This window comes from Myodes glareolus, chromosome 20, assembly GCF_982192425.1.
Source record: "Myodes glareolus chromosome 20, mMyoGla1.1, whole genome shotgun sequence".
Taxonomy (NCBI): Eukaryota; Metazoa; Chordata; class Mammalia; order Rodentia; family Cricetidae; genus Myodes; species Myodes glareolus.
In genome coordinates, this window is record NC_142045.1 from 6,638,152 (window position 1) to 6,910,862 (window position 272,711).

Below are 272,711 nucleotides of genomic sequence, written 5' to 3' on the forward strand. Positions count from 1 at the left end.
GGGCAGACACTCTTACAAGAGCTGGAATTTAAAGACGGAAGGAGGGACCCAGAGCAGAAGGACGTAATGACAGACAGCATGGGATCACCTGCCCAGATGGACAGTCCCTCCTACCCAAATACCCAGAGCAGGACGGGGTTGGAGCAGCATTCTTTGGGTCCACAAGGCATCTTTGGGCCGGTCAGGTCCATCTCCCGGAAGATCTTTGTCAACTTGGTAAGCAGAGCCCAGGTCACTTCAGGGCCCCTGCGCTTGTGACCAGGGGGCCCTGCACATGACTTTTCTACTCTCTCTGTGTGGTGGCCCGATGTTGCGGATGCTAGGGCTGCTCTACTTATGTCCCCCCCCGCCCCCCCTCCCAATGCTGTCTGTCACTCAGCGAGGAGCAGGCTGGAGAAGGTCGGAATTTTCGAATTCTCAAGAAAAGCCAGGGACCTGAATAGCAACTGGATCTCAACTGGTTCAAATGTGGAAAGCATAGCATGGACCCTCGGACCCTCGGAGGCGAAAGGTGAAGGGTCAGGCCCCGCCCATCCTCAGGCTTGAGAGAAAAATGCTGAAACTGAAGTGGGTGGGGCTGCAGATTGAGTGATCCCTCCTCTGTGTCCCTGCCTACCTTCCCTAGGTCCCCTGCGAGCAGGCAGGCTAGGAGGGGTGGGACAGGGAAGAGTGGAGTGAGCCCAGGGGGGACACAGTACTCACTCAGCTTCTCCAACAGTCAGGACTTCTGGTCTGGAAGTTCGTCACCTGGACTGACGCTGGCAGTGGGTACACGATGCCAGGCTTCCCGCCTGGCATCCTAGCTCTTGTAATCATAGCAGCCACTCCATGAGCTCAGTCTTGCTGTATGATCCTCATTTTACAGAGGAGTGAACTGAGCACAGAGAGATTGAATCACTTGCCCAAGGTCACACAGCCAAGGGCAGAGCAGGGCTCCAGATGCTATCTGTGCTCTTTAGCCCTAACCCTGAGAAAAAAAACAGGACTCCTGGAGAAAGAGGAACCAGAAGATTCGAGAGAGATGGAACATGTCCTGATGTTTTTAAATAAAGAGTTTGTACTAAGATGTTAGTACAAGAGGGTCGGTGGGGGGTGCACACTTTTAATCCTAGCACTTGGGAGGCAGAGGCAGGGAGATCTCTGAGTTCAAGGCCAGCCTGGTCTACAGAACGAGTTCCAGGATAGTGAACGAGTTCCAGGATAGCCAGGGCTGCACAGAGAAACCCTGTCTCGAAAAAACAAATATGTGTGTGTGTGTGTGTGTGTGTGTGTGTGTGTGTGTGTGTACATAATAGAACCATGATACAGTGATACTCCATGTTTTCACCTGGCTTATCAAGCAGGGACCCCCTGCCCCCACCATGCCCTGCTTTGCTCTTCATTCCCTCCTCACCCATGTGGATATAGTTTTTGTTGTTGCTGCTGTCATACCTACCCACGGCTCCCATAAGCACCATGTCGTATGAACGGGTGAGTTCTAAACTTTATGTAAATGACACTAGGCTCAGTGTGATCCTCAGGAGCATCTGTCGCTCTCCTTCGAACCTTGTGTCTCTGAGCCTGAGAGACCGATCTACGCTGACACACACGGCTCGTGTTCATCGTTTTTATTTTGCTTTTGTTGTTGTGGAAGTCTGGGTTTGGGTTTTTGGAGATGAGATTGTTGGAACAGAATGCACTCGGATTCCAGAGCACACGCCATCCGTTCCAGCCTCTGTTTCCCGCGAGCTGGCCGCTTCACTGCTGTCCTCAAGGTTGACCCTCCATCCGTCTTTTTATTTGTTTAGCACAAGGGATGGAGCTCAGGGCGTTGTGCAAGCTTGCTTGGCAAGAGCTCTACCACTAAGCTTCATGTCCAGCCCTGCCCATCTTCCTGAAGCATGATATCTAATCAAGAAGGCCCACAGACTGCAAGTTCAGCTCAAGGACTTCATGGAGAGCTTGCCTGAGGTCAGTTCCCCTGACATTGCACAAACTGGGAGTCATGGTGCATGCCTGTAATCCCAGAACTCAGGAGGCAGAGGCAGGAGGCTAGGAAGTTCAGTGTTACCCTGAGGTACTAGAAGGTAGGTTTCCTGATAGGCAGACAGATAGGGAAAGGAGCCTTGACTAGGAAGTAAAGGTAATAAACTCACAAGATGGCCGACTTCTTCCTCACCCTCCAAACCTGAGACAAAAACCTGACAGCTTAAGACAAAGGACTGGTGAGCTCTCCTCCCCAGCCTCCTGCTGTGCACAAGATTGTGTTTACAAAAGTTGTGCACACACCAGCCTCCCCTTCTTTGTTCAAACTGACAAACCCTAACCTAGGGGAGGAAGACCATCAAAGACCTTTAAAACCCAGCAGAGCAGCAGTTCTGACTTCCTGAGTCCCCACCCTGCTCCACAGAGGGTCTTTCTTCAAGCATGCCTTGCTGTGTGTGTTTCTCCACTTCTAATTCAAGTTTTCTCCAAAACTAGTGGTTCACCAGAGCCTAGCTCTGCCTGCCCCTTTTCTCAATCTAGTATTCACGTCTGTTGTTTTCCTATTGGGTTGTCTCCGTGTTTACTGGTTTTAAGTCCATCTCTATATATTCTAGGTGCATTTCCTATATCAGTTTTTTTGCTTCAATTCCCAAAAGAGGAAGGAAGGTTCGTGTTCTGAACTGGAGGCTCCTGAGTGTGGTGTAAACTTCTAGCGAGATTGTAGACCAGGCCAGTAAGTGGCTGATTTGTGGTAATTGCATATGAATCGTGATCCTTGGGAGGAGAGGAGATTACCAAGAACAAGCCGTTCCAGACTTTCTAGCTTGTCTTGGAGAGGTTTCAGTTGCCAGCCACCACCATTTGGGTGACAGGCATGACTTATGAGCCGGACGGTGCTGCACATGCGCCGTCATTGTCGTCATTATTGCATGCAGCCTGGGAGACTGACATGCTCACCACCCTCCCTGTGCAGAGCAAAGGAGTGTCACTGGCTGGCTCAGCAGTGACTCTGGAGGGTCCCTGGGCGGCAGAGCAGGGAGAGCTGAGGGTTTTGTGGCGGGATTTCTGTGAGTCCATAACCTTGGCCTTGCCATAGGGGAAATGTTGAATTACAGACATTAGATAAATCCATTACTGCTACTGTGTGCTACGAACCCCACAGGAATTTTCTGGAGACTTACACTGACTGGACACTGACCCATTCAACAGGCTCATTGGTTTCTCTATAAGGCACAGAGGTAGTCTGGGCAGGAACTGGGGAGCTGAGGGAAGAAGAGCCCCTGGAAAAGGAACTGGGCCGGCCGCTGCACATGGAACACGCCCCATGTCTACCAGGGCGGGCTTGTCCAGCAGCTCCCTTATGTGGTACAGAGTAGAGAGTCCGCATGCTTAGGCTGGGCTGATGACCACGTCTATAATTTTATCACAATCCCTTCCACTCCATGTCAGAAAGACAGTCAAGGATGGTGTCGCAGAAACAGAGTCACACAGGAGGCGGGGTGTCAAGTGGCTGGCGAGGCTAAGGGAAGGATTTTACCCCTCACTCTGAGCTGAAGAAAGCCATGGGATCTTCCTAAGTATTCCTCACACAGGGAGGGGGGAAAAGAAGCTGTGAAGGGTATGCTGGAGCTGATTTTCCTTCTTGCTCCTTCAAGTCACAGAAGTGGGATTCATTGTCATTTCGGGGAAATACAGTGAAGAAGGAAGCAAATGAAGATGTTTCCACGTGTGTACACTCAATGCAATTGGTGCTTTGCAATCGGCTGTGCACCAAATGATCCTGTGATCCCTAAACTCACACGGAAACCCGACAGCAGGGTGGCACTATCGAAGTACCCTTTGGGAGCTGCGTGGTCAAGAGGACAGCACCCTCACAAGGGACAGGTGCCCTCATAAAAGATGTTGTTTCTCTCCTGCCACAGCAGGACCCAGGAGGGGGTGACTACGCAAACCAGGAAGTAGCTCTCACTGGGTACCGGATATGCGGACCTTGGATTTCTTCAGTTCCAAAACTGAGAAATAAATTTCAGTTGTTCCAAAGCCTCTCAGTCCGTGGCGTCTTTTTATAGTAGTTTGAGGGAGACAAACCCTGTCTCTTGTGGAGATTCCCCCACATTCTTCAGCCTTATAAGGCGTCACGACTGGGCAGCCTTCCACCGTGTGGCTGTTTTATAATTTATATAGCAGACTCGTGTTGTTCAACACACGTGAATATAAATCCTGAGATTCAATCTGGACGTTACTCTAGACAAACAAGCGGCAGCAGTTCAGCTCAGCCCCGAGGTGCTCTGTCAGGAGCCGTGAAGCCAGCTGCGTGCTGGAGCAGTCCCCAGGCACGGGAGCAGGTGTGCCAGGTGACAGGTCTCCAGCGGCTTGCTCAGCTATGGGGGAGTGGCCCCCTCAGGCCATTGACACTGCCGCTGTACACAGTGGTTAAGCAGCTCAACCACTCAGTTCCACCCGAATTTCTAGGCAGTTGTCCTCATGCTTAGACCGTACCCTGGGGAACCATTGCCCCGGTCCTCAGAAGAATGCCATGTCTTTGGTGTCTTCTCTGCATGTCCCCTTCATGTCTGTGTTAACAGAAACTGACTCACCCCAGAACAGTGCTTGCTTGGGCGCACCCTCTCCGACTGCCGTTTCCAAATTCTACTTTTCCTTGCTTTATTATTTAGTTTTCTTATTTTGGGTGACCGGGGTGGAACTCAGGCCCTTCTCGTGCTAAACACGTGCTTTACCACTTGGTTAGCTCAGCCTTTTTCCTTCTTAACACTCACGACTTATTGAAGCCGTGTGGTCTAGCTCTGACCTACCGGTCCTAGCCTTCCTGTTACTAACAGCTTGTTGGTGCCTCTGTTACGAACAAACAAGCCTAGATCTGACTGGTCTGGCGGATACATTTCTCTTCAGTGTTTCACGTCCATGTGAAGAGGTCAGTCTACACCAGAGCTCCTCTGCTCCCTTGTTGGTTTCTTAGGGGCTGCTAGAAGGAATTCCTTCAAATTGGGTGCCTTAAAAACCTCTTAGCGGAAGGCCAAAATCAAGACATGTGCAGTCTTGCTGGAGACTTGAGGAGAAGACTGCTTTATCTCATTGCACAGCCTGGGCTGAGGCTGAGGAATGGCGGCTATCTCTTCAGGGGCCTTCTCTTATGGGCCTTACCTTTTTAAGCCTAAGGACTTCAGTATACAACATGATGCTGTAATATTAGCACATCGGAAGCTGAAGTAGAAGGCCAACCAAGGATCTGCACTGCTACTGTGTCTCCAAAAGCTGGGCATGTGTTGAGCAGGGTAGGGGTGGATTTAGAGCTGTTTTAATCTAGAAGCTGTTGGTTAGCTTTCTGTCACTCTGATACCTGAGACAATCACCCGACAGGGGGCGGGGCTTCAGTCTGCCTCTCTTGGCCTACTGCTTTGGGCCTGTGCTGAGGCAGCACATGCTGGATGGAGTGTGTGGAGGAGGCCTGTTCTTGTCGTGGCCGCTGGGATGTAAAAAAGAGAGGGAGAAAGGCACTGGGGTACCAACATCCCCTTCAAGGTGCAACTCAAACAACCTAACGCCCTACCATTGCTTCCTAAGTTCTGACCACCTTCTGATACTGTCACAGGCTGAAGAACACACCTGTTAGCACACAGGCCTCTGAGGAACACTCGAGATCCAAACCGGAGCAAAGGCCCACCTAGACAGAAGCAGGTCAGAGTGCAGGTCTTACATCTGGGTATTTGAAATGACTTTCATGCAGGGGAGGAGAGCTGTATCTTGCTTCGTTCTGCGCATGTGTAAGAGAGCGAGGTGGTTCACTTTGCTGGCTCCAGAGGTTTCAGTCCGGGTTCACTTGGCCCTGTTGCCGTTGGTCCTGTGTTGGGCAGCGCATCCTGATGGAAGATTGTGACTGGGGCAGCCACTCACCTCTGGCCACTGGGAACCAGTGAAAAAGAGGAAGGGACCGTGTCCCCATATCCCCTCAACCTCACGCTCTAGTGACTACACTCTCTCCCACTAGGCTCTACCTCCTCCCAGACTGACAGAGGCTGAGGACCAAGCCACCATCACATGCATTTGGGGAACGTTCTAGATTCACACTAGCAAACCCTGGAATGGTGCCTGCGCCCTGTTTCCAGGAGCTAGAAGGGGGAATGTGGGCCATCTCATCGCCCGCACCCAAGACTCTGGGAACTCAGACTGAAAGGGTTCCTAGGATCCATTGCCTTTGAGAGAGAGAGAAATGGATTATGCCAGTTTCAGCTTCATTACGGGGTCATTTTCCTACAGCTGTGCACAGTGACTTAGTCAGGTCCCTCACCCCTGAGACAAATCACTTTAGGGTTTAGTTTAGGGAAGGAAGAGGTTATTCTGGCTTAGGATTTGGAGGAACACAGTGCATCATGACACGGAGGCTGTGGCTACCAGAACAAGAAGCCAGATGGTCACGCAATGCATCCACAGTCAGGAAGCAGAGGGGCTAGGCTACGGCCTCAGGACCCCACCCTCTGTGGTCCCACCCTCCTGAAGGCATCTCAGCCTCCCCACACACTGCCACCAGCACAGGACCAAGGGTTCGAATACATGAGCCTATGGAGGGCATTTCATAGACAAATCACCACAGACAGGGCATGTGAACAGACGTGGAACACAGCTTATACCCGGACAAGCAACGTGTAGACTAAGGTTGATTGGTTCAGAGCCTGGCTGTGAGACTGTACAGCCAATATTTTGTCTGTCCTGCTCACAAGCTCTTCATTCTGTGTGTCAACGACATCTTAACATCTGCGTTAGGGCTTTCTCTTAACGTACTGGTAACGAACTCAACATTTTGACCCTTTTTAATCAGAGGCTGAGAGTACACAGCAAACGCCAGTAAGTGATATGACATCACTGACGCCATTGTGAAAAACAACCAGGAAGTCCCCTGGCTGGATTCTGCCCTGTTTTCTCCCTCTGCCCACCCTGGCTGGGGGAAGGGCCTGGCTCCTTTTCTTCACCAAGCATTGCATTACCTCGGCCACCCCTGGCCTCCACAGTGGAAACTCCTGTGGCCATTTCTACCTGCATAGGTAGTCTGCTTTCAATTTGGCAATCAGTCCGGCATTTCTTTCCACAGGCAGGTGGTGAACCTTGCCCTAGTTTCTGCGGGCTCGTGTTCACCAGCTGGACCTCCTTTTCCCTGCCCTTCACGGAAGTCAAAACCACGGCAGGTGTTTAACAAAGGTGGGGAGATGATGCAGCCACTGTTCTGGTGTCCCCTGCAGCTGCTTTTATGGGCCGCTTCACGGGAACATGTTAAGACAGCTTTCTACCCCAGCTCCTCTTCCTCTCGAACCTCCACCCACTGAATCAGCATCTCTGGCAGCAGATCCAAGGAAAGAACATTTTCATGAAGTTCCCAGCTGACACTGAGCTGAGGGGCAAGCCCACAGTAGCCAGGGAAGAGGGGCAGAAAGGAGATTGGTCCACACTCAGCAGTGGCTAGTGGTGGAGGTGGAGGCAGAGGGCAGGAACATGAACCGAGGGGGGTGGAGGTCACACCCATTCTACAAGTGAATGAGGACCTGTTGTATGCAAAATCCTTGCCAGGAAACAGTTATGAAACTCTCAACCAACGCTCTTAGCTAAACCAATGTTAAACGGAGGGAGGGAAAAGGAAGGAGTTAGGGATGGGGGAGGGAGGGAGAGGGGGGAAAAGGCAAGGAAGGGGAAAGGAGGGCGGTATGGAAGGGTGTGCTGGACCCAAAATTTTTCTGTCTTCTGAAACAAGGGAGCTAAACAGATGATAAGTTGAAGGATTTTTTTTTTCAGTTCCATCTATTTTGTAATTATGGGATGGTTTGATTCCCCTTTTACTATTTCTTAAACATTCCTCAGAACCTGAAGGGATTTCTGTTATCATTTATTATACTATAAAACTCGGGGACAAATATAAGAACCTGAGACAGTCACCACCACCCAACCTTTGCCTCCTGGCTCCAAAAGGGGGCACGACCTTCCAGCCCCGCCCCTTCTCTACCCTCCCCTCCCCTTCCCCACCAGCCCACTTTCTCTGGTCCTGAGTCCACTAAGGACTCTCTCATCCATTCTGGCCAGTTGAATGTGAAATGCTTCTCTTGAACGAGATGCTCTATTCAATTGGTCAAAGGACCACGACATAAACAAAATTCACACAACAACCCCCCCCCACACACACATACTCCATCACATGCTTTGTAGTCTCCTTTTCATAGTATTTCCAAATGTATCTATGTGAACATATGCACATCCACAATTTGTTTTATCTGCTGTATGACATTCCAACATGTAAAATTACCATAATTGCCTCACCTTCCTATAACTGATTGACACTTTCCATTTCAGCTATTGTTATTTAGAATATAATGAAGAGACTTTTATTTTTATTTAACTTTTTAAAAAAATTATGTGGATATGTGTGTGCCTATGTATGGGTATGTGTGTGTGAGTGTAGTTCCCACAAAGACCAGAAGAGGGCATCAGAGCTCCCAGAGCTGCAGTTGTAAATGATTGTGAGCCACTTGATGTGGACACTGGGAAATGAACTCAGATCCACTGTAGCAACAACTCTTGCCACTCTGACTGCATCTGCTCACTCAACAACCTTAACTGTGTTTGCTCCGGCTTTCCTGACCAAAATTTAAATCTCTCAGCTCTGTTTTACTTGTTCACTTCCAATCCTCACTGTAAACGTGCTTAAAAGTAACCAGCAGTAACCACGCTACAACCTAAAGGCTAAGTTGCCTTCAAAGTTTCCCCACCACAGTGGTTGCTTTTTGTACTGTAAGCCTCCATCATAGTTTCTGGACTTGTGCAGAAGATATGCAAACCCTTTGCCAGAACATAATGTGGCCTCTACTGCCAGTTTTAATAGACTCTTGGTGTCCATCTGAGATCTCACTAGCACAGTCCTTACTGTCTGCGTGTCTCCTGGCATTATGGGATCCTGAATGCTCAACAGAATGACCCATTGAGACGTTAATGATACTCTAGGGCTTCTCTAACATGCCTCTGTAAACTCTTCCACATTCTCCCGCCAACCAGTTCCGAAGCCCAAGAACCAGACTGTCAGGTGTTGTCACAACTCCGCTTCTCTTATGGTGTGCTAGTTACCTTAATGTTGTAACGAGCACAATCCCGACAGATACAGTGTCGGGGAGAAAGGTCTATCTGCGTTGTCTTAGTTAGGGTTCTGCTGCTGTAAGAAACACCATGACCATGATAATAACTCTTACAGAGGAAAGCATTTAGCTGGGGCGGCTTACAATTCAAAGGTTCAGCCCATTGTCATCATGGCAGGAAGCATGGCAGCATGCAGGCAGACACGGTGCTGGAGAGGAGCTGAGAGTTCTACATCTGAATTCACAGACAGAAGGAAGAGAGTGACATTGGGCCTGGCTTGAGCATCTGAAACCTCAAAGCCCACCCCCAGTGACGCGCTTTCTTCAGCAAGGTCACACCTACTCCAAGGCCGCTCCTCCTAATTGTGCCACCCCCCACGAGTATTTGAAGGCCATTTTCACTCAAACCACTCCATGGACTTCTGATTTCAGAAGGCATGACAGAGAGGCTCAGCCCACAGCAGTGGACGTGTCCACCAGGGGCTCTGCACTGCATAGCAGTGAAGGAGACAGAGCATAGCACCTGAGCTGGCTAGTTTACATAAACTAACACAAGAGTCATTTTGGAAGCAAGAACCTCAATTGGGTAAATGTCCCCTCCAGATTGGCCTGTGGGCAAGCCTGTGGTACATCTTCTTGATTGTTGATTGGCGTGGGAAAGCCAAGCTCACTGAGGATGGTACCACCCCTGGGCTGGTGGGGCTGGGTGCTACAAGAGAGAAGGCGGAGCAAGCCAGGAGGACCAAGACAGTAAGCAACGTTCTCCCGTGGCCTCCGCATCAGTTCCTGCTTCCAGGTTCCTGCTCTGACTTCCCTGAATGAGAGACTACAAACTGCAAGGGGAAATAACTCCTTTCCTCCCGAAGTCACTTTGGTCATGGTGTTTTATGACCGCCATAGAAGGCTAAGACAGGCAGAACTAGGGGCAAGTCCTGCCCTTAGTGACCACTTCTGCCGGGTAGGCCCAGTTCCGCAGCTGCCCAAAGTAGCATCGCTAGTTGGGGAACGAACATTCAAATCATGAATGGTTGGGGGAACACTTCAGAGTCGTTCCATAACATAGGGTATTCCATTAAAGCTGTGTGCCACCTAGTTTCTTTTCTTTGGCATGCCTGCTGAACTTACCACTTAACCTGTGTTCTCCAAAGCCACACACAGGAATGAATACAGACCCCTGCAGGTAGGGAATTCTTATGAAGACCCTTGTGGGATGTGTCCTCATGCCACCAAATGGAAATAAAAAGCAAAACCAAATAAACAAAAACAATGCCAAGAGTCTCTGACTTCCAATACCCTTTGGTAACATCAGAAAAGAGAGGCCCCAGAAATGTGATGATAGATAAACTCATAAACATAGAAAATAATTGGTGAGTTTTTACCTTGGCAATATATTGGGTTTTTTCTTTTTCAATCGCTCTGGAGACATTTCTAGTCTGTGATCTAAATTCTACAGTAGGTTAATTTTACAATTACAGGGGAAAACATTTTTCATTTCCCCGGATTTCTGAGTTTACCTATGAATTATTGATCAGTGAAAGTGGGAAGGGAGAGGGGTTTTCACTGTGTTTAGTTTTCCTAATTTGATGCCCGATATGGGCCACTCTTACAGGTCCTATTCTCCTAGAAAAGAAATAGCCTAGGGCATCGCAATGCCAAAAGCTTCGACTCTTCCGGTTTAAAGGTGAGGTCACGGGAAGGCTTGGTGGTTTTGACCCAGAAGTCTCCTTTGTAACAAAACAGCAACTGGAAGCTGGCATCTCTCCATGGAGATATGAGTGAAACCTGGAGCCCGTGGGCTGTGAATTCCTTGAATGCTTGGAACACACCCCAGCACATAGTCAGCACCCAATAAATGCTTCTAGAATGAAGGAATGAGAATCGACAAGCCCAGGGCACCAGCCAGGAGCCTTCCACCCAAGATCCTGCTTGTGAACCCCCATTCTTGAGGAAGTGACTCAGAGCTGCTATCTGATGGTGGGTGAGAAAAAATGTGTTTCTATCAGCAGGGCGAACAGCCGGGTGGAACACTCAGCTCAGCACTGGGAAACGGTGAGTGTTTCAGCGAGGACAGAGTTGACTATACAGACACGCCAGTCATCTGCCATCTTGGATACGGGGCTATCTTGGCATCTTGGTGCCAAGGCTTTCCATTTTTTCTTTGGCTTGAATTTTTCTTTCAATGGTGTGGAGACTTAGAGGACATTCCAAACCATGAACTCCATCACTGAACACAGTCAATTTTGAGGTGCCTACTGTGTGCAGTGGGTGCAGCGAAAATGAGGTGCTGGGTGGCAAGGATGGAAGACAGATGTAGAGGGGGAACACTCAGTGGCAACTGAGAACCCTGGTTCTGGGGCAGGCAGTGTGTGCCGGCAGCTACAAGGAACTCAGAGCAGGAGGTCAGAGCGAACTTTCTAGAAGAGGAGATAAGTGAATCGGAAATTAAGGGGTTCAGATTTACTAAGTTTTAAAATTGAACCCTCCCCCCTCCACCCCTTCACATGGCTTCCCAATCTTTGATGGGCGTTGGAGTCACAGGGTGTGGCGGTAAGTTTTATGTGTCACCCTGGCTAAGATGTGGTACACACGGTGCCTGGTTGCTTGGTCAAATGCCAGACTAGCTATTGCCCCGAAGGCAGTCTTTAGATACGATTCACTTTCGTCCTTTCTCTCCGTGCTGGGGACGGAGTCCAGGGCTTCCTGCACACCAAGCATGGGCTCCTCCATCACGGGGCTGCAGTCCCACCCCTAATTAACATTAAACCGGGAGGCTCAGTAGAGAAGATCACTCCACAAGCCTTGGGCCTGATCAGAAGGCTGAACAGACAGAGGTACACCCGTGGCTGGGGGTGGGGATTCCCTCGGGTGACAGTGGGGTGTCTTGTCTGAGTGTCCTGCCATCATGACATTTCAGGCTTGCTAGCCCTACCCTATAGTGTCATGAGCCACCCCATCCCCCACTCACACACACTCCACGCACCCTGTTGGCTATTATTCTGCAGGGTCCTAATACAGGCAGCTTTTTATTTAACCAGTAGGGTTAGTGGGCCTGGGTCCTAGCTGTGTGCCTTCAAAAAGGGACATGCACCAGGGCGTGGTGGCACATGTCTTTAATCCCAGCATTCTGGAGCCAGAGGCCTGGTTTACATAGCAAGTTCCAGGCCAGCCAGAGCTACACAAGGAGACCGCGCCTCCAAATAAAATAAGAATTCTAAAGGATCCAGAACACAGAAATACTGTGGGGGAAATCAACCCTGTCTCTCTTCCTTGTTGCTGTGCTGAGGTAGGACTCGTGTATGCCGGATTAGCACGTTGTTGCTGAGTTCCACACTGTGCTGAGGTAGGAGTTGTGCATGCCGGATTAGCATGCTGTTGCTGAGTTCCACACTGTGCTGAGGTAGGAACTGTGCATGCCGGATTAGCACGCTGTTGCTGAGTTCCTTACTGTGCTGAGGTAGGAGTTGTGCATGCCGGATTAGCATGCTGTTGCTGAGTTTCCACGCTGCCCCGCCAGGTCTCACCCCAAGTTTTCTTCTTCTGTAGCTTTATTCTATTGGTTCATAAACTCTGGGGCATCATCAGGGCCCAGCATGGCCCAGCAGGTTTTGGAATGTTTGCTCCTCAGGTAACCTCCTTATTCCCCAATGCCCAATATCCTCACCCCAACTCCCCTGAACCTCCAATTCAAACTATCCCATGGTAATTCCTGTCAGTTCCACCTCTTGGGTGGCCAGAGTCAGTAGCTCCTGCTTGAACACGCTAGTGTTCCTGCAACGCCCTCGGTGGCTCCATGGTCACTTGCTAGACAGACCCAGAACACATGTTATATTTTTCACAAAATGATTTCTCTTATGTGCACCGGTGTTTGGCTTGCCTGTATGTCCATGTGAGGATGTTGGGTCCCCTGGAACTGGAATTACAGACAGGTGTGAGCTATCGTGTGGGTACTGGGAATTGAACCTGGGTCCCTTGGAAGGGAAGGCAGTACTCTGAATCACTGAGCCATCTCTCTCCAACCCCTACACATACAGTATCTTAGTAGCAAGGACTTGCATTTTGAGTCTCCAAAAACTTGGGACTAAGCGTTAATACACCACTAGTTACTAAGTCTTGCGCTCATCACCAGCATGTTGTCTTCCTCCTCTTCCTCCTCCTCTTCCTCCTCCTCCTCTTCCTCCTCCTCCTCTTCCTCCTCCTGCTCTCTCTCTCCTCCTCCTTGTCCTCCTCGTTTTCTCCTCCTCTTCCCCTTCCTCCTCTGCCTCTTCCCCTTCTTTTTCCTTAACGTGTGTGAGTGTTTTGCCCACATATGTGTCTGGACATCATGTGTATGCCTGAGGAGATCAGAAGATGGCACCAGGTCCCCTGGAGCAGAGCTACAGACGGTTGGGAACCACCATGTGAGTACCAGAAACTGAACCCGGGTCCTCTTCAAGAGCTGCACGCGCTCTGAACGGCTGAGCCCTCTCTCCACCTCCAGCAAACGTCTTGTCTGTAAATGCCTGATATCACAATATGTAATTCCCATTCCTGCTCCTGACTGGAGGTTTCTAATCTTTGTCTCCTTGGTTCCTGGTGTGTAGATCTGAATACCGTAGAGGGTTCTAAGTGTGTGCCAGGGTGCCAGTCGCAGATCAGGGTGAGGGCAATGAGGACGGATACTTGATACATCCTAGGCCTCACTCCAGGCTGTGCGTGCTTTAGATGACTTACACACACACACGCGCACACACACACACGCATGCACGCGCACACACACACACACACACACACACACACACACACACTGTACTCATCACAGTCTTAAGTGGCATGCCCACCAGTGCTCCCACTTTGCAAGGATCAGATTAAAATAAGGGTCATTTTTATAATCATACACAGTGAGAACAAAGCACCTGCATGCTCCTGTGCTCACGAGCCTCACGGAGCTGCCCAACAAACCCATGGAGGGTGAAAGGACCTGGCCGAGGGTGGAGGTCAGGTGGCTTCTGTTTTTTACCCAACCTGGTACGCAGATACAAGTAGCCTTTCCCCAATGCCCTGGCCTCTTAAGGGGAGATTCGCTTCATTCAATACTTTAGGTCTCTTGGGCCAAGAGATACCCACGTAGATAAAACTCCAGGAACTTGAAAGCTCTTAAGGTAATTACATCTAAAAATATCCTCTGGAAAGGCTGCTGAGTTCAGTGTAACACTACAAAAGAAACCCTTAAAACACCCTGCAGCAAAGCTTTGGCAAACAAGGAGATATGGTTATTTGCATCTGGTTCTGGGTCTTTATCATGCACCGTAATGCATCCTTGCAGCTCTCCAAAGCTCCTGTCTTCTGCTTTGGTACATGGGGCCCACTTAGTCCCACCTAAGCTGCCTCTGGGGAACCCAAAGGGCTGCTGTTTGCTGCAGGAAGGAAACACAGAGCTAAGAAACTGTCAGTAGCAGAATCTTCAAGCCCGGTAAGTAAACAAGAGGCCTGAGTGTGCTCCTGTTGGGAAATCTTGCTGTCATTGTATTACTGGATGTTCGCTAGTTCTTAAAAAATGGACCGTGAAAGCTGCCTTGATTAAGTTTAGGTGGGGCTACTCAAGTGGATCGGGTGTGTGTCTTCATTGGTAAACAAGATTAAACTAAACAAGAGGAAGCTGGGCACTGTGCTGGGAGAAGCTGGGATGTTATCTCCGCCAAATAGAATTTGTGTCAAAATTGAATGTCTTTCTATGTGACATTCTAAGAAAAAAACTCCCTCAAATATGAATGCTGGGTCCACAGAAGACATCAGGGCGGAATACACACTAGGCAAAACGGATCTTTAAAACAAACAACCGTATGCTTTTAAGTTTTTATTTTGTTTCACATTTAACTTAGTTGCAAATGGGCATGCGCATGGGCCCACTGGGGGTCGAATGCTCTTTACAATGTTGTGTTTAGCAGGTCTGGATCAAACTAGGACCGAATCACGAAAGTTGGGGAGGCAGCACTGAAAGCTGGGTTTCTTTTGCCGTTTGAGCACCCTGGAGAAAGAGTGACCTCTTGTGGATAATGCACTAATTGCAGACCCAGGAAGTGGTCAGATTTCCTAAAAGACCTTATATTTGAATATTCTCGGTAGAGAACACAAAAGAAAATGTGATGGTCTTTGAATTCAAAGGACATACTTTATTTTAAAAGATAAGGTGAAGGGTAGCTGCAGCCATCCTCCAGATGGGGCGATTGTTCAAGTCAATACCATGAGCCACAATTCCCAAGCCTTCTTGAGCACCATTGCCAGACTTCCCCCAAGCTATGAGATAATCCAAGAGCAGGATGGGGTGACTGAGCTGGGGGAACCCCACAACTCAGCTGTGGTGAGAACCACCGTGATCAACATGCCCAGAGAGGTCTCTGTGCCTGACCATGTGGCCTGGTCCCTGTTCAAGGCTCTCTTCTTAAACGTCTGTTGCCTGGGTTTCAGGGTTTCATTGCCTATGCCTACTCTGTGAGGTCTGGGGACAGGAAGATGGGGAGGGGGATGCGAGTGGAGCTTAGGCCTGCACCTCCACTGCCAAATGCCTGAGTCTCAGCTCCCTGATCTTCAGCATCCTAACGGTCATTGTCTGCATCATTACTGTCTCCACCACCTCTGTGGCAGCCTTTCAAGCCTTTTCACAAAGAGTCCCACAGTCTGGATTCCAGTCCTGCCCTGGACTCCACAGTCCACAGCTGCCCACGCTGTGACCCTTTCTTTATCCTGCACATATGCGTCTGTCCACAGTGGATTCAATAGCGTGCACATTGTGGATAAATAGAAAGATAAAGTGGCTTGCTTTAGATTTTCACAGTGATTCTATGCGGCCAGGGAGCTTGTTACTTAATAGTGTTTCCTAAGAAGTTATGGCTCTTCTTTATAACCCAAATTTTATTTTGAATAGCTAATGATTGATGGGGGGGGGGGTGGCTTTGTAGCAGAACTCTTTGCTGACATGCAAGATGCCCTGGGATTGATTGCCAGCACCAAGACCCCCGCCATACACACACCACACACACGTACAACATTTAATGCCTTTCCTTCTGGTCTACAGAGAGTTCCAGGACAGCCAGGGCTACACAGAGAAACCCTGTCTCAGAAAAGCTACAGAAGGAGGAGGATGAGGAGGAGGAGGAGAAAGAGAAGGAGGAGGAGGAGCAGGAGGAAGAAGAGGAGGAAGAGAAGGAGGAGGAAGAGGAGCAGGAGGAGGAAGAGGAGGAAGAGAAGGAGGAGGAAGAGGAGGAAGAGGAGCAGGAGGAGGAGGAGGAAGAGGAGCAGGAGGAAGAGGAGCAGGAGAAGGAGGAGGAAGAGGAGGAGGAGGAAGAGAAGCAGGAAGAGGAGGAGGAAAAGGAGGAGGAGGAAGAGGAGGAAGAGGAGGAGGAGGAGGAGGAAGAGGAGCAGGAGGAAGAGGAGCAGGAGAAGGAGGAGGAAGAGGAGGAGGAGGAAGAGGAGGAAGAGGAGGAAGAGGAGGAAGAGGAGCAGGAGGAAGAGGAGCAGGAGAAGGAGGAGGAAGAGGAGGAGGAGGAAGAGGAGCAGGAGGAGGAAGAGGAGGAAGAGAAGGAGGAGGAAGAGGAGGAAGAGGAGCAGGAGGAGGAGGAGCAGGAGGAAGAGGAGCAGGAGAAGGAGGAGGAAGAGGAGGAGGAGGAAGAGAAGCAGGAAGAGGAGGAGGAAGAGGAGGAGGAGGAAGAGGAGGAAGAGGAGGAGGAGGAGGAAGAGGAGCAGGAGGAAGAGGAGCAGGAGAAGGAGGAGGAAGAGGAGGAGGAGGAAGAGGAGGAAGAGGAGGAAGAGGAGGAAGAGGAGCAGGAGGAGGAGGAGCAGGAGGAGGAGGAGGACGAGGAGGAAGAGGAGCAGGAGGAGGAGGAGCAGGAGGAGGAGGAGGACGAGGAGGAAGAGGAGGATAGTGACAGACCTGTGGGTCATTTACATCCATAAGGATAGCTGGGTCTTTCAAACCCCTATAGGCTAAGTTAATGCTTACAAGTGCCAACTCATATTACTGTTCGCTGCATCTGTCATGTGTTGCAAAGTCCTGGCAGCAAAGTCCTTTACAGGCCTAGCGGGCTGCTGATCAAGGGTGAGGTATCCCTCACAATCTCTCCAGAGTGAATGCTGCAGGGCTGGTGCTGAGCGTTAACTGTTTGACACTCGGGGAGCCAGCAGGAGGCTCACGCTTTCCTCAGGCTTTTTGGTGAGCTGTCTCGGCTTGTGGGCCGTCAGCAAATATCAGCCCCCCCACCCCACTCACCAACCTAAGCCCTTTGTCAAATCCTAGAAGGGGGTAAAAGTGGTGGGAAACAAGCAAGACCACCCAAGCCCGGTGTTGGGTCCTGCATCTTATGTTAAGTGTTCAGTATCGCGCACCACCAACCCATTCAATTCACTTCACTTTGTGTGCCTTGTCTTTTTTCATTTTCTCTGTAAGAGGCATCCTCGAAATCCCCCAGTGTAGAGTGTGGTGAGGAATACAGTGAACACTGGTGTCACAGAAGGAGTGACCATTGTTAGTAAAGTTTTAATGGCAGGCTGTGTTTCGTGGTTACAAAGAAAGGAGCGATCACTTTACTACTTGTCTTGAAAGGTAATCTTATAAGGAGTCTTAAAGAATTCACAAACCTAAAGTTATACATGAAAAACAACCAGTCAGCTCTACTTTGAATCTTCAAGGTGTGTACCCTCTCATCAACAGATTTTTCTATCAGGAGACTGAGGACATGAGTGAGCACAAGGAATTAATCATCACCTTTGGCCATCGATCCATCCTAGAAAGAAAGACATGCCAGCTAATAATAATTGGGCTGCTTTGTTCTTGTTTCCTCACCTTAATGAGTTCTTCATTCAATTCTGTGTCTTTCTAAAACTTTAGGTTGTCTTCTTGGATATTTTACCTGAAAGTTAGCAGACAAAACATTTTACTCTAATCTTAAATCATTTCTAAGGCTTTGTTTCAGCTATAAAACCTGTGAAAGCATTTCCCGACATTAAGATTAGAAGAATAAGCTAGTTGGGCTACTGGGACTCAACTGTTTTCCTTAATCATTAACCAAAACCCAGTCTATAGTGTTCTCCCTGTGTGACACTTTCCTGTTTATATTTTTTATCAAAACTCTATTTATTTCAACCTTCCCAAGTGCTAAGATCACAGGGATGTGTCGCTATTTATCTCTGACAAGCTTAAAGAACATCTCAGTGTCTGTGGGTCACTGACCAGTTTCTTAGTACTTAGTAACTGTTTGATCCTATGCCAGACACTAGATGGCGCCATGTTCCTTCACTTCCAGCATATCACACAGGTTTTCTCTGAGGTCATCAGCTGTTGTTACTAAAGGGCTAGATTAATTCATCCCTGAGATCTTCAAAACAGTGATATCTGAATTTCACCTTTTGGAGACTGGGGATATAGCTTGGTGGTAGATCACTAATCCCCAGCATTACAAAAATAATGACAAAAATACTGACCTTACCATTTTAACAAATTCATTAGGTTAAGGTTTTCAGGGATATGTAAAAACATAAAAATTACACATATTTCCAGGCTTCTGTGAACTTTCTCCATCTATTTTCTCATTATCAATAAAGTAACTTTATGACGTGTGGCCCCTCATGTAGGATCTTACCTCACAGTAGAAAAAGCCTGGTTTTCTTGCTAACACTACATAGTTTTCAAGAAAATGGATACATTCCTCATTGTGGAATATTATTTTAACCGTGTTAGGGTGTGTAACATTTGTGTTAAGATGTGTAACATTTGTGTAAAGGTGGGTAACATTTGTTTCTGCTGCGTTTCTTAACGATGCAAAGATGTGTTACATTTGCTTGGTTAAATAAAATTAACCTGGGGCCAGGAGGCTGAATCAGGAACTAGCTGCCAGGAAGGAGGAGGGAGGAACTGAGTGTAGCTAGGGTTCCTAAGTGGGGGCTGAGCAGAAGGATGCTCTCCTTATTTTACAGGAGAGGTGAGCAAGGAGAGACGGCTAGCTATTTGCTATTCAGCCTCTCGGAGCTAGGAGAATTTCACCTCAACCTTTGAATCCTGAGTTCTATAGAAGAATAGAAATCTAGATAAAGTTTCCTTCAGCAGTCCTGATAGCACTGGTACCCGAAGGAACAAAATTCCCGCCTGGTTGTGACCTGTGCTGCTGAGCCGCTGCTGGTAGCTGTAGGGTTACTGTTGCCAGTAGGGACAGCGGTTGCTGAAGGTGCAGACGCTGTATTGGAAGGGAAATAATTCCTGCGGTTGTTGGGAAGCACAGAAATTCCCTGTCACGTCGGCCTGCCCGGAGAGTTGTGACACTCACCGATTCTGCCCGCACGTGGCTGCCCCAAACAGAATAGCACATAAAGATGACTGTAGAAAGGAGTTGCGAGCAGGCCTGCTTTTCATCCTGCCCGGCTCCTGCACAGCTAACTTAGCCCCAGAAATAATAACACATAAGTTGTATTCATTTAAATACTGCCTGGCCCATTATCTCTAGAGAATTAGTTACTGGCTAACTCTCACATCTTGATTAACCCATTTCTAATAATATGTATCACACCACGAGGTGTGGCTTACCGGGAAAGATTCAGCATGTCTGACCTGGTGGCTGGCTCCATGGCATCTGCCTCATAGCCCTCTTCCCAGCATTTTGTTCTGTTTACTCCGCCTACCTAATTTTCTGTCCTATCAAGGGGCCAAGGCAGTCTCTTTATTGACCAATGAAAATAACACAATAGACAGATAACCCTCCTCCATCAGATGACGGCAGGTAAAGCTCGCGCCTGTGACCTGAGACGACAGGCTCGCCTCGTGTCCCTAGAAGTGAGCCTCTGTGAGAATCCTGCAGCCTGGACGATGCCACTCTAGAAAGCCCACACACAGCAAGATGGCCACCAGTCCCAGGGTGTCTGGGCTTGAGTCCGTCCCCCATTTGGTCTTCCTAGGTCACAGGTACTGTGGCCATTCCCAGCAGGCCCGGCGTGAAGTCCTGACGTATGTATGGAATTCACAAACATTTTCACTGGACACAAAGTCTTGGTGACAGTCAGACACCTCCATGTCGCTCTCAGAAGATGACCCATGAGACTCTGGTACTCTGTGGAAGTCATGCCTTTCTGAATATCCTGTGGTTGCTGTGACTGGCCATCACTCTGCATTTTGATGCTCTGATGGTTTCTTATTTGGTTAACAGAGCCTGAGATCGGGCTCTGGGTCCTTCTGATGCAATGTTGGTAGTCTTTCATAGCACACACACATTTGGCGTGACAGGATAGTGCAGGCTCATCATACGCTGGTATTTAGCCATAGTTCCAAGGATCCCTGGTATCTGTTGCGGGAAATGTTGGCTGCCACTGCCTCAGAGACTGCTTCTAGCCACCTCAGTGGACAGACCAGGCACGCGAACACCTTGTAGATTCACACTGAGAATTCCAGTTGAACTCAGAACCCAGGTTTGACTCAACCCCCTTGTCTATCTGTCTGCAGCCCCATCAACAGTGAACTGAACATGTCTCTGGGGCACTTTACAGTCTACCGTATTGCTTGTTCTTCTGTATGCATTCTCTCTTTTCCCTTAAGAACTTTTCATGGACTTTGACCTCATTACCCAATGATTCTTTGTCGAGCAAAATTAGTTTCTTGCATCTTTTAGTAGAAGGAGTCACGTTCTGTCTTCACATGCTCTCTGGATCTCTCTCATCCCCCATCTCCTGGTGCTTTGCTTGGCGCCGACCATGTCCCCCATTGTGAGCTGTGGCTGTTACTGGTCTGTCTTGTGGCAGCTGGTCCTGTAACTGGATCGCTCCGGCTCCTTCTTATGGTTCTCTGAGTGAAGTGCTCTGGTTGTTTCTGAGTGCAGGTGAACCTCTAGCCTGCACCCATCCCTGGACAGTTCAGCCCCTCTAGACTGCGCTCTCAGCTCATCAGGGAGTCGCTGATGGTCGCTTTGAGATCTGTTCACACAGTGCCGAGGGAGTTGCTCTCGCTTGCTTTTTTGTGGAAATGGCTTAACTCCCAGGCGTATTGTAGAAGTACTCATAGGTGTTGGGGTCTGCTTAGTTTTACTTATTTGTCTATTTATTATTTTTAATGCTGGGGATGGAATCAAGGCCTCACACAAAACACATAGACGCTCTACCACAGGGTTTCATCTCAGCCCCATTTCTTTTGTTTTCATGAGGAAACCGAATGATTAAAGACTAAGCTGCCAGCAAGGCCATCTACACAGGCTCCTCAGACCACTGACGGTGAACTCCGTTGGCTTCGTTTGCTCTTTGTCTTGACCGTTAGTTGAGCGGTGCAGACTCGGCTTCCGCTGCTTCACCGGTCGCGCTCTCTCTCTGCCAACTCGATCTGACCGCCAAGGAGCCCTGGGTTTGCTCCTTCACACTAGGCGTCAGCGGTCCTGGAGACTGATGACTCCGCAGGTCCACTCAAGGCTCTGACCACAAGCGGAGCCACGTCATGTCACTCACGGCGCCTTTTTCCCAGAGCCTTTACCCATCCAGACGCATGCGTTCGGGATACGTGATCTGAGAATTTACTTCAGGCGCGCTTTTCACAGATTCCGAGTGTAAGGATGAAAAAGGAAAGGCAAGAGGATTATCCAGGAATATAGAAAGCATAGTGAGACCCTGTCTCTTAATAACAGTATAAATAAGTAAACAGATAAGTAAGTAAATAAAGGAAAGACTGGACACGGTTGAAGTTCTTCTCCTGGTTCCTGGCTCCTGCCCCTTCTCTGAATCCCAAATGCTGAGAAATTACAGTTGACTGAAAATTTAGAGAAGATGGCTAGACAAAGTGTTGTCTTAACTAGTCCTAGCTGCCAAATTACAGATTAAAACAAACAAAACTGAGGAGGGCCTGGTAACTGGAGTCCTTCTAAATTGAATTCTACTCAGTACACCCTAGAGGAGCTGTACAGCACTATAAACAACTTCAATGGAGGAATGAGAAGGAGAAATCTCCAAGGATGCTTTCCTCCTTGGTGTTACTGAGTTTTGAAAGGAGACTTCTTTTCTCCAGGATGGATTCAACAGTATGGGAGAGATTAATGTCAAAAATTTCTAGTCCAAGCCAAATGTGGCACCAGAAATAGGGAAGATGGGCAGGGAAAATTGTGAGCTCCAGGATAGCCCAGGATACAGAGTAAGTCTGAGGTCAGTCTGAGGTACATGGTGAGAACCTGTCTCAAGAACAGTCATAGCAGTACCCAAAATTCAGAGAGGCAGGGAGTGAGAGAGTAAGGACAGGGGCAGGGGCGGGGAAGAGACATTCTTTAGTCTGAACCACTGGGAGGAGATGGACAGATGATGGCTGGGAGGTGAAAATGACAAGAAGACCTCAAATTAGCATTTCTACCGGGCTGTTCCTGAGGGAAGGCTGGAAGGTTCCTGAGGGAAGAGGCTGCTCGAATTAGCTGGACCAGGCACTGGATCACTGTGTTGGGGGAAGGACCACTTGTTGGTTCCCAGCTTGATGGAGGAGGGTTATCTGTCTATTGTGTTATTTTCATTGGTCAATAAAGAGACTGCCTTGGTTCCTTGATAGGACAGAAAATTAGGTAGGCGGAGTAAACAGAACAAAATGCTGGGAAGAGGGCTATGAGCCAGACGCCATGGAGCCAGCCACCAGGTCAGACATGCTGAATCTCTCCCGGTAAGCCACGACCTCGTGATGCTACACAGATGATTAGAAATGGGTTAATCAAGATGTGAGAGTTAGCCAGTAACTAACTCTCTAGAGATAATGGGCTAGGCAGTGCTTAAATGAATACAATTTGTGTGTTGTTATTTCTGGGACTAAGCTAGCCGTGCGGGAGCCGGGTGAGGCGAAAAGCAGGCCTGCCCGCAGCCCCTCACTACACCAGCTGCCCAGCTAGCTTAGACCCGAAATAATCACACAGAAACTGTATTAGTTAAATCACTGCTTGACCTACTAGCTCTAGTTTCTTATTGGCTAACTCTTATATTAATTTAACCCATTTCTATTAATCTGTATAGGGCTCATGGCTGTGGCTTACTGGGTAAAATCCCCAGCGTGGCTTCTCTCTGACTCCACCTTCCTCGTTCCATGCTATAGGCCAAGCCAGTTTCTTTATTCATTAGCCAATAAAAGCACCACATAGACAGAAGGACCTCCCATAGCGTCACTGCACTATGGGACGGGTCGCCATCGATTCTACCCATAAGCCTCTGCAGATCCAGGGGACTGAAAGGGAGAAGAGCCCTCAGGCTGGCAGGTCTGTGCCCAAGCACAGCTCTGGCTTCACTGTCCGCACACAGGCAGTCTTCACCTGCGCAGATGCCCCTGGTCCTGCTTGGTGGCGGAACTTATCTAAAACAGCAGCTGCTTGATGCCTCAAGGACAATAAAGAAAAACCTCTGGTATGGAAGCTCCCCCTTCCCTCTTATTTTCCTCAGGGTAAGTTAAATCCCTATCTCTTCCACACATATGTGCCATCCTGACACGTAGTTTGAGCAATGAAGCGTGAAATTTGCCACGGAGGGTCTTTGGCGAACTCTAAAAAGGTCTCTTCCACTCTAAATCTGAAAGTACAAACCAACCTTCAGCAGGGAAGAGTGGGCAGGTGAAAGCACTTTGGAGGGAACACGTGGGTTTTAACCAAGGGGAGAAGGCCGTGAATGTGCAAAGCAACTTTTCCATCTCTGCGTTTTCCAGTTCCCTCCTCTGCCAGCTCTGGAGATGTGGAGTGGGCTCTCAGGGCAGCAGTTCAGTTACCAAGGGAGCTTTTCGTGACCTCTGGTTGGATGGGGAAACAGATTCCCAGGTGATTTCAACAGAAGCGTAAGGAGAACATGGAAAGCTCATTCAGATCATCAGATCCAGGACCTTAAGGCAGGGCTAAGGGGTTAAGCCCTGGTCAGCATTTCCCCTCCATATTCTGCCTTATATGAAATTGGCTTTATCCTTGGGTTACACCAAGCAGCCCTGATTCTTGCTTACAGCCCAGGAGTGAGGATCTCCATGCATGACAAATGGCTGTGTAAATCTAGAATTTTTCTAGGGAAAAGCTTTGGTCTCTGCTAACACTGACTGCTGAGAGATAAATAGCCTTATTTTCCCCAAAGTCCCAGAATACATCTCCTGGCTGCTGTCTCTAATTCGATTAGTGCCAGTGTTTAAAGGACACAGAGGGAGTGACAGTTGGTTTAAAACCGTTAAGTCCTCCTCTTGGGACTTGGGATAAATTCAATCCTACCCAAGTCAAATTGCCTCTGGAAACTTCAGGTCTCATTGCTAGGAGGGGTATAGATATAGGGCTTACACATAGCCGTGGACAGTATGTCACATGTTAAAGCGGTCACCAGATGGGCTGGGAGTACATCTCAGAGGCTGAGCCTTGGAATTAAGCCTCAGTCTTGCAAGCATAATTTTTTTTCTTAAAGGAGCAACTATGTGGTTTGTAGCTACAGATTGGTGTGCTAGATACGATGGACAGAGAAATAAATGTCTGCCTCTCCTGTGATTTCTTTTTCTTTTTTCCTGCTAAGAGGTCATGATAAGTAGGAAGGAAGGATCTGGGCACCTGTTCTTGACCTGGAAAGGAAGTGGGTGTGGTGTTCGTAGATAGAAGACTGAAGACCACATCCAAATAAATGGTGAGTCTAATTAGTTCCTTGGGAGAGAACTACCCACCACCTTTGCCCTCTTGCCCCTCTGAGTCCACAGCCTTCCCCTCTAAATTCTTCAGCTTCTGTTAGCATCCAGCGTGGTCCTGAAAGGCTTTGCCCCGATACACTATTTTATTTGTTTGTTTGGTTGGTTGGTTGGTTGGTTTGATTTTTTTCCAAACAAGTTTCTCTGAAGCTTTGGAGCCTGTCCAGGAACTCACTCTGTAGAACAGACAGATCTTGAACTCACAGAGGTTCACCTGCCTCTGCCTCCCAAATGCTGGGATTAAAGTCATTAGCCATCACTGCCCAGCCATTCACACTCTTAAAATGGTTAATCGAATTAATGTATGCTTTAAAAGGAATACCTGGGATTTCAAGGATTCAAGGATTCCCTGGAATGGAGAAGACTGGAAACAGAAGGAAATGGGCCAGGCTGTCAGCAGCCTGCAGACACAGCTCCCAATTTTTCTGTCTCCTCTCACTTGGAGGCCCCCTGAGTCTTCCCTGGGCATCCAGTCAGACAACAGCAGTTAGAATAAGCAGTTCCTGTATTGTAGTGGAGCAAAACATAGTTCCTAATGGTCCAACTTTCAATTCTATGCAACAACCATCTAAATTATTCTATTATTAATAAAAGTGTGGGAGTCAGATATGGGGTTAAAACCTGGTTGATGAGAGAGGCCGCAGAGAAATGACCAGTGGTCACCTCTTTCCCCTTTCCACGATCCAAATGCCTGCCAATATTTCTAACCCCTCCCTACTACTTCTTGTGTCTCTCTATATGTCCTGGATCCTTGAAAACCTCCTTGGGTGATTCTGGTCACCGGTAGCTAGTTCCGCCCTATGATTCAAGGAAAACTTTATTGGCAGTCTCGGAAGTATCAGAGCATGATCAAAATATCCCACAACATTTCCCCCATTTTGCCTAAATAAAAAAGGGAGGTTTTAACTCTAACACAGTAAAACTATATCCAGTAAGAACAATTATCTGGTAAAAATTACATTCACGATGTCCATTTGCATTTGGCAAATTCAGAGAAAATATGCCATTATTTACCCTACCTTAATGAGTCAAAAGTTTTGTACCTAATTCACTTTCTATCCTAACTTGTATAACCCAACCCAAAACTATCCTTTTAGACCTCAAAACATTTTCTTAGATAAACACCTTTAGTTTTTATATCTTTCAGTCTTATACACTTTACACCTCTTTTGTGAATTTCTTTTTTTTTTAAATTTAGTAACAAAGAAAACTGTAACTATCTAGTCTTCATCCCCATCAGAAACCTAGAAGGATATAATTTTACCTGAGTAACAGGAAGTGCAGTGCAAATAACCATACTGTAGAAACTATAGAAATGACAGAGGTATCTGGCTGCCTGGGCTGTCACCAAAGCTTCCTCAGCAACATTGGGGCATCCATCTTCAGCCTACAGGTTTAGAATATCTAATAGACTATTTTGTAAACCCAGAATTTTAAAGGACTGTCCTACCTTGTCTTGGCAAAGTTGTTAATCACCTTATTTTGAGTTCTGCTCGTCCAATTTGGATAGCATGCTATCATCAGTCAAGGCAAGGACAGTTCCTTGCCCAGTGGCTAACTTTGCCCATTATCTTTTTTGAGTAAATTGGTACTGCCATGAGCAGATGTATCTCACTGTCATGAAAAGTCTTAGGTTATTAAAACATTTTAAATGCCGTATTTTGTAGGTCTCTGAAGTGGTTGAAAACCATCTACTTATTTAAAATATATCTATGTTCGACCTTGAAAACATGCCTAATATGACTGTAAGTTTGATTGTTATAGATTACTATTATCTTGCCTTTCTTTACTACCCTTAATAGTTTTCAAGGACTAGAATTTTATACTATTTTTAAGTTGAGCTGCATAGATACAATACCTCAAACAAGGAATGGAAGCATATACTACAGTATATCAAAAATAATGTTAAATTTTTATTAATATACAAAAATACCTTAAACAAGAGTAGAAACATATATACAGTATAACAAACCTTAAATTTGTATCAAATATGCAAAAATCCATACTAATGTAAAATATTTGAGGTTAGCAGTTCCTTTCTTAGTTTGAAAGTTGACTCAACAATCTATATTTCTATATCCTCCCTTTTTCTTTTCAGAACAAGATCCCTAAATCTAATTTTCTTTGCTTAATTTCTTCCCTGACCATGACCAATAGCAACTTATATCCAACCCCCCTAAACAATTACAAATATCCACAGAATGACCCAAAACCATTCACCCCACCTCTTGAAAATGTGGGCATCCTGTTCTTAAAGTTACTTTCTGCTGTCTGGGGGTAATGGCACCTTTAAGTGACCCTGAAAAAAATGAGATAAAGTCCCGAGAGAGCTAGCTGCTGCCCAGTCTTAGTAGGATGGGAAAGTGCAAGGCTTACTTGAAGTTCTGGCTGCAGTAGTCTATGATGCTGAACCATCTGAGTTAACCATCTGGAAATTGTTCTGACCAGCTTGTAGTCCAAAGCATCTTTCGGAGGTATTTGTCAGCTTAGTGGCATTACCACAATCCAGGTGATTTCATCATTGTGGGATTCCATCATCCTTTTGGAGATTTCACAGGTCACTGTTAGAAATAGTCACAGTTCACTGAAGAAAACTTAAACATTTTCAATATCATATGCAGCAGATCTCAAGGAGGTTACAGAACTACAATCTGTTAAAGACACCCGAGGTATATAGCTTAATTCCTAGTTATCTGCTCACACTCAAGCCTGAAATCATATACAGGAAGCTAGATAAATCCTATTTCTAGAGTTAGTTAGTACTCTATATGACCATTAATATCATGACAAAAAGTTTAAATATATATGGTAATCTTATAAATTTTGAGATAATATTTATACCTTAAGAAAACCTTTAAAGAGCCACAAATAAAACCAAAGGATTACGGCATTAGTGGCAATAGAATAGTCCCCAAATCTTGTTTTGTCTTCTGTCCCATATCAGGTGACTCTTCTGACATGAGACAGAGATTTTGGGTTTTCTTTATTCAAGCATGCATGGGATTAGAGAAGGAGAGAGCTTTGCTTCAACTCCAAAGCTTAATTGTAGGCATAGCTTTTCTTCTCCCATGGAAACAAAATTAGAACCTCTTCCCCAATGTAGCAGCTATCCTGGTTTCCATTCTGAGATCAACACATCTTTTAAGTATACAGGCTTATTTAATTCAGCAAGTTTTTTCTACTCTATAACATTTCTCTGCAGCTATTGTTCTGTTTTCATTAGCATTTTAAACATTTAAAGTAAGTAAGGCATTATGCAGTCTAGCTTCAAGGGTCCTTATTACCCTTTCTGCTTATTAAATATATATTTTGAAGTGCAATTATATCTTTTTATAATTACTCATTTGATAGGATTGTATAGTATATCTATAATATGCTTTATATTGTAATGTGCAAAAAAATGATTTAATTTTACCAGAGACACATGCTGGAACATTGTCAATCTTAACATTTACAGGTATCTCCATGATGGTCATAGTTTCTGGCAAATGTGTGATTACAGAATCAGCTTTTTCAGAACTGAGAACAGTTGCCAGCTGAAATCCCAAGTAAGCCAGGCAGTAGTGACACATGCTTTTAATCCCAGCACTTGGGAGGCAGAGGCAGGCAGATCTCTGTGAGTTTGAGGTCAGCCTGGTCTACAGAGCTAGTTTCTGAATAGCTAGAACTGTTACACAGACAAACCCTGTCTCAAACCCCACTCCCCAAAAGAAAGAAATCCTAAATACGTATCTATGGTACGGTGTCTTGACTCACAAACAGGCGACTGAGAGAGCTAACCGGAAATGGCATGGGTATTTAGAACCTCAAAGCCCACCCTCAGTTGGACATGCCTCTTCCAACAAGGCCACACCCCCAATCCTTCCCAAATAGTTCCACTAACTGGGGACCAAGTATTCAGTGACCATTATCATTCAAACCAGCACATTCACCAAAACAGTTGTGAAATTCAGGAGATGGCAAGAGACAGGACCTTTAAGGGGTGATGACATTATGCCGGCAGACCCTTAATTCATGGGTTACTTGGCTAGTAGGGAAATGATTATCTCAACAGTGGGCTGGTTACAAAGCCAACTGGTTGTGTCTCTCAACGTGTCCCTCTCACAGTAGACAACCCTCTGTCACCCTCCACGTCACCAAGCAACACCTCATCAGATGCATCCCTTCAACTTTGCTCTTCTCAGCCTTTGGAACCATAAACCACATAAACCTGAACTTCTCTTTTATAGACCACCTTCTCTTTGGTATTTGTTCATAGCAACAGAAAATGGTCCAAGACTAGTATGCTATATACAACGAAACTGATTGAGTTTTGACTGTACAATTCAGTGAGCATCTGCAATGTCCAGAATCATGTAACTGACACCACAATCAGTACATACGGCAACCTTCCCTCACTGCACAGAGATCTCGCTCCACCTCCTCCAGCCTCCCCCTCCCCCCACGAAACCTCTGTTCTGATGCCAGGATGTGTCCTGTTGATTCATCACTGATGGGCATTTGAGCTCCTACTGGCTTTCAGTTGGCGAAAGTAACCGCCTACAAATCTTTGAGTTGACATGTGTATCGTTGTATTTACTCAGGATAATATCCAGAAGCAAAATGGCTGGGTCATGTGGTATGATACACAGAATTCTGATAATGACTCTTAAAACCCCATCTTTTGACTTAATGCCTTCCCTTCATGGTGAGAGCAAGCAGGCTGAGACACCCTCACAGTCGTAATATCTCACAAGGCAAACGGAAAATGGTCGGAGGGGCCTAAGCTTGTGCTGCCTTAAACACAAAAGGCAGCCATGTACATATGAAGCATGGGTGGACTGACATGTCTTCTGTGGCTGTATCAATCTATTTGAGGCTGAGAGCCTTATAGAGCAGGGAAGTGCACTTGGCTCCATCCATGTGGAATGAAGCTCTAGCCTCCCCGGTGTATAGACAGCCATTGTTGAACTGCCTAACCCATGTTACATGAGAAAATTCAAAAAAAAGAAAAAAAACCCTTTGTAATATAAACGTGCATTCTCTCGGTTCTGTTCTTTAGAGAACCCTGACTAATATTATGGCTATTTTCTGTCATTACTTTGAAAATATTCTCTTGGCTTCTGCTTCACTATGGTATGGATTAGACACCAAAAGAAGAAAAAAGCCAGCTGTCATCCAGTTTTTTCCTTTCTCTAGATGTCCAATCTGTGACTTTGAATGTTTTATTCCACATTATCCTTAATTGTATGGTCTCACTTTAAACGGAACAGTGCAAACACTCCCTTGCTCTTCCGTAGGGCTCACTCCAGCCTCCGAAGTCTGTAGCCTCAGCCCCGGAAGTTGCCTTCCGGTTGACCCTTCCTGGTGCTGTCTTACTTCCTTAACAGAAGAGCCCACGTGACACTGGATGGGTGTAAGCTTCTTAGCCATGTGCGCAACAGAGCCAGAGGTCTTGAATGTCTACACCAAGCCATCATCCACGGTCAACTATTACCCCAGGAGGGATTCCTTCTATTTCCAACATTCCTACCAAGGGCCAGGTTGTGCTGGGAAACCCTTTTAAGCATCTGAAACGGAATAAAAGAAATACACTCAAAGAAATATGGAATGTGTTTTTCAGTCAAGTGTAAACTTGCTTGGTAAAAAGGGGTGAAGAGACAGTGTCGCTAATCAGTGGTACCCACCGACTCCACCCAGGCTCCTGAGGTTCAGTCTGCATCCCCTAATATCGCTGTTTTCTTATCCCTGCTCTACCAACCAGTCCCTAGCACAGCCCTGAATCTGTATTTAAAAAGCAGCACCCCTGACATTATTCCTGGCACAGCCAGAGCTGGGTCACTGTTGTCAGGGCAACAGAGTGTCTGCAGGGAGCACCAGCTCTCCAGGGTTTCCAAGGCAACCACTCCGCAGAGTGGAAGCAGGTGCAGCGCCCTGAGTAGAGCCCTGGGGCGGAGCCAGCTGGGGTGAGGACCCTTGGGGGATCAAGAGGTGTGGCCGCTAGGCTGTGATGTGCTCTAAAACATCACTTTGGGTGGAATATTCGGCTTTGATGGTGCGCTTGCAAAACCGAACCGCTGATTCCTCCTGCCTTGGCGTATCCAGCTTGTCTCCAGGAGCCGCTTGCGCTTTGGAAATGGTCCAAGTGGATGAACTGCAGCGGAGCGTCCCCACACAGTAAGGTCCTGTTGAACAGAGTCCTAGGAACAGACCAGGGAGTTGATGTGCGCCATTAAAACGTGAGGCGCAGTTGCATGGGCTTGTTGCGCATCGCGTGGTGCCCAAGACATCCTACCAAGGCCCAGGAGTCAAGTAGCAACCTGGCTGGAAGAAGCCGCATAAGGGCCTTTCCTTTTGAGATGCAGGTTAGCTCACAGTACTTGCCCCTGGTTTGGTTTATTCGCCTTGTTTCCTGAAAGAAATGCTGCCAAGTAAATAGGAAAGAAGCGAGGTTTCTGGAGGATTCTTTGGCATTGAACCTTGGCGTGGTAGGTCCCTGTGCAATCTTTTCTGTGGCTGACGCTGGGAGACTGCGGGTGTAAGGCGCCAACTTGGTCTCCTCTCCCCCCCCCCCCCCCCGCCGCCTGTCATCTATGGCTCCTCCGAGGGGGGGAGGGGCGGGCTGTCTGACACAGTTATTAAACCTGGCAGCTGCGTTGGCGGCACCGAGGAGCATTTTGGGGGAGCTCGGAAAATAAGGGACTACCAGCTGGCCGTCTGCTTGTCCTTCCTTTCTTGTTGCCTGAAAGGCGGCCGGCAGAGCTTCCTCTTGGTCCCGATTGGCCTTCGGGCACTTTGGCAAACACTTAAAAGGTGAGTATCTGACGTCTCGGTGGTGGCAGGCGACAGGATCGGAAAGCTTCCGGCTTTGCGAAGGGAAGGCTGAGACGGCGACAGGAGAGGGGACCGGCTGCTGGGAGGGGGTGGGGATACAGGGGGTGGGGCGGGGGAGGGTACTCGCCACGTTCGTCGCCACGCCTCGTCTGGAGGTGGCCGCAACCCTGGCGATCCCGGGAGGGACTTGAACTCGGAGTAGTTGGGAGCACTTCGCGTCCGGATCGTTCCTATGTGTCGACTCAAAGCAAAAGAAACTTGGGCCTAGGTAGCCGAGGTGCACAATCCTGGCCGGCCAGGATTGGGAAGGGCGAGACGTTACACTTTCACGGTTGGCTCACAGCGATCAGACATAGCTTATGCTTTCCAGCCGGTGGGGACCTTTGCGCACTGCGCAGGGACTGCCGCGGTCCTCCCTGAAGTCACCTAGCTGGGTGACTTGCTCACTGCGCCTGGGTCTGGGTCCCGGTAGGATTTCAGAGTTCTGAGACTCTGTCAGACTCCAAGCTGACTTCTTCCCTTCCCTGCGCATAATGTTCTTACAGGGTGGGCATTTTTCGGCCCCAATGAAAAGACGCCAGTCCCCTCCTTTCTCCTCAAACTATGGATGTTGTAAAAGGGTGTGATGGGTTTTGTTTGATGTTACCATTGGTTGTTAGAGGAAATCTCGGCGTTCGATTTGGTTTCCATATTTAATTTGGGGCAAGATTTTCAACTTTACAGACCTGGCAACATGCAAGGCCTCTCTGTAGTCTGTGTATGTCTTGAGGAATCTGGCTTTCCCCTGAAAAGTGGTCAACACAGTCCAGTGGCTCCCAGATGTCATGTCCAGAGACTGGGCTGCCATTTGATGTCCGTCTAGTTCTTGTCTGGCCCAGTTTCCGGCTGTCTCCTGTGGTCTCTGTGCAAGGCTGGCTTCCCTGTGATTTCTTGAGTCCAGCTTACAGCATCCTGGAGTGTGGACCATGGAGGACAAGGCCTTCCCTAGAAGGAGCCACAGATCCAAGACAGGTTGGGGATGCTAGCTATGACCCAGTGCTGGAACTTTCCAGGTCCACATCTCCTCAGGTATAACCCGGACACAGTAATCAATCTCTAGCTCACTTTAAGACACAGGTGTAACACAGGCTAAGGTTTGGGCTGATCGTCCAATTCTATTTCACCTGGAGCAGCTCTTGTCAGCCTGACCTTTAAGGATGGGTTTCATAAGAGCAAGCAGGAGAAAGCAAACAAAACAGGGGTGGAGTGGGGGGAGGGAGTTAACGTTCAGAAAAACAGAAACCAAATATAGCTTAGAAACACAACTGATTAGAAATTAGTCTAGATTTATAAGGAACTAAAAGGAGGATGGATAGACTTTAATTTTACATATGGGATTATGGTCCTGACCCCCAAAATCAGAGTTGGTATTTGGGGCTTGAATTTGCACATCTTGATTTTCAATCCCATGGTGTGGTTTCAGTTCCTTGTTAATAAAAATCAGATTATGACTAAGTTAAAATGTTGTGGGAAACAACGGATGCAGGTCTGAGACGTGACGTGTGACATGGAACCAGAGATAAGCCTAGCTACTGGCCTCTGCAGTAGAATAAACGGTGTTATTCCCAGCGTTCCTGCTCTTTAAAGGAAATGTGGGGAAATTAATGGGTATTGAGACTGGGGCAGCCAAAACAGTGGGGGCAGAGAGCCAAAAACAAACAAAAACCCAAGGCTGTTATTGGGAGAAAAAGAGAAGTAACCACGGCCGAATGGGGTCAGGGAGAAGGGAGCGAGGAAAACCAGATTTTTGGCTGCATCTGACAAAGAGATTCTAAAATGGGGCTGTTCACCACCTAGGAGCAGCTAGAAGAAAATGAGGTTTCAACCACTAGTGACATAGCCTAGCCACTCTTAACCCTTTCAGGACCAGTTACTCTTAACCCTGGCTTCAGACCTTGGACTTCTAAAGTCCAGGTCATTTCCCAGCTCAGGGATGGACCTGTTCTCAGAGCTCTCTGGGTAAAAATGAAATAAAATGGATTGCGAGATGCCTGTCTGTGCCTCCAATGGCCAGGTCTGTGGCTGCAGGGGCAGGAAAAGTGCTGAGAGAAGCCCTGGCCTGATGGGGTTAACCGTGGAGGACAAATTCAGGCTAGCCTGCTCTGCCAAAAGGAGCCAGGAGTCTAGCTTTCGATTTGTGAATATGAAACCGCCAGATCTTTAAAGGTTGACAACTGATTAAAACATCTAAAAGTGCATTGTGCTTGCCAAACAAGATGCCCCTGCTAGAGCTGTCTATAATCTAGACCGGGCAACCTCACCAGACCTTGCCTTTCCAGAAAGGGATCCAGGGGTATTGGGGTAGAGTGGGGTGGGCTATTTGTTGTCCTAGAATCTCTAGCTTCAGTCCTTGAAGTTTATCCTTCCTTCCTTCCCTCCCTCCCTCTCTACCTTCCTTCCTTCCCTTCCCTCCCCCTCTCCTTCCTTCCTTTCCTTCCTTCCTTCCTTCCTTCCTTCCTTCCTTCCTTCCTTTCTTTGAGATAAGGAATACCCTTTTTTTGCCCACATGTTCTTCCTAGTGCTGCAGACAGAACACAGGGCTTGGCACATGCTGGCCTCATTCTCTGTTAAGGTCTGTAGTCTCCTGGCCTGTGATCTCTGGATTCTTGAAGTGAAGAACCCCCATCTCTAGTTTCTCAGAGACTTCTCTGGCTGTGACTCGAAGGAGGTTGGTCTGCACCAGCTGACTACACCTGTCTTTTCCTGGACTTCAGCCCCACGGGGTTCCCTGGAAGCCTCCTGCAGAGGCGGACGTGGTCAGTGGGGATCTGGGAAATGAAAGGACAGTCTCAGTGCTGCTATCTGTGATGTCACCTGGGCTGGAAAGCGGGCATATGGGAAGCGGGGTATGAAAACAGAGGTTGCCTTAAGTATGTAAGTAGTACTGGCAGCAACACACAATGTAGCCTCTGTTCACGTGTATCTCAAATGTCCCTTCTCTAAGCCACAGAAGCAATGAAAAGCGTGTCTTCATCAGCACAGAGGAAGTGCCCAGTGTCACTGTTCACAGGAGAAATGTCTCTGTTGGGTGCAGAAAGAGTTCAGGAGGCTTACAACACCGTCTTGCCTGCGTTCTCCCTTTCTCATCCCTGGGCCAAGGCTTGTGTATTTTTGACTTGGTTCAGTATTGTTTTTGACATATATTAACTATACATATTTACGGGATACAATTTAGTGTTGTAGATGTATTTATCTTGCATAATGATCTAGACAGGGTAATTAGCATATTATGGTTTCAAGCACTAGTAATTTCTCTGTGACAAGATCACTTGAAATCCTCTCTTTCTGATTATTTTAAAATGCAATACATCTTGTTAACTGGAGTCACACTGCTTTGGAAACACCAGGATTTATTCCTCTCATCTACATGAATTTTATGCCGGCGACAAAGCTCACTGTGTTCTCATCCTCTGTCAGCCTCCGGGAACCAAGGGCTACGCTCTACCTCTGTGACGTCAGGTCTTAGGCTCCACATATGAGTGAAGTCATCCAGGGCTGTTCTTTCTGTGCTCAGCTTGGTTCCTCAATGCAATACATTCCAGGTCCGACGTACTGCAAATGGCAGATTTCACCCTTTGATGCTCAGATAGCAACCCATTTATTTATTGTTGAGCACTTGGGTTGATTCCCTATCCTGGCGACTCTGCAAAGTTTTGTAACGAGCATGGGGCACAGGTGTCTCCTGGCCACATTGATTTTATTTCCTTTCACACGTTATAACGGTAGAGCTTCTGGGTCACCCACAGTTTTGATTTCAGTGTTTTGAGGACCCCTACACTCAATAATATTCACATCAACCATGCCCACAGGTTCTGGTTTCTCATGGCCTCACCAGCATTATCGTGACTTTTTGATCACAGACATGTGACCCGGGTGAAGTGATATCTTCTTGTCGTGCTGGTTTAGATTCTCTAATGACCAATGTTGTGGAACATTTTTTCCTCGTTACTCCTTGGCTATTTGTATGACTCAGTGGTCCAGCTTTAACTGACCAGCCGTCTTGGCTATAATTACCACTCTGCTTGCCTGGTGGCCCTGTCACCTGTTCTAAACCCTGTAAGAAAAACAAAGCCATTAAAACAGTCAACTATGTGTCTTATGAAATGCCTAGACTAGCTTTTTTATTTAACCAAGGTTAGTTATGTTGATAGTTTTTGGAGAAAGCCAGCTCTATTCAGCTGCTCTGACTCCCCACCAGCCCACCCAGCCTCCCACCTCAGGATCCCAGGGCCCTCTTCTCTCGCTGATGCCAAGGCTCACCTTTGTAAGTCTCTAGTTAACTTTACCTTGTACAACTCTGGAAGCCCCTCCCCTCTTCTTTCCCATTTCTTGGCTTTGTCTTTGCAGCTGGTTCTTACGTCTGAAATGTGTGTCTTCTTCTGAGAAATAATTTATCACCAAGACAGTATGGGTATGCCAGGCCAGGGCATCCTGGCCATACCTGAGACTTTGGCAGCTCGGGGTCAGAGCTGCTGTGGAATTTATTTTTCCAGTACAGGCTTCTGAGTTTCCTGAAAAAAAGAATCCATTTTTTTTGTTCATTTTACAATCAATTTTTTTTGTTGTTGTTTCTTGTTAAGATGTTGGAGCTTGTTGTCTGGGTTTCTGTTCTGCCTGGTTTCTGTCCTCCCACCAGGTCCCACAGCCATTTAGCTCCAAAGAACTCACACAGAGGTCTACATTAATGATAAACTGATTGATCCATTAGTTCAGGCTTCTTATTAACTCTTATAATTTATATTAACCAATTATTCTTATCTATGTGAGTCACATGGCTCAGTACTTTTTTCAGTGGGGCAATCACATCTTCCTTCTTCTGTGACTGGACAGGACTGGGAAGGAATGGGCTTCCTCCTTCCCAGAATTCTCCTGTTCCCATTGACCCACCTCTACTTCCTATCTGGCCCTGAACACATGTCCCAGTGCTGACACACACAGGCAGCCTTGTGCACCAGCGAGTAAAGGCTTTCATCCTTCTACTTCACAGCCCATGGGCTCTGCTACGAGCAAAGCCACCGTGGTGTTGACACAGGAGCCATGCTTCCTCCCACCAGCGAAGCAAACTCCTGAAATGTTATATTCCCTTCATCCCTCTGAGCTCATCAAGGTCAAAGAACCAAGGCTGACCATCCAGTGATTTCAGTATTGCTGAGACAAGAGGGAGTTCTGACACTAGAAGCTAGAAACCTCCCACAGGGAAGGGAAAGAAGAAGGATCCAAGGATTCTTGTTGAGGAAACTCGGAAGCCTGTCTTGGAAGGACAGATTCCACAGCAGTCCTGGCACTAAACTGCCTAAGTCTCAGGCATGACCAGGATGCCCTGGCCTGGGTGCCCATCCTCTCTTGGTGGCTTTATCAAAAACTGCTCAGCTCTTTCCTGGAATTGGAGATTACCACATTCCACCCTGCCAGCCTCTGCAAGCTTGGACCAGTTCCCAAGGATGAGAGGGTGTTTGCTGGAACGCTGACACTTGTTTGAGGTCTGCCAGTGCCCACTTCTAGCCACCAAGCACCTCAGGCTCTACCCAGAGTTCCTCTCTCTACGTGCTTCTATCAGAGTGTGCGTGGGACCGGCCCTTCCCGGCACCCGCCTGACTTCCTATAACGGCCCAGGCTGCCTGTCAAGCGCCACTAACTTCCCTGCCCATGTCCCCGGACATAGACTTCTGTCCTTTTCTGGCTTGACAACTTTCCTGTTGAGAACCTATTTATATAATCACCATGTAATTTTCCTAAGCGTAGTCCATCTGGTTGCCTTTCTATTCTAGACCATTCCTGTGGACTCTTATTGTTTTAACGTATTTGATAATGTACAAAAGGTTTATGTTAGGATGTGGGGGAGAGGAGGAGCAGGAAGAGGAGAGGCTAAGCTATTATTCTGAACTTACTCATGGTAGCAGGAGAAAAATCATTAAAGGGAAATTTGACACTGTTGTATGATATGCAACTGTGCGTCCCTGACTAATATGGGTGAGAACGACATTAGGAGATATAATTGTTTTTTTTTTTAAAAAATAGGAATCCCATCATAATGTTATTTTGTTAATTACTATCATTAGTAATTACATTATTTATTTATTTGCTGCTCTGGAGATAAAATCCAGGGCCTAGTACATGCTAGGTCAGTGAGCTTCCACTGAGCTACATTCCAGTACCAATTTTTCCTTTTGGAAGCAGGGTTTCACTGTGTAGCCTTGGTTGGCCTGAAGTTTACTGTGTGGAACAGGCTGGTCTTGAACTCATAGAGATCTGTGACCTCAGCCTCCTAAGTGCCGGACTTAAAGATCTACACTCCTATACCCAGCCCCATTTTATTGTAAAGTGAATTATTCTCATTATTATATAGTGACAAGCTAGAAATGAAACTACCTGTTAAATATACAGTTATATATAATAGTCAACAAGAATACAGAAAAAATAAACCTATTAAGTATTCACTCTGTTTTTCCCACAAGGATTTTTTTTTAAAGAAAGCATTTTGCAATTTTTAATTAATGCTTACCATTGTGTTTGAAAGAAAGATTCATGCACAAAAGCCAGACACAGGATAAAACAAAGGACTATGTTATGAGTACCGCTACCTACTAGAGCGCTAGTCAGGTGCCAAGCTGGGAAGTAAGGCACAGTCCCTGCCCACGCGGTCAGGTTCCTGAGTGCTGGTTCTTGGGCTCCGGGGACTTGTGTATAACAGAGAGAGAAGCAGAAACAATGCACAGTTGTGGAGAGTCAGGAGGCCAAAGGATCTGGAGTTCTGATGTTCAGAAAATAGGGAAGAACATAGGTGGGGTGTCTGCGGCAGGTGATGGGGGTTGTAGCAGACGGATGGAGGGCAATTTTCTCAAGACGCTGAGCCTCAATGTCATCCTGAAAATGAAGTGGTCACTGCAGGCTGTTTTAATGACGAGGACAATCGCCGTCAAGGATTGGCTCAGAACTTGGCTCACAGAGCACAGATGATGAAGCCGCAATGAGGGTTGTCATCAGAACAAAGACAAGATGAGACTCTGCCCGATTTCCCTACAGAAATGAGGACTTGGAACTTTTTTTTAAAAAAAATAAATTTATGTATTTATTATGTATACAACATTCCTTCCATGTATGCTTGCACGCCAGAAGAGGGGACCAGATCTCATAATAGATGTCTGTGAGCCACCGTGTGGTTGCTGGGAATTGAACTTAGGACCTCTGGAAGAGCAACCAGTGCTCTTAACCTCTGAGCCATCTCTCCAGCCCCGACTTGGAACTTTTTATCATCATGGTGGTGCACCCTCAGATATTCCTTTTCCACCTTCTCCAGTATTACAGGCATGTGCCAACATGTCCATCTTAATAGTCATAATTTATTGAGATTATGCTATAGACTTTGAAATAACTCAGTGTGAATTCTTCCATTTTTCATAGCCATCTGAATGCACTGGTGCAAAAATACTCTTTCTTAGAATTTATATATAAATAATATAATATTATATATAATATAATTATATGATATATTATATAATATATAATAATATATAATATATATTAACTGATTTGACTGCATTGTTAAGATGTTTTTAAGGACTGGAGGGATAGGTAGATGGCTCAGCAGTTAGAAGCCCTTGGTGTGCAATCGTGAGAACTGCCAACATCCACATACCAAGCTGGTGCTCCAGGCATACCTGGAACCCAGCTCTGAAGGCAGGAAAAACGGAAGACTTTCTGGGGCTTGCTGGCTTTCAGCCTAGCTGGAGAAAGAGGTTCAGGAAGAGACCCTGCTTCAAAGGAACGAGGAATGAGTGACATAGGACACTTGATGCCACTTCTGGCCTCTGCATGCATACACAGGCACACACACTCGTACACAAACATGCATAGCATGTACACACACTCATGTACACACAATTCCTTTAAAGCATTGCTTTTTTTTTCCAGCTCTAATCTAGAACTAATTAAAAATACTGGAAGAGCGTTTCACTGGTGCAAATCCTGCAGCCATGGAGGCACCTCATTCTCTTTATAATGTATTGAATAGAGGTTTTTATTCGGGCACAGCTCAGGCTGATGTAACCAGGTGGCTTCGTGAGAGAAATCGATCCTGGTGCCTCAGGAGTTGCACCCTTGCACACTGCATTTTAATGGATACCTAGCATATATCCTGTCTGTGTTTCTATCTAATGGGGTCTGGGAGACCACAGGATGTGTTACAGGTTTTCCAGTGAGAGCTTTGCACTGGGCTCTGCTTAGCATGGCTGGCCTGGCGAGTGAATTTCGATTTACTTCCATTTGTCTGTTTGGGTAGAATTTTGCTGATGATCATTTGAGGCTGCTCTTGTTTCCTGCCGCCACTGCCTAGTGGTAGCAATTTTTCAACCTGTTATTTTCCTCGTGTGATTTAAGTTTTATAAGGCATATGGTTATATTTCTGTGTACATAATGTATATGTGATTATATGTGGATTTGTATGATGTTTTGTGTGATTTCCTGACCACAACATTTATGAAGATTTTAAAAAGTTATGCAGGTCCACTTGTGTGTGTGTGTGCATGTGTGTATGTATGCACACATATGTATGCACATGCGAGTATAGGTGCCCAGGATGGCCAGAGAGGGCATCAGATCCTGGCAGCTGAAATTACAGGTAGTTATCAGCCACCTGATGTGAGCTCTGGGAGCCGCACTCAGGTCCTCTGGAAGAACATGAAGCTCTCTTAATCACTGGATCGTGTTACTAGCTCATATGGGTACAGAGTTAATGCTGAGGAAATCCCTGCGGTCCTTCGTTGTCGCTCTGCCCAGAATGCCCACTCCGGGAAGTGTTTCTCCAGCTCCCAGTTAGCTTACAAGTGCTCCTTGTTTGCATTTTCAGTGACGTTCAAATGTCTATACATGACATCCCTCCATGCCCAGATACAAGTACATGTGAGCTGCACACATAACATCCATCCATGCCTACATACAAGTACATGTGAGCTGTACACATGACATCCATCCATGCCTACATACAGTATTGTGAGCTGTGCACATGACATCCATCCATACCTACATACAGTACATGTGAGCTATGCACATGACATCCATCCATGCCTGGATACAGTATATGTGAGCTGTACATGTGACATCCATCCCTTCCTACACACAGTACATGTGAGCTGTGCACATTTCCCACTATTATACGGTCCCTGCTGTGTACTAACCCCGTGTCCCTCTGTGATGGCCACCCCCACAAGCAAGGCCACCATGACTTCATCTGCATCTGCAGATCACAAGTGTGCTGTGGGGCCATCCATGGAGGGACCAGCAGTGACTGCAGCTGGAAATAGATGGCAGGCTCTCGGTCCCCAGTAACAAAGTGAATGGCTTAATTGTCGGGAATAACAATGTTACATTTTTAACTGAAGAAGCAAAACGAGAAAGGGGAGGAGGAAGGGGGGAGGAGAAGGAGAAAGGTTGAGGAAGAGGAGGGAAAGGAAAACAAAACAGCCCCAGGCTTAACCCAGTGAGAAAGTAACTCATTCCTAGTGGCATAAACCATTTAAAGCGTCCCAATATTTGCCACTGTCTCGATGGAGAAGTGACCATACACACAGAACAATCAGTAGGGCGACCTGGTGTTCTTTGAGCACTTTGCTGGATGGTTTTATGTCAACTTGACACAGGTTAAAGTCATCTGAGAGGAGGGAACCTCAACTGAGAAAATGCCTCCTGGAGCCAGGCAGAGCAGCACACGCCTTTAATACCAGCACTCAGGAGGACTCAGGAGGCAGAGGTCAGCAGATATCAGAGTTCGAGGCACGGTCTACAGAATGAGTTCCAGGACAGCCAGGGCTACACAGAGAAATCCTGTTCCAATCTCTCCCCCCCCCAAAAAAAAGCTTCCAAAATGTAAGGTTGTAAACAAGCCCGTAAGGCATTTTCTTATTAGTGATTGATGGGGGAAGGCCCAGCCCATTGTTGGTGTTCCTGGGTTCTGTAAGAAATGGCTGATGTGAGCTGGAGAGATGGCTCAGTGGTTAAGAGCACTGATTGCTCTTCCAGAGGTCCTGAGTTCAATTCCCAGCAACCACATGGTGGCTCACAGCCATCTATAATGAGATCTGGTGCCCTCTTTCTGGCTTGCAAGCATACATGGAAGGAATGTTGTATACATAATAAATAAATCTTAAAAAAAAAAAAGAAAGAAAGAAAGTAACAGCTGAGCAAGCCCTCAGGAGCAAGTCAGTGTGCAGCACCCTCCACGGCCTTTGCATCAGCTCCCACCTCCAGGTCCCTGCCCTGTCTGAGTTCTGTCCTGACTCCATTGGATGATGAACTGTGATGGGGAGGCATAAGTCAAACAAAACTTTTCTCCCCAACTTGCTTTTGGCCAGGGTGTTTCATCACAGCCATAGAAACCCTCACAAAGACAAGCACTGAGACAACTAAACAGGTCCCTCCTGGTGAGCCCCAGGCTGATGGAGGGGCCACGGGGATCACAGACTGTGTGAGGAGGCACAACTTCCAAGCACCCGACACGTCGGTGGGGGTTTTCATGCCACTAAGCCCAGGCTGGCAGGCAGCAGGCCACTGCCTTTTGACTACTGAGCACATCCACCTACAGAGAAAACTGCCAGCAAGTGTTGGAGGTTTTATTCCTTCCAGGACAGTTGGCTGGGCTCAGGGAGGGCCTATGAACCCTATTAGGGTCCGCACATGGCGGCACAGATCAACCTCCACAGCAGAACCTAGCCCAAGCCGCAGGGACAACTGTCGTTTGTTTCTGTTCAGGGTGATGAAACACGGACATGTCTCTTGCTTTTTTAATCCGTGTGTGTGTTGTGTGTAGATCAGAGGTCAACCATGGGTGTCTTTCTCAATTGCTCCCTACATTATTTTGTGATACAGGGTCTCTCACTGAACCTGGAGATCATTGCTTCAGCTAGGCTAGCTGACCAGAAAACCCCAGCGACCCTCCCATCTCCTCCTTCCTGTCACCTCTGTCTGAGCACTGGGATCTGAACTCAGGTTCTCATGCTTGCATGGAAAGTGTTTTACCAACTTCTCCATCTCCCCAGCACCTTTTTCTCTTGAGGTCCTGGGGGCCAAACATCCAGCCGTGCACACGCTGAGAGCATGTTTACCGGTGCCTGTGCATGCATGTGAGGCGGTGCACACATAGCGCCCGTCGGGGACATCTTCCTGCAATGACACAAAGGGCAGCTGGTGAGCTGACCACATAGTAGTGATGTCACTGTACTTAGTGACTATCCGTAGCTGGGCAGGACTACGCTAGGCCTATTGTGTCTTTTGTCTTGTACGTAACATTCATAATTAGCCTTTCAGAGTGACTACTGATGCTGTGGTTTGAATAAGCCTCTCCCTAAGGCTCCTGCATTAGAAACTTGGTCTTCAGCCCATGGCACTGCTGGGGCACCCAGGCCCCCATGAGGAAAGTAGCTGTGTTTCCTGCCACGGGTGCTGCCTTACCCTAGGTCACACCTTCCATGGCTAAGTAACCATGGGCTGGACCGTCCGATCCCCTCCTCTTTCTCAGAAGGGTCATTTCCTTGTGTTATTGGGGGTTGAATCCAGAGCTTTGCACACGCTCGGCACAGATGTGTGTGGAGTGTGTTGTTACAGCCTGTCTGGGAGACACAGGTGAATCTCAGAGTCCAGACTGCAAGGGGGTGAGGAGTGGCCTTAGGATAGCGAGAGAGACTCGGTGGATGGTGCTCTTTAGATGGGGCAGTGAGGGGAGAGTTACAGGTACCATTCCAGACCTGGGGAATGACGAGCAGGAGAGAAGAGCGTCTGGAAGAGGGATGGTGCGTCCACAGTGCAGCGACAGGGCATGCTGGTGACTCAGAGCCTGAGGGCCAAGCCACTGGACCCAGGCGGGAGGTCCGAGGGTTTGTGGGTTTGACATCCACAGGAGTGGGAGGAGTAGGGAGGGTGGATTCTAACCTGAGCACGGTGCACAGTGATTACTGCCATGCTGTGACCCGGTTGTAACCAGTGCTTTAAAGCCCCACACCAGTTTGGCCCCTCACCACCCTCCCTGCACCATACTGGCAGGTGAGCGAACCTGCGAGGAGGGAAAGAAATGCAGAGGGCTGGCACCCCACCCACCACTCCTGTTCTCTAGCTTCTGGCCTGAGCAAGCTGGGCTGGAAGCTGGCTCTCGTTCTGAGGGTCCCAGCAGGGACTAAGCTACCCCAGTTCTGCCTGCTCCAAACCTCCCAACCTCCTGTTGCTCCCCATCTACTCCCTGACTCCAGGACTCAGGGAAAACCGGGAGCTGCTTGTGTTCCTTTCTCCCCTCACCCTTTCCTGTGATGGGTCGTAGCATTTAGCACGTAGCATTTAGCATTTAGGAAGAACGGCCCGTGCTCTTCACTGACGGGAAACCTCCACCTCCCGCCCTTTCCCTTGTTCTTTCCAGCTGATGTTGATGCCCAGGGGTGGGTCACTTTAGCTGCAAACTCACAATGCCTCCCAATTTCATTAATTTAAAAAGCCCGTGTCTTTGTAGTGCAGGGCGTAAGGAATTGCCTCTGCCTGCAGAGTGAGCTCACTGAGGCTGCATAGCCACCAGGGCGTAAGGGCAGCAAGACCACAGGCGCCATCATCCTGCGTAACCACAGGTGAGATGAGTTCCCAAGGACAAATAGGGAAAATCTTGTGTCCTAAGTCACCTTTATCAAGATTTGGATCGCCGTTGTATCAGAACAAATCACAAACGACTGTTTAATAGTTGTTTGTATTTAAGAAGCTTGTGTGGTGTGAGCTTTCAGTCAATGGCTAGTGGACCTAGCCCGCATCCCACATGATAGAGAGGAATTCACTGTAATGATGCCAAATGTAGAAGAGTCCTCCAGCATCGTAACAGTGGCCTCCCTCCCAGAAAACAGGCATTGCATGGCAGACAGAGGGAGCTCAGCTGAAGAGGCTGCCTTGGCCAGGGGTCTGAGATTGACTTGACAGCAGGGGAAAGATGGGCTTGGAAGAGAAGAAAGGAATACTCCAACTAGAGAAAGAAGGTTAAGGAGATACACCTGCCAATCACCCCGTGCTGATCACACCCAGTGTAGACATGAATCAAAATGTCTCAGCACACCTCATAAGTAGGAAGAAGTACATGCCACTCAAAGCACCTTTTAATTAAGAGTCATGGAGGTAGGCGTGACAAAGGCTACATGTACCAATGAAGTATGTCCTTCAAAGTTTAGTTTCTTTCTTTGTCATTGAAGTCAAGAGTATAACTCAATGATAGAACGCTTGCGTGGCATGTGTGAGACCCTGGGTTCCAACCAAACATAGCTCTTCCTTTCAAAACAATGACATCTGAGACATGACAAACACATACATGACCTTGAGAGATCCTGGATTGGCAAAGACTGTGAACTGTAGATAAGGTGACAGATTGTGCCATGAAATTCCAGGACTCGATAACCAGTGTGTGGGAATTCTTGTCCTTGGTCTTAGAAAATGCACGCTAAAGTAGTATAGGCAATTCCTTTTAAATGGAGGAGAGAGAGAGAGAGAGAGAGAGAGAGAGAGAGAGAGAGAGAGAGGCTGACAGACAGAGAGGCAGAGAGACAGAGGGGGGGAAAGAGACAGACAGACAGACAGACAGACAGACAGACTGTTGACAGGATGTTAAAGCTGCTACACGTGACGACAGACAACATAGTATTCTCTGGTTTGCTTGCTGTTGTAATTTTGCTGTAATTTTAAACCTTTTTATGCTCTTAATTGTATTAGTCAAGACTCCAAGAAGCTGGGACAGAAAGTTTCCAATGGTTGCTTAGTTAGGAGTGAGTGGAATTCCTTTCCTTCTCAGATCAAAGGAATCCAAAGGAGGATGGGGAGTCTCCTCCATCCCTTCAGCCACTGGCTTCCACCTCAGTCTAACCTGTTGTTCAGGACAGACCATCAGGAAAGGGGGGCCTGCAGAAAGACAGGGGTGGGGGGGACGGTGGAGCAAAATTGTTGCTCTATAGTTTTTCTTATATTTCTTGATCCAAAATAACTCAGAGCTGAAGGTAGCTGCAAGGAAATCAGGAAACAATGTCTTTATTCTGCACAGCCCTGACCCACATGCTTAAACCTCAGCAGTTCCAGGGCCAAGTGTGGAAAAAGACCCTGGCTCCCAGCCCCAGTACCATTAAAAATAAAGGGAAGGGGTTCTAGAAGGAGGGCACTGGTGGGCAATTTGCAGTCTGTACCCAGCAGAGACCCGTAGGACGACAGCTTTTACCTGGCAGCTTCAATGAGGTTTGTGACCCTAGAGCTCTGCTGGGCATCAGACTGCCCCGACGCGCTCACTTAGCCCAGTTCCCGCTGTGGGTGATGGGCACCCATGGCCACGGCGCTGCTGCTTCAGGCAGAGCACACTCCCACCCCTCTGACCAGGCCAAACTCCACGGACCAGCCACTTTATCTGTTAAAGATTAATCTATCACCTGACTTTTATCCAAGAGGACAAGCTATTTTTAAAACCCGAGGTGAATATCTTGAGTAAGAAAAACACAAAACAAAACAGGGCTCCAGGCCTTCTGGCGGCTTCCAGGCTACGGAAGAGGAGAAGCAGTTGTTGTGCAGCTGATACCGGGCACAGAGGCCTATTCTGTGGAAAGATAGATATGCTAATCGCAGTCTTTCTAGTCCCTTGAGATGCTAACTTCCAGGCAGGCAGTAATCTTTTTTATTGAAAGGGTATCATTTCTGGAGTAGTGAAAAGAAAAGAGAAAAGATTCTTGGTCAAGGAAACTTGAGAATCTTGCACCATATACACCCCTTTTCTTGGCAGGTCCTGATACAAAGACGTGTTAAAGGCCCCGAGAAGTCCTGCTGTAGACAGTTCTTGTTAGTTTCCCAGACTTATCCTACGACCCGTTCTCCTATTTCATCTGTTTGCTTCTGACCAAGGAGGTGACCATGGGAATTTCTGTGTGTCGGTGTCCGTGTGGTAGTGCCTTCACTTGCACCCTCACGCAGTGATTCTGGCCTCCTCCTTTTGAGCTTTCTGGGAAATGGAACTTAAGTCTCTTGTAGCACAGTGAAAAGGTTTTGCTCATGTGCCCAACGCAGAGATTTCAGTCTCATTGAGGAAGGGTTCGACACCCGGGAAGTGGTTTTTTGGTTTTGTTTTTAAGATTTATTTTCTATGCTTGAGTGCTTTGCCTCCATGTATGTAAGTACCCCCCGCACACACACACACACACACACACACACACACACACGCACGCACAAACACACACACTTATCTGATGCCCTCAGAGGTCAGAAGAGGGCAGCAGATCCCCTGGAACTGGAATTACAGGTATTTGAAAGCAGGCACCTGTATGCTAGGAACTTCTCTGCAAGAGCAGCCAGTGCTCATAACCGCTGAGCTATCTCCCCGGTCCCCGCCCGAGCGTCTTAAGAGGGATGTTTATTTGTGACAGGCTTTGGCAGCGGTATCTTGACTGTGACTCGTAGGCCACTGAAGCTCTCTGCAGCACCCAGAATAGGAACCTCAGTGAAGCATCCAATCATGCTGGGTCAAGGATGCTTCTTTAGGTCAATCTGCTTGTGAGGTTTTTGTTGCTGGTTCCATATGGCGAGGGCTGCAGCCTGAAGCTCCTCTAACCCACAAGCAATTGATTCTAAGAACATCCCACGGTTGCACGTAAGTCGGTGAGGAGACGGCAGCTGCCTTCAACGTCTACCTGAGCCCATCTACGAATAAGATGGATTTGCTCTATCTTCAGAGAGTTACAAGACGACAAGGCAGCCTGGCCTCTGTGGAGCTGGTTAGACAACTGCCATGATTTGTCCCCGAGAAATTAAGTCTCATTAACTCCACCCACTTGAGGCACATTTTTAATAATTTTGCTTTAGGGTAACGTGGGAATCGTTTTGTGCAGTGCACAGCACAGTTCACATACTGCCTCATTAACTTTTACCCTTCCCTAAGATGAGGGCTGCTGTTCCCATCAGGACCCTGGGGCTCTAGGCAGCCTGGGGCTAGCAACTAATTGGCACGTAGCCAGGAGCATAGCCCCTGCTCTCTGGTACTCTATCTTAGCTGTTGGGGTTCAGAGCCTTCAAAAGGCAAACTTTCAAAATTGTGATCTGATCCAGAGATATTGTAGAAGTGCCTCTTGGGAATCCCCAACCCCACCTCCCTGCCAGCAAAGGCTTAACCACTGAACTAGGGGACTTTCTCCCTAGTCCCTGAATTATACACTTATGAAAGCACTGCCGTGTAGTTCATTTTGGCTGAAGTGTTGCTATGTGAGTGTGCCTGTTGTCTACTTGTCCAGACATTGTCCTGAACGCTAGGGAAGCCTTTGTGGGTTCTAGTTACAGTTTTCAAGATGAGAGGTTGGTTCCTGAGAATAAGCAATAAGTGGTCACATGATTGCCTGTGTCAGGATCACGTGACAGTTGCTCTTCGACTGTGAGAGACCCTACACCACCACCTCCCAGTTTCAGGGTGGCTCTGACTTCCGGCTGTGCGTTGGCTACTTTTGAATCACCGGGATCCAAACACGGGACAGAAACGAGGAAGAAAGGGCTTACTTTGGGTAACAGTTTCAGGGGATTTCGGTCTAATGTGGTGGGTAAGTTATGATGAGCTGGGGGGGAGGTCAGCTCCTGCTCACAGGAGCGGTCGGTGGAATCGTGGTGACAGGCATGCATGGTGGGGACTCCCCACATGACTGTGAACCAGGAAGCACAAAGTGGGCTTGAAGCAGGAGCCAGCTGTAACTGCAGAGTCCTGCCCTTAATCACCTCCTCCCACCAGACCACAAGCTGCGTCTCCTAAAGGTTTCACAGCCACTCTAAGCAGGGACACTAGCTGGGGAACAACATTCAAAACATTAGCCTGTGGGGGGTGTTTTAGATGTGACCCCAAGAAACCTTCCCCCAGGCTCAGAAGCACAGAACACACTGCAGCCCCAACACAGCACACAGAGCGGAGAGGCGTGTGGACTCATCATCCAGGTCAGACAAGGCAGCCGCTCCCGTGGGTGTCCCCTTGGAATCCTCAAGTTCCTTCTCTGTGCTTCTCCTACTCAGATGTCCCCAGGAGACTCTGGGAAAAGTCTTGTGCACAGTACATGGGACCTCTCCTTGGGAGCCTGGTGACTTCATGCTGTGCTTGTTAGAAATGTTGCCTGCTCCAGGAAGTGAGTGGCGTGACCAACACCTAATTAGCACCATTGCCTCCTCATCTTGCATGTCCTCTGCATCTCTGAAGGTGAAACAAGAGAAGGACTGAGGGTGGCCACGTGTCCTAGGTCCTCAGGGGGCTCTCAGCAGTCCATTTGACAGGTAAGGGAACCGGAATCTATGCGTGGATGCTAAGTGGCAGGAGAAGGTGAGAGAGAAGCTAAATGGGAAGGGGTGGCGGTGCTGAGCTGGGATGGGCCCTGCCAAAAGACACAGCCTGTTATTACGGGCCCTGTAGTTGCTAGAGAAGTTTTGAGATTGTAGAATTTGGAAATGGTGGTTGAGGATATGGGTGCCTTCCAGGCTTCCTAGGTTTCACTGTCCACAAGGGGTCAGGAGAGGTGTGTTATGTCACAGAGGTAGGGGACTCTGGAGGCCCCTGCACGGGCTTAAGGGCACCTGCCTCCTGTAGCATGACGGTAGCTTCCCCATTTGTAAGTGGTATATACCCCATAGGATTGTTATTGGGATTTGTGAGTTGATTCTCATGAATGAAAGAACAACAGCCAAACTGGGAGTGTCGCTCTGTGACCAGGAACTTGCCAGGCACTGCAGAGAAAGAGACCAGGCAAAGCTTTATGGAAGAGCTGATTAACCAGCAGCAGGAGCCAAGCGTCAACCCTAGAAGGGTACATAGCTGTAGGGACCATCCTGGGACGAGTTATGTTAGTCATGGGGATGCACCTCCAGACTCAAGAGATGCATAAGGACTTGGAGAAACACATACATGTATCCACGAGTATGTGCATGCACACACACACACTCACATGCACATGCACAGCACATAGGAAACTTCCCAAAGAGAACTGCAGAACCAGAAGGTGATCTCATGACTCCCAGGAGCCAGTTAATTACAGCCAGGCTGGATTCCTCTCAGGATGAGTCCGATGACAAACACCAGGTCTAGTTAGGCGCTGACTGAGAGCTGTGAACGTGCACAGATAGCTGTTGTTAAACTTGACTTTCTGTGGACAGAGGTACAGGAAACTACCAAACTAGTGGTTCTGAGCTAACAGTGGTTTTGCCATACGAGGACATCTGACAACATCTGTAGATATTTGGGACTATCAAGAATGACGGACCAAGTGGGAAGTGCTACAGGGATTGAGAGAGTAGAAGCCAGGGGCACTGCTCAACATCCTGCAATGCCCAGGCGGCCTCAAACAAAGGCCTATTCATCTCAGAATATCAACAGTGAGGAGGGTGAGAAGCCCGGTTGCAGTCTGAGGGGTCATTGGAGTATGGTGGAATGTGGGAACGGGGTCTTTTCATGTCCTTGGGTTTCAGTGTATCTACCTGTGACGTAATGAAGTCTTAGGTTACACTTGGCCTTGACGTTATGTGATTGAGGAACTAGAGAGAGCAAGGCAAGGGTGTGAAAGCTTTTAAATAAAAGCAGCTGATCTCCAAGGGCTTTCTGGACATGGTTCTTAAAGGGCAGGCAAATCTATGGAGCTGCACCACTTCACCCTCTGCCCAGAGCTGGAAGGCCCGCGTCTCTGGGTGCTGTCACTCAGGGACAAGTCTTACCGGAGCTCAGGGACAAACTCTCCTAAAGTTACCCAGGACCTCAGACTCCAATCGGCACTCCTGGGAGCCTCTTGCCAAGTATTGTCTGGGCTGCCAAGTCCTCAAATATGACATCCTCCCCAACCCTGAGTTGAGCTGTTATTTCATGTCTTCAAACCACACCTTCTCCGCTGTCTTAATAGCCACAAGACTGCTCTTCCCGACCGTACGAGAGGAGGGTACGAAGCAAGCTTTGACTGCGCAGGGAAGATGGGCTGAGGAAAGCAGAAACCATCAGTGCTGTACAGGCAGAAGGATGGCAGCATACATAGTGATATTCTTTAGTAAATAGCTTCCAGTATAATCCCCTCGTTATAAAACAGTAGATGCTGATATAAGAAAACAAAGTGTTAAAATGCAACTCGCGTCCTTAGCACATACATCGAGGAAGAGAAAGCTCTGTAAGAAGAGAACACTGGAGATCTATCACTGGGTCGTATGATAAAGACACGCAATGACTTTGCACATCCGTGTGTTGAACAATATTTTCATGACGTGTCAGAAATGTATTCAGCTGTACTTACCGTTACAAAGCACATGCTCCTTGATTGCCGTAGCCTGGGTCTTAAATGTCCCTGTGTGGGCCCAGGTGTTAAAGCTCCATCTCCACAGTGACAGTGGAAGATGGGGCCCACTGAGTGATCTTGGGTTACTGAGGGTGCTCCTCTAAATGAAATTATTCACCCCAAAATAGTACCAGAGGGTGAGAAACCAAACGCAGTCTGAGGGAGTGTCTGGGACCCCATACCCTTCCTTTTGTTCGTATTCTCCTCCCGTCTATGAGCTAAGAATCTCTGCTGTCTCTCTCCCCCCACCATTAACACACTGCCTCACTGCAAGCCCAAAAGCAATGGGACCAACTGACCATGAACCAAAACCTCCAGAACCGTTAGCGAAAGCCACCTCTTTGTAAGCTGATTAACTCTGGTGTTTGGATGTCATCATGGAAAGTGAGTGTAGACACTTGGGAGGCGAAGGTAGGAGAATTGTCAGTTTGAGGCCAGTGAGCACCATATAGTGAGATCCTGTCTCAAACAGTAAGGGTTGGAAAGAGGTCTTAGTGAAGTGTTTGCCTTACAAACATGAAGGCCTGAGCCCAATGCCCCAGAACCCACACCAAAACCAGATGTGGTGGGGAGGGCCTATAATCCTGCACTGGAGAGGCGGTGACAGGGAGCATCCGTGGGACTCACTGGCCAGCCAGTCTAGCCAAATCAATGAACTCCATGCTCAGTGAGACACTCTGTCTCAACAAATAAGTGAAAAACAATTGAGGAAGACAATTCTCATTGGTCTCTTACCTTCATGCACACGCACACACACGCACACGCACACAGACACACATACGCACATGCATGCATATGAACCTGTGCAAACACGTGCACACGCAAAGTATGTACACAGAGACTAGCATAATTCAAAACAATTTTCTCTGTAAACCAGAGGTTCCAATGTGGAGAAAAATTGGGTGCCAACTCCCCTCATCCTACAAAGCAAAGTTGAATCCACATGAAGGACTTAGTTGAGGAGTGGCCAGTAGCTGTTATGACTCTATACCTGCTACTTACCTCAAGGGCTTTCTTGGATCTTTGAAAAGGGTGTCTGTATGTCTGTCTTAACTCAGATGGAGGGGTGCTTTCTCCTACCCAGTGATAGGGAGACACCAAGAAGACCACCGAGAGAACTTGGTTTTCATCCTGGAGATTGACAGAGCACATGACAGCCAAGAGAGGACAGAAAGGAGGGAGAGCAGGAGGCTGGTTCAGCAGCCATCTTGTCACCCAGCTGTGGAGCAAGAAGAGGGAGTTTACCAGAGGCCAAGCAAACCTCCCCTGAGGCTCCAAAAGGAGCTATCTCAAGGGTTGTGCTCCAGGGGCCTGTAAAGAGGATGACTGGATCTGAAAAAGACACATCCTGTCTGAGGCAGACTCCTGGAGGCCCGACCAGACACCAAGCGTCAAGTTCAGCCAGAAAAATGGAGACTACACCACAGGTATTTCAATAGAAGTCAAAGCAGGGCCATCACAGAGGCCCCAGAGATTTTCAGGAAACTATATGCCAACCTCAGACACATCTGCAAAGTTCTGGGCAAACAAATATCCAATTATATCAGTACCCAAGGGCACACAACTATCTCTGTCCTTTGAGCCATCTCAGGAAGGAAGGAAACCGTGAGCAATGGGAAGAGGCATAGAATATAAAAGAAAGAGAAGAGGCCAGCCTTTCCCTCTCCTCCCCCTTCAGGCTGCGAGCATGCAAGAGCGAGGGTCAGAGAGAGGGTGAGGCTTGCTCTCCATGGCTTGCTCAACCTTCTTACAGAACCTAGGTCCACCAACCCCTGATGGATGGCACCACCCACAATGGGCTGGGCCCTCCCACACCAATCACTAATCGAGGAAATGCCCTGCAGGTTTGCCTGCATCTGATAGTATGAGGGCCTTTTCTTAATTGAGGTTCCTTCCTTTAAGGAGACTTTAACTTGGGTCAATTTGACATAAAACTCGTCAGCACAGCTCCGAGACCCACCCAGTGTGGTAGATGGACCAGTTCCTGCCAACTCCTCCCTGCTGAAGACACCGAGACCCTCAGAAGCAGTGAGAGATAGGGATTTCTCCCTTAACTTGTTTGCCCGGATATTCTGTCATAGTTACTCAAAAGTAACTAACACAGAAGCCAATACTATACCCTCAGACTTTGGGATAAAATAAATAAGTAAAAAGCTATACTGGAGGCCTGGCAGCAAGGAAGCCGAAGGTGTACTAGGTTCATTTCTTCAATCAGCAAAGGAGTGTGTGCGGCCCAGAATTACGTTGACTGGTTGTAACTGGCATCATGGGGCAAGAAGATATTATGAATAACTCTGGGTGGCAGAGCACTTGCCCAGCTTTGGAGAGACCATGGATCCAATCCCATGCACCACAAATTTTTAAAATGAAATTATTTTAAATCTATCAATAAAGTATCAAGTGTAGACATAGGACATACAAATCTATAATAAATAAAAGGTCCAGACTCAGGGCTGGAAAGGTGATGTGGGAAGTCCTTTTGTATATGTAAAAGAAGGCTGAGCTAATAGACCAAACAGTGTTCTAATTGATAGAGTTTCTGTGTCATTTTTCGGTCTGGGCAGCCGGGAAACAAACGAGCAGTCTCTGCTTACAAATGGCGACTCAGCAGTTAAGAACATTTACTGCTCTTTCAGAGGACCTGGCTCCAGTTCCCAGCGTCCGTGACAAGCGGCTCACAATCACTGGTAATTCCAGCTCCAGTGGGATCCATGGCCTGTGGCCTTCACCGTAGCTACACTCACATATGCAAACCTACCCCCCACGTCTGGCTAAAGCCAGAGAAAAATTATCATCTGAGCTTGGGCAGACCATGAGCAGGTTCACATAGCAGAAACATGGTTCCAGGGTGGAAGGGTCATCCCAGACAAGAAGAAAATGCTAAATTCAACAGCCACCGCCCACTGGCTGCATAGAAACACAGCACAGGTGCATGAGGTCCTAGGACTAATCTCAGCACCAGGGAAGAACAAGACAAACGCGAAACTCTACCACACTGAGAGGCATGGGAAGTTTTAGACAGAAAACACTTCGGTGAGAAATACATGGTTTCACGGCTGCACAAGTGAGGCTCTTGGATTGGTGGAAATCAATGCTCTCTGTTCTTAGACGATGTCTTCAGACGGCTGCTGTGTGCTCCAGCTGTAGGGAGAACTCAGACTCACTTCCTCACCCTTCTCGTCCTTCCCATCCCCCCCCCCCCCCCCCGTCCTTTCCAGCCCCTTCCTCCTTCTCTTTCTTACAACTTTTTGGTAATGCTTTTCTCCCCCATCAGTTGGTTTGCATCTTGACAGCGCAGTCTGGCAGACAGATGGAGGATTATTCTATCATATGCTTCTCTGTTTCCATCATTTCTGAGACCTGGTTCATACAGTCTGTCATGTAGAATGCGGCAAGCCTTTCCAGTTGGAAGATTTCTCTCGCAAACACACCGGAAGTCATCACGCTGCGAATCGGGCCTAATTTCTTTCAGTTTGTCCTACAAGCCAAGAAAATCAGAAGAGCATAGAACACCCTCCCGTTTTATTGAGGACACCTATTACTTTATATTTTAAATACACACCTTGAATGTTTAAATATTTTTGGTTTTCTTCCTATTCATCCCCTTGCCCTACTGATTTCTGCCGCTCCCTTCTGCTGGTCCCCTACTCCCCAAATAGTCCCCAAGTCTGCTTCAGTGTCACACGGGTTTCTTTTCTTTCCCTTTCTTTCTCCTTCTCCACTTCCTTAAACTCTCTTCCTCCCCATTCATGGGTCTCCCTCTACCTCTCTCTCTCTCTCTCTCTCTCTCTCTCTCTCTCTCTCTCTCACACACACACACACACACACACACACACACACCAGAGGGAGAGGGAAAGAGAACCAGACAGAGAAGCAGAAATTCACGTCTAGGGTCCACAGATAAGAGAAAATATATGGTATTCACCTTTCTTACTTTGGTTTCTTCTGCCTAGTATAACAATCTCTAGCTTCCACTGGGCATGTGCACCATATTTTCTTTATCCATCCTTGTGTAGGTGGGTATTTGACTAGTTCTGTCTTTCTTGTGCGTAGTGCAGCCATAAACATAGATGCACTATGTCTCTGTGGTGCGCTAACTTGGGACATTCTCAGGGGAGGACACTACAGTAGTTCCATGTTTAGCTTTCTGAGGAACCTCCACACTGAGGACCACAGAGGCTGCGTCACTGCATCTCCATCCGTACACCACAAGTTTCCTCTTTCCCACATCTTCACCAGTATTTGTCGCTTTCCTGGCAATGGTGAGATGGAATTTGCATGGTGGGATGTCATATGCTTTTCTTAATAATCATTGGTCTTCTTTAGGAAAGTACTCTGGCTACTTATAGACTGGATGATTTTGAAAGCTTTTGTGTTTAGTTTCTATAGCTTTCTGTATTCTAGATACTAATCCCATCTCCTACATAGTTAACAGTTATTGTTTTCTGACCTTGTACATAGTTTTGGCAAATGAGATTCTCTTAATACTCATGATAGTCGTATGAGGTAGAACCATTATTGTCCTGAAACTATGACCAAACAGGCCCAGCATCAGATCAACAGCTGACAAGGGACAGCTATCCTCCATCTTCATTCTCAAACGTCACCAGGTGGCCTACTGTTGATTTCATTGCTGAAATGTATTTATCACAAACCCAAAACTGGGAAGATTGCATTCCAGTTAACCACAGAGAACTTTCTGGATGTTGGGGAGGAGGTGTGAGATCCGTTCAATTGTAGGAGAGAGGGATTGGGACATTTGAAAGCGGTCAGAGAAACAAGGAGAGGAATGTGTGCAAGGCAGCAGGGACACGGGGCCCAGATACACAGAGAGAGGCTGACTGCGCAGGCCGGCCGAGCTAAATTAAATTTTACCCAGTGGCTCAGGAAGACTTTTTATGTCATTCAGGAGTCAGCTTTGGACCAATGGCCTAAGCCAAAGAAGGAATTGTGGGTTGGGCCAACACAAATGAGAGAAAGCTGGAGGAGAGACAGGGCAAAAGCAAAGAGAGAAAACTAGAGAGAAACCGAGATTTCTAGGAAATTAGCATATTAGCATAATCAAATTAACATAATCAAATGACTTACCAATTAAAACTCCTTTGAGAAGTAAATAGACAAATTGTGATTTAGTCATATACTGAACACCACTCCAGACAAGGCTATTTATGTACCAAACAACATGGATCAATCTCAGAATAATAATGTGGGATACAAAAAGTCAAACATAAATCCTTGTTCCTTTTAATTGATCAAGGAGAGCCCTGATTATGGATAATTAAAACTTCAGACTGCCCAGCTTAGACAAGATACATTCCATTCACACACAATGATAGGATCAGGGTTCCTATGAAAGACAACCAAGGAGCAGGAGAATGGCTCAGTGAAAGCTCTTGCAAGCTCAGTTCCCAGCATCCATGTCAGATAGCACAGAATTGTCTGTAACTCCAGCTCCAGGGGATCCGACGCCATATTCTGGCCTCTCGTGGGCACTGCATTCATGTGCACAGGACTCCCCTCCCCCTACACACGACACACATATACATATATAACATTCATGTGCACAGGACCCTCCTTCCCCTACACACAACACACATATACATACATAACTTTGAAAATACCCAAGGTCCCCTTTGCTCTTCTGCCAGGTGAAGCCACAACAGGAAGAAAGCTATCAGTCAAAGCAGCCTCCAATAGTCATGGAACCTGCCAGAACCTTGATTTCCCAGCTTCCTAAGGCATAAGAATTTCATGTTGAGCTTGGACATAATGGCCCATGCCTTTAATATGAGCACTTGGCAGGCAGAGGTGGGAAGATAGACTCTGAGTTTGGGCCAATCTGTCTACATAGTGAGTTCCAGGATAGCCAGGGATACATAGAGAAGTCGTGTCTTCAAAAACAACAACAGTAGTAACAAAAAAGAAAGAAATGCATGTGATTACCTCTTAAGTTGATGGCATTGCATTACTATAGTCCAAATAGACTAAGACGGTGTCATTTAAGTATCTTCTTTAAAATTAAGAATTGTTCGTGTGACAAGGCAAATATGCACTGACTCTCGATTCAATCCTCAGCTTAGAAAAGGAAAATAAAGATGGGAAGCACCTCAGTGGTAGAGCGCTGGCTTAGCAAGCGCCAGGCCTTGGGTTCAGTCCCCAGCCTGGTCCCCAGTAGGAGGTGAGGCTGGGCTTCAGCAGTGAACTGAGCTTCAGCTGTGAGCGCTGGGAAGTTCTGGTTACAGGCAGTTGACACTCAGGTCACCAAGAGTTGGGGACTAAGATGCAGGTTTTTGGAACTAAGGTAAGATTTTAATTGGCTGGTGTGTGTTCTTAAAGGGCGATTTTCTGATTTACATAATCTAATGGCTTTGAGATTTAGAAAATAGAGGTACCACCCCCCTACTTTTGATGGGAGCACAGACAGCCTTGCTCTCTAATGATTCTGTGTGTTACTTTTAATAACAGCAGCAGGCCAGAGCCAAAGGGTGTGACGGCCAGGGAAGGAACAGGCTCTTTCAGAATCTTCGTGTTCAGAGTTCTCTTTCCTTTTTTTGGGGGGGGGGGGGATTATTTGGTGGTACTAGGAGTGGAATGTGGGACCTCACACAGGGACCTTACCACTTAGTAACACCCCAAGCCTCCAAAGTTGTGGGTTTTTGCTGAACTCCCCTGAGAAGTCTTCTCCAGGTGTTCTATGTCACCTCTTCCTCCACAGTCTCAGTCATTTCCTGTCACTAGCTCACTTGGTGCTGTTGTAAAGAAAATAATCCCCCAAACCACCATCCTTCCTAATCTACTCGTTTAATACTCGGGATTTTATCTCAAGTGTTATTCATAGCTAAAGAAAACCCCTGCCGAACCTCTTTCCAACACCGACTGATTCTCCTAGCTCTGTTACAGCTGCACTTTCATGGCTTTTTAAGGTACAGATGGCCTTCTGCAAAGCTTGCCTTTAATGGATGGAAGTCATAGTATTAGAGAAAGGAAGGAAAGGGAGGGAGAGAGGAGGGAAGGAAGAAGAGGAGAGGGAGGAAGAAGGGAGGAAGAAGGGAGGAAGAAGAAAAGGAGGAAAAAAGGAAGGAAGAAAGAAGAAAGCCCTAGAAATAGAACCCAGCTTGGCAGCTCCCAAGACTGGGTGGGAAGGGACTGAAGAGAAGCTGGGTGATAGTTAGCATGTAATGGATTCAGGGCTTTGTGTTACAGTGATGGTGATGGTCCAGCATCAGAAGTGATGATTACACAACACATGTGTTCTGTCTACACTGCTCTAAACAGCCCCTGTGAGGTCTGAGCATCCTACCGACTGCAGCCAGGTCTGATTTACTGGAAAGAGCATCCAGTTGTCATCCCCGACACACACACACACACACACACACACACACACACACACACAGAGAGAGAGAGAGAGAGACAGAGACAGAGACCAGAGACAGAGACAGAGAGCGATGGAAGAGCAGAGCCTGCTTGGATGGATCAGACCTTAGCCATTTCAGCTCAAGAGTTCCTGCCCGCAAGCTCTTCTTGCCTCCCCTGGGCGACATAAGGAGACATCTAAGATCATGGTACGCCTGGCCTTTCGCCTCCATCCCTCTGAGGACTGATGGTGGTACCTCACTGTTCTACTCTGGGGTGATAAACACCATGAGCAGAATCAACTTTCGGGAGGAAAGGTTTATTTTATCGTACGCTCCCAGGTCAGGGCACAATCCATTGAGGGAAACCAGAGCAGGAACTCAGGGCAGGAACTGGAGCAGCAATCACGGAGGGATGTCGCCTACTGACTCCAGCCCATGGAGCCACGCTCAGTCAGGCTTCTTACACAGCCCAGGACCCAGGAGTGGCACACCCTACAGTGGGTTAAACCTTCCCACATCACTTAGCAATCCAGACAATTCCTCACAGATGTGGTTGCTGGCTGGTCTGTCCTAGACAGTTAAACCCCACATGGGTTCTGTCTTCTTGTGGGAGACTTGTATTTGAGGCTGAGAGCCCCAGATATCCCTGAGAGACGTCTTAACAACCTACCGGTACAGGATCTGATGGGAAGTGGTCTTCACTGTGGCCACCTGTAAGGCAGCTGAAGATGGGGCCAGTCTAAGTCCTGAACTCCTCTGAGCTCTGCCAGCCCTGACCTTGAGGACTATAGCGGCTCCCAGCACAATGAGCTGCCAGTGGCCCTGAGCCCCGGCTTCCATTACAGGGACTTCAGCCCTATGCGAAGCATAGCTCTAAGGTGGACACAAGAACCTTCTGCAGCACACAGCAAGGCTTTGCAGGCTTCCTGCTGTCCAGAGCTTGATCCTGCCCCTCTGGAGAGAGAGTTCAGCCTCCTACTGAGCTGACAGAGAGGTGCTGAGAGATAAGGGAGATCTTGTTCAGCTCCATCCCCCACCTTGACCTGGGCAGCCTCGCCTTCCCTGATCTGGAGCCCAATCAGTGTGGATGTGGACTAATTACCTAGGAAGTGCTTATAGCTAAAGCTTCCTTCTGGGTGCTTGTAAATTGAAACCTGGCACACAAGTGTATCATGAAATGGACAAGGGCATTTTGGTCATCGAGAATAGGGAAAGTGGGAGGCATTGTAGCAGGTGTGTGGGCTGAATGGAGAAGCATTGACTTGGAGGGAGAAGCATTGACTTGGAGGGAGAAGCATTGCCTTGGAGGGAGAAGTGTGGACTGGAGGAGAAGCATGGACTTGGGGGAGAATCATTGACTTGGGGGAAAAGCATTGCCTTGGAGGGAGACGCATGGATTTGGAGAAGCATTGACTTGGGGGAAAAACATGGACTTGGAGGGAGAATCATGGACTGGGGGAGAAGCATGGACTTGGAGGAGCAGCATTGACTTGGGGGAGAAACATTGCCTTGGAGGGAGAAGCATGGACTTGGGGGGAAAGCATTGACTTGGGGGAGAAGCATTGACTTGGGGGAGAAGCATTGCCTTGGAAGGAGAAGCATTGACTTGGAGGGAGAAGCATGAACTGGGGGAAAAGCATGGACTTGGGGGAGAAGCATTGACTTGGGGGAGAAGCATTGCCTTGGAGGGAGAAGCATGGACTTGGGGGGAAAGCATTGACTTGGGGGAGAAGCATTGACTTGGGGGAGAAGCATTGCCTTGGAGGGAGAAGCATTGACTTGGAGGGAGAAGCATGAACTGGGGGAAAAGCATGGACTTGGGGGAGAAGCATTGACTTGGGGGAGAAGCATTGCCTTGGAGGGAGAAGCATGAACTGGGGGAAAAGCATTGACTTGGGGGAGAAGCATTGACTTGGGGGAGAAGCATTGCCTTGGAGGGAGAAGCATGGACTTGGGGGGAAAGCATTGACTTGGGAGAGAAACATTGACTTGGGATTCCTCCTCTGCAACCTGCATTCTGAGGTCACAAATAAAGTTTTGAGTTTCCAGAGTAGGATTTAGACTTGTGCCACACTTGAGGGGATTACCCCTGTGAAGATAGTTGTTAAAGGAAAGGTCAGAAACAAAGAGAACCTCAATTAAAAAAAAAAAAAAAGTAACTATCCTTTCTATTCAGTGTTCCTTACTCCTTGTCTCCCCTGCTTCAGGGTGAAACACAATATCTTAAGCAAACAGAGCTCAGAGAGGCTGATCATTGGCTCCCATTGTCCCTGATACCACAGCCCCTCCCTCCCCTTGGCCTGTGCTGACAGGGCTGTTTATAGTTTTCTTCTGAGGGCCACCCTTTAACTCACAGTCTGATGACTATAATGGGCTCATTTGTCTGAGGACGAAAGGGAGCCGGAGTCCCTAGCGCTGAGCAGGCTGGGCCAGGCTTTAATCTCAGGAGCAGCTGTTATGGAACCCAGGTAAGAACTTCCCTGTGTGTGATGAGTCTTCCTCTGGCTGACTGGTTAATCTCGGGCAGGGAGGGAGATGAGCTGTCTGTGATTGAGTTGCTAGCTTTGCCACTGGTTTTCAGTTCTTGTCTGCAGAGACAGAGGAAAAGGTGAGTCCTCTGAGACCTGTCTAGAAAGCTGATAGAGCCTGGTCCACCCAGGTGAGAAAGGAGAGAAAGCACAGAACTGGGGGATAGGGGGGCAGATTTGGCCCCCAAGTAGCATCACTGGCCTGAGCTGGAGACATTTTCCCCGTTACAGGCTGCCGGGTGCTCAGCCTTCCACTTTTCCAAGGCAGCTCTTCACAGCTTGCGGCTGCCACAGTTGGGTTTCTGTACCCTGTGTACCCCGGTTGACCCCCTTTGAAAGAGCTAATATCTTTTAGCATTTTCAAAGGGGAGGCATAGTGGACTTGTCATAAACAGATCCATTCAGAAATGTGGGAAAGGCTGTGCGCCAGCAGGCTGCTGTAAAGTTTAACTGCCCCATAAAAAGTGCTCAAAGGGCACTGGGAATAAGGAAGAGCCCCAGGCGAATAGAGAGTTTGTCCTTGATTACTGGAGTGGAGCGGCTGGGGTAGGGGTGGGCCCCCTGCTGCCCCACCCCCACCCGCTGTGGCGGTTCAAGGGAATCTGATGGGGCTTGGGCAGCCACACTACTATGCTTTCTGGTTCCTGGTTCTGGTTTCCCTGGCTGTCAAGTCTGGTTTCTTTCTCTTAGTCCATGTGGTGCTAGACACCTGCCCCATCACAGAGCTATGGCCGCATGATAGTGATGGGCCCCGCTTCCCCTCGAAAACGGGCTAGAAAACCCCGCCTCCTGCTGAGCGAAGGAACCGTCCAAGGCAGCTTTGATCAGACTTTGTGTCCTTGCCTTCCCCTTCCCGAGGAGCCTGGTGGTGTGAAGTCAGTGAGCTTCCGGTGCCGTGGGTTTGGTGGGTTTGGTGGGGACAGGAATCTGATAAGCTGTAGAAAGGAGGCTGGTGAGTCACCTGGCATCCTTGCTGGGCTGCTCCCAACCCCAGGTTTTGTACGCTAACGAGATAAAAAGCACCTGTAAAACTGCCATGCTTCTGCGGCGCCTGATGGAATTAGATCAGAACGCAAAAGTCCGTGTTCAAGTAAATAGGACCCAAAGCAGCACAAGGTTTAGCTCATTTGTTGAAAACATAAAACAATGTAAAAATTAAAAAAAAACTTTAAAATAAATACAAACAAATGTCCGAGAGCTTCTGGGTGAGTGGTCGAGAGCCCAGGAGAGACGGAGGGCCAAGCTGCTCCTTGGAGTAGGCTAGTAACCTAAAGAATTGATATTGAAAGTGAACTTCAGACTGCCGGGGGTGGGGTGAGGCCAGGGCAAAACCGTCCGGCCCCACCCTGCACACTCGGTTTGTTGGGGGCACTGTATTCCCATACTCCTACCTGATGGGATATTTCTGAAAGCACAATTGCCCCGCCCTGGGGACTAACCGCAAGACCCGGGTTGTCTCCTGTGCTAACCATCCATCAGCTGTAAATCAGAGGTCCCAGCAACCTGGGAGGCTTGGTGACTAGCATGCAACTGTGTCTAAATTCATGCTATAACTGGGAAGCTTTTTCTGGCGCTTCAAGTTCAGGTGTTAAAGAAGGTTTGCAGAACCCAGGGGAATGTTCTGTCTGCTGGCATATCATAAATTATATGATGGATAACATAGATGACCAGTCAAATAAAGAGCTGCATGGGGTAGGGAGGGGTAGGGAGGATAGGGAGGGGTAGGGAAGGTAGAGAGGGGCAGAGAGAGTAGAGGTGGGGTAGGGAGGGTAGAGGTGGGGTAGGGAGGGAGTCCTCCCAGCACCTCCACCTGTTCAGCAGAGATGTAGTGGCTTTTGTTGTTACTGGTGACTTTGTTTTGTTTTATGGTGACTTCATTAGGCAGTCTCCATTAGATGACAGTCACTGGAAACTGAGTCAGTCTCCAGAACCTTTGCACCTCCCGAAGGTGAGTGTTGGTGCTACAGCCAGAGAGTCTCTCATTCCCCTGACAATCAGACCCCTTCCCAGGGCTTCTGGGAAGCCCTCAACCTTCCTACACCCATGAGCACACAGAGATACCTTTTCATTTTCTACATCTTAATGGCTTCAAGAACTGTTTGCCAAGAAACGGAGACAAGAGCGCGCGCGCACACACACACACATGCACACACATACACACACACACACACTCTTATTCTAACCCTCAGTATCACACCTTTCCCAGGAGTCACACTGCAGGCCATCTCTCACACATATTTGTACAAGGTGCACACTATTTCTGGGTCCCAGTTCCTAAATCTGCAGCATGTGGCTAGTCCTAAGAAGGGCCAGCTAAAGGGAGATCCCTGGGACCTCAGCATTGCCACACTGGCGGGGGTGACCCCAGAAGGCCGAGGCTGAGAGCAAAAGCTTTGATTTGGATGCATCCGGGTCAACTCTTGAGTGGCAAGTCACCCACTTTTCTAAAGTTTCTGGCGGGATCCTTGTGAGATGACCGTAACTGTGTCCAGGGGTAAAGAGTTTCCTGCACAGTGCTCAGCACACAGTCACTCTCTGGTAAATCCATTCGTTTCCCAGCTACCAGCACTCAGAGATAGGCCTAACCATAGACTAAGTTTGCTGACAAGGTTGTGCCCTAGTTTCTACACCACGCTGGCCGGCAGGTGACTCTGGATGACAGTGTGTCCCTTGGGTCGTTGTTATCTGATCTACCCATGAGGCAATGTCTTCAAAGTCCTCTATAACTCTGGCTCCATAATGGGTCTAGCACATACCTCAAACATAGCTGAACTTAATCCCAGGTCTCCGGTTTCTACGGATGTCGAGGTGTCCTGGGAAAGTCCAGTTCCCTCGCTCTTCCTTATCTGATAGTGGCCATCCCAGTGTCTCCCTCCCAGGATGACTTGGGGTTGGGAAGATAAGAAACACAGGTGCCTCTGGCATGCTTGACTTGGGGTCCTTCCTGCACCTTGCTCCACGAAGCACACCCCCATTATGATGGAACTTTCTAGATGTTGTTCCAGAGGTTTCCCACCAAGAATGGGCTGAAATCATCTCTGAGTACTGAAGCCAGATCCTGCAAGGCCAGGTTTGGAGCTAGGAGCCAATCTAGGTCAGAGGATGAAAAGTGGAGGCCACACCCACATCGTAGAAAAGCAGCTCTTCGGAGAACCCAGCCTTAACTCCCTCCTGAGATTGACAAAGGCAGCCATTTCTTCCCTGAGCCCTGTCCGTGGGGATCCCTAGGAAAAGGGAACCCCAAAGCCAAGGGTCAAAGACAGTGGAATCAAGAGAACTGGCAGACAGTCCCCGCAGCCACGTAAGAACAGGCAGCTTGACCTCCTCTGTCTTACTGGAGCGGTGGAAGCCACAGTTTGGTTTGTATTCACAGTTCTCGTGCTTCACAGTTGACTGTCTACTTTAAATTTCAAACGAGTATGCGTGCACCTTCACCCATCCCCAGTCAACACCCTACTTTGTCATCCAGCGACATCAAAGGAACCCACCAAAAAGACAGAAAGCAAATCAAATGCCTCCTTCCCCACACCCCAGCCCCAGGAGTCTGAGCTTCATTTCACCTCCAGCCACTCTCTGGGAACACTCTCTCGTCCCACCTCCACCCTGCGTCCCACCTCCACCCTGTGCAGTCATTCTAGGGCTCTAACTGCCAGGAGGGGTTTCCCACTCCACTGCAAATTCCCAGCACTGTGCTCCAATGGCTGAGATAGAGATCAGCAGACCCCACAACCTGCAGCCAGCTCCTCAGGCTGCTGACTCAAGAGGCCTTAGCAGACTTCACACGCCTGGCCATCTCTACCAATGATATTCATTCTTCGCAGGTGTGTGGAAGACCTTGGCAGTCTGCGGTACCACAAAGCCTGTCTGTAATCCTGTGGCTCCCATGGGGCAGTAGTCAGGGTTGACCTTTGGTATAATAGATATCCTGCCAAGGAATCTCCAAGGACAGACACTTACTGGAAGTTTTCCCTCTCAACTCCCCCCTCTTCCCAGAAGAGTTTTTCTCTTTTGTTTTGTTGTATTGTTTGAGCATCACATGGCCTGTCCTGCATGCTAGGCCACCCTGTTCCACTAAGCCGCATTCGCTCTCCCCAAACCTAGAACTAAACTGAACTTTAAAGCTGTGAGCTCAGAATCGGTGTCATAAAAACCACTCTTCTGCTTCCAAGAATTTGCAATTTTGCTAGCCACTCCTGGTTGTAATGTTCATCCATCACTGATTTAACTTTAAATACGGAAGGAAGTCTTGCTTGAGAATGTCTCAAGACTACTCTGCTCCCCCGCTCCCCCCCCACATTGATCCTATAGGTGCAGGACAGCACTGGGGCTGCAGGTGGAGGTAGCATGCACTGACTTTTGCTGCATCCATATCTACCATAACTTTTCTTTTTTTAAAAAAAAGATTTATTTATTATGTATACAACATTCTGCTTCCATGTATGCCCACACATCAGAGGAGGGCACCAGATCCCATTACAGATGATTGTGAGTCACCATGTGGTTGCTGGGAATTGAACTCAGGACCTCTGGAAGAGCAGCCAGTGCTCTTAACCTCTGAGCCATCTCTCCAGCTCCTTTACCATAACTTTTCATTCATAATGAGGCATGGCAAGCAATGACAACAGTGAATGACAAGAAATACATAACAAGCAATAATGAAAGATATTGCACTATATATATTATATATAGGCTGTTAAGTTCTAGTCTTTCCCTTTTTATGTCCTTAGACCACGGTCAACCATAGGTCGCTGAAACCAAGGGAGGTTTGAAAACTGTGGCTATGGTGATGGATAAGGGGCTTCAAGTCAAGTATGGATGGGTGGCCTCTGCCTGCTCCTAAAATCCTATGGCATCTGCAATATTCTCCTCCACTGTTGTCTTCGGGTGCTTTCCAGACAGCTGGGCACTAATTGAATTTCCAGAGTGCCCAGTATAGCCAGTCCTTTTGATGTATCACTGACCCCAGGTTCTTCCCCTGAAACCGAGGGAGCAGGATGAGAGCTGTGAGCTTTCCGGCTCTCCCTGAGGCCGAGAGCGCAGGCTCTTCCCGGGCTGCAGTCCTTTCCTTGTGTTTGTTTTTTGAACAAGAAATAGCAGCCATTGGTATTTTCTTAGGGATGAGAGTCCTTTCAATCCGCCCTCAGCTTGGATAGCCGTCGTTTCTCTGGATCTTTTCTGTGTTCTGGGCACACTGGGGACATAACATAAATATTAATTACTGCTGGTACATTACCGACAGAAAATAGGAAGACCCCTATACGGCAGCAGTGACCCTAGAAGTCCCAGAAGCTGTGTTGGATATGTGACAAGGACAGAGAGTGACAAGACATTAAAAAGCAGCTGTCTTCCCACACTTAGCGCTTGCAATAAACCAAGGGTGCCATTGTGTGAGCTGTCACCGATGCTGGGAGAAAGCCGGGGAAGGGGGCAAGGGCAGGATGCCTTCCATACGGGTATTCTGAGAATACTGCTCTTGGTGGGAGCCTCTTTTTCTACAGATAGGCTCTGTCAACTATGGTCTCTGTGGTGTATACAGATCTGGTGCCGTCCCACGCTTCTGGGTGTGGATTCTGAGTGCAGGGTCCATGGGGGAGGACAAGCTACCGATAGTGACAGGACCTGAAGTCAGTAGCACAGGGCAAGCAGAAGGGTTTGGTGACCAGCAACCACTAACCTCTAGGATGTGCCGGAAAGGTATCTCCGTCGCGTCTCCAAGGCTACCTGTAAACCTGTCTCTGTAGCAACCATGTCCAGCTGTGTCCTCAGCCCCACCTAGCGTGTTAGGGGCAAGGGGTAATTTGTCATTGTTTAACCCACCCCCAATACAGATGTAAATTAATCTTTCCTATTTTTTTCCTTTCGATGTATAAAAAAATCCAGTGAGTATGGGGATAAGGGAGCTGACAAGGAGACGAGTGTGTGTGTGGCCACTGGAGACTAAAATCATTGTAGCTACTTCTATTTGTTACTTTCTTTCAAACAGGGCTGTTTGCTCTGATGCCGCCCCTGGAACACCTCTCTGGTTTCCTCGCATAGCGACTCTAGGATCCAGGCCCAGGCTGGTATCTAGTGTGTCTTCTGTTAACTGAAAGGGAACTTGAGTTTTGTTCTTCTTGCTTTCTCGATTCAACAAGGGATGCACTTTCTCAGCCACCGACCAGGAGGCCTGGTGCGTGCGATCTAGCACCAGGCTGTCTGGCTGCGGATGGAGATGCTAACACTGCTTCAGCTGCAATGCTCAACGGTGTTAGTCAGCTCTCCCTCACTGTAAGAAATACCCACATTAAGCAGACTTTTGAGTCAGAAAGGCTTATTTTGGCTCGTGGTTTCAGAGGTTTTAGTCCCTGGTTGCCGGGCACTGTTGCTTTGCGTCTAGGGAAGGCATGACCAAGAAAGACATATGTGAAGCTGACCTATGGTTTCCATTCCCACAAGAACATACATGTGCATACACACAGAAGACATGCACAGACCTCAGGAGGAGCACATAAAATAGCAAAGGAGAGGGGTTGTAGGTGCAAATAACTAGAGTGAAGGAGTATTGTCAGGACACGCTCTTGTGTGTGTGTGTGTCTGTGTGTGTGCCTTTCCAAGACATTGTCATCCAAGGCCAATTAAACTTTATAATCAGGGAGGGGTAGAATTTAGGCTCGAGAAAGAGAAGAAAGGCCACAGCAGACTCAGGAGGAACCAACATCACAAAAGATGTGGGAGCTAAAACCAAAGGAGGTTTTAGAAGATGTAGTTTAACTATGTGGTATGGGAGGAAATCAGGATAAAAAAAAAAAAGCCAGTGGTCCTTCACAACCTGAGCAATATATGATGTCACTAATCACCTGGGTTTTCCTATAATTTTCCAACAGATCCACCACAGGTCGCCAGAACTCTTCCCCCTCTCTCCATGAAGGCTTTCCCATTTACCAGAAAATGGACAGGCTGGAGTACATTCAGTAGTAGAGCCTTGCTCCAAATGTTCAAGGCCCTGGGTTCAATTTCCAACACACACACATACACACACACACACACACACACACACACACACACTCCTTTATGGAGAGCCTTTTGGAAACGTAACTGTGGTTTTGACCCTCGCCCACATCAGTCACCTGAGACCTTGTTAGAGGAAACGGTTTTGCCTCCTCCTGTGCCAAGGGGTTGTCCAGAGCCTGTGTGCTCAGCAAACACTGGCTCCCGCTGTGGTGGAGGAACAGGCTCCTTCTAGCTACTTCACGCACAAGTCTTTCAGTTTATCTGACGCCTTAGGTCCTGGGCAGGTATAGACTTAAGAGAAGTTACGGAGATCTACGAAGAAGCAGGTCCCAGTCACGGAGCAGTGGTGGCAGGAAGCTGGCCCACCGAGGAACTGGCTTCACTCTGAACTTGCCATGCCTCTGTAACGCTAGTCAGTTCATCCCAGGGCCTCAGAACTCCCCCCTCACCACCTCACAAACTTCATCACTGATTTCCAAAAGAATTCCACCCTTCTGGTCATGAACTGAATACCAGAGGGTCCCCCAAAGGCCTACTGAAGTTATTAACCTTTCAAGAGTGGCCGTTGGGAGAGGGATTGAGATGAAGGACGACTTAAGTAGTGTTTTGGAGTAAGAAGGAAGACTGAAGAGCTGGACACCGGAGCACATGTCTGAGTCCCAGCTACTCAGAAGGTAGAGGACAGAGGATTGCTTGAGTCAGGTGGGTGGAGACTAGACAGGGCAATACAGTGAGTCCTGGTCCCTTTTCCATCTCAGATGAAAAACTTTGAGAGAAGAACTGGGGCTGTAGCTCACGGTGGAGCACCTGCCTAATGTGTGCAAGACCCTGACTTCAGTCTTCAGCACAGGAAATAAAATGTCAAGTCTTAAGGAGCAAAGGCCAGCACTAAATTCCATCTCCTATGTGTTTGCTGTGCTCTTTCTAGACTTTGTGGATAGCACTGAAGATGATCCAAGGTTTACACACGACAGTAGTCTCACGGCAAGGGCCCAGGGGCTGTGGCACTGTGATAGAAGGGGAGCACGGGGAAGGAGGAGTCTAGAAGGAAAAGGGCAGGTGTTGACCATTAGGACCTGGCATCAGGAACCAGAAGGTTGTCATACCCGTACTGTGGGTGTGTTCATGGCAGCCGTTGGCACTTTGAGCCTGTGCCCTGGAAATACCTGCTGTGTTGTAACATGAGGGGCCGGCTTGTTGGGGTATCTATTCCTGCCTGGTACCCCACAGCTGGCAAGTCCCAAGGAAAAATCACACATAGGACTCCATAAGGTTACAAACTAATTGGCCCATTAGGTCAGGCTTCTTGTTAACTCTTATAACTTATATTACCCCATTATCCTTATCTATGTTAGCCACATGGGCTCAGTACCTTTCTCAGTGTGACAGCTTACATGTTGTCTCTTTGGTGGTTTGCGCAGGAGTGGCTGAGGAACTTTTTTGCTTCCCAGAATTTTCCTGTTTTCATTGCATCACCTCTACTTCCTGTCTGGTTTTTCTGCCTATATTGCCTGTCTGGTCAATCAGCGTTTTATTAAAATATGATTGACAGAATACAGACAATTCTCCTACATCATTTTTCTCTTTTTTTTTTAAACAAAGGAAAATATCCATAGTCCATTTGTTGGGAATGTGGGCGTAGTATTTTAGGCTATTTTTTGTTGGTTGGGGGCGCTGATAATCAAATAGGGACCTAAAGAAAATTTAGAGTTATAATCAAGTCTTGACTGGAGTATTTTGTGAGTCTTGATCATCTTAGGCAGTAGTCTTGAATTTGTTTTGGATGTGGAACTATGTCATCTGGGCCCTCTATTTTTGTTGGAGATTTTTTAGGTGGCCTCCCTTGGTCAAAGGTGATTTTTTTTAACTTTGAATAAATCCAGAGCCTCTCATTTTTTGTGGAAACAAAAGTAAAATCTTTTTTTTAAAGTAATATATCTTTTGACTTTAAATTTGAAGCCAAGGTATTTTTAAAATGTCTATCTTGGGTTAGTTTAGCAGCATTTATAAACAAAAGTCTTATAGCAATTGTTGCTTTTTTTAGCATTTAAATAATTTAAAGAGAGCATAATAACATATAGTATTAAGATTTTTTGTGTATTTTTTATCTTTATGTGGTTTTATTTTAACCTCTATTTTTTATTTTTATTTTTAACTTTTGGCTTTTTGAGACTATATATCTTTGTCCTGGAATAACTTTGTAGACCAGGCTGTCCTTGAACTCACAGAGATCCCTCCGCCTCTGCCTCCCAGGCATTGGGATTAAAGGCGTGTACCACCACACCTTGAGGTCATAGAGGTCAATATGCCTCTGCCTCCCAGGCATTGGGATTAAAGGTGTGTACCACCATACCCTATTTCTCCCTTTTTTTCTTTTTTCTTTTTAATGACTTTAACCTTTAGCCGGCATATATTTTTAACACACTGTAAACCATTTAGAGGTTTTCTTCCTCTTTGAATCTCTCTTTACTGTATATCTCGCTTTTTTGACTACATGAGCCTTTAATTTATTAAGCAATATGGAGAGCCGTGGCTTTGACGGCTAGATCCATCTCATTTTTTAACTTTTTAGCCTCATGGCTGAGATATCAGCCAGAGCTGTGTTCATTGCCATACTCTATGGCGTTTCAAGGTCCTTGCTAGCAAGCAAGCTGCAGCATTTTGCTCATAGACCATATTCAGTCGGACTGCCTGCCTGAAAGAGTCAGAGTTTGCCCTGGCAGGACAGTCCAGAAAGCCGGCATTTTAAAACAGTGCAGCTTTTTTTCCTGCTACGACTGAAAACCGAAAAGCATGCATTCAGATTTTCCTAAACACAGTTTAAGTGTTTAGTGGCAGGACCTCTTAAAAGAGCTGCAAAGTTTTGCAGCTAAAGCTGAGACAGGAAGCCTCTCTTAGATGAGAGTGTTTGTTTGCCTCTAGCAAGCAGAGCAGACCCGAGAAATTGCTGCTACCAAGAAACCATGCTTTACTCTATTCTTTCCCGAGCTTTCTCAAGCTTTTTGTGGATTTAGTTATCCACATTGGGCGCCATCTGTAACATGAGGGGCCGGCTTGTTGGGGTATCTATTCCTGCCCGGTACCCCACAGCTGGCAAGTCCCAAGGAAAAATCACACACAGGACTCCATAAGGTTATAAACTGATTGGCCCATTAGGTCAGGCTTCTTGTTAACTCTTATAACTTATATTACCCCATTATCCTTATCTATGTTAGCCACATGGGCTCAGTACCTTTCTCAGTGTGACAGCTTACATGTTGTCTCTTTGGTGGTTTGCGCAGGAGTGGCTGAAGAACTTTTTTGCTTCCCAGAATTTTCCTGTTCTCATTGTATCACCTCTACTTCCTGTCTGGTTTTCCTGCCTATATTTCCTGTCTGGCCAATCAGCGTTTTATTAAAATATGATTGACAGAATACAGACAATTCTCCCACATCAATGTATGATGGATTCATATAGGTTAGAAACACTTAAGGAAAAAGAATAATAAAAAATAAGGTGGCGTTCAATGAAGATACGATCAGACAAGCGGTGTGTGTGTGTGTGTGTGTGTGTGTGTGTGTGTGTGACTGGAATGTAATGAAATCCTCTTTGTTCTCTGACCCTCTTCCTTACCATTCCTGCCCACACCTCCCCTGCTCCCCTGCTGTGGATTTTCTCCCCCCCCCATCCTCTCACCCTGCTCACAATGGGTGAATCTGTGAGTTAAACTCTTTCCCCCAGATTCCTGTGTGGAAGTCTTAACCCTCCACCCCCATACCGCAGCACAGTATGTGATATTTTATGGAAAGAAGGTGATTTCCAAATACAAGATAGAACCAAAATGCTGTTGTTAGATCTTAGATGTCTCAAAAGGTCTATGTGTTTGTCCTCCAACCCCAGCCCTACCCAATCCCATGGTGCTGTTTCCAAGTACATGGGAACCTTCCAGAGTTGGGCCTAGTAAAAAGGAGAAGTCACCTGGGAGAGCCCTTGAAGAGGGCTTCGGAGGCCCTGTCTGTGTGTGTGTCTCCTAGTTTCCGGGCCATCATGGGTAAATGTACATGCTTTGTCATGTGCTCGGTCAACACGTCTCACCCAGGAACTTCCATGAGCTGACCCTTGTGAAACAGCTAAAGTAACCTATCCTTAGTATAAACTGATCGTTTTAGGCATTTTGACGTCACGACAGAAAGTGGAGGGCATGCGAGGACAAATGTAATTAGTTAAGTGCAGTAACTCTGGAGTAAGGTGAGCCCCTAACCTGCTTTGACCAATGTCCTACAATAAAGGGGTACATCTGGTCACAGACACCCATGGGAGGGGAGCCAGAGGAAGATCAGTACTATTATGGTGCAAGCCATAAGAAGCCTGCAAGAGGCTCCCGCAGCCCCTTCCTGGCGTTTTTCAGGAATGAGCCCCTCCCCTTGTGTTGACCATGGGCCAGCAGGCTCCAGATCTGTCAGACAACACATTTCTTTTGTTTAACCTCCTCGCTTCCTGGAACTTGGTTTTGGCAGCTGAAACAAACCAATATGGTGCATTTTCCTTTTGTCTGTATTTCCCTTCAACTTCTAACCACACACCTGCCTAACCTGTCTTGTTTAGTCAGAAGGTCCCCAAATACCTTGGAAATCTGTGTGGTTGGTTTGCATTAGTAACCACGCTCAACTTCTGTGCCTTCGTTCTGTGAACCCACCCATGGCTTCTCTGGGTCCCTTTATTTTTTTTCATTTCCTTCCATCTACGCTGCTGCCCAAGTGACAGACCTAGGTGATAGTCTATAACTCTGTTCTGGTACCTACTCCTGTAAAGCACCATGCCTGTTCTACGCTCTACACGCGAGCTGGGAACCAGGCTGGAGATTTAAAAACATACAGAGACACAGACAGACAGAGACACGAGCATGGGTCATTCTTGATACAAGAGTGCCAACTTTATTGTGCGCAGGGGTGGCTTATATAGGGCTCTGGCCACGCCCCAGCTCTCGGAATCTTTCATTCGCAGGCCTCACCAGAAACCACGCCCCTGCCTTCAGGGTCTCCTGCCCAGAGCAGCTGTACCCGCTCAGAGCAGGGGGAAACAAGTTGTTTACAAGAAATTCAGGGTCTCGGGGTCCACAGCCCCCAACATACTCCCTTCCTATACTGAGCATCAACTCCCAGTTTTTCTCGCTCTCTTTGGAGTCTTTGCCCGGTTTCAAACTCACCTCCACTTCCTTCCTAGGTAGACTCGTTCCTCTTGTGAAATTATCTTTCTGCAGTGGAAATCTTAGTGCATCACCTGCCAGCTTGAAATCTGCCAGAGGGGTCCCTTAGCTTCCATCCAAAATCAAACAAGAACAGGGACCTAACTGCCTCGTCAGCCACCGTAGGGCATCTGTCCCCACTGCTCCTGCTCTCCCCATACAACCACCTTCAGTATCAATTCCCAGCTTCTTTGTTCCAGAAGTCTGCCGAAGCTCCAAAAAGCAAACGCTTGGTGGGGAGGACATGGCTGGGTCTTAGGATTCCTTAGCGATTGAAAATTCCTCCAAGCCCTCCCTGCATTTCTTTGACAGTAATTTTGCAGGATTGGAAAATGGCAAGTCTCCTTGGCCTACCTCTCATTGGACGGTACAGCCCTTGAGAGTAGCAACTCCGTGCTTCCTAACTGAGGAAGGGAAGCAAGGAGAAGGCAGCTATTTTGCCCAAGCTGTTGCAGAAAGTGAAAAGCCCGCCCTCAGAGACAGCACTTCCTCGTGGTTTTCAGCGCTGACAGTATCATATTTGATTCATGTAATGGAATTAAAGCCAACGCCGAGCTTTGCCCCCCTTCATCACGATCAGCAGGGTTTGCTTTCAATGCCGAAGGCCGGGTGGTGGAAGCAGGCTGCGATGAATTCACTCAGCCGGGTGCAGCTGAAGTCACTTCCCCTGCGGGGACAGAGCGTGCTTTAGTGGGGTGGGCGGGGGGGTGGGGGGATGAGTTTTCCGCAGTAGACCTGAAAACCCAGCCGGCCGCGGATTGGTGCATCCCGGCTGCGGCCGCCTTAGTCATCCGAGTGGTTCTGGAACTGGGCACCAACTTGCGTGTTTGTCCCCGGCTCTTTGTGTGCGGATCAGCTGTGGCGTGGGCTCTGGCATCTAATCCAGGATTTGCCTCTGCGCGAGGCTTATGGAAAACAGATGTCTCGCCGCTCTGGGACTGAGCACAGAATGGAAGTGACCCAGAGGGGAGCTGCCTGGCACCGACGACACGGAGGGAAGGCCCCGGCGCGGCTGGGGAGGCCAGCTCTGCTCCTCGCCTCCGTTCTCTGTGCTGAGCCCGCGGCGTAGACGGCGTCCCCGCCACCGAGCGGTGTGACCTTGAGACGGCGTGGAGCGGGCGCGCGGACGCCAGGGACTGCGGCCGTCTGAGGTCCGGGTGCGAGCAGCAGCCGCGAGAGTCGCGGTAAGTGTCCTTGGCTGCGTGCGGGGCGCGGGCACCCCGGCTAGGGCTGCGGTTTTGCAGGGCTGGCAGTCCGTCAGCACTGTTCCCCATATCCCGCGGACCCCTGACGACCCTAACTTGCGAGGAACGCTTGCAAAGTCATTTGGCTCTGGAGAAGAAGCTGTTTTGTCTGCAACCTTAAAAAGCTTGGAAGGGACAGGCTTCCTCCATTTTTAATTTTTTATTTTTTTTCTCCGCTTCTACTTATTTTCCTTTAAGAAAAAAATGTTCTTTCTTTTTGAAGGACTACTCTGGTAGGTTCCCTTCGGATTAGTTTCCACACTTTACCCTCTGGTCAATCTCATGCTACACCCTGGTTTATTAAAGGAGGGAGATGTTGCCTTTTGAGGCTTTTTGATAGATGCATGTTGAAAATTGTATGCTACTGTCAGGAGAAGGGAGGGGGGCGGGGAGGAATCTTGTCCTAAGAAATGCCTGTCAGAGCTTTAAAGCATTCCGTGAACCCCAAGATCCTTTCCTACCTGTAATCCAGTCAATTCCAGGGAGCAACCGACTCGTTTTCTGCACCCCTTTACTCTATTTAGGGCACAGACAGCTTTAGGTTCAAACGCTTTTTGGTTTTGGGGGGATGTATTTGTTTCTTTTCCGGGGCCCCAGCTGAACTAATGAGCTACTGCTCCAGCTCTCAAATGCGTCTTAAACAGTGCATTTCAGGGCATTTGGAGTTCCGGGAGTCTAAAGACGAGGGTGGACCCTGGAAGATTCATGAGAGGTTGTTCTCGTGACAGCATGCTCCTCTATGCTCCTCCCCCCCAAAACTTGGAGCCTTTTTTATCCCTTCTGAGATAGAGCTTATCCTTCACATCTGTATTCTTAGAATATAGTTATAAACTCGTTCAGCATAACTGGTATTTCCAGATTCCTTTATCGGGGAGGGAGTTATCGTGCTGGATTTCCACTTCATTTCCTTTTGGCAGAGGCAGCACCTGCCCTTCAACTCCAAAGAAGAGAAGAGCAGGAAGGAGTCTTCAGTGCTTGGCCCATCACATCCTTGACCAAAGACATGAGATATTTTATAGACTCTTTATGACACACATTACGTTTCCATCCTATTCACACTCGGGCTCATATAATGATTAAAGATCAGGTATAGGAAGAAAGACTCTGCCTCCCTCCTGCCTTGGTAGATATGGACTTTGGTGAGCTGGGCAGGGCTTTCTGCACCCAGGATCGAGTACAAAAGCTGCACCCCATAGCTCACCGGCTTCATACTAGCGTTTCCTTTGCCTGGCAGCCTCCGTTTTCTCCCCTCCCTCACCTTAGAATTTCATTTCGCTCGGTTGCCATGACCTCATTTTGGATTGTGGCATGTGTGCAGTGCTGTCACCAACATTTGGTTAGGTGAAGATGTTCCTTCTCTGAGAACATCTCTCTAAACCTAGATTTGATTTTCCTAGAAGACTTTATATAATAAATAGTACTGTATGTCAAAAATGTGGTATCCCTTTCTTTAATTATTTCTGTCTCATCGTGTTGCGGTGGGCTTGTATGAATTGCTGTTTGGTGAGATTGTAGTTTCTATTTCATACTGAAGTACAAGCGGAAGGAATTTCTCAAGGACACTAAATATAAACGGGTTAGAAAGTATAGTCGTCACCGTCTCATGCTCTGGCCATTTCTTTGGTCTGCCTTTGGGTTGGATCCCATCCACTGACCCTTCAGTCAGGCTGATAGTTGCCGTGCAGGTCTGTGTGCGTGTTCCTCAAGCTACAGGAATTTACTCCCGTCCAAATTCTTCACCATGAAAGCGTGGCCCGTTCAGTGGAGATGACCCAACTGGGTAATAGTAGCAACTTCCAAGGGAGCTTTGGAAATGAAATCCTAGAACCCTGGACTCCTCAGAAAATGTTATAATATCCTCTTTCCTTCATCACTGCTGAAAATAAGGTGGCTTTGTTTATCCCATATCTATCTTGGATAACAAACATGTAAAAAACAGTGTTAGCTTGAACATTTTACACACAGAAAGTTTATTCTGGCAGGTTCTTCAGATACACCGTTCTATGTAGCTGTTAATAATGAAGGTTGGGACAGCGATGATGTCCTTGAGAAAAATCTGTCCAGAGTGTCTGTTGGACTGGTCTGTCTGAGAGAGTTATCATTAAGCCCTGAGGCAAAGACTGAGGCCTTATCGGACTGTCAGCAAAGTCAAAGCTGGCTCCCTGCTGACTCCCTGCAGTCAAGGCTCCCAAAGCTAAGATTCAACTGCAGATGTTACCTTGCCTTTGACATTTATTATTCAGTGAGGTCTGTTGGAGTAGCAAGTCCTTACTGAACAAGAAGCCCCCTTTTTGTCTGACCATTACTCCCTATACAATACAGCAGAACAGTGATTCTCAACTACAGAGGTATTACAAGCGATTTGAGAACACTTCAAATAGACAGGGGATAGGCATAGGTTATGTGCGGTTTATAGAAGGGACTTATTTGCAGAGGTAGTGTCCACAGAGGTGAGGATGCCCTTGAGCCAACCCCTTCAGGTGCCAAGGGATTGCTCTATCTCTATCCTTACATATTAGACTTTACTTGAATGACGAGTTAACAAGTCTTTTAAGGAAAAAAAAAAAACACAAGTTATGTGTAAGTTCAATGCATTATTTTCTTTGGAAAGAGAGATATTAAGTCTCATCACATAGAGAGTATTTGATCTTAGGGTTTAAAAAAAGCCTGACAACTGCCACTTTTGAGATAAATAGAAAATTAAGGGGGTAAATACGATGACACAAAGCCGATGTTTACTTCCTGCTTGGCTTTTATGTCATTTGTGGGGTTTGGTAGAAGTTAAACCACAGACTTAGTGTTTATGTTGGCACATATTAGATTTTCTTTACAATGGCTACTTCCTACATCAAATCATGACTTTTCTCGTACATCCCGTCCTTGACTGTCAACTTAATGACAGGACAGAGATATCCTCCTCCTAGAGTTTCTACTCTTTCTATTTTGCCTAACTGTATGCCTACATGAAATTTATTTATGCGGAATGGCTGTCCCTGGGAGATTGGAACGTTCTCAGGTCTGCAGATGGAGAGGGTATAGGTTGCCTCCTGGCATGCACAAAGCCCTGAGTTTTATTCCTAGAACCACGAGGGAAAAAAAATGTCTTTCGTGTGTCCTTGGATCAAACAAAATCAGTGTACCCATCAGCATTGCTATCAGCTTGTAGTGGATTAGGCCTGTGTAAATGAAGCTGCCGCCGCCAGCTTCCTTCTGCTTAACTGCAGCTTGTGAATCCACCTGAGACACCAGCTTCCAGAAGCAGTTTGCAAGGGCTGCTAGAGACAGCTGGAGCTGGAGTGTTGGGAAGCAGTAACTGGCTTTTTTAAATCAGTCTTCAGTGTGTGAACGCCTTCCAGGTTTCAGAATGTCTGCTCTTCTAGGATACCCTTTTCCTCCCTTAAATGCATCCATCAATTTAAAATATCAAGAGAAGCATCAAATTGTTGTTAAACGTTTATCTCCCTTTCAGGCCTGGATCAATTGCTGTGGAATTCTGTCTTGTTTTTCAGGGCTTTGAGATTCAAAAATATGGCAAGTTTCAGATCTGGGCTTCTGTTGAGCGATCCAGTGTGAGACCATAAAGGGGTGGCAAAAATTAGAACTAAGTTCTGTTCTGTCTATGCCTCAGGGCCTCATGCATGAGAACAATGAACTCTTCTTCAAGCCCCTCCAAGTGTTCTTTTAGATTGTTTGGCCCTGTCTGATAGAAGGAAGGAAAGGTGCCTTTGAAAACCCTATTCTAGTCTGCCAGCCAAAGAGATTTATGGAGAAAATATCTCACTTCATGGCCCTGCTGTATGACCTGGAAGTACAGCCATGGTTACACAGGTGTCGCTGTTTATAAAGGAGAGCCTTAGCCTCGAAGGCGTTTTCAAGCATGGTTGGTGCCTTTTGAGAAGCCACTAGGGAGCTTCCTTCTTCATGAATCTCTTCTAAAGCCTTCCTCGCAGTTGAGAATGGCGGTACACCTCTGGGCTGTGTGATACTGTTCCTGTGCAGACAGGAGCAATCACCCCAGATAGGGAATCAGCTATTGTGCTGTGTGATACTGTTCCTGTGCAGACATGAGCAATCACCCCGGATAGGGAATCAGCTACAGATCAAAGTCAAGGATACCACCAAAGTCCAACTTGGTAATCTAATGAGCTTTATGGGGGCTACCTACAGGAGCAGAGATGACTCACCCACAGCTGCACCCGCAGCCCCCAGCTCCACCCCCAGCATGGAGACAACTCACCAAAGCGGGAAACCAGGACTGTACCACACAGCTTACAGGTAGCTCAAGAGGTCCAAGAGGGTCTCTTTGAGGCACAGGTGGTCTGGGCTTCGTCTAAATAGCTGGGCTGATTTCTGCTTCTTCCAGGTGGCTTGGCTAGTTCTTTCTTCCTTTAGGTAGCTTGGTTGGTCTCTGTTTCTCCCAGGTGGTGCCCATCTGAACTTCTTGTAAAGAGTTCGGGGAGTCCAAGAGATTCCTAGGTAGGTCAGCTGGTCACGGTCTCTTTCCGGTGACTCCGCTGGTCTGAGAGTATCTCTCAGCTGTCCTTACTGCTTATGTATGCCTAGAGAGGGAAGGGCTAGCATATTTGGTCAATTTCAGTGGCTTCCTGAAGCCTGAGTTGTTACTCCTTGAGTCGAAGGGGTTTCCTTGCAGGATGATGTATTTGGCCTTTCTTTAGAGTGTCCCGTATCTTTACAAACATCCCTCTAAACCAGAGGTTTGTGGGAGGAAATTCTACCATATCACCCCGCAATCCCACCTAGTCCGTCACCCTGCACTTAGCGGTTGAAGCAGAAGCACTAGAATTTTGAGGCCAGCTGAGAGCTACATGGTGAGACCCTGTCTCAGCAAAGTAGTGAATAAAGTCTTCCTGGAACTTGGAGACCTTTTTGGAGGCTCGGATGTAAACACTACCTGGGAGATCTAGAGGCCCCTGGCACTGAGATATGCTTCCTTTGGTGTGGCACAAGGCATTTTCTTGGATCTTTAAACATAACCGAGGCATTCTGGCATTTGTTGCTTACTTTCAAGACTTTTATGAGGTGCAGCCTTGCTCCCTGGGGTTACTTCCTCAGATCCTAGCCAGTTTTGCAGTAGTTATGTGTGGGGTGGGTGGCTGCAAAATGACCCATAATGGGAATGTTGCTGGTGGGTAAATGGTAGGCACTCCTGAGCTTTGCAATAATTGAGAAGATGATATCAGGCCCCTGTAATCACGAAAATAGCCTCTCAGACTAAACAAAGATGAAACCGTCTCGTTCTCTTTGGCTACATGCAATTTATTTAAATTAGTGTCGCACATTCTACAGTGGTCTGAAGCCATATCATGAAGCCAACAAACCGAATAAGTTTTCTGGGCCTTTGCTCAGGAATGAAAAAGGTTTTAGCCACATTGAACAGGATTTGCATCTTGTTAGCCTCCCTGTGTGCCGTTGGCCAATGAACATAATAGAGAATGCGGCTCTATCTTTTCAGCCAGACAGTCTGCCTCAGTTATGGTTTTGCTGGAATTAAAGTGGCGAACTAGGAGCCTGGGCGAAGTGAGGGGGCGGCAGGACCTTACAGGACACTAAACAGAAGAGCCTGCAGTCGGGCCTGGTTCCTCTCCTTTCTTATGGTAGAGACTGGCAGGACAGCTTGCCGTGGCTACAGTAGAGCCTTACACGTGGTGATCTCTCTTCTTGGGGCTACCATGTGAATTATTTCCCTCTAGATCTGAGGCACAGACCCGTTTCGGCGTGCAGCGTATGTGCAGGGTGCTTGCTTTCACCCGGTGCGTTGAATTCTATTTCAGGAAAGCAAAATAATAACCACGCGAGTCGAAGAAAGAAGCCATAGACTCAAACTGTGTGTGCGGTGTCATTGCCTACTTTGGGTACTCCTTGAACCAATGTTTTACGTGGCTGAGGAACAGTCTCCCAAAGAGTGTGGACCAAAGATCACTCACGGGGGAGGAAAGCTGCAGGGTTAGCTGCTTGCTACCCATAAACACCCATGAGAATCGTAGATGTTCCCTCTGATGCCCTCCTCTCCTACTCCTTGCAAGTTTGAGTCATCCCTTTACCTGCGTGTGCTCACTTACATCTTTGCCTTAGAGTTAGTACCCTGACTCTCTAGACCTGAGGTCCCCAGCCACTGCGCACTCTGGAGACCTGTAACAGCTAAGAGAAGCTATGCTGAATAGCTTTAGGACAGTTTCGGGTACAGGACGGAGTGAGCAGTGAGAAAGACTAAGCCCGGCAGGCTAGACGTTCACTCGGGAACCCGCACTGCCGAGGGGGACGGATATCGGCGTTGTGGTTGCTGCAGAGAACAAACGGCAAACACCGTGCATCTCTTCCATCTGTCTCTTTGCCAGCAATGAACTCAGTAGTGATCAAATCCAACTTTAATGAAATCAGGTTTGCGGAGTATGGTCTCCAGATCCCTGCCATTAAAATTCTTCCTTGCCAAGCTGTTTCCCTTTCGTGAGAACAATGCGTTCGCCATCTGCGTGGCACACACGCTGCAGCACAAATGAGCTGGGCTGATAAAGGGTCCCTTTCACTCCGCTCCTGCGGTTGGCACCCACTCCGGGTACAGTGAGGAGCCAGGAAGCCGTTTGCCCAAGGCAGGCATGAGTGGAGACCGACGCGATCTTCTTATGTTTTTCCTTATTCTCTGCTATAAAGTAACAATTACCCTTGGAGTTTCCTTCATCTCCTGCCCTCTGCCCCCCTCCAGTTCTCAGTCCAGAAGCCTGGAGTACAAAGTAATCCGTGCCTGAAGGCTAAAACCCACTCGGAGCTGCCCAACCAGTCACCAAAACAACCTAGAAATTGGGAGGTGTGGCTCAGGGTTCATTCCTACACAAAAGAAAACAGTCTACCAACCTCGTGCCCAGCCCTGTCTCACTTGTGAATACTTTCATTACATGCTAAAATATCAGGTTTCTCAGTTATTCCCATTATAAATATTTCTTTTGTAACTCACATAAAGTGTTTTACTTAAACAAAGATTCTCAATTTTTAATGAACATTGATTACAGGTCAGATTCATACAAATTCCTATCGCCTGCCTGTCTTCTTCCTTCCTTTGTGAGACAGGGTCTCACCATGTAGCCCTGGCTGGCCTGAGCCTCTCTATGCAGCCCAGGTTGGTTTTGAACTCTTAGAGATCTACCTTCCTCCTCTCCTGTGTGCTGGGATTAAAAGCATGAGCCACGCACCTGACTCTTCTTTCCTTGCTTTGGCTCCTCCTTTCTTCCTCCTTGCATTGAACCCAGAACCTTGCTGTGCTAGGGTGAGCTCCACCCGAGCCCTTCACATCTTGTTACTTCCTAAAGAACCTTTTAACAACCAGAATAGGAAATTTTTAAGAATTTGCTTTCAGTAGAGCAGTTTCTGTTATGGGAGAAAGACAGATTTATGGGGTTGTAAAACTGAGGATTCCATCTGCATAGGAGCTGGTTTGCATTTACAATGCGGAACAAAATATTCTTGGCGTGCTTGAGGTTTATCTCAAACAGGATGTTCCATGCTAAACCTCACTGGATAAAGAACTGAGGAACGCGCTTTTCCTAGATGTCCCTTGAGCCGCTCGCTCTTTCTCGAGTCTCTTGAACAAATACATTCATCCCAGTGACGTCGAGTCCTCTCTGAAGAGTCCATCGGGTTTCTACCTTCCTTTTGCATACATTTTGCTAGTGCCCATTGATGGCTGCTCAGGAGGGCCAGGGAGGAACAAAAGACCCCAGACCTTCTGCCTCTATCCTTGAGACCACCCAGGGCTCTGCCTGTGATGTCACACACAATGCCTGCTGACGTAGTGAGAGTTCAAAGCCACAAGTTCAGAACTGTCCATTCTTGGTTCGTTCACAGTCTTTGGCCAGGGTGTGTAAAATTTTCAGAACGAATACTGAAGGAGATTATGGAGCAGTGGGGGCTTCCTCCCGGACCCTAGAGTGGGTACAAACCACACCCAAACACCTGTTTTCACAGAGAGCTCCTTCATTAAGTGGGGAAGAAAAGTTAAAGGGGCTGATTACTGACCTGGGCAGAAAAACAGCAACAAATGACCTTGCAGGTGTAATTTTTAAGAGGAGCAAAAGGGGGGTGTGTGTTAGAATGGACCAGGGTACAGTGGTAAAGGAGATAGGAAAAGGGAAAGGGGGAAAGGGGTGTTTTTGTCCCCGTCTCAGAGGGACAAAGGACTGCCTGTGGATAGGAGGGAGACAGATGTGGTACATAGGCAAATGGTGGTTTTATAAAGCTAAAGGGAAAACCCGTATTTGGATGAGGTATTTAATTTTAATTGTGCATGTTAATTAGGTGAACCAAAGGGAGCTTTTGATTGCTGGACTTTGGTAGTCAGCCTCAGGAGGAGGAAGTGGCCAAAGAAGGAAACAGATCTTGGCGGCTAGCTTTAAGAATGTAATCTCATGATTTTTAACAAGCCAGAGGAAACGGGCGAGAAGGGCAAGGCCTGCCCGAGCCAGGGTCCTCATGCTCAAGCTGCCCAGAGTCCTTTTAAATACCCACGTGATACAGGAGAAAAAAGCTCAGCAGAGAGATGGAGGTGGAAGGAATTGAAGGTCAGGGCCATAGTGAGTTTGGGGCTATCCTGAGCTACGTGAGCACTGCCTCAAAATATCCCCTCTCCACCAAAATGTTCAATTATTCACCTTAAAACAGACACAGTTAACTTAAAATTAAAGTCATATGGAGGTTTCCGTAAAGAAAGTTTGGTGCCTGAGGCTGTAAACCCCAAACATGTGGACTCTGTTTCCTGCTGCAGTTTGCCTTATTGGAAACAGTCAGTGAGACCAACGGCTCTTCCTTGGTCTGCAGTGCTCATGGGGCAAACTAAGACTCTTAGTCGGATTTCCATTCTCTTCTCCCAGCATGGTTAGCGCTCTGTGGTTAGCTTTCAGTTTTAAAACCAGTAGAATTCAATTAAGAAATAAACAAAACCCACAAACAAGCAGACATTGAACTCTTGGCTTAGGATGATACATGACCTAGTGATTACATGTATGGAATGGACATACCAGAGTTGTTGATAGAGACTGAGGGATTTCTCCCTGGAGTGTCCCTTCAGTGTCTGGGACACTGAAGCTGCCAGGGAGAGGGAATTGACAGCCTGCTGTCTCTTTCTTATTCACGAAGGTTGGACTGTTGACCCAGCAGGATGTGCTGGGACATTTTCTGCCCTCTTCTGACCCCTCTTTATTAGTCACGACATTTATTTGCCCTGGTGGCATGGATCTAGAAGAAGCTGCTTCCTCAGTACAAGCTCAGGATTCCTTCAGTGTGGCGGTGAACTCGCTGGGCTCCTTGGCACTGAGAAGGTGACAATGATTTACTCTCAGAATGGAGAAAGACTCAGCTTTAACACGTTCCCTTCAGGGCTGGGGGCGGGGCTCAGTGGAAGAATGCTTGCTTACCTGTGTGCACCAGACCCTGGCTTCCATCCCTAGCACCGCAAGTGATGAACAACACACACACATACACACATGCACGCACGCATGCATGCACGCATGCATGCACGCACACATACACATACATAGAGGCACACACATGCACACACACATGCACACGCTCACATACATACGGGCACACGCATGCACATGCACCATTGTCTCTATGACACCCTGGTGATGTAACACGAGAGAAGGAAAGCTCACGAGAGGAGCATGAGTGCCCCTACCTAAGACCCGATGCTCAGTGATTCCTGACTGAATGCTCTGTGACAAAGCAATACAGGAGCCAGGATGGCAGCTTTTAATGGTAGAGCACTTGCTTAGTACGTGTGAGGTCCTGGCTTTCAGCTGTAGTGATGATAATAACAGAATCGTGTGTTCTGGGAATCCCTTCAGTCAATAGCTTTTTAGATACAGGCCCCTTTTGGGTGTGGTCTGAGGTACTAAAAGTGCAGATGAAAAGTAAGTGTGACCCCTTTTTTCTGCTGGATTCGGTTCCCAGTTCCCAATCACACAGGGGGCTGTGGATTGCTACCCTTTCTGTAAGTTTATCCCCAAATAAACCTTTGTTATACTCCTTTCTGGGTTATTGTGGAGCCTACAATTGTGGAAGACTTAAATAAAAGTATCTCAGTTAGGGTTTCCATTGCTGCAAGGAAACGTTGTGACCAGAAAGCAAGTTTGGGAGAAAAGAATCTATTTGGCTTACACTTCCATATCACTATTATTGAAGGAAGGTAAGACAGGAACTCAGATAGGGCTGGAACCTGGAGGCAGGAGCTGATACAGAGGCCATGAATGGGTGCTTTGTTATAGAATATTATTTTAAGATGTGTGACAGTTTTTTTTATACTGTGGAACATTTGTTTTAAAGATGCAAAGTTGTGTTTCATTCTTTTATGTTGCATCTGTTTAACTCCATGAAGCTGTGTTAACTTTGCCTGTCTAAAACACCTGATTGGTCTAATATAGAGTTGAATGGCCAATAGCAAGGCAGGAGAAAGGATAGGTGGGGCTAGCAGGCAGAGAGAATAAATAGAAGGAGAAATCTGGGAAGAAGAGATCAAGGAGCAAGAAAAGAAGAAAAGAAGGGGCCAACCACCAAGCTACCCAGCCAGACATAAAATAAGAAGGAAAGAAAAGATGTACAGAAATAGAGAAAGGTAAACACCCAGAAGCAAAAGGTAGATAGGATAATTTAAGTTAAGAGAAGCTGACTAGCAACAAGTCAAGCTAAGGCCAGGCATATATAAGAAAGAATAAGCCTCCATGTATTTATTTGGGAGCTGGGTGGCTGGCCCCCAAAGAGTAAAAAGAGAAAAAGAGTTTTAAAAAAAACACCAACTATAGTGCTGCTTATTGGCTTGCTTCTCCTGGCTTGCTCAGCCTGCTTCTTATAGAACCCAGGAATACCAGCCCAGGGATGGCATCACACACAATGGCTTGGGCCATCTCACCCATCAATCACTAATTGAGAAAATGCCTGACAACTGGATCTTAGGGAGGCCTTTTCTTAATTGGGTTTCCCTCCTTTCAGATGACCCTAGCTTATATCAGAAAGTCTGTGTTCGAAGGTTGAAGCTTGTGGAGTTTAAGGTCCACGGTGCAAAGATGGACCAAAACTGCATGTGCATCCCCTCAAGAAGAACTGATAACGCGAAACATGTGTGCCTCCTCCCCCTGCTTTTTTCCATGTGGGCCCCAGCCGAGTGAATGCTTCAGCCTGCGTGGGTCTTCTCCCCTCAATTTGCTCGCTCGCGGACACAACCAGCAGTGAACTTTATCAATTTCCTGGGAGCCTGTCCACCCAGCCAAGCCGACAGCCAGCATTAACCACCAGAGACCGTGGGGGTGACAGGGTGGCAGGTGGGCCACTCAGAATGAGTCCTTTGGTGGCAAGGAGCATGCTGCCTCTTTCCATGAAGCGGAAGGAAAAGGGGGGAACATTTACATCCAGGGTCCATGATGTGTATTGGGATTGATTCCCAAAGCCCCGTCAGCAGAACCATTTCCTGCTGAACAAGATGTTACTGTCGTAGTCCATAGCTTCTGCTTCAGAGGGAATAATTCTACTGTCGTTGCTGTCTGCAGGAATTAGGTTCAAGAGAGCGTGAGCTGCTCTGGGCTGTGTGCCCAAGTCCTACTGCCTGCCACGCAGCACTATGGCAATTTTAGCACAAATAACTTCACAGTTCTCTCAAGTTATGTGCATCTGCCTCCCTTCCTGTACAACAGAGGGGGAAAAGTTGGCAGTAGCAATTAGCTGTAATCCCCACAAAGACCCATGACAGCAACAAATGACTTGGTGTTTAAGAACTAGCTTTCACAGACAAGTCCTCCGGGCATAATTCGGCAGAAGAGATTGGTGCTCACCAGGTTATCCTGGAGACTGAAAACCAGCAGAAGCCCAGTTTTTCTCTCTGGCATCTATGATGCCAGTCACACCGCCCCTTGCCTTTGCAAACCTGCCGTGAGCACCCAGACGCAGTGGTGGGAGGCAGAAGGGCGTTAGACAGTCCTTCTCAAGCTGTGGCTTTCATGAGTGGGTTGTAAATCAAGTTCGTGAGTCGCAGCCAGTCTATTTTAGACATGAAATACGTGCCAGGCGTGGTGGCAGATGCTCATAATTCCAGCACTCTGGAGGCTGAGGCAGGAGGATCATATGAGCCAAGCCAGCCTATGATGCATGACAAGACCTTGCCATGGTTACATAAATAAAAAGTAAAGATTAAAAGTGAGATAGCATAAAGTGTAGGGCTGCATATGATTTCGGTGAAATATATGACTATATGGTACCCAACTGTAATACTGGATTACAGTCACTAAAGGGTGGGGAACCCCGTCATAGTTCAGGGAGACTTCACGATCCTAGATGGGTTACTGAATGGCATGCATAGTCTGTCTTATAAAACTCAGGGTGGTTATCAACTTCATTTGGCTATTGGAAGGCTTACACATGGACGGTACTGTGTCCTTTGATGGCTAAGAGTGCTTATTATAATGGTGTCTTCTGCCTAGATTTCTTTTCTGTCTCTAATCCTCATTTAATACTCAGGCCTTTCTCCTGAGTGTAACATGAGGGCCGGCTTGTTGGGATTTCTGTCCCACCCAGTACCCCACAGCTGGCAAGTCCTAAGGAAAATCACACAGAGTCTACATTAGGTTATAAACTGATTGGCCCACTAGCTCTGGCTTCTTGTTAACTAATTCTTACATCTTACAGTAACCCATAATTCTTGTCTATGTTAGCCATATGGCTTGGTACCTTTTTCAGCTGTCAGCTCACATGTTGCTTCTTCAATGGTCTGGGCAGGAATGGAGGAATGAGTTTCCTCCTTCTTAGTCTTCTCCTGATCTCATTGCCCCGCCTCTACTTCCTGTCTGGTTGACCCACCTATACTTCCTGCCTGGCCGGCCAATCAGCGTTTATTTAAAACATGATTGACAGAATACAGACAATTCTCCCATACCACCTGAGGTTAGAACTGTGAACCCAACAACATTTCCATGTGGTCAATAAACATTTGAAGTGCAGCATGTCTGTCTTCATCAGTTTTCTGTTGCTACAACCAAATACCAGGAAATGCATAATTTATAAAGACTCAATGTTCACTCCGTCGGTGGTTCTGGAAGCTGGAAAGTTTGGGGTCAAGAGGCTGCTTCCGGAGAGGATCTTTTGGCAGAGGAGGATACTCTGAGGTATCCTCAAGTGGCAGAGGGCATCACTTGGAGGAACATAAAAGAAACAAAATCAAACTAGCTTCGACAGTAGACCCCCCTCAAGGCAATGCATTAATCTGTGGGCCGATGATTCTGCCCTGGTGGCCCAGTAAGGGTCACTGTGTAAGGCTCCCATCTGGTAAGACCTTACAACAGAGATTGAATTTTAACACAAGTGTCCATGAGGATATTCTAGACTAGATCATCTAGTAATGGCCAAACTTGGACTTAAGTCATCATCACTTTCCCTTGCTGTCACCTATATGTCTAACCCTAACGCCTACAGATTCCTCCATCACCCGTCACCCAGGTAACCTGAACAGCCTCCCCTTGATTCTCTAGGAGCCCGGTCACCATCCACACTCATTGGGCTTCTGAGCCTTATTGTCTGGTTGCTCTCCCTAGGGTGTCTGCCTGTCCCTTTCTCCCTCCGCCATTTCTGAATCTTCAGGGTGCTCATGGCTTTCAGGTTAAGGTACACAGCCTTCTCCCGCCACGGCCTTGGGCTCCATGATCTAGTACTCCTGTCAGCCTTCACCCAGCAGCACATCCCCGCAGGTGGCCTGGGCTTGGCAGGCTTCCTTCTTGTGTTAGTTGGGTCATGCCTGTCCCTCAGGGATCAGTAGAAATTGATTTTTGAGTCAGAAATACTTGGGTTTGAAGTCCCTAAACAGCGTTCAGCTGCTTTGTGACTCAGAAGGGGAAAGTTTATAAAGAGAGAACAGCAATGCCTTTTGGGATAATTAAATCAGTTACTGTGTCTAACAAACACTATCTGGACTGGGGATGGGTCCCAGTTATGAGATAACTTGTCTAGCATGCACAGAGCCCTGGGTTCCATCCTCATAAACCACATTAACCAGGGGTGGGGACATAGGCTTGTTATTCCAGGTCTTGGGAGGTAGAAGTAGAAAAGACCAGATGCTCTGGCTCATCCCTGACCGCTTGGCAAGCTGAAGCCCAGTCAGAGATACATAAGACTCTGCCTCAAATGAATGAACCAACAAATTCATTCACAGAACGTTGTTTGGGCTGGAGGGTACAAATCAGGGCACAACTCACGTCTAGCATGCATAAGACATCGAGTTCATTTTCCAGTAGAGCAAACAAACAAAGATGTAAGCAAAAATCAGTCAGTGCCTGGCACACGCCCCACACTTGCTAAACAGCTGTGATCAGTAGTTGGCGTGCGTTTATCCATTATTTTTAATCTTTAGAACGGCTCAGTTTCCCTCATCCTGCATCAGAGCTGCTGTGTGTGAGGTCGCTAAAGAACCATGCCTCGGTTGTTCCTTTTGACGAGTGTCCATTTCCCGGTCTTTCTTTGACCAATCCCTGTTCGCCCCTCAAGACTCAATCCAAATGACTCTTGTCTTGCACCCTCCCGGGGTACCCTGAGTTCACCTCCATCAGAGCTCTTGCCCACAAGGATTATGATGCTTTTTTCTTTCCTCCTGGACTCTGTGTCTCCGGAGAGCTCCACAGCAGCTTGTCACTGTAACAAAGGCTCCCTCAAGTGTGCAGGGACCTGACACATGGAATGCACAAAAAATGCTTACTTGAAGAGGAGTGTGTGTCTTGGTCTGTTTTCTGTTGATGTAAGAAAATGCCACAAACTGGAGGATCTAAAGTAAAGCAATGTGCTTTGTATAATTAGGAAAGCGAGGAGTTCAGGGTTGAGGGACCCAGACCGCTGAGTACATTCTTGCTGGTGAGGACTCTGCTGAGTCCCAAGACAGTGCAAGATATCACAAGGTAGGACAGAGAAGAAGCTGAGAAGCTCACATCGTAACAAGGCCACTCCTGAAATAACCCATCGGTCCCTTAATCCATTGACCCAGGAAGGATTAATCACCTCTTACAGAGCTCGCCAGGACTTTACCTCACAATGGGAATTAAACTTCAACGTGAGTGTTGGTGGGGATATTCGAGCCATAGTGATGAATGCATGAAAGAGCTGACTGGTGTAATAACTTCCTGACTGGTGTCCGTTCCTGCCTCCTTCAGGAAGTTCATCCCGCTGATTGCTGGACATTTACCGTCCCAGCCTTTTGTAGCTCTTGCCCCATTGTGCACCTAAATATCATAGAAGAGCAGGCTGTTCCCTCTGACAGTGCCCCTTACTTCACTCCCTGGAGCCTGTCCATGCTGGGTCTTCCTGTTCGGAAACACCCGGCACCTTTAACTGTTGACTTTTCCCTGAATGGTTTCTGTTTGTCTCACAACCCATCAAAGGCCTCTCAGAGGTCACCACAGGACAATGCCAGACCCTTCTCTCACCCGTATTATAACCTACAGAGCAGTTAGTTACCTTGAGTAACTAACTCAACCTGCAACCTTCGCCTGACTTCTCTCTTTCAGAAGAGTTACTGTCATCCAGCAACGTCTTCACCTGTTTGTTTTCAGTGGCAAGTTCTTAGAGTCCAAGGGTTGTGTCTTAAGCATCACTGCAAACCCAAAACTCCTGGTACATCAGTTGTTCTTCATTAGTGCTGGAGGAGCAAACCGGGAATCAGCCTAACCTGGGCCTCTCGTTTCTGTTTCCTGGTTTAACTTGGGAGACTAGGGTATGAGAGTTTCACTGGTCCTTTGACCCTTAAAGACCTCACCTGACTTCATGGTGCTGTGTTATAACCGCGCGGTGCCAAGGCCTTTGGAAAACAGTTTTGATTAATTGATTGGTCTCTTTTCTAACAAATAAGTGTGTTTCAACTCTGATGCTTGACTAGTTCGGGGGGTGTGCACAAATGAAGCAAAATTGCAAGTCGGGGTTTATGAAATGTCAAGATGTGGCTATGCAGATGCATGGATGGGCTGCTGCACACATATGCTGTCAAGCCATGCAGCCTGGCGTCCTGTCTTTCCGTGGTGCCACAGACGCTGGAGCCTGACACTGTCTCTTCTGCAAAGAGCTAGTTCCCCAGTGGATCAAAAGCATCTCACAACATACCTGCTGGATGACCTGTCAAAGTGAAGCCACAGCTGACCATGGCCAGAGCTGGGCTCAGGTGTAATAAGGATCAATCTCTAATTCACGTGGAATGGAACCGCTTTCCTCCAACAAACAGGGACCCCAGAAGTTGGGCCTTCTTATTTATTTGTTCCGCCCCCCCTCCATTGAATCCTCAAGGAAAGATGAGTCTAGAGCAGTGGTTCTCAACCTTCCTAAAGCTGCTACCCTTTAAAACAGTTCCTCATGTTGTACTGACCCCCAACTATAAAATTATTTTTGTTACTACTTCACAACTGTAATTTTTGCTACTGTTATGAATCGCAATGCAACTATCTGTGTTTTCCGATGGTCTTAGGCGACCCCTATGAAAGGGTCATTTGCCCCCCCCCCAGAGGTCAGGCCCATAGGTCAAGAGCCGCTGGCCGGGAAGAGCCGGTAGACATAGCTTTTGTGTTGGTGTACATGCCAAGCAACACCCGAAACAAGTTGGCAAGCCACTCGGTTATCACAGCTTGGCAGAAGGCCTGCCAGTTCCCAGTCACTCCACTGGGAGTGCCCCTCACACACTAGAGAGGCATAGCACATGGCCTTCGGGGCATATTTCCCAACATGGGCTCAAGCAGAGTCCAACGAGGACAAAGGTGATGAATCCTGAAAGATCACGCGTGCCCTTACTGCAGCCAGCAAGGACACGCAGAAAACACCAGTGGTGACCAGAAGGTCACTCGCTAGTGTGATTGTGGGTGATTACAAGTCAGAACAAAAAGGCAGTGTGTATGTGGTCGATGGAGTCATCTCTAAAGAAAAAAGTGTCACACAATTTAAAAAAATATGCCTGCATCACGGATGGAGAACATTTGCAGGAAGGAGTCAGGTGAGGAGTGATACTCCAACCCACCATCTGCAAAGGACCCATGGGTAGAGCCCCACGTCACAAGTCACTGACTACAGACAGGGTGGACCAATGGGTAGAGCCCCGCGTCACAAGTCAGTGACTACAGACAGGGTGGACCAAGGGGTAGAGCCCCACATCACCAGCCACTACAAACAGACAGAGTGGACTTGCTGGTAGAGCCCACGTCACAGGCCACGTTATTTTTTAAGCATGATCTCACATTCAACCTGGAGCTCACCGCATCAGCATCAGCCAGACTGTGGATCCTCCCTCCCGTCTGCCGTCCCAGAACTAGGGTGGCAGTGGGTGCTGCAGCTCAGACTTAGATCTTCACGCTGGCACAGCGAGCATTTTACTGATGGAGCCATCTATCTCCCCAGCCTCCATTCCCCCTACTTATGAAAAAGGAAAAGATTATTAGAAAACAATGTGCCACACATGCGAGCAGGGGCCCCAGGACCTGTGCATTCCGTGTCCTTCACTGCATCACTTCCCCTCACGCCTGATGTGGTCTCGTATAGTTTCATTTACTGTGGCCCTGAGGACAATAAGCAATGCCATATATGTCTGTGTGTCCAGTGTAGCCAAGGTGTGGTCACCTATACCAGGGGGGTATCTGCAGGTATGCTCTGTAATGTCACAAACGTGAAATCAACTGTGGCTCGTGTCTCAGAACTGTCTCCATTGTGAAGGGATGCACAATGGAGCAAGCCTTTAATTCCAGCACTTGGAGGCAGAGGCAAATGGGTCTCGGTGAGTCCAAGGCCAGCCTGGTCTATTTATGGAATTCCAGGCTAGCTGGGGCTATACATAATGATAGTCTGTCGGGTGGGGGAGAGACAGAGAGAGAGAGAGAGAGAGAGAGAGAGAGAGAGAGAGAGATTGTGATTATGCCATCTTATAAACTTTTATTTTATCTTATATTTTATTTAGTTATATTTTATTACCAACCCCTAGAAGCCTATTTGTTTTCTAATGAGAGACAGAAAGGGGATGGATCTGCATGATAGGAAAAGTAGGAAGGAACTGGGAGGAGTAGAGGGATGGGAAACAGTAACCAGGATATATTATGTGAAGGAAAAATTCCAGTTTTGATAAATGGAAAAAGTAAAAATAGTATTTTTTTTTAAAAAAAAAAACAGCAAAATTTTAGAGCAATGTGACATGACCATGTCTGGGAGTACCTGTACTGTCTGCTGGTGTACATAGTCCCGAAGTAAAAGCTGAAGTTCTTGCCTGTGGTGTCTCGTTTGGGTCAGAGACCGAAGGTCACTGCTGCTGAGCTGTGTGTAAAGACGGTTGGGCTATTTTTGAAAATATTTTCCTTTGGTAATTCTGGAACTATTTAAGGGCTGGCAATAACAAAGTAAGATACAACTTATTTGGTAATATTTTGCTTTCCATACTGATTCTGAGCTCAAATCTGGTACTGTTCTGTGGTGATTTGAACTCTTCTTTGAAGGGGTTTCGCAAGAGAGTAAAAACTACATCTTTGCATAAGCGGTAATCGTCTCTTCAAAAATAAATCTCAAATAATGTGTGGTGGATCTACCGCTTCTGTTCGGATGTTTTTACGGTGCTGGTGCTGGGGATGGAACTTACAGCCTTTACCAGGTCAGCATTTTACCACTGAGCTACACCGTAGCCCCGACAGGCTTCTAGGAAGGAATGGTGTCCTTATTACATCTCCTCTATCTTCGTCAGTTATTGCCTACTCTTCTAGGACTTGACAGTTTATAAGAGCTCACTGCTAGTTCAGAACACGTAACAAGCAGGAGAGAAGTGCAGGACTCAGAATATGGCTGAGGTAGGGCCCTGCCTTACCATGAATCCCTGGGTTCTCGCTTCAACAATTTTAAAAATAGCGAATTACAAAACATTCAAATGATGCTTATTGCGCATTACGTCCAGTATTTGTTTGTATCCAGGGATCAGGTAGACATGTATATGGATTCTAAAGCACACTTTATGGTCTGCGTGTATTAGTTATTTTTCTTGTTGCTATGAGAAAAAATATCTGACCAAAGCAACTAAGGAACCAAGGGTTTACTTTGGCTCCTGGTTTAAGAGTTCACCATGGCCGGAGAACCAGCAGCAGGAGCTGGAGGGGACTGGTCACACCGCAATCAGGAAGGGGAGAGCCACAAATACCAGTGCTCCACTCTCTTTGTCTGTTTTACTCAGAGCAGGACCCAACCCAGGGGATTACACCACCCACATTCACAGTAGGTCTTCACTCCAGTTTAAATCCTTCTGGAAGCAGTCTCTGAGGCCCTTCCAAAGGTGTGTTTCCATGGTGATCCTAAACCCAGGCAAGCTGACCGTGACTGTCAAGTGTCACTCAGATGAGCATGTTTTCTGTGAGCAGTGTGGAGACGGTTCCCACCCAGTCTGTGTCCGTCTCAAAGAAGTCGGGCTGTCCTCGTAGCTGGCTAATGACTCTTTCCTGACAGAACCCATCTACAAAGACAGCTCAAAGGGTCTTTAGCAGGTTGGCACCAGGTCATCTTGGGTCACCTGACTGTTTCTGAATGGCCTCCTGTAAGAACCTGGTCAGTGGGACTGTGTCCTTCCAGGCAGTGACGGGTGACATTACCCCGGGTGATGTCCAGACAGGCAGGACACTCGGTCATTCTTCATGATGCAGTTTTGGGACCACTGCAGTGCTGAGTTGCTGTGTTGCCCATGGAGGGTGATCCTGCCCCCGCGGAGTTAGAGGCTGGGGTTAGTTTGCTCTAAGCAAGCAAACTGATCATTGCAAACGGTGACATCTGTCATGAGGGACTCAAAGGGTTACGGCGTGATAGACACTCGTGACACCGAGGGCAGGATGGCCAGTATGGCCTCGGAAAGGAGGCCTCAGGTAAGGATGAGAACCTTACCCCAGGAGCTACCCCATTATTCACAGAGACGCCTTAATTTTGCTATGAACCAAAGAATGGAAGCTTCCTGTTTTAGACTTAGGATATCAGAGGTTGGTCTCAAGGTCATGGGTCAGTTTGCTCCTAAAACGTCAGACACAGTTGAGAGCGTGTGCAAGGGAGGCTGCCAGGAGGCTGGCTTATGACTGGTGCTGGCGGAGCCCTGGCCACGCAGTAGAAAACAGAACCGGACTCTCCTCCTATAATGGGAAGTTGAAATGAAAGCCGGGCTCTCCTGTTTCTGTGTGCAAATAAACACATATGGATAGCGTTCTGAAGAACTTAGGGAATAACTTAGTCAAGCACCTGCCAAAACAGCACACAGACCTAAGTTCCGATCCCTGGCACCCATGTAAAAAGCCAGGCGTGATGCTGTGGACCTGTGTCCTGGTGCTGTGAAAGTGGAGATGGGAGGATCCCTGGAGGCCACTAGTCAACTGTTCTAGACAGCAACATGAACTGTTGGTTCAGGGGACCGTGTCTCACAAACTACGGTGGAAGCCGAGTATGGAGACACACGCTTCAGTCCCAGCACTTGAGGCAGAGACAATGGATCCTTGTAACTTAGGAGGCAGCCTAGTCAACATAGGAAGTTCCAAGTCAACCAGAACCAACAGTGAAACCCTGTTTCAAAGAGGGATTGGGGGAAGGGACTTGACAGATGGTTTAGCAGTTGAGACCACTTGGGGCTCTTGTAGGGGACCCTGGTTTGCTTCCCAGCACCCACGTGGTGGCTCACAGCTATCTATAACTATTCCAGGGGAACCAATGCCCTCTTCTAACCTCCGCAGGCACCAGACACACATGGATACACATACATTTATCCAGGCAAGACACTCGTACACATAAAATGAAACAAATCCCAAAGCAAATGGTAGAGAGTAACAGATGCAAACATACGACGTTAGCTTTTGGTCACCACATGCACACACTACATACACGTAAATTCAAAAGGAAAGAGGAAGTTTAGAAATAAACAAGTTTTACCGATTGGTGGTGGCACATGCTTTTAATCCCAGAACTCTGGAGGCAGAGGCAGGCAGATCTCTGTGAGTTCACAAGGCTAGCCTGGTCTACAAAGTGAGTTCCAGGACAGCCAGGGTTGTTATACAGAGAAACCCTGTCTTTATAAACCAAAACACCAAAACAAAACAAAACAAACAAAAAACCAACAACAAACACTAATAGGCTGGAGGACTGGGTTGTACAAGTGATAAAGCTCCTACCCAGGTTTTGAATTTAATCGCCAGCAGTTCGCTGCAATCCTGCCCAAAAGGGAATACTGAAGCCCAATCAGAATGAGAGGGGGAGAACCAGATACCCAATAAAATGAGGCCGACCAGCACGGCTGTGTTTTTGTTTTTTATCTTTTTATCACTTCAACCTGTTCACTTTGCATTAAAAGGCTTCTGCAGTCAGAACACCTGCTGACTAAGCCCATACACAGCACACACACACACACACACACACACACACACACACACACACACACACACACTCCCCTGCTTCTGTCTGTGCTGGGTTTTTACAGACAAGGCTTTTTTAAGGACTTGGCTTCTTAACTATATTGTCTTACGTCTTTTTTGCCTCTTTGCTATTCCCGGGAGTCTGCCTCTGTGAATCCCCTCCTAACAGGATGTTATGGTTTATTTTTTCTCTGCCCTTTGCCCGGTGACCTTTGCGTACTACAGCCCTTTGTGCAGGGTTCCGGCTTCTCTGCTATCTTGGGAACTCCTGCTGTTTGGCTGCAGCATCCCTGTCCATGCTCCCAAACCGTGGTGAGCCATTAATTCCTCTAATTGCCAGCTGCTGGGTGAGAGCCTTTTTCTATTCTTCCACATAGTTTTCGCATCTCACTTAGCAAGACTTCTCGTCTCTTGCATTGCTAATCTCTCTATTGTGGAACATTCTCTACAGAGCTCTGCTTCTCACAGAAGCTGAGCAGCCCGCAAAGACTTCCAGGACCCAATCTCACCAGTAGATGATGGTGGGGCCAGGGGAGAGAGACATGGATTACAGGCTGGCATGAGTTCTCCGAAGGGCTTTCCTACCTATGGCATGAGAGAGCCACAAGGTCCCCACAGATCTGTTTCTTCATCTGTGTAATGGTACTCAAACTGGCTTTATACTCAGACATCCGCTGTTCTGAAGTGGTGTGGGGGGAGGGGGGAGGGGAGAAGGAGAGGGTAAGAGGTATGGGGGAGAACGTTTTTGTCCCTGCTCCTATCTCTGTGCAGGGATGGAATAGAAGTTCACAATCTGTAATTGAATTATGGCCCCATTGTGTGGAGAAGGTATTTTGTGACGTTAAAATGGCCGGATGAAACCATCTCTAAGGTCCTTTTCCACTCTGATTCTATGAAAGTTGAGTCTTGTGTTTCCTTTTGTTCCGATTATTGAAAGAAAGGCCTCTCCAGCCAAGGAGGGAAGGGTACTGGGGGCCAGGCCTGGAACAGGGGTGGAGCCCCAGAGCTCCCTATGGGCAGCACCACAGCGAGTCTGGAGCTGATGGTGCGTCTGGGCTCAGAGCACTGTGTCACCAGGGAGCGTGCACAGAGCTACTCACCTTGTTCTAGGGCATGAAAAAGAGGAAGAGGAGAGGCTTGGGGTCCCACGGTTCCCTTGGAGAGCTCAACCCCTGTGACGGTGACTAGACCACGCCCCTTAAAGGCTCCCCACTCCCAGAAGTGCTGCAGACTGTGGCCAAGGCTTTAATCACGTGGGCCTTGGAAGAGGAATAGGTCAGCACTGAAGCAGATGGAGTTTATGCCCTTGATCCAGGCTGTGTGGTCCAAGACTTAAGAACCGTGTGTCATGGAAGTAGACATCCTCCCTACGGAAGGTGCGAAGGCCACTCTTTGTAGGAAGGGAAAGAGGAAAGAAAATGTCGGTTTCTGTGACCTGAGGCTTGTGCTGTTTTATTATTGCGATTGTTGTTACTGTATTATTATTATTATTATTATTATTATTATTATTATTTAATTACTGCCCTGGAGAGAGGATTCAGCCATTAAGAGTAGTCGCTGCTCTTCCAGAGGATGGAGAGAAGGTTGGGTTCCCATATCCTCATGGTGGTTAACATTGTCTGAAATTCCAGTTCCAGAGGATCCAACGCCCTCTTCTGGCCTCTGTGGGCACTGCACACGTGTGGTGCACAGAAGTACGTGTAGGCAGAGCACTAATACACATAAAACAAAAATAAACAAAATCTTAAAATCATCTAAAGTTTAAAAATTAGTGTATGCAACATTTTCTGTTGATTTTTTTTCCCTCCTGGCACCACACTGCCTTGTACCCTTCCATGCACACGTGTTTCTCAATGCAATAGAGAAGGCGTATTCAACATTGTTGGGTATGCCCTGACCTGGTTCCATTCCGTTCTCCATTCTAAAGGAACCCAGCCTTGCTTTCTCTTTCCCTCAGATAGCGGGTAAAACACAGAGGCAAGTTGGCAGGGAGCAAGCTGACTCGAAGTGTCCAGGATGGAAATGCCTGTTGTAGTGGTGTGAATGAGAATGACCCCCATAGGCTCAGAGATTTGAATGCTTAGTCATCCAGGAGTGGAAACTCTTTGAAAGGATTGGGAGGATCAGGAGGTGTTGCTAGAGGAGGTGGGTCAGCGAGCACGGGCTCTGAGGTTTCAGAAGTTCACACCAGGCCCAGTGTTCCTTTTTTTTTCTCTGCCTGTGGACCAGGATGCACTGTGAACTCCTGCTTTAATGTCGTGTGTGCCACTGTGCTCTGGCCAACTCCTCACCACGATGATCATGGACTCACCCTCTGAAACAGCAAGCAAGCCCTGAATTAAGTGCCTTCTTTCATAAGAGTTGCCTTGGTCATGGTGTCTCTTCACAGCTATAGAACAGTGACTAAGACACCTATGTTTTCCCAGAGGGGAGGCTCCATGAGATCAGCAGGTATTGGCATGACATTCAGTTCTGAGGGCTGTGGCATGTCCCCAGGACTCCCAGGCCCAGGAAGACAGCTACTGACAGGTTCAGGAAGACACCATGTTATATTCAAGCCTGGTCCCCCTGATTTGACCCAGCTGTTCCGTTTTCAGCCCCCATGCCCTCCCCTCCCATGGTACTGTGACTTCCTGGCACTAGACCCAGACATACTTCTAACCTTTGAGGGTGCTGGGTAGGTCAGCCTTTGCCGCAATGCATCCATTCAGAAGAGGATACAGAAACAAATCACGAGAGCTCCAAGTCCAAAACCTACGGCTGACATCAAAGGGCATAGCTTTGGCTCTGGAAAGAGACCGGAGGAGCCCCGCCTCCTCCAGGCTTTCTGCTGGCCGGAAGGGAGAGACGCCGGGGCCAGGCTCTCTCTAAATAGTGACGCAGTGGTAGTGAGCACCCTCCCTCCCTTCTTAAGGCTGGCCTGGCACTGGGATCTGTCTGAGGAGCCTCCAAGATCACCTGTGTCCAAGTCTTGCAGCGATAGTTGTGTTAAGTGTGTGGGGAGAAGCAGTGGAGGCTGAGGCCAGCCTGGTCCCATGAAGTATGCAGAGAGATCTCTCCTGCATGAGCGTGTCTACTCTCATGTGTTGGCTTTAATGAAATTAAAATGAAAACAGGGGGCAGGGGGGTCACACATTATTCTTTGGATAGTTGGTACTGTTTATCCTATTGTATTAACAAGCTCTCCCTAAATATCCTAGGCTGGTCTAGAACTCACTATGATCACTGGACTCTTGATCCCCCTGCCTCAGCCTTCTGAGTGCTGGGATTATAGGTGTATGTTACACACTCAGCTTTAATCAGGTCTTACATTTAATAATTGAAAGTTTATTGAGTCTTACATAAGTCCAGAAGTAGTGCGGGTTTCTAAATATACTCATAAATCTCTTAGGGGCATAAAATAATAATAATAATAATAATAATAATAATAATAATAATAATAATAATAGCTCATATGCTGACTGTTTAGTATTGGCTTTCTGATTTTCCCCCTCTTCCTTGCTCAGCTCTCCTTCTTATACAGCCTAGACCCACCTGCCTAGGGTTGGCACCGCCCACAGTGGACTGGGCTCTCCTACATCAATTAGCAATCAAGAACCCTTCCTGCCGCAGACAGGCTCACAGGTCAATCTGATGGAGACAATTTCTCAATTGCCGTTCCCTCTTCACGGGCGTTTCAAGTTGTCAACCAAGATCAGTCATCACGCCCCTATTATATTCATAAAGAAATGGAGACACACAGGAGTGGGACTGTATGCCATCCTGATGGGCATGGTGACCTCTCTTCCTGTCTGCTCCGACCTACTCAGAACAGGCAGGAACCCTACGTTTAGCATATTCGTGTTGTATAGGCTACCCACCTGTTAGCTGGCAGCCTCTTGGCTCGTGATCCATCTGTGCTTGTCCTTAAGTACATTTTATTTAACTTACAAAGACCCTAAGGGCAGATGTTGTCTTGTTCTTATTTCAGCTATGCCACGGTGAACCTGTAAAGTGCTTCCTTAAGTAAGAAGGCAAAAACTTAGTAAGAGACAACACAGCCACGTAACTTGATCACAGTCTACTGTTTCTGTTCTCTGTTTCTTAATTAGTTGTCAACCTCTTACTGCTCCTACTTTCTAAGTAAAATTAATCACCAAAGTAAAAGTCATCACAGGTATGCAGGTACTTATGGGGTAACACATGTAGGGTTCAGTGCAATCCAGTTTCAGGCATCCATGGGGATCTTGGAGCACACACCCCAAAATAAGGGATCCACTCTAGAGCAAATCTGAGCCACGCCTTAATCAGAGTCATGTGCTGACATTCACATTAAGATTCAGACAGGCTGCTGCTGCTGCTGCTGGTGCTGGTGCTGCTGCTGCTGCTGGTGGCAGCAGTGCATGCCCTTAATCTCAGCACTCTGGAGGCAGAGGCAGGGGGATCTCTGTGAGTTTGAGGTCAGCCTGGTGTACAGAGTGAGTTCCAGGACAGCCAGGGCTGTTACACAGAAAAACCCTGTCTTGGAAAAAAAAAAATGAAGAAAGAAAGAAACAGAAAGGGAAGGAGGAAGAGAAGGGAGGGAGGGAGAGGGGGAGGGAGGGAGGGAGGGAGAAAGGAAGGAAGGAAGGAAGGAAGGAAGGAAGGAAGGAAGGAAGGAAGGAAGGAAGGAAGGAAAAGGAAGAAAGAAACATTCAGATAATGAAGACCCATAGATTGCTTGGAAAGATATTGTCCTTTGATGACAGACTTAAAGAGACAGGTAGTGAGGACGAGAGGCAGGTCCTCCACTTATTCCCCTCAGACAAGGGTCTTGTTTTTCCCCCACCCCATTCGGCTTAAAGCACTGAGTTACTGGATGCCCAGTAAACTCAGGCCTGTTCCCCGCCAAAAGGCACTGTGAGTCTACAAGATCGGGAGCATCCACTGGAACCCAGAGGGGCGGGGGGGACACCCGAGCCGCAGTCCCAGAAGGGAAAGGGCGTCAACTGAGACCGTGGGCGGTGCGGGATGTCAATCCAAGGGCGATTCCAGTGTAGTTCAGAATGCTGTCCTCGCAGCCCAGCTTCCGCCGGCCACGCCCATCCCCGCCACTTGCGTCGGTTCTACAAAAAGGTTTTAATTTAAAAAAAAAAAGATTAGCCAACGATATTGATCAAGGAAGGAAGAGGAAAAAAATTTACAAGCAAAGCCATCACTATCTTGGAGAAGGACAACAGCTTGCTTTAACTGAAGTAGGGTTTGCTTCCTGGGGCGGGACCTGTTGCCATAGAAAAGGGAGGCGTGGCCATGCAGAACCACGAAGTTCCTGGAGCTGTCAGCTGAGGCTGTCTCTGTGATTTTTTTTTTCCAACAGTAGAGCCCAGGAGGTGGGATTGGTTGCGTAGTACAGAGGAATGTGTGTCAGATTCTCTCTGATCCTCACACTGTTGTAAAGGCTCTGTATTGTGTGGACTGCAAGAGAAGAATGTCCTTAGGAGAAAGGCAGACGCCCAGCGAGGCTGTCAACTGCCTCTCACCCAGTCACCCACTAGTGTCTCCTGCGGGCAGTCTGGGCTCCAGGGTGCCTCTGGGTGTGGCTAGCCGCGCCCACACGGTTACTAGGTAGGTCCAGGAGGCAAGGCCAGATCCTAGCTTTGGCAGGAGCTCTGGTTCAGCTGTAGAGTCCTTACTGGCGAGACACAAAGGCCCCAGGCGCCATTCCTGTACTAACAGCCAGGAACTTGGGCTACCTTGAATTCAACCATTAAAATGAAAAGCATGACCGCCCGTTTGTCTAGAGAAACAGTACCTCTGTGTGCATGTTCATGTCACAATGGATAAACTGTGCCCATGTTTCCAAATGCATGTCCCCACGTTTGTGGAATCAGAAGACAACCTCGGCTGTCCTTCAGATGCTACTACCTTGTTTTATTGAGACAGAATTTCCTGTTGACCCCAGGCTCAGCCAAGTAGGCTAGGCTGACAGGCAATGAGACTCAGGGATCCTCTTGGCTTTTCCTGCACAGTGGGGTAACAAACACAGGCTTCTGTGGCTGGATTTTTCTTTAAAAACAAAACAAAAACATGGGTTCTGGGGACCAAAGTCAGGTCCTTGTACCCAGCCCAGCACGGATATCATCATCAGGAACCCGGTTTGTACTGGAGATTCCATTCCAGCTGCGGGAAAAAGACATTCAGCTATGAATTATACACAGCAAACAATGGCAAGAAACAAAGAGCCACTTTGTTTGTTTGCTTTTGCCTTTGGTATTCTCAGAGCAATACATAGAATCGGGCAGGTGAGACACGCCGTGAGGACAGTCATAAGTTTGCTTACTCCGCTGTATACAGAGAGGAGAGCCAAGGCAGATAAATCACCTTGATGCGCAGAGCTCACAGCCCCTTTCTCACCATCTGTCTTCTTAGCTGTTGGAGACTCACATGTTAGCCACTGCTCAGCACAAGTAAGCCAAACCGAGTGCTTCCCATTGAACTTAAACTCTAGAATTGTAAGGAAAGAATGTGGGGGAAATCTAGAGGACTCTCAGGCAATCCTGCATCAGCCTGGGGGTTTCATGTTACGCAATGTAGATATTACAGGTTGAACTGTGTCCCCTTTGCCCAAATTCATCGAGGTCCTAATCCTTGAGAGCTCTGTTTCTCTCATTTATTTTTCTGTGCCTGATACACCAGCTGACACATAATCATCTGTGAACTGGACACATCTTTAGCGGCAGTACCAACACCAGGCCAGTTCTGATGTGAGTTCTTGGGTTGGAACAATTGTTCCTTACGATCGTCCTTCCTAAGAGTTGGGCAATGATTCTCACAAGAGTTCTTTGAAAGCAAAATGGAGTAAAGATGACACAGGGCAGCTTCTAAGTGCTCTGGTCTTAGGTTGCCCACTTTTCATTGGTTACAGCCATGATGTCACTGACACAAATACCTCTTGAGCCAGCTGGCTTTGTTTGACTCCGGAATTGCCTGGTTACTCTCATTGCTCTTTCTTCTCCACTAGAGGCACCATGGCACAGATCAGGCACTTAACCTTTTGTAAACTTTAATCTATACTAGAATAATTGTAATACTTGCTCCCACCTTTGGAGAAGTCTGGTTTGAAGTTCAAGGAGAAACTCTACGACGAAAGCTCTTTCTAAATCATAAATCACTCATAAGATTAGCCTCTCCCTAATGGCCTCTGGCCCAATTATTTTTCAATTGTGAGATGAATATATTTACCTTGCATCGTGTTCTGCCATGTATTACTTTATAGGAAAACTTCATCATCCTGCATCTTTTATGGAGTATGTATTATGGGACAAGCCTTGCACTGGGACCTGGGAGGTTTGGAGTCAAAGACAGAACCCCTCACAGCTTTTAACCAGGAATGCTACAGAGCTTGCAAGAGTGGCTCCCCAACCCAACCTGAGGGGGAGAGGGCCTAGTAGCTGGAGGAGGAGCCAGAGGAGCCTCCCTAATAGGAGTGGTCACTTTGAAGGGGTGAGCTGGGAAGGAGGTGGGGAAGATGTGCATTCTTGCCAGGACCAGTGGTGTGCAAGCCTGGGGAAGAGGATTTCCCAGAGGAGATGCTGTGGACAACTTGTGTGGACTCTCCCATGTATTGAAGGGTGTTCGGTACCCCTGTGCCTAGCACTAAACGTCAGCAGTGCATCCACTTCTAACCTACTTTCTGTCTGTGTAGACTTCTTCTTGTAGGGAACTTGATATACAAATACATTTTTCTGCTTTAATTCATGACAATGAAATAATGTAAAATACGTTACTATATGTCCAGCCTTTTCCATTTAGCACATTTTCAAAGTTCATCCACAACAGCATATATCAGCATTATATTCCCTTTGTTAATAGTTCCCCATTATACGAGGGTAGAAATTTGCTATTTATTTATTTATTTATTTAGACAGGGTTTCTCTGTGTTGCCCTGACTGTCCTGAAACTTGGTATGTAGACCAGGCTGGCCTTGAACTCAGTTATCTACCTACCTCTGCCTCCTGAGTGCTGGGATTAAAGGTGCCCACTGCCCACCTGTAATTATACATTCTAACCAGTTGGTGGACACCAGGGACATCTCTGACTTGGGACTGTTCTAAATAATGCTGCTTGTAACATTGGTGTGCAGGGTTTTATGTGGACATATAGCCTGACTCAGAAGTTTATAATGCAGTTAGGACCAATACTTAAAACTACAAAGCTGGTTCCCCCTTGACCAGTTTACAAAGTTCTCTCCCTAAAGCTATCACTAAGGTGTCTAACTTGATAGGTTAGGAAATGATGGTTTAAGAAATCAGGCAGCAGGTAGGGATTGGTCCTCGGTCTTATTGCTGGTTATTGTATTTAAAGGAGGTGCACTTATTCGATTCTAAAATGTCATGCCCACAGTGTCATGGGCATGTCCCTGCATTTCCAAGACCTGTTGATGTCACTGGACTCTCAACTCCCCATCCCACTACATAACCTTCACTGACCTCTGGTGTCAAGGCCCCTTTAAGGGCTCAATGCAGTGCTTACCTGTATGGAAAGAATGGATGCCATCAAATATGTAATCCTATTGTTTAAATAAAGAATTATTAGTGTTGCTCTTAAAGTCCAGCACGGAAAAGTATTGTCTGCCTCTATTGCTGTAAAGAAGATGGTTTTGAATTCTAATACATAAGGTTTTTGTTCTGCAGTATTTCTTATACTATAGAGACCCAAGTACTGTGAAATAGGCACTTGTTGGCTGTTTTGTGCGCTTAATATTTTAAGTACATTTAATGACTTGATAGGAAATCAAGTTATGGACATAACAGTTTGTCAGGTTTCTCAATCCCTAACTGAAAAGTTCCTCACCAGAAACAGAATAGAGCCTGTTTTCCACGAATCAGAGTATGTGCCAACTACTATTTATATTTCTCCCTTAATGATTAGAACTATAAGAGGCAGAGAAATGGCCTCTGTATTGTCTGACTTGGTGGAACTGTATTGCACAGACCTTTTCCTGGGAGATGCGTTGAGTGGGGTGGGTAGAAGGATCTGTAGAACCGAGGTGATTCTGCTTTTTAAATATCTGCCTTCTTTCAAGCTACCTGCAGCATCTAAAGAAACAGATTTCAGTTTAGCTGATGAAAATGCATGCTGTCACACCTACAAAAACACTCCTCCAAATCTGGACTTTTCATCGATTCTCGAATCTGTTCTTCCTGCCTCAGCCCTGGCTTATATGACCAGCATAGTTTCTTTCTGATTCGTAATGCTCTTGGGTGGGTAGCAGGCTTGTCTGCACGCTGGGAGACTGGTGCTCCCCACGCCTCCTGGGGTTAATCCTGCAGTGTGGTTTGGAGATGGAGCCTGGCAGCCTCGCACTGGAGCACGCTAGCAGCTGACTGCTGACTCAGAGGGGAAAGCCAGCCACCCGCGAATCTCTTTGCTGCTCGCTGCTGCATCCCTATCCCACAATCCCTTGCTGCAGTGTGGCTTGCTGCAGTCTTTTCAACAGACGCTGAGAAAAAAGATGTCCTGTAAGATAAAGATTGATTGGTCTGAATTCGGAAGGGGGTCTCCTACTTGTTAATGACCCAGAAACATTCCTGCCGACTTTCCTGAGCCTTCTCTCGTTTCCTCCATTTTTTTCTCTTCCTCTGTCCTGTTCATGAGCTGGCACGTCTCTACTTAGAGCAGAAGATAATGCTGGGCTTCTGATGATGGCTGCATTGCATGGTAGGGAATTTTAACCGGTCTGTTTGCATGGTGCTTCCTAACTTGAGACTGTAGCAGGACTGTGCATTGTTCTTTTGGGTGGCCGCGGGGCTGCAGCAGGGACAGCCTAGAGGGGATGTCTTTCTTTACCTCGCTGACTTTTCTGTTTATCGGGAGAAATGGGTAGGTCCTCGGTGTTTCGGTTGCTTGCCGTTATTTCTGGGGATAACTGCTCGTACTTTTCTCGCTTCCTTTTCGTGGTGATGCTGCATGCTTCTTAATTACAAAATAGGGGAAGAGCCCACTCTGCCTAAACAAAAGCATCAAATCAGCAACTGTGGGGAGAAAGCTATTGCGAACGGATTAGATTTTTATCCTCATTAGTCGCTATTTTATTGCTGTCTTGGTTTATTTCAAGTAGAATTACATTTACTGCTTCTTGATGTCGGGATGAAGTATAGAATTTGCAGGATTCCTTCCTGGGTACTCCTAGGTGGAGGATGTGCGTTTCCACCCTTCCCCCACCCGGCTCTCTGCCCTGGGTTGAGCTCCTTGCCTCCGAGTTACCATTGGAAACCCATTCATTCATAATGCATGACTCGACCCCCTGGATTCTAGATGCCATTGAGAGCGACAAACACACATCATCAAATACTTCTTTCTGACAAATTTTCCTGCTATGGAAGTACAATCAATTCTGGGTGGAGCTCAATGGAAGAACTACACAGAAGGAGAGAAATCCCTGGGTTGGCCCTTAGTTCTGCTTCCTCGAATCATGGGTAATTTTTGTATCAGGTTTTTTTTTTTTTTCTCCAAGAATGCCCCACCCTGACATTAATCCTCGTTGTACAGCAATAGGAAAGCCAGGAGGAAGGCTATTTGTTTCCAACTAAAAATGGAATGTTGAGTGAATGAATTCCGGAACCAAAAGAAAATATTTATGTCAGAAGAAAAAATGGGTTAAGTGTCACAGCTTCCAAGATATAGACTCAGAATGAGGCATTTAAAAAGCTGTCAGTTTTTCTGCTTTATTCTCCACGAGTAAATCGCTAGAGGTTTTAAACGCTGTAATATAGAGAGAGCCGTTTGTTTGCTCAGATCCCTAAGCTAGATTCTGCATCACGCAGTGTGAAAGTGATTTCCGAAGGACTCCCCTTGTTTTTAGGCAGGTGCTTTGCTAGTGCTGTTCTGACCCACTGTTGTGTTAAATAATTCAGGCCACTGGGGGGCCAGCCGGCAAGCACACAGTGAAAAGTTTCACGTGTGCTGTGGCATGAAGAAGCTCCTCTGGAGACTGACCCTCCAGCCATCCCTAACATCCCGGCCCTCTAAAGAGTTCTTCTAAAAACACAAGCGATTTGCATTGCAATGATTGCGAGACAATGTAAAAAATCTCCCTGACAGAACGATTGGTGGATATTTAACTCACACATTTTTAAAAACAGACTGGCGGGCCTATGCACCTTTTCACCTCTGTAAATGTTATAATTCTAAAGTAGCTTAATTTTTAAAATGTGGGACAACAAAAGATTAATGAGTGCTATGGATTATGGAACAAAGTAAAAAAAACACGTATTCCTTGTCTCAAAGATGAAAATACCTTTCATTTGGGTAGTTTTTAACATTGATTTCTCTAAATTCAACACTCTTATCAGCTTGTGTTGCATAGAAACTCTACATGTGAAGCCATTTTTTAAATTACCAAAGCTAAAATTTTAAGAATCTCTTTGCCTTTTTTCATTATTTCTCTGATAAGACTAATGCGTGCTAACCAAATGTTTTTATATGTTAAAACATATAGAAGAGAAAGAAATATTTTAGGTTTTTTAAAAAATGCTGCAAATTATCTTTGTCTGCATGCCAGAGAGGGGGTGGGGGGGATATGATTGTGTGTGAACCCCTTCCTTGTTGAGGATCCAACCCAGGGCCATGTGCTTGCCAGACAGGCACTCCTAGAACAACGCCCGCAACCTGGTCCTGGTTTATTTCTTCAAAAGTCCGAGTCAACTGCTTCTCAGCTGTAGCAGAATGATTGACTTGAGCACATCTGTAGTGGCTTTAAAAAGATGCTTGGCTACCATCTGTCTCAGAACCACGGGAGGTCAGCGCACAGTTTGCTCCACAGTCAGCCGCCAGTAGGGCTTTCTGAGTCTTCTATTGTGTGAGTGTCTGAATTCAGTGGATCAGGTTTCTGCCTGAAACTCGGAGCCTTTCCTTAGAACAGACAGTGAGGGGTGTGGGGAGCCAAGTTTTCAAATAGCATCACTTGAAGGAGCCACGTGTTGTGACTTTTCCTATGCCAATCTTCCCGGCCACTTCTTGGCCTTGCTCTGCCTCCAGTTTGGAGATCTTCCCTTTCTTCATTGATCTCTTTTTATCCTTTTCCTTGAGACTTATTACCGAAGACAGCACTTATTCTGATTAATAGCAGAAACAACGTGCTTCCCATGCACCAGAGGTAAGGGAGGGTTGTTGCCACGCAGGCTTACGTTTCTGGGGAGTTCTAAGGTGAAATTCTTTTCTCCCTTTCTGTCAGTCCTTCCCAGCTCCCAGAAGGGGTCCCCAGTTTCTTAGCAACACGGCTGCTCCCTGCCTTTCTTGTGGATGTAGAGCACTCAGCTGCTTTGTGTAATCCCCAGGGGGGAGTCTAAGGGAGCCCTGGCACAGTGATGGATGTGGGGAGAAGAGACCCCACTCATCTCGATTGTCCCAGGGCATCACAAGGTAAACACCAATTAGCTCAGCCCCTTTGCTCTCCTCACACTGACAGGCTCAGTCCTTTGGAGCCTTGAGTGTCCAAAGCCAAGCTTCAGAGAGTGAGGGCTTGAGGAGTTCTGCTCAGAAGTCAACTTCCATATGGGGAAGCCAGTGCATCGAGGGAAGCTGCCATCCATCCATCCCTGGCAGTGGGAGCAGAGCTTTGGGGAGCTTGGGCACACCTTTGCCTGGAGACAACTGAAGTTGGGGGGAGGCCTTCAAACGTGCAACGTGCATGCTCTCTCTCTCTCTCTTTCTCTCTCTCCCTCTCTCTCTCCTTCTCTCTCTTTCTCTCCCCCTCTCTCTCTCCTTCTCTCTCTTTCTTTCTCTCCCTCTCTCTCCTCTTCCTCTCTCTCTTTCTCTCCCCCTCTCTTTCTTTCTCTCTCTCTCCTCTCTCTTCCTCTCCTCTCTCTCTTTCTTTCTCTCTTTCTCTCTCTGTCCTCTTCCTCTCTCTTTCTTTCTCTCTCTCCCCCCTCTTTCGCTCTTTCCTCTCTCTTTTTTCTCTCCTCTCTCTCTCTCTTTCTCTCTCTCTCTCTTTCTTTCTCTCTCCTTCTCTCTCTCTCTCTCTCTTACACACACACACACACACACACACACACACACACACGAAAGGATTTTGCCTTCTAATTTACAAAGCGGCTCCCCTGGGATCAGGCAGGCTTGATTGAACTGAAATTGGGTCACCCTGTTTTCACTTTGCAGGAAGACTGCCCTCTTTCTTCCCGCTGAGTCATCAGTAACTGTTCAAACTCAAATGTAGATGAATGGCACTAGGCTCCTAACTCAGTCCAAAGATCCTACTTAGTGGTAGTGGGGGTGGGGGTATACAGCGTGTATGAGTATGTGTGCATGTGTACCTGTGTGTGCAGAGATCAGAGGTCAGTGACACAGAGTCACCAGCTTGGCTAGCCTGGCCAGTCAATGGGTCAGGGCTCTGCTTGTCTCTGCCCACTAGATCTGGGATTACAGCTGTTGCTGCCACATCCGGCTTCTGGCTTTTTCTAGAGATTGAACTCGGGTCTGCTTGTGTACATGGCAAACTCTTTCCTGACTGAACAACTTCCCCAGCCCCTGAAACACCTGTCCTTTAAAGGGCGCTGCACCTGTGCCTTGAGCTCCAGGTGTCACCTGTCCCCGTGGAGCATATTTTGAATTATAATTATGAGTTCATTATTTCCTTTCTATAAACATAAGATTTTTGATCTACCGGAGAAACTGATTTTTTTTGTCCTGTCCTCTCTAACATCATTAGCTGAAGAACTTTTTTAAAATGTAAGCACATTATTAAATAAACTCAGCAGAGAGTTTAATACTGAAAATTAATACTGAGCCAGGACTGCGACAAACTGAGCCTCTCGAGACGGAGGTAGAGTCAGGCACAAGAATGGACACCTGTAGCATTGGCAGTCAGGAGGCTGAGTCAGGAAGGTAATGAGTTTGAGACCAACCTGTGCTACACAGTGAGACCCCATTTGAGAAACAGAACTGTAATTCTGTACCATCGGATGGTGATGAATAAATTATGCCACAACTTAGAGATCACAGGCTCCCATCTTATTTTTCAGCCAACTTCCCTGAGCAGCATGCCTCCCTCCTAGGCTTTCCCCTCCCATTCTCCCCTCTACTCTCCCTCACGCTCGTGTCAGCAGCAACCCTGGACACTTTTCTAGTCTGAATGGTGTAATTTGGGGTGGGAAGTGTGGTCTGAATCTCAGAATTGCAGCTGCAGCGTTCTGTCTCGTTTCAGCTACTGTCAATCACCCCCCCTGCCCAATTTGGTGGTTACTCCCACCAAGTCAGAGAAACCATGAGAGCTGTCATGAAGGAAGAAATGCAGGGGCAGGATTTTTCCTGCGCAAGGACTGTTTCCTGTTTGCCGCGTTGCTTTCCCCACAACATACCATGTTTAGCTGGCAAAACCGCCCTTAATGAGGGGCGTCTGTGCCAACGCTTAGGCTGTTGACTGTCATGCGTGTGGGTCCTCAGTAGTTTTCCAGTTCTTCCTCTGAATGTGAGCATGTATAAATATGTTGCTGATGCTCATCCTCTGGATGATAACGACGGTTGGAGAGCTTTAGACTATCACACTGGGAGGCAGGCAATGCTGATGCCAACGGCAGCATTCACAACAAACATGCTCTGTCACAGAACCTGGCTTCTTTTTCCTACTGTCATGCCCTTGTCCACCAGGAGCCTACTCTGTTTATTCAGAAACTAGTAACAGTGGAGTACCAGGCACACACAGTCCTAGCTTCTGGGATGAGGGGAATGTGCAGACTCACGTCCGTGCCATTACACGTCTTACACGTCAGGGTGAAGTGGCAGGGCGGGGGTGGGGAGATAAGATGTAATGTAAATAAATTGCAATACAATAAATATTGTATCAGAAGGGGTTTCAGCCAGGTCTTTCCCATGACAGACTAGGGGGCTTTCAACAGTTGTTCCTTCCAGTTCTGGAGGTTGGAAGCCCAAGCTCAGGGAACCAAGACAGCAGGTTTCTGGAGTGAGCTGCCCTCCAGCTTTGCAGACAGATGGCCTTCCCTCTATGTTCTCCACGTGGAGAGAGATGGGTGGAGAAGGAGCCGTAGGCTTCACCCATGCCAGGAAGCACAGTGGGAAAAATGCCATCAGCCTGCATGAGTAGAGGAATATGTCCAGAACGGACAGCCTTTAGCCGGAGTGCTGCATATGACCAGTTCCTGGTCTCCTTGATTAGAAAAGCAGTACGGACTTTGATTCTGGCCTGGCCTTTTTTCTCATCTGGGTCTCTGAAGTGTCAAGACCATTTCTACTCACATAAACTGCCAAAATCTGCGAGATAATGGGGATGGGAAACTACACTGCTCTCCAGCTCAGATCCCGTCCTTAGGGCTCCATCCTCACGGCCTAATGCTCTGCCACAAATGATCACAGTCTTCAAATACATTACAGGCTAGGGCTTCAACATATGGAGGGGAGGGTTGCTGCTCCACAAACGTGGGGTCCATAAGAGAAAATAGATGTGGGGTTTTAAACCTCGTGATCAGATTAAGTAGGAGACACCCCAACAAAACAAAAGAGGGTGGGGTCAGGGGAAGGGGGAGCAGGGGTGGGGTGAGAGGGCCTCATAGAAAAGCTCTTCTAGGTGATGAATATCAGCCTCTATCTAGTGCAGACTGTGTCATATAGAAATGACTTTTGACCAGGTGCCGTGTCCTCTAACCCCAGCACTTGGAACATAGAGGGAGGAGGATGCTGAGAACCTACGTTGCATAGCAAGACCCAGTTTCAAGAAGAAAGGCTCTTCTGCCTTCACCTCCATTGGCCTTCGGCCAATGGGTGTGCCATCAGCTCTGCCCTGGCTCCGCGGATGGTTTCTTCCACTTAATCCTTCTGTCTCCGGCAGAAGAGTCGGTCTGTCTCTGGTCTTTGCTCCCCTGAACTGATTTCGGCCACATCTATGGGTAGAAAGGGTTGCCCACCATTTGGAAGCCCAGATAGGGAGGGACATCCCAGGAGAATGTAGTTAGGTATTCATTGTTGGCAGTGCCCAAGCCCTCCTCCCGGGCCCAGAAGTCTCCCACCACGCTCTGTGGCTCACGCTGTGCTTGAGTTCATCCAAGCACATTGTCCCTTTAGGAGCAGTGAAACGCTTTCCGGGTACTGCACATCCAGAAGTATTCCCGGAAGCGTCCTTATCCTGGCAAAGCTCGGGGGTCTTTGGGGCTCGGGAAGCTTTTGTGCTGATCTTGGGCGTTCTAAAGAGCAAGACGCCTTCAGCAGGTCACGTGTAACAGATCTGCGGCCCTGCCATGATCTTCAATCAGTGTTAATGAGTAGGCATAATTAATGCACCCTGCACGTGAACATACTAACACAGACATTATCACTCACCAAAATAATTACCATAGAATTAGAACCAAATGCTTTCTCTGAAGTTTTAGAGCATAAGAATGTTGGCTTAGCAAATTTTATTCAGTTAATATATATCATTTGGTTAAAGCAAGGATTTTTTTTAAAGTCACTTAAATATCTGCGTTCTCTCCCTGTCATCCCTTCGCTTTGCTGTTGTGAGCCAGCATGGTCCCATGGAAAACATCAGACGTGTTCAAGGGCCAGCGAGAATGCTCAGTGGGTACATGCACTGCTGCCAAGCCTTAGTGGGTCCCCGAGATCCACTTAGTGGCAGGAGAGAAGCTGCTCACAGAAGTTTTCCTCTGCCCTCTCCTTCTGCTTCCTGTGGCACTGTAGCCTCCCTGCACCCCCAACACAAATGGATACATAGATGCGACTTTAAACTTTTAAAGCTATTCAAAATAAATGTTAACTGGCTTTTCAAAAAAATTTATCTATTTTGCTTTTATGTGCATGAGTGTTCTGCCTGCATGTATATCTCTGTACCACGTGTGTGCCCTGGAAACCAGAGGTGGTGTCAGATACCCTGGAAGTGAAATCACTGTTGTAAGCCACCAGGTGCATTCTGGGATCTGAATCCAGGTCTCTGCAAGACCAGCAAGAGTTTGTAACTGCCAAGCTATCCCTCTAGCCCCTATTTAATGACAGAATGTGTGGGAGTAAGGAAACCAAACCTTAGATCAAATGCTGAGTTTGTGTTCTCTCACTGAGCCACATCTCCAGCCAGCACTGTCATTAAAATAATAATAATAATAATAATCGAACCCTTAGTGAATTTTTGTTCAAGAATTGGGCTGATTTCTCATAGTCAGGCAAGTTTTACTGACACGGAAGAGAGCATGCTACCATTGTTGCGGCACATACGAACATTACCCTTGTCTAAGATTAGCTACCAGACGCCCATCAGAGGAGGCAGAAAACCTGAAACCCGAGCTTCCCGCCCCACTGATTTTCCTTGATGACCTTGCGCAGGTCATTTAAACCTCAGCTTTGGTTTCCTTGTCCCTGAGACAGACAGCGCTTTCCTTCACTAGTCTGATGTCATAGGGATGTGGTCCAGCTCCCGAGAGATGAACACCGCCCTTCATCCCATCAGTGAAGATCTTTCTCTAGCTCTTCAGGGAGCACTCTATGGAAAGTCTGGCCGCCGGCGCCGGCCTATCAGGTGTTCCCACCTACACTGCCTCACCACGCAGGGAGCTCTGACTGGAGGTGGTGCCCCTGCCTGACGGATGCTTCACAAAGCACCACTTGCTAATCATATCCGGTTATAAGCCTGTCATGTGTGTGACTCTGTTAGAACAGATCTTGACGGGGTTGTATTTTTTAATTTTATTTTTAAATAAAATGTAATTATGCCATTTCCCCCACTCCCTCTCCTCTTCCCCCTTTCTATGACCTTCCTTTCAAATGCATAGCCTCTTTTTCTCTAATTATTATTGTCATAACTACATAAAAATATACTAGATATGTACAAGTTTATTGACCTTGTAGATTCTGGTTAATTTTAGTGTGTGGCATTTATTTTGTTTGCACATCTTTAGTAAGTATAAAATTAAAATAAATATAAAATCATTGTCATATACTTATAAAATGAATAATATATAGTTACAACATGCTGAGCTCATTAGTATTGCCTGTATGTATATGTTTTTAGGGTTGACCACTTAATTGGGAAGAGCCAGAGCTTTCTTAATAAAAGGTGAACTACTACTTGGGACTGGATTTTGTAAGAACTCTGACTTTCTTCCAGAAGAGTGGGATTTGGTTCTCAGCATCCACATGATTGCTCACAACCATCTATAACTCCCATTGCAGGGGATGTGACACCCTCTTCTGGCTTCTTCCGACAGCAGGCATGCTTGGAGTGTACATACGTGCATGCAGGCGGAACATTCATATACACGGAATAAAAATAAATAGTTCTCTAAAGGCAAAGCTGAAGTACATCTGACAGCATTGGTTGTTTGGTGCGGCATAAGAGCTAGTGTTTGTGTTTGGAAAAGAGCGGCTCCCACAGAAAGCTGAGGGCTGTTGATGTTGTAAATACGCGTGGGTCCCTACTTCAGACACAAGTCACAGACCAAGGTCTCGTGTCAGATGTAAGCTAAGTTTCAAAGGCAAAGCCTTATCAAAGCACAAGGTCAGAGCGGTAGGCAGCTTAGGAGGAGGAAAGACGTTAAGTTTCAGAGCTGCATTTGCTATTCACCCTGTAGGATGTGTGTGTGTGTGTGTGTGTGTGTGTGTGTGTGTGTGTGTGTCTGTCTAATACATAGAATGAGAATAAGTTTTTCATTTCTATTATGTTGAAGATTAATTAGCCTTTGTCTGTCCTCCCTCCCTTCCTTCCTTCTATCTTTGGTAGAGTATTTCCCTTGAGAACAAGAGGCCTGTGAGCATTCTTATCAAGTGCTTAGAAAACTGAAAAGTGGATTTCAGTTCAACCCATGCTAACTTTTTGAGATAGGAGCCAGAAACTTTGAGGTGCTGGCCCAAGCCGGGACTGTTATAACCTCCTGCCTAGGGGACTCTACTTTCCTCTCTGTGCTCTTTGTCACACGCACGGTCCCTCAAGTGCACACTGGAAGCTTCCTCTGCGTTCATTTCTCTTTCCCTTCAAATGTGAGAGGCAAGGGCTATTTCTTTAAGATTACAGGGCCTACCTCTGCTTTAGTCTGCTCTGTTACTAGATAGCACAGTTTAATAACTCCTGGTCATGTGAAGGGCTGAGAAAGGGAAAAGGGCTAGGCTCTGGGAATGAGAGGGAAGCCTGGGTCTGTGAGCTTGGTCAGGCATGATTTGCTAGGGAGCCCCATCTCCATGCAGCCACAGTACCCGAAAGCCCTCCCCACACTTCAGTTCCGAGGGAGAAATGTCCTTTATGAAAGGAAAGTTCATGTCCCTTGTAGACAAAAAGTGTTTGCTGTTGTTAAACTGCCCAGGTCCGGTCACCTCCTGGAGTTTGCACGTCTTTCCTCTGATAACTTCTGAATATGTAGAGTGAAGAATGCTAGTCAATGAACAAACAAACAAACAAAGCCATATAGGACTGGAGAGACGACTCAGTGGGCAAAGGAGATTCCTGCCAATGCTGTAGACCTGGGTTCAACCACTGGATTCACACGGTGGAAAGAGAACCAGTTCACACAAATTTGTCCCCTGACCTTCACGTGTGCAGTGACATGCCCACATACAGACGCACAAACAAAACAAGTGTTAAAAGCAATTCGTATTGATACAATCTGCATACCTTTCCCCTGCGAAAGCTTTTGATCAGATCATTTACAGGCTCTAGGTACGCAACATAAGAGAAGATTAGTTTTCCCCAGTGACTGCATATCGTTCTCAACAGCTTTCAGTTCAAACAACTTACACCAGGGTGATGTGTTGGGGCTTGGCCTCTTCTAGTCCCCTCAAAGCATAGCGATTAAAAAGAACCATACTGAATGTCACATGACTAAAAAAGGCAAATTGTATATTCAGTCATGGGTAAAGGCATGTGCTTAGCTGTGTAACTATTTGCCCCTTGGCCACCACTCACTTTTAAACTCAGCCAGCATCTTGGTGGGACACACCCTCTCCTGATCTGCTCTCTGTATAGGGAAGGAAGATGTCATTATTTTACTGTTATTTATAGTGCAAACCAGCTTGCTATTACTTCTGTAGTAATGAGAGCTGGCTCTGGTTATTTTCTTTGCGGTCACTGACATCGTCTTCTGTGTTTAGAGTAGAAGAGCCCAGCATTGGTGTGCACAGAGGGTGATCATGTGTTTTTCTTTTGACTTTCCTTGCCTGCTGCAGCAGCGTGCAGGGTCGACGACAGCCGGCCTCCCATGTCAGTGGTCTAGGATGGCCAGTGAGGGCGCCAGCATCCCAAGTCCCGTGGTGCGTCAGATCGACAAGCAGTTTCTGATCTGCAGTATATGCCTGGAACGGTACAAGAACCCCAAGGTCCTGCCGTGTCTGCACACTTTCTGCGAGAGGTAAGCTTCTCTCATGCTCCCGCGATCACCCGCCGCCCGCAAGGGCTCTTTCTCGGGAATCTGCTGCTACCTGTGAGAGACAATGCCTGACTTGTGCTCCTAACAGACACCGAGAAACTCAGTCAGGAATCACCAGTGACTTCATTTCAAACAATTACAAGTCTGAGAAAGCATCCATGAACGAACCGGTTCACTTCCAAAAGAGGCAAAGCTAAAGAAAGCACAGTTTTTATTTTTCTTTCTTGTAAGAGTGTTTTCAATTGCTATTTCATTTGAAAGATATTTACTTATTTATTTATTTATATTTTTGAGGCAGGCTTTCACTATGTAGACCAGGTTGACCTTGAGGTCACAGAGACCTGCCTGCTTCTGCTTCCCAAGTGCTGGGATTAAAGGCTAGGATTTTATTTTTATTTGTGTGTGTGTGTATCTGTGGGCAGAGGCCAGAAAAGGGCGTCTGCTATCCTGGAGCTGGCGTTAGAGGCGGTTGTGAGTTGCTGGCTGGATGTGAGTGCTGGGAACCGCACTCTGACCCTACGGAAGAGCAGTTAGCTCTCTCAGACCCAGAAACACTTCTCCGGTCCTTTAAATGTGTTTTTATTCTCCATGGCTTTATTTACGACGTAAAAACAAAAGCAAGCACAAAAAACAGGCATAAGAAGTTTGTTATGTGACCTGCTTGGTAGCACAAGCCTGTAATTATAGTACTTAGGAGGCTGAAGTAGTAGAATTTTGAGTTTGAAGATAGTCTGGGCTATACACAGAGATCTTGTCTTAAAAACGAACAAGGGAGCTGGAGAGATGGCTCAGCGGTTAAGAGCATTGCCTGCTCTTCCAAAGGTCTGAGTTCAATTCCCAGCAACCACATGGTAGCTCACAACTATCTGAAATGAGATCGGGTGCCCTCTTCTGGCCTGCAGGCAGACACACACACAGAATATTGTATACATAATAAATTAAAAAAAAACAATAACAAAAACAGGATTGAAATGGTGGCACATTCCTTTAATCCCAGCACTCGGGAGGCAGACGTAGGTAGATCTCTGAGTTCAAGGTCTACATAGTAAATTCCAGGACAGCCACAGCTACATAGAAAGACCCTCTCTCAAAAACAAACAAACAAAAAACCAAAACAGGAACAACAAAAACAAAAGCAGAAAGAGTTGTCAGCGTGTCATTTACTTGTGGTTCAATTTAAGTGTATCCTTAGCAAGGCTTTATAAATATTTTCTTTAAAAATGGATAGATACTCTAGTTATGTTTGAACACATGTTGTTAAGTACATTTCTAGTACTTAATAGATGAAATTAAAATTGCATGCTTCCTGCTTCTAGATCATGATATCAGTGCTTCCAATTATTTTAAATGTATGCTGATCTTATTTCCCATCCAATTAAAATGCATTTATTATTTAATTGGGGATTTAAAAATGAGTTAATTTACTTTGGAGGGTCCTGCTGCAGCAGGATGACCACATCCTTGATAGCGGAGGTGAGTAAAGGGAAGGTGTATTTGCTTCTGCTTAGAAGCTGTGGGGTTTCTCCTTTCGTTTGGAATTATGTAGGTGGTTGTTTTGTTTTAGTGATGGTTTGTATCGTGTACCTGTGCTTCTCATTTTATTCATATATAGGCATTGTTATAAAACGGCACAAGTGGGGACCCTTGTGGGAAGCCCTCACGATGGGTGAGGGACAAACATGGTCAGGCAGATAGAACTTAAATGTGAAGTTTTACTAGGGGGAAGGGAAGGGAGAGAGGGGAAAAGAAGAAAAAGAGAAAGAGAAGAAGAAAGACACAGGAAAAGTATGGTTTGCTCCTGCAGAGGAACAGCAGGAAAAAGAGCGGGAATGGGCAGAGCTTGTCCCTTAAAGGGACCAAATTTTGTACCTGCATACAGACTATGTATGTATAGGACCCTGGACTGGCCAGGGTACTGCCTGAGTGCTTCATGCCAGATGACAGGTTAGCTAACATAATGCCTGAATCTTAACATTCCCATCTTTTTCTTATTATAAAAAGGTGGGGAAATTAAAGGGGGCTAGCAGGTGGGACAGGAATAGGGGGGCCGGATTCTCAAGACTGCTTCCTGCTGCTCTGAGGCATCAACCATTTTTCAGGGACTTGAGAAAACTGGGATGTTGGCCACGTCCTAGGGTACCTGGTTGTTTCACTGATGTCCAGGCTATGTAGAACCATCTGGTACCTCTTGGACCTGGCAAGATGTTGGCAGAGCAGAGGAGAAGGTTAATTTTCCTTAGGTCCTAGTGATTGAAGGGGAGGGTGTCAGGACCAGGGAAAGGTGGGGAGGCTTTGGCTGTTGATTGACAGTTCTTATCTGGAGTGCATCTGATCTGTTCAAAGTGAATTCAAATTGACTCCCTGGAACTTGCAAGGATTCTTTGAGTTTGTGAAAACATAAGTTTTAGACACATTAACATTTCCACTGTTTATCGTCTGACCTGGAATTTATTGTAGAAATGGCAGTATACTCACACCAAAAAACGATTTTGGTTGAAAGCATTAACACTCTTCTATCCAGAAAAACTGTGACAAATGTTTTTAGCACAATGAAAAGGACCTTTGAAGTCTCTCACTAGGAAGCAACCAAAGGGAATTTAAAATCTTAACCTTGTGGCTATGATGACAGTGGTGTGGTATGGTGCTCAGTTCTCCATCAGAGCTGGATTATTAGCTATCAGAACTCTGCTGATTAATGTTAAGACAGTGAACAGTAACGTAATGAGAGAGAAAGCTGACAACTTGCATGTGTGCACCTTACAACAGTTTTTTATCCCCTGGAGCATCCTTAGATCCTCACAAGTTAAGCTCTGTAACTGAAAACACCTTTATTTAAACAAAGGAAAGCTATGCTGAAACCTGTTTTGTGAGTTGGTCCCTTTTAAACTGGCAAACCTGCCATGCATCAAACTGCAACAGAGGTCTTGAGAAGGATAGATCAAGCAATGACAGAGATTGGCTACCTTGACAGCCAACCCGGCACCCTCCATGGTCACTGAGGGCAGGACTTAGGGCAACATCCATCTTCTGGCTGGTAGAGGTAGGCCTGCAAGGCCCCAGAAGATCCTGTGGAGTAAGGGTTTGTAGAAAGATCAGCCTACTTTGCCCTAAGCAACTTGAGGTAGTCATTCCTCAGCACCCTGTTTTTCACGGTCTGAAGAGGCCTTTGCAACAATTAAGGTGAAAGGCAGATTTGGTCAGTGGCTAGCAGTACCACTTATGGGGCAAGTTGTGGATGGAATTTCTCCTTGGCCCATCCATCCATCCATCCATTCATCCATCCATCGTCTTCGGAGGAAATGAGGGTGGTGCCAGGAGCTAGCCTGCCTCTCTTCAGAAAAGCCTTTTAATAATTAAACATTTTAAATACTATATCCTCTCGATCTCTGAGCACTTGAAGACTTCTGTATATTGGGTATATCTGAGTTATGACTGCAGTATAGGATCTGCCTGGAGAGCCGGATCCAAGCTGAGAGGTTTCTAAGTTAGCTTTTGTTAATATGAAATGGATCTTTATAACTTTAACTTTTTATCAGTATATGGAATATATTTTAAAGCAGAGTTGAATCACATATACAGTGTGTTGTAATAGAGCTAACCATATACTTTCATCATCATTTAAAAGTACATACCAATTTTAAGTATTTGAGACTTGTTTTCTTAGTCTAGGAGGTATAATTGGGGGGGGGAGGAAGAAGAAGAGGGGGAGGAGAAAGAGAAAGAGAGAGGAAAAGCCCCTTCAGAGGAACAACAGAAGAGAGAGTGGGAATAGGTGGAGCTTGTCTCTCAAAAGGACCTTTTGCACTGGCCTATGGACTACATAGTCAGTGACACAGCAGCCACAGGACCCTGGGCTGGCCAGGGTACTGCCTGAGTGCATTCTGCCAGATGACAGGCCAGCAAAATGCCTGAATTCTAACAGGCATTATTTATCCAAATGCTTTGTAATCCATTTTGTGCAATAATTAAATAATGATTATCCCCCTCCCCCACCCCAACACTGACTGCACCCGGTTAAACACAAACCCCAGAGAATGACCACTCTGTCCCTGGGTGCAGATGGTGACACCATGACTTTGTTTGCGGCAGTGACCATAGCCTGGCACCCAGTCTGTGCTCAACGTAACTGCCTCTCTCCTGCGTTATTAGCACCCTCTCAGGGGCTGTTTTCATTCCTCTTTCTTAACCATGTTACGTAAGAAGCAACACTTCTGAGTTGCCCAGGGTCTATCCTGCTAAGCCCTGCCTCCCATCCAGCGACGCACGGCGGAGATTCATGAGACCCTCCCATAGGGCGTCCCTGTGGAATGATGTGCCTTGACAGGACTTGTTCTAGCATACGCTCCTTGGACTGACTGCCTATTGAGAGTGCTCAGCAGCTCTCCTTAGCAGGTTTAGTTCTTGTAGGAGAGGATGCACAGTTTGTCTCGCCTTCTCAAGTGACTGAGTTTTAGGACCCCTTATGCTGAATGGATAAACCTATTGTTTCAGGGCGTCTTCAAAGTTGGCCACTTAACCTGGTGTCTTCTAAAACACCATCAACAAGGCTCAAAAGGAGAGCAAAACTTGACATCTTCAATGGCCCGTTATGAACTCCCAATCATTCCCATTTATATAGTCTGTTGGAGGAAGGCCGCTTGTTTGTTTCCTGACTGTTTAGCCCTGAAATAATCACACAGAAATTGTATTATTTGAATAACTGCCTGGCCCATTAGCTTTAGCTTTTTATTTGCTAACTCTTACATCTTAATTTAACCCATCTCCATTAATCTGTGCATTATCATGAGGTCGTGGCCTACCAGCAAAGTTTTGGCGTCTGTCTCTGGCAGGGTTACATGGCTGTTTTTTGACTCTGCCTCCTTTCTCCCAGCCTACATCCTTGCTTTTCCCGCCTAGTTTTGTTCTGCCCCGCTATAGGTCCAAAGCAGTCCTTTATTAACCAATGGTATTTACAGCATACAGAGGGGAATCCCACATCACTAAAAGAGAGTGTAGAATAGACATGAAGAGAACTAGAGAATCTAGGAAGGTTTTTAGTGATTGACAGACTCTAATGGTGGAGTAGGTGAAAGAAATAAAGAAACAGGAGGGGAGCTGCTGTTTGACGAATGACGCCTAGTCTGTTTTGCTTAGATGAATGGATGGGGGTTCCATTCATCAAGACAGGATGAGGACATGGTTTGAGAAAGAGCGTTGGTTTGGTTTGTTGCATGTTGGGTTTTATGACCCTTGAGACATCTAAAATGTGTCAAGAGGTAGAAGACACAGGACTCGGAGAGGGTATCTCTCTGCTATACTCATAAGGGTATAGGATCCCAGGGGAATAAGAGCGTTTAGGAGGGAGCCATGAGTAACACCAAGCTTTGATAACTCAGAAAACACAGAACAGACAGGAAGAACAGATCCAGCCCAAAAAGGGAGTGGGGCAAAGTCAAGCTTGATGGATGTCGGTTGTCTGGTATAATACGATTGACAATGCCTCTTGGCCTTAAGTACCATGCTTGGCTTCAGCAGATCTGCTTCATTCCTGGCAGAGACTTCGCCCAGGTTGCCTCTGAGACGTTCATCAGCTAACCCTTCTTGGTGTTACTCTCTTCATCCGTAAACTAAGATGCCACATTGGTGGTTCCCAAACTCTGGCTAAGAAACAGTATCATTTTGGGTTTGTTTCTGCAGTGCATAAATGAGACCTATGCATGCTGGGCAAGCACTTAACCACGGAGCTACAAGCCCAGCCCCATCTTTAGTTATTTAAAGCTTAGTGTATGATGTCAAACTGCCTGGGTTTGGACTCCCACTCCAACCATGACCTACTCAAGAACGCTAGGTGGGTACTTAGTTCCTCTCTACACACCTGCTTCCGGGATGCCCAAAGCGATGATAATGGTGCCTCGTCCATAGGTTCACGGGAATATTTAGAATGTAGTTTGAAGGAAATATGGTAGTCATTATTGTTAATAAATTTCTTTTGTGACTAATTGGATGGAATTGGTGCTTCTTGCGGAGAAGCAAGAGAAACTGTGACTGAGTCTGGGTTTCCCTTGCGTCAATCAAATATTCTAGTCAGATGCCTTTCTTTTATGATTATGACTTTATATGTCAAATGAATTGCAGTGTTGACAAGCACATCTGACATTTTTTTTCCCCGATTGCAAAATTTCACACGTTTGTGAGCCTGATGCTTACAGAACAAGGCTTCCAGTCTCTACTATGTGTGTGAGCCACGTGGGCATCTGACCTGGTAGGGCTATCACGTTCCTTAGAAGGTCAAGGTTGATTGGCCTTGAACAAACCACACAGTGGGTGTCAGGTCTCTAGACACTACAGAAGTCTAGAAAAAAAAATAAGAAGACATTTTCTTTTTTCCCTTGAGCACAGTCGTTTGTCTGGTTAGTGGATAGAGCCGATATGAGGGCAGGTTAGCTCTTGGTCTCTGAAGTAGGATTTCTCTGGTACAGGACACCACAAAGAGTGGGTTTCTGGAAAGTGGCGCACTGTGAGCCACGGTTGAGGAGACCATAGCCGGTACCTGCATGCAGAAGCAGTGCTCAGTACTGACGGCCCCCATGTGTGCTCTGAACAGGTGCCTGCAGAACTACATTCCAGCCCACAGCTTAACCCTCTCCTGCCCAGTGTGTCGCCAGACCTCCATCCTGCCTGAGAAAGGGGTGGCTGCGCTCCAGAACAACTTCTTTATCACAAACCTCATGGATGTGCTGCAGCGGACGCCAGGCAGCAATGGCGAGGACTCTTCCATCCTGGAGACGGTCACCGCTGTGGCTGCAGGAAAGCCTCTCTCGTGCCCAAACCACGACGGGAATGTAAGTGAGGCAGACCGCAGGCTGCCTGTGGAACATGGTAGCGTGGTCTTGGGGAGGCTTTGGATATACACCTCAGAGAGTCTTCACTAAAGCAAAGGTCCTTAACTATCTTTTCTGTGTTAACAAAGTCTCAGACACGACTAATTAAAAACAAACTTTTAACAACCCTCAGGCTATTTGTCCTGCTCACTTTCTCTAACAAGGTTACCTATATCATAAAATCTGTCTTTATCATCTCTACTTTGAATATACTGTTGCTGTCCTCTGCGGGGGAAGGAGAGAGAGAGTCAGTAGCTGCTTGCAAGTTACACATACCCAGACATAACATGCAAGTCAAAAATCACAGATACAGATTGAATAGCAGATAAGCTCTACAAATTGAAAAGTGATTGCTAAGATGCTAATTAATTAGCATTTATTTTTCTTGGAGAGAGTTTTTCTCATGTCTTAGGAATAAAGAATTGAAGCTCCATGAATCCCTGATAAAGACTGCACACTGTGAGTTGCCGACAGGCGTCCTGCTTCTATCTAACACAATAGCTGTTGCGGATGCAAATGGACCTTAAAGACTCATCAGATAACTGACTGGCGGTGGCTCTGTACCTGGAAGGGACAGGATAATGCCATGGCTAGAGGCACGGATTTGTGAGTCAGCCTGGCTGATTCAAACCCTGCCTTTAATTGATCCCTGCCTCAGCTTTACTAAGTTTATTAAATTCTTTCTTCCTTTCCTGTGTAAAGAAAGCAATAATAGTATTTACCAAATAGGTTATTTGAAATTGGGAAATAAAATGTTTAAATGATGTTTAAAGCACATAGTAAGCTTTCAGGAAAGGTTAACACTTAAAATAATTTCTTGATCCAGGTGTGGTGTGCATACCTATAATCCTAGCACCCAGGAAGCTGAGAGAAAAGCGGATGAGTTTGAGACCAGCCTTGGCAATGCAGAGAGATTCTCTGTAAAGTATAAATACATATTTCTCAGAGGTTAGAAGTGTAGCTCAGTGGTAGGCTGTATGCCTAGGGTCCTAATTCCTGTCCTATTGCTGTGGTAAAACACCATGACCAAGGCAACTTGTGAAAGAAAGCATTTAATTTGGGGCTTTGGGTTTCAGAGGGTTAGAGTTCGTGACTATCATGTCAGGGAACACGGCAGCAGCTAGACAGGCATGATGCTGGAGCAGCAGCTGAGAGCTCATATCTTGAGACACAACCACAACTAGGAGGCAGATAGAGAGATTGGGAATCGTATGAGTCTTCTTTCAAATTTCTTTATTTTATTTCATTTTTTTGAGAAAGGGTTTCACTGTTTATCTCTGGCTGTCCTCGACCAGGCTGACTTTGAACTCACAGACATCCATCTACCTCGCCTGCAGAGTGCTGGATTTAAGGCATGCACCACCACTGTCTTGTAGATGGAAGTTTCTTCCTGCCTGGTCCTACAGCCTTTCAGTCCCAAAGAAACACACAGAGGCTTATAGTAATTATAAACTGTTTGTCCTATTAGCTCAGGCTTATTATTAACTAGCTCTTACAACTTAAATTAGCCCATAATTCTTGTCTATGTCTAGCCATGTGACTTGGTACCTTTTCTCAGTAAGGCATGCTCATCTTGCTTCCTCTGCTTCTGGATAACAACTACGTCTCTGCCTTTCCTCTTCCCAGAATTCTCCTAGTCTAGTTGCCCCGCCTATACTTCCTGCCTGGCTACTGGACAATCAACATTTTATGAAACCAACAGGAGTGACAAATCTTTACGGTGTATAAAAGCATTGTCCCACAGCACTGCCTGGCTCATGGGAGTCTTTTGAAACACCAAAGCCTGCTCCCAGTGACACACTTCCACCAACAAAGCCAAGCCTCCTAATCCTTCCCAAACAGTTCCACAAGCTGAGGGCAAAGCATTCAAATATGGGGGCTATTACCATTGAAATTGTCACACCTAGCATGTGAAAGTCTCTGGGTTCAATTCCTGGCACAGTGCCCTGAATTGGATGATGATAATGATGATGGTAATGATAGTGATGATGATGATTTGATGTTAGGAATCAAACCCCGGGCCTTTTGAATGCTCCTGCCCTGTTGCTAATCTATTCTTCCAGCCCTGATGTTATATTAATTCTAATCAATGACCTTATTCACCTTTCTCATTATACTGGGCACTAAAGAATCAGTTGTAGCTACTTGCATTATAATCCCCCAGCCCCACCCCACTGTGTTGTTATAAACTACCAGGACAGCAAGTGATCATTAGAGTCAAGCGGTCGTTATCAGCCATTGACTGTGAGCCACACTGCACTCTGCCTGCTCTGCCTCAGCTGGCCTGGCCTCCTTCAACTCCTCAGTGGGGTTTCTGCCTTCAGTTGGCTGTCCCACTCCTTCCTCCTGCTCCATGCCCTCTCTACTGTGGTTTGTCTGTCCTTAGCCCTCATTCTCCATTTCCTTCCCAGAAATTCTTCTCTAGTTATGCTCTCTGAGGCAAGCCACCCCTTTTTTTAGATAAGGTCTCACTGTGTACCCTTTACTGGTCTAGAACTGTCTCTGTAGACCAGGCTGGCCTTGAACTCGTAGAGATATGCCTGCCTCTGCCTCCCGAGTACTGGAAATACAGGCCTGCGCCATCATGGCTAGCCACCATTTAATAGCATTTTCCCTCCATCCCGTCACTTCCTATCCTGCCCCATAGCATCCGTAATGTCATCTGTGGGCTGTTTGCTCATTGGTCTTCTAGATCTCCGTCTAGAATAAGTTCAGATGGGCAGAGACTTCAGCACTGTGGATGGCATCTTCAGCAGACTGGTGCACAGAGTTGCCCAGCACCCACACTCGGCTTCTCAATGCAGTCTGCAGGGCAGGTGTGAGTGACCCTCATCCATAGACAGAGATTTTTCAGTCTTGAACAGGTTAAGTACCAGTTTGACTGACACATCACTGACGCTAGACCTAAAATCCATAGCATCCTGATCTTTACGATAGCCTTAAACACAAGAAGACACCATGCCTTGCGTATCTGTAACTGTTTAATTAGAAGTACACTAAGCTAGTACTAATAGCAAGGTATAATATATACAATACAATCCAAGGGAGACTATAGTGTGGATTTTACCAAAACAAGCTGGGAAGTTTCCTCCCAAAGCGGTTTGAATGTTGTTTTTCTGACCCCTTTTCTTATTGACTCAGAGTGAATACTGAGGCTCTCTGCTTGGACTGCCATCCTAAGTGCTATGTCTAGGAAAGCATTTCAGTCAGGTACAAGTTCCCATAAAGTTTAGTTCAATCATGGGACTCCCTTCAGACCCTGTTTGATAGGGAAGGAAGTCTTAGAGACACTAGGAGTCCAACCGTAGGGCACCAGCCTAGATTTGAACCGGCAGCTGTGTAGAATGTGGAATAAATGGCGCTTGGTATTGAGATAGCATGGTAATGCATGTAAAGGTGTGGTGTTGTTCAGGAATAGCAGGCAGCTGGGGCACCTGGAACATGATGTCGGGAGGTGGGGCCAGGTTACAGGTGGGCAGGAGACTTTCAGGGAGGAACCAGAAAAGTAGCTGGGGAGAGATTGCGACACACTGTGATATCATCGAGAAAGTACTTGACCTAAATTCCAAAAGCAACATGGAGCATCAAACCTTTAAAATAAGAGGTGGATGGTTTGCCGTCTGACTGGCAAACAGGGCGGTGAGACTGAGGGTGGGCACCAGGTTTGCCTTTGCTGAGATTCCCAGCTAATGTCGATAAATGCCTGGACTAGGCAGTATCACTGAGCCCAGAGCAAAAGACATGTTTCGGAGGAAAGAGGACATTCATGAGAGAATCTGCCTCCCTCACATAAAAACCTGTGTGTTTTAAGAAGGCAATCTGTTAAGTGAAGCTAGGATTGGGAGAATTTGAGCCACGGAAAAGGACTGTGTAAATAGGGCCCAGCAAAACGTCAGTGTGTTTAGCCCCTGCACAGTGCGCTAAAGTTAAGTTGGCAATTGTTCATGGAAAAAAAAACACAAAATGTCTTTTCGAAACTCACAGCTATTTAATACATAAAGTAAGGGCAAAACAGGACTACATATAACAAAGAAGTGGGGGCTGGAGAGATGGCTCAGTGATTAAGAGCACTGGCTGTTCTTCCAGAGGACCTGGGTTCAATTCCCAGCACCCACCTGGCAGCTCACAGACGTCTGTAACTCCAGTTCCAGGGGACCTGACACTGTCATGCAGGCAAAACACCAATGCACATAAATAAAACAGCAACAAAAATACCCACAGAAATAAAGATTTTGCTGTCTTATGTATGGGGTAAATAACTCCATACTTTTTAAAGGAGATTTTTATAGGTATCAAAGTGTTTTCTTTAATTCAAAAAGAATGCAGCTTAGGAAGTTGGAAGCCAGGTATGCAGTATAGGCTGAGGCAGGAGAATCAGTGAGAGCTCAAATTCAGCTTGGCCTCTATAATGAGATCCTATCTCAAAAACAAACACACACAAAAACTCAAGAAGCTAAGAAAAGAACAACACAATAAGTTATAAAATGGAAAGGGAAATAATGCGTCTGGTTCTTAGAATAGTCCTGAATGGTGAACGGTAGAAAGATGCACAGCTAATTTGTGGCGCATTCCTATTCCTAACACCAAACCTAGGGAAGACAGGAAAATGAAAGCTATTAATAATTTAACGTAATACTAACCATAAAATTCTTAATGAAAATGCCTCAGAGAGTTCTTCACATGTCAGGACGCTGACAAGGAAAATATGATTATCTCAAAAGAAATTGAGCGAAGAACTTAGAAAATTCACAGGAAAGATATAAATGGCTAAAGAAATCACATTCCAGAGGTTAGGTCTCAAACACACACACACACACACAAAATCTTTATTCTATTTTTTAAAAGTGATAATAACCAGGGGCTGTCGAGATGCTTCATCAGGTGAAGGAGCTCACTGCACAGCCTGCGATCTGAATTCAGGCTCTGCACCCACGTAAGGTGGAAGGAGAGATCAGCTCTTCAGATTTGTCTTCTGACCTCAGGGCTTGTGGAGAAAAAGGAAGTCAGTTGGGCCAGAATATAGCAGACATTTCAGCTAGCCTCTCACCTTTTAATTCAGTAATTCCACTAGCAGAATTATGTCTAAGGAAATAACTGGATAAGATGACAATTTACAATAAGAATGTTGTATTCTCTATTTGACATATAGTTTCCATATTATGGTAAGAACTAGAAATAATATAAATTTACAATATTAGACACCAGTTGAGGTTCTTATCAGCCCATACAACTGATTGCTGGGTGATTATTAAGACTGGTTGGTTGATGGATTGACTGACTGAGTCTAAGGATTTCCAGCCAGGGCTGAGCACAGGCGTTGGCACAGCCTTACTCACAGCCCCAAATGGGTGTTTTTGAAACAAATGACATAAGTGTTGGTATAAGTGACTGTATTCATGTTTAGAGTTCTGGCTTTTCTCTGTGAGCTCACAGTGTTTACAGTATATATAATACATATATACAGTATGTATACACAATGTATACAGTATATACAGTGTATACAGTATAGAGAGAAGAATGATATTTTGTTGCAGAAAGAATGGGAGAGTCTAAGAGGCTGTCCTGCTCCACTGTGCTGGCAAACCAGTGTCTTCAGGAGCCAAGAACTGGTGATGGGCAGAGAGGTTAAAAGGTCAGAGCTTAGAGGAAGAACATGGGATGCAATTATTGGGAGCTCAAGCCTGACCTCACTTTGAGGCTCTATTGGAGACCATTAAACACTGGCATACCTCCGTACGATTCGCACTGAACTCATCTCAAGCTAGCTGGAGATGTGAGAGGGTAGATTCGAAATAGACAAGACCGAGACATAAGGAAGCTGCTGGAGTGACCACTGAGAGGCTCTGATCCAGCAGGAATGAGGTTGCAGAACTGCAGCGAAGGAGATTGACCCCAGACTGGTGTTGCCAGGAAATCGCAGGTTCAGTGGCAAGGGTGTGATGATGCCCTCCTTGGAGGTGGATAACTCTAAAATTACTAGGCACCAGGGATGGTAGTATTGTCTATAACTCTAGCACTTGGGGGGTTCAAGTAGGAGGATCTCAAGTTCACAAGTTCAAAGCCAACCTGGACTATGAAACAAGGACCACACCTCCCCATCTCAAAATAATGGGGTAAGTGGTGAAGCAGGTCACACACTCATAGGGCCCTGACTTCAAACCCCAGCATGGAAAAAAGTGAATAAAATTGAAACTAGAGGGCTTAGGGTGTGGCTTGTGGCAGAGCACTTATAAAATCCTGGGTTCCCACCCCAGAATCTCAGAAATAAACAAATAAAGAGCAAAATAACTGGATTTCTACAAAATGGCACTCTCTTCCTGAGGAAGAGCTAAGGAAGGAGGGGTCTCTGGCTACTGTCTGATGGACAAGTTAGGAAAGAATACCTAGGTATGTGGCACATGTCGTTAATAGCAGCACAAGGCAGGACCTTATGAGTTCGAGTTTGAAGCCAGTCCGGTCTAGAGAGCGAGACCCTGACTTGCAGAAGAATAGAAAGGAATTCTTAAAGATGCTTCAGCACCAGAGACACTAGGATGACAGATACCCTGCTAATTTCAGTGCCTCTAGAACCATTAAAGATTCTTCAGGATTATAAAATTTATAGACCAGCGAGAGGCCTTGGGGAATTAGCGGCACATATCCTAAACCCCTCCATCATCTGGCCGTAGACTATAGGAGCTAATGGCTATGGTTCTTTGAAACAGGAATGCTCATTGCACATGCAAGCCCAATGCAGTATCCCAGATAAACCGCTGCAGTTAACTACCACAGGTAAATCTTTAAAAACCGACCGAACATGTGAAGGTTAATAAAATCAGGTGATTAACAGCAACACGGGGTGCCACCACGCTGATTAGCGCCGGTGGATGAAAGTCTGCTGAAATAATGCTCATTAAACCTCCAGACGACACTGCCGAGTGCTAAAGGAAACAGAATGACGGCCAGTGATCTAAGAACCACTTTGCTCACAAAGCCAACACTTGAGCTCATGCCTTGTGATCTGAATTAGACAGATGACCAGGGACGCTGTCAGTGTTCAGTGAGGCCCCATCCAACAGCTAACAAGGATGTTGACAGGAAGGGGATATTCGGGGTGAGAATGCCCCTCCCCCATCCACTCTCAGGCTCCTCACAAAGACCAGCAGATTGGCCTGGAGCATCCTTTCCCCTAGGAATGCATATGGTCCTGCCAACCTCTCCACTGATGGACACAGACGGTGACCACCTGTCAACAGCACCAAGCTCACCCTGGCGTCTGGCTTCCCTTCTACCCCTGGGGACAGTGGGATCATCTCTGCAAAGATGGATGACCTCAGCCGAGAGGCACCAGTCACCCCATAATTAGTGTTGAGCTCAACAAGTCTCAGCTGTCAAAGCCTAGAACGAGCATTTAAGAACCACTAGCTTTCTTCACTTCCAAATGCTGCTTTCTCCAGGGACACCCTTGGGAAACTGAACCACAGACAGTGAGCACTCGCTGTTACCCACTCAAAGGTGCAGTCTTTTTTAAGGTAGAAATCATAAAACATCAAATTCAATATTTCGAACACTTAAAAGTGTACAATTAGTGGGCTTTATATGCATAAAATTGTGCAAATATCATCACTATCTGGTTCCAGAATGTTTTCATCACCCCCCCCCCAAAGCAACTCCACACCCTATAAACAAGTCTTCTGCATACACAGGAAGCCAAATAAACCAAGTAAGAAGGAGGTTAGTAATCGTAGGCTGATAGTTTCTGGTCTTGGTGATGTTTTAGATTTTTAGTGTCTGTATATTACTTCAGGTCCTTTTCTGGTCTCATAATTTCCTCCCCATCGTCTTACTCCTCAGATTTCAGTGATACAGCATAGTGTTTGAGATTTCTAAACACAGCATGGCCTCTGACCGCTAAATAAACATTGCCATTGTCTAACCCATTCTATGTTTGAGGCGGCACACTCCTTCCTCACAAGCAGCGTGTGGCAAGTCAGGGTCGGCCTCGGCTGAGTGAGAAATGTGTCAGTAGGTTGGAGGAGCACTGTTAGCATGTCACACTCCCCGACCCGGACCCAGACACTGGCAGCAGTCCCCACGCCCTGAGAACCCCAGGGAAGGAGCCTTAGCACCCATTCTTGGCTCTGCTGCACACAATGGCGGAGTGCGGTTGTTTCCTGACTGGTGGGATCTCATGAGAGTCTGCCCCAAGGGGAGATATTCATTATGTGTGATCCAGAGATAAGGTCTGATGTTGTGAGCCACCTTCTGCTGAAGCTGAGAAGTGAAAGGAACATTGACCCTCACAGAATCACGCACCATGGATCCCTAGGAGAACGTTTTCAGAAGGAAGTTTCAGGATTTATTGGAAAAGTTCTTTATGCCTCCCTTCCACCAGCCACTTGAAAGGCAAGAATCCCCTTAGTCCAATAAAGTTCTAATAAGATATTTGTGATATAGGGCTCATATGTCATTACCAAATATTTGCATTTCCAAAAGTAATTTCTAAAAACCTTACAGTAGGAAATTTAACATGACATTGCATTAGTTTTAGAGCCTTCTGTTTCCTGAACAAATAAAGCAAGGAATATGTTAAAGTGACATAAACCAGTCCAAAGAGCAACTCCAGCGAGAGAAATGGAGAGCCATTAACAGGACCCCTTGGCCTGGCACACGCCTTTTATCCCAGCACTTGGGAGGCAGAGGCAGGTAGATCTCAGTGAGTTTGAGGCCATCTGGTCTACAAAGCATGTTCTGGGACAGCCAGGACTGTTACACAGAGAAACCCTGTCTTGAAAAATGAAAACAAAAACAATAAAACAAAAAGAGGGCGGCTTAGTCCACACCATCCGTATCCAACAGTTCCTGTGTGGCAGGCCCTCAGGAACTGAGCTGAACTGAATCACACACCTTTTAAAATAAGAAGCAAATGTTCAGTCTTCCCTTGGGATGTTTGCATTTCCATTTGACTTTGTTATTAAAGTACAGTTTAATTCAGCACGAGAATGTTTTGAATGGCAGATGGACAGAGGAAACTTTGGGCCGCAGCAAAGCTCGGGGGCAGCATCTGCTTGCCATACGTAAAGCCCGGGGTTTGAGCCCCAGCTTCAAAAAAGAGAGAAAGGAAGGAAATTTCCAATTCATGGTCCAAGCCTAACAGGTCTTATGTGATAAAAATTTTAAAAAAAATTGATCCCTATCTCCAAAAGGGGGGATGTTTCCAATTTATTGCCTAGGCATAGTCCTAAAAGGTCATTTTAGGTGACAAAATTAAAAGGAAATGTGAATTCCTGTAACTTACTATGTACTTACTTCAAAGTACAGTGTTGCATGAATCTAACATTCTCATGGAAACATTTTGAAGGACTTTTATCTAAATCTGATTCGTGCAGAAAGATTGTTTCCAAAAATAAAATCAGAAAATACTATGACAAACAGTGAAGACTAAATAAGGAAGGAGTCCTTTGTGTTGCCATGACACATACCCCTGGAACCATGGGTATGGGCATCCTGTGATTCATGTGATCCAGTGCTGAGTACCTGTTACAGGTGAGGCACAACCTGTGCTCTGGATAAGAGACTCCCTGTGATCAGGCTTTTGTGTTACTAAGTGTCCATCCTAACCAGGATAAGTGACTTAACTTCAGGGTCAGTGTCCTTAGCTTCCGGTTAAGGATATCCAGATGATGTCATTGCCACTACTATGGCAGTACCTAACTGGGAACTAGACTGGGCTAGTGCCAGGCATCATAATGTTCTGTGTGTATTAAGTCACTTCATCTTCACAGCAATCCAGTGGAGCAGGTTACTGTCATGGATGGCGTCATCTTCTCTTGAGAAGCTGAGCCTCAGTGAACTTAGGTCATTTGTCTATGGCCATTCAGCTCTATGGTGATGGAGCTGGGGTGCAAATGGCTCAGTGTATCTCTGCTTAGGCAGTGACAGTTTTAAATAAGATTCAGGAGCTCTCCTGGGTCCCCAGACCTCTTCAGGGGTCCCACAAGGTGAATACTGCATTCATAACAGAATAATAAAGATAATGTTTGGTTTCTCTCTCTCTCTCTCTCTCTCTCTCTCTCTCTCTCTCGTGTGTATGGTGAAACTTTTCAGAATCTGTATGTGTTCTGAGAATGAATGCAGAAACAGAAAGAAGAATTCAGCTGTCTTCTATCAAACTAAACACTGCAGAGATGTACTGAAATGCAAAGCATGCTATGCTCCTGCCAACATTTTCCATTTTATAAATATTATTTGTTTACAAGTTATTATTATTCATAAGTCAACATTAGTATTTAAGTGACTTCACTTTCCATCTATTAATAAATAAATTTTTGTTTCATTTTTATTGTGACAAGTATCTATGGAAAGGAAAGAATCCATATATAAAGGAACAAAAGTTCCTTTTTGTTTGTTTTTGAGACAGGGTATCACTGTATAACCGTGGCTGTCCTGGAACTATGTAGACCAGGTTGGCCTGGAACTTACAGAGTTCCATCTTCCTATGCTTCCTGAATGCTAGGACTAAAGACTTCCACCACCTTGTGTGGCTCAAAGGCTCTTTTAAAGTCCTCAGTGCTTTATAAGGAGTTTAAAAGTTTAAAGAGGTTCTAAGACCCAAGTCCTTGAGAGGAGCAGCAGTGGCCTTGGAGTCGGATGCATCTCTGTTTGAGGCTTGTCATGTCAATGTCACTTCAATGTCACGTCAATTGACACATCAATGTCATGTCAATGTCACGTCAATGTCACGTCATCACTTGGGTGCTAGCATGCCAACAGCTTCAGTGACTGGGAATGAAGCAGACCAGAATGTGTGTATCTTCCCTGAAGAGTGAGCTCTCCGTGTTACCCACAGGTGATGGAGTTTTACTGCCAGTCCTGTGAGACGGCCATGTGTCGGGAGTGCACCGAGGGGGAGCATGCGGAGCACCCCACAGTGCCGCTGAAGGACGTGGTGGAGCAGCACAAGGCCTCACTTCAGGTCCAGCTGGATGCGGTCAACAAAAGGTGCCATGCCCCTACAGACTCTCCACCCCTTGTGAGGCCTGGCCTCCACACCTGGTGTTTGAGATGCTAGGATCATGCCAGCCTGTATATATAACTCCGTATGTTCTACATTCTTCTTGATCATGAGATCTCAGAACCTCCTGCCTGAAACCAGAACCGAGATTTTCCTTGCTTCCAGACCTGTGGTGGTGGCTGGGATGGTTCTGTGCATGAGCCCCGTCCAGTGGTGCCGAGCAGTGGTCGCTCAGTTTTCCTAGTGTGTTTGTTTTCAGGGTTTCTTTTCCCCTTTGGCATGGACACAAATAAAAGCAGTACCTGTGTCTTGTATGAGAGATATCGACTGAAAAGAAGACGTTAACAACCAGTTGAAAGACAGACAAAGTAGTCAGTAGTCCTACTGATAGTCAGGAGTCCCAGCGAGAATAGGATCTTTTTTCAATGTCACCTAAAGGGACTTGAAAATATACAGGACGTTCTCCAGATACTCTGAGTTCAGCAAGTTTATGTGACTGGGAAAAAAAAGATAAAGCTAGACATTTAGAATACAGTGGTTCTCAACCACAGGCAATTCAGACCCCCACCCCCACCCAGAACACTTGAGAATACTTACAGGCATTTTTGGGGTCCTAGCAGTGGTGGGGTGAGAGTATGCTGTTGACACTGGGTAGAGGAGAGAACACTGTTAGACATCCTACATGCACAAGGCAGGCTTCTACTGCAAAGTCTATCACACCATCAATAGTTAACGTAGGTGGCTGAAGTTGATAGAAAGAGCTGTGACCCCGAAAGTCTCGTTCGTTCGTTCTATTGCTCTTTAAAGATGCTGAGAAGCGACTTTAAAAGGGGCATTTCGCTTTTGGAGAAACGGAAAGGTGTAGGTAGACTTTGGAACACTTCTGGGTGGATGTTAATGATCCTTAATGACTCTCCTGTCTCTCAGACTCCCAGAAATAGATTCCGCCCTTCAGTTCATCTCAGAAATCATCCATCAGTTAACCAACCAAAAGGCCAGCATTGTAGACGACATCCACTCCACCTTTGATGAGCTGCAGAAGACTTTAAACGTTCGCAAGAGCGTCCTGCTGATGGAGCTCGAGGTCAACTATGGCCTCAAACACAAAGTAAGACTCTGCTGTCCCCAGGTTTCCTCTAAGGGGCGTGACACCGGAGCCATTCTGTTCACAGCCGAGGTGGCGGGGACCCACATAGGTCTTTAATGTCACCGCTGTACAGTGAACTCTGGCTTTCATTTAGTACAACACCCCCCCCCCCCGCCCCCCAACTTCCGTTTTTCTTTTGGAGAAGCTGGGATTCTGTGACAATCCACAGTCTGACCAGAGAGGTGGCACATGGTGTTTTCAGGTCTTAGAGTTGCCTGGAATGTTTTTCCTCCCGTAATTATAATGTGGGCGAGCCTCTTAATTGCCCTCACCCACACTAACCTGTTCCTCCACTTCAAAGCGAACCCTGGCTGTAGTCTTTGTTTGGCTCTGCCAGGGAGGAGAGCTTCTGCTCTTCACGTGTGGAGACTTCTCCAATGGTTGGTTTTTGTTCCTTGAGGTAGTGATCAGGCAGCTCTGAACGGTAGGGAAAGTCACGGAGTAAAGACTGTTTCACATCAAGCAGACAATTTGTGTCTCACACTGGGGGTAGCGACCTTTCTGCCTCGCCTTATGTAAACAGATGACCCAAGAAACGCACGTGTGGGTGATGAGGCAGGGAGAGGAGGAAGGAAAACCTCCAGAAGGCACTGGCAACACGATTTAACATTTCTCCTGAGTTCACTGGGTTAAATGGAATGCAACTGGTTCGGAGCCACCTGAGTGGGCGGTGCTTGTGGGCGGAGGGCTCTGCCCCAGCTCCTGGCAAGTGTCCCAGAGGAAGTGCTCATTGCTTCTGTGTGCTTGGCAGGTGCTGCAGTCCCAGCTGGATACCCTTCTCCAAGGCCAGGAAAGCATCAAGAGCTGCAGCAACTTCACGGCGCAGGCTCTCAACCATGGCACGGAAACCGAGGTGCTGCTAGTGAAGAAACAGATGAGCGAGAAGCTAAACGAACTGGCGGACCAAGACTTCCCTCTGCACCCGCGCGAGAATGACCAGCTGGATTTCATCGTGGAAACCGAGGGACTGAAGAAGTCCATCCACAACCTGGGGACCATCCTCACCACGAACGCTGTCGCTTCAGAGACGGTGGCCACGGGTGAGGGGCTTCGGCAGACCATCATCGGGCAGCCCATGTCCGTTACCATAACCACCAAGGACAAGGACGGAGAGCTGTGCAAGACAGGTAACGCATACCTCACCGCCGAGCTCAGCACCCCCGACGGCAGCGTGGCAGACGGCGAGATCCTGGACAACAAGAACGGCACCTACGAGTTCCTGTACACTGTGCAGAAGGAGGGGGACTTCACCCTGTCCCTCAGGCTCTACGACCAGCACATCCGTGGCAGCCCCTTTAAACTCAAGGTCATCCGCTCAGCCGACGTGTCCCCCACCACCGAGGGCGTGAAGCGACGCGTCAAGTCCCCCGGGAGCGGTCACGTCAAGCAGAAGGCTGTGAAGCGACCCGCCAGCATGTACAGCACCGGCAAGAGAAAAGAGAACCCCATTGAGGACGACCTGATCTTTCGAGTGGGTAAGCAGTGGGTGCCCTACCTGGACTGGGGTTGGGGAGCCATGACAAGCATTCCTGCCAACAGGAATTCTACATTTTGGAGCAGGTGGGGAGCTTCTAGTTTTGTTAGGCTAGCATAATTATGCAGACTCTTTGCAAATGTGTCTTTTTCCACCCCTCGCATTCCGCTCATCTTCTTTCTCCTCCTATCCCCTCCGCCTTCTTCTTTTTAAGAGATAAGTACTGCCAGTAAGAAACTGAAAATAAGCCAAAAGAAAAATAGAGAATCCCCAACATTCAGAACCCGACGTTTTAAAGGATTTTCAGAACCCTACTCCCTTTGCTGGGAGTGTCTTTGGAGAACTCCTGCCTAACCAAAGAAACCTTGCCTCAGGCAAATACTTGTATTTCTGTGAAATCTGTGGGCTTGGGCAGTGGCAGTCCCACAAAAGGAGTTCTAATACCTGTCTCGACTCCTGCAAGGAGTGAGAAACCTGTGGGGACCAGATGTGCAGGGCGCGCTGTGGGGCCAGCCCCTAAGACCGCAGGGTGGAGACGGAAGTGGGGTTGGGGATGAAGCCAGAAGGTGTAGTGTAGCATGACCTCAGAGATGGGAATGCAGAGTTGCCCCTCCCTCTGATTTATTGCCGGTCATTATTTACTTACCTTTGTTTTAACTGCTTGCTTTCTCCAGAGAAAGCAACCTAAACATAACACCCCACCCTCCCCACCTCCCCACCCCCTACTTCCCCCACCCCCGCAAAGGGCTCAGTTCCTTCTTAAGGAAAGTAAAAGCTTGTATCTTGTTTCAAAAAGTACCTGCCGCCTGCCTCATTCCCCCTGTGGTGTCCTTACCTGCAGCGCACTTCATTCCCCTGTGGTGTCTTTCCCTGCAGCCTGCCTCATTCCCCTGTGGAGTCTTTACCTGTAGCCTGCCTCATTCCCCTGCAGTGTCTACATCCCAGTGCCTAAGAGTGCCGGACAGTTTAACTGGCACTCCTAGAAGGGAAACAGATTTTTCTACCACAGAACTTCCCAGGATGGCAATCTGCTGTTATACACTGTGCGCTGTGGGAGCAAAGGGATTGAAAACACCGGCCAACTTTTCTCATCTGTTTTCCATGGACCATCTTGGGAAACTAAGGTTCCCTGGAGTCTCTGTGGGCTGAATTGTTCAGTTAGCACTCTGAATCCTGGACAGGACTCTGCTGTGGAACAACATGTAGCCTGTCTGTTCAGAGCATTCCTTTCTTGGTCACCTGTGCGTACAGGGAACAAGCTGGGACAGACACAGGGCTGGATACCGCCAATCTAGTTTCTCCACGTATGCCATGGGCATATCTTTCTGCTTTCCCCAACTTCAGCTTCCATATTTATAAAATGCAAAATTGTCGTCCAGATTCTTCCATATTGTCACAATCATGGGGGAGAGACTCTTTGACCTACCAGTTTTATTTCCTTTTGGGAAATCTTACTGGTAGTTCTGGACTATATTAGCTCCATTTTTAAATATATGAGGAACTTTCGTACTGTTTACATAGTGGCTACAAGTGCAAATTCTTCTCAGCACTGGTAAGGCTTCCCTTTATCCAGATCCTCAACAACATTTAGCTTGTGTGTACCAGAAGAGGGCACCAGATCTTATTATAGATGGTTGTGATCCACCATGTGGATGCTGGGAATTGAAAGAGCAGCCAGTGCTCTTCACCTCAGAGCCATCTCTCCAGCCCCCACATTGTATTATTGTTATTATTACTATTACTATTACTATTATTATTACTATTATTTTCGTGTGTGTGATGTGGGGAGCGGGCACAAGTGCCTCAGCATGCATGTGGAGATCGGAGAACAGTTCGTGGTTTGTTCTCTCCCTCCTCTATATGAGTTCTGACCATCCAACTCGGACCACTAGGTCTATCCGATAAATCTTTACCTGCTGCGCCATCTCACTGACCCCAGTTTGTCTTCTCACCATAGTTGTTTGGAGCCAGATGTACTGGCATACCGCTATAATTCCAGCATTTTAGAGTTCAATGCTGAAAGATTGAGAGTTCGAGACCAACCTGGATTACATGAGCAATCATTCTCTTAATTTCTTTTTATATGAGCCTAACAAAATTGGTAACAAAGGCAAAAACATTAAACTAGAAAGCTTCTGTTTAACAAGACAATCACCAGAGTGAAGGGATAAAATAAAAAAGATTATGAAATATTTGAGTTCCTTATATATTTTGGATATTAACGCATTAGTAGGTATATGGTTGGCATCAATTTTCTTCCATTCTGTTTTGCTTTGTTGTTGGTGCGTTAGGCTCACACCTAAAAGAACCTTTGCTCAAACCAGGGTTGTGAACTTCCCCCTGTGCCTCTTCCAGGGGAGTTTGCAGCTTCACATCCTTGGCTTGGAGTCTTTAACCCAGTTTCAGTTGCTCTTTGTGTTTGGTATGAGGTCAGCATCTAATAATCTTCGTGTTGATATCTGGATTTCCCAGCTCCATTTGCTGAAGGGATTCTTCTGTCCCCTTCGTCCGTTCTTTGTCACAAACCAATTAACCATCAGTGTGTGGTTTTATTTCTGAGCACTCTGTTCTTTGTCTGCTCTGTTGAGGTTTTGTTTGTTTCTCCGACAGGGTCTCCCTGTGTATAACTGGGCAGCCCAGGCTTGACTTAAACTCTAGATTCTCCTGCCTTGGACTGACAAATCATGGATTGCCGATGTGTGCCACGATGCCCTCTGGACCCTGTATTCCAGCAATATATGTGTGGTTTTTTTATCCTAATATTATTCTTGTTTTGTCCAAATAACTTTGAAGTAGATGCTGCAGTCAGATAATGTAATGCCTCTGGCTTTGTTCTATTTCCTCAAAATTGCGTTAGCTTTTTGGAGTTTCTGTGGTTACATATGAATTTTAGCATTGCTCTTCTGACTTCAGTGGAAATGTTATTGGAATTTTGGTAAGGATCACATTGAATTTGCAGATTGCTTTGGAGAGTAGGGACATTTTACCAATATGTATTCTAGTCTATAAATACAGAATATCTTTTCACTTATTAATAGCTTCTGAAGTTCTTTCATGAATGTTTCTTGGTGTTCAATGCTCAGACCTTTCATGTTATTCGTTTAAAAAAAAAATCCCTAGAATTTTTGTTGTTGTTTTAATTCTTTAACTTCATGTCCTAATCCAGTAAGAGTCGGCACTCATGATCCAGTAATGAAGCTTAAAAAACAAGCAAACAAACAAAAACACTTAGGGCCCCGGCACCTGGCAGGCTTGATGCTAAGTAATGGGCATATCACAGAGATGAAAGAAACGTGATCTCCTTCCTGGCGGAGCTTATGATTGTGTGTGACAGATGCACGATCGGCTCGGCCAGACACCGAGAATGAGTGGTGGGAAAGCTGCAGTAGTAAGGGGTTTGGGCCAGAACTTAATAGGACTTACTCAAGCCTGCAGATGGAAACAGGGGGTTTTGGGACAGCCAGGGCTAACTACTGGTACCCTGTCTTGATCCCCACCCCCTGAATAAGCAAGCACACACGCACACATACATACATACACAAAACAAACGAACACTAGTTAATGATTAGAAGCAGGAGAAGAAAGCAAGTATTTTTTGAGTCAGGTACTGTGCTGTGTGTCATTTTACCTAAAGTAATATTTCAGTTCTGATAACTCTGCAGTATATGATATAATATGTGTGTGTGTATAATATGTTATATAATATATAAAATACTAATAATATATATATGATATTATGTATGCTGGAGGCTGCTAGTGCTAGCTTACTCAATAGCTCCATGATATTAACTTGAAATCACCAAGGATCATTTATACTTTGGAAGTGGGCGAATGCCACAGATCAGAGCTCCTTCCCCAGCTCCTCAGTCCTACTCCTCAACAGTCATATTACTGAGACAAAATCTAACTATCTTTACCACAGAAGGAACACATTCTTAAAGAAATGAAAGCTCTGCCTTTAATCACTCCTTAACTCCTGTGGTTTTCCAAACTTGAGCAATGCGGTACCTCCCATGCCTGACAACTTAATTGATGCCCAAGTGAATATAATACAAGTGAATTGTAGTGTCTCTCACATGTTGTATGGGAAAATAGTTCAGGAGCTCAGACCCCTGCTGAGAATAGTTCCTGCAAATCCAGCAGTTACTCTCTGAGTTTGTTGGTTAGGAGTTATGAGCAGGTGCAGTCAGCTACCAAGAGCATCATTGAACAAAGGGGGAGTGGAAGATGTGGGAGGGAGGGAAAGAATCACTACTGAATTGTTTCAAAATATGTAATGCATACACCATACCTCAGTGAGTTGCTAGGAAATTGAATGAAGCCCTCCGGTGCCCTCTGGAGCATGCCATTTTAAAAGGATGTGTGAGGTTGAAGAAGCAGTCCACGTCAGAGCGTTCTTCAGGCTCTGGAATTGGTCCACCAGCATATAGAAAAGAAAAGGTATACAGACTAGAATAGCACTAGGTAGCGTGTGCTTAAACAGTTCATAGGGATATATGACAGTATAACACGTCCCTCTGCTCGCCTCACCTCTGTAAGCCACCACTCTCTTCCTTAAAGTGGTGAGGGAGGTCCAGTTAATGAGCTCATTGTAAGATCCCTCCCTCGGTCCCTGGAGAATCTCATCCTCAGGAACTCTCCCTTTCTTTCATGTGGAAACAGTTGCAGTGTGCAGTTACTGTATTTGCTACGTACTAGGCACTGTGCTGTGTGTTCACCAGCTTTCTGTGCCTATCGTAAACACCTTGAGATGTTAAGTAAAAAGAGAAGAGCTTTCTTGGGCTCACAGTTTTGGAGGCTCCAGTAAATGATTGGTTGGTCCCATGGCTTTGGGGCCTTTGATGAGGCAGTGCCTCGTGTTGGTGTTGTGGCATACCTGATGACGTGACAGGCTTACCTCATGGGAAGCAGAGTCAGGGAGAGTCAAGGAATTAAAGTCTCTCACTTTTACAACTGAATTTAGGTTTCAGTTCTCTGGGAGGGAAAAAACAGGCGTCTCTCCAAACAAAAGTTGTTTTTCCCACAACATCCTTGCATTCAGGGATGAGGGAAAGAACACTAACCAGGCCTAATGCAGCCTCACAATATCTCAAGGGCAAGCTCTGCAGCCCCTTCTGGGTTGTGTCCGGACTTGCCCAAGCGTGTGCAAGTATGTCCAAACATGGTAAGACGAAACCTCAGCCAATTAAAAGTACACTAGTGTGACTGCTGCTGGCTTAGCCAATGATGTTCAAGAGGAGCCAGCTGCCCCTGAGATTCCCTTAGCTGTGCTTAAAGGGAGCCTGCACGCTCCTCTCAGGGTGGCTACCATTTTGTACAGGTGTCGACCCTGCATACTGGAGTATTAATAAACACTCTCTGTTTTTGCATACTATTTGAGTCTGGGGTCTTCCTTCAGCATTTTCTTGAATCCTACATTAGTAGGCGCTGAAGGCCCCAAATCTTTCTCAAGGTTCTTCACCGATGACCTAACTATCTTCTACAAAGCCCTGCATCTTAATGGTTGAACCACCTCTCACTTAATGGTTGAACCACCCAGGGCTATAGACTGGGAACTAAGCCTTTAATACAGGAGCCTATGTGTGACATCCCAGCTCCCATCTTGAGCACTGTGTTAAAGTACAGCAGGGAACGGGGCAGATCTAAGTCCTTCACTGGGGGAGCTCATAGTGTAGAAAGGGATACAGTTAACCAGGCAAAATCATGATGGGGATACAGTTCTCTAGAGGATTTTAAGAGAAAATGTTGCTGCTATAAGGGCCAGCCTTCAGCAGCTCAGGAATTGAGGGGGAGCCACAGGGTCGATGGACTAATCACTCAGGTGACTTTTCTTTTCTTTTTTTCTGTCTTTCTTTCTTTTTTTGGGGGGGTTGTTTGTTTGTTTGGTTTTTTGTTTTTTGAGACAGGGTTTCTGTAGCTTCGAAGCCTGTCCTGGAACTAGTTTTTGTAAACCAGGCTGGCCTCGAACTCACAGAGATCCACCTGCCTCTGCCTCCCAAGTACTGGGATTAAAGGCATGCGCCCGCCACCGCCCAGCCCTCTGGGCCTGACGGAAAAGAGCACAGACACACACTGTCAGGATCCTTCTATCATCTATCTCTCTCTTCTCTGTATTTCTTTCCTTACCTCTATCCAAATGTGTGCCTTCTCTGTGTTATTAATCTTCCCTTACCTTTTCCCTAGTAAAATCTTTGAAGCAGTATAAAAATTACAGTGTGGTTACATTCTATTTTTCGAGTGGATAATTACAATGAATACATGTTAAAAACATGTTTCCCATTTCCCTTGCGTGATTAAACATTTTACATATTACAGGTGAAAAACAAACTACTCCCAAGACCTCGCATACATTCATACATTCATGTCCATGCAACTTATTATGGAATAACAGAGTGTAAGCAAGCAAAGTTGTTTTTTTTTTTTTTTCCTCAGTCAGTTCTTTCATTGGCAGGCTGCATTTTGCATTGACAAGGAAAGGGTCACCACTTCACTATTTATCTTAAGAGGTAATCTTATAAAAAATATTAAAAGAATCACAAATCTAAACTTTTATATATGAAAAACAGTCAGGTCTACTTTCAATCTTTCGGGTGCATACCTGTTCAGCAAGAGGCCTTTTTTTTTTTTTTTAATCAGGAAGCTGAAGGCAGAAATGGGTACAAGGAATTCATCATAACTTTTGATCACCAACCCATCCTAGCAGGAAAGACACATCAGCTAATAATAACCGGGCTGTCATTGTTCTTGGTTTTTGACCTCAATGAGTCCCTCACTTAACTATGTGCCTTTCGAAACTTTAAATTGTTCCCCAAGATTCTCTACCTCAAAGCCATTAACAAAAACATCTACATCTAAACGTAAGTCACTATTTAAATCTTTGTTGTAGCTATGATGTGCACCAAAACCCGTGGACACATCTCCCAACATTAAGATGAAAGATCTTTAGCTAGTTTCTGAGACGCAAATGTTTTTCTTAATTGTTAACCTAAGCCACAGTCTTTTATGTGCTCTATAGAAATGGTTCCTCCTAGCTGTGTGATACTTCCTGTTACTTTGTATCCTCTGCAACCCCTGCTTTATAGGGGATGGGGGCAACATATCCTGCCTTTACATCTATTAATTTTTCCCACTTAACTAACCTCTATCACAATCCCTTTACTCTATTTATTAGAGACTCTCGATCATCAGAATTCTATTTAAACTAACACTATTATTGTATAAAATAATTGCTTTAGTTAAACAGTACAGTTTAAGAGGAAATTATCTTCATAATAATCCACAGGTAAAAATGCCCCATAGAACGAGATTTTTCCTTGAGATAATCACACTACATTAAAGGTGGTGAAGATCCCCCCCACCCATTCACCACCATGCCAGATGCCAGAGAAAAATGGCGGCAGCAAAGGTGTAAAGGCACAGCAGTGACAAGAGGCCTTCTGCAGCCAAAGCCTTGCTGAGATTCACTAGTCAGTTGCTTCCTGGTGAGCCAATCAGGAAGCTCAATTACCACCTGCTGCTCCTCTCACATGGCCACTGGCAAAACAAGATCCACGTGAGCCAAAGAAAACTGGCATGTTAAAGTCTATAAAGAAACAACTTGGGGTTGAAGAGACAGCTGATGTGGCAAAGGACTGGGGTTCAGTTCCCAGTACCCACATAGGATGGCTCAGAACATCCAGTAACTTCTGCCCTGGGGGCCCTTTTTTGGCCTCTGTGCGCACCTGCACACATGTGCATACATGTGTGCTTATGCATATGTGTGTGTCATACACAGACAGACACACTCACATACATACAGATTATTATTATTTAGACAGGGCCTCACTATGTGTCCTTGAACTCATTATGTAGACCAGTCTTGCCTGGAACTCACAGATGCACAGATGTATCTGCCTCTACCTCCTGGGTGCTGGGGTTAAGGCATGTACCACCACAGCTGACAAAAAGAAAGGAAGGAAGGAAGGAAGGAAGGAAGGAAGGAAGGAAGGAAGAATGAAAAAAAGAAAGAAAGAAAGAAAGAAAGGAAGGAAGGAAGGAAGGAAGGAAGGAAGAATGAAAGAAAGAAAGGAAGGAAGGAAGGAAGGAAGGAAGAAAGGAAGAATGAAAGAAAGAAAGGAAGGAAGGAAGGAAGGAAGGAAGAAAGAAAGAAAGAAAGAAAGAAAGAAAGAAAGAAAGAAAAAGCGATTGCGCACGTGGGTGTATGGGGAAAATGCAGTTTCGTTCTTCCTTGTCTCTGATTACCTTCATCATATGTCCCGCTCCAACCTCCCTTATCTGCACAATAGATTCATGAGAGGAAATCTATAAGCAAGTGCTGTGCACATTTGCTGATCATTTTATGCAGCATGAGTTATAATTTACTGCTGGTCGTTAATAACTCATTCATGCGTTCGCTTACTTAGCAAGCATTCATTACACACCTGTGTGACTGAACATCCTGTGTCAGACATAGGCTTGCCTCAGCGACAAATCGGTGGATTCTTTCGCTCAGAGCATCTTGCACACTAGTTTGGGCAGAGGTAGGAGGAGGTACATAGTGCTGGTCCTGGGGATTTGGCTTAGGGGTTCATCTTCCGGACATTTGGAAGTGATCAGGGGGCACAGAGCTCAGAAGCTGCTGGCTTAAAGATTCCCCTTGTGATTCATAGGCTAGCTTAGCGTCCAGAAAAATGATAGCTTAATTATCTTAAGAGATTATTCCTAAATTATTTATAACTTCCTTAACATTCTGTTGATTATTTAGTAACCAGTGCAAGTAATTGTAAAAATGACCTTTAATTCACATTAATTTAGACAGGAAATGATTTGGTAAGCACTATCTATCTATCTATGTATTGTTTTACATATCTTTGTTGTGGAAGAACTCATTCTAATTCCCTATTTCCAGTGCTGTGTGTGTGTGTGTGTGTGTGTGTGTGTGTGTGTGTGTACACCTGTGTAGTCAAAGCTTGAGCCCAAGGTCTTGAATGTTAGGAAAGTGCTTTGTGTGTGCGTGTGTATGTGCGTGCACACACCTGTGTGGCACACTTGTGTTACCAAGGATTGAACCCAAGGTCTTGAACGCTAGGAAACTGCTCTGTGTGTGTGTGTGTGTGTGTGTGTGTGTATGCACACCTGTGTTACCAAGGATTGACCTAAGGCCTTGAACGCGAGGAAAGTGTCCTGTGTCTGAGCGGCACCTCAGACCCCTTCACTCAGTAGAATACTGCTGAAAGAAAGGAGAGTCTTGAGTGTAGACCAAACAGAATTTCCTAATAGGCTGGAAACATAAAGTGTGATCCCAAATACTTTCTAACTGCTGTAATTTCAACTTACTTTATCTTCATGATGAGCTGCTTTCCAAATACATGAGCATTCTAGCCCCACAACCCCACAGCATTGCTCAATATCTACTTCTGTTGCCAATAAGAAGTAATCAGCATCAATTGTCTTTCAAGAGGATGCTGGTGCCGTACTCTGAGCTTCAAGAAAAACGGTCATCTGACATTTCTTTGTTTATTTCTTCCTTTCTTTTTTGTGGGGTGGGGATGGGTCAAGACAGAGTTTCTTTGTGTAGCTTTTGAGCTTGTCCTGGAACTTGTTCTGTAGACCAGGCTGCCTTCAAACTCACAGAGATCCACCTACCTCTGCCTCCTGAGTACTGGGATTAAAGGTGTACACCACCACCACCCAGCCTAGCCATGTTTTCAAACACTGTTCAAGTAAGAGAAAGGAAGATGAGAATCTCAGCCAAGACAAGGATGCTCATAAAAACAAGGGCAGGACACAGCAGGGGCATGCGCAAGGTGGGGATGGTTGGTTTATAGCACCTGAAAAGGAGGGCAGGAGGAGATGGGTAGAAAATTATGAAATTTAAATGGTAATGTAATTTTGTTATTGTTGGGGTGGTGGTGGTGGTGGTGGTGTGTGTGTGTGTGTATGAGAGAGAGAGAGAGAGAGAGAGAGAGAGAGAGAGAGAGAGAGAGAGAGAGAAAGACATGCATGAGAATGTCAGAGGATAACTACTTTTAGGAAGCAACTTTCTCTTTCTTTTATGTGGGATGGGATTCAGGACAGGAACTCAGGCTTGCAAGTACATTGAGTGGTGATGGCTTTACCTGCTGAGGGACCTTGCTGAGCCTGCCAAACCTCTTTTCAGCTGTGTGCTTTGTTCCAATGCCCTGGTGACCCAGAGTTGGTGGCTTCCAAGCCTCTCATTCATTGCAGAAAGACAGAATCTTTCCACCCCAGGGTTCTGACTGGATTAACATGGAGTTTAACTAAACGTCTTCCTGCCTCCAAATGCAGTTATTTCTTGTTTCTACTGATGCTCAGAAACGTGGCCTCATTTTTGTATGGCACAAACATGTGCTGGTGTTTAGGGTGCCTGCATTTTCCTTTTTTCCAGCTCTTAAGCAAGTGGAATCTTTTTAACCAGACAGTGTTGACTCTCACTAACCCTGTTTTCCCCATTTCCTGCTGCCCGCCGAGTCTTCTAGAAACACAGTGGCTTTTGTGTTTAACAGAACAGACAGAAGGTTAAATGTAGGAGACCCACAGGTTGTATTCCTCCCTGCCTGAATCTGAAGGCCAGCAATCTACATTCATCTGTCTGCTCAGGTGTCTCTTAGCCACTCTCCCCTTGTATGCCCCGTCACCCACACACTCAAGGCCCTACAACACTGGGTGTCTTTGAGGTCATCTTTTGCTTTTGTTCCATTCCCAGTTATGAGGTTCTTGCTCTTTAAAGCAGTATAATTAATATTGTTATTATTATTATTATTATTATTATTATTATTATTATTATTATTAGTGTGTGTGTGTGATATGCCACTGCATGTGTGAGGACAACTTGTGTGTCTGTTTCCTCTTCCACCCTTACATGGTTCCGAGGGTTGAATCCCAGTTGCCAGGCTCCTGGGACTGACCTGAGACATCTCACCTGTGGGCCCCAAGACTCTTACTTTCAGATTGGTCACGATGTCTCTTCCCAACAACTTTATGCTTTTGTTTATAAACTTTTATTTATTTATTTATTTATTTTTTAATATATTTATATATTATGTATACAATATTCTTTCTGCATGTATGCCTGCAGGCCAGAAGAGGGCACCAGACCTCATTACAGATGGTTGTGAGCCACCATGTGGTTGCCGGGACTTGAACTCAGGACCTTTGGACAAGCAGGCAATGCCCTTAACCACTGAGCCATCTCTCCAGCCCTTGTTTATAAATTTTTTTAATGTATTTGTTTATTTTGGGGCAGGGACTGTCTGTCTCAAGTCATTCTCCTTCCTCACCCCGCCCTTGGATGTGTTGGGATGATAGGTGGATTTTTGAAAAACCAGGGGTTTGGGTTCTTACTTTTCTTCAAAGCACCAGCCTTACCATCTTTTAAAAAGATGCTTGCAAAGTGAACATTGTAGAGTTCTTTCTTTTCCTGTTCTTCAGTTCAGTATTCCTGTGTCCAGTTATTCGTACATCAGCAGGGAGCCCCAAACGAATCACATGTTCATTCGTTCTGTATTCATGCATTCCACAAAGATCCTAGACAAAGTGATACATCTGATGAAATGATGGTTTTCTTCATGATGCAGAACTTTATCTTTGGGGATCTGAATCTTGCAGCAATCACACACAGAAGACACAAACTTAAGGACTCCTAACGTTACAAGGATGGCCACTGGGGTCTGTTGAAAACCAGCTGATCCCAATTGTCTTGCCCAGACATTTTGTTGTTGATTTGCTCTGGAGTTTTATTCATCACCAGTTTCAGTCTTAAACCCAGGTCTGTTTCTGAAGAGTCAGCTTGAGCCTGCCAGAACTCTGAAACGCACCCCCACTCTGGCTGTAGCTCCCTGGTTAGAATATTTTTTTAATATTTCTTTGTGAAAGCTGAATATATTTTAATTAATATTACATTAATATCACATTAATTAATTAAATCACTTTAATACTCAGCTACAAATTAATTAGAGAAAATTAGCATTTGGTTGAAAATGATTTTGCAAAGACTTTATTGCTCTGAGAGAGAGGGCGAGTAGTCCATGGATTTAGTCATGGGGACATCCTCCTCCGACCCCTCTCTGTATGTATCAGAGGCAGTGCAGAGTCCGTGGTCACGGGGTTTCATCCCTACCGCGGGAAAGAAAAAAGACAATGCATTTTCAGGGTACTTATGGAAGCTTAGGCTATTCTTTTGCTAATCTATTTCTCTGTAACTTAATGTCTATGCTCTTCTCATTCATCCTTAGGTACCAAAGGAAGAAATAAAGGAGAATTCACAAACCTTCAGGGTGTAGCTGCATCTACGAGTGGAAAGATATTAATTGCAGATAGTAATAACCAGTGCGTGCAGGTATAGCCTCCGTGTGTTCCTCTGACTGCTCGTGCTGGCTAGAGACGGGTGGTGTGTGCTTCTCTGTGTGAGAGTCCGTGTGTTCCTCTGACTGCTCGTGCTGGCTAGAGACGGGTGTGTGCTTCTCTGTGTGAGAGTCCGTGTGTTCCTCTGACTGCTCGTGCTGGCTAGAGACGGGTGTGTGCTTCTCTGTGTGAGAGTCCGTGTGTTCCTCTGACTGCTCGTGCTGGCTAGAGACGGGTGTGTGCTTCTCTGTGTGAGAGTCCAGATAAATGGTGTGGGGCAGAAACAAAAGGAATATGTAGCCTTTTGTTTTTGTTTGTTTTAATTTTGTTTTCTTGTGTATACATGTGTGCATGCGTGTGTGTGTGTGTGTGTGTGTGTGTGTGTGTGTGTGCGTGCGTGTGTGTGTGTGTGTGTGTGTGTGTGTATGGGGAGCTTTCTTAAACAGCACTGGCATGTTCTGATGTACAGTGTATCTGACAAATGCCTTTTCTTGCTCCACGGATTTTTGTGCTAGTTCAGATTCTAATGAATCTAAATTCATTGCATAGATATTTTCCAATGATGGACAATTCAAAAGCCGCTTTGGCATCCGAGGACGATCACCTGGACAGCTCCAGCGGCCCACAGGGGTAGCCGTGCACCCCAGTGGGGACATCATCATCGCAGATTATGATAACAAGTGGGTTAGCATTTTCTCCAACGACGGAAAGTTTAAGGTAAGAGTGACCACCGGTTGGCCCCCTAAATAGTAGAAAGAGCAAAAAAAATGGCATTAAATTATGTTTTTCTTTGTTTAAATCCAACCCAATATTCCATAATTATTCATAGGAGTCATCAACTCAGTTTTACAAGATGAGAGTAGCTGTGATAATTTTATAAACTTGCTTTCTCTCACATACATATGCACACATTCATACGAATACACACATACATGTGCACATACATACATATATATGCATATAGATGCACATACATGCATACACACATGGCTCAGTGGTTAAGAGGACTGGCTTCTCTTCCAGAGGTCCTGAGTTCAAATCCCAGAAACCGCATTGTGGCTCACAACCATCTGTAATGAGATCTGGCGCCCTCTTCTGGCTTGCGGGCATACATGGAGACAGAATGTAGTAGACGTAATAAATAAATAAATAAACATACTTACTGGAAAACTATATTGGTTACCTCAGTTTGATTTCAGAAGAAAAGAAGTCTCCTGCAAAGGGCTATAAAATAGCAGTTTGTGGTTCTCAATTTCTAAACTGTTACAAAGTACTTTTACTTTCTCAGGTCTATAGTAGAAGACACAGGAGAAACAACTTTATAGTGTACATTTCTCACCTTTAAAACACAGACACATTGAAGGAAAAAAGCCTAATGTTCAAGGAATGTCAGTCATACATTATTTGTTATAACCTGAAAACACAAGACTAAAGAATGTCACATAAACTAGGAAGGAAAAGAAAATGGAGGCTGTACAGCAATGAAGCCAGTTCCCCCACACCCTGGGATCCTGTCATGTGATGTGCGCTACTGCCTAGGGATGGAGCCAGTTCCCCTACACCCTGGGATCCTCTCGTGTTATGTACGATGCCCTTCTAGCCCCTTTTTGCAAAATGTAAACATGGTGTCTCTGTTAGTCAGCTCTTTATTGCTGAGACACATTGTCTAAGAAAATCGACTTAGGAAATATTTAGTTTGGTCCACAGTTTTTCAGGTCTTCAGTCCACTGTCACTTAGCTCATGTGCCTCAGTCCTGTGGTGAAGTGAAACACACGATGGAGGGAATCGCTGACCTCATGGTAGCAGGAAAGTAGAGGGAAGAGGAAGCCATCAGGCTCCAAGGCCTCCTTCAGGGATATGCCCTAGTGACCTCCCTTCCTTCCCATTCTGGAATCTTGAAAGCGGATCTCACTCAGTCTCTGATTGAAAGCATTTGAAGTCTCTGGGTTGTCCTGGTCATCTCATGATATTTACAAGATGATATTTATGAAATGAGTGACATGTATTCTTACTCTTAGATTAGAGGCTTTGTTTTATGTGAGGTGATACTTTTTCAACCTGTGGAAATAAAGGATTGTCTCCTTTAATACTGCATTACTGCACATGGGTCTCCAGGAGACCCTGAACTTTTTGTTCTGCTAGAAACCGCTCCGTATCATGGTCCTGTGTCCAGAAAGTTCTCTCGTCTTCCTGTATCTCCCAACACCCAAATACGATGGCTCTGCTAGGAACATGAAGAAAACTGATAGCTTTCATCTCAGAAGTCCTCGTTCAGAGAAATCTACTTATATCTTGTTTCTCATACTCTAGCAAAACGGTTTGGGGAGCCCATGCTGCAGTAGCTTCTGAAAGCTGAGCTTTGCTAGCTAAGAGAAAGGGATTCCCTGACGGAGTAGTTTCACGTTCATGACTTGATATTTCAGTACTTGTAGTAAATATTTGGAAGAGCAGGTTTAAAACTGGGTGCTGCTGGCAGTCAGTGCAGTCAACTCTGTAAAACACTTGTGCCCCCTAGAGGACAGGGGTAGGGATGTTCCCTACTGCAGCAAGAGCCTCTTTAGGACAGATGTTGATTAGAACCCATTAAGGTAAACAAACAGCACAAAGAAAGCACCTGAGTACTGTAAAAAAAAAAATCACCCAAAAAACATGACATGCACAATGCAACATAAGAAGGTGATTCTGTTACCTGTGACAGCACAGGTGGAGCTAGAGGGAATTGTGTGTGGTGGTTTTGAATGAGAATAGCCCAAATAGTCTAATGTATTTGAATGTCTGGCTCCCAGTTGCTAGAACTGGCTGGGAAGGATTAGAAGGCACAGCCTTGTTGAGGAAGGTATTTCACAGGGGTGGGCTTTGAGATTTCAAAAGCCCACATCGTCCCAGTTAGCACTTGCTCTCCCTTGTGGCTCTCAGCTGATGCTCCAGAGTCATGCTTCCCTGCCTTCTGCCATGCTTGCCACCATGATGGTCATGACCTCACCCTCTGAAACTGTAAACTGATGTGGGATGCTCTTCTGTATATGTGGGTTGCTTTTATTGGTTGATGAATAAAGCTTTTTTGGCCAATGAGAGAGAGGAAAGTTTACCAAGATGTGCAGGCTACAATGTAGCATCCAGACTCAGACGTGCAGGCTACAATGTAGCATACAATGAAGTATCCAGACCCAGATGTGCAGGCTACAATGAAGTATCCAGACCCAGATACAATGTCGTATCCAGAGATGATTAATTTTGCTTTTTTAATGGGACTTGGTGAAATCAACAGAGTAACTGATTTGCCTTCTACCACAGCACAGTTATTGTATTTATTCCTAATTATCTCAGATGTGTAGCATCTTATTGCATCTGTCTTGTAGTGTAATGTTTATCACTCTCTGCCTCCTTTACTGTTTTTTCTTTCATCTTCCCTCATGGCTTATACCGTCCAGCCCATCTGGGAGTCTCTGGCAATCAGAAATGAGCACAAATCTGGTGACCTTTATGGCTACTGTGTTCCAAAATGTCTTAGCTTTTCCCTCTTGAATTTGCAAGCTGTTTGTTTAGTGCTCTCATTTGGCTGTCTAATGACAAACTCTGAACTATGTTTCTTACTGTTCTAAGATGACAAGGAAGCACAGTGAGGCGAAACACATGGCTTCTTATTCAGCTTTGCAGAGTTTAGTGCAGCTGAACTGGAAACAACAGGAGGAGGTGGAGGAGTGGGACGTTTGATTTCAGCTTTGAGTTGAGTTGTCGATCTGTCCAGTCGGCATCCTATGGTGGAACTAAGATAATCCTCTGGCTTCTGTTTTCATTCTAGCTAATTATCCACTTGCTATTATATGGTTGAGTCACTCTGAGTAACTACTGCTGTCTGTAATGTTAAGTAGTAGTCATATTAGGCAGTAACGAACAGGGTGCCAGATCCTTTTGATCTGGCATGATACCTTCCTTTCAGACTTGAAAGCACATGAACGATTGCCTTCCATGCCATTATGTTAGAGCCTCTTTGATCCTCAGGCTTCATTGCAGTATCAGAATCAAACTTACACAAGCAGTTCCCTGGCCTAAGATGAAATGTTTCCTTCCAAAACTCTTGTGCCTCTCTGCTCTAACGAGGTCACATCTGAATCTCTGTCATTTGTAAACTTGGAAGAACAAAGCCTCCCGTGAGAAGTCCTGCCTGGAGAAAGCTCCATTGCTGTATCGGGAAATGAAAAAGATATACATGGAGGCTGGAGAGACAGTGATGAAGAGGCAGTGGATGAAGCACTTGTTGTTCTTGCAGAGACCCCAGCACCAACATGTGTTGTAACTGTGGTTCCGGGGGCTCTGATGCCTTCTTCTGACCTCTGAGGTCACTAACCACACACATCATGCACTGGCATGCATGTAGGGAGAACACTCATACACATAAATAAAATAAATAAATTAAACACACTAAAGCCTTCACCTGGGGCTCACAGATTTTTATCAGGTAGTGCTAAAATAGAGAAGAAAGGACGCTGGAGCAGAACATAGGAAATGTAATTGGTGGGGATTGATTTTTAATTTAAAAGACACTGCAAATAGGTTTTAAAAACTTGTGTCCCAAAAAGTCTAAAATAAGAAGTAAGAGTGTAGTAAGGAGGCCGCTTGTTGGTTCCCAGTTGCTCATAGCCAAAATAATCACACAGAAACTGTATTAATTAAACCACTGCTTGTCCCATTAGCTCTAGCTTCTTGTTGGCTATCTTAATTTAACCCATCTCCATTAATCTATGCATCACCACAATGTCGTGGCCTACCAGCAAAGTTTCAGTGCATCTGTCTCCGGCAGAAGCTCCATGGCTTCTCACTAACTCCTCCTCCTTTCTCCCAGCATTCAGTTTAGTTTTCCTCACCTACCTCTATTCCCCACATAGGCCTAAGACAGTTTCTTTATTAACCGATGATATTCACAGCATACAGAGGGGAATCCCACATCATAAGAGTTCCTCTTGCCTTCACTGACCCTACTTTTTAGGCTGCAGCCTCTGGTGTCTGACTTTTCTTCTCAGAAGTCCAGTCTCCATGTGGGGTTGGTTCCAGGATGCCCCTGAACTCCAAGACCCAAGATTGTTCAAGGTTTCTCCTACAAAATGATGCAGTTTGCGATTCACACCTATATACTTAATCATCTCTAGATTACTTACACCTGATACAATGCAAGTACCTTGTAGATATTTATTGTGTTGCATTGTCTAGGGAATTGTAACAAGAAAAAAGTCTGCATATGTTCAGTAGGGATACAAGCGGGGTCCCCCCCCCAATATCTTTGTTATGAGGTTGGCTGAATGTCATCTTTCATTGACCTATGGAGATCTTGTCTGCTGGACCTGGGATATGAGGGTCTGAAAGAACGGGGCAAACTACAATCTAATGCTGTATAGACCGCCTCACTTTGATTTCAGTAGATTTTTATACATGAATAAAACAAAGCAAACAATGTTCCAAAGAAGGTTGCTTGAGTTCACAGAAGCATGATCAGAAAAATAGCCAGGCTATGGTGGTGCATGCCACCTTTGATCCCAGCACTCAGGAAGGCAAAGGTAGGCAGATCTCTGTGGGTTCGAGGCCAACCTGGTCTACAGGGTGAGTTCCAGGACCGCCCAGAGATACACAGAGAAACTCTGTCTTGAAAAACCAAAAGAAAAAAGAAAGGAAGAAAAACATGTAAATAAACACCTTTAAGCACATCGTAAATATTAACAGAGCAGCTCTTTCCTAGAACTTTCTCAGGACAGAGCAGTTTAAACACAATTGCCTGGCGTGTTCTATACATTATATCTGGGAAAGCACTGAAGCCAGGCAGAAGGCCAGATCCAGATCCAGGGTCCACTGACCAGGTCGGGTTCTGTAACTGTGTTCTGATATCCAACAAGAATCAACATTTCGGGGGCTGGAGAGATGGCTCAGTGGTTAAGAGCATTGCCTGCTCTTCCAAAGGTCCTGAGTTCAATTCCCAGCAACCACATGGTGGCTCACAACCATCTGGAATGAGGCCTGGTGCCCTCTTCTGGCCTGCAGGCATACACACAGACAGACAGAACACTGTATACATAATAAAAATAAATATATATTTAAAAGAATCAACATGTCTTATAAACTGAATGTAAATGTTTGTCACAGAAGATGCAAAATCCCGTCCAAGAGCAATCCAGGGTACAAAATGCACCTGAGAGCCAAGGCCTTGGGTCTCTTTCTCTGAAGCCTCTCTCATGATTCCCTAAGGCATCATTCACCATGGCTCATTCTTTTGACAGTGTTCCAACAGTTAAATCTATAAACAGGGGACTGTAGAGATGGCTCAGTGGTTAAGAGCATTGCCTGCTCTTCCAAAGGTCCTGAGTTCAATTCCCGGCAACCACATGGTGGCTCACAACCATCTGTAATGAGGTCTGATGCCCACTTCTGGCCTGCAGATGTACACACAGACAGAATATTGTATACATAATAAATAAATATAAAAAATCTGTAAACAGTTAAATATGGAAGCATATGGTTGAGAAGAAATAATGGCTTGCTACCCCTTATTAAACACTGTGAAAATGAGACGATTTAGTCACGATTGGGCAGCTGGAGAGAAGGCTCAGTCTGTAAAGTACTGGCTATGTAAGCATGGTAACCTGAGTTTTATCCCCAAAGCACATTCTAAAAAAAATGCCGGGTGGTAATATGTGCTGTTAAGGCTAAGAAGGGAAGATCCCAGGGGATCCCTGGCCTGCCTACGTGCCTGGTTTGCAAGCTGGAAGCCAATGAGAGACTCTGCCTGAAAACACGAGGTATGTGTCTCCTGGTGAACAACAGCCAAAGTTGACCTCTGGCTTCCAAACACACCTACCACACACATACATTTACCTTCCCACATAATACATTCACACACGCAAATAGTACGTTAGCTTATAAATAATTCTAGACTTTTGTTTTTGAATGTGGTAAACAAATATGTGTCAAGTACTACTTATATGTCAGTAAGTGCGGGCGGCTTTGAGCAGCAGACAGTGCTAGTTGGGACAGATGTGACTTCCAACCATGTAGAACTCAAGTCTAAGAAGGTTTAATGGCACCTGCCTGAGATTTTAGTGCTGAGTGTGACATATAACAGGAGTGGTGATGGTCTCCATTTGATAACTGTTTGCTTTGGTTACACTGAATCTTTGACATTATTTTATTTATCATTTGCTCCTAAAAATAACATGGGATGTTATTAAAGTTGCTTCTTAAAACATTTTAGAAAAAAAATATAAGGAATCTTAAAGAGAAAGAGTGAATCTGTGAGTGCGACTTCAGATGTGCTTACACAAGCGGCAGGGGTAAGGTGTCTTTCTCTAGCCCTGCGGTCTTTCATCAAGTGTCCCTTCAGAAGGGCACTGTAGCCCAATTTTGGTGGCAAAACTTTCTTAAGAATAAGGTTTTATATAGATGCCAGTAGTAGATGCTGAATGTGGCAGAGCCAGTTTTCTGGGACACAGATACCGTTGTTCCATGAGGTACCCAGAACATTCCAGCAAATGACTTTCTAAGCAACTCCCTGGCTTCAGGTTGGTTCTGTAACACTTTGGACATCGATGTCTATACTCAGTTTCTGGATTTGTTTCCAACAGACAAAAATCGGATCAGGAAAGCTGATGGGACCCAAAGGAGTTTCTGTGGACCGCAACGGGCACATTATTGTGGTGGACAACAAGGCTTGCTGCGTGTTCATCTTCCAGCCGAACGGGAAGATAGTCACCAGGTTTGGTAGCCGAGGAAATGGCGACAGGCAGTTTGCAGGTACACTTGACGGTAATATGTAAACCTCCTCTTTTCTGCTTCTTCTGCTCACGTTTGCATGCCTGAGCATGTTGAAGGTGCCCCGTCCCCAGTGTGCGTGCTGGCTTTGGGGGACAGTGTGGGGGTGGGAGCAAAGCAGAAGCCATGGCGGCACTTCGCAGTTGTCCTGAGAAGGCTCGCTTGAAAGGGCAACCTTTGTATGGTTTTTACCGACGGCTCACACAGCAGACATCAGGTTTTCAAATACGCACATTAAGTAAAGCAGTACCTTAGAAAATAAAATAGTTTTTTTTTTTAACAATCCCACAAGTGTGAAGAGCCATGAGTGACTGTTTCCCATGGACGCAGTTTTGTTAAGGAGCCTGGGGAAGGGGTGTAGCTCACCTTCGTAAGTTACTATACGAGAACAGGGATGTAGAGCATTTGCTTGGTGCAGGGAAGGCAATCATCTGCTTTACTCTGTTATCACAAGCTTGCTGGGATGCACACATCTGCAGGAAAAGGCTCAGCACAGTCCCTTGGTTTCCTTTTCAAAGGTTGCTTGCGGGGATTTAACGTTATCTGGCATCTTCTTTCTCTATGGTTATTCTCTCGTTCTTTGTCTGGCCCAGATTCTCAACAGTCACTCAGTGCTATAGAATGCAGGGCTTCTGCTCAGTCTTTTCAGTAGAAAAATCATGCTTTGGAGCCTCTTCCCAGAGTCGAGAATGACGGTGCTCTCTTTGTAGGACTCCATCACCTCTGCTTAGAAAAAAGGAAGAGGTAGTGGGTGTGGCTTAGAGGGGTGGTACAGAGAAAGGCCAGGACTCCCCTCTTCTGTGTGTGCTGGGGGAGAGGCCAGATCACACAGCCCCAAGTTTATAAAGGGCAGAATTCAGCTTGTCTGGAGCTAGATGTCTGGCTGAGTGAGTGTCCGTGAGCTGGGCCTCTGGTTCTTTGCCCTTTCTTCATTAATTAAGTCAACATGTTACCTGTGTGCAGTGTGGTGGTGTGTACTGTGTTACCTGTGTGCTGTGTGGTGGTGTGTGCTGTGTTACCCATGTGCAGTGTGGCATTGCGTGTGCCTGTGTTGCCTGTGTGTTGTGCGGTGGTGAGTGCTGTGTTGCCCGTGTACTGTGTGGCGGTGTGTGCTGTGTGGTGGTGAGTGCTGTGTGGTGATGTGTGCTGTGTTACCCGTGTGCTGTGTGGTGGTGTGTGCTGTGTGGTGGTGTGTGCTGTGTGGTGGTGTGTGCTGTGTGGTGGTGTGTGCTGTGTTGCCTGTGTGTTGTGCGGTGGTGAGTGCTGTGTTGCCCATGTACTGTGTGGTGGTGTGTGCTGTGTTACCCGTGTACTGTGTGGTGGTGTGTGCTGTGTGGTGGTGAGTGCTGTGTGGTGGTGTGTGCTGTGTTACCCGTGTACTGTGTGGTGGTGTGTGCTGTGTGCTGGTGAGTGCTGTGTGGTGGTGTGTGCTGTGTTACCCGTGTGCTGTGTGGTGGTGTGTGCTGTGTTACCCGTGTGCTATGTTGCATGCATCACCACCATTGGGACCCTCATGCATTCTCCCCCTCATTTTGTTGCAGGTCCCCATTTCGCGGCTGTGAATAGCAATAACGAGATCATCGTTACAGATTTCCATAATCATTCCGTCAAGGTACAATCAGCACACCCGTTGCTAGCTCTGAACTGCTTTTGCAGAGAAAGTGGTCTGGTTGGAAATAACACACGGCACTGGTACAGACTCTCAGAACTCGGTGGGCAGTCACAGGGATCTGACTTCCGCTTCAGCGGGAAGGTTTTTACATGGCCTTTCGTACTTGGGAGAGTCGGGCGAGAATAAAATGCGATGGCCGTCAGTTTCTTAGTTGGAAACTGGGGTATTGTGAGCATGATTAAAGATTTTGTAAAGCAGTTGCTTGGACATAGGAACAGAAATTTCTGGAGCTTCCTTGCTGCTATAAGTCACTGTTTAGATCGGCTGCCTTTAAAAGTGAGGTTGTTAGAACCCTGCTCTGATAGCTGTTGCAAGGAACTCATGGGTTTTGTTTCCCATGTTACAGCTGTTAGTAGTATCAGGTGATTCTTGCTTAGTAAACGTAAAAACTGTAAGTCATTGTTAATGAGTACTCTACTAGAGTTGGGCTCTCTTTCTTCCTTCCTTCCTTCCTTCCTTCCTTCCTTCCTTTCTTTTTTTCTTTCTTTCTTTCTTTCTTCCAAAGCTACCTGCTACACAGCGTTATTCAGGGATATGTTGTAAGACCCCTAGCAGATACCAAGTCACAAATAGCCACAAATAATCCAGATTCTATAGATGCTATGTTTTCTCCTGCATACATACTTAACAATAAAGTTTAATTCCTAAAAACGACACTAAAAGCAGTCATATCAGCCTTCTGTCGCTGTGTTAAAATGCTGGAGAATAACAACTCCAAGCAAAGCTTTCTTTTTGTTTGCAGTCTCAGGGTTTTGGTCATAATTACTTGCAGAAACAAAGAGAAAGAGAGGCTGAGACAGAACCTGGGGATGAGCTATTCTTCCAAGAACACGCCTTGGTGACGGTGACTACTTCATCCAGACATGTTACGCTGCCTTCAGTCTCAGCCACCTGCTACTAGTCCGTTCAGTAACGAGCTCGTCTAAAGGGCATGGTTGATTGGTAGTTAAAAATTAACCAGACTAGCTTAATATAAAAGATTTAGCTTTAATGAACAGAAGAAAGGAAAACTTACAAAACCAGGGTTCCAGTGATCCAGGAACGCAGGGGGCAAAGAGGAAGAGGCAAGCACACCTGGATCTTTTATTTGTTTTGTGTGGCCACAGGGGGACACACCCTAAGCAGAATGTGATTGGCTGAAGTTCCCCATCACCAATCAGTAAATCAATCCATTGATGAGGTCAGAGCCTTAGAACCCACTCACAACTCAGAAAGTCCACCTCTGAGCATCCCTGTATTTGGGGCCCGGACCTTCAACACATGTAACCATGAAGACACATTTCAGATCCAAAGGCAGTGATTAACCGTGGTAACTAATTATCAAATGGAGCAATTGTAACAGTGTCCTGCTGCAGGTGTTACTTGTAACTGTGCCTTTTCTTCTGGAATTCCCCACTTACTTTCCTGCCGCGGTTACAGGCAGCTAGGACCGAGGAAAGTAAAACGCAGAGGAGCTTAGATACTGCAAGGATTTTGTTTTAATCCTGAGACAACTAAGCCAGGTAGGCACAGTGGGCATACTTGTGATTCCCAGTGCTCGCAAGGCCAAGGTAGAGGTGTTGGCAGGAGCAGGAAGGATCGGAGACTTGAGGCTAGCCTTGACTACATACTGAGACCTTCTCTTCAATGAATATAAAAAAATAGTCAAACAGCAGAAATAAAATATTCTTTATTCCAATATGAAGTAGATGCACCTATGCTGAGAAAAATATACTGGTTTAAAAAAGTAAGCAAGGACCAAGGACCACCAAGAGCTTGTGTAGGAATTAATAAAGGAAGGGGCAGAGAATAGCAGTCTCCAGAAGCACAAACACGTGCCCGTTGGCATCTAAAGTGGCAGCGCTGTGTAAAAATGGCCATGTGACTAAGAAAAAAAAAGCCTTTTAAATACTTCCTCCTTTTCCTATTCTTTCCTTCCTCCTTCTACTCCCCTTCTCTTTTCCTTCCTTCTTTTCTCTTTTCTTATTGCTGAAAATAAAACTCAGACTTCTGTACGAGGTGGGCAGGGGCTGTGCCACTTAGCTGCACCTGCTGCACACCCAGCCTACCCTGGCACTGGTAACCTAGCGTATTAGCAAGGGCTCACTGTGCTTGTCTCTGAGGCGTCACAGAGGACTCAAAGGTATCCTCCAGTCAGATCTGTGCTCAGGGCTGTGAGCCTCTGAGGCCCACAAGTGAGCGACACTTACTTTAAAGGTGCCCCAACCATAATGCTTCTTGATGTGTAAGTTCATACTTCTCATACATCTAAGCATCACCATAACGGACATTTAAAAAGACATCCCAGGAGTATTTCAGAGACATTAAATATCATTTGAAACATCAAGATAAAAATTTCCACTATAGTATTCTCATTAAATACATTAAGTGTATTCAATGCTGTCACTAGAATTTTCATTCCAAAGCCTGTAACTGATATTTGATATGTATAGTGTATCACTAGTAATAAGAACATTCAGTAGAGCCGGGTGTGTGTGGTGGTGCAACCTTTTTAATCCCAGCACTTGGGAAGCAGAGATAGGAGGATCTCTGAGTTTGAGTCCAGCCTGGTCTACAGAGTGAGTTCTAGGACAGTCAAGGATAGTACCCAGAGAAACCATGTCTTGAACTCCCTGTCCCTGCCCCCAAAAAAACTACACACACACACAAGAACATTCAGGAACATGCAGTAAAACACAGTAACTGTCTGATAAATCACAGCAGGTTTCAGAGACATTTCCGTAAGAGTTCTTAATTCTGCACTTAGAATAACTTCTGTTGCTTCTTTGGTTCCTTTTTTTAAATTTTTTTTATTTTTTATTTTATTTATTTATTTATTTTTATTTTTTATTTACTTTTAAAATTTTTTTAATGTATGAGCGATCTGTCTGCAGGCCAGAAGAGGACACAGGTGGTCGTGAGCCACTCTGTGGGTGCTGGGAATTGAACTCAGATCTTCTAGAAGCGCAGCCAGTGCTCTTAACCTCTGAGCCACCTCTCTAGCCCTGCCTCTATTGGTTCTAATCATGGTGGCCTTAGAATTTATACCTAAAATTTAAATTTCTCCGTTTTAGCTAAAGTACCTTCTGAAGCAAATAAAACAGTCCTTGTCTGTCCTTGGCCCACAGCCACTGTATATTTTTGCACACATTGACACACACAAGTGCATTCTAAGTATGGCATTCAGCCCTCTTGTTCTTATGGTGTTGATACAGTAAAATGATAATAAATCATGAATATTTGGCTTAACAAAATCCTGATCCAAACTGAATGACAATCCACCCTGTAGAGAGGTAGTCTCTATTCCTGAAATTTTCTTTATTCAGTAAATAAAGCTACTTATTTGAAGATAGAATAACATTTAGTATTTTTTTTAAAAAAAAATCAGCTCTCTTTATAACATCTTATATTTTATAATGTTTTGTAATTTTAAAAAAATTAAGACAGGTATTTCATTTTATAATCGGTTGTAAATAGCAGAAAAAAGAAGAGTAATAAATAAACTATATTACATCTAATTTGGCAATCACAGTGACGGGAGTCTAGTCTGTAGGCCACTTTTCTAGGCTTCTCAAGTCACAGGACTTGTTATAAAGAACTTGCTCAGACAGCTATTTTTTAAACAGTGTGGTTGGGTCAACTATTTGAAATAAAAGAGTCTTTCAATATTTTACACAGGTATTTAACCAGGAAGGAGAATTCATGCTGAAGTTCGGCTCGAACGGAGAAGGCAATGGGCAGTTTAACGCGCCGACAGGTGTAGCCGTGGATTCGAACGGAAACATCATTGTGGCGGACTGGGGCAACAGCAGGATCCAGGTAGTGCGGATGGCTGATACGGCTGACAGTTGGTTAGCTAATCAACTGTTGGGAGCCCCGGACACTAAGTGGAAAGCTAGACAGAAGGGGACATCATTAGCATAGAGTTCTCCAATGCAAAGGTCATTGATTTATTTAAATTTTCGGTTTGAATATTGCTTTCCTCAGACCCCTAAAGGGCTCACAGGTAGGATTCAAGAGAGTTATTGAAGAAAAGAATACTAATTGGGTGGTTTACTAATCTGAACATGAAGACTCATTTTCCTTTATTGTGAACACAGGCAGGAAGCAGTAATTTTAGTAAAACTTCTGACTGCCACTAAGAAAAACCACACACACATACCACACACACTACACACACACAAACACACACCACACACATACTACACACACACTCACACACACAAACGCACCACACACATATGCTCACACACACACACCCCCACACACACACCACATAAACACCACATACTACACACCACACACACTACACACCACACACACCACATAACTCACACACACACATCACACACATACTCACACCTCACACACTCACATACACTCACACACACCACACACCCTCATACACAGCACACACACCCCACACACACTACATTCACACACCCACATACACATGCACACGTGTGTTCACATCTCATCACAGTTGCTCCTGACACCCACACTACTGTTTACACACATGGCTCCAATCATTTCTTCTCATTCGCCGTGCCAGTGAAGAAGCGAACATCTGAAGCCATTCGTGGTGATGCTTGCCCAAAACCCAGCACATGGGGAAGAAAGATGAGCATCTCAGTTTGTCTTCATCTGTGTAGAGTTCAAGCCCGGCGTGACTGACTTCAAACCCAATATACACATGGTTATTCTATATATTACTATATAGAATTACTATATTGTAATTCTGCACTTTTTTCTTTTCTTTGAGACACAGTCTCACTATGTAGCCAAAGCTGAGTAAACTCCCTGTGTAATACACAGTTAAAAGGAAATAACTGAGACTAGCAATGTGATGTAGCATACTTTTATGTATACACATACACCACACACACACTACACACATACTCACACACACACTACATATACACTCACACACACACATACACACAGACACCACACACATACTCACACACACACTACATACACACTCACACACACACATACACACACACATACTCACACACACACCATACACATACCACACACATACACACACACTACATACACACTCACACACACACACACACACACACATTTGCTTAGTTACTCCAACAGAATCCCGTGTTGAGAGAGACATTCTGGGATGGAGATGTATGTCACTCAGTTGGCAGAATGCTTGTCTAGCGCGCCCGGAACCCTGAGTTCAATCCTCAGTTCTGAGTAAGCTGGACCTGGTAGCAGTCCCACGTCATCCTAGGTGGAAAGAGAAAGGTCAGCAGCTTAGTGTCATCCCTGAATACATGGCAAATCTGGGGCTAGCCTGGACTACGTGACACCCTGTCTCAAAAGAAAGAGTGACTCATGAGATCTATATCAGTGGTCTCATTGTGGTGGGTCAGAGGCTCTGAGACTTGAGAAGCCAGGAGCTAGGCGAGCTACAGAGGTCCACAGATACTGTTTGTGGACATCTACCTACCTACACTGCTTCTTAAAACTCAAAGTGGGCCCAACGAAATAGTCCAAAGACACCATCCTGGGAGCTTGTAAAACGTTAGGGGTTGATTTGTGCCTGTGATTCTCCTCATAGCACAGTCACATGGCCTTTCGTGGTCAGAGAGCATTGGGCTGTCGCCTTTTCAGATGGGCACACTGAACTACAGACTTCAGTTTTGTCATTGCTCACGTGACAGCCATAGTCATAAAAGATGTACAACCAACAAGTTCTACGCCCGCAACTCCGGGCATGGAGGGGGTAGGGGAGAAAAAAGACAAGCGTTAGTGGAGACAAGGGTTGTGTTTTACGGTCCTTGCGAGGACAGAATAGGTGGAATGAATGCGTGTCACAAGGGGAGTGATTACATGGCTTACGTGCCTCACATAGGGGAGTCCAGCCGTAGTCGTCTGTGTGTTGGAGAGACTGAGAGACTGGTAGCTTCCTCAGTCTAGCAGGCTGCTGCCTCAGTGGTCCCAATTTGGCAACGAGGGCCTAGAATCCAGCAGCAGTTCTCAACATGTGGGCTGAGACCTCTTGGATGTTCATGTGTTCATGTCACATATCCTGCATACCAGATACTTACAATTCATAACAGTAGCAAAACTACAGCTATGAAGTAGTAATGAAATAACTGTATGGTTGGGGGGGTCACCACAACATGAGGAACTATATTAAAGGGTCGCAGCATTAGGAAGACTGAGAAGCATTGGCCTACAGGATTCTGAGAGAGCCTCAGGTCTTCTTCAGCCTGTGCTGAATCCTAGCACCTGAGGGGCAGAGGCAGGAGGATCGCTGAGTCTGAGGCCAGTCTGGTTTACAGAGTGAGTTCCAAGACAGTCAAGGCTATGCTGAGAGAAACCTTGACTCAACAAACAAACAAACAAAGAAGCTGGATTCCCTTGTGAGCAAATGAAGGGACCAGCAGCAACAAAGGTGATACATTTACCAGGCAGGACAAAGGCTGTGGGCCAAAAGCAATAACTTCCCTCTCAGACCTCCGATGCCTGCACCACCACCAGGTGATGCTGCCCGTGCTGAGGGAGAATTACCCCGTCTTCCCCTAGCTAATCTTGTCAGGAAATACTTTCATGATGTTCCCAGAACCCATCTCATAGCTGTTTCCAGGTCCCACCAAATCAACAAACAAGGTTAACCATCGAATATCATGTGTGCAGCAGCCCAGACAAGCCCAGAAGATTCTTTAGATGCTTTTTAAATACATGTTCTGCATCGTATGTAACTTCCATGACGCTCCGATTTTATGTTTGTGCAGGTTTTTGATGGGAGTGGATCATTTTTGTCCTATATCAACACATCGGCTGACCCCCTCTATGGCCCCCAAGGCCTGGCCCTAACTTCAGACGGCCACGTCGTGGTTGCAGACTCTGGGAACCACTGTTTCAAGGTCTATCGGTACTTACAGTGACGGCTAGTGCCCTGCACTGAGGTCTTGCACTAGAAACTGGAACGGAGTTTTCCATGTGGGACCAGATTACCATGGGACTTTTCACACTAGGAAGAACCTTTGGTAAACTTTCCAAGGTTATTTCTGAATGTAACAATTTCCTTAAGAACTGCTTATCCAATTTCCATCATTCACTTTTAGCATTTAAAAAAAACCAATCTCTTCTATTGAATCTACACAAACTGCGAAGTTTTACACCTGGGAACTATGGCTCATAGGACAGGGATTTATGTAGTTAAACTAATTTTGCAAATCAGACATTAAAAAGAATTAGCGTATCTTTTGCCCAGTGAATGAATGGTAGCCTTTGCATTGAGCTTCCAAGAACAAAACTTGTAGTTACCTATTTTATTTAAATTCGGTCATGAGACCAAGGGACCTTCTAACCTCACTTTTACAGTAGATGTTATTACTCTGGTGACATTTTTGTTCTTTTTTGATTGTCAACAACCACATATAAATTACTTTAGAAAAATCTAAGGCTGTCTTGCAAGATCTTCCCAGCTCTGACTCAGGGTCCCCTTGAGTTGAGCCCATCAGAATCAATGCAAATTTCCCAACCTTTTGGGGTTTGATCAAAGATCTTTTCCATGTGTTCTCCTCACCTTCTCTTTCTACTCACCTTGCATCAGAAAATGAAATGCGTTTTCAGGAAAACCTGGAATTCCCGATGCTTTGGAAGGCATATGGCAAAAGCAAGTGGGGACCCTTTGGTTGTTAGCTTCAGATCAACACACTGGAAAGCAATCAGGAGAACTCACGTTCATGTGTTCACGTCTTTCCTCTTCCACATCATGGAAGCGAAAGCTTTACCTCCTGCAAAATGTCAGCACATGTAGTCGGACACCGGTGTCCTAGGACAGAGAGGCATAAACAGCCCTTTGGAGGACGGATGGTGTCAACCAAAGGCATGTGGTTGATTCACGATCTCCCCTTAGAGAGCAAGTGTTACCAAAGTTGTGTTGAGCATTACAGGTATGGGCATGTTATGGTTATTTATCATTGTCTAATGAACAGTAGAGGCGTTAAGGGACAAGTATACATGGTTAAGGTAAGATAGAATGTATTATATATATTATATATATAAACACATACGTATAGCCGAATGCTTGCTGTGTGGAAACAGGCAGCACTCCGAAAGACAGAAGCACCGCTCAGCCTTCCTTCAGCTCATTCCTCGGCTGCTGCAGTCTGAAGACATCCTGGAGGGGGCGCTCCAGCAGGCTGGTATGTTGCCGTTTTCCAGCATGGTGCTGACGCCTGACTTCCAGGTAGCAAACGGCTTTCTGTTTTCAAGACAAAGAGGAAGAAAAAAGAAAAAGGCATCTTTAAACGATGGGTTTGAGTTACCTTTCACCTACGTACAAATACATTTTGAGGAACGTTACCTGTCACGGATACTGTGAAATAAGACGAGGCATGTTTCCACTGTCGTTTGATTTTCTACTCAGTTCTGCCAAATAGGAAAGCCGTGTTTGATGCGTTTGATGATGACTTTGGGATTTCTCTCGTTGAAAGCACCTTAGATCCACACTTGGAGGAAACACTTCCCTTACAAGTATATGCTGGTGTTTATGGCTTATTATCTTAAAGTCCTAATGATCTCCATACAGGAGCGTTCAAAAATTTGGAAGGGAAATCTGGCTATGTCCAATGGTTTATTTAATTTATTTTGCCCAAATCAACATCTGGGGGAAAACACTTCATTTTCAGATTTACATTGGGTGTAGCTTAGTATTATTTCATCTCTGTGGGGTTTTAAAATAGCCAAGCCTGTCTGTGATAGACAGAAGATTAAATTCGTTTCAGAGTGATAAACTAAGATGGCTTCTGAATACCATGAAATATGCCTTTGACTTTATGTTTTGATTTTTTTTTTTTTTTTTTGGTGCGGGGCATGGACCCCATGGCCTCAGACATGTTAAGCAAGAGCTCTATACTAGGCTGTTCCTGCAGCCCATTCATTATGAATGTCAATATTTGTGTCTACAGACTTCCTACTAGGGGCCAGGGCATCTGGGCAATGGGATCTGAAAGACGCTTGAAAGAGACAGGCATCTCTGCCTCCTACTGCTTATATTCTGTAAGGGGGTTTCCGCTGTGCTGTTTATTAATAGTCTGCCTGCAGGATTATTTCTGGACTGTTTAAAAGAAACTTTTTTAAAAGAGGTGAATTAATTTTAGTTAATTTTCACAAGAAGAAAACAATTTTTTTTAAAAAAGAATTTTCCACAGACCCTTTTTTGTTGTTGTTGTTGCTGTTGTTTGTTTGTTTCTTAGAATGGAATCCAAGCCCCAGACATGCTAGGCACGTGCTCTACAACTGATGTGTGCCTTCAGATTGCAACTATTAATTTGAAAATGAATTTAATGAATGAGTTCTTTTTGTGCAACACTGAGATATTTGTGAACTGAGAAATTAACTCATAAACCAATCAGTCTCATATATAAAATATCTTATCAGGCTTGGCGTCTCAATAGGAAATAATACAAATTAAGGGTTTTTTAATTTATTTATTTTTTGTTGTTGTCTTTGGTTTTTTTTTGAGACAGGGTTTCTCTGTGCAATAGTCCTGGCTGTCCTGGAACTTGTCTTGCAGACCAGGTTGGCCTCGAACTCACTGAGATCCTCCTGTTCTGCCTCTCAAGTGCTGGGATCAAAAGTGTGGGATCAACCACCACCGCCACCCAGCTGAGGTTTTTTTTGTTTGTTTGTTTTGCTTTGTTTTGTTTTCTTAACACATGAATATTGGTACAAACTGGAATGAAAAAATAATTTAATTTAGATCTTTTCTGCCATCAGCTACTAAAGCCCATGCCGTGGGCACTGTAGGAAACACTACGTTCTACACTTGGCTATGTGTGTGCAGTTACTGTATTTCTTCATGGTAAGCATATTTTGGGGTGGGGGGGAGCGCTGCTGCTAAGATACAAATAGACAGGATCTAAATAAAATCTTGTCTCATCTGATGGGAATGGTTCCTGGTAAACCAAGAAGGATTTTTTTATAAATTAAGTGGCTTTGTTGGTTCTAGGCTACTGTGGTTGTTTATCTTTGTCCACTGTATAGAACGAGTCACACACTCATGATACATAGCACCGAGAACGTAAGCATTCAAATCTCCCTTGGGCACTAAGGGCAAAATACCTTCAGTTAGGTTTTATAAGTTAATGACAGTGTGTCTTCTCTCGTAAACCTCCCCTGCTGGACACGGGGTGGTAGGAAATCACCTGACCAACCAGAAGCACACTAACTGGGAAGCCTTTCTGACTGTTGGCCATTTTTTTTTGATGATGTGTAAGGTTTTGATGACACTGTAGTCTCCATGGCTAAACGAGCCCCTGAGTTTCCTGCACTTGATAAAACTGGAGGCAAAAAGTGTGCCTGGTCCATGCAGCTGCTGCACACCTGCTCCCACTCCATGTACAGGGTATGTATGTCCTCACGGGAATGAACTGGACTAACAGTACGCTACCAGGGTTAGCAGAATTGCTTTGGTAATACCTACAGAGGAAACGAGAGAGCAGATCAGCACCGGGCTATCTGTAGATCACGTCAAATGGGAAAAGTCTCTGTATGTCTGGACTCCACAGCATTCTCTCTGTTCACCAACCAGCTTCTGACAAGGGAAGAGGGAAGTTTTTGGTGAGTATCTTTAAAACAAGACCTCTTCAAGTAGGATACAATTGAAGCTTTCTGATGCAAACCTTAGCTGATCTCCCTTACAATGGAAAAGTCCTAATACTGTTACTTTCTGTAAGTGTTGCAGGGTCTTAAAATTTACAATTATTTTAATATTTTTGATAACTAGGAATCTAGCTTTGCCATAAAGGAAACTAAGTGCCCATTAAAAAATTTGTCTGGTATAAATAAATGCCCTTTTGGTTTTGCTTTAAATGACAGTGAGCTACACATCGCGACGCTAGTCTTCAAAAATGCTTTCCAATAATGAACCGTGTGGTAGTTGATCGTGGATCGTGTGGTCTGTCTGTGGAGAGTGTATGGCTGCTGCTCATTGATACCCTAGAAGAGATTAACAATCAGCTATGCTGTTCCAATGAATGTACAGCACTTCCATTAACGTTTGAAAGCAACACAGCCTTAACCTCGACGCTTTTGCTTTATGACATGGGGTATTGTGCCGTCGACTCAGTGTGCCCTCCCGACGTTCTTCATCATTCCCAACTGTGCAGCCTTCCAAGCCCGCGCACGAGTGTGAAGGTTGTTTGTTTCCTTTCTATTCCTATGAAGGTTTTGTACATTCCGCCTTTGCAGATCTGTCTCATACATTCTGTGTATAGAACACTGGTCTTGTGCTCTTTGTCATCAATGATATAACCTCCTCACATGTTCTTTCTATGAATCGAAATGCTGACTGCCTATTTAAACGGAAGATGGACGCTGTGCATCGGTGTGTTTGTATGTTCACAGCTACATACGTACCACAGTATTTTGGATGCTTTAGTCTAATAAAACTTTAAATTAATTCTGTCTTGAAACATAGGGGAAACGAGGTTCGCGTGTATAGCGTTACCATGCACAGAAATCTCAAATCGTTATAATAAAGCTTGTTTTCTCCACTTTCAGACTGAATATTCATTTAACAGATTGTTCCCTGTGTGGCGGGGGATGGGGACTGTCCTGTGCCGTGCAGAAGGCAGCAACACCTTGACTAAACTGTTGGGCTAGAGAAAAAGAAAAAGCTGACCACCGTTATTGTCGGTTGTGTTGCCGACTACCTGGTAGTATCTGGGGTATGTGTATGAAATTGGAGCTGGGGAAATCCTGACCCGATGGGCAGTGCATTTACTTAGAACGGCTGTCTTTATCATCTTCAAAGGATTTTAAGATAAGATGGCCTTTTCCTGGTCATGGCAGACACTACTATGGGTCAGTGACTCTAGAAGAACTTCACTACAAGTATTATTTCTTGGAACCAGGAATTTATTTACACAGAGTTCATCATAGTAAGCGTCTGTGTATTCTATCAAGCTCCGGGGTATACACTTCTAACCACAGAACCATCTAGAGTACACTGAACAAGCCTCGGGGAGCTTCACAGTAAGTGCACACGCCTAATCTTCTCAAAGAAACTTTTTCCCACAGTCCTCAAATTCAAGAAAACACTTCGGGGCTGGAGAGATGGCTCAGAGGTTAAGAGCATTGCCTGCTCTTCCAAAGGTCCTGAGTTCAATTCCCAGCAACCACATGGGGCTCACAACCATCTGTAATGGGGATCTGGCGCCCTCTTCTGGCCTGCAGGCATACACACAGACAGAATATTGTATACATAATAAAGTTTAAAAAAAGAAAGCACTTCTCAAACGATGCCTCTGTGTGCAACGTCCAAGTTATCATATTCGTTTTCTATTTCAGAACAGATTGGAACTCGGAAAGAGATGGCCAAAGTTAGCCTTAAAGAGAGAGAGAGAAAGCAACAGAAATTAGAATAGGGGCCCAAACTGACATCCCTGGCTGCTGATTATGTAACAATATTTATTTTATTAATCTCCATCTCTGTTCTTCACTTTTTTATTATTGCTCTTTTGGTTATTTTGAGGCAAGGTCGTCTATATTGCTCTGGCTGGTCTGGAATTCATCCTGTAGATCAGGCTGGCTTCGAGCTTGCACTGGGATTCCTGCATCTCAGCTGTTACTTTTCCTCTCCTCCAAGCGGGTACCACGGCCATCAAGGGCTCTTTGGTGTCTCTCAGACTTAGAGAGAAGCACCTCCCATCATCCGGTACCTCAGTCTGTTCACTTGGACCGCATCTCACATGAAGGCAGCTGCATCCCTTCCCAGAACAGCAGGATACCCTTAAAGCTGTGGTTTCTCCTGGCGGAAGTGAGACCGGCAGGACAGGTAGACAGGCGTTCAGTCTTTGACCACCGTACCATCCTTATGCTTCACTGTAGTCTAAGCACGCACAGCATGCTAGAGTTCCCAAAGTGGAAGGGCTACAAAGCTGAGCAACAGAACCTGTGCCACTCAGGAGCTCACAGGTGATGAAACAGACCTAGACTTAGTAGGTTACACTTACACGCTAGCAAGTATGCTGTGACCAACAGAATACCCAGGTACTGTTCTAGTTGCTAGGGAATAACAAAAGCCCTGGATTCACTCCAGCAATTAAGGCAACAACTCCCTAGTCTACGGGCTTTGAGACAAGTGAATAGAGTGTCAGCAACATCATTTGTGGGGCCTGGTGTGACATGAAAATGCAGGGCTCCTTGTTCATGGAAAGGGGTCTGGAGACACAGCTTGGTCAAGGGCTTGCTTTGCAGGTGTGAAGACCTAAGTCCCGTCCCCAGAACCTACGTGAAATGCTTGGCATAGTGGTGTGTGTGTGTATCATCCCCGCACTGGGGAAGGGGAGACACCAGACCCTGGGGCTTGCTGCTCGGCCACCCTAGCCTACTTGTCCAGATGTTAGAGCAAGAGAGCTACGCGTACCAGACTTCTAGTGTCACGGGGGCCCTAGCACTCCATGCCTCTGCTAGCATGGTGACATCCCAACAACACTAGCGGCTGATGGTTATGAGCCAGCCGTCACAGCCAGGTGACATCCAGGGGACACCAGGTATCACCAGAGCAAGTCTGTGGACATGCTAGCCATCACAGAATAATTGGGGACAGAGATGAGAGCAGTCTATGCAAGGCACAAGGGCACTACTGAGAAATGAAAGGAGTTATCACTTGGCCTGAAGACTGGTTGGGGATGGAGTGCTGGGTTCTAGCCTCCTAGTTAGCTGGGAAGGTTTCCATATTTGATGAGACAGTGCCTCTTAGATAAAAACTCTTGTTTTCAAATCAGTTAATCCTACGTTTCCCTCCCATGGCATACCAGACCCACAACCTGAATCCAAAGGTGGGGGAGAAATTTTCCAGCTCATTTATAAGGATTTGTATTTTAAGTACTCAGGAATGACTTGGGTCCTTTTAAAGCATGGATTTAAAAGGTACGCATGAAGAAGTCAGAAGCAAACTGCCTGCCTTCCAGAGACAAGGATCCCCTGCTGCCCTGCTCTGCTGAGCACCCAGATTGTCTTGTCTGCTTCCAGAAGTTCACACAACTCTGGGGACCTTAACGCAGCCCATTTCAGTCCTTTGCTGGTCTGCTTGCCATACAGCATAAGTTCTAATTAATTGCCATTTTGCTCAAATATTAGGTGACTCTGTCCTTCGAAGTCTGTCTTTAAAATGCATACATTATGTGTACAGAAGAGCAAACCACCAAACGCAACAAACACCTGGAAGACTTCCCTACTAAGACTGTACACAGATTTCAGTTCTACTTGAGAGGAAAGGACCAAAACTGCGTGTGTCTTTGTATATCGTTGTTACTTGATATCATAAAGCTGATTTTCACTAAGATAACAACAATGACAACAATAATAATAGTGACAGAAAGCACTTGCTGTCAGGAAGCCCTGACCTGGAATCCCAGGGTTGAAAAAAAAATCTCAAAATAATAACTGAAATACAGAGCAAATCAACAGTCATAGGGGAGTGTTAGTAACGTCTGTGATGGAAGCTCCGTGCCTCATAACTGACAGGGTCACCTATGCCTGTTGTCACGGTGTGAATATGGCAAGTAGGTTTTGATGATTCATACTTACACTAACCTAGTTCTCCTTTGTAGGAGCTTTGGACGTTTTTGCTACTCACCTTTACTTCATCATATGGAACTATGATTTTAATGAAACTCGGGGAGACAGATTCACCAGTAGTTGCTACAAATAATTTAGAAAGCTCCCATTTACTCTCTGCTTAAGTTCTTACAACCAGTCATACTTAACTGGTTAGAACCAGAATACTTACGATTCACTCACAATACAGAATATCTGCACCACTGCGTATAAGATTTCTTCTAAGGCTAGGAGCGGTGGCACTCCGCTTTCATTCAAAGCCAGTTTGGTCTACAAAGTAAGTTCCAGGGCACCCAGGAATACACAGAGAAATCCTGTCTCGAAAAGTAATAAAAAAAATTAAAGAAAGAATTTCTTTTATAAACGTACTCGTTTCCTGCAGACAAATCCCCATTTTTTTTTTAAGCCCAAAAAACCCACTTAAAAGCGAAGACTCAAAGTTGCCTTTCACACAGAAAAACAAAAGTCACATTGAACACTTACGTGGCAAACAACTCTGCAACCCCTGAGGCAGGGGAAGGGCACCCCAGCCCCGGACTTTTCCATTCCGCGTTCATGCTCCCCAACCCAGCAGGTCCCTTTGGTCTCAGCGCTCCAGCCCATCTCAGGCTCCTCCTCTCCCAGCCCTGCCCATCACCCCAGGTCCCGCCCCCTTATCGCCCTGTCTATCATCCCAGGTTTCTCCTCTCCCCGCCTTCCCCATCATTCCAGGCCCCGCCCCTCACCGTCCTGTCCGTCATCCAAGGCCCCGCCCCTCACTGCCCTGTCCATCATCCCAGGCTCCTCCTCTCCCCGTCCTGCCCATCTTCCCAGGCCCCGCCCCGGCCCCGTTCCTCCCGCAGCCCTCGAGGGCCGCTAGGGGTCGTCGCGACCGCCCCGGTTCTTCCTCCGCCCTCCCCACCCCACGCGACTGTCGGCGCCAGAGTCAAACGGAGAGGCCGCGGTTTGCCGCGGTTTGCCGCGCTTTGCACCATGGTAAGAGCGAGCACCACGCGCGCACCTCCGAGCTTCGGGGAGGCGGCCGGCGGCGCGGTGGGATCCCGGCCAGGCCCCTCTCCTCCTGCAGCGCCCGAGCCTTGGCGGCGGCCTGCGCTACGCTCGGTCTGAACCGGAACGTTTCGGAACCAAAGCCCGAAGCCCGGCGAGTGGGGCAGGCCCGCGGCGCCTGTCCGAGAGCCCCACGCCGCCCGTGGGGCTGAGTTGACGCTGAAGTTTTCAGTGTCCTTTGGTTCGGCTGGGATTAGAACCCGGGGCCTCGTGCAGGCCGGGCACGGCGCTCCCCTTCATCCCGAGCGGCGGCCCGCGCAGCCCCCCGCCCCCGCCCCCGCCCCCGTTATCTTTCCGAACTTAATGACTTTCTGCCCATTGGATCATTTTCATCCACCTTCAAAGTTTCGCGCCATCCTTTCCGCTTCAGGCGACAGAGTATCAATGTGTCGTTAAAGGACCCGAGATTTTAATATCTTAATTTAGTTAAGTAGCCGTTACAAAGGGTGGACGAGGTTGTAGGGCATTTGTTTGAAGAAACTTGCCCAGCTGTGATTATAACTGATAACGGCTTCTTTGTGGTTGAACTAACAACCGGGCCACCTGGGCATAAAATGGCTCAAAACAACCGTGTTACCAGTACTTCGTGCTATCAAGTTTCGCTTTGTAGAATTAAAGTACCCGACTACAATGAACTATTTATTCATTATTGATGTGCCGGCCAACCCTCTTTATAGGGCCGTTGCCTACTGCCAAGGGATTTAATGGCTGTTAACTCTTCACATAGGTACTTGCTATTATTTTTTTATATATGATCAGGAAAAGAGTTCAGAGTTATTCTGTTCAAAGTTAAGCTTTCGGCTTCTTTGCTAATCCTGGATTAATAACTATTTTGATTTGACTGGGCTTATTTTGTAAACAATATTAAGCGTAGGCCTAGTTTGAAATTGGAGAAAAGTCAACCTTGAGAGTGACATGTCATCTTTTTAGCTTTCAAAATGTTATTACAAATGACCAACAGGGTTGATATTAGGAAGACTCTAGGTACAAGTCTCTAAAAAGTGCCTTGAAGCCCTTCGCTCAGATAGGAAGTGTCATAGACCTCGGGTGGCTTTGGGTCCCCTGAGTAATAGGAAGGCATCCCCGTTTTACCCACCCTCCTCCAGTTTTAAGTACTGAGCCCTTTTTATTTTTCTTGCGGAAGTCTCTAGTGTCAGTAGGGTGCTCTCTTTACATTAGGTACTTTAAATCCGACCTCAGTGGTTTCCAGATGTGGCTCGTAGTAACTTATAAAATAGAAAGAAATGAAACAGCCTGAAAGTCATGTAAACAATTCATCTGCCTTCCTGGAATGATTTTATATTTGTCGGGTAGTAAGAGCCTTGTAAGCTGTGTTCCTCAGAACATTCCTTCAGCTTCTCCTTGTTTGCCTCTGGGAATTGCAAAGGACTTCCCAGGAACTCTTTTTAAATAACAATATTTAAAAAGGAGGCTTGCTCCCAGATTTGGCTTCTTTTTTTTCTCCTGATGTAGCCACACAGTAAAGCCCTAATGTAGGGAGCTGTGGGAGACTTGAATGAGGGAAGTCCTGAGTGGATGTGTTGTTGGTAAACATGGCCACACCAAAGGCCCCATAGCCTCAGGCAGAGAGGATGGCAAAGTCTTCCCTGGGAGACCCAGAGCACGATTTGTCAGCGTGTGTGGGGAATGTGCACTGTACTTTATTCCCTTCTGGTGTTTATGGCTTGAGGACTGCTCGCCCGCAGAGGCTGTTTCTTGGCTACCAAGATTAGCAAATCCTGCCTCCTTGTTCAGATGTGTGTAATAACCCTGTCCTCTTGTTTATCTGTATGCAATACCCCTCTGTATGCAGCCATCTGCCTCTCTGCTCAACTCTGTAAGGAACACATTGGGCTTCTGGAGTGCCATAGTTTCTCCACCAAGAGCCCAGAGCACCAATCCCAGCCTTCTGTTTGAGCATTCTTTTGTCTATCCTGTCTATATTTCATTCCCTTTCTGACCCAGTCAGGTCCATGTAATAGAGCCATGCACGGGTATCACACCCTAAGGAGATTGCCACTTCTCCACACAGCCCCTGCCAGCCCTGGGAGTCTAGTGAGACAAGCAAGTCGAAGCAACTGAGGATATTTTTTAAAGGCGCGTGCCTAGGCGCATCATCAGCATTGCAGCTCAGCTCATACAGGGTAGCCTTTTGAAGTCCCTAAGATGAGCACATGTGTGGTGGTTTGATGCCCACTGGTATGGGAAGCTTACCTGGGTGTGAACTTCATGATGGCCTCAGATACTGCAAGAGAGCTGTGTGGAAGGGGTCATAAAACACCCCTGGGTTCTAACTAACAGCAGTTCTGCGTAGCTTCCTGGGGCTTGTCTGCCTCACTGAGAGTGCTCTGCTTTCTCTCTGCTAGCAAGGCGATGACCACCAGCTTCCTGATACTGACTACACCGTGGATTATATGTTTAGGAGTGCTGTGGGCTTCTGAGCTCGAGCACCTTGGAGTTGTAGGGTGGACGCTTTTACTGGCTGTGGTCCTGATGTTCAGGGCTGGCCGTATGTCTGCTCTGTCTGACTTGCCCGGCTTGCTAATCCCACAGAGGGCAACGGGCAGTAGATAGTCTGAATTTTCTCAGTCTGCTGAGAGAAACAGACTTCTCTCTTCAGTGCAGTCAGTGATGGGATGCAAGTGTGTCCTGGGAACACACGCTCAGCCTGTGAGGGCAGCGGAGGGAAGGTTTTCAGGAGAGAAGGCCCACACTAGGCTTTGGGAGACCTGTTGCAGTATGGTGGGTGTTGGAGCGGAGATGTTTTACATAGAGGGACATCTTTTTACAGGGCACAGAAATGATAGAATGCTTTCAGTAGAGAATTCTAGAAATAATTTATTATTATTATTATTATATTTCAAATTTCTCAGTGTTTCATCTTGTTTTGGTAAATTGGGGTGGGGTGGGGAGTTACTCAAAGCAGTAGGTTGGGGTCAGGTGATTGCAGGTCTTCTATACCCTGTGAGGTGCTTGGATCCTTAGGAGGATTGGGACATTCACAAGGTTTGAAACAAGGGACTGTGTAGTCAGATTTGTTTCTCCATTCGAGGACGAGGCCAAAGTGTGTTTAGGCAGTTGAGGACAGACTGCAGGAGATAGCCAGTGAAGGCTTGAATCTAGACAGAAGCAGGCCAGGCAGGACATAATAGAGCAGTGGCTCTCAACTTGTGGGTCACGACTCCTTTGGGGGTCAAATGACCTTATCAGGGGTCGCCTAAGACCATTGGAAAACAGATTTTTATGTTACAATTCATAACAGTAGCAAAATTACAGTTATTAAGTAGGGAGGAAAATAATTTTATGGTTGAGATCACCACATGAGGAACTGTATTAAAGGTCTCAGATTAGGAAGGCTGAGAAGCACTGTGTTAGAGAGTATTTAAGAGCCAGTGTTGACAGAACTTGGTAGTTGGTAAAGAGATGAAGGCCCCTAGGATGCCTGCTGGGCCTTTGGCATAGGTAAAAAGTGTGTCTGAGACTCCAGGTTTGGGGTGTGTAGGAGAGGATGGGCTCATTTGGACCACTGGAGTTTGAAGTCTGTCCAGCAGGCAGGTAGATACATGAGAGGGAAGTTCAGGAGTCGCCAGGGCCAGACCAGCATCTGTGGTCTCATCACAAGTGTTAATTAAAATTAAAGAAGATGAGATCAAAGGAGATTTGAGGAGAGGAAGGGCTCAGTGTGGATCCCTGGGGACTGCTGTGCTTCAGAAGAACAGAAGTACAAGAACTTGGAGGCTGCTTACGTCTACAAACATGCTCATCAAGACACACAACATAGTATTGCTGCTGTGGACACGAGTGAGTTCCTAGCTTTGCCAGAAGAAATACAGAATGGTATCCCAAGGTCCTTTTTTCGAGTGTTAGAGAATGATTCTTTCTGATGGGGTTTTTGGTTGGACAGAATCAATCTTTATCTTATTATATCTTAACAGGCAGCTTATTTTCCTGTATCTGTGTAGTAATTTCCTCCAAAGTTAAAACTTCCCATCTTGGAGAAACTCTTTAAGACATTGAATGTGGAAAGGGAGGTAAAACAGGGGGTTTTAGGGCAGGATATTCACATGGCGGTGAAGCAGCAGTGTGGTCTAAGGCAGCAATTCTCAGCCTGTGGGTCACAACCCTTGGGGGACCAAACCACCCTTCATAGGGGCTGCATGTCAGATATCCTACATATCAGATATTTACATTGCAATTCATAACAGTGGAAAAATTACAATTATGAAATAACAATGAATCATTTTATGGTTGGGGTCACAACAATAGGAGGAACTGTTAAAGGGTCACAGCACTGGGAAGATTGAGAACCAGTGCTCTAAGGGGAGGTGCATCTGCTGCCATGACAGATGTAATGGATCATCCCGAAATACCCCAGCAGTATATAAATCATTCGATGAGGTAACTTCTTTCTGTGTGGACAACTGGATGACCTCTGCCACATCGTGGGGCTCTGGTGTGAAAGCTTTGCTCCGCCAAACCTTTATTCTCCTAGTCAAATCTACATAAAGCTAGAGCCCCACAATTATCCTTATTAACAGGAAAGGAGCCCTGAGCTGAGAAACAGTGTATCTGCTGTCTGCTCTTATTGATAAACAGGTCTGGATGACTCTGGATTCTCTAATAGCGAACTCAGAAGAATATAACCTACTGGCCTCTGCTCTACCCTAACAAGCTATTAATAGTCTGTGTTTTTCTTCACCTTTCATCTGATACAAGGTCTTCTTAATCTAGGAAATTAACTGTTTGTACCTTTACCCCTAAAATATACAGGAAAAAAGCTTGGGTTGCTAAACCAGCCCCAGAGAAAGAAATTCCTTCTCACCTGGGTGCCAGCAGATACAGCACCAGGATGCTTAGCCTGGGAGCCAAGCTCCATCCTAATCCTCTGGGTGTCACTGGGGAGCTCCATAGCCACGCCCCTTCTGAGAGTAAGGCACCTGCCTTGTCAGTCTTTTATCCACCCTGTTAGCCCTAAGAAATGCAAGCTTGGTATCATTGTTATTTCCCAGAGAGTTGTTAACTACGTGGGATATAAACTGGAACCTTGGGGATGGGTAGGACAGCGAGGAACATTGAGGGTCATAGAAAGGGGAACATCAAGGGAGCATTAGAGAGAGCACAGAGAGAATAAATGGGACTTGATAAAAAGACTTCTGTGAGCTGATTTGTTTACCCTCAGACCTTATTGTCAGGTTTCACCTACTGTAGCAATCCTTCTGAATCCTGAGAGGTTTAGTGGGGCTTAACCCCAACATAATCCTCGATGTGAAACACTTCTGTTGGAAAGCTCATTAAATTAAGACAGGAAATAAACAACTCAAAATAGCTTCAGAAAGTCCCTGGAAACGTCTTAGGCTGGGCACTCCCATAGAATATATATTGTAGTGCAAATTCTAATTGGTCTTAATAATAAAAACCAGGATCAGATATTAGGGGGTGGAAGCCGAAAGACTAGCTCTTATGTCTACAGAATCCTCAGACTGAATGAGCTATCCTGTCTCACAAGTCCTCAGACACTTGTTTCTGGTTACCAAGGAAACACAACGTGATCCTGTGCAGTTTTTGAGGATGAAGAACACTTAAATTTAGGGCCGGTGAGATGGTGCATTGGTAACAGTGCTGGTTGCTAAGCCTGACCACCTGAGTTCCATCCCTGGAGCCGCATAGAGGAAGGAGACCAACTTCATTTTCTTCTGACCGCTATACATGGTCCATAGCACCTCACTCCCAAATAAACAACAAATAAACCCCAAATGACAATGTTTCTCATATTGTTTTTATTTTTCTTGCAATTTTTTGCATTAAAGAAATTTGGCTCCTCTTTTTGTTTAATTTGAATGTAAGTTAATATGTACTGTGTATAATATACATAAGAATTAGGTATTTCAGTTACATACTGATCATCATGTTTTCAAATGTGATAGATTTATAGGGATTACAGGCTTCCGTTTTCTATGTGGATAGGATTTTCTTACAGCCTGCACACGGCTGCCACTATTCATTTTCTTTCAGTTAAAATATTGAAAAAATGTATGCGAATGGGTGTTCTGCCTGTCTGTATGTCTGTACACCGTGTGTGTGCCTAGGGCCCAGGGAGGCCAGAAGAGGGGGACAGATGTCCTAGGACTGGAGTTGCAGGGCCAGCGCATGACTGCTGGGGATTGGACCGTGTCCTCTGGTTTGTAACCGCCGCTCTCTAGCCCCTGCTACTGTGTCTCACATTCCAGCTCAGCTCTAATCCTGTCACCCTGTTAGCCCTAAGAAATGCAAGCTTGGTATCATTGTTATTTCCCAGAGAGTTGTTAACTATGTGGGATATAAACTGGAACCTTGTCTCTGGCAATCTACGCTGGACGCCTTTTGAATTCTATCGTCCTTTTCTCCCCTCTCACAGTCTGTGCAGTACATGTCTCAGTGCTTAACTTCAGTGCTTGACTTCGTGTCCCTCACACTGCCCGTGGGGTCTGCACAATGCCCCGTCCCACTTCTCAGCTTACCAGATCCCCAGGTGGGACTAATCGATTCCTTCCCGGTATTTATGCAACAATCTGTGTGTGTAGCTGTTAATTGGTTATAAGGGACTGTCTATTTCTTTTGAAAGTTGATACAGTGGCTTCTCATTGGTTCATTTTGTAAATGCCAAACTTCTTTAAAGGGTACAGTGACACACACCTTTAATCCCAGCACTGGGAAGCAGAGTGGGTAGCTTGCTGAGGTCAAGGCCAGCCCCGGCTATTCTGAGGACAGCAGGGCTACACAGAGAAACCCTGTCTCAAAAAAAGCAGAAACTAAAACAAAGTAGAATTTCCACAAAATATTGTTGCTGTCGCTGTGTGTGTAGGGAAGAGCAGCCCAGACTTAAAGAGCTGGTGGAAGCCGGTAGGCCAGGCTTGGAAAGTGAAAGCCTGTGGATAGTAGAAAAAATCACATAACTTTTAAGATAACATTTAATGCCAAATTGTTGTAAAATGAGGTTTTGAAATGGTGACTTTTGTTGATTTGTGTTTTATGCTTCAGTCAAAGAAGAAAGGACTAAGTGCGGAAGAAAAAAGGACCCGAATGATGGAGCTATTTTTTGAGACGGTCAGTCATCCCCTAATGTTGTTAGTGTTCTGTGTAATTTTTACAGTAAATGTATTTTTGCAGTATGCTGTATGCTTTTCTGTGATGTAGCTCAGTGTCTCATTTTGTTAGACACCCGTACTGCTGTGGTTCTTACGGGGCAGATAGAATTTTCCAGTGTTTTCGGCTCTTCTGAGCTGTGGATCCTAAACGCCCTGTAGACTGGAATTCTCTCTCTGAGTTATGTATTGATTATGGCCTCCTTTCCTGAAATGCTCACCGTATTTCCCGAGTGCTGCCTGGGTGCTGGCCATCCCCAGGCTTTAGTGCAGGTTTTCCAACTTCAGCAGCAGACGTGGTCTCCATCCAATTGATGTGCTTTTTCAGTTTACTTAGAAAGCAACGGCTCTCCACCCCGCCAGTCACGGTGCCTCTTCCCAGCTGCTGGTGCATTAGTCTCCCCAGACGGTGTCACTCTGCTGTCCTGGTACCAGTCACCACTGAGAAAAGGGGCGGTCAGCAAAGACTGTCCCCAGCCGCCAGATTAAATAAATACTCTGAATGTGTATTTTCCCTGTAATGCTGTATGTGTACGTGTGTGCGTGTGTGTGTGTGTGTGTGTGTGTGTGTGCACGTGCGCGCGCACGTGTGTGTGTGTGTGTGTGTGTGTGTGTGTGTGTGTGTGTGTGCGCGCGCGTGAGTGATTGAGACACTCAGGAGCGGGACAGCTTTCTGTCACGTAGAGTTGGCTGCTTCATAAAACCTTAGATAAAAACCAACTTTGACAGTTGTCTGTAACTTTTAGTTACAACTGGTAAATCACTGGAGCATGAGACATACCAAGTAAAGCACTTTTCCCTCTGTTTTCGTTGGTCTCTTTCCCTCCCTCATTTCCCCTCTCCCTACCCTCCCTTCTTACTTCCCTCCATCCCTTCCTTCCTTCTTTCCTTTTTAAGGTATGACCTTTTTATATTGCCCAGGCTGGCCTCAAAATTCTGCTCCAAAGCAATCCTCCCATCACTGAGCCTGTTTTGTTCCCCTTTTCTTTTCTTTTTTCTTTTCTTTTCTTTTCTTTTCTTTTCTTTTCTTTCTTCTTTCCTCTCTGTCTCTTTCTTTCCTTCCTTTCTTTTTCTCTTTCTTTCCTTCTCTTTTCTTTTCTTTTTTTTTTTTTTAAAGATTTGTTATTTTAAAATTTTTTATGTGCGTGAGTGTTGGCCTGAAAGTATGTATGTGTACCATATGTGTGCTTGGTGCCCACAGAGGTCAAAAGGGGGCACCAGATCTCCTGAAGGAGATTAGGAACTCCTTCCTTAGGAACTCATGAAGGAATTAGGAACTGAACTAGGGTCCTCTGCAAGAGAAGCTTTTAACCACAGAGCCTTCTCTCCTGCTCGATATTTATTGGTTTTCTTAATATCAGAGCATCAGAGCAGCTCGTTATCTGATGTCACAGATTGGCTTCCAGGGTTAGTCTTCCTGCTTCAGTGAGAAGCTGGCTCTGCCGTTGTTGTCCAGCCCTGCACGGACGTCTGTGTTCCTGTGGAAGTGTGTCCATCTTAATTCTGTGGGACACTGAATGAGTGTTCATTTGTAGACATGTCTTTTTGATGCTGTGTTTTATGAACATGGTTATGGTAAGCACAGATAAACAGAAGAAAATAATTATGTGTTTTTCATCTTTTTAAACCCTCTTAACTAGAAAGATGTATTCCAACTAAAAGACCTGGAGAAGATCGCTCCCAAAGAGAAAGGCATCAGTAAGTATTAAAGAGATGGTGGGTGATGGGGACTTGGGGAACCCAGGACTTAGTCTTTTCCGCCATGGTATTTCCCTTTATTGTCAGTGCAAAAATCTAGATGTGAGTATATTTGTAAAAGCCCCATATGATACTTCTTGGCCATCAGTCAGTTCCTGTGTTTGGACCTTCTGCCCTAGAACAATTAAAAGGGGAACACATGTACATTTATTCATCTACACTTATTTTATAGTTTATTTCAAAATAAAGAAAGATTGTTTCACCTATTTTGTAGTATTTGTCAAATGTGATTTGGTATCTTTACATAGTATATCAGTTTCATGAGGCTGTATCAAGAGTTTACTGTGACTATGAAAACTTAAACTTCCTTTCTCTCAGCTCTAGAGGCAGGAAGTTGACATGAAAAGTATAGGAAGGGGGGGCTGGAGAGGTGGCCCAGTGGTTAAGAGCACTGACTGCTCTTCCAGAGGTCCTGAGTTCAATTCCCAGCAACCACATGGTGGCTCACAACTATCTGTAATGAGATCTGGTGCCCTCTTCTGGTGTGCAGGCATACATGCAGGCAGAACACTGTATACATAATAAATATATAAGTAAATCTTAAAAAAAAAAAAAAAGAAAGAAAGAAAGTACAGGCAGGGTTGGTTCCCTCGGAGACTGAAGTACAGGATCCTTGATTTTAGTGGTGTTCGTGTGCTAGTCAGATTTCCATTGCTGTGGCAGAATACCTGGCAGACAGCTTCAGAGGAGGCAGGTAGAGCAGAGCAGCTCCCCTTGCCGAGCTGAGGAAGAAAGGCTGTCCTTTTTCTGTTCTAAGAAACTTTAGAACTGTGAGCATTTGCACATTTTGCACTTTTGTCAGTATATATGTAAGGACCTGTCATTCTGAGAGGAAACCATCTGCATATGCAGTTTTGTGTTTATAGCTATTGTGTGTGTTGGGGGAGTGGGTATGCAGGGGATTGACCCAGGGCCTCACCGTTTTCGGGCTAGTACTCCGCCGCTGAGCTGATCTTACCTGTGTATCTTCTTTATACAGCATATCACCTGCACATGACCAATTCCAGCCTGGGACCACCCATCAGACTTGCTTAGCCAGTCACCTATTGTTGACCATCTAGGTAGTCTATGAGTACTGCTACTACAATACTGTCTAAATAGCAGTCTCTCTGCTCTGAGCTGAACTGTGTTCTCCCCAGTTCATATGTGGCCTCTCTCTTTCCAACCCTTTACCAGGGCCTTAAAGGCTGAGTGAGTGATACACGTATGTAGTCCCAACACTCGGAAAGCATGAGTTTGAGTTAGCTTGAGCTCCACGGTGAGAGACTGTCACAGTCACCATGTGGAAACAAATGGCTATGTGAGGTTTTAATAATGGGGCGCTGATTTTAAGACGGGGGAGGGGAGGAGAGAGAGAGATCTTTGTGTATGTCTCCAGAGGAAAAGCCACCCATAACAAGAACACAGGCTGTCCACACAGCAGGCAGAGATCCTCAACAGTAACTGAATTGGGTGCTGTCTTGCCATGGTTGCTGAAACTATGCAGCTGAACACAGGGCCTCAGCCTTCTCAAGCCAGCGCTTCCTGGCACTGTCTTAACCACTGGGTAAGCCTGTCTGTGGGGCTTGGTTATGGAACCCAAGCAAAGGAAAGCTCTGTTGGTGCATTTCCCTTCCCTCTCCTGGCGCGTAGTCAGACTATGTCTGCAGAGGCAGAGCAGAGACAAAGGCTCACGCAGCTCTCAAGCTTCAGCCGTCTTCTTAAGTCGCTCTCAGGAAAGGCTTGGCCAGCTCACGCTCACTTTCCATGTCTTCTCAGAGTTGGGTCGGACCCAGGGCTCTGCCTGCTAGGCAGTGCTCTGTCGCGGAGCCTCATGGCCGACTCTTTTATCTTTAGAATCCTTTGAATTTCATTTCAGGTTGGACTTTATGAGTAGAGTTGAATGCTCTGCACATTTGGTGTCAATTTTATTTAATAGTTCTTTAAATCTTAAATAAGTTTTATAGCTAGAGATCTGCTCTAGGGAAAACTTAAATATTAAAATGGGGATATGGCTTTTGGTATATAGAAAGTAAGCATTATTAATAGATTCTGACGTTAAGTCTTAGCTGTAACTATTGGCACTAATTTGTGTATTGTTTGAGTTGTCACAACTTTTAGTTTCCTTAGCTGAAGGCAATACACGTTTATTTTTGGGGAGAAATAAATAAGAAAGTAAAATTCGTCCGCTATGCGCCATCTGAACACTGATCACATTAATACATACTCTTTTCACTTCTCTGTAGTGTGCATTCTGTATGTGCAACATGTGTCTATCCATATCGTTAGCTTTGCTGTATAGCACTGCATTCTGTATGTGCAACATGTGTCTATCCATATCGTTAGCTTTGCTGTATAGCACTGCATTGTGTTTTCAGAAAGCCAATTATTGGGCTAGTTTCCAGTGTCCTTTGCTGATGTTAAAAATGCTTTGACAAACATGTATGTCCATCTTTGTGCTGTGTGACTGAATGACAGACATGTATGTATGTCTTTCTTCTGTGTGGCTGAGTGACAAACATGTATGTATGTTTTTCTTCTGTGTGACTGAGTGACAGACATGTATATCCATCTTTCTGCTGTGTGACTGAGTGACAAACATGTATATCCATCTTTCTCTTGTGTGGCTGAGTGACAAACATGTATGTTCATCTTTCTGCTGTGTGGCTGAGTGACAAACATGTATGTTCATCTTTCTGCTGTGTGACTGAGTTTAAAAAAGCGAAATATCTTCAGAAAGGAAAGCCACGTGCCTAAGGTTTAGATACATGCTTCCATATGTCACACCCGTGAAAAGATCTTTGGGTCCTTTCTTCTGTCTTGACTGTTTTTAATTTGGTAGTCCAGGAGGCATGCTGTTTGTTCTAGTTTGTCTTCAGTTTAGAGTAGAGTTAGAAAGGCTGGGGCAGGCTTAGCCATAGAGTACTTATCTCCTGTTCAAAGCTCTACTCTCAAACTATAGTACTAAAAAAAAAAAAAATAGAATGGAGTTGTAGTTGAAATCTTGAGCATGATTATTTATAGAACACTTTTGTTTTTAAATTAGCATACCAAGTAACAATTTCCTTCTGGCATTGCAGCGTGTTCTCCAGTTTGGTTCCTAGGATTGTCCGCGCCCGCTGTGTGCCCTAGTCCTGCTTGCACCTTCGTTCCTACGGTTTCTTTTTCCTTCTCTCGTGGGCTCCATTCTGATTCCATAACCTCCACCCACGCTTGCTCTTGCATAAGCACACAAGATCTGCATATAAGAAAGGATATGCGGCTGGGCAATGGTGGTGCACACCTCTAATCCCAGCACTTGGCAGGCAGATCTCTGTGAGTTCAAGGCCAGCCTGGTCTACGGAGCTAGTTCCAGGACAGTCAGCACTGTTTTACAGAGAAATCCTGTTTTGAAAAATGAAAGGAAGGAAGGAAGGACGGACGGACGGACATGCGATGTTTGCCTTTGAGAGCCTGGTCGCCTCACTTTTATGCACATATAGATGCCTGTTGAAAAGCTCTAATCTTTCTTTTTTAGCTCTTAACTGTGATGTGCTCTGCAAATGTCTCTCCATTACCTCCTGTTGAATTATCTGTGACGCTGCTTACCATGGAGTCTGTAAACGTTTCCCCGCAGCTGCCATGTCAGTCAAGGACGTCCTTCAGAGCCTGGTGGACGACGGCCTGGTGGACTGCGAGAGGATCGGGACGTCCAATTACTACTGGGCCTTTCCAAGCAAAGCTCTTCATGCCAGGACACGCAAGCTGGAGGCTCTGAACTCCCAGGTAAGGAGGGCTCTGCAGCCCTGGAGAGACGTGCTTGGTAGCGACCTGCCTTCCCAGCACCGTTCTCCTTCAGTGCTTTCTCTTAAACTCAGTGCTTCCCTAGCTTGCACAAGGCCCTGGGTTTCATTCCCAAACACCTCAAACATAACAAACATAAAATGACCTTAGAATGCTTCATCTTTTATTTTTCTACATTATTATATGGTTAGTATTACTATAGTAAATAGTATATAAACTAGTATTTTAGTTCTTTTTAAAAAAAAGTCAATAGATTCTGGGAGGGCAGTTTTAGATCATACAAAGATTAGAAATTTATCTCTCTGTAGCATCCAGAAAAGGGGAGAATTTCCCCTTGCCTATCCGAGGGTGAGTGTTAGAGGGGTCAAGTACATGGGTGGAGACAGCCTGGGGCAGGGAAGATGGTTTCTGCTGTAGGAAGTGGAGCAGGGTCATGGTCAGTAGGCTCATGCCTTGATTTGAGGTACCTAGTGACTCGTACAAGTCACCAAGGTGGATTTTCACACGCAGTAAATGTGGGGAATAAAGTAGACCATGGACAGTCAAGTCAAAGTGATGCTGCACACACTGCAGAGAAACAGGGAGGGGGAGAGTTAATGTATTAAATGTGCTATTAAGAAGTTAATTTTGTTAAAAGTATTATTACTTAAAAATCTCTCTCTCTCTCTGCATATATATGAGGTTAAAGACTTGTTCCAAACAGAGACAGAGCCCAAGTGAGACTCTTGGTCCTCGAAGGCATCTTGAGGTACCCTGCCAGCCTTGGACCACTCTACCTCTGGGCTCCACGTTACTCGAGGAGATTCAGACTTTATGAAATTCTGCCTTTCTTAATTATTCTGTTGCTTGTGGTTGAATATACCCTAAATACATTGCATTGCAGTCTTTCATAAATGTGGGTTAGATCTTCTGTTACGTTTTACTAGGTGCACAACAGTGTAACCTCAGACAGTGTAGCTCCAAGGAGCAAACCCCGATGTATGTCTGAAAACTAGGCCTGGTTTGAGTGGGTACCTCTGGCTCAAAATCTTTGAGGCTGTAGTAACACTGATGCATCCAGGGCTGTAAGTGTTTTGCCAGGATAGGAGGACCAAGGAATGCTGCAAAGATCACACCATGTAACAGATCTCACACGAGAGATTTTCTTTTGGGGGTGGGAGGGGAGGGGTGTACGGTGGTGACGTGTGAAAGGCGGCCTGTGAGTGGGGAGAGAACAAGAGTAGGGGGTGATGATGGGCTTTATGGGGTGGGCTGTGGAGCATGCGCAGTGGTGACCAGAAGTGTGAGCCTTGTCCTTGGAGCCTGGTTCTGGAGCATGGGCGGTTCCTATCTGAACACCCGCCTGGAGACTACAGCTCAGTCCTCCAGTCACTGGACTTGCACTTTCTCAGCTCTTGGGCTGAGGTCCTCACATCTTTAACTTTTTGCGAGAGGTTTCCCTCAGCTCCCTACCTGTGGGTCTTTCCAGAGTCCACTTGCCACAGTCATGTCTAGACTATTACCTAATGAATGTAAATTCTATGTAGACAATTTTGTTTATGGAATGATGACAAAAGCTTAAAATTCTGTGCATCTTCAGCACAGATGAATTTTCTTGTGAGCGTTTTCAAGCCCCAGCTGGTTGAATCAGTGTATGTGAAACCCCTGGACACAGGGGCCAAGTAGAAAGACATTTTTTTTTTTTGGCCAAGATTTGCTTAGTACTTTCTACTTCTTTATATTTGTTTTTGTATTTTCTGTTCAATGTGTTTCTTGTAAGGATATATTGGGTTTTGCATTTTTATGTAAACTAACAATTTTTGCCTATTAAGTTAGTGTGTTAGACAAGTGATAATTGATTTTCGTTGCTTGAGAATAAGCATTGTGTTTTCTTCATTCAGCAAATAACGTATTGAGCCTGTGAGCACACACTGTGGGTGGTCAGTCCTGTCTGAACTGGGCACAGTGGTACTTACTGCACATTTCTTGGCCAATGGTGTAAGGCAGAAACTCATTATCTTAACAAGGCCAAAAGACTTCTCATAGTTCATTAAGTAACTAAGGGTGGGTACATGGGCAATCTTAGTAGAAGTAACCAAGAATGTCTTGCTGGTAGCTTGAACGTAAGTTTTTCAAAACTGAGGGTAATTGATGTGCAGACTGAATGATTGAAGAATAGGGAGTTCTTATTCCCACTGCTCTGGTTTTCTTGGAACTCCATGTGATTAAGAGATTGACAACATCAGCCACATTTACCAAATCATCCTATAAATCAGCTGCTATCAATTCACTCCTGGCCTGCTGGTCTGAGAGTTGATGTTGAGTGTAGTTTTGAGTACACCTTCTCTTTAGTTCTTAGATGTCGTAGGTCAAAACTTAACCTGACACAGCTCTGTGAATCAGAAGTGAGGGCATGCTGACATGTATGCAGTAGGTCCTGTGTGAATCGGAAGTGAGGGCATGCTGACATGTATGCAGTAGGTCCTGTGTGAATCAGAAGTGAGGGCATGCTGACATATATACAGTAGGTCCTGTGTGAATAGGTAGTTAGGGCATGCTAACATGTATGCAGTATGTCCTGTGCCTCCTTCTCTAAAAGTCCGAACAAGGGTTTGTTTTTGATTTTTGTTTTTTGTTTGTTTTTGTTTTTCTTGAGCAGTTGGAGAAGTTTGCAAGCTTTTTAGAGACTTGCTTTCCCAGTTCACAAAAGAGGTTGCTCAACTTTTCTGCGTTGTGGTGAAGATGAAGGGTGAGGTTCCTGGTACTCTAGGATTTCTGCATGTGGTGGCCACACATTCAGATAAATGGTGCCCACCCAGAGTGTAGACTGTGAACTTCCTTACTCACAGAGCAAGTAATGCAAGAGGACTTGCATTTTACTGAAGGTGATTCGAAAAGTAGAAGTCAGTGTTCATGCTTTAAAAGACCTGTGCTGGAAGTGATTTCCCTGCAGGGAAGCGTAGTGAGTGAGGAGCCCTGCTAGTACTAAGGGTTCCCACAGACACAGGGCCGGGCGCTGCTGGCGGGCACTGCTGGCGGGCCGTGCTCAGGCTGCAGTTCTACTGATTGCCAAAGTAGAATGTCAACTTCCTTTGAGCTTCTTGTTAATGATTTCCAGATTGGCTTGGGGCTGTGGGGTGGGGCAACTCTTCATTTCCTTTCTTTTAATGTCATTTCTTTTCTGCTGGTGACTCCAATTACGTGCAGGAACATGTTGTCTCTCGAGGACAGACATTCTTGTAGTAAAATTGAAAATTAAATCAGGAAATATGTATTTTCTTCTTTGCCTTTTGATTGTATGTGTTGATCATCATTGAAGATAGTCTGAAGGACTCATGGTTATAATTTGTTTTAACTTCAACATTTTGTAAGATGACACAGTCAGCCGTGTGTGGTATATGTCAACCTCTATAGATTTACCGTGTGCCGCTGTGGCCGTGCGCTGTTGTGCGTTCTCCGAATAGAAAGTAAGTGGTCTATGCCTAGAGAATTCGTAGTTTCCTTGATCAAGTGTAGTTATCTAACTTACTTGGAAATGATTAACAAGAAACTATAAAAAGTTACCTGTATGATGCTTAGTATGGTAAGCTTTGCTGTGAATTCTGTTCTACAGCTTAGAACAAAGGCAAGGCTCCTAAATTTTTCTTTAAATTATATCCATTTATTTGTTTGCTTGTTTATTTATGTATTTGTATATGCAGTGGTGTGTGTGTGCCACAGTGCATGTATGGAAATGAGAGAACAGCCAAGGGGTCAGTTCTCCTTTCACCCAGTGACAGTGCTCAGGCTTGCTGGTCTTTCCCACTCAGCAACCTCACACCCAGTCAGGGCTTTTATAGGTATGTGTAGGTAACACAGCATATTTAGAACCTGTTCTTTTGAGCTGAAAGTAGGGTAGGTTTAGCACCAGTGGTTCCCAGCCCTCCTCATGCTGCAAGCCTTTCATACAGCTCCTCGTGTGGTTGTAGTGGTTTAAGGATGGAAGGTACCTTGGCGGGTTGGAGACAAGGGGCACCAAATGGAGCCAAAGGGCTCCACAAAGTCGTACCGTGTAACAGATTCCTTATGAGAGGTCTCTTAGGGGAAGGGGCAGAGGTGGCCTCTGAGTGGGAGCTGGGGAAGAAGGCGCTTGTTTTTTGTACAAGGCTATGGCGGATGTGCATAAGGAAAGTTCCTGACTCTGACGATGGTGTGTCCTGCTGTCGATCTGTCCCTGAATAAATGCTAGCAGTGGTGACCTCCAGCCTTGAAATTATTTCATTACTACTTCATAACTGTAATTTGCTAGTGCTATGAACTATAATATTTGATATGTTACCCCAAAGGGGTCTCGACCCACAGGTTGAGAACCACTAGCTTAGCTGCAGCTGGAGGTGTGTGGAGAGGAGCTGAGGATGTGTCCACCACTCTGGCTCAGTTCAGAGCTCCCTGGGATTCTCACACCTGTATGAGGCATCAGTGTTGTTTTTAACTATGGTTTACAGATGAGGAAGCTGAGGGGCCACTGTTGAATAACTTACCCAGTGACAGTGTTGGGAGATGGCAAAGGAAGATCTGATTCTATGCATTTTGACTATCTGGCCATGCTGTTAATCAGGAGAAGACTAAAGCTGATACTCTATAGACCTTCAGCTGGTAGTCGATGACAAGCTTAGGAAGAAGAGATTCAGACTTTTCGTTATGTGGTCACATAAAGTTAGAAGTACATTGAGGGCCAGGTAGTGGTAGTGCACACCTTTAATCCCAGCACTCGGGAGACAGAGGCAGATGGATCTCTGTGAGTTTGAGGTCAACCTGGGTTACAAGAGCTAGTTCCAGGACAGGCTCCAAAGCTACAGAGAAACCCTATCTCAACCCCCCCCCCCCCACAAAGAAGTATATTGAGGTTATATTATGGGACGTCTTAGTGTTTGGTTAGGTTTTGTCGTATATTCCAATTAGAGGAAACTGAAATTTTCCTGCCAGAATCAGTTCACTTTATTTATTTATTTATTTATTTATTGTTAACTTGACTGGTTAAAACATTACATTATAAGCGTAGAAGATAGTGTTGTTACGTTCCCTTCCTCTGCTTAATGTGGTTAAGATACTAATTTTGTTGAGAATAATGAGGTATAGTAACTTTTTTCTAAAAGCTGTAGTAAGCCTCTGAGCTGGGTTGGAGAAATATTTGTAAACCAGCCCCTGTAGGTAGTGGTGACACAGTTCTGGCCTCATATAGTAAAGCTTTTGATGGGCAAGAAAAGCTTCCTCTAGGATGCTGAAGATGGCAAGGCACATGTCTGTCTCTTCTGAGCTGCAAGTTTTGGTACTTGAGTGACATCAGCAGCAGCTCAAGTGACAGTGGAGATGACTGGGTCCTTCCCACAAGCCATTGCTGTAATGGTGTAGGAGGTCCTTCTGTCTTTGTATTGCTTTCATTGGTTAATAAAGAAACTGCTTTGGGCCTGTTGATAGGGCAGAACTTAGGTAGGTGGAGAAAACTAAACGGAATGTGGGAGGAAGAAGGCAGAGGAGAGACACACCATGGATCTGCTGGAAACAGATGCTGGGAATTTTACCTGGTAAGCCATTGCCACATGGAGATATACAGATTAAAAGAAATGGGTTAAAATAAGACGTAAGGCTTAGCCAATATGAAGCTAGAGCTAATGGGCCAAGCAGTGATCTAATAAATACAATTCCTGTGTGATTATTTCAGGGCTAAGTTAGCTGAATGGCCGGGACGAACAAGCAGGCCCTCCTCCAACAAATTGGTCTCCTTGCAACATTGCAAGAATGTGCATGTAGCTTGAAGAACCCTCTAAGGGAGTGACATTTCTCTGTCCCCTAAAAGATGGAAGGAAATTGCTAGGGGTCTGGAGTGAGATGACCTAGCAGTTAAGAATCATTCTGTTCAAGACCTGAGCTGTGTTCCAGCAGCCACACCTGTGACTCCAGTGCCAGCGTGATACGACACCTGGCATCCAGGGATACCTGGACGCTTGTGCAAACAGCCTCCCACCAATATAATTAAAACTGAAGTAAAAATTGTTAAAGATCAAGAATGACCTTGAAGTTAATTCTTAAAATAATCATCCTTGTCTTTAGAATTACAGAGGAAGGCAGTAAGACATGAAGAAACCTACAAGACCAGCAAGCAGGTTCTCACCCATGTCTCCATTCCTCTGACTTAGTCTCTAGAGATTCTACACCCAAGTGATGAGTGTGGCAGTAATTTGCTCCTATTCTATACAAGTACGGTGTGTGTGTGTGTCTGTAGGGTGTACTGCAATAATTCTCCTTGTATGGACTGTGAAGGGTAGTCAGGCTCAAACAGAAGCTGGAACTGTGGTTCCTGAGGTCTGGAGGTGGAGAGGGAGGTCTTGTTGCACAGATGTAGGCTTTGGTTCGCAGATGAACTGTTCTGGAGACGGGTTACAGCAGTGCTGAGTGGTACACTTAGAAATGGTTAAAGTGGGAAATGTTGTGTGTGCTTTATTGACATTTTAAAAGTCAAAGCAGTGTTTTAAATATGCAATTAAATGCGGCTTCTTAAAAATAAGAATGTAGTTAACATGGCAGCAGCTATGTCGCATTTTTAATGGATTTTTTTAAAACAAGAATTAGGAATCCCCTCCTCCAGAGCTTTCGTAGTTCTTTATTCAGGGTTTGGTGTGGAGAATAGTTCAGGCCAGATTTTCTAGGAATTGGTTTATAATAAATATTTCATTCTGAAAAAGAAAAAAACGTGAAGCTAGATTTTGTGATAGTTGTGGAGACACTGAGAAATGTTCTCAGTTTGAAGATTTTTTGGTTTTTTTTCCCCTCTAACCGGTGTTTAGAAATACGCATATAAATGTTTATAGCTAAAACCGAATCTATAAAGAGTAGGTCTACTTTGGGTCTATATAGATAACTAGAAATATCTTTAATAAAAACAGGCACTATTTCTGTTGAAGTTCTTTTAGTTCAGTGAAAGTTTAGTGACTGCCGTGGCAAGCGCTATGATTGACTGGCAGGGCATTAAAGCAGACACATGGCAGCAGCCCGTCATCATATGTGTTGTCCACACACTGTTAGTGTGTATTCGTGAGGATGAGTTGTGTTCCTGCCATTTGACACGACGCCTGAGGTAAATGACTTCAGGGAAGAAGGATGTGCAGTCGGGGGTGGGGGGGCTCCCACATCAGGGTCTTCTAGACACTCTGTGACAGCACAGCTTGCCCATCTGTTGTTCTAGCCTGTGATGCAGTAACTGAGATTCATAGAGATATGCTGTGTGTGGTACAGATACAGTAATCCCGGCATCTCCTCTTCTTTCTTTCCTTTCTCTCCCTCTATCCCCTTTTCCTCTCCCGCTCCCTTCTTTTATACAAGAGGAAAATGTCAGCACGCCCCTTTCCCCAAACCGGCTTCTGTTTGTCTCATTGGCTAGGTCTGAGTTAGCAGGCCTACACTGAAAGGACGTTCTGGGAGCATCCAGTCTTTTGGAGCACATTACCACTCTAGTCTGAACAGAAGTTGGAGCTCTGTTAAGAAAGAAAGCTTTGGAGAAGCAATTGAGAGGGTCTGCAAATGACATCCTTATGCATTCTTGCAAGGCCTTTAAACTGGGTATCCTAGCTCCTCAGGTGTCTGAGGTAGGAGGAACCTTAGATGCCAGCCTGGACAACAGCAAGCTTCTACTTCCCCACCTCAAAAGAAGCTAAGCCTTTTAAGTTGAATGTTATTACTATCTCTCTATTGTCCCAGATAACTAAGAATTACATATTGTTTGCAGAGATGGAGAAATTTGTAAGTACTTATTGGCAAACTATTTGAAATGGTTTTAAATCGTCAATGATTAAAGCAGTTGAAATGCAGTTTGGTATGACTTTTAAGGTATCAGAGATTTAAAACAATGTTTATTGTTTGCTTTGCTCTTGTGGTCAGTAGATGGTTCCGGCGAGGCTTCTAGACTTCCTTCAAAATTCCTCTCCTTTGCTGTAAAAGCTTCATGATGAGATTGAAAAGGATGACCCTGGACTAGCTATGAAATTCTATAACTCATCCTCAAAACACTCTTCTCTGTTTCCTAGGAGATCCAGGCTTGTGAGAGTCATTCTCAGAAGCTTTTATTCCCCTGGAATTCGTGTGGTCTGGAAAGCTCCACCCCACAGGAACCGGATCGCAGCTGTGCCACCAGGTGGTGGCAGTGTCAAAGTCACGCGTGCCGTGGATTCCCCAGTTAGCCCTCATTTCAATTTGTTTGGCCCATTTTGCTCCCCAGAAGATTATCAGTATTTTGTAAATTTTAGTATTTTTGAACTAATACCATGTCTAGCTGCTCTGTATTTTATAGAAGTTTCTTAAAAACCAATCCTGTTAGTTCCATTTGTTTTTAAATTGAGCTATTTTTGACCCAAGGGTATGGTTCAGACTTAGATGATTGCACTGAATCAAATTCAGGTGTAAGAGCTTATCATTTCTCCAGTGTTCACATTTATTTATTTATAACCATGACTGTTCTATATTATAATTATTTTTTAAACCCACTTAACCTTAGATTAGATACAGAACAATTTCAAATTTGAAATTTGTTGATTTTCTTATTCTCAAGGCTACACATTTACATTTGACTAACCTCTACACTTAAAGTTAAATCTTCAGTAAGAAACAAAGGAGTACAGTGCACTTCCTAGGGTACGGAACTTCTAAATCAATGGGCCAACATATCCTTGAGTGAGGAAGGTCCATTGTAAAAATGTCAGTGCCCGTCTGTGTAGCTTGTTAATGATGACCAGCATCCACTAGGTTTTTATAGATACTTTCTAATTCTGGCAGTAAAGCAGCTCATAAAGTTCCACGACTGTATCTGAGAGGAGGAACCATCAATAGGTGGGGCTCAGCTGCTGCCCAGCCCCCGTTCCATGCCGTAATCAGTAAGCTCTTCTTTCTTGAGAGGAAGAGATCAGTGAGGTGAGATTTGTACCTGGCAGAAACTAGACAATGCAGTGTTGTATAGTTGGCATTGGTGTTGCTAGGACTAGACAAGAGAGTAATGCTGTGTGGAGAAGCCTAAGTGAGCCCGTGTGAAGGTTGGGTGTGAGAACCAGCGCCACAGGATGGGTAGACTGACCTCCACACACAGCTGGGACACGCATGGCCACTCATACGCAGCGTGAGCAATGTTTTTAATAATGGAAAGAACTAGTGTGGGACTGAGGGTCTGTCTTAGCTGTAGAGTGCATATTTAGTGTGGGACTGAGGGTCTGTCTTAGCTGTAGAGTGCATATTTAGTGTGGGGCTGAGGGTCTGTCTTAGCTGTAGAGTGCATGTTTAGTGTGGGACTGAGGGTCTGTCTTAGCTGTAGAGTGCGTATTTAGTGTGGGACCTGAGGGTCTGTCTTAGCTGTAGAGTGCATGTTTAGTGTGGGACTGAGGGTCTGTCTTAGCTGTAGAGTGCATATTTAGCATATTCAGAGGTGTAGGTTCAATTCTCAGCTCTACAAGAAAAGAAACATTTATAAAAATGGGAAAATTTGCCAAATATCAGTAATTGAAGTCAATATAAGACTAATGAAATATATCAGAAAGTATGGTCTTCAAATGTATCTTGCAGTAAATACCCCTTGAAAATATAAAATATCATCTTTAATTTTTTTTAAGTGTGGACTTTTGATTTCTAAATACAAAGATACTGAAATATTTTTCTAGTTCAAAGTACAATATATAGTAGTAATTTGCTTTCTCCCAGAATGTAGGTTGTATTTTCTCATAGATTAATATGTGCTTTAGTTGGGTTTGTTATTTGGAGAAAACAAAATTTTATTTAGATCAGTATTTCTCAGAATTGTGGACCCATAACCAGTAGGATCAGCATCACCTGGGAAATTTATAAATGCAACTTCTTTGAACTATCGCTCAGTGGCAGAGTGCTTGCCTAGTGCTCACGGAGTGTGAAGACCCAGAATTCCCCCACTGTTCTATTTAGAAGCTGAGGAGGTGGGAGCAGCAACCAACTAACTTATGCCACTGCTCGAGACCTGCTGGCTCACATGCCCCGTATATACGGTGGCTAAACATCTCAGCTCATTCCCCTCAAAGCCTGCCTTGACTTAATTCCACAAGGCATATTACCTCTAATAGCTGCATAGATCAAAACAAACAAGCAGAACTTAAAAACAAAACGGAACCCAAAGCCTGATGGCAAAGGCAGTTGACGAGAGCTGTGGCTGCCATGGGTTTAGGGTGAGTTTCTGAAAACTCACAGGGACAGGCAGCCCTTCAGAAGTGTCCTGATCCTGTTGTTTAAACTGCCCTGTATTACCAAGATACTTAACATGACAAGTCATGAATCTAGGGTTTGTGTTTAAAATACTTAGATTGGGGCTGGAGAGCCGGCTTGGTGGTTAAGAGCATTTGCTGCTCTTCTGAGGGCTCAGATCCTTGCCTAGCACAGGCTTCATCTGACGGCTCACAACTGGACGACACCCTCTTCTGACCTCTGTGGGCATATGCACACAAGTGAGAGACATAAATAAAGTAAAATGCATCTAAAATACTAATATATATGTGTGTGCATAAGATTATTAGAATTGGGGAAGTGTTGGATGAGTTAAGTTGGAAATGATTATTAATAGACATGTCCCTTGAGTACTTCGTCCATATGATATATGTGTGACTATATCCCCTACTTATCAGATGCTTTATGTAATGATTAACTTTAAGAGTAAAGTCTGGTTATTTTATAAACATTTTCTATGTTTTTAAACTGCATATGTATTGTTTTAATTGGAGAATTCCCATTTCTGAATTGAAGTTATGTATACATTTAAAGATTATTTCAGGTAGATCCTTCAGGATTTTTTGAAACATGGAGTTTTTTTTTTAAAGAATGAATTGCAATCTTTGTTATGAAGAACTCAGTCTTGTTGCTAAATTTAAAGCTTGAAGCTTGTTCTGGCTAAGAAAGCTGACCTCGAGTTTTGTTAACCGAGGAAAATAGTGTCCTGGAGAGGCATAGCTGTGCTCTCAGAGCTGGTGCTGGAAGTGGAAGGAAGCAGATGCGATGTCCCAGCAGCAAAGCCATCAGCTTTCTAGAGATTCTTTCTGAATTTAAAGCAAAACTGGTGTTTGAACATCAGTCTCCCTCTATAGAGCTAGATTTATTGTGAAAAGCCAGTTTCTTCTAAGCTTACAAATTAAATTAATGTAGTCCTCAGTTACTTTCTAGATGGTTGTGACTCCATGTGACAGAGACACAGAGGGTACTCATTTCCAATCAAACAAGTCCAAACTCTTAACTTACAGTAAGGATGGGGAGACCCTGGGTGTTGGGGATTGCCTGTGATTCCTCATTTACTCATAGACTCAGGGGAGTATGAGGTCAGGTGTGCCCTGAAAACCTTCAGTCTTTTCTCCATATCTACTGTGTGGATGGCTACCCAATGGAATTCATGTGCTTTCTAAGCTAAATAACATAAACACATGAGTTATTTGACTACTTAAACATTTCTAGAATTGGCAGGAGGCTGGGCTGTGGTAGCGCACACCTTTAATCCCAGCACTCTGGGAGGCAGAGCAGGCGGATCTCTGTGAGTTCAAGTCCAGCCTGGTCTACAGAGCAAGTTCCAGGACAGGCTCCAAAGCTACAGAGAAACCCTGTCTCGAAAAATCAAATTAAAAGAATTTTTATGGAATTGGCAACAGGTAACAGATGTGTGATGTGTGCAGGACTTCTAGATGCTCCAGTAGGGACAAGTGAGGTAGATGGTACTGACTGACTGTAGTGAAATAGTGTTGACTGTAGTGAATAATGCTGACTGGCTGTAGTGAGATAGTGCTGACTGACTGTAGTGAGATAATACTGACTGATTATAGTGAGTTAGTACTGACTGTAGTGAGATAGTACTGACTGTAGTGATATAGTGCTGGCTGACTGTAGTGAGATAATACTGACTGATTATAGTGAGTTAGTACTGACTGTAGTGAGATAGTACTGACTGTAGTGAGATAATACTGACTGATTATAGTGAGATAGTACTGACCGACTGTAGTGAGATACTACTGACTGACTGTGGTGAGATAGTACTGACCGACTGTAGTGAGATAGTACTGACTGGCTGTAGTGAGATAGTACTGACTGGCTGTAGTGAGATAGTACTGGCTAACTGTGGTGAGATAGTACTGACTGGCTGTAGTGAGATAGTACTGACTGGCTGTAGTGAGATTGTACTGACTGACTGTAGTGAGATTGTACTGACTGACTGTAGTGAGATAGTACTGACTGGCTGTAGTGAGATAGTACTGACTGGCTGTAGTGAGATTGTACTGACTGGCTGTAGTGAGATTGTACTGACTGGCTGTAGTGAGATTGTACTGACTGGCTGTAGTGAGATAGTACTGGCTAACTGTGGTGAGATAGTGCTGACTGAGTACAAGTCAACAGGAAGCAGCCTGAGGTATCCTCCAGAGACCTTAGTCAAAAGTAAAATGAAATTTGAGTACAGAGTTTTAAAGGAGATATTTTTGAATGTTCAAATCCAACTGAAAACTAAAGTAACTTGAAGTAGTTTATTAAGTTAGAGGTTATTTGGGTTAGGGATGGAAAAATAACTAACGATTATGTAAAATATTGAAGACATGACTGGGAGTAGAGCCACAGGCCTTCAGTCCCAGCTCCTGGAGAGGCAGTGGCAGATTATTCTCTTTGAGTTCCAGGCTAGTGAGGACCATGTAGTGAGACCTTGTCCAGAACAACAGAAATTAGGGGGAAAAAAAGACTTTTTGGGGGGATGAAATAAAACATTTCCTTTTGTGTAGGCTAATGTTTATGCCAACCGACACAGACTGTTTTTATTTGTTTTTCAGGAAGGGTTTCTCTGTGTAGCCCTGACTGTTCTGGAAGTCATTTTGTAGAGAAGGCTGACCTCGAACCTGCTTCTGCCCCACAAGTGGTGGCATTAAAAGCGTGCACCATTTTCTTATTTAGTGATAGATGGAGGAGAGCCCAGCATTGTGGGTGGCACAGGAGGTCCTGGATGCTGTAAGAAAGCAGGCCGAGCCAGTCAGCAGAGCTCCTCCATGGCCTCTGCATGAGCTTTTGCCTCTAGCTTCCTGCTGTTTGCAATCCTGTCCTGACTTCCTTGGTGATGCATTATGGATGTGGAAGTGTAAGCCGAATAAAACCTTTCCTCCCCCTCTTCCTCTCAGCCATGGCCGTTCCGTCTAGTCAGTGGTAACCCTAAGACACTTTTCTTTCTTTCTGCTCTAATGATTGATAATCTTCTTCAAATTAGAAACATTAGTTTTCAGTGTGGCCTTTAGAGCTGAACCGGCAGTCTGTTTCATTTTATCTTCTACCCTGTCTGCCAGGCAGTTTCTTAGCAAACCATTTTATCTGCTTGATTCTCTCTCAGCTGTTGGAGGGAAGCCAGAAGCATGCAGACCTGCAGAAGAGCATCGAGAAAGCTAGGATTGGCCGACAAGAGACCGTAAGTTTGTGTCTGTGAATTCGTGTGTGTGTGTGTGTGTGTGTGTGTGTGTGTGTGTGATAGCAACATAAACCCTGGAACCAGGCTGCCTGATTTTGAAAGTCTCCTAAATTTTGTTCCTAACTTTCTGGGTTGTAACATGGGGATAACAGAACATGTTTCATTAGGTTATTGTGTGGATTAAAGTAGTCAGTATTTGCAGAGGTTTAAAGGGACATCTGGTACATAGGAAACCCTATCAAATACGTAAGTACATATTTTAAGAATTGTAGGGTTGGAGAGATGGCTCAACTGTTAAAGGTAACACAACCAAAAATGTAAAAATTCTGTTCCCAGCATCCACGGCTGTCTCTCCAGCCACACACACACACACACACACATAAAAGAATTGTAAAAACTTTTGGCACATAATAGAAAATGATCAATAATAATATCCTTGTGATGGCTATTTTTGTTGTCAACTTGACTACATCTGGAATTAACAAAAACACAAATGATTAGGTAGAACCACGAGGTATTATTTTCTTGATTAAATCATTTAAAGGGAAGATCCCCTTTTAATCCAGATCTTTTGAGGTGGGAAGATTCCTATTCATCTGGGCCACACCTTCTGCTGGAAGCCTGTGTAAAGGACAGGGAAGAAGGAAGCCTGCTCTCTCTGCCCGTCCTCGTCCATTCCTTCACTGGCATAGAGCTTCTTCTTTGGAATTCCAGTGTATCCTGAAGACCAGCTGAGACAGCCAGCCTCATGGGTTGAATAACTGCTGGCTTCTTGGACTTCCCATTGGGCTAGCTGGACCATAGCTTGTCAGCCACTCTAGCAAATCCTCCTTTCTTTCTCTTCCTTCCTCCCTCCCTCCATCTCCCTCCTTTCCTTCTCCTCTTTCTTTTTTTTCTTCCTTCCTTCCTTCCTTCCTTCCTTCCTTCCTTTCTTCTATCTATCTATCATCTACCTATCTACCTATTTTTTTCTTTCTATCATCCATCCATCCATCCATCCATCGTCTATCTAGTGATATATATCCAGAAGTGATTCCAGAGCAATAGAAGTATGAGGATGAATTTTTTAAGTATCTAGAATAGGTTTTCCAATTTGCTGACACCTACTCTGAAGCCTCTCCAGTTATGGAGCTTCTCCTAGACACTTGGACAGTGTTGAAAGCCCACAGTATGAACTATTTTACAAACTTGAGACAAATGCATCTGATTATCTTGATTCACCAATTGTGAGAGGCAACTGATTTGGTGACTTTATGTGTGAAATTTTTGACAGTTTCTAGAAAAATCAGAAAAATGATGATACTGGTTGATTGCTCCAAGCATCTTTGGATAAACTGGTAATGGAAAGAATATGCTCTGTGATGAAACTTCTAGAATCCAGGACACAGCGATGAACAACGAGCGTAAGGAGCAAAAAATCAAACCACAGCCTTCTTTATGTGACTGGCTGAGTTTCATAGAATGTTCAAGTGCCAGCCTCTGAGGGTGTTAAAGTAGGGGCACTAATGGTAGAAAAAGGGATCCTGTACTTAGGGTGGAGATGTGTGGGAGGAGCCTGTTGAGGCTAAGAACTCTGAACCTTCAGGTTCTCGAGGGTTTCTCTCTCTTGAGGAGGTAGTCACTTCATCCTCAGCAGAAAATGTATTCTCCCCCACCCCCTGAAATATTGCCTTTGCTGCCCTCAACTGAGGAAACGAAACCCTTTTCATCTGCTAAACCAGCAGTCATTTTTCCCTTAAGGATATGCTAGGCAAGGTAATACTGATGACCCCAGGGTCCACCAGTAGTTACCTCTAGACCTGTAACCAGACTGAAGGCTAAGCAGCTCTTTAGAGGGGAGATAGAAAGGAGGTTCACTGCAATATGAGAGAGTGTAATGAGTTTGATAATTTATTCATGCAGAAGTCTGGAGAATATGCGTGGAAATGGATTTTTAAGGATGTAGGATGTGGACGGAGCATAAAACTGAATCAGGCTGAGTTTTTTTGCTATGGGCTCACTGAATGGAGAGTCTCGGTTTGGTGTAGACGCTTTCTCAGTTAAAAAAAAAATGCCAAGCATTTGTTTGAATGGTTGTCTGAAGCATTTGTCAGGAGATGGCCCACTGAAAAGTAAGGTGGAGGTGCCTGATATCCCTTGGCTTAGGGTCAATGAAGGGATTTTAAGACTGAGGAAAATTGCAGTGCAGGAGTGGGCACCCTGTAAAGCCTGTCCTTCACTGTGGGGACACAGAAGAGACATGTTCTTCACGAATCCTATAAGACATAAAATGGTGAGGGGGCATCAGCCCATTTGGAGAGCCTTGCTGTCACCCCTTCCTTGTGCCAGACCTTAGGGCTGGAGATGCTGCTGCTCAGCTGGATGAATTAAGTGCAGTGGGTTTAATTGGGCCCTGAAGTAGTTGGGGCCAGGTGGCAGCACTGAACTCCAAAGGCAAGGTGATTCCAGCTAGCACAATGGTCAGCCCAGGCAAAGCAGTGGGCAGCCTAAACCCTCATGGGCAGCGTGGTGGCGTGTCTCAGATGAACCCTTGGTATCGGCTATTTAATCATGGTGCTTTCAGGAATGAAATAGATTAGAAGGTATATTGCACTTTTGTTTGTTCTATATAAGGAGAAAAATTCTCCAACAAATGAAAAACAAATCAAGACTACATTGGATTATGGCAAAAGGGAATCTCAGCCTGTGAACAAATTTCTAGACTGAGCCACTTTGCAGACCTTGAATGAAGGATGGGATGGCCAGGTTCTCCTAGGGAAAGACCTTGATGAAACCTGCGTTTTACTGTTACTCTTTCTCCAGTCCTTCCCCAGGGGGACTGACAGCCTTTTACAAGGGTGACTGTACACCGAGGGAAAGGAAATAATCAGGCTTTCCAGGGTCTGTCCGAATGGACACTGATTCTGGGGGAGACTCCCAGAAGCATTATGACCCTCTGGTTAAAGTTGGGGCTTATGAAGATCAGATGATTAATAAGTTTGGGCTGAAGTCCAGCTCACAGGTCCATTAGGTCCCTAAACCCATGCTGTGGTGGTTTTCCCATTCCCAGAATGTGTAACTGGGAAAGATATACCTAGAAGTTGGCCGAATCCCACATTGGTTCCCTGACCTGTGGAGCAAGGGCTCTTGTGGGTGGAGAGAGCAATGGAGGCCGTTAGAGTGGCTTCTGCCAGGGAACGCAGTGGATAAAGACAGTGTTGTGTCCCAGCAGGAACGGTCTTGAAAGATGCAGGGCTGGTGGCTCCTGTCGATCTCCCTTTAACTCTCCTGTCTGGGCAGTGCATAAGAGACAGATGGATCGTGGAGAATGACAGTTGACTATCAAAAACTTTAGGCCAAGAATTGTGTCCTTTCTTGAGCAGAATCGCACATCTCCTCATACGTGGTTTATATTTACTGATCTAGCACATGCCTTTTCTTTGGTACCTGTCCATAAAGACCACCAGAAGTTTGTTTTCCATCGGCAAGGCCAGTAGTATACTTTTACAGTTTTACCTCAATGATATATAAACTCTCGCGCTCTGTCATAACTTTGTTAGAAGGGATCTTCATCATCTGTCTCTTCCACAAAATATTACATTGGTGCACTAAATTGACATTATGCTGATTGGACTAAGTGAGCAGGAGATAGCAACCATTTGTACTCACTGATAACGCACCTGTGCATCAGAGACTGGGGAAGTAAATCCAACCAAAATCCAAGAGCCCTCGAAATTCTTGGTGAATTTTTTTAGGAGCCCAGCGGTGTGGGGCATGATGATATCCTACCACCAAGGAAGTAGAAAATGTTTAGTGGTCTTGTTTGGATTCTAGGGATGGCATATTCCTCACCTGGATGTGTTTCTCTGGCCCATGTAGCAAATGACTCTGAAAGCTGCAAGCTTGGAGTGGGGCTGGAACAGGAGAAGGCTTTCAGCAGGTCCCGACTGCTGTGCAGGCTCCTCCACCACTTAGACCATGTGATCAAGCAGACATGATGTCACCTGAGGTGCCATTAGCAGACAGGGATGCTGTCCGGAGTCTTTGTCAGCCCCTACAGGTGGATCACAGGAGAGACCTCTGGGATTTTGGAACAAGGCTCTGCCATCATCTGCAGACAACTGTTCTCCCTGTGAGAGGCGGTGCTTGGCATGCTATTGGATGTTGTTGGTTTTCTTTTACTTTAGCCTCACATTGGAACCTCAAACTGTTGTTGATTGGTTTATTCTTTGGCTTTAACTCTATTGGCTCTTTTGGGAAGGCCTGCTACCCAACTCCCAAATAAGTCATCACAGAGTCTTATTCTTTTTATAATGCTGGTCCTTAGTCTGGCTTGTTTCCAGCAGCTTTCCTTAAATTTCCTGTCTGTCTTTTGGCTCTGAATTTTTTTCTTCTTTCTTTTGTATATCTTACTTTCACTTTTACTCCATGGGTGGCTGGCCGGCTGGGTGACTGGCCCCTGACATCCTCCTCTCCTTGTTCTTTTGTTCCTTCCTGTCTTCCAGATTTCTCTTTCTATTTAGCTCTCTGCCTGCCAGCCCCACCAATCCTTGCTCCTGTCTCTCTATTGGGCGTTTAGCTCTTTATTAGACTGTCAGGTGTTTTAGACAGGCAAGACTCACAACTTCACAGAGTAGATACATAATGTAGCGTAAATAAAAGCAACACACCTTAAAATAATATTCTACAACAATTGGGCCTTCGTGGAAATTGAATGTATGACAATGGGCCGCCAAGTTACCATCTGACCTTAGCTGCCTGTCATGAGCAAGCCATGGAAGGAAGTGTGCACAGCAGCAATCCATCATCACATGGAAGTGCATGTGTGTGCTCAGGCTCAAGCAAGTTACATGAAGTTACATAAATGCCTATGGTTTCTGCTCCTGTTACAAGCCATCAATTGCCAAGCATGCTTGTACAACTTCACGGGATGTACCCTGTAACCAAGGAGGAGAATGTCCTGGTTCTTTATATTGTGTCGGTATCACCCAGAAATGGACAACTATAGTACTACTTCCCCTTTATGAGACCACCCTGAAAAACATTGGCAGAGTGAAACTGTCGTAGTGGGTGGAAGAAACTTCAGGTGTTACATATGGACATACATTTTGTTTGGAAGTAGAAATGGCCAGATGTGCAATTGTTCACTGACTCATGGGCTGTCGCCAGTGGATTGGCTGGATGGTCAGGGACTTGGAGAGAACACGATTAGAAAATCGGTGAAAAAAGACATCTAGGAAAGATGAGTGTGAATAAATGTCTCCATTGGGGGAAAGGTGTGAAGACTTGTGTCCCATGTAAATGCTCATCCAAAGGTGACTTCAGCAGAGGAGGAGTTCAGTAGCAAGTAGACTGGACGACCTGTTCTATAGACAGCATTCTTCCCTAGCCATCCCTGTCATTGCCCAGTGGGCCCATGAGCAAAGTGTCCATGGCGGCAGAGATGGAGTGTCAGAGGCCACGAAGTGTACAGCATACAGCAATTATAATTCAGATGTCAACCCACCAGGCGAATGACTCTGACGGAGATTAGTCCTGTCCACACAAGGCCTTCAGGACCATCGACTCTGGAAACTGTTGTTCACTTTAACTAAAGCAGCTTGGTGTCTCCCCAATACCTGCATTGTAGTGTGTAATCTCATGTGATGTGTATATGTAATCTCATGATTACATCTCAATCTTCTGTGTACATATATCTGTGGGTGGTCAGGAAAATGACTTCTCATTTAGCTATATAGTTTTGATATATAGAATATATACTGGGACATGGTTCATAACTGAATCTGTTTGTCCCACAAGGACTGTGGACACTTAAAAGCCTGCCTTGTTCTTTTGCTCAGACTAACTGCACACAATTACCTCAAAGCAAATCCAAACTAGACTAAAGGCTTTTTGTAAACAGATCGTGAGTTTGGAACTTTGCAGCTGTGAACAAGGTCAGAGGTGCAGATGTCCAACCTAGGTTGCTACACAAAGCACCCTAAGAAAAGCTTGCCAATTCTTCACCTTCCAGTCTGCTAGCAATAGAACCATGTCTCAAAGCTTGTCTTCCTATACCCCCCCCCCCCCCGGTCATGATCTAAATCCTGTGACCTTATTACCCTGTGCTGCGGTGGCAATGGCTCGGCTCCCATTGCTTACCCTAGGAAAGTGCTTTTGACCAATGAGAAGGAACTCTTGTAAGGAGAAGAGCTTTTAGGCTAGAGAAGAAGAAGTTAGGAGAAATTAGAAAGAGGACAGGAGAATTAGGATTGAGTCAGATCAATAAAGAGACTGAACTGGAAAGGGTCATAGTGAGAAATCCATTCACCTTCAGACATCCTGAGCCCTTCGCTGGTTGTTGCTTCCCTTCTGAACCCTGAGAAGGCCTTGGGTCTGAACCCCAAAGGTTCTCATTAGTGGAGGTCATGCACAGGCTCTGCAACATGAACTTCACTCTCTGGCTGACCTGGCTGTAGCTGCTACTCACTGCTAGGTCAGCCAACAGCAGAGACCAACACTGAGCCCAGACGTGACCCTGTTCCCCTGGTGACCAGCCAGCGACAGGTTGGCTACAGCCAGCAGTAGAGACCAACACTGAGCCCAGACATGACCCTGTACCCCGGGTGACCAGCCAGCAACAGGTTGGCTACAGCCAACAGCAGAGACCAACACTGAGCCCAGACGTGACCCTGTTCCCCGGGTGACCAGCCAGCGACAGGTTGGCTATAGCCAGCAGTAGAGACCAACACTGAGCCCAGACGTGACCCTGTTCCCCGGGTGACCAGCCAGCGACAGGTTGGCTATAGCCAGCAGTAGAGACCAACACTGAGCCCAGACATGACCCTGTACCCCGGGTGACCAGCCAGCAACAGGTTGGCTACAGCCAACAGCAGAGACCAACACTGAGCCCAGACGTGACCCTGTTCCCCCAGGGTGACCAGCCAGCTACAGGTTGGCTACAGCCAGCAGCAGAGACCAACACTGAGCCCAGACGTGACCCTGTTCCCCGGGTGACCAGCCAGCGACAGGTTGGCTACATTAGACCACTTGTTCTGTGGGAAGGAGAACAGTGTGTCCTTGCTTGTCCTTGAGCAGACACTTCCTCTGATACAGTGGGCCTTTGATCATGGAATCCTCTGGTCTTACCATGTTCATCACCATGCAGCTGGCCTTATAAAAAGACGAAATGGCCTTTTCAAGACAGTTATAGTTCCGATTAGGTGGCAGTAGCCTGGAGGACTGGGGCAGGTTCTCCAGAAGGCAATATTTGCTTTGAATTGCTGTCTAATTTGTCTAATTGCTGTCTAATATATGGTATAGTTTCTCCCATAGCCAGGATCCATGAATCCACGAATCATGGGGAATAGGAAAGGGGAATAGGTCCATTCATTATCACTCCTAGTGATCCACTAGGAAAATTTTTGCATCCCCTTTCCAGGACCTTAAATTCTGCTGGCCTAGAAGTTTTGGTTCCAGATGGGGAGTGCTCCTGCAGAAGAGCCACGACAAACATTTCATTGAAGTAGATGCTCAGACGTCTACTTTGGGCTTCTGACATTCTTAACCCAATAGGCTAAGAAAGGAATAGCAGTGTTAGGAGGGGAAATTGGATAGCTTCACAATGGAGGTAAGAAAGATGATGTCTGGAGTGCAGGAGATCCCTTAGATCATCTCTTGATGTTAATCATGTCTGGTGATTAAAGTCAATGGGAAACTGCAACAGCATAACCCAGGCAGTATGACCCAGGGCCCAGATCCTTCAGGAGTGAATGAGGAAAGAGCCAAGACCTGCTGAGGGTGGGGGAAGTACAGAATGGGTAAGGGGAAGATAGTTATAAATACCAGATAAGGCCACGTGACCAGTTGCAGAAATGAGGATTATAACTGACGCAATTGTTTCTGTCGTATCTGTTAAGAATGTGTTTGTACAGATATTTGTGTTTCCTTTTGATTTTCATCATGTGATGTAGTATCAATTAAGAGAATATCTGTGATTATCATATTTAAGTCTGAGATACTGAAAGAATGTTCCTGTTCTAAATTTATAATGTTCTTGAGGTTGTATGTTATCTGATGAAATAGATAATGCTTTTGTGATTATGTGTGGGATAGTTATATCGTGTTAGTTGTAATTATGACCTGGTTAATGTCCTCATTTGGAAATTAAGCATGACATAAGGAGATATGATTGTGTATCAAGTTGACAAGGGGTGTACTTGTGATAACTATTCTCGGTTGTGAATTTGACCATATCTGGAGTTAACTGAAATCCAAAGGGCTATGTGCACTCTACTGTGTGAGATCAGTATGTGATTTAATTTGTAATTGTATTTCTTTTATAAACTTGGGTGCCCACATGTTTAGTTCCTCAGTGTTAAGAACTGCAGTGGCCTCTTTGTTGACTTCTTTTGAGTATGTAGTGTCCTTCCCATCTCTTCCGATTAGTTTTGGTTTGAGGTTGATTTTTTCCGATATAGTGGCTACACCAGCTTGCTTCTTAGAGCCATTTGCTTGGGATATCTTTTTCTGTCCTTTGTCCCTGAGGTGAATTCTGTCCTTGATGTTAATGGGTGTTTCTTGGATGCAGCCAAAGCGTGGATCCTGTTTTTGGATCCATTTTGTTAATGTGTCTTTTTGTTGGGGAATTGAGGTCATTGATGTTGAGTTATCAGTGAGCAGTATATGTCAGATCCCGTTATTTTATCGTGAGCTGTTTTTTTTTTCTTTCCTCTTTGATTTGCTGATCTGATATTATTTATTCCTTGTGTTTTCTTGGGTGTCATTAGCCTCTTCAGGTTGAAGTTTTTCCTCTGGCACACTGGTTCTTACCTTGTGTGTTGTGTCCCCTTTGAGGGCTTGTACAGGTGTCACCTAAGACCATCAGAAGGCATAGATATTTATAATTCATAGCAGTAGCAAAATTACAGTTATAAAGTAGCAACAAAAATACTTTTATTGTTGGGTGTAATCAGACATTTCTTTCCCACCCTCCTGTTCCCAAATACCCAGCAGCCACTTCCCAAGTTAACATGGAGACTTAATATAATTATAAACACTTAAAATTGGACTTAAAATTACTTATAAATGCTCAGACTTATTACTAACTAACTTTTACATTTTACGTTAACCCATATTCCTTATTTACGCTTTGCCACATGACAGTATAGCATGCCATCTTACTCCCTCCGAGTCTGGCTGCTCTTTCCTCACTCCGCCCTTCTTCCCATCATCCTTAGTTGGGTAATCCCACCTATACTTCCTGCCTGGCTACTGCCAATCATCGTTTTGTTAAACCAATTGGAGTGACAAACCTTTACAGTGCACAAGAGGATCATCTCACAGCAGTTGGGTCAGCACAACATGAGGAGCTGCATTAAAGGCCACAGCATTAGGAAGTTTGAGAGCCACTGCTCTGTTGCCTTCTGTAGAGCTAGGTTCATAGATACAAAACTGCTTAAACTTGGCTTTATTATGGAAGCTCTTTTTTTGTCCACCTATTGTGATGGAAAATTTTCCTGGGTATAGGAGTTTGGGTTGGCATCTAAGAGTCTAAGAGTCTCTCTAGACCCTTCTGCATTTTGGAGTCTCCATTGAGAAGTGGGACATTATTCTAATGGTCTGTCTTTATGTTATTTGGTCTTGTAATACTCCTGCTTTGTTCTGTATGTTTAGTGTTTGATTGTTATGTGGCGTGGGGAGTTTCTTTCCTTGTCCTGTCTGGAGTCCTGTATGCTTCTTGCACCTTTATAGGTATTACCTTCTTTTTTTTTTAAGATTTATTTATTTATTATGTACACAATGTTCAGCCTCCATGTATGCCTTCAGGCCAGAAGAGGGCACCAGATCTCATTACAGGTGGTTGTGAGCCACCATGTGGTTGCTGGGAATTGAACTCAGGACCTCTGGAAGAGCAGTCAGTGCTCTTAACCTCTAAGCCATCTCTCCAGCCCCCAGGTGTTACCTTCTTTAGATTGGAGAAATTTCTTCTATGATTTTGTTGGAAATATTTACTGTAGCTTTGCTTTGTGTTTCTGCATTTTCCTGTATTCCTGTTATTCATAGATTTGGCCTTTTCACAGTGTGCCAGATGTCCTGGATCTTTTGTGTCTGGATTTCTTAGATTTAACATTTTCTTTGACCAGGCTATCTATTTCTTACATCTTGTCTTCAATGCCTGAGATTCTCTCTTCCATCTTTTGTATTCTGTTGGTGAGGCTTGCCTCTGAGGGTCCTGTCTGAATTTCTTAATTTTCATTTCTGGTTTTCTCTCGGTTTCAGTTTTCTTTATTGATTCTGTTTCCCCCTGCAGCTCTGGAACTGTTTTCTTCATTTTATTCCACCGTTTGTCTTTTCATAGATTTCTTTAATGAATTATTAATTTCCTTTTAGGACCTCTAACATTCATAAAGGCTAATTTGAAGTCCCTGTCTTCAAAATGTCTCTACTGTACTTCTCAGGGCCTGGTATGGTGGGGTCACTGGGCTCTAGTGGAGACACGTGCTACCTGCTGTTGATGGGGTTTTTACTCTGGCATCTTGCATCTAGGATCAGAAGAATTGTAATTCCAGGTGCTGATAGCTGGTCTTGTCTTTGTTGGGTGAATGTTTTGTCCCTTGGTTTCTGTTCCCTTTCCTGCTTCTTAGGGGAGAGTGGTGGCTGTGTGTTACCTTGTAGGGAATGCTGCTGACATTCTGATGGGTCTGACCCTGAGATTCCCTTTAGAATGTGTCTCTTGGTGTTGAAGACTGACACGTAGGGGAAGAGCTGGGCTAGAAGTGGGGCTGAGGGCTGGGAGGTTGCTGATGGGTCCCCTGAGGGAGGATTATGGGGTGTGCCTCCAGTATCTGCTTAGTCCCCTGGGAATGGGTGCAGAGAAGGGGGGAGGCCAGAACTGGTGGTCTGTTGGCTTCCAGAGACTGCCTGCTGGAGTTGGAGGCTCAGACAAAGCGATGTGGGAGAGGGGCAGTGTGGCTGCCTGTAAGAGAAGGTCTGTGACCTGCCGGAGATGGGGCAGACAGGAAGAGGACTGAGGCAGGTGGTCTGCTCCAGAGCTTGGGATGAGACTGGGGGATCGAATTGGAGAAAAGACAGATAGTGAAGGTCTGAAGAGTGCCTTCCTGCTTTCCTGGTGGTGTGGCAGGCAGGTTCCCAGGAAGTGTGCCTGCAGAAGTTGGTGGCTGTGACAGGGATGGGGTTGGGGTAAGTGTTGAGGAAGCTATAGAAGATCTGCTTGATCTGCTGGGGATGGGGCAGAGAGGCAGGTCTAGTTCTTTCTTGTGGTACTAGAGTTGGAAGCCAGGGCTTTGTGCATACTAGGAAAACACACCACCATTGGGAAGAAATGAATGACAAACAATGAGCAAAATCTCTATATTTTAACATTAAATTCCGCAGGCACTAGTAGACACTCGGCCTTGGCCTCAATTCCTGTCACTAGATAGTGAAAGGAAGCGGTCTGAAGATGTGTTTCGTGGCTGAAGGACTACGGCACAGGTTTACAAGGAGCAGTCTGAAGATGCATTACATGACAGAAGGACCACGGCACTGATTCACAGGGAGTAGTCCGAAGATGTTACGTGGTGGAGAGACCACAGCACGGGTTCACAGGGAGCAGTCTGAAGATGTGTTATGTGGCTGAAGGACCACGGCACGAGTTCACAGGGAGAAGTCTGAAGATGTGTTACATGGCAGAAGGACCATGGCATGGGTTCACAGGGAGTTGGTGTTCCACGTTTGCTTCAGATTAATTCTTTCATGTTAGTTTTCAGCACAGTCGCAGATGGGAACTGGAAGATGGAATTTCTGTAATTACTGAAGAGGAAGTAAGATCCGGGTAGCACCCAAACGTGTTCTAACTTTTCCTGTAGTTGAGAAGCACCATCAGTGAGTAGTGCCATAAACATACCTAGAAGCTGTCAGACCATCTGCTGAGTGTGAGTCAGTCCACTTAGCCAGTGTAGCTGCGATGGGGCGGGGCCTCCCATCAAGACACAGTGGAGCTTCCGCCAGCAGAAGGGCATCGTAACCAGAAAGCTCCTAAGGAAGCTTCACCACCCCTGTCTGTTAGGGATCAGCCATAGAAATGTTGCTGAAGAAGTCACTAACACCAGGCACTTTGTCAGGAACTTTCTAAGTGTGTTTTGCTTGCCAGCATTATAAGAAGGGGCTGCCATTACGATCTCCAGTCTTGTATGTAAGGAACCAGAAGCATGCTGTCATTAACTACCGTGGCAGGGATTTCACACCTAGTGCTCGGAGCGTGGCCACTGCACTCACACAGACCTTCACCCTTTGCTCCTCCTGTCCTCGCTAGATGCTTCCCTCGTCTTTCTTCTGTGGAAGCGTGTTTACTCAGGATGTAGAGCAGGTAGTGACCATTGTGGTACAACCTAGTTAGCCTCGAGTTTCTCTGAGCTGTGTCAATACGGCGTTCACTAGTTATATTCACCCCTTACATTTCAATCATATATAGTTCAGTTTCCAGACACACCTGCCATAGCGCATGGACATGTGACTAATGACCCTGTTCCGGATCAGCAGAACTAGGTTGTTCCCATCGTGCACTGTTCTGTTGGGCTAGTCTATTCTAGAGCATGATACTTTCTAGACAGCAGGAACATAGCAAAACCAAAGCCAGGATACATATAGAACGTACAGATGGCAGGGAAGCCTTAAGCCGGCATCATTCAGGCCACTTGAACTTTGATTTTTACCTTGTATTTATCTGAGAATCTTTGCCAGCATTTGATTTTGTATGAATTATTTTTCAGGTTTCACAAATGTCAGTCACACAGTCATAGCAGTGTGACATCTCTGTGTTGATGAGGGCTCTGTCTAAAATGTCAGAGGGTGCCTATTGGCTTATGCTATTGAAAAGCCTTATTTGGTTCCCCTTGAAAGAAAAATGGCAGGAGGCCATTTCTGATCCCCTTAAATATTTATAGAGGTCAGTCATTTAAAGTTGAAAAAAATCTACATTTCTTCAAAGACTTTTTGAAGTATAATTGTTCAATGATTAATGTCGCTAGAGACCACGACTTACGTGTATCAGCACAAGCCTGAAATTACCCAGGAAGCAGTGTGAGCTTTCCGCTGGTGTATGGTGACGTCATCCTCTTTGAGTTCATCCATGTGTAACCATCTGTTCTTGCCTGCTTTTTATTGTTGCATTTTACATATCATTATTTAATTATTATATTTGAAAGGCATGAGTTTCAGAGGGTGGGAATTAGGCTTGTTCTTACACTGGCATATTTGTGTGTATACTGAGGTGTATCCACTGGGGAATTGGCTCCAAGACCTTGTGAGACACTAAAATCTGGATACTCGAGTTCCTTTAGGTTGACTCATGGGGCTCACAGGTACAGGTGCCTGCTGCCAAGCCTGACAGCCCGAGTTCAATCCCTGGGACCCTATCAATTATGTATGTCTTCATATAATATCTGTGTAACATGCATTTACATGTAAATGTATGTCTATAAAATGGTATAACAGTTGCATATATCTTATATAATCCTCAGATATTTTAAATAATCTCTAGATTACTTGTAATTCCTACTACAACAGAAGTGCTCCGTAAACATGTTTTCCTGTTACGTCATAGAGAGTGACTCTGAGGGAAACATCTGTGCGTGTGTCATACAGGTGTGCGTGTGTTGTACGGGTGTGCATGTGTAGGACAGGTGTGCGTTGTCGTATGGGTGTGCATGTGTAGGACAGGTGTATGTTTTCTCTTTTAGGGGTTTTTGATATGTGGATGATTGAATCTGCAGATGAGGAACCCATGGATACTGGAAGCTGATTATATAAATATGTCATATACGTGTGTTTACAGAATTTATTACTTCATTACACATGAGATTTATTTTGTTGCTGAATAGATTATTTGTTTAACTATGTAAAGATGTGTTGCATTTGTTGTATTGCAGAATAATTGTTAACTCTATAAAGATTTGCATTTGTTTAACTATGTAAGGATGTGTTGCTGTTTTACCTTGCCTACCTAAGGTACCTGATTGGTCTAGTGAAAAGCTAAACAGCGAATAGCTAGGCAGAAGAGGGATAGGTGGGGCTGGTGGGCAGAGAGGAAAGGGGAGCCAGCCTGCCAGACATGAGGGAGGCAGAAAAGCAGGACAAACAGCAGATGAGGTAAGCAAGCCTCGGGGAAATACATGGGATGATAGAAATGGGTTGATTTACGTTTAAAAGCTGCCCAGAAACAAGCCTAAGCTAAAGCTGAGCATTCATAATTAATAGTAAGTTTTCTTGTCATGATTTGGGGGCTGACAGTCCAAGAACGCCTGCTACATGTTTTGGCCTAACTGTACATGAAATCCTTTACCTCCAGGAAGAACGAGCCCTGCTTATAAAAGAACTTTCTTCGTTTCGGGACCAAAGGGATCAACTTAAGGCAGAAGTTGAAAAATACAGAGAATGTGACCCACAAGTAGTGGAAGAGATCCGTAAGTTCATGTCTGCTTGTTCACTCTGTGTCATGGGCTCACGAGACAGCTGAGTGCTCTCAGCTCTGACACGGGAAGCATTTCTGAAGTAAAGCAGTAAACAGGCATAGAACAGTCCGGAAACAGAGAGGTCAGAGAAGGAGCACTTTGGTCTTCCCACCTCCAGGCCATGAAGAAATCTGCTATTACCGTCTAAGAAAAGGATACTAGAAATTCTAGAGCTTCCCTTATGTGTGTATCAGTGACTTCTTCCTTGTGTGTGGAGGTCAGAGGGCAGCTTACAGCAGCTGGCTCTCCTTTCACCACACGGATTCCAGGAACCCTACTCGGGTCATCAGGCTTGGTGGCAGCACCTTTTAGCCACCGAGCCATCTTGCCTGCCTTCCTTCAATTTTAAAACAGAATCTTCAAACCTTGCTATTATTAATGTATTTATAGAAACATAAAATTGAACACTTATAGATTTTAAAAAGCATATTATAACAATATAGATTTTAATTGTTAGGAAAATATGTATGACTTTTTAAAAGATCTGACATAGCACATTGACTGAGACTTTGAGAAACCTGGGACTACTTGGTACTTTGGAAGTAGCGTCAGCATAGTTGGATTATAGTTAATCCAATGTGTGGCCTAGCATACACGTGCACATGTGTGTTGTCTTTTGAGAACAAGATCTCTCTGTTCTTTATGTGGCCCAGGCTGGCCTCAGTCTCCAGAGTGCTGGGATTTCAGTACAGCCCAGGTCACCTGCCCAAGGAATCACCTATGAACATACAGTGGAGCCCACAGAGCGGAAGCTCTATTGACCCTGACTAAGAAGTCTAGAATGTAAATACGAAAGGAGAAAAGTCAGCTAAGCGGGAAAAGTGCTGCCGTACGGAAAAGTTGTGAGAGGAGCAGACCCAGTCGGAGGGTGTGAGAGTCAGATTGTCTTTCTGGGAAAACAAAAGCTTTTCAGGAACCCTTTGCAGGTACTGCCATTATGGTCCTGAGAGCAAGTCACCTGAGGGTGTGGAGCCTGGGGAGAAAACAGTCTGAAATTCTGGGGACCTTCAGGCACACTGCACAGCTGACTTCTTCCGCTGTTGAGACTGATGGAAAGTAGGCCAGCTGGCTAGTCAGCACCTCCTTTCCTCCTGCTCCTCCAGTCTTGTCACAACTTTGAGTTCACGTAGCTGTGTCGTGCCCGGCTTTAGCTGAGCACGCGATTCCATAGGGTGGCCGTGAAAGTCTGTGCAGACCTCTCTCCCTAGCCCTCTCTCACAGAGATGACTGTCTCAGAGAGCTCCGCTTCCATCTCTTGGTGAAAATCTCTGTCTCTTTATAAAATGTTTAGGTTCTAGAGACCAGCAGCACCAGCCCCCTGGTGTGCAGTGATTCCACCACTTTCCTTGGGGCACCAGTCCTCCTCCTCCTCCTCCTCCTCCTCCTCCATTTTTACTTATTTATTATGTATATTGTTCTGCCTGCATGTTTGCCTACATGCCAGAAGAGGGCTCTAGATCTCATTACAGATGGTTGTGAGTCACCATGTAGTAGCTGGGATTGAACTCAGGACCTCTGGAAGAGCAGCCAGTGCTCTTGACCTCTGAGCCCTCTCTCCAGCCCCAGAGCAGCTCTTCTTTGCTTCTATTCCATTTTTTCTCTACTTACTAGTTGTAAGTGTTCGCCCTCCTTGGTGAGGGTTTAAGATGTCCCACTTTGTGATCCTCATGGTACTGCCCCAGTGTGTCCTTGGGCAGTTGTCGTCTTCTGACATTACTTCTAGATATCACTCACCACCAGGACACTCGAGATGGAAAGCATCACACTATTGCCAGGTATCTTAGCAGGTCCCCAACAAGCTTGGGAGTAGTTTTAAAAATCCAAAATCACCTAGCAAAAAAAGTATGTTTTGTTTTCAAAGGTTGGGTTTTTTTTTCTGTCTGCATGTTTCCTTCACTGTTTATTGTTGAACCCTAAATATAAGTGTGTGTGTGTGTGTGTGTGTGTGTGTGTGTGTGTGTGTGCGTGCGCGCATGTACGTGTGAAGTGTGTTTGGAATGCAGGTCAGTATACCAGCTGTGCAGATACTTAGGAGGGTGTCACGCACAGCAAACAGGATGATCTGTCGATCAGTGCTGGACCGGAAGCAGGTCCAGCAGGGCAGAGCATTAAAACGCTTACAGCATCCGTGGGTAGAAACTCAAGAGACGTGACGGAAGGTATCACAGAGACCCATGTCAGGCTTGCTGACAGGAAGACTGTGTTTCACACGAGAGTTACACTGGATTAAGAACAGATTAGTGTATTTGAAGACATAGCAAACAGAAAACGTTAAATGTCAAGCTGGCATCCATGATCTGAGAACAACCTAGCCTAACATATGTGTAATTGAACTAAGAAAGGAGTGGAGTGCTTGTTGGACCAGGAAAATATCTGTAAAAACAATTGTTTTTAAGTTTTTATGAAGCAAATTTTACTCTGGGTACTGCCCAGGCCCCTATACCCATGCAGTAGATATTATAAATTATTCATGAAAAATTTCAATGAAAACCACAAATTCCACAGATCTAAGAACTTAAAATTGTTAGTACAGATGTCAGAAATGTCTTTAAATTTAAACTTTATTAAATTTAAACAACTTTACTAGGTTCTAACTTCTGACCCCAAATGGTAATGTGCTTTTTTATAATGAAGACTTTCAGAGGATTTCAGCTATCAGGTTAGTGCAGAAAGAATTGGATTCAAGGATTATGTGTTTTATAAATTGATTTTAATAGGATTTAACTCAACAGCAAGCTCCCATAGCCACTTTCCAACACTCAGTCTTATCCAGGCTATCTTTGATTCATGTGGGATACACTTTCCTGATAATAGTTCATGTAGACATGCTTATATATTATCTATTTCTTAAAACAGTGCCTGTAGCAAATGAATGGATCTAGAAAAACATCATATTTGAGTGAGGTAACACAGACCAGGCCCAGAAAGACAAATATTGTACATACTCACTCATAAGTAGCTTTTAGACATAAAGCAAAGAAAACCAGCCTACAATTCACAGCCCCAGAGAACCTAGACAACAATGAGGACCCCAAGAGAGACATATATGGATCTAATCTACATGGGAAGTAGAAAAAGATAAGATCTCCTGAGTAAATTGGGAGCACGGGGACCATGAGAAAAGGTAGAAGTGGAGGAGTGAGGAAGGGAGGGAAGCAGAAAAAAAAACATAGAGCTCAATAAAAATCAATTTTAAAAAATGCCTGTAGGAAATATTTGTAGTTCAGCAAATATTCCAGTTAGATAAATGATTTCATTTACAAATTTAATTTTGAGTAACCAGGGAAGTAAGGCCAACGTAATAGTCTTATGTAGTACTATTTTTAGCCACTTCAAGCACTATTTGAACAAAAACTAGATAAAACTAGGGGTAGAAACTAAATTCCCGCAAACATACTTGAAAGTAAGTCAGGTGTGGTGTCCCATGCTGCTTGGAAGGCTGAGGGACAGAGATTGAAAGGTCAAGACCAGCCTGGGCAACTTCAACCCTGGTTTCTTGTTATTGTTGTTGATTTTGTTTTTGTTCTTTTTTTCCCCCTTTCGGGTTTTTGAAGCAGGGTTCCTCTGTGAAGCCCTGGCTGTCCTGGAACTTGCTTTGTAGACCAGACTGGCCTCAAACTTAGAGATCAACTTGCCCCAGCCTCTTGAGTTCTAGAATTAAAGGTACAGTGCCATCGTCACCACTGCCTGGCTGCTACGTTATATTTTAAGTGTGCAGTTTTGTTTTTAAAAAAAGTTATAAGACATGCAAAGAAACAAGAAATGTTCCCCACAAGCCACAGTTAAAGTCCTCAGTAAAAACTCTGTTAAGCTTAACAGACAGACATTTTAGTGAGTTGTTCTCAATGTCCACTGAAGGAGACCTGTCTAAAAAGTAAAGACAGGCCTAAGGGTATCTCACAGAGAAGATAATATTATTAAAGAAACCGAAATCAGACCAGAAGAGCCAAGTGGGAACTCTGGAGTCTAAAGCTGCAGTAACTGTAGTGGCAGAGGATTGAGCCAGCTGCAGAGAGAACCAGCAGGTTGGAAGGTGGTTCAACAGGAATTTCCTGATCTGAGGAAGAACGAACAACCAGGAAGCAGTTCCAGATTCTCAGGCCTGTACCACATCACCATCAAATTGGCCTAAGGACAACTTTGGAAGTAGCAAAAAAGAAGCAAGTCATCACAATTGGGGATCTTCGCTAAAATTAACTGCTGTTTCTACTTAGAAAATAGAGAGGCCAAAAGCACAGGAGGAGAACATGTTCAAAATACTGAAGGAAAGCTGTCAATCAAGGTTTCTGTATCTAGAAACAGTTCCTTCAGAGATAACAAGCAAAGTAAAAGATCCTCGTGTGAACAACTACTAGCTTATACCCGACCTTAGAACCTAATTTGGTCAATATAAAGAAATAAATGACCAGTGGTTTAAGTAAACAGACAATATACATACTTCTGTATATTTACTTTTCTGATTTAGGACTTAGTTGTACAAGCAGCACTGTCTGGCAATGACCACACAGTATATAAAATACAGTCTGTGGCAATACTGGCATAACTTGGAGGGTGGACATGGTGTGTATATACAGCAGGGGAAACCGTATGGAAATTGGGTTGACAAGCATTAATTTTGGGACTATTGAAGGACAATAGGGACATTTGCCATGGCGCCTTAGCTCCTCTCTGCTGCGGTGATGAAAGACACCAGGACCCAGGACAGCCTGGGAATGAGCGTTTACCTTGGCTTGGGGTCCACAGGGAGAGTCCCTAATGATGAGGGAGGCCTGACAGTGGAAAACAGCCTTGACTGGAAGGGGGATGAGGGTATAAACTCCCACAGCCCTCCCAGTGATGGACTTCCTTTAGCCAGGCTCCACTTTTGAAGGGTTCCATAACCGCCGCAAACAGTGCCACCAGCTGGGCACTAAGTGTTCAAATAGAAGAGATTGAGAGAAAAAATTTTCACTCAAAGCACCACACATGGGAAATGACAAAATGTTATGTAAATCACATCATAATTATACTAAGTGAAAATGGCTTGTTTTCCAATTAAAAGGTTAGGAAGGCCAAAATTGAAGGAAACAAGTAAGCTAATTATATACCACCTACAAGAGACTCATATTTAAAGACTAAAATATGTCGAAAGTAAAAGGCTAGAGAAGACTTGGAAACAGTAATTGAAAGAGGTCATAGCAGCTAAACTAAGAGCAAGGAAAAGACTGAGACGTTATTGCTAGTGTTGAGAGGTGCAGTTTGCAATGATGGTGAAGGGTCAGCAGGTCCAAGTTATGGGCGTGCATGGCTGTAGAGTTCGAATGAGAAATGTCTCCCTCAGGCTCCTGCATTTGAACCCTGGTTCCCAGCTGATGCCCCTCTTCGGCAGGTTGAGAAGCTGTGGCCTAACTGGAGGAAGTTTGATGGGAGATAAATTCTCACTATGTAGTCCATGCTGGCCTCAAATTTGAGATCCTCCTGCTTCAGTCTCTCATCTGCCGAAGACAGCCATGTACCGATACACCTGTATAAGATTACAGATTTAAAATATCAAATAAAATAAATATTTTCTCCTATGGGATTACCTTTTTGCCTCTAAATTTTGTTTCTTTGTTTCTTTTTGAGACAGAGTCCCACTGTGTAGCTCTGGCTGCCTTAGAACGCACTATGTAGACCAGTCTGACCTGAACTTAGCAGAGATCCTCGTGCCTCTGCCTTCCAAGTGCTGGGATCACAGATGTGAACCACCATGCCTGGCTTTATTTCTAAAATTTTTAGAAGTGAAGATTTATCGTAGCCTAAGAATATATAGAGTAAGCTGGGCAGTGGTCATGCACATCTTTAATCCCAGCACTTGGGAAGCAGAGACAGGTAGATCTCTGTGAGTTCAAGTCCAGCCTGGTCTACAGAGTAAGTTCCAGAATAACCAGAGCTACACAGAAAAACTCTGCCTTGAAAAACAAACAACAAACAAAAAGCAAAATAGAAGAATATATAGAATAAAACTCTTACCAATAAATTGTTTTATCATTTTGGTATGGTAAGTTGAGCAACATCTCATTTAAACATGTCCTTTATGGGATGGGTATCTCAGAGGTTAAAAATGCTGGCTGCCAGGCCTGCCAGCCTGGTGGACGGAGACAACTGGCTGCTGCAAGGGCGCCCTGTGCCCTCACACCTGAGCTGTGCCCCCCACACACACAATAAGTAAATAAACAAAGATATAAAATAGCCTTGTGCTTTAAAGAAGTGGTGTGTGGTGATGAACGTTTAGAAAGGGAAGTTGTTCACGCTGACTTTCTGTTCTTTCCTAACAATTGCAAAGACCTAAAGTTTTCTCGAGCATTTGAGCATGTTTTTAAAATACAATGTTATAACACTCTCTGAGCTTTTTCATGGTAATTTATAATATATGTGTAACTTATAATACTTTGTTGTATATTTCTAGAGGGTCGGAGCTAGTTTTGTATGTATCAATATACATGTCATTTTATCTTTTTTTCTTCCAGGTCAAGCAAATAAAGTAGCCAAGGAAGCTGCCAACCGATGGACAGGTAGGTGCTGCAGAGGCACTAGATAGTAGCAAAGGCTCCCCTGTGGTATGCAGTTTCGGTAATACACCAAAGATATTACTGAATCCTCTTACTAAAGTGTCTCTGTGAATCCCTACGCCCGGTTCCTGATCACTGATCTTGCGTATCTAAGGGTGTGGTTGAAGTCCCTGTAGTTTTGCTTTTCTGTGGTGCTGGGGATGGAGCTCAAGGCCTCGCACATGCCAGGAGAGTGCCCTCCCTTGATAAATATCTGCAACCTGCAGTCATGTATCTGACTTTATAATCCCCTTTGGGATTTCACAGACTCCTGAAGGTCTGTCTTCTGGAAAACAAGAAGAGCTAAGGTGTTTTGTGGATGCTTTGCTGCTCACAGTGTGGTGTCTTCTCGCCTTATCTCTGTGGGAAACTTCAAGCTAGTCGTGAATGTTGTTCCTCAATTGAAGCAAGGCCACATGTGTTGTGCAGCAGGAAGTAGGCTCTGCTGTTTGATTCCTCTCTGTGAGCCTCTTTCTTTTTCTGATCTACACCAGAGATATTCTAAGACAGAGGGTTAATGAGCACTGGCGCCAGGTGTGGCTTCACATCTGGGAGACTGAGGCCAGAAGACCACAAGTACGGCCAGCTGGGCTACATCGTGAGGGTCCATCCTGTCAGGCCTACTCTCCCACAAATGCGTTATGTGTGTCCTAAAGTTTAGGAGAAAGTTAGTAATGATTGTTGTGATTTATAGACAAGTATGATCAATAATACTAAACCTGCCAGAAAGAGGCACTGATGTTTTCCAGTGTTTAATAATAAGCTGGTGGTGGTTGAGTTTCTCTACCTGGTCAGAGTCTAATTCCTCCCATGTGTTGGTCATTGTCATTGTGCTCCCATGGGAGAAGGGTACGCACAGGGGAAGCAGAGAGGGAGAGAACATGTGGGGACTGCTGAGTCTCAGGTCAGCCTCTGGGAGACAGGCATGTGTGCCAGGCTTCCTGCTGCCAGGCCCATCCTGCTTTTCACAGAAGATTCAAACCTCATTTTCACTAATAAATAGAAAATATTAATGAAATTCTCCTTGGGCTCCTGTAAAGCTGTAGAAGTGAGTGAGGTTCACATTGTGAGACGTGGTGACACAGGTGATTCATGTCTGCAATCCCAGCACTGGGGGAGGCGAGGAAGTCAGAGTCCAAGGCCAGTCTTAGCGAGGTGATGGCTTTAAGACTAACCTAGGCCACATAAAAATAATAATGATAAAAATGTGTATTACATAGGTCTGAGAAATAGAGAATTCTGAGGTGAAAATAAAGCAAGTGTCCGTGTGGATTGAAGATAGGATGGGCGGAGCTAACATGGGCAGGAGTTGAGAGGTCAGGTCCACCTAACTGAGGATGCACAGGATGGAAGGTGAGAACGGACTCTGACCTCCATACGTGCACCATGATACACACGTGCTCAGCCTCCCCCAACCAACACAACATAAATAAAAGTTCATGATTCATGATTGTCCTCCAGTGGTTTGCAGGGACACAGCCCTCACACAGTAGGAGCAGCAGAATGCGCTGTGGCAGAAGGAAGTCACTCAGCTCCTCGCTTGCTCTGTGACCCTTTGAACTCCTCAGAACTGGCTCCTCATCTGTCTCTGAATAATCCCACCTCAAGTTTGGAGGGGCTTAAGTAAGAGTCTGCAAGCACTTCAGCATGGTGTTTAGACATCCGTCTCCTTTCTGTGGTTCCCCGAAGCACTGTAAATTCTGGCTATTAAGTCATTACAAATTGTTTCCCAATTAATAATAAACTCACAAAATTGTCATTAGAAAAATTTTTGTAAGAACATTTTTCTCCTTTGAGGTTAGCTGCCCAAAAAAACAAACAAAAACAAAGCAAAAAAAAACCAAAAAGCAAACAAAAAAATCATGAGAGTTTGAAAAGCCTGTGGAAGGGATGTTCTTATGGTAACAGAAGTAGCTGTTCAGAACTGTTTCCCAGCCCAGGATGGAGCTCAGGTGGCTGCTTAGCTGTGCAGAGTGGGGTTGGTGGAGTAGGTAGAGGTGGAAGCAGGAGGGTCAGAAGGTCAAGGTCATTCTACCCAACTTGGGCTAATGAGACTTTAAAGTATTTCCACTTAAGGCTCCAGCTAACTCTTCTCACATAAGCATTGTTAGAAAAAGATGAAGAGATAAAGAGAGTTACATCTCAGAACACATCCCTGATTTCGAAACAATAGAAAAGATCAGTGTTGTTTATACAAAAAACCTCAGGTATCAATTAATGTCAGATTTAATTTTACCTAGCAATGTCCTTGAATTGTTTCTGGAACTGTGACTCTCCAGACCAGAGAGGTGTTCTTATAGAGGACCAACGTTTAGTTCCCAGCACCTACATGAAGGCTCATAACCCGTGTGATGCCAGTCCCAAAGTATCCAACACACTTTCCTGGCCTCCAAAGGCTCCTGCGTGCATGTGGCATAAATTCATGCAGGCGCATGCACATACACATAAAAATAGTAAATACATTTTGCTTTATTTTGTTTTTTAAAACAAAGTTTCTCTGCACAGCCCTATCAGTCCTGGAACTCACTCTGTAGACCAGGCTGGCCTTAAACACACAAAGATCCCTCTTCCTTTGCCTCCTGAGTGCTTGGATTAAAGATGTGCATCACCACTACCTGGCTGAAAATAGATTTTTTAAAAATACAATATAATCTGAGTGTGCTCTCCCAAGAACTCCTCCCTACCTCCCCACCCACCCAGTCCTCACCCTTACTTTCTCCCTCTCATTAGGAGACTAGTGGTATCTAGAAAACAAAAACAAAAACAAACCAGAATAGGACAAAACAGACGAACAGAAGAAGAGCCAAAGGAAAAGTTCAAGCACATAGATACAGAATTTGCCCACACAGAAATCCCATAAAAACAAAACCAGAAACCAAAATATGTAATATTTTTAAAAAAAGAATATCTATTGTTTAATAACACAACATGTTAGTTTATAGAATGAGAGATTGCAGCCAGGTGGTGGTGGCACACACCTGTAATCCTAGCACTCAGGAGGCAGAGGCAGGAGGATCTCTATGAGTTTGCGGCCAGCCTGGTCTACAAAGCAAGTTCCAGGACAGCCAGGGATGCACAGAAAAATTCTGTCTTGAAAAAAACCCTGTCAACAAAAAATAAATAAAAAGAAAAAAAAGGGTTTTAAATATAGTTGAACTGTATCTTATTTATGTTTTGTGATACTTCACATCTTATTTAACCAATTACATCTTAATAAATTCAGGTACTAGAGACTTAGTGACTTAGTTTTCTGTGCTAGGAATCCAAAGGCATCACTGCAAAATCTTACACTGACATTTGTTGTACAAGGAGCGGGCCTGCTTTTGGTCCCAGTGCCCAGCTAGCTTACACCCGAAATAACCACACAGAAATTGTATTAATTAAATTACTGCCTGGTCCATTAGCTCTAGCCTCTTATTGGCTAACTCTCATATCTTGATTTAACCCATTTCTAATAATCTGTATTGCTACTTGACTATTACTTACCGGCATGAGTCTAGCCAGCGTCAATCTTGGGCAGGAGAATCATAGCGTCTGCCACACTTCCCTTCTTCCCAGCATTCTGTTCTGTCTACTCCGCCCTCCTAAGGGCTGCCCTATCAAAAGTCCAAGGCAGTTTCTTTATTTAAACAATGAAAGCAACACAAATACAGAAGGACCTCCTACGCCAGATATTGAGTATAAAGCCATATTAACTAACAGGAATTAAGACTTACAAACAAGTCTTAAGGTTGTTTCCTTTAAAAGAATAGTCTCTGTCCACTTATAAAATTATATATAATAGGAGAAGTATTTGATAGGGAATGCGATGTCAGGATTATATATGGCACCAGCCTAATAAGGCAGCCCTCCAGTGGCCTGCGGAAGGCTTGACCAGCACCTTTGAACTGACCCCTACGCACCACAGGGTGGCTTTTGTTGGTCATTTGTTTTTAGTCTTTGAATGTTTTCTTGTCCTTAAGGAGACCTAGCAGCTCCTTTCTTCGGAGCCATCGAAAGCTACTTTGTGCCACATTCTTTTTCCAACCCAGGTCACGGTGTCTTCCCACAGCCACCTCTGCCACGTGTGCAGTGCACAAGTGCTGTCTCCCGTCTCACACTCTGCCGTGTGTACAGTGCACGAGTGCTGTCTCCCGTCTCACCTCCGGGCTGTAATTGGCCAGGCTTTCCTCACTGCACTCTCTGATAAAATTAACATAACTCATGGACGACCTCATGCTGGTTGCTAGAATTCTCATGTTATAAAAAGCTAAGATTCTTTTTAGATTGTTATGAAGAATAAATTCATTTAAATATCTGTTGGCATTCTGTAACACATTCTTACCAAAACAGTGACAGTTTGCTAGCACTATTGATTCTTTTTCTAAGAAGACTTTATATATATGTGTGTATAATATATATACATATATATATATGTATATATAAATTAACTAGACCCAAAGCCTATCCAATCTACTCTTCTACCCATCTGGGGTCCAGCACTGTCTGTTCCTCTCAAGCTAGTAGTACTTAACTCTAGAAAGAAAATAGAATTCTAAAATTTATGTTTACTTAATACTTAGAATTGTACTTCCACAAAGATAGTCTATTGATGAAAGCTGTAATCCCGTGCACAGGTTTGCTGGATGGGTGGCAGAGTGTATACTTAGAGTAGTTTGGCGACAGAGACGACTGTCACCAGAAGGCCTAGGTCCTGCCCTCTGCCGGATGCTGGTCTCTCACGGTGTCTGAGTCGTAAAGAAGCGTGTGCTCAGGCTCCACCCTAATGACCCCATTCTAGCTCCGTCATTCTTTTAAAGGTTCTGTCTCCAGAACATTTAAGGTGGTGTGGCTGGTGGCTGGAAGGAGTTAGGACATGATATAGCCGTGGCACTCAGGAAGAACTTGTTTCAATTTTTCATTCATTTTTACAACTAGTGCAGAGCACTCTAGCAGACTTGGAAACTTACGCCCTTGTTCTTGTGTTTGTGGACAGCATTTTAATTATAAATCATAATAGATGAGAACTGTATAGAATTGAGGGGTTGGGGGACTGTTATTCTTACCCCAGGGGCAGTTATACGTGGGCACCGTCCTGCTTACCCCAGGGGCAGTTATATGTGGGCACCGTCCTGCTTACCCCAGGGGCAGTTATACGTGGGCACCGTCCTGCTTACCCCAGGGGCAGTTATACGTGGGTACCGTCCTGCTTACCCCAGGAGCAGTTATATGTGGGTACCGTCCTGCTTCAGGGGCAATTATATGTGGGCACCGTCCTGCTTACCCCAGGAGCAGTTATACGTGGGTATCGTCCTGCTTACCCCAGGGGCAGTTAGACATGGGCACCGTCCTGCTTACCCCAGGGGCAGTTATACGTGGGCACCGTCCTGCTTACCCCAGGGGCAGTTATACGTGGGCACCGTCCTGCTTACCCCAGGGGCAGTTATACGTGGGTACCGTCTGCTCCTCTTGCTCCCCAGCAGTGATGCTGAGGCGTAGGCATTGACCCCTGTTGTTACTGCACTGGATGAAGATCCGTGTCTGGAGACCTTTGTGTACAGTCTGGGGTTCTCCCTGTAGGGTATGAAGACACATCTGTTTCTGTGTTAGTTTAAGAGGAAAACCTTTTCCTGTCCTCTTGCCCAGTCCCTCGGGCTGGTCTGCTTGTCTGGAAGCCATTACTCTGAGGAGGACAGAGGTCTGAAGAGAAAGTGCTCCCTTTGGGAGCAAGGCCAGCTGCCGTTGCTGAGGTGGTGCAGCCTGAGCTCTGGTAGAAATGCGGGAAGACTCCAGGAAGCTGCCCGTCTGCATTCTTACTTGACTGTATCAGAGAGTGATGGAAGCATAGTACCAATGCAGATGATTAGGTTATGGTGTTTGATGATTGTGCTTTTAATTCTCAAAGACATTTTAAATTTTTTTTTATAGATAACATATTTGCAATAAAATCCTGGGCCAAAAGAAAATTTGGACTTGAAGAAAATAAAATTGACAAAAACTTTGGAATTCCAGAAGACTTTGACTACATAGACTAAAATGTTGGATGATAAAGGATTTGCGAGCTCTTAAATCGTCAAGTCTTAAAAATTATCTAACTAATGCTGCCGAATTTCCATCTATCTGTTAACTGTTTTTCATTTTACAATTTTAAATAAAGTATAAAATAAGGATGTTTCTTGTCCCTTTTTGGTAACCATATTACACATTGTGCTCATGAAAGTGCTCATTAAGGCAGGGCAGTTCATGCAAAGTCCCCACCCCCGTCAAGTAAGGTGTGCACAGGATTCTTAAAAAGCAAAGCCATGGCTTGATGGAGCTTTTAAATTTCATTCAAATATTAAATGCCCTGTTGCAAAGACAGACACACACACACATACACACACAGTCAGAAATAACATTTAAAACAAAAGGGCTGTTTCACTGTACCTCAGAATTTGGTGGAAACGGATGTGACTGGCATCCAGTCTGCTGCACCAGCTTTGCAAACTGCAAACAGGAAAGTATTCCTTCGGTTTAGAATTGCATTGCAATTCCTCAGACACGAAGACTGCTTTGTCGTAATGTTTGCTACCTTTCTACTGGAAAGAACATGGCCCATTGTCGTGATGTATGTCCTTATGTTCCTTGACATAACACGCATAGTCATGTGAGTGCCTGCCCCCGGCCCAGCTATGGAAAGGAAAAGGCTCAGCTTAGCCTTCTGGAGCATCTGCAGACTTAAAGACAAAAGCAGTATGGTTAGGCCCACGACACCACACTGGCCTCAATATCTTCACACTGTCCAGCGCTGCCATTCTTTCAAGTAACTTGAGTTAAGTGCTCCATATGTCTGAAATGACCCAAGTGGCGTCCAGGCCATTTGCTTGTGAATCAGGCCTTTGTATTTTCAGGAGTTGCTCTGGACCTGCTTAATCCCTTCCTGGCTGTGGGCAGTGCGAATTGGTCTATCTTTCTTTGTTCTTGAGACCATCACTGGATGAATTGGATGTGTGAAATAGAAGCACAGAGCTTTGCATGTCCCTCATACTTTTAGTCACAGCACTTGGGATACTGAGGCAGAAGGATTGCCTTGAGTTCGAGACTAGCCTGGGCTCCGAAGGAAAAGGGGGAAAAAAGATAAGAAAGCCTTGACTACACAAATGCAGACATTCATAAGAGTTTTCAGGCCTGACTCACTATCTTTGCTTCCTTGTTTAGAAAAAGTGTATGTGTGTTCAAAGAAGATGCCTTTTTCCATAATGCCTGAGGTGCTGTTCTGAAAGCAAGGGACTCTTTCTGGGTTTGGACCTTCAGGAGGCTAGTGGAGAGTGAGTGAAGTGGGGTGTGCTCGGGACCTAACCTGGGCTTCCCCACTCTCCTTAGCCGGTCACGTGCTTGTTTAATAGCTGACTCTGGAAGGAGAGCAGGCCGCCGACACTTAGTCTTCGTGTGTTATAAACATGTCTGGTATAGGTAAGTTCACACCACCAATGTGAAGATAGTACAGAAAGGGGTAGAGTCCCTACCAAGAAGTAGCAAGCTCTCATGTCGTAGTCTCATTTCTGGAAGGTTTTAAAACTTTCAAATACTCCAGGGAACTTACCTTGGTGAGTCCAAAGTTCTTGCACCTAATTTACTTCCTGCATCTGGTAAACAAGAAAAGCGAACTATAACTTTCTAATCTTCAATTCCCTCAGAGACCCAAGAAGGAAATAATACTGAGTAAGCAAGCAAGCGACTTACAAAAAAAGTGAGAAATGACAGAAACGGCTGCCTGGACAGTCACCTAAGTTCCTCTGTAATGTTGGGGCATCCATCTTCTGCCTACAGGACTAGAATAGCTGACAGACTTTTCTGTGAAGCAGTTAGTCTGAAGGGCTGTCCCTTCTTGTTGTGACAATGTTTAGCAGCCACTTTCTTTTGTATCCTGCTTGTCCAATTAGAACAGCATGCTGTCAGAAGTTGAGGCAAGGGCCTTACCCAGCAGCTTACTTTTGCTACAAAGAAAGTGAACTCCATGTGAAGCTTCTTCAATACACAGTATCTTCTCTGAAGTAGATTGGTGCTGCCAGGAGCAGACATGTCTCATTGTCATAAAAAAAACAAAGAAGGACCTAGCTTATTAAAACATTTTAAATGCCATATTCTGTAGATCTCTGAAGTGTTTGAAGATGACCTGTCTATCTAAAATATATCTGTTTGACTTTGAAAACTTACCTAATGTGACCACAAGTTCAATTATGATAGGTGATTAACTACTAACCTGCATTCCCTTATTATCCTAAAGAGTTGGTAATAATAATTTTCAAGGACTAGAAATTTGCATTACATTGTTAAATGAGTTGTATAATACCTTGAACAAGAGTAGAAATGTATGTACAATATGTTCTAACAAATCTCAAATTTGTATCAGTATACAAATTTGTATAAAATATACAAATGTTCAATCCAATGTGAAACATTTGAAAGTAGTAGTTGCTTTTTAAAAGTAGATTCAATAATTACCTTTTATTCTATCATGTCTAAATCCCCTTTTTCTTTAAAAAAAAAAACCAAACACTGAATATAATTTCCTGTGTTCAACCTTTCTCCTAACCATAACCAAGTAGAAACCAACCCCCTAAACAATGACAAATATCCATAACCCACAAAACCCACTGAATGACCAAAACCCATCTATTCCACCTATTGGGAATGTAGGCATTATAGTCTTAAATTTACTTCCTGCTGTCTGGTGAGACAACATATCTTTAGGAGATCCTGGAAAGAAAAATTTGGGTTAATTGTCAAGTCCTGGGAGAGACAGCTGTATCATTTGTTGTCCAGTCTCTGTGTAATGAGAAACTTCAGGGCTTGTCTCAAGTCCTGGCTAGAGTAGTCTGCTAGGCTAGATCATCTCAGTTAGCCACCTCAAAATTGTTCTGAGCAGGTTGTAATCCAAAAGCCAATCTTTAGATGGTGTTTTTCAACTTAGTGGTGTTATCATAGTCCTGGAGCAATTGCCATTGTGGGGCCCCATCTTCCTTTTGGAGACTTCAAAGGTCACTGGTAGTATGTTCATGGGTCACTGCAGAAAACTGATAGAGACTGAAATGTGAAATCATGTACAGGAAGGTAGATGAAACCTCTTTCCAGCATTAGTACTCTATATGACCATTAATACCATGACAAAAAGTTTAATATATTTTATATATGTGTGTATATATATATTATAAATCTTATACCTTAAGAAAAGTTGCTAAAGAGTCAATATAAAAAAATGTTCCTTGGGCAGCAGAGGAGAGGGTGTCTGAACTGGCCTTGTCCCATAACCACACCGATGAATATCTTGCATATCACCATAGAACCTTCATCTGGCGATGGATGGAGATAGAGACAGAGACCCACATTGGAGCACTGGACTTAGCTCCCAAGGTCCAAATGAGGAGCAGAAGGAGGGAGAACATGAGCAAGGAAATCAGGGCCATGAGGGGCGCGTCCTCCCATGGAGATGGTGGGACTGATCTAATGGGAGCTCACCAAGGCCAGCTGGACTGGGAGTGTTGGAGCATGTGATCAAAATGGACTCTCTGAATGTGACTGTCAATGAAGGCTGACTGAGAAGCCAAGGACAATGGCATTGCGTTTTTATTCTACTGCATGGACTGACTTTGTGAGAGCCTGGTTTGTTTGGATGCTCACCTTTATAGACCTGTATGGAGGGGGGAGGACCTTGGACTTCCCACGGGACAGGGAACCCTGACTGCTCTTAAGACTAGAGAGGGAGGGGGAGGTGGGGAGGGGGAGGGAAAGGGAAGGCGGGAAGGAGGTGGAAATTTTTAGTAAATAAATAAATTAAAATTGAAAAAAAAAAGGATCATGAGATTAGTAGCAATAAAAATAGTCCTTAAGTATTTCTTTTTCTTCTGTCCCATATCAGGTGACTCTTCTGACATGAGACAGAAATTTTAAATTTTACTTTAATAAGCATGCTTGGGTTTAGAGAAGGAGAAAGCCACACTCCAACTTCAAAGCCAGCATTAATCTTTAATTGGATTGGTACTACACAAAGACTGTTTGTATTATATGTCTGTAGAGAACAGCAGAAACAAACATTTGGGAAGATTTATGAAATTTTATCCTGTTGGAAATATGATATACCAAGTGGCCAATTTACTCTTTTTCTTGGCATATTTTTTTTTCTGGATGATTTGACCTTTTTCTTCAGATGTCTCTTTTGTCCAATGATCTTCAGATTTCTTAGCTGGATACCTTTATTCTCCTGAAAAGACAGAAACAAAACCCTTCCTGAACCTTAATTTTGGGGAGATTCTCTTTTGCAAGTTATATCTGATCAGATGATTATTTGTTAGTTTTTTAGGTTAGCTTAGATTAAACAGCTATGTTGAGAGGTTCTTTAAAATCCCTTAGTACCATAGCAGTAGCATATTATTCTGATTTTTGTACAGAATAATAAGATCTTTGATTCACTTAACTTTTCTGATTTGTAACCTGCCTTTCCTGTTTTATTTGCATCATCACAAGAGAATATAGGAGCTCCAGCTATTGGTGTGTCCCATACAATACAAGGAAGGATCCAGTTCTCTTTATAAGTTAAATTCTCTTGCTTTTTGGAGAGTTGTTGTTAATCTCTCCCAAACAATTACTGCAAGATCTTTGCCAGCATTCACTTTCTGCCCATAATTTGTCAATTTCATCATTATGAAAAGGTACTATAATTTCTGCTGGGTCTATTTCTGTTAATTAATGAAGTCTCAAGTTTCCTTTTAGAATTAACTTAGAGACCTTTATCACATAAATTTAAAAAAATTTTATTTGGTTTATGTGGCTAAAAGATTCATTCTAAGACAATATCTTCCCTCTGTGTTAAAATTCCTGTATGGGAATATTTGGAGGGAAATATGACCAGAATGCAGTTAAGATTCGATCTGCACAATCCACATATACCTTCTTTAGTTTCTCTTCAATCAAAGCCAATTCTCTCTTAGCTTCAGCTGATAATTCCCTGGGACTATTTAAGTCCTTGTCACCATCTAAGGTTTTGTTTAAATTAATTAACTCATCAGGTTTTATCTTAATAGTTTTTTGGCCATAGATGGAAAATGTCTTCTAGCAATCTTTCGAAGTCATTCAGAGTCTACAATCAGTCTCTCCTAATTTTCACCTTTTGGGGTCTAATTTTTTGTAAACTTATTTTATAACCTAAGTAATTAATAGAATTTCCTCTTTATATTCTTTCAGGAGCAATTTGTAATCCCCAATAAGGCAAGATATTTTCTTCAAACACTTTAAAGTATCTACATTTGAATCAGATAGAAAAATGTTATCCATATAATGGTAAACTATAGATTCAGGAAATTGCTTATGTGTCTTTTCCGGTGACTGACGTACAAAATATTGGTACAGGGTGGGGCTATTCAACATTATATGTGGGAGAAAAGTTTCATTGATATCTCTTAGCAGGCTGAGAATTATTATAATTAGCCACTGTGAAGGTAAGTTTTTCTGTCTTTTTCTTGTAAAGATATAGTGAAGAAACAATCTTTTAAATCAATAACTATAAGAGGCCATCCTTGAGGTAATAGGGAAGGCAAAGGAATCCCAGATTGTAGTGAGTCCATTGGCTGAATCATCTTATTCACAGCTCTTATATATTTTTTTTATCATTCTCTCCATTTTCCAGATTTCTTCTTAGCAACAAGTACAGGGGACTTCCAAGTCTGGTTGATTTCTCAATATGCCGAACAGTTAGTTGCTCCTGTGCCAGCTGTTCTAAAGCCTGCAGTTTCTCTTTTCTTAAAGGCCGTTGCTTAATTCATCCAGGTTTGTCTGTCATTCGTTTTCAAGGTAGGACTGTTGGTGCCTTTGAAATGTCAGCGACTGTTGTGCGCTGTTCTTGTACAACCTGAATGATCGTTGGCTATTATTTATAATGTTTTGTAATATTTTCCCCAGAAACATGTTAATTTATGGTTTGTTTCTAAGGTTGGGGGAATGTTAATTTGAGTATTCCGTTGCTGTAACAAATCACATCCCCACAAATTCATTGCTGTGTTAGCCACATATGGTTCTAATATTTCTCTCTGTCCTGTCCCTGTACATTCGACCCATCTCGTGTTCTGCTTTACCTGAGATAAAGTTCCAATTCCTAAAAGCTGAACATTTGCCTCTTGAAGAAGCCAATTTGGATGTCAAGAATCTGATGAAATTACTGTTACATCCACACCTGTGTCTACCAGACCTTCAATGACAACGTAATTTATTCGTATTTTTATGAATTTTGGTCTTTGTTCATTTATAGAAGTTTGTCAAAATACTCACTTTATGATTTCTCCTGAACATTTTGTTCTCTCTCCTATAGTTGTTCTGTTATCCAGAGCAGTATGGTTTCTCACAATAGGCATTAGGTTCTTTAATTGTCGTGGGAAGGAGTTTCCTCTACAATGGCAGGAGATGACTGAGCCAGATTTGGCATAGGGGTCTCTGAGAGGCCCCTCATAGAGTTTCCCAAAATAAATGATTACGTTGAATATTCCTCGTTGTCCTACATTCATTAGTCCAATGTCTGCCTTTGCCATAACTTCTGCATAATCCAGAAGGGAGAAGCGTTCTGAATGAATTATTCTTAGAAAAGACTTTGTTTCTAGGAATGCCCTGTCTACAATCCCTTTTAAGGTGACCTTGCTTGCCACAATTATAACATTTGACATTTCAATTTTTCCTCAAACCTCTGGAAATTACCTCTCCTATCCATGCATCATCATGGTCATGAGATTCAATATTAACTGTATCTCAATCCATTCCTCCAAAGGTGCTCAGCTTGCCTTCAATAGCCTAATTATCCTTTTGCATAGGTAATTGGCATTTTCAAAAGCCAGAGATTCGATTATTATTTGTCTAACTTCTGAATTTTATATCATTCTATTTTCTGTTGAAGTCAATTTTTATAAGAAATCCATAAAACCTTCCTTTGGGCGTGTATAACTTTATTAAATGACTCAATTTTCTTTTCTATTTCTCCAATTCTGTCACAAGCATTCAAAACTGCTGCATAGCATAAACCCAGCGTGTGGCCACCGTATATAACTTGAATATTCCTTTGCCTTTTTACAGTAGCATAATCTCCTCCAAGAATTAGATCTTGGGAGATTTTCCTACCTCTAGCTTTACTCTGTTCTTCAATAGTCGTGGCCTCTTCTCTCAACCAGGTCCTCCACTGTAATTGTGGACCAGGCTCTAAAACACCTTTAACCAATTCTACACAGTTGTTTGGGATAATTCTATTACAAACTAACCATGAGTTTAACATTTGCCTCACAAAAGGTAAATGCATGCCATATGAGGCTATTGCTTCCTTGAATCTCCTTAAATCTAACATTGGCACAGGAGTCCAGGTAGCTGTAACAGAGCCTCTGCCATTTGACAATCCCTGTAAGTCCACTGGATATATTAAGGTTGGTTGCCTGAAAACCATAGGCTGTTCCTTTCTATTCTTATAATGCAACGTTGAAATTGGTTCTCCATTAAATTCCTCTGTCTTAATTTGAATATCTCTGTGATCCATTTTATTAGGTTTTTCAAAGGCCTATATCTTATTGCCCAGTTTAACCAACTTTTTTAGTGATTAAACAAAAATGATGAAACTGATAATGTTTATAATTGACATTACATAAATCCCATCTAAATTAGATATCTTCTCATTTAATTGTTCCATTTTCAAACTGTCTAGCATATTATCGTACAGATACTCAAAATCCCTCCATTGTAATGGTTTTTCCCATTTTTTTTCCTTTTTTTTTTTTTTTTTTTTTGGTTTTTCAAGACAGGGTTCTCTGTAGCTTTGGAGCCTGTCCTGGAACTAGCTCTTGTAGACCAGGCTGGTATTGAACTCACAGAGATCTGCCTGCCTCTGCCTCCTGAGTGCTGGGATTAAAGGTGTGCACCACCACAGCCCGGCTTTTCCCATTTTTTAATGTGGGAAAAAAAACTCCTTTAACTAATTTCTCCCTTTAATAATTTCCAACTGTCTTATCAAATCTATCCGTGACATTGATGAGGATATGAGGCTGATTGGTTCTGCGTAGAACAGAGAAGCCTGACTTGATCTCAAGGCAGCTACCTTGTTTGACGACAGCCTGAAAAGAGGGTTCAGGGAGAGCCCTCCATGAGAGACAAAAGAAAAATCTAGCTGGTAGGGCAATGACTCCAGCCACTTGTAGCTCTGACCTATGCTGGTGGCTATAAAACCTTAGGCAAAAGGGTTTTCCATGAATTTGTACTCCAAACGTTGGGTGTCATATATAGCACGAATGATAATTAAAAAATAGAGACAGATGTTAGGGTTCAACAGATTAGAAAAGCATAGCAGCCAAGTCACTACAGAGCTCTTACCTTTAGGAAATCCTCAGATTGAATGAGAGCGAGTTCCTCTCCAATGCTGGGACTAAAGGCGTGCACCACCACTGCCCAGCCTCTATAGCTAACTAGGGTGACTGCTGGGATTAAAGGTGTATGCCACTACCGCCTGACCTGTATGCCTGACTAGTGTGGATGTTTTGTGGCTGGTCTTCAAGTTTGAATTCAGATGACAGTTTGATGCTATGTCCATTGAGCAAAATGCAATGAGCTCCCAACAGTGGTTTCTTGGCCAGTTTTATAGTGCCAGGCATGCATTTCTTCCTGTCGAATGGGTCTTAAATCCAAACAGAAAGTAGTTGGTTACTCCCATGACATCTGTGCCATTAGTGCATATATGGGCATATTGTGCCAGAGTAGTGACCTCACAGGGTTAACAGCTGGGTAAAAGTGTTTATTTTCCTGCATAGCACCTTCCAGCCAGTACTATGAGTGCTAGGTAGCAGGGAGAAGCTTCCTGGTCAGTATCAACTTGATGTCTTCATTTCCTATAACTATAGAAAACATTTCTCAGATGTTTTTGTTTATTTATGTTTTCAGTATTTTTAGACAAAATGGCTCTTGAGTTTGTCAAAGGTTTTTTTTTCCTGCATCTCTGCCTGGAAAATATGATGATCTTCTTAATCCACTGAGTAAAATGATATTAACATGTTTTCTTACTGTGCAACCATCCATACTTCCCTGACACAAAGTCTTCTTGGCTATAGAAAGTTGTTTTCTTAATATGGTGTTGAGTATATTTACAGTGTTCTTATGACATATCTTTTATAAGTTTAATACCCATTTTATACTCACTTCCTAAAAGATATTTGGTCATTTTATCATTTCATGTGTTCCCAGACAGTTTATGCACTATTGGGAACATTTTGTTCCTGAAATACTCAACTGTCATTCTAAAACAACAAAAGCAAAAGTTGGGTCACTCCGTGTGTACTGCAAATCCTGTTTGTCTTCCGTTGAGACATACTAGGCATCTTCAAATGTGAGCCCACGGCTTCACTTACCTGCTTGCTCTCTGTGCCCTTATGAAGATGTGAACTGTATTTGCTGAGTCAAGGTGGGTGGCCATTTGGATTTCATGTTATTCCAGACAACACTGAAAGAACATTTCTAAACCTATCTCTTGGCACATTTGTGGGGGTTCTGAGGATGAATTCCTTGACCAAAAAAAAAAATGTTTCTATTCACGAAGAATTAATCTTCTCTAAAGAGCATGAGAAAGACAAGGTGGAGCTGGACTTTGTGGAAAAGAAGTGGAAGGACTGTGGCTTTGAGGCCTTGAACATTTCCACAGAAAAGTCATCTCCAAGTGGTTTATCTGTAAGTAGGTTTTTGTGTTTAAAATATTGTTTAATGTTAATGGGGAATCTTTCATCAAAACAGACTTGTGAACAATGTTGTACTTTAGTTAGGTTTCATTAGTGGAGAAGTTCATTCATAACGTTCCTTGGTCATTAGGCTGAAGATTGATGCTCGGGTCAAACCCAAGTCCTTTCTGAAAACGCTCTAAGACACGCCTTTTCCCGTGGAGACCGCATCTGATGCAGAGAGGCTGAACTGTTTTGCAAGCCTGGACTTGGAAAGCATCGTGTTTCTCACAACAGTTTGAAAAGTAACTACAGGACCTTGTAAGCCATTTAATTTGAACAGTTGCATGTTTTCCAATGTAGGTGTGTTTGTTAGCATGTTCAGGTAGCCTACCTTCTGCCTGGGTTTGTTTCCAGGGCTGGGTGAACTCTGGAGACCCACATCTGCCTGCTTCCCTGTTGCTCAGTGAGTTCCATTAAAGCTATTTACTTTAATTAGGTCGACTGGAACAAACATTTACCTTTTAAATACTCCAATAAAGTCATCTACATGGATTGAAATGGCTTGTGTTCATTTGTTTCTTTTTAACAGACCAAAAAGAGAGAGGAGAGAGAGAGAGAGAGAGAGAGAGAGAGAGAGAGAGAGAGAGAGAGAAGAGGAAGGAAGGAAGGAAGGAAGGAAGGAAGGAAGGAAGGAAGGAAGGAAGGAAGGAAGGAAGGAAAGGGGGGAAGCACATTTTATAGCAGTGTTTCCTTAATGGATCCAGAGAAGTAGCTTCCTTTGTGTCAGCATGTCACGTAGTGTGACATCAGGGAGTGCGGTATCTAGAGCACGTCACCTAGTGTGACATCAGGGAGTGCGGTATCTAGAGCACATCACCTAGTGTGACATCAGGAGGTGCGGTATCTAGAGCACGTCACCTAGTGTGACATCAGGGTATGTGGTATCTAGAGCACGTCACCTAGTGTGACATCAGGGAGTGCGGTATCTAGAGCACGTCACCTAGTGTGATATCAGGGTGTGCAGTATCTAGAGCACATCACCTGGTGTGACATCAGGGAGTGCGGTATCTAGAGCACGTCACCTAGTGTGACATCAGGGTGTGCGGTATCTAGAGCACATCACCTGGTGTGACATCAGGGTGTGCGGTATCTAGAGCACGTCACCTAGTGTGACATCAGGGAGTGTGGTATCTAGAGCACGTCACCTAGTGTGACATCAGGGTGTGCGGTATCTAGAGCACGTCACCTAGTGTGACATCAGGGAGTGCGGTATCTAGAGCACGTCACCTAGTGTGACATCAGGGAGTGCGGTATCTAGAGCACGTCACCTAGTGTGACATCAGGGAGTGTGGTATCTAGAGCACGTCACCTAGTGTGACATCAGGGGTGCGGTATCTAGATAGCACAGCTTTCTTGCTCAACCATGACCCAGAGAGGTGCTTCAGCTTTTCTGACAGACGGACATCAGCAGTGACGGCTGCAGCACTCTGCAGTGTTAACTGCGTTTTAAGGTCATTTTAGGAGTGAGGCCGGAACGTTGAGACTAAATATAACCTACAGAGAAAGATGACTTTTTCATTATTCAGGAGAAGCTCCCCGAGGGCATGTTTATTTTCACCCCTTTCATCCCCGTAGGCCCGGAACACTTCCCCAGTATTTGACATGAAAGAATTGCGTGATAATCTCCAGCCTCAAATGGCCTCTCACCGTGGCTTATCAGTGCTGTAATGGTAAATTTTAGTTGGCCTGGTTCCAGGCAGCTGTTATTTTTCAGGCCGCTTTTCCCTCAGTCCCTACAGCTATGTCAAATGTTTGCCGCTTAGACCTCTGCCTTACTCAACCACACTTCCTTTGATTTTCTGCTAGGATTTTTCATTGCTGCTTTAACTTGGGCCCTTCCTCCTCTGCTTACCGGCATCACCTTCTCACCACTTACCTGCTTAGGCTGAACTCGCTGTCGCTGATGACAAACCCTCTGGGGGCTAGGAGCGCTGCCTCTCCTCTTCCTAGTGTCTGACTCCCGTGTTGCCTGGTTCTTCCTGACACATCTCCACAGTGATTCATTAAACTGTGTTGTCCAGATAGGAAAAAATGCCATCCCTTCCCTATGGCCTGTTATCCTAATGATCAGCAGAGTTATTCAGGACACGCCTTGGACATGTTACCCTAATGATCAGAGCAGGTATTCAGGACATGGCTTGCACATGTTACCCTAATGATCAGTGCAGTTATTCAGGACATGCCTTGCACATGTTATCCTAATGATCAGCCGAGTTATTAAGACATGCCTTGCACATGTTACACACATGCATTTGATGCTTTTTCTCCATTATTCAAAATGCTTGGCATTCATTTATGGCTCATCTTTGTCAAACATTTCTTTAGATGATGACAAATATGAAGGAAACTAGGGAGAGCCTGTTATAGCCATGTTGAGTGAGCAAAACTCACAAAGCTGGACCATTCTCCAGGGTCTGGGTCTCGAGCTGCAGCCCTAACCCGACGAGAGTCCACTTTCGGAAGGTACCACCTGCACTGGCCCCAGTACTTGATACTTTCTTAGAAAAACTGTAACCTTTATTTTTACTGCATTTAATTTTAAATTTCATGTGTATAGTGTATATCATTTCCCCCTTCACTCTCTTTCATGTCCCCTCTCCTTCCTCTCAAATTTATGTCCTGTTTTTAAAAATTTTGTGTGTTCACACACACACACACACACACACACACACACACACACCCATACACTTGTATATATCATATGTAACTTTAGGCAAATATAAAATGATTCACTATGGATATTTCAAACACCCTTAATGTTTTTTAGTCTCCACTCCCTCTTCCTCTGTGTTGTCCTGATCCACAATCTCCCCCAGGTAAAGCCCCCTCCATTTCCCCCATTTCCCCTACATATCACCTCCGTCCTCGTGTGCCCTCCCAAGCCTGCCACCCTCACAGCTCCTCCGGTCTTTGCTGCTCTCTTTGGTTGCTCTCGGTTGTATACTCACATCTGAGGATGTGGGAGCCACAGATGAGAAACGTGGATGTCTGTCTTTCTGGGTCTGGGTTTCCTCATCCGGTATATTTACTAGATCCATCGGTTTCTCTGAAATTGTCATGGTTTCGTTTTTCCTTACGGCTGAATAGTCTTTCTGGTGTATATGGGCCACATTTTCATTACCCATTGAAGGACACTTAGGTTGTTTCCATTTTCTAGCTACTGTGAGTGGAGCAGCAATGGCCACGGCTGAGTCCACATCCATGGAGTTAATGTCGAGCCCTTTGGGTATGTCAAGGCGTGGCATAGCTGGGTCACATGGTAGACTTAACTTCTGCTCTTAGAGAGCTCCCCACACTGATTTCCAGACTGATTCCACCAGTTTCCAATCCCACCCAAGCCAATGAGAGTTCCCCTCCCCCATGTCCTCACCAGGATTTACTGTAGAAGCCGCTCCTTTTGAGCAAGTGTAACAACTTGAAGTAGCAAAGTAGATGCACACAGAGTAAGTTACTATTGCTCAGAATTTCCACAGGCCATGTGCTGTGCTTTTTATACAGGGGGAGACAAATGTATGCGTGGTTGTCGTTACCAGACGACTGACAAGAAAAAGCTAGAAGGTTGTACAAGAAAATTACCAACAGGGTAAGGAGGAGGGATTTTTTTTTTCTTCTGACACTAATTATTTGTTTGAAAGCTAAGTTATAATGCAGGAGTTCTAGGGACGCTTGCATCTTCTGACCCCAGCTTGCCCATCCTCTGCAGTGTTGAACAGTTAGCTCCATCTCCTCCTAGGAAGCAATTAGTGTATCCCTGTGTTGCTTGCTGTGCTCTGTGCAGGCAGCCCTTCTGTCGAAACTCACCCCTGTAAGGTCTGCTCTGGTCCAGTCCCTTCTGAGGGGCCCTCGACGGTAGCGTCCGCTCACAGTGACTGCCTGAGGCTGGCATCTGGTGGCAGTCAAGCTTAAATTGGTTCTGCGTGTTCCTGTTGGGATGTCTGGTGTCCATTAGGTTTCCAGAACCTCCATCCTATGTTGTCTGCATAGAAGGCCTTCCTGGTCCTGAGGCAGCTGCTTAGAAGGTGATTGCTGGTGTGATTAACGCTACCACGGACAACTACACCGTGAGCTGTTGGAACTGCTCCCCCACTTCCTGGAAAATGTTTCTCAAGTCTAGGAAACAAGTGGAGTTGGAGGGAAAGTAGGGTTGGGCTAAGGTCCAGCTCCTAACATGAGTTTTGGTAAGTTATTTAACACCCCAAGCCTTCGTGTCCCCCCTGTTAAATGCACGTAGAAATGGTCTCAGAGGTGTTGAGAGTGTTTGGGGAGTTAGGAAAAGCTGTGGCCCAACCACTGGCGCTGTTGTCCCCACGGGGGCTGGCGCTGTTGTCCCCACAGGGGCTGGCGCTGTTGTCCCCACAGGGGCTGGGCTCAGCGTGAGCAGCCATGTTCTGACCAGAGGAGAACGAATCCCCGTGAGTGACAGGTGCCGCGCGACAGAAGCCCCAGCTCTGGCTGTGCAGCCCCGGAGCTGAGCTCCACCAGGTCCCCCTCCCTACACCCCTGCCACCCTCAGCTCCCCTTCACTTGGGATTCAGGGCAAGGGGAGGGGGGCTCCAGAAATTGTCGCTGGGAAATTGAAAACCATTTTCTTACAGAAAAGCGTTGTTCTACATGCTGTTAACTTCGTAAAATTACTCGCGACTCCTTTGGCCGTGTCTGGCGAATGAAACTGCCACATCTAAAAGTGTTTCCGTGGGAAACTATGTCCCCAGCTCCTAACAACAGACTTAGAAATGAACTATTGGAATGCATCGTGTTTGGGGACAGCCTGTAGGTCAGCGTTCGTGACTCACTGTCAGTGAACGAGAAGTCGCATTTACTCCACCATTTCTGAAACTACAGCACTCACATTTCTCTGAGGTCATCAAGGATTTAAAGTTGTTTAAAACAGCAGCCGTATAAACCTATCACATTATGTTGCTATCTGGAATATTATAGTCCGGCTATTAACCCAGCAACCAGGATGCACTTATGTGCTCCTTAGACATCGTCAGGATTTACTATTTTTAAGGAAGGCAGAGCTCTGTGCTTTTGCAGGCTCCTGTGTGGTTATATAACTACTGAACCCCTGTGCCCCCTCCCCTTCCCCTGCTCGGAGGCTGGCTGCCCATGTTTGGTAACTGTTCCACAGCAGATTCTGATACTGAAGTGAGCCAGCACAGCCCTTATTCGGATGGGTCGAAAGCTGAGCAGCTCAAGACCTAAGATTTAAGAATCCCCTGCATGGGCAGGGGATGTAGTTCCGTAGTGAGATGCTTCCAGCATATACTAGGTCCTGGGTTTGATTCCCAGCCTGGCAAGAAGAGGAAAAAAATTTCTCCTGTGCAGTGAATCTGTAGATGATCCCTAGATCAATACAAGTGGGTTTGGAACAGGTTGTTGAGGAGAATTCATGTTCTGGATGAGGTTGACGGACTACCAAAAAGCCACTGACCGAAAGGCAAGGTCCTCACAAAATACCATGTTATTCTTTGTGATTATAGATTATTGTTCATTAGCTTCAGATAAGGTTGACAGTCGAGGCTGGGGTGGTTCATTGTCGCAGGGCTGACAGCACTGGGGCCGCCAGAGGTGAGGATGAGGAGGTGGTCCAAGGACCTCTCTGGTGTCCTAACTTAGGACACAAGTGTGGAAAGAAAGCTTGTTCTTCCGTTCGTTCTTCCGTCCAGCGACTGTGTACTGACAATCAGGTTCTCATAAAGAGTCTAGCTTACTTTGGAAGACATTGAACAAATACCCTAAGTAGCAGGTACTATGTCAGCAAATACAGGCTATTGAAAAAGGTCAATTGAGAAACTGGATTGAAGCGGCAGCTGGAAGTAGTTTTCTGGGGAAACAGCATTTAATCTGAAACCTAATACAGACAGTGAGATGAGCATGCATGACAATTTCCCATGGGGAAAAAAATGCTGTTTGTGAAATGATGAAGAAATGAGAGCCCCATGTCCATGGAGAAAACTAGGTTGCTGGTAGGACTAGAGAGAGTAGTAAGATCTCTGGGAATTTGTAGAAAGTTGAGTAGGTTTGGGAGGTTGGAAAAAGTCTGTGATTTGGGGATGGGGATTTGGCTGGTAGAGTACTTGCCTCCTGTGCACATGTGAAGATCTGGGTTCAGTCTCTATCACCGAAAGAGCTGGGCACAATGGCACATGCCTGTGATCCCAGCACCAGGGACATGGATATAGGAGTTCAAGATCATCTTTAGCTGCATAGCTACTTTGGGGAGATCAGCCTGTGCTACATAAAACCTGTATGAGACCGAGGGGTGGGGACAGAGACATTTCAACCCGTATGAGACCGAGAGGCAGGGTTCGAGACATTTCAGATCTGTAGTTTTAAAAGTCACTCTCATATAGAACAGTGGTCATCAAACTTTGTAAACCGTGTACTTTTATGAACACACTATTTTAGGAGATCAGCATGTAACTCAGTGCTTCTGTACCACCCATGATGCTTTGGATTTGATCTCCATACCCCAGAACTGGGTATGAAGCCATACACCCAGGATTTAGGAGGCTGACACAGGAGATGCAGAAGGCCAAGGTCATCCTCAGCTGTGTCGTGAGTTCAAAGTCAGCTCGGAGCTGAGGTTTAAGTTTGTGACTGCTCGACCCTATTGCCTTTGTTCCTGTGGGAGGACGGCAAACTGTGGTAGGAGCACAAGGCAGAGCAACATCAATTATGCCATTGCCAAGATCAAGTCCTCTCTGCGATACATTTCTGATGACCTACCATAGCTCTTACCAGCTCCCACCCCTTCAGAGTGGCTCCATTTACCCATAGTATCCACCTGGGGACCAGCCCTTTAACACGCGGACCTTTGAGGGCGCCTGAGATAAAAAACCAAAGGTTTCTGGTATGGATTGGTAGAGACAAGATTGGAGAGGGTAGTAGTTACGTTTATTGTAATAATCTGAGTAAGGGATGGTGAGAGCTTAGAACAGGGCGAGGAGGTGATGCAGAAAGACGGGGCATTTCCACGCACAACGGCAAAGACTTATTGTGGGATGGAGGCTGGGTTAGCGATGAGCTAGCTGACAGTCAAAGAGCGCACAGTTTAGCCTGGAGTAATTGCCTTGATGGTGTTAACTTTTATTTAGTAAGTGTTTCTTTTAAATTTTGGAAGAAAAATAATAGGAAAAATTCTAAGTCATTTTTCGCCATGTTTGATGATTGCTTTGTGAGAGACGTTGTCTTTAGTGCCCAAGGCTTCTGCTTCATTTGTCCTTGGCGATGCTGGAGCTTGAGCCCAGAGCTGGTGCCTGCCAGGAAGGTGTCCCACTGCTGGTGTCTATCCCAACCCATGTTTGTCTTTGTCTCTTCCCGGAGAATTCCTGCCGAAAGCCACCACGCCAAGGCCCCACTTTCTCTCTCTGGGACTGAGCAGCCTCTAGGCTCTCCAGGTTGAGTACAGCTTGTATCGCTCACAGCCTGACCGGGATCCACGTGCAATACTCAAGACTGACCCTTTTCAGGGTCTTTCTTTAGTGTGTTTGTGCAACCATTTGAGACTAATTCTCAGCCGGCGACACTGAAGGTCACGTCAGGTACAGATGTCCGCACGTGCACATGCGAACGGGAGGTGTCAGCCTAACCTGCCTACCACAGGTATCTTCTGTGCGTTCCCAGAGAAGCACCTGGAGTTCCTCACGAGGTGAGACTTTGGCATGGTGCTTATCACTAGGGAAATGTCAGCTGCTACTACTAATTTTAAAATCCTTTTTATTGATTTGTTGGTTTTTTTAAAAAAAAAAAAAGCTGCCACTTTTGGTGCTGGGATGTGCCAAACACACTGGATGCAAAGCCTCTAGGAGCTAACTTCACATGTGAGTGTGTATATTGAGATCTTCAAAGCAAATTCCTTCAGATCTGCTGAAGCAACAGCGTATAAGAGAACTGGGAACCAGTGAGCTGCCGAGAGCCGTCCCAGAATTAAAAGCTGGCTAGAAAGAGTCTGGAATACTAGTCAGCGTGGAAACAGTTGATGGTAGGCTCACTCAGCAGTCTGGTGCACCTGTTAACATAGGTAATCTTTTCTGCCTGACTTTCTTAGCTGTGGAAATTGGGAAGCCGGCCCACACTGGTACCTGGGTAGCGATCCAAAACCATGTGGGGATTGCTTCTTTTTCTTTCTTCTCTTTTTTTCCTTTCACTTTTTTCTTTCTTTCTTTCTTTCTTTATTTCTTTTTTTTTTACAGTGACATTTATCTTTATTGAAAATACAAAGAGCCAGGCGGTGGTGTCGCACACTTTTAATCCCAGCACTTGGGAGGCAGAGGCAGGTGGATCTCTGTGAGTTCGAGGCCAGCTTCGAGACCAGACTGGTCTACAAGAGCTAGCTCCAGGACAGGCTGCAAAGCTACAGAGAAACCCTGTCTTGAAAAACAAAAAAAAAAAAAAAAAAAAAAGAAAGAAAGAAAGAAAGAAAAGAAAATACAAAGAAAAACACAATAAATTTTAAACCATTCCGCATCTCCTTACACCAACACCTTGAGTTTATTGAGCACGTTACCGTCCACACATGAAGGCTTCACAGTGGCAATGCTCATGCGAATCCCAGTTTGCACCGTGCTTCTCTGACTGAGCACAAACACGTCACACTTCTTCTGTCTTCCACACAGTGATTCTCATGGCGGTACATGCCATCATTTCATTTGCACGCTTTCTTTAACATGCAGATTTTCTCCATGTTGTTGCTACTAGTTATAATGCAGACGTAAACATTCTCACACATTTGTATTTTTTATCATTCTTTAGTTTAAAAATAATGGGAGCTCATGGGGCAGAGAACACAGTCCTTTAAAAAATTTAAATTTACTTTAATTGTGTGTGTGTGTGTGTGTGTGTGTGCATACATGTGGCACACACAGCACACATGTGGAAGGCAGAGGACAGCTTTCGGGAGTCCATGCTCTCCTTCCACAGTGGGTTCTGAGAATTAGATGCAGGTCTCAGATCTGTGGAGTGAGCACTCTGACCCACGGAGTCATCTCACGAGCCCGGTTTGGTCACTTTTATGACTCTTTATAAAAAAAAGTACCATATAGCAACTCCAAAGGGTTGTATCTATTTAAAATGCTATCTGACATAAGTATTGATAGTCTTCTTAAAAGTTTTTTTTTAATCAGAAGTAGTTTTGTTTAAAGTAAAAAATAAGTATTATCTCTTAAAAAACAAAACAATAAAACCAACCTGCCGTGGGGAGATGATTCCACAGCTCACTCAGGTTTGGGTGAAGTAGTGCTCCCCTCCCCTTAAGTTAGGGCACATGTGGAGGTGCCCATAGGCACACAGAGGAAGCTGGAAAGGGGGACATCTGGTCTATAGGTCACCCAGGGCTCATCTGGCTTCAGGGATTGGGGGGCTCCTGATCTAGACAGATCGGTGTCTCAGAGCTGTGTATATGTATATATATGACTAGGCCTGGAAGTTCTAGTCACAAAGTCTGGTCAGCGGCAGTGCTGGCGAGTGAGTGCAAAATCTTCTCATGATGCATTTTCTACTCATTCCCACTGTTCCACATGCTCTCTGGCTGTGGATCCTACTTTATATGCAAACATTTAACTATAAAGAGGGTTTTCCAGCATGCTTAAGCCAGACACTTAAACTAGCAATTTACACCTAAGCTAAAAACTAAATATAGCCCTTAGCATCAGCAAATATTTGACTGTTTTCTCTGTCGGCTCGCAACCCTTTTAAATTGCGTCGTAAACTCTGAACAATCTTTTGTACAGTGTTTAGTGCAGCTCTGATAGTAACTAAAGAATACTAGCAATAAATTATGTACACTGCAAAGGGGAAAGACGGTAAGTAAATCCACATTCCAAGGAATTCTAAAGGGAAGCATTTTAAAGTGTTGGTTTTGTAGAGGTAGAGAAGGTTCTGCCAGCTGGAGACCCGTACTATACACAGGTACCTCATAGGCTTTTAAAGACAGGTTCTTTCTGTAGCCTTGGCTGATCTCGAACTTGCTACATAGACCAGGCTGGCCCTGATGTCCTTGAACTCAGAGATCCACCTGCCCCTGCCTCCCAAGTGCGAAGACTAAAGGCAGGCGCCACCATACCGGCTATATCATAGACTCTTAACAGACATTCCTAACACGGCATGGGTATTCTGACTTATACCCAGTGTGGATGCTACCAGGAAGAGAAGATTCATTACAAAGGTGTCCTACCTTTACCGAGTGTCAGACACTTCAGAGAGTCTAGGAGGGGTTACCTCTCTTAATTGCATTGTATACGTACATACGTAACATTTTTCTTATGTTATTCCCATACATCACTGGGTCTGGGAATCGTGCAGGGTTAGAATTAGAAATTTCCACTGTCCTAGCATGTGCCAAACCTTAGTAACAAGGCACCCCAGACTCTGCACTCCCTTTACTGTGCCCCAAGTGATGATCTGGTTAGTCAGTGCGGACTCAGTCAGACACTATAGACACAAACACATCCATGAGACCACATAGCACTGGGGAGACTTTTTTCTTTTGTTTTTTAAGACAGGGTTTCTCTGTGTAAAAGCTCTGGCCTCAAACTTACAGAGATTCCCCTGCCTCTGCGTCCCGAGTGCTGCAATTACAGCCTTGTGCCACTGCTGCCCAGCTCTTTTTTTTGAAGCAGGGTCACTATGTTGACTAGGCCGTCCCTGAACTCACAGACATCCACCTGCCTCTGCCCCCATGCTTAACTGGAGGACTATAATCCGTAAGGCTAAATGCTATTTTTTAGAAAATAGTTTTTATAACTCTTGAACTCTAGGTCTAGAGGAGTGTGGTTGTTTATATATACAGATTTCTAGAAAGCCTTGGTAATTACTTTGGTGCGAAAGGGGTTTTTCTTAGATCATTTGTGATATGGCGCTGCTTGTGCTCAGAAACGGCTGCAGACCGCAGGGCCAGCAGCGGGGTCTCTGTCTCACTGTGCACACATGGCCTGGTGCTCAGCACTGAAGGAAGGGAGGGGGGTAGTCCCTGCTCAAGTCCAAGCTCCAGAGAGGGCAGCTGATGCTCATCGGAGCCAGCCAGCGAGGTGCTTATTTAAAACCGATGGAGGGGCTGAGGAAATGCTCAGGGGTTGAGTGCACTTGCTGCTCCGGCAGGGGACCTGGGTTTGGTTCCCAGCACCCAGATGGCAGCTCAAACCATCTGTCTTCCCTGTTACAGGGGATCCAGTGCTCTCTTCTGACCTCCGTGGGCACGGGATGCATGCGGCACACATGTGGATATGCAGGTCAACACCTGTACACAGGAGACAAAAACAAATGAATCTTAAAAAAGGAATCAAGACAAGAAGAGGGTTCAGTCAGCATAGTCTTCTTAGTTAGATTTCTGCTGCTGGGATAAATACCATGATGAAAAGCAGATGTACAGTCTGTCAAGGGAAACTGAGGCAGAAACCACAGAAGGGAAGGAAGAAGGCTACTTAATGGCTTTTCCCGGCTTGCGCCCAGCTGGCTTTCTTTCACAATCACCTGCCTCGGGATGGTGCCGTTCGTAGTGAGCTGGACCCACCCACACCAGTCGTAAATCAAGACCCTGCCCTCAGACGTGCCCACAGGCCAGTCTTATGGAGGTGTTTGACCTGAGGTTCCTTCTTTCCAGGTGGGTCCAGTTGACACCCAAGATCATCCTAGTCAGAACATTAGTCCCCGACCAGAGGGGCCATTTTCGGGCTCTTTGAAACCTTGGGGCTAGGTGAAGAAAGAGAAATTAGGGATCCTAAGAGTTTAAAGTGTCCTGCTGTACCCCATGTCCCAAGAGGAGACAGGGCAGTCCCCATCCCCAGGAGAAGTGGGTCCACGGCAGGAGCACCTGGGCAAGTGACCGCAGAGGGTTGGCAAGGATTGCCCCGAATGCTGCCGAGAACTCCTAGACCTGGGTGGACGCCTTTGTAGCAGGTGACTCTGAGCAGAGGCCTGTACACAGAGTCACTTGGTACTGCCCACGTCCCCAGAGCTTGGGAAAACGGGAGAAGGCGATCCTCAAAAGTAGCTGAAATTTAAAAAAATAAATTAATTAATAAAAAAAGAAGAAGTTGAGATGAAGTTTCCCAATCTGGGACTTGAAACAGAAAGATAAATGAGATTATATTCTTTGACGAAAGCAACTACGTAGACTGAAGATTACAAGCTGGCTCTTTTGTATGAAATGCGGTAATAAGCTTCAGTTTACCGTGACTAGGCCACTGCGCACCCCTAGAATGTGGGTGTGTGATCAGGGTTTGCCTTACCAGAGCTCCAGGATGAAAAGCTGGGAGTCACCTGAACATTCACCTGAGATGGGATTGGAAGCCAGGAGAAGATAGGGTTTGCTTTGGGTTTTTAAAGATTGTTCTGTTTTTTGGTTCTATGTATGGAACCCAGGGTCTGGTACATGTTAGACAGGACCTCCACCCTTAGCTCTTGACTAGATTTGTTCTTGATAGTGGGTTTATTTTTAAAATGATTTTTTTAAAAAAAAATTATGTGTATGGGGGGGATATATGAGCATGAAGGAGCTCTGGGATGCCAGAGGAGGACTTCAGATGTCCTGGAGCTTACAGGTTGCTGTACGCCACCCAGCATGGGCGGTGGGGACCAGAAGCCCTCCTAAAGTTTGAGTCATTTCTCCAGCATGCTTGTTCCTTTGATTTTGCAGGTCGGGTCTTATTATGTATCCCCGGCTAGATACTTGTTCTGTCGCCCAGGCTAGCCTGCCTGGAACCTACAGCCATCCTGCTGTAGCCCAGGCTGACCTGGAACCTACAGCCATTGGCTTCCTCTCAGCTCTGGGGTACAGAGATTACAAGTCTGCCCTGCTATGCCCTGCATGATTGCAATTTTGAAGACCCCGCTGAGAGTTTAGAATTTAGAGGCAGCTTACCCAATAAAGCTCTGTTTCTTTTCTACTTTTCCAAAATGCAGTTGAGTGAGTGGGGGACCTAGGCCCAGAGCATCAGCAGGAGCTAAAGTTGTCGCTACGAACTCCTCCTTGAGAAGCCTGAGGTGGCAGGGAACGAGGGTAGACCGGACCCCTGCCTTGTGCAGCTGGACCAGGCTGCAGGCTGCGAGGGTAAAACACGACCCTAAGAGCAGAGATGCCGGGACAGAGACAGCCTGCCAGCGCCTTGTGGGAACCGGAGTCAGAGAACTCAGCATAGGCAGAGGATGGGGAAGGACTCGCAAGTGTCAGGGGAAAACGAAAGGGGCCTGAGGCGGGGAAGAGGAGAAAGCCTTAAGCGGCAGCTCTTGGGGGATTTCTGATGCCAGCGGAAGTAAAAGCCACAGCAGCAGAAAGAGGAACTGGGCCTTCAGAAGGCTGTACTTCCCAGTGTCCTCTTCAAGTCCCCTCCCCCGAGGAGCAACCATATTAGGAGAAAGAATGGAAGGAAATGTCCTGTTTGTGCCTCAGACCTGACTTTGAGGCTTCTGAACCCTGCTGCAGTGGGGGTGGGGTGGGGAGTGGGGAACCTTTCATGTCCTGCTCTGAGGAAGGGGAGGAGCGTGGAAAAGGAGGAGAGCAACACCAGACGGAAGCTTCTAGAAACTTACTTCATCAATAACCTGATTCATTCTCGAGGTCAGTCGTAAAACTAAATGGTGCATCTAGGCCTCTAGTTGGCAGCTTGCAAACTGAGCGAGGATCTGAGAGAGAGGCTCTCAAGTTCCCAGCTGCTCTTCAGAAGCTGTTTGCGAAGGACAAATGCAAGCGCGTGGCAAGCGCGTGATTTTACTCCGTTTGGAGAGCCAGGCGTAGATTGCCACCACATTAAAATATCAAGACTGAGCCATCATGAGAACCGTCACCAGTCAAGAGCTGACACTTGCTAACATGTCCAGTTGTAGGGAAACATCACCCTGACTGTCCTGCAGGGTTCAGCTCGATGGCGCCGAGAGCATTCACACTGTTCTGCAGCCACTGCCACCACTCAACCGCCAGAAACCTTCTCGTCTTCTCCACACACAGCTCCCAGGGCCTGGAGCCATGGCTCAGCAGGGAAGAGCACCTTGCTCTTTCAGAGGACAGGGGTTCAGTCCCCAGCACCCACATGGTACTTAACACCAGTTCCCTGACATCCAAGGACCGCTTCTGACCTGTGTGGGCACCAGGCACACATGGAGTGCATATGTGTGTTGCGTGCATGCATGTGTGTGTGTAAGCAAAACGTTCACAAATATAAACATTAAAATTAAGAAAAGCTAGTCATTCCCTGTGCCCAGCTACTGGCAATGACCTCTCTACTTTCTGTATCTATGCGTTAACTAAGTTCCCTCCATACATGGAATCACACGATCTGTGTTCTTTGAAACTGGTTAGTGTAGCATACGAATCACCTATGTGTACACGTGTAGCATGTGTCAGCATTTCATTTTTAAGGCAGAACAAGACTGTACTTTTTGAGGGAAATGTATGTTATCAAAACCTTTCTCTTGAAAACTATCTCAGACTTGCTCCTCCAAAGGCTTAGGGATCACTGTGGAGGAGGGGGTGGGAAGAGTAAGAGGTCGAGACAGCTCCCAGGGAAGCAGTGTTTTCCAGACCTAACACAGGCACCAGAGTGCCTCAAGCTCAAGACAGACAGAATTCCAACACACAGAGGGAGGTGGGCACAAGTCTCACTCTATTTGAGGAGCTATTGGCAGGAGACAGCTGCTGGTAGGTCATGGTAGGTCATGCTCCAGTGCCTGGTCGCAGTCCCGGGAGTTTCTGGGCAGCACAGATTAGAGCTGATTTTTTTGAAAAAGGAGGACAATGTCTAGCTGGGCGGCTAGGGTCAGAGGCGGTGCTGGGAGCGAGTGTGACTTAAATGCTTTGTACAGAGTTTGCAAAGAATTCATTAAAACCGTGTGTCTCTGTCCTGCTTCATGCCTGTATCCAAGCTCTCAGGAGATCACTGTGAGTTCAAGGACAGCCTGACCTATCGTGTAGACTTTATCTCAATTTAAAAAAGAACTCAAAACATACATTTCCAAGTCATGTCTGAAATTGTCAGAGCGGTGAGCAGGTCTGCAAAGGGAGGCAGGAGGTGGCCTCGGGTTGTCAATGTCCAGGCCCTCTTTGCTGTCTCGATTGGGTCATTTTCTTGGTTTTCATCTTCATTTTTGTTTTCTTCTTGTTTAAGACAAAGCTTTAAGGGATTGCCCGAGCTAGTTTTGAGCTTCTTGTACTCAAGCTGTCTGCCCGGGTCGGTCTTCTGAGTCCCTGGAACTCACGTGTGACTGTACCTAAGACACTAAATCCAGACACTTTTCTCCGCTGGTGAATGGGATGGGGCACTTTTGTCCTGCCTCTCCACCTTGGGTGAAAATCCATGTGTAGGTAATCAAGAGGTAGTTATTGATCAGCACATGTCTGTGCCTCAGCCCTGACTTCCAGTGTAAAACCTGTTTGCTAGGGCTCAGTGTGTCACTCCATTGCAGAATGGCTGCCGAGCACATCCGAGGCCCTGGGTCCCATGCCCAGTATGCAATGCTAAGGGGGAAACCCGATTTCTGTGATTTCCATTGCTCCTTTCTGTAGCCCTTGGCTTTGCAGAGGAACTAATAATATTACCAGGGACTTAGAGAAGCAAGAACTGTAGGTGCTGTGACGTAAGAACTCTTCTACAGAAGACAACGCATAACATTTGGGAATGTGTTAGCCCTAGAGCGCACATGTGTGTGTGTGCGTGTGAGTGTGTGTGTGCATCTGTCTGTGTGTGTGCGCGCACGCGTGTGCGTGTGTGTGTGCGTGCATGCGTGTGTAGGTCTGTGTGTGTATGCGCGTGCGTGTTTGTGTGTGTGTGTGTATGTGTGTGTGCATATGTGTGTGCATGCTTGTGTAGGTCTGTGTGTGTATGCGCGTGCGTGCTTGTGTGTGTACGTGTGTGTATGTGTGTGTGCATGTGTGTGTGCGTGCATGCGTGTGTAGGTCTGTGTATGTGTGCGCGCACCTGTGTGTGTATGTGCATGCGTGTTTATGTGTGTGTGTGTGTGTGTGTGTAAGTGTGTGTGTGTGTGTAACTTTTTATAATCCTAGCTACTTGGAAGGCTGAGACAGGTGACCTGTGAGTTTAAGATCGGCCCGAGTTACGTAACACTGTACCTCAAAAAATGTTTATGGCTTCAGTGATGGCTCAGCAGCTAAGATTGAGGACTGCTCCTGTGAGAGAACCTGAGTTGGGTTCCCAGCACCCACACAGAGTGGCTCACAACCAGCTGTGACTCCAGCTCCCGGGGACCCAACACACTCTCTTGGCCTCCAATAGCATATGTGCTCATCTACACGCTCACACACACAAACATTTCTAATGTATATGTAGTATATTTATGTATATAATATGTAGAAATGTGTATCTGAAAGTATAGCTCATTGCTAGAATATGTATTTAACATGTGATAGGTCCTATCTTAGATCTTGAGTATAAAGATTCAATGTGAAAACATTTACCATTTGCTGATAGACTGTTGGTGACTTAGGGCACATGTTTTTGTTACTTCAAAATGTTTTATACTCATAGAGGTTACTTTTCATGTCTTATTCAATGGATAGTGATTAGGAATTCTTTACTTATCAACTCTACTTTGAGATTCTAAAATGAACACACCCAGACTGTGTGTGTGCGCACATGTGTGCACATGCGTGTGTGCCAGTCCTCTGCTCTCCTGTGATCTCTTGCGCTCTCAGGGTCGTGATGAGGCTGCTCCCGCACTTCCGTTCAGCCCAGTGATTTCAGTTGTGCTGTGAACAGTCACCTCCGCCCACACAGTTGCCACGGTAGGTTCTCACAGGGTTTCTCTCAACCCACCCAAAGTTATTTATATCACATTAGCTCTGAGATCTAATAGTTGTGTCTGTAAACTCCTTAAAACAAAACTCACCCCGGGCTCCCAGAAGAGGCTCTAGATTAGAGTCATCAGTGTGAGAAGAACATAGGTAGTGCTGGGGCTGCCAGCCTCACTCCTGCCTGCCCTGATTTCCTACTCTCAGGGTCTGTCCCTCTGTCACCGTAGCTGGAGCTAGTCTCTTCTTAAGTCAGCCCAGATGAAGGCCACCAGTCCTTCCTGGTGCTTCATGACTCGGACAGTATGGCGCTGTGGTTAAGGGTGGGGCCTGTTAGGCTGGTTTGCCTATTTGTTCAGAAATATTGCTGGAAATATTAATGGAAAGTAGAGGGGAGCAGGGACACCCGAGCATCTCACCTAAGGTCAACATCAGGACCACCCATCGTATGGCCTCCTGGGCTCATGCCTTCTCCCTATGTGATCCCTTACATCGGACGCCTTCCAGGTCAGAAGTAGGGCATTCGCCTAGCATAAGCAAAGCCCTGGGTTCCATCCCTAGCACTGAAAAATAAAAATTTAAAAAGATGAAGAAAAGGAAGGGAAGGAAATAAAAAAAATCTGCCCTGACGCTGGTACCACAGACCCCTCTAAAATACACGTCACTCTTCCCTGCTTTTGACTGTGTCCCCGGCAGCCCAGCAGGAAGTCCAGATTCTCAAGAGAGCCTCCAAGACTTTCTACACTGATTGCCGGCCACAGTTCTGGCTTTGCTCTATTCTTAGCCTTCTTCTCAACACAATCGTGTCTACTTGGAGCACACATAGGTGAGAGATGGTGAATATGGACAATGAATAATGAAGTCTGCCCGAGGAGAGCGTTGACTACAGTGAGAGCTGCAGAAGGCAAAGGTGAGAAAGCCGGGCCTCGCAGCACCGACCCCTGCCGTTACGACATCCATGCTTCTATACCTAGCTTTACCACTGTGCTGTTCTTGGCTGTGTCGTTTAGGGAAGCGTCATATAGTACACTACTGTGTTTATCTTAAGTGTGATTGTTTGTATTATGAGTAATCGCGTATTGGAAAGAAACGGACAAGTTACTGCCTGTAGACAGATCAGCACAGCAAAAGCGTGGAGTTGGCAGGTTTCGTGGGTTTCCAAGGAAGACGGTTCATTCCTGGTGTTTGAGATGGTTGAGAAGAAGGCTAAGAATAGAGCAAAGCCAGAACTGTGGCCGGCAATCAGTGTAGAAAGTCTTGGAGGCTCTCTTGAGAATCTGGACTTCCTGCTTGGCTGCCAGGGACACAGTCAAAAGCAGGGAAGAGTGATGTGTGTTTTAGAGGGATCTGTAGTACCAGCGTCAGGGCAGACTGCAGACAGAGACATTAGAGGTTCCCATCCAGCGTCCTGTGAGTGGAGGAAGGCCAGATGCTAAAGAGAAAACCCAGACTTGTTGTCAGGATTAAGAGGATGAGAAGAGTTGAGCATCATCAGGTTTGGTCCTGAACATTGCGCAAGAAACTGAAATAGAAGAAATGAGAAGCAGGGAGTGGGAAGGAAGGTCATTAAAATAGTTGTGAGCATTGTGAACTGGCGAGCTCACCCTTCCCAGGGAGAGCCCCTGTGTTTGCGGGAAGATCACACCCAGGAGAGTGTTGGGAGCTATTGGGGGCTGTGGACCCCCGGACCCTGAATTCCCTGTGAGCGGCTTGTTTTTCCTGTGTTTTCAGCTGCTTGGAGCAAACCAGCTTGTTTTCCTCTTCTGTGAGCAGCCTGCAGCTGCTCTGAGCATGAGACCCTGATGGCAGCCTGGTGGGTCTGCAGCTGAAGATTCCGAGAGCTGGGGCGTGGCCAGAGCCCTATATAAGCTTCTCCTGCGCACAATAGCACAATAAACCTTGCACTCTTGTATCAAGAGTGACCCCTGTCTCTGTCTCTGTCTGTGTGTGTGTGTGTGGTGTGTTTATATCTCTCACCCCAGTTTCCAGCTGTGTACTGACCTGTAGTGGCGCGGGGCTACAGGCGTCATACCGTATAGATTGTAGTACAGGACCATTTCGGCTTTTTACAAGAGAGTCAGAGAAGAGTTTGAGGTGAGATCCTCGGAGTCATTTGGTCCCCTGTGAGACAGAGAGAGGGCATAGCAGAAGAGAAGCAAGAATGGAAATTGGGGTTCCGTGTTGTTTTGAATGAGAATGGTCCGCAGTTAGTGGGACTGTCTGGGAGGACTTTGGAGGTGTGGCCTTGTTAGAAGAGATGTGTCCCTGGGGGTGGACCTTAAGGTTTCAAAGGCCCATGCCAGGTCTAGTCTCTCTAGTTCCATCTCTCTGATACTGTAGATCAGATGTGAGCTCTCAGCTACTGCACCAGCACCATCCCTGCCTGCCTGCTGCCCTGCTCCTGCCCTGATGGTTAGGAACTCACCCTGAACTCTACGCATGCCCCCACTGAAATGTCTCCTTTTGTAAGTTGCCTTGGTCATGGGGTCTCTGCCATAGAGTAGTAACTAAGACACGTTCTTGCCCTTCCCCCTTAAACATTCAATGTGTTTTTCCCTCTTACTAAATTTATCTGCACCTAACAGTAGAAATGACAGAATTTCAGACGGCCTGTAGCTTCTGGCACTGTAAGAGGCAAGCTGGTACTTTTGAGTTCAAGAATGTTCTCTTAGAGTTGACAGATCTGTAGCTGTAGGAAATACTAACGCTTGTGTGGAATCTGTTCACCTGGGTGTTCATCCGCAGGCCTTGAAATGTCTGCAGGAATCCTCCCAGGCACAGCGGCCAGCACAACACAGAGCAAAGAGAGTGCTTGCCTCAGCATCCAACAATGACAATTGCAGAATCCATCACTGTTAACCAAGGATGCTGTGATGTCTGAGATCCAGGTAGTTTCCAGTGGTGACAGGAAAGGGACCACAGGCGGGGCAGGGGCAGCAAGGCTTGCCGACAGTGCAGTCTGGAGCGTGGCCCTGGTAAAGTCTGTGTTGGTTCAGGTTGGGGGAGCCATCTGTGAAGTGCTTGGTGAAGACTTAGGAGCTAGGAGTTGGGGAATTGGCTTCGTCAGTAGAGTATGTACTATATAAAATAAGGACCTGAGTTTAGATCCTCAGCACCCATGTGAAAGCCGGGAAGGTTTGCATGCGTCTCAGCCCTGGGAAGGCAGAGACAGGCAGTTGCCTGTAGTTTGCTGGCCAGTCAGCCTGGCTGAATCACTGAACTCTAGGTTCAGTGAGAGACCCTGTCTCAGAATAAAGGAAAAGATAAGGTAGAGAGTAATAGAGGAATACATCCAGTGTCAACCTCTGCCTTCCACATGTGTGCACACTCACACTCCACAGGTGCATGCATGCATAAGTACACACACACACACGAACACTTAGCACACCTGCATATACAAGTACACACACACACACACACACACACACATGCCTGCAGGTACACCAGCATGTACAAGCACACACACACATGAACATATAACAAACATATACTCTACCCGCCCCCTCAAGAACTGAAAATTGAAGAATAAGTCAGGCAGTGATGGCCCATGCCTTTAATCACAGCACTTGGGAGGCAGAGGCAGGTGGACCTCTGAGTTTAACGCCAGCCTGGTCTGTAGGGCAAATTCCAAGACAGCTAAGGTTACATAGTGAAATTCTGTCTCTGTCTCAAAATACAAAAAAAAAAAAAAAAGGAAGAAAGAAAGAAAGAAAGAAATTAAGAAAGCAAGCAAGCAAGCTGAGGAATTGAGGAATATAAAACCCTAATGGAAAAGCGACGATTGAGAAAATAAACTCAACACTGACTATTTCTTTATTAAAATAAATAAATCACTGGGCGGTGGTGGTGCATGCCTTTTGGGAGGCAAAGACAGGTGGATTTCTTTAAGTTTGAAGGCAGCCTGTCTATAGAGCAAATTCCTGGACAGCCAAGGCTACACAGGGAAACCCTGTCTTGAAATAAAATAAACAAGTCATTATAGACAATTCCTTAAATTGTCTATATCAAAATTATGTTCCTGTGGATGTGGTTAGAATGGCTGTCTGGAAGATCGTAGAACAGCAGCAGTGGACAAACAGCGACGAATGAACAGGAGCAGAAGGGGAGGAAGGTGTCTAAAGGCAGAAGAGGGCACCACAAGAGGCCAGCTTGTCTGTCAGTGGGGAGATCATCGGAAAGGCAGTGAACCTTCCACCAAATGTGCCATTTTCTAAAAACTGCAGTTGCGTATTTAATTTTATTACCACCTTAGTTGATGGTGACTCTTGTTTTGGCTGCCCAGGCCACAAGGCTTAGAGTCCGTCTTATGACCCCATCTTTCTGTTCTGCTGTCAGTTTTTTAAAATAAATTTTGCTGTTTACTATCGTGTGTGTATGTTGTGTGTTTCTCTGTATGCTCTGTACGGGTGTGGATGCAGGGGTGCAACGGCACTCAGTGGGGGTCAGAACACAGCGACGGAATCCATTCTCTGTTCCCACCATGGCATGAGTTCTGGTATCAAAGTTCTCCAGGCTTCTATGGCAAGCACTTACCCTCCTAGCCATCTATCTGGACACACATATAGGGAAATCTTTTATTGCTCCTTTTAGAACCTATGTGGAACCCGACTGCCGCTCGACCCCTCCACTGCCGATGCCTGGTACACGTCATTGCAACTTGTGGCCTGGATTGCTGTGTGTTGCTATTTCCTCCTGGCTGTTACCATCCACCTTCAATAGCAGCAGAATAAGCAGCTGGATCCTCAAAGAGCGTGCGTCAGATCATGTCACTCTGTCAAAACCCTGTTGCGACTCCTTAAATTCTTGCAGAGTGAAGGTCAGAGCCTCTTCTGCGGCCTCTGCAGCGCTGACACCCTCCCCTGGTCCTCTCCGACCTCATCCGGGTACTCTCCCCTTACAGCCGCAGCCACTCTGGCCTCACATAGCACCCTCCTGCTGCAAGGTCTCGGCTGAGAATGAGAGCGGTAGGGTCAGTTTTTCTCGCAAGCTATCTTTCTAACGGAGCCTGCCTTTGCCTTCCTGCCGAAGCTTGCATCTGCCCCTGTTTGCTGCTTATGAGCCTGCCACTCTCTCCTCCAACGGAGATCACCTCTGCTTTCTGTGGAAGATCGTTCAAATGCACTAATCCCATGGCTACATCAGACCTCCTCCTTTTCAGAGAGCCCAACATTGGGACTCACTTAGGCCCAGATATACGCCGGCTTCTCGTCAGTGGCTTTCATGGCCAATGCTGAGTGAATGGAAGAGGACCTGTCTCAAGAGAGGCTTTCTTCAGATAGACTTGCGTCTTGTCATTTGAGAAGAATCCACTTAAGTGTTATACAAATTTGACTTTTTAGAAAGTGAAGATGTCTATCAAACAGAATTAATTTTTCTTTCCTGTTTTATAATCTTATATATTGCCTCGCTCATTTTGACATAATGACACCTTTTAGAAACTATATACGGCAACTTTATAAAGGGAACTTTACCATGATCATATATATTCTTCCTTCAAACATTGTTTAATCCCCTAAAAGATTGAAATGAACAGAAATAAAACAATCTGACTAGAAACATACATTAAAATCTTGGCTTTTCCATTTTCTAGCTGAGCAGCTTGAGGCTTGGGATCTGTCGGAAGTCATTCTGTGGGTGGACCATGAGCCAGTCCTGGTAGCCGGGCATCCTGAAGCCAGTGGATCACTGGTGTTTTGTTTAAGACCACGTTCAAAATAAATTCGGGTCAGCATGCCACTAGCCAGGTGGTATTTATTTAAATGGGTTCGGGTCAGTATGCCGCTAGCCAGGCGGTATTGATTTAATAGCTGGCACTTGCTAATAAAGTTGGGGCAAACAAGACCAAGCCACTATCGCTCTAGCTGTCTTTCATATGGGATGGAGTTTGACGAAAATATGCAGAACCTGCTTCTATAAACAGCTCACCCTCTGGGAATAGCCAGTTTATTGAAAATTATTAACTACTACTCTTGTTCCATGCGTGTATGCAGCTTTCTTAGGCTCTAATGAGGAAGTGTTGGATCAAGTGCATGGATTTTTATATTCTTGAAACATGTCAAGAGTAGATTTGAAAGTGTTCTGACCATAAGAAACGAGCGTGAGAATAGGTTAATTAGCTTGATGTAGCCGTTCCATAATGGCTACATATTTTGAAACATGTATACGATACATACATGTAATTTTTATTTAACTATTTAAAATGTTTTCTTTTTTAAAGAACGAAGGGGCTAAATAAATGTTCAGCGCGTGAAGGAGCAATGTAGACCTTGTCAGGTGGAACTGCTTTGGTTGAGATGCAGAACCACAGTAACCGAGTCAGGGCTGCTCAGACACTGAGGCTGGGGACTTCTGAAGAGAGTCAGCCACCCTCCCTGCCACCCTCCCTGTTGTCCCTCAGATGCTCCCCACACCAGTGGCTCCTCTTCCCTCACTTCCAGTTCTCAGTAGTCATAAAATGGAAGTCAAGTCTCCCCGTGTTTGTTGACCCTCAGACTTACTTTAGGCGAGGAATAAAGTAACCATAAATTCAGGTCGAGAATCTGGACTACCACATAACCAAGAACACGTGACTCTTTCATCTGTCATCTGTGCTAGGAATTCGTTTGTAGAGTAATTGCAGAGACTTTGCTACTGTTTATACGGCATTCGAAACCCTAGACTTGTACTCCCAGGAGATCACAGTCAGACTGTTTATGTCTCTCATCAGCTGGATGAGAGAGCAACTTTATTATTTTAAATGCTCCCTCCATCTTGCCCCACTTCCTGATAACCAACCTTCACCAAGAGACTGGAACAGACACCAGCAATTAGACATTAGCAAAAGACGGAGATTTTTAAGCTAGTCCCTTATCTTTCAAGGTAGAGAGATTTTAGAGGCTGTTTTTTATTTGCGGGGGGGGGGATGTAGAATGGACATACTCAGGCTTATACCAAATTAAAGGGGAGGCGTGCTATATTTCTCTTTTACTGACCCAGAGCTTTGGATGTTTGGAAAGCAGTCTATGTCCTGTTGGCAGGGGTTTGGAATCAATTTACAGTGTGTGAGATGACAACACATGCTCTGGATCAGGCGCAGGGAATGTGCAGAGCTGTAACTCTGTCTGTCTCCCCATTAGCACAGAGTCTTGCAAACTTGGAGCTGGAGAAGAGCCTAAAACTCTAGGCTCGGCGTCTGTGTGCGTGTTTAATAATGCAATGCAAACCATAGGCCCGGGATAAACGTTATAAATTGTGGTCATCAAAAGAGAAAATAAAAAAAAAAACAACCCAAACCGAATAACCACTTTTATGGTACAGATCCCCTGGTATCTAGTGTAGATGTTACTTTTTGTGAACTAGAAATGTAGCTGGACGGCCATTTTCATCTGTGCCTGGTGTTACAGTGATGTCTAAGAACAGCTGGACTGAGGAATGGCAAGAAGAAACTCGGTGGAAAGGTCCATTTAAATAAGACACAAGGTTCAGACCATGTAAGCTGAAACCTGATACCCCTGAGGCAGGAGTTAGAAGCTGACTCTGGGCTCTAGATGCTAACCATTCAAGCAACATGTAAGTGCTTGTAAGGCAAGCTCAGAGCTGGCGTCATTTGGCAGGCTTTGCGAAACCAAATGCCAACGCTCAGCAAAAAAAGGTGAAATGCTGTTCTTTGAAAGATGCAATTTGCTCATTAAAATAATCAGAAAGGATTATTTAAATCTCAAAACCTGCAGTGCTCTGGACCCCTCTAATGAGTGTCTTACCACTTTTGCTTCACCTGTGTGCACACAGGCCTTCTCTGATGCCTGTCCTGAGTGAATGGATGAATGTTACATGATTTTAAATATCCAGACTACAAAATCATTGCACCAATCATAGTTTACTCGGTGTTTTTAGAACATTTTACTAATCCACAGCATGATTTATTAAAGTTTGTCTGAATTATTTATCACTAAAATTTTCCAAGAGGAACAAGACTGATAATAATCAAGAAAAAGGCGTGGTTTCAGTTAGGAGCGAGATTATTTTATCATTGCTTATTTGAATTTGGAACTGTATGAATTTGTGAAATGAGTCAGGCTTGGGCTGAGGCAAGAAGATTGCTTGAACCTGGGAATTTGAGCTCAGCATAGGCAGCAGAACAAACTTGGTCTCAAAAACTGAAAAACTAGATAGGTTTGTAGCACAGAGATAAAGCTCTAGACCCATGTACTGAAGAGGGTGTAGGCTTGCCTAGTATTCAAAGTGATCCCCAGCCCCTCACAAACCAGGTGTAGCTTAGAAGGTGGATGCAGAAGATCAGGAATTCAAGGTTTTCCTTGGCTACATAGTGAGTTTTGAGAAAACATGGAGGACGGGAGACCCTGTCTCCCCCACCCTCAAAAAGAGAGTTTATAGAATCCTCTCTTGATTTAAGAGGATTGTCGGAAAGCATGTCAGCTAAGCTTTGCAGTCTTGTGTAGAGTGATGCTGGAGTGTGTCACTCTCTTATGAGAAAAGGCCAGAGAGAGAGAGAGAGAGAGAGAGAAAGGGAGGGAGAGAGAGAGAGAGAGGGAGGGAGGGAGGGAGGGAGGGAGGGAGGGAGGGAGGGAGGACTAGGGACTGAGGGCAATGTCTAGTTCCCAAAGACCTAATCCTTCCAACCAGGTCCCATAGCCTATGTTTCTATGATACTTTATCAAATTATGAGTGATTGGAAGGGGCACCCCAGTCCTGGCGTCCGTCCTAAGCCCCTCCCACTGGGAGTTGCCTTTGTACAGACTCCACCTCAGAGAGTGACTACTCCTACAGGCTATTCAGGCTGCAGTCACGTGGTCTGGGGTTTTGCATGTCCCCTCCCCCCACTTCCGTCTCTTCCTTCTCACCATGCTCTCACCTGGCCACCCGGGAGCTGTGCATTTATTAAACAAGGGCATCTTTGATTCGGTGTAATCTGGTCTGATTGAAATTATTTGCGTCGGCGGAGAGGCTCCTCTTGAGATTATATCTAACAATGAGTCCATCAATGAATTAATCCTCACCTGAGATCAGAGCCGTCATGATCCAACCATTTCCCAAGAGTCCGACCTCTGGACACCGCTACACTGGGGACTTATGAGCCTTTGAACTTATGAGCCTTTTTTGAGACATTTGAGACCATACCATAATACCATCTTCATCTTCAGGGCGAGCTTTGCAAAGCATTTTCCAATCAGCAAAGAGCTTCTACATCCCTCATTCTATCAGAAACCACCTATTCCCCGTTTGCTCTAAGATACATGTGGGCTGATTCTTCAGAGATGGCTCCCCTGGTGACTAGGACTGTTCTAGCCGTCCCCTGTCCAGAACCTGCTCCCTTTGAGCTGCTGACCTATGCAACAGTTTCCGGCTACAGAGATGTCTGTGCTGCCCTGCTCATCTGAAAAGCAGAAAGCTCCAATCGTTCTCCTCCCTCGAAGTCTCCCACATCGTGCTCACTCTCTTCCTGATGACCCCGTTTATCTCCCTCGAGCATGCAAGGTTTCCCTTTCCAAAGGGGGAAAAATTATATGATGTATGCACATGCGTGTACCTGTACACACATGCATTTGCGTTACAGCGCACCAGTGGAAATCAGAGCTCAGTTTGCAGAGGTCCTTTCTCTTCCTGAACCAAGTGAGTCCGAGGATTAGACTCAGGCCTTCGGGGTTGGCAGCAAGTGCCTGTACCTTGAGGTGTTTCCCTGAGCCTCCTGCCAAGGAAAACCCTTAGACCATCTGATAGAGAAAGAATGCAAAGTTGCCAGGCATCCCCAGCTGTTTGAGCAGTGGTCTGCGTCTAAACACCCTCACCCTTGTGACTCCTGCCTCTCAACACCCTCCCAAATGGAGCTCGACTCCTTGCTTCCTTCGCAAACCCCACGCTCTACCCAAAGTCAGAGGCTTCCTCATCCACATTTTCCCGTGTTCATTGCTTGGAGGTTCCCTTACTAGCACTTCCTTGTGCTTCTTCCTGTTTATAGTATTAAAATACATACTCGTGTGTTATATGTATTTGTCATTGAATACTTTCTCACAGAGGCTGCACAGTGGTGGTCTCTGCATTCCCTGTTTAGTGGCTTTACCTGAGTGTTTCCAGTTTGAGCTCTTACAAACAACATGGCCATGAGTATCTTGTAAAATATATTTACATTATTTTCTCTAGATTTCTAATCACTACTGTGTCAAGGGTATGGCCATGTTTAGGGCTCTTATCCCTATTTGGCTTGTGTTTAAGAAAAGGCACCATCCCAAACTGTCTTTGGAGCTGTAGGTAAAAGAGTTCTTCAAATCTTTCTCAATACTAAATTTTACAATAATTCACTTTTTTTTTCTGCTGTTAAGAACTCCATCACCATAAAGTTGACACTGGCCGGTCTGCAGTTATAGAGGGTTGATGTGAGCCAATCCCCAACACCAAAAGTAAGATAAAATAAAACACTACCACAACTGGCTTGATTTGCACTTCTGAGTCATATAATATGTCAATATTCAGGGGTAGGGAACACGGTCAGTGGGTAAAAGTGCTTGCCATTCAGCCTAGATGACCTGAGTTCTATCCCTAGAGCCCTCATTAGAGGCTTGATTTGGTTGGTGCACACCTGTAATCCCAGAACTTCCATGACAGAGACTGGAGATTCAGCCCGAAACGGGCCAATGCAGCAGAGGCAGAAGCAGAAAGACAGACTCTGCCTCAAAAATAATAATAATGATAATAATAGTAATAATGTAGAGGGAACTGACTCTCCAAAAGTCGTCCTGTGAGCTCCACGTGAGCACCTGCCAACACACACACACACACACACACACACACACACACACACACCACACACGTGCGTGTGCAGAAACACACAAAGGTAATTTTTAAAAAAGAATTCAGGGCTCAGATGATCTTTAATATCTAGCAAGAATTTCAGGCTGGGTGGGGTAAGCCATTCCATCATGTCTGTCTCCTGGGAGACTTCAGGACTGGCACAGAAGAAGTGGTGCAGGCTGGCAGGGACAGGTCGGACCTTTGACTACTGTTTGGCAATATCGTTACTGCTGTAGTCTGATTACATATTTCCTCATCCCCTGATAATTGCCAATGCTTCCTGGCTAATTAACCACCCTTCAAGCTTCAACTCCAGCTTAAAGTGCTCACACGAAATGAGGGCCCTAGGGAGGAGAAGGGGGCACGGAGCCAGCTAGGATGGGAACCAAAGCTTCCTGAGCCCCAGACAGTGCTCTCTCTCTCTCTCTCTCTCTCTCTCTCTCTCTCTCTCTCTCTCTCTCTCTCTCTCTCTCCCACATCCTCTGTTTCCCACTGCCTTCTGGAAATGCGATGTCTCAGGAATGCAGCTGTGTGATGATGCCGGAGCCTTCCCTCAGCTGCACAGCAGCCGTGGGCTGAGGTTCCCACACCCGCTGTTAGTGATTCTGCCCCTTGGCTCCCACACACTGTCCTGAGGACTCCCTTCAAGAGCTGGCTCCAGTCTGTGATACCTCCTGCTGCTCCTCCAAGCTACTGTTAGCTGTGAAGTTGCCTCAGGTTGTGTCTCTGCATGTCCTGTTTGGCTGCTGCGCGCTCTCTGAGCAGATAGGCTGCTTCTCTATGCTTGGGCAGCGGCCAACCAGGGTGTGAGGATCGAGTCATGGGGAATTAATTTTCTGTGCAGGCCCGCACCGATCGTGATCTGAAGCTTCCATTCTGATGGAAGTATGGAGTGGGGGTGTTTAAAAGGGTGTGGAGTAACATGTCATATTCTGTGGTCCTGTGAGGATGTTCGCCTCAGTGACCCAGTGTGCAATCTCATTGCATCCATAGGGCATACTTTTATTTTACACACACACACACACACACACACACACACACACACACACACGGGTGGGGGAGGGGTAGGAGGAGGGGGAAAGAAATGGAGGAGAGGAGAGAGGAAAGAGGAATGGAGGGAGTGGAGGTGGGGGAGAGAGATGAGACAGAGGGAGACAGAGAGACAGAATGCATACACACTGATTTTAGCCTGTTGTAGCCATATGTCCTGGCATATTAGTAGAGTCATGGGCTAGACTGGATGGGTGTGAATCCTGGCTCTGCTGTTTAATTCATGACAGAGGGAGGTTCTCTTAATCTCTGACTAGATGAGCGGTTGCTCTGACTAGGTGACAGGACATTTTGTTGTTTTATTTTATATAGGCATTTACTATATACCCAAGCTGTTATCTATTTATTATGTACAAACGTACATATGTATGTATGTATGTATGTGTGTATGTATGTATTTAGAGATGGGGAACTTCTCTGATGCCTAGATTGCTCTCAAACCTCTGGACTGAAATGACCCCCACAGCCTGCCCTGCCGTAGCTGGAACTATAGGCACGTGCCAGCCACTGTGCCTGGCTCTTCCTCTTCTTGTTAGCTTTTGAAAAGAGGCGAAGATCACGGGGCGGGGGGGGGGGGGGGGGGGGCGGGGCAGATCAAAGCTTACCTAAGGCATTCCTTTGGCGGGTGGTGGTCAGTGTAGGGAGCCTTTGGAGGCCGAGTAAGGAGGCCGTATCCTGGCTAGGATGACTGGGACTTGAACCTGTGTCGAATGGAAGAGCTGGAGAGGGGTGTCTGTGAAGGCCACAGTTTCTGTTAGCCTGGCGGGAAAGCTGACTTGGTGACTGCCTTTGGTGAACCATCGTTCTTCTCCTGCAGTGCCCCCGAAATGCTTCTTCCAACCACCCCTCCCCCCTTTTAGATTTATCTTTCTTAACTTTGCCAAGTGACCCTAGCTTGGCTGGGCAAGTGTACTCAGGAAGAAACAAAACGTTTCCCTTTATCCCCCCTCCTTCCTAATGTGAGGCTCCCCGATGCTGAACCAGCAGGCTGTTATTTGAACTTTATGTGCCAAACCTAACATGGCTGTAATTTGAAAGCACGCAGATCCAGCACGCTGTGAAGTTGCTCGACGCGGTATGTTTTGAAGCAGGGGACTGATGATCGTTACAGTTCAGGTTTCGGCTTTCAGTCTATCAGGTGGGGACAGAAAACCACTCGAGCACGGGAGTGGAGAGGGCCGTGGAGGCTGTTATCAGTTTATAACTCATAAAGTGCCTTAAAGGCTGTAAAGAGTTACAGGGAGATTATTCAGATGGCTGTGTCGGATACATGGTCATTTAGCTCTGGAAGCTGGTATACCGTGGGTTTGGAGAGTTCCTGGAACAGCCAGAGTTGCAGGGTTTAATCCATACAGTACAACATGGCTACTAAGTTAAATGGAAAGAAGATACCCCCGTCTCCGTTGCTCAGTGCGGTGCTGCTTCTGGAACCATGGACCGTTCAATAACCAGAAACTGTCTCCGTGGTTTTGACGGTCTGTTAAAAAGGGTGCTACGTTTCTGGCCATGGTGTCTTTTGTTTAGTATTTCCAGTTACATGCCTTTTGTGGTTGTTGTTCTTAAATTTGAACCCAGATGCCAAGGCAAGTGCTCAACCGCTGGGCTATACACCCAGCTTCCTCTAGTGACACATATTCAAACGGCCACTGTTCAACAGTGGTCGCATTAACCATCTACTCAACCATGTTAAGGGGCATTGTTGCAGTGTCCAAAAGTAGGGATGAAGAACTCGTTCTGAGTTCTAGTTCTGCTCTTACTGACTTATGACAGCTTTCTTATCTGTGCCGTGAGCCCCATGTTAGCGCCTCCTCTGAGTCACTTGTGGTAGTGGTAGGTGGTGGCTCCTCTGAGAGGTGATTAGGTCCTGAGGGTTATTATGATCTGACTATGAAATGCCCCCAAGGCTCCTGTGTAAGTCCCCAGGCAGTGCTGCTGTCTGGGAGGATGTGGGGCCTTAGGAGCTGAAGTCTGTCATAGTGGTGAGAAAAATCACTAACATAGGGGAGGAATCCTAATGAAAGGGATCAGTGCCTGGTCAGAGCCCTCAGAGAGCATCCTCAGGCCTTCACCAGACACTGGATCTATGTTGACTCCTCCCTCCCGCATCGCGGGGAACCAATCTATGCCATTTTTAAACCACCCAGTCAAGTGTTTTGATAGCTGAGCAACCTGAATGGACTAAGACATCCATTTCCCCATGGGTAAAATGGTAATAATAGGAGAGGCTCTATCCCATGGGAGTTATTGGAAGTGCTTGGGGCAGGGCATTGGCACATCATAAATGCTTCAGGAGGATTTCTAACATCATTTCTCAGAGCAGCGGCTGAGTTCTTGGCCTTCGGATTTAAATGGTGATTGAGGTGAAAGAGTGGGTAGCATCTCTGCTTCCCAGAGCAGGGCTAGGTCTCACCTTGTGGCTTATGTAGGATCTGGAGTAATAGTTTCCCCGAGACCATCTTAACAAGATACGCTTCCATTTTCTTGCTGCTCTCGGGCAGTTTATCTTTTCCAAGAATAAGGGAGAAAAACAAGCAAGGATGGCAGTGGGGGATCTATACATTTTCATTCCCCAAGTAGATAATGTTGATTGCAGAGTGAAACTAATTAAGTTAATGCATTTTCTATCTTAGTGGCTTATACAGATGACTATCTCAGTAGGCCATGAGCTGGCACACACAAAGGTCCATCGAGGGGCAGGGTCCGTATGTTCAGATGTGTGGAGACTCAAAAGAAATGAATGACAGGTTTTTACTGAGTTTTACCTTGCCTGTAATTTATTTATCACTCGAATGGGCCAGTTTTTAGCTAGGTGCAGCTCGTTCTATAATCTTAACAACTATAGCTGCGTCTTCATAGGGTCTTCTAACTTTACTACAAATATCCTTTATCAAGTAGAAGTAAAACCCGATCTTAAAAAACAAGTAGGTTCCTAGTCTATGTTCCTGTTTCCTTTTTCTCAAGAGACAGGATGGTAGGATGAGTAAGAGGTAGGGTTTGAAGGTTGTCTCCCCTCTCATCTGTCATTTCTAAATAAAATAAGGGCCACACAGCTAGTTCCGGCAAGTTCTTCTGACTTTTTAACCCAAAGTTTCCAACAACAGATTAGAAAGAGGCCTTCCTCTCGCAGGACATAGCTCCTGGCCACATGGTTCGGCCACTGGTCAGTGAGTCAGTCTGTGGAATGAGATGCTGTCCTTGGTTCAGGCATCCTTAAACTAGGGTTCAGCGTGGTTAGCATCAGGCCCTCTTCTTTGGTCACTCCCTGCACAAGCAAACATAGCAGCACTTCATAAGTGATGGATTGCAAGAGTCAGAGGCGACAATTAGGACGAAGGATTTCAGTCAAGGAGGAGAAAAGGGGCAGCTGAGAGGGCCCCTTAGGAAAAGGTGCTTGCTTCCAAGACTGATAACCCGTGTTTGTTCCCGGCCACCCACACGATGGAAAGAGAAGTGACTGCTGGATCTCTCTGGAGTTGAGGTCAGGCTGATCCAAATAGTAAGTTCCAGGCCAGCCAGGGATAAAATAAAGTATAATAAAAAAGTTTAAAGGAAGACAGGAAGTACAAAGGCCCGGAGAGGGACTCAGTACTGGTGGGCTAGCTGAACGTGAAGATCACTGGTTATTGGAAAAGTCAGGAGACGTGGTCAGAAGGTAGGCAGGGACAGATCACTCATAGTTCTTACAGGGAAATTTTACTTGAATATAAATGGTTTCTACTACAGGAAGGTACTGGAGAGCTTTACATGTAGCCTGAGCTTTATTTTGAATTGGCCATTCTGGTTCTGGTATGACTGAGGTTTAAGGAGCATGCGTAGGAGCAGAGAGAACAGTAAAAGACCTGTACTGGGGAAGAGGAATGGGAAACATTCTGGAAGTGGACACATGAAGATTTTTTTTTTGATAAATTTAAGAGATATAAAGGAAAGGAATTAAATAGGATTCCTGGTTTTTGGTGCAAGGAACTAGGTAGATGGTGGTAACATTAACTTGAACTTAGGAAGACTAGGGAGTAATACATTTGGACAGCTGGAATTGAGAATTTGAGACATGTAAGGTTTTCGAGGCTTACAATACGGTGAGCTATGCATGGGAAGCAGGCAGTGGGACTTCCAGTTGGCCTGACATGTGTACACTCATCCCATAGGCAGTAGTGATCCAGGGCTGTGTGCGTCCTATAGAGGGGGCATGAAGGGCATACAGCTTTAAAGGTTGAGCATGGGAGGAAGAGGCTGTCAAGAAAACTGCATGATGTCTTATTTTGTTCTTTACTCTTCCCACCTAGTACTGCAGACGGGGTAATTTATAAAGAAAGAAAACATATTCCTAATAATTTAGAAGCCCAGGAAATACCCAGTTTTTGCATCTAGTGAGGACCTTCTTGAAGGACAGCCTGGAGGCTTCAGGAGGTGAGATGGGGTAAGGTGGCTCAGCGGGTAAAGACAGCTTCCTCTCAGCCTGATGGTCCATAGTTCAAGTCCTAGAGCCCACATGGCGGAAAGAACGGCTCTGTGGTTATCTTCTAACCTCCACGTGTGCAGCGTGTACACATACACCCACACAGATAAGTGTATACATAAGTGTAAAAACAATTCTAGCCGGGCATCGGGGTGCACACCTTTAATTTCAGTACTCAGGAGGCAGTGGCAGGACTGTCTCTGTGAGTTCTGAGGCCAGCGCGGTCTACAGAGCGAGGTCCAGGACAGCCAGGGCTACAAAGAGATACAAACCCTGACTGGAAAACCCTGACTGGAAAAAAAATACTAAAAATAATGCTAAAAGAGTGCCTTTGAGTCGAGGGGGCAGTTTACATCGCAGGAGGAGGTTCCCACCCTGATGTGGACATTTCCTTCTAGCCAGAGTGGAAGCCTGGACCCCAGTGGCCATGGGGGCGGCACAGAGAAACTCTTGGTCTCGTTCCCTCAGGGCGGGGCCTAACACTGATGGACAGATGGGTCAGCAGAAGGCTGCTGCATGTGCATGACCTATCCCAGTGTTTGAGTGATAAATGATATGAGAATAGGTAATCCATGCATTTGAAGTGTTTATATCTAATTTAGCACTTTCTGGGTGTGTCATGCCTCCACAGTGGGAATAAATAGCGACACGGTTTCTAGCATTTTCTGAGCACCTCCTGCCAGGTGTTCACCATGCCTTACCCATCCGTCTTCACAGCCACTCTCTGAGCTGGCGTGTCTGATCGTCTTAGTTAGAGGTTAGGGTGATGGGGGTAACCATGTGAGCCACTTTATCAGGGTCTGTTGAGATATGTGTGTATAGCCTTGCTTTTCATCTGCACTTAATTTAAAAACATTGTTGGTATCACCGATAATTCCAAATCAGAATCAATTTTGTTGTTGCAGTTTCATGTTGCTGGGGATTAAAGCCAGGGTCTTGCGGATGAGGCGAGGGCTCTACCGCTGAGCTACGTCCCCAGCCCGCTTTTCCTTTTTCCTTTTGAGACAGTCTGTCTCACAAAATCAAAATCACCTGGGCAGTCTTTGCATGAAGTCCGCGGCCTCAGGATAGCCCTTGAGAGCCCTAGCATCTCTAGGAATCAGAACTGATAGGCCTGGGCCATCAGGCAGAGTTGAGGGTGGGTTCTCTGTTGTTACCGTTTTTTGCTCTGTTTTGTTTCTAGCTCATAATGTAAATTTAACTGAAGAAAAAAAAACACCTCAAAGTTACATAAAAAGAATACAGTTTTTTCCTCAGGTTCTTAGGTCTGTGACTACCGCTGACAAAGGGGGTTAGCAGAAACACAGCACAAATGCCCAGGTGTCATCTCTGGAGAAGAACTTTACTTTAAAACAGGGAAGCTGCTTACTGGGTCATCACTTTCCTGTTGCTCATGAGTCAGCATGAACCATACCTCCAGAGAAGGCGAAGTGGGTTCGATTTATCTAAGAAGACAGCTGTGTGGTCCTGTATCCTACCCAGCCCCATGGCCCTGCAGATACACGCTGTCGGCTTGGTGAGCAACGGCCAACTTTATGAAGACTTCAACGTGAAAATATCAGGCTGGCCCGGAAAGCCTTCGGTAGGAGAATAAGGGAGATCACACTCAGATGGAGCCTGTAGCAGTATTCCTCCGTCTGAAATAATTCTCCTTGACGGTGTGGACCGTGTCAGTGTGGGACTTTATTAGTAAAGAGGTAAAGTAATTTAAAAGTCGGTGCAACTTTACATTGTGACTTTCAAACCAAGCCTGCAATCAGGGTGTGCTTGCTTCCTTAGCACAGGAGATTTAGAATTAACATACGGTAAATAAATAGGTTAGAAACCAATTGAAAACACCTCGTGTGAACTGTGCAAGTGCTGGTTTTGTAGGGCTGTAGGTTGAACCCAGAGCCCATGTGCTAGCCAGGCTACACCCTCAGCCCTGTGCATATGGCTTGGTTTTTCGGAGACCCTTTAACACCATGAGGTAAGTTCAGTGTCTAGGAGTCAAATATAAACCCAGAGGAGGAGAAAAGATCACAATGGGATGTGACAGGAGATCCTTGCTAGGCCTGTTTCCAGGCAACCTAGGAAAAAAGTAAGACATACTTGGAGTTGCTCAAGGTGGGCAAAGCTAAGTGACTTTTTTCATGTGGACATTTCCTTTTATCAAATGTTAAGCCTGGTAAAGAAATCAGGTGGTTTACCCTCATTTAGAGTTACAACCAGACAGGGAGATTAGGTTCACAGTCTCGAGTCCTTCGTTTTGTCCTTGTCCAGCATCTGACCTGCTATGTGACCACATTTTACCATAGTCTAGATTGGAAGGCCCCAGAAGCAATTAAACGTTAGGTCAATGTAAGCAGACAGGTGTGCATCGCGTCCCTTCTTTATACCGGAGAGCTCACTCTCTGAATTTCATATGAGCTATGTTTGCTGCACGCAGCAAATCAACTTATAACACAGGGGCAGAAAATATGTTTCCAAGTGTGACTCACACTGCTTACTAACGTTGGAAATGGGCGGGCGACCATGCACTTCCACTACATTGAGTTGTCTGGCTCAGCTCTGAAGTCTAATTCCAAAGGTGGGGAATTAGACATTTGCAGGGTCTCTGAAGGTCTGAGCGACGACGAAGCTCTCCCACCTGTCAGGATTTGGACGGTCTCCACAGAGGGTGCCGAGCGCATTACCGCCACGCGGCGCTGAGGTCAGCCTCTTGGGTGTTGGGAGAGCTTTTGATTCTAAATTACAGACCTCGCAGCCACCGGATATCCTCGCTGCAGAACTGGCAGCAGCTATGCGGCTGCACTCGCGTTTCCTGACAACCACAGCGTTATTTCCACTAATATCCTGTTCCAGGCCTTGCGCTGGGCTACTATTCACTCCCAGGACCCCACCCCCGGAGTTACCGTCCCGGTTCCCCACCCACCGACGGGGATGTCACCC

General features: G+C 45.6%; 2 protein-coding genes, 3 long non-coding RNA genes and 1 pseudogene across 9 annotated transcripts; 4 read left to right on the forward strand and 2 right to left on the reverse strand.

Annotated features, from left to right (window-relative positions):
* Nucleotides 1–15,312: 15,312 nt before the first annotated feature.
* On the forward strand, nt 15,313–15,960 carry LOC146890111 (interferon-induced transmembrane protein 2 pseudogene; annotated as a pseudogene).
* A 5,223-nt stretch (nt 15,961–21,183) lies between these two features.
* LOC146890110 (uncharacterized) lies at nt 21,184–30,324 on the forward strand. The gene is made up of 3 exons (XR_015735747.1): nt 21,184–23,453; nt 23,749–24,689; nt 30,027–30,324. It is a non-coding gene; the product is annotated as an uncharacterized LOC146890110 (long non-coding RNA).
* Nucleotides 30,325–30,759: 435 nt separating this feature from the next.
* On the forward strand, nt 30,760–169,778 carry Trim2 (tripartite motif containing 2). 5 transcript variants are annotated; one of them, XM_048424600.3, is made up of 12 exons: nt 30,760–30,903; nt 115,777–115,958; nt 122,560–122,797; nt 133,665–133,816; nt 134,757–134,937; nt 135,728–136,451; nt 148,684–148,787; nt 149,342–149,509; nt 156,401–156,569; nt 158,129–158,199; nt 161,917–162,057; nt 165,000–169,778. In XM_048424600.3, the coding sequence occupies exons 2-12, from the start codon at nt 115,825–115,827 to the stop codon at nt 165,150–165,152; spliced, it is 2,235 nt and encodes a 744-aa protein (XP_048280557.1). In that variant the 5' UTR covers nt 30,760–30,903; nt 115,777–115,824; the 3' UTR covers nt 165,153–169,778. The 5 variants fall into 5 exon arrangements, with proteins under 5 accessions (XP_048280557.1, XP_085538651.1, XP_048280555.1 ...); XM_085682525.2 differs by lacking the exon at nt 30,760–30,903 and adding an exon at nt 60,581–60,735; XM_048424598.3 differs by lacking the exon at nt 30,760–30,903 and adding an exon at nt 73,758–74,194.
* LOC146890109 (uncharacterized) lies at nt 160,733–165,001 on the reverse strand. The gene is made up of 2 exons (XR_014999385.2): nt 163,326–165,001; nt 160,733–162,133 (listed from the first exon to the last, which is right to left on the reverse strand). It is a non-coding gene; the product is annotated as an uncharacterized LOC146890109 (long non-coding RNA).
* Nucleotides 169,779–173,667: 3,889 nt separating the features above from the next.
* Nucleotides 173,668–227,154, forward strand: Mnd1 (meiotic nuclear divisions 1). The gene is made up of 8 exons (XM_048424726.3): nt 173,668–173,817; nt 180,907–180,972; nt 182,651–182,708; nt 186,364–186,512; nt 199,891–199,965; nt 214,274–214,388; nt 220,925–220,969; nt 226,913–227,154. The coding sequence occupies exons 1-8, from the start codon at nt 173,815–173,817 to the stop codon at nt 227,017–227,019; spliced, it is 618 nt and encodes a 205-aa protein (XP_048280683.1). The 5' UTR covers nt 173,668–173,814; the 3' UTR covers nt 227,020–227,154.
* An 18,066-nt stretch (nt 227,155–245,220) lies between these two features.
* LOC146890108 (uncharacterized) lies at nt 245,221–249,980 on the reverse strand. Its single transcript, XR_014999383.2, has 2 exons — nt 249,611–249,980; nt 245,221–247,987 (listed from the first exon to the last, which is right to left on the reverse strand). It is a non-coding gene; the product is annotated as an uncharacterized LOC146890108 (long non-coding RNA).
* Nucleotides 249,981–272,711: the final 22,731 nt, after the last annotated feature.

Coding starts and splice junctions, on each gene's coding strand:
- Trim2 (XM_048424596.3), top strand. Junction 133,817..134,756: donor CTGGATGCGGTCAACAAAAG/GTGCCATGCCCC, acceptor CCTGTCTCTCAG/ACTCCCAGAAATAGATTCCG. Junction 158,200..161,916: donor TCCATAATCATTCCGTCAAG/GTACAATCAGCA, acceptor TATTTTACACAG/GTATTTAACCAGGAAGGAGA.
- Mnd1 (XM_048424726.3), top strand. Junction 186,513..199,890: donor TGGAGGCTCTGAACTCCCAG/GTAAGGAGGGCT, acceptor ATTCTCTCTCAG/CTGTTGGAGGGAAGCCAGAA. Junction 220,970..226,912: donor AGCTGCCAACCGATGGACAG/GTAGGTGCTGCA, acceptor TTTTTTTTATAG/ATAACATATTTGCAATAAAA.